At 41.1% G+C, this 285778-nt stretch overlaps 1 protein-coding gene and 1 long non-coding RNA gene across 4 annotated transcripts; one reads left to right on the top strand and one right to left on the bottom strand.

Annotated features, from left to right (window-relative positions):
- Positions 1 to 140566: 140566 nt before the first annotated feature.
- Positions 140567 to 259919, top strand: LOC137444697 (uncharacterized). 2 transcript variants are annotated; one of them, XR_010988214.1, is made up of 4 exons: positions 140567 to 140672; positions 206642 to 206752; positions 255378 to 255478; positions 259845 to 259919. It is a non-coding gene; the product is annotated as an uncharacterized lncRNA (long non-coding RNA). The 2 variants fall into 2 exon arrangements; XR_010988213.1 differs by lacking the exon at positions 140567 to 140672 and adding an exon at positions 165721 to 165777.
- Positions 259920 to 271277: 11358 nt separating this feature from the next.
- PLEKHB2 (pleckstrin homology domain containing B2) lies at positions 271278 to 285291 on the bottom strand. 2 transcript variants are annotated; one of them, XM_068145267.1, is made up of 8 exons: positions 285232 to 285291; positions 281732 to 281779; positions 280985 to 281137; positions 279561 to 279663; positions 278773 to 278812; positions 277515 to 277604; positions 276270 to 276384; positions 271278 to 275382 (listed from the first exon to the last, which is right to left on the bottom strand). In XM_068145267.1, the coding sequence occupies exons 2-8, from the start codon at positions 281766 to 281768 to the stop codon at positions 275246 to 275248; spliced, it is 675 nt and encodes a 224-aa protein (XP_068001368.1). In that variant the 5' UTR covers positions 281769 to 281779; positions 285232 to 285291; the 3' UTR covers positions 271278 to 275245. The 2 variants fall into 2 exon arrangements, with proteins under 2 accessions (XP_068001368.1, XP_068001370.1); XM_068145269.1 differs by lacking the exon at positions 285232 to 285291 and adding an exon at positions 282121 to 282287.
- Between the last annotated feature and the right edge of the window lie 487 nt (positions 285292 to 285778).

Genomic DNA, 285778 nt, shown 5'->3' with positions numbered 1-285778 from the left:
GCTTTAAGAAATTCTCTTGCAAGAATTCTCTGTGAAACCCATGTGGTTTGTTTTGTGGCTAAAACATGTAATTTTGGGAATGTGATGTATAACAGGGTGAATTATATAGGCAGTTTTCATTGTGGTTTTGGGACTGACATATTTTTGTCATACCAGGCACTAAGAGGTGATCTGTTCAGTGCACATTTCTGGATAACATTTCTCAAAGGTGGTGAATGCTGCCTTTCACACATTGGGTGATGCAGAGGGAGGCAAAGGGACTCAACCAAGCTGGTATGGGAGACCTGCTGCAGAGCTGGATCATGGCCAGGGTCTCCAGAGCCCTTGTAATGTCTAGTTCACATGGATTCTGGTAGGTTTCAAGTTGTCTGGTTGGGGTTGTATAATGACAAACCATTTATCCAGCAACAAACTAAATTATTTTGTGAATAATTTAGTAGTTTGCCACTGCATAAAAAACCCTCAATATTGGAGTTGTGTGGCTATTTTGGTTTCATTTTTGTTGCTAAAATTTGTGAGGGCAGAAAAGAAAGGAATATTTAAATTTTGTTTTAGTTTTTTGACTGGCAATAAACTGCTTCTGTGTCTCTGTATAATTTAGAGTTATGGTTTTATCAATGCGTAAGTTTGTTGGAAGAGCTAGCGAGTAAGCTATCAGAAAAAAGAGAAGCGCAAGGTATATCTATGTCTGAACATTTTTGGTTCGGTTTCTCTCTCAAGAATAGTGGTTTTATGTCTTGTGCTCTTTGCTGGACATAGAGAAATCTATCAGCTTCTCCACAATGTTTTTAACAAGCTGAAAATATTCAAAGTCTCATTTCAATCTGGTTTTGTTTGTTTGTTTTTACATAAGAAAAGTAAATATTGTTCTGGTGAGAGAAAACATCCCTTTACTTCTTTTTGAATTGCTGTTGCATTGCAAAACCCCCAGAGTGAAGGACAAAAGGAACACACAGAGTTAACGATGAGAAAGCTTGTAGTGCCTTCTACAACAGGGCCCTGCGTGACTGTCTGCTGAGCTATCAAAGGAAAAGAAATATAAAAATAAATCAAAGCCTACTCCAGTTCCAGGCTGATCCAGTATCCTTGGAGTGAAGTCTCCCACTGATAGGAAAGAAAACTGCGATGGACCCTTAGGCACATCAGATGTGACTGCAGTCACAAAATCTCAAGCATGAGAGAGAATCAGCTGAATAGCACATCTGATTTTCTCTGTTTCAAAATATGTTTCTTTTAAATTCTGTTAGTATTGATTAAAGGCAATCCAACAGGCAGATATCCTTCGCTAGCAAATGGCTGATTAAATGTTATGAATTTATGCTGAGATGATGGTACATATCACTGTGTGTCAGCTGCTTACTCCTGTTTGAAATCTCAGTAAATCATAGTGCTATTTACTGCTGGATATAAAATATTATTTATCGTCCCAGCATTACTTGCAGCAGAGTAAAAATGAATTGCAGATAAAACATTCTCTACAGTTACTTTTACCCAGTAACTGATTATTGTTAAATAGCTGGATGTGTTTGTATTATTTGATTGAATTGCTATTATTCCTCCTTCCTGGCATTACACTGGTCTTTTAATTGCTCACAGCACTGTGTCTTCCATACAGGAGATAAAGAGCTGGCTGTTGCTGAAAGTGCTGATTGCTGATCTTGCTGCAATGGGGTCAGATGCTGGATGCTTTGTAGCTTATTGTTTAGTTGGGTTTTATTTTTTTTGTGTGTGGGCTTGTTGTTGTTTTGTTGTTGTTGTTGCTTGGCTGTGTGTTTGGTTGGTTGGTTTTGTTTGTTTGTTTGTTTTTTATTTGGATTTTGGGGTTTTTGGTGTATGGTTTTGTGAGTTTTTCTTCTTCTCCCCACAACAGTATTTATGCCTTCCTGTTAGTTGTCTTTCTTCTTGATGTTTTTGGGGGCAAGATTGAGGCTCTGAGGAATAACAGGAAGCAAATTGTTGTGAAATATCTTTGCTACTGCTACTTGAAATCCTACATAAGTGTTTACTAAGTACTACAGTACTTAGTTACTAAATTAAATGGCTACATTTAGCTAGATGTGAACTGTGCTTATGCCTTGGAATCATAACAGGATTGTCTTCATCTTAAAACAAAGCAAACCCACTTCTCATTTAGCACAAACACTCAGGAACAGCTTTTGAATATTCAGGCCAGCAAGAATTTGTTGTCTTGAGTTTCAATTTTACCTTTCTTTGCATAGAAACCGGTGAGTGCCTGGAAATGAAATATTGCAGAGATTCTGTTGTATGCAAATATATTGTGGCTTTTATGGATTTTCTGATAAACAATATTCTGTTATTTAAAGCAATCCTGTACAAGGCTAAGGAAGTGTACATGGGTATGGGGAGGAACAGGACTGATGAAGGATAGGGACAGATTTCATTCCTGAGGAAATTATTTTATACCAGCTGACTCTTCTGTTGAGCTCATTTAAATGGGCTTGATCAAATCACACACACTTCCTATGGTTAAATTGAAAATTGCTTCTGAGGCCCCCCAAAATGTGTAAGCTTCCTCTGAGTATTCAATTACTTTAATCTATTATAATCTGGATGGGAGCAAGGGGAGGAGAGGCGAAGGTTACTTCATTCTGTTAAGTGTAATTCTTAAGATGTAGCAGGTTCAGACAAACCAGTGGGCTGACAAGCGCTAATCGATAGTCATGTCTCCATTCATTGTTTGTAAGGGTCTGGTCCTGTGGCTGCAAGCTGGCAGCTGCCTTTCATCTCACCAAGTGCTCTGCCTTCATGAAATTGTTAACAGCATCCCTGCCTTTGACGGTTGTATCTACACAAGTTTATTGAACTTCAGTCAAATACAATGAAGACACACTTGTGTCACTGCTTGAACTCAGTTGTGTTGTCCACCAGGCTCAGTAAAATCCCTGGGCTACTAGTCTTTTATTGCTGAATGAAGAAGTATTGCTTTATGGTCTGAAGATCAGCTGAAGTCTGATTTAAAGGTTGTCAGTTTGATTTCAGGCTAGTGATAATGCTTTTCATGTGAGATCTTGCTCAGCACAGTTGCTTTTTTCTTGAACTATGTTCAAATATTTGCCTGAGTCTGAAAAATACCTATTTTTTTTTTTTCATCTTTCCTCTCTATGGTGCAGAAATCATTAACCTTAGGGACTCTGATTTAATGAAGTATTTGGATTCTAAGAGGGACTTGAAGGTATGACAAAATGCTTTGCTGAATTAGGGTCTCCAGTCTGTTTTACAAAAGGGAAGGTGCTAAAGGAACTAGAGAATGGAGAAGATGGGCCTGTCTTGCTGACTTGTCTTCATTCAAGCAACTGTATTTTTGGCAGTTCTGCAAAATCAATGGCATTGCTTCTTAAATGACACTTACTTCTTGACAGATGCATTGCTTGCATTGAAGACTATGCACTGGAGCAGCAAGGAATTTTTGAGTACATAAAGTTTCCAGTGCTTCTCGAAATCCGGTCATTGGTTCAGTTGACCTTTGTTAGCACTGAAGCAAGAAGCAAGTTTAGTTGCCAGCATTTAAAAAACCCAGTGTACAGTTAGGGTAGAGCATAACCTTGGAAATGTTTTGGAAGAAACTTCTAGAAGATGCTACACACTGAATTTAAGCAGAGACTGAATGGGAATTTTGGTAGATTTAGGTGGATTTTCAAGCCATTTGTAAAGACAGTTGCAGTTGTATCTTTGGAGCAGGTGAAACTACTAAATACCTATTTGAATTGGAATAAATAGAGTAAAAGAAAATGCCACTAATATTGCTGATTCTTGACTTTGCCAAGCACTGGGTATTTGTTTCAGATGCTCTGATTGTGCTCCTCTTTACCCAAGAGGGAAAGTTCAGGCTTACAATTCCTCTGCACACAGAATTGAAGAGCACTGTCTCCCATAAGTGATCCTACTGAAGCTCCAGTATGAATGAACGTTCTTCAATCACAATAAGGAATGTAGAAGCTTCAGACTGTGGCCAAACAATCTGTTCCTAAGTTTCGTATCCTTCTGCAAGGCAAGCAGTACATGGAGAAAAGCTTTGTCCTCTTTCTGCCTTCACACTGTATACAAGGTCTTCACACAGTATACAAGGTCTTCACACAACAGGAACCACCAGCAAGTGCAGGACTCTGACATCCTGATTTTCTCTGCTTCTGTGAGTACTCCCAGTACTCGTCAAAGACTCCTAGCAATAGAATCATAAATATACACTTGTCACTTGCTTTCTGCCACAGCCTGAACTGTTTTCAGAGGCAATGGGAAGAGATACCTTTTAGGCAAAAATGCTTATTAGCACTCTTTGATGTATCCTGTACAGTAAAAAATTTAGGAGGCTCAGTGCCTGCCTGCCTCCTGTTCTGTGTGAGGCTATGAAATACTGAGTGCCCTGCAGGGACCATGACATTAATACCAGTATTCTATTGAACAAGAGTAATATTCCAAGCTTCCTACTTCTGTGGGTACACTTGAAAGCTGTGCAGGCTGCAGGTGGTGCTTGGTGATGCTCCCTGAACTTGATCATTAGGTGACTGTAGTAAAACAAGGCTGTTCGTAGAAAGCACCACATGCCCCTGAGGACAGGAGGGAGAAGCAGAGGTACAGTGGAAATGTATTCTAGAGGGAGACGCTAGTTTTTGCTGCCAGCGAAATTTTGTGGTGTATGAGCTTTTATTTCAGGGGCTGCAGAGAAATTAAGATTAAATGCAGCAACCTTTTGCACAGTGCAAGACACAACTGGGTTGAAGCAAGATCAGGGCAGGAATTTGTATGCAGAGGGAAGTTTAATAATGGGCTTTTTGGGGGAAAAGAGATGGAGGACAGGGAGGAGGAGGAGACCTTGCTGATGAGCAGCAATTTAGCTCTGCTACTTGTGCTATGAGGAAGAGGGAAAAGGATGAGTGCTGTGAAAGGAGATGCCATAGCTTCAGAGGCCTGGTGTGTCATAACAACATATCCCTAACTGCAAGAGCAAGGTAATTTTGGAAAAAAATAATTAGCAAAGCAGAGCATTTGTTAGAGATATGCAATATGAAAACACTTAATACTCTACTGGAGATGATAGGCATTTTATTTTTCATCCTGTTTGCCAGAGGAACTAGGTAAAAGTGCCACAGATGACCTTCTTGAGTCACTCCTCTTTAGGCTCCTCCAGATACTACTCCCAAGCTGTTTTTCCTAGTTATAGGCAAATACCATTTTTGAGTTTGCATAATACTTACGTGCTCCTTCTCTAAAGGATTGTGTTTAAATATTCCTGGTTTATGGAAGGTGAAGACAGAGCCTAAAGAAATTAATTCCTTCCCCTCCCCCTTTTTTTTTTTCCTCTCTCTAGTAAATATTTCTGTTGTTCTAGGAAGTTCTTAGCTATTTCTTCTGCTGCAGTGGGGAGCATTGCTCTTGTTTGCACCTCGGCGTCTTGTCAAAACAACTTAGAACAATTTTAGTTAGCTAAAATGATAGTTTTCCCAAAGAGCATTAGTGAGCATGACATAAACACAGGGGTGGCAGATTTAGAAAAATAGAAGAGACATGGCCATGCAGGGAGAAAGGCAAGAAGCTGTCAAGGCTCATAAAAGCTGTGGTCCAACCTTAAACTTACACAGCATGTTTCTTGAGAAAATGAATGAGATGAGTTGTCTAAAGCCAGAGTATTGCACCCAGGAGGGTTTGTAAAGAAATATCTTTGGAGCCATCTCCTAAAATAGAGTGGCCTGTGTTTGTCTTGCTAGTGGATACTGAACACTTGTGGATGCTTTTTTGGGGTATTATGACTGAAGCTTTCAAAGAACACAAGGAAGGCCCTTTTGTTTCCTCCAACAAGGGGATGCTGGAGGGAATGGTCTGTTGAAAAACGTGAACTGGCAGCCTGCAAGCATGAAGGCTTTTTTTAATAGTAACACTGTAATGGTGAGTATGGATAAGACAGTGCAGCCCTACAAAAGATTGTTCTGCTGCAAACAAAAGGACAACAAAATCTATGGAGATTGAAGTGCCACTGCTCTGGATTCTAGAAAAATGTCTAAACATCATCGGAAATGAGTTGCAGAGTATTTGATAAATCATCCTAAGTAAAGAATTTAATTGTTGCCAGTAAGCTTTATAGGCATAGTATTTTAAATTTCAGAAAATCTCTCCATGGAATGTGGTTATCTCAGTATATCTTTGCCCTTTCAGATGAGGCTTAACTTTGTCTTATCATTGGTGCCCATTAATGAATCATTCACTGTACAGCGGTGGCTCACTAAAAATTGGTGGCTGTGCAAGTACAGCTCACAGGACAATCTGTTACCTTGAAAGTCAGATAATAACACCTTGGATAATAGGTGGTAACACCTTTGCAGCACCTGTCTATGAAATGTGCAGTTTTAAATGTAACTGAATAGTGGTAGTTAAATTTTTACACCTCTGTTAAGGAAAAAAGTAAGTCCAAGTGGGATGAGGTGAAAAATAATGAGGTTTCAGCCCACAGGAGAAAATCCTTTTGCTCATACAATAGGTCTGTAAATTACTGTCTTGCTGTGGTTTTCATAAAAATAGTGTTTTCTGATCCACTGTAGATTTTAATTGCTCTGAAAACAAATGTGCAGTGCCAGCTCATAGACAGAGTATTTCATCAAAGTGCAACCAAGCCCTGTAGCACAGTGTATAGATAGTCATTACCTTTTGAGGCTCAGAGCCACCTGTGACCACCTGCTTTCTCTCAGCAATATGCCACAGTACATCAGCCTCCCAATTTTCTTCTCAAAATAATCTGTTCTTTCAGTTTTCTTAGGCTCTTCTCCTAATTCTGTTAATGCAGTCAGTGCAATTAAGGGGAAGAAACAGGATATGATTTATTAATAATGCCAGATAGCTAGTGGTCTGTAAACAGGATCAATTGTGTGTTTCACTGATGCAAGTCTCTATAGTGAAATTCCTCCCTTCCAAATGCCTCTGACTTTGTTTTACCTCTGCTTAATACATTAACAAGATTACTTTAATGAGCTGGGTAACTTTGGGAGGTGCAATTATCCTACAAATTAGGAATTTCTTGCGTGGACAGCAATCCCAATGCAAAAATATATTGTATGGCACTGAGCAATACATTGTGGAACTCTCACCCTCAGTGTTGCACACAGATGCCATCTTTTGTCTACCTGTGGAAGAGAGGAAAGTTTTCCCTTCGACAGAACATTGTTTACCTGCTGCAAAATGAAGACTCCTGTCGGTTCTTCTTCAGCACTAAATGTCTTTGAGTGTTAAATTAGCTGTAGCTAATGACTGGTGATTCTGATGAGTTTAGCAGAGCAGTTTGAACCCCAAATTTCATTTGCAGTCCCAACAGGGAGCTTAAGGTTCTGTAGTTATGGCCAGCCAACTAGTCAGACTTGAAAAAAATCTTTTCAGTAGACAAAAGGGGACTTTCAAACCACAGAAAAGTAGTAGGTACCTTCATTCTTCATTTGATGGAGAGGGAGATTTTGCAGACTGATGTGCTGTTTGGCAGAAGGGACTGGAGCCCCATAGATCATGCCTGTTGCTTACATGTGTGCATAGAGGTCCTTCTTTTCTCAAGCAGAGGCAGGAAGGATGTTTAAACTTGTAGAAGCAGAGAGCTTGTTCTAGAATCCTGCCTCTCATTATACGGATTCTGCATTTTGCCAGAGTTTTCTCCATAAGTGAATATGATTGTATCTGTCTTTCACACTAGGGCCTCAGCTGCTAGAAATAAGTTATTCTGACTGAATATTCCTGGATCACAACACAGACTGGAGACACTGCATAGCATCATCTTTCCATGTGAGACTGATGGATCCTGGGAACGCTCTGGTCTTTGCATATACACCCTCCATCAGCTTTCTTGCTTATTTTTCCCTTACAGGTCATGTACAGACATGAGTGCCAGGGCTGTGACTCTGCTACCAGGCCTTGACTGCCTTGACTAGCCTCCCAAGGGGCCTCTACAATGATTCCAGTTTTCATGGGTCTGGATCAGGGGGAGGGGAGACCTCACTGGAGGAGAGACAGCTGTTCTGTCCTGGGGCGCTAATAGGGCTTCATTGTCCCCAGCAGCCTTACATGGGTCCTCCTCCCACCCATGGTATCCCCTGCCCTAGCTGTGGTGTAGGTGGGCTGAGTTCCACTCCTCTTTCCCTGTCTCCTAGATGGACCTTGGCCCTGTGGCTGGTCCTTAGACCTTGTTTGTTGGTCACCATGTTTGGGACTGTTGATGGATGCTTGGATACTGGGCCCAGACTGAGGGATGCTGCCCTGTTGGTGAGGGCTCTGCTTGTACTGGGGTCATCCCTGGCTCCTGAATCCCTTTTCCTGAGGAAGCAGCTGGCTCTCACTGCTCCTGGACAGTAACACCATGTTTCCTCATGTCAGCTACACAGTCTGTTAAACCAAGAGAGAATGTGGCCTTATTCTTCATGACTGAGAGTAAGGTTTGTGTAGATGGTAAATAGACTGCTTTGTTGATAGTATTCATTTAACTCTTTATTGATAGTATATGTAGCTCTTCTAGGACAGAGTTGTCTGAAAGCAGGAGGGCTGAGATGTGCTGTGGTGCAAGTGTCGTCAGGCAGGGTTTGCTCCTCCTACCCTGTCTGCAAAGTGGCAGACAGACCTGCTTCATTCAGCAAAAGATGGGCCTGGTCAGGGTGTGCTGGTGCTTCTGTTCTTGTGGTTTATGCCTCCTCTCATCTTCCAGTGCAGGGTATGTGGCTTTCTTCAGAAGCTGTGTACTTGTTAATCTGGAGCAGGTTTGCCCCTAGTCGTTGGGAGAGGTTTTTTTCCCCTTGGTGAAGCCCTGCTGCATTTACAGTTACGATCTGTGTTTGACAAAGTGCGAAACACTCAAGAAAAGAGGCTATTGAGTGATGAGTGTGTCCTTTCCCTTCTCTTTATTTTCTTTTCTCTATGTGCCTAGCATCCTCATCTTTAGAAAATTACCTACTTATCTCCCAAACATAGTTGCATTCTTTGCTTAATGTCCCTCTTCAGGAACTTATTCTGTATGGAAATTACCCTGTGCAGGAAATAATTTACCTTCAACTGTCATTCTTTGGAAAGCTCTCAATTTTAGATTGTTTTCTTGTAGTTGTTTGTTAGGGTGGTGGTGTTGTTGGGGGGGGGGATTGTTTGGTTGGGGGTTTTGGTTGTTGTGTGGTGTTTTTGGTGGTTTTCTGTTTGTTTTTGGCAGCTCTTAGAACAAGGAGACTGGAGACTGCTGGCATCCAATAGCTTTAACAAACTGAGTGATGGTCTCATGTGCTCCAAACCATCTGTTTCCTGGGATGGCTAATTCTGCCATTGGGATGGCTGGGTTGGATAATTACTTCCCACTGTGGAGGAGCTGCAGCCCCAGATTCTGCTGGAGGACAGACCCCAGCAAACTGTTAAATTAAGGGGAAATACAACAGTACCCATTTGAAGATGCTACCAAAAATGGTCATCTGGCTGTGAAGTGTTGGTTGGAGTGCATCAAACTGGAATTTGGGACTTTGTGGCTGTAGCTGTTTTTCTCCCAGTGAGATACTGATTTATATTTTTAATGCTGATCAGAAGATGATTTATACTGTTAAAATTTAAAGCCATTGGAGGATGATAAAATCCTGTTGCCAGAGCATTCATATTTCAGAAAGCAAACCCTCATACAGCTGCCTGTTAAGATATTTTCTGTCTTTCTTTCTTAAGCAGCTTTTATTGGAGAGAAACCCTCCATAAACAGCAGTCTGGAGTGAGCTATGGTTGCCATGGCTGAGATGGAGAGCTGAAGTCTCCAGCCCAGGTTTCTTTGTGTCACACTCTGAAATGCATAACCAGAGGTATTCTGAATTTGTGTACTGCAAGATCACACTCTTACCTGCTATGTGATACCTTAGGCATGCCCCCATGCCTGTAGAAAATCAAGGAAGCAGTCCTAGGACATTCATTACCTGTCACGGAATAGGAACTCATCTTCCCAGACATACTGCCCTGCTTTGAATGAAAGGCAGAGAAAGCTTAATCAAGCAGAGATGGAGACCTGGGAGGAAATGTGGTAACAGTAAAAACTTACATAGTCTGATGCTGTATCTGATACCTCTACAATGAGTAGTTAAGGAGCAGGTTTTCATGATTTTATTATACTTTTTATGATCTTCTCTTCCACAAACCTACCATCAGCTACTACTTTGAGGAGTGCAGCTTATGGGCTCGATAATACTTTTAACTGCAGCATATGACTGCGCTCTAAATATGAATGCTTTTCCTCATACTGCTTGACTTGATGTTTCATCATTTCTACAACATGAATATTGAGTTAGAGGAAAACAAAAGTTCAGTTTTAGGTTCCCACTTTGATTTTTCTTAGCTTTCCTATACTGAGTTATTCCATTTCCCATCCTAGTTCAGCTTCCATGTGTGGGGATCAAAGAGCTATAGAATCTGGATTTGGGCATCATTTCCAAAATGTCTGAAATAATTTCTTCTTCAGAGCTTCTCAGAGATGTGATGTGGGAGGAGTTTGGGGGTTTTGTTTGTTTGTTTGACTGATTGGCTTTTTTGAAGCTGAAAACACCTAACTGAAAGCAATGAAATCATGAAGTAGTGTGGGCCTGGAGTGAGAGGCTAATAACTAGTAGGGACCAAGAGCAGCCCAGTAGGACCTGGATACAGTCTCAATGTCTTGGACTATGTGGAGGGAGTCAGAGATATTGCTTGGCAATATGCCTGGGTGGCAGAGAGGTAAACTGGCAAATTTGTTGGGTTACAGCCACCTGGTATTTCATGCAATAATGTATTCATGCAATAATTCATTTTGTAAATCTGCATTGGACATGAGTGTGATTCCACAGGGCTCCAGGAGAGGAGATGCAGCCATTTCTGTAGGTGCTAACTGAAAGAAAAATTGTCTTGGCAGTCTCACTGTGCAGCTGGCAAAGACTGCATACCTCTTCTCCAGGCATTCAGGTACTGGTTCCTTCTTGTTCAGAGCTGTGTCAAGTAGAGCATGTTTGAGTTTGCTTTCCAAAATGTGAATAGGCCTGCAAAGAACTAGATGAAACAATGGGGTATCTTCAGTCAGGAAAGGAAAGTCCACATTAGTTCAGGTGTGAGTAGGGATTCCGTGAGGAAGGCCAAGCTTCGTTATTCACATTGTCCAATGAATGCAGAATGAGAACTGATTGCTTTAGTCAAGAAAATGTAGGTTAAGTAAAGCTGTTCCAAGAGCAAGGCAGCGATGCAGCATTGTGCAGCTGCAAGGTGACTGCTGCTGTTAAGTTTTGAGACTGGAAGAGCTGACTATGCTGAGTGTTATTGCAAAAGCATTTACCTATGCTTTGCCATCAGTTGAATTCAGAAAAGATTTTCATGGAAGTACAGCACTGAATGAAACTTCCACACTGATAGGAAGACAGAAAACCTGCTAGTATGTTATTAAATACACCTTTTTTTTTAATCCAGATAGGATGCAGCCCTGATAATGAGTGTAGCTGAATTCTTTGTGTTTCCTGCAGCTGCACTGTAGAAAGCTAATTTAAAATAGGAAAAAACCCAAAAGTTATGAAGGGGAGGTTTGAGCTGTGGACATGTCTGAAGGAGGTGCTATTGGAATGGCAGGTGTTGATGACCTCTTCATTAGCAGGTTATCAAGATCTTGGCACGTCCACCTGCAGCAATTCATGACACCTGGATCAGAAAAACAAGGGGCAGCCTAAACAAGCAGCAGCCCACACCCAGGCAGGAGCAGAAAACACTTGAGAGACACTCAGATAAAGAGTGGGTAAGATAGTAAGTCTTTTAAAATAGTAAGTCCTGAGGGTCAGAAAGGTGAGACAGGATGGAAAGAAAAAAGATCACGATCGTGGTCAGCTCCTAAAGGCATATCCAAACCCAGCATATTCTCAAGCAGGCTCTGGAGGACAAGGACTCAACAGCCTGGTCATTGGTGCTGTCGCAGACCACACAGGTAAGAGTCTTGGTGCCTGGGTGCTCGCTGCCCCACTTGGACATGTGAATCTTAGACGTAGTGGGAAAGAAACTGAACTATGATTTGTTGTAAATTAAAATCAATTATAGGTCAATTATTATAAAATAAACTTGTGTAGTGAGTTTTGCTATAATGCTCCATTATTTCCTGAGGAAAATCTTGTTTGCAACAGCAAAAAGCTTGTTAAGGAGAGGACTTTCTCTAATTACGATAATTTGAGAATACTTTGTTGTCTTCTCTGGCTGTTTTGTTCTAGATGAATGTATAAACAGCCTAAAGAGTGTGATAATGAACTGTGCCTACTTGTGGGGAGTACCTGGCTGACACCATTATCATTAGGGGCGTTAGAGGGAACAGTAATAGGCAGAAGATAGGACCATTTTCACTAGGCATAATACAAATAGCATAGTGGAGTCACCATCACTGGAGGTATTTAAGAAGAGACTGGATTAGGCACGTAGTGCCATGGTTTAGTTGATTAGATGGTGTTGGGTGATAGGTTGGACTCAGTGATGTGAAAGGTCTTTTCCAACCTGGTTAATTCTGTATTCTGAATAAATATTTGAATAAGTTTGTACTTGGGCTTTGTTTGATATAAGGCAGCAGCAAGGCACTTTTGAAAGAGTATCTCAGCCTACATGGGGATATGTTTCAATAGCTGTTGCTTGAAAACTGTCAGAGTTGAAGTAATTTACTTGAATATACATGACTTCTGGGAGAGTATAACCATATTTGTCTTGTAACACTGTGCCTCTTAGGTGAAAAAGACCTGGGCTTGGAGTTTAGGAGGCCCTGCTGCACAGGCTGCTTCAAAGTGAAGGTCCTTGGGGTGCCTCCTCTTATGTAGCTGCTTGGGAAGCCAGAAGGGCTAGCACTAGGTGAGGGCTTGCCTAGGTAGCATGCTGTCTGTCCTGGCCCTGATGTAGAGGTTTAGTACTGGCTAGAGCCCTAAGGCCTATCATGCTCTGTGCTGTGGGACTAAGCCCCCAGTAACAAAATGTTGGATCTTCTGACACTTTTCCTTCTACAAGGCTTTCAGTGTCTGACCAGGATCCCCAGACCTGGTGTACTAGTGCTTACTTTCTGCAGAATAATCCCAACACACAGAAAACAACTTTTCTATGTCCTGTTCTTTTTGTTGTATGAATGAGTTGGCAGCATCTCCCATAGTGAAGACTTTCAAAGCAGTTTGCTTCTGCATGGTAGTTGTCATCCCTCTTTACCAGGGGCAGGCATGGTGCAGCTGGGCTCTCAGGAGCATGGCAGCGTGGGCTCCACAGGGAAGCCAAATCCTTGACTTTGGACCCTGCAAGCTGCAGGCAATTTTGTGTATGCAGTAGTGTTCTGCTGAAGTCTAAACTTGCCACCTTTATGTCTGCCCCAGGGCAGGATTTAGTCTTTTGTACTGAAGAGCTGGGAACTTTTCAGGTGTACATAACTTAACTATGGAGGGGGCAAGTTAACTGGATTGGGGTGTGTTTGGGGGTTTTTTTGTTTCTTTTTAAATCTTGCCCCTTGCTTTTGGGTTCCTTACTCCAGTTTGAGGAATTTAAAGCAGTACTAGCTTAACAGCCTCATGTGAAAGCATTGTACTTTAGAGAGCAAGTCAGACTGCTAAATTTCCTTCAATCAGTTTTTAGGAGCAGCATCTCAGCTTTTGAACAGCCGTGCAGACACAAACAAGCAAGGAAGGTTCAGTAGGCAACTGGGTGTCATTAGCTATAAAGTATAACACTGGGCTTTGTGTGACAGCTTTAATCAACTTCTCCCTCAAGGTCACCCATGGCTTCTGAGTTATGTGAGTTCCAAAACCTGTTGTGATTTATTTTGATGAAGGTAAGTCAGTCCATGTTTTCTGGCAGTTTGGTTGTTCTGTGATCTGTAACTACATTGCTTCTAGGGCTAAAAATATGCTCTGGACAAATATGTGTGGATGGACAGCTCAAATAATAGCAATCCATCTTAGCAAATGGCATTAGTTCTTATATTGCTTCTTTCAGCTAACTTGTCCTTTCATAATAGGAGAGGCTTATTACTCCCATAGGAGGTTCAGGAAAAAAACATTTTTTGTCAGAAAAGCTTTAGGCTTTCTGGTTCAACACTTAGATGGTTTGGGAAGTGTCAAAGGGATTTGTAAAGATTCTTGGGCAGCTCAGAGTGCAGAGAGGGAGTTTGGCACCCAGCAGTACTCCACCCTCTCAGCCTAATGGATACGTAATTCAAAACCATTTCTATCTGCTTTTGTTTTTTTTTCTGTGGGCTCCCATCTCCAGATGCACATACAACAGGGATTAGGAGAATGCCATGCAGGGTCATCATGTCTGCCTTAGGAATGCTATAGGGCTTTCATCAAAAGGCAGCAATTGGTTGCTGTTAAAATAATTCAGTGGATACCGAGATGAAAATCTGTGGAGTATTGTATGTAGGTTATCCCTGTTCTATAAGAATGAAATTTAGCTTTATCCTGCCACAATTCTGATGTAGCTGTTTATCAGGGTTGTGCCTGTATGGATAACCCAGAACACTTTATGAGCAGTTCCGTTCCCTGGTTGGTCCAGGAATTCTGGAGCTAATCTCCTCAGGGTGGACACATCTGGCCTGAAGACCAGGAGGTTGACTGAATTCCTAGCCAGACTTGCAGGAAAGAAACAGATGGTAGCTCTGCAGATAGGACTTCTGGCCAGTCCCAGATTCTCTCTCAGGTGGTTTCTATGGTACACAGACTGGAAGACACTGCTTCTGTGCTGGAATGTGCTGGTTATCTTCCTTGACAGAGAAGCCAGGAGCTCCTGGGGGTTCTCTCTCTCAGTGTCTACTGTAGCTAAAGATGTTGACCAAACTACAAAGGGTAACTTCTAATGTTTAGACAAAACTGCTCAGAAGGAGTGGTCTTGTAGAGTAGTCTTTGTTCATGGTTAAGATAGTTAGGAGATGCTTCCTATGTAATTTAAGAATAGATGTGGATGGTGCCTACGCTGGAGTGAACTTGCTGGTGTGCTAGTGGGAGATAAGCATTCTCCAGAATGGTGTGGGGAGTCTTATCCAGCTGAAGGCACCTTTACAAGGCCACTTGTAGGAGAGGCTCTCATTGCTAGCTGGAGGGCAGCTGACCATCTTGTTCAGGAGGTTTGGTTGTATAAAGCAACTTTACCTGGTGCAAATGATGCCAATAAACTCGGTCCCTTTAATAAATACTCATCTGTGTCTGTGGAACAGCATCCATTCAGTACAAGGGGGTTGCATCCTCTGAGTTGCTGGTGGTATTTACCCTTTACTGACTATTCTTCAATGAAACAAAAACTTATAATGTTAGTGAAAGATACTGGTGATTGTGAAAAGTGACAAGTGTCAAGTTTCCTGAAGCCAAAGTCCCCGTTGTCTGGTACAGCTTTCTGGCAGGGATTATTTTCAAGCCAATGGCAGAGTGGGCACAAGTCGTGGGGACGGGAAGCTGGAAGAGGCAGAATGTCTGGAACAGATGCAAGTGCTGCTATGGCTACATCTACCTGTACATCTGAAAAAGACACAAGCCTTTCAAAACTGCCTAGGTAACTGGGTCATTGTTAAGTACTGATGCTAGATCACAGCTTAAAAAAGCCTTTAAATATAGGTTCTCTGCACTGCTTTTCCCTGGAAAAGGTCCTTCAGAGAAACCTTGCCTTTATTTATGAAACAGCTACAGCTAATCATATCTGACTGTTTCAGGATTTGAATGAAGTTAACAGCTTGTATGTGACTGTTTGTCAGAGGATGTGTGCAGGCTACTTGCTGCAAGAAGATGAGACTGAAAGAGATAATCATCACCACCAAAGTGATGCAGGAAGACTGCCATCTTTCTCCCATTACCTGTGTTCATGAAACTAAAAAGATGAGTTCTTGCTTTCAGTTCTAATATTCAGTATAGTCAATGATTCACCAACTATCAGCCAGCCAAATTACTACTTCATTGAAAGTAGACAAAAGCCCATGTCAGATAAAGTGCAGCTTAATATGATTGCTGCTTCTTTAGCATTGGCCAGTGTATCTCCCACACTTAACCAAAATGCTTTGCATTAGAAGATTAAAACTTAAGCAGAGAGTGACCTTTCACTCTGCTTATTGCTCCCACTGAGCTTGTCAGCCCTGTAGCTGTTCTGTTGATTGCTACAGCCACTCAGAAATGGGTCTTCTGAGGCTCTCTTTGCTATTCTGCCTGGACCCCTCAGTTGAAGGTATTTGGGCCTTTTTTTTTTTTTTTCTTCTTTCCTTCTTTCACACAGATATGGAGGAGAAGTAGAATTCATACTTCTATGTGACAAGGGCCAAAATGACAAGCTTACTTTTACAGAAAAAAAGTTACTGCCTTTGTCAGGGGAAGGAAAAGCATTTACATTTTTGGGGTTTACCAGTCTGGTTCACAGACCAGTGAGAAGCAGGCACTGAGAAGCCTTTGCTACTGTTTCTGTAAAGGGTGTTGAAAGGAGCAACCTTACCCTCATTCATATGTGTCTGGGCAGGAATGGTTAGAAAATACCAGTGCAGACCCTCAAGACTCTGGTCTTTCCACTTTTCTGGGTGCTTCTTACTGTTCCTTACAATCAGAGTCACTTTTTCAAGAGACAGTGGCTCTGTGGTGGAGCCTGGCTGTCTCTGCCATCACTGTGGGTATCTGATACTCTCACCAGAGAGTCAGTGTTTGTTGTAAATGTATGAGGGGTTCTTGAGGCATGAGGCTGTTTTTAGACTTTTATGCCTATGAGCAAATAGCCAGTGCAGCATGCTTCATGGTGCTTCAGAGCTGGCTTCTGCTTATTTGCAGAAGAGATGGCTCTTAATTCAGCCTGCTTGTCTCATGCAGACATTGTTGTATTATGCAAGTATGTGTGTATATAGAAGTCTCTTGGTAAGTCAAAAAATAGTGCTTCCAACACTTCTCATCATTGCTTAGACTTTCTCTAAGCAGTATTTTATAGTTCAGCTTTTATTGTCTTGTGAAGTTATTGCATTTGCCAGGGTATCAAATATGTAAGAAGCAAATTATAGTTTGACAGTGAAACTAGACTGTAACCACACATGCATATGGACCATTCATATATGTTATTGTAGCTCTAAATTAAGCTACAGTAAATCTTCAAGCATCCAATGGGAGGTGTTTTTTCCCATCTCATCTGTCCTGAATATGTAGAGGAATTTGATTCAATTAATTTCTTCAACACAAGAATTATGAAGGATCCTACTACTACTTTTCAAATGGTCAGATTTCACTAGAGATTAGAGCTTCAGGATACACTGTCTTGAAGTATCCCTCTGGCAATATCTGAAAAGAAACATCACTGTCATGTTTTTTCTATCTTTAGTGCACTTCACTATGGAAACAGATCTATGTTTCCATTCTCTGTGTGTGTCTGTCCATCTCCCTAGTAATTTTGAACTGTTGGATGATATAAATCAAATGTCATGGAGATAAAGGTCTGAAAGGTAATTAGTTCTTGCAAGTTTTTGTGAAAGTTACTGTCTGGGTAGAGAGACATTCTACTTTATGCCTTTATAACTCCAGTCTGCACTGTATATTTAACCTTTATTAGCTATAATGAATTTACAATGAAGGGAATTTGCCTTTTGTACTCTAAATGTGAATTAAGACTGCAAATGGATCAAGCTGAACCTGTTTCCATTATGTCTGATACTGGCTGAATCATGTGCTTGGACCTGGGCAGAAAGAGCACAGTGACTTTGCTCTTTGTCAGTGGTAATAGATGTTGGTTGAGTTTTGGGTTTAAGTAATGGTTTTTGATCGAAGCAGTCAGACCTCACTACTTGTGCTCAACAGAGCGTGCTCTCAGCATGACAGCTCAGCCGGGCTGGTTGGGTCTGCTGATCGATGTGCGTGCAGTGGCCTGAGGCAGTTAGGACAGTTTGTTTAATTTGGTTGCTCTGTTCAGGGGTGTGAGCTTGTGTACCCCTACAGTGTTGTTGGGTTGTGTAGTGTGCACCTATGCTCATGTCTGTTTGCACACTCCTTTTTTCAGACCTTGTCTGAGGTACAATGAAGTGCTAAATAGGTGCTTTATACAGCCAACGTCCCTGTTCCACTCACAGTTCTCATCTTGTTTGGTGCCTCTAGAGAATACTTTTCCTGCCTGGTGATGTCTCCATCCAATGTAAACTGTGGGATGACTTTAGGAATGTCTAATGTTATCACTTGGATTAGTTTTTAACTGTTCTTTAGTTTAACTGCTGTTTTTAATGCTGTTAATCCCATTTAAAAAATACTTTGCCACTCCAGGGTTACAAAAAAAGGAGTATTTTTAGAAGCCTCTCCTGGATTCATTTCTTTTTCTTAATGGCTTGCTAATCTTTTATGTACACCACAGTAAGAGAAAATGTTAACTGGAGGCACATAAAACAATCCAGTGTTCCTATTCACCTTGCCTTACAGCACAGAAATAAAAGAATGCTCACTGATGGGAAGAAACATGCTGGGAAAGAGTTTGGGAAACACTTATCATGACAGATAAACGGTGTGGAGCATTCGCTGTCATGGGAAATCATTAAGGCAAACAGTGCAGCAGGGCTCAATGTCTCAGATACCAATAGCAGCAGAATAATGTAACATTTGTAGCTGCAGCAGGCAAACCAAATGCTAACTGTGCAAAGAATACCAATAGAAGAACCGGCAAAACTGTTTTGAAGGACATCCTTCAGTAGTTCAGAATGGTTAATTTAGGTCTTGCACTTGCAACTGATAAGTGACAAGAAATAAAAGGTAAACACTATTTGTTTGCCATGGGAAGCTGAAAATAGCCATATTCCCCACTAGTTACAGCTACTTTTTCCACCTCTTGTTTCCCATTTCCAGCTCCAGATACTTGCTGTGCTAGATTGTGCCATCCCAGGAGTTTGATAGACAAGAATTGGAAGGAATGAGACATTTTTTTGTGGGGAGAGGGGAAGGGATAATAGAAAGGAGGTACAACCAACTGACAGGCAGTGTTTTGCTGCCTCTTTCCCTGACAAACATTTCCCAAGCTCTTGATGGACTGACTGCCTCAACTTGAGAAATACTTGATAACAAGTTTAAAGGTGATGGGCCCTTTGACTGCCCTTGGAAGTCATGAATTGCTGTGCTCCTTTCCCTGGGTTTGTGCATGGCAGTCATAAACAATGCTGCAGAGCTGTGAGCCCTGCAGCAAGGGGAGAGCAAAGCATTACTAGGTGGGGTACCTTTCACAAAGGCGATATTTAGCTTTGGTGCTACTGAGGCAGTATTTTACCAGTATGGTGTAAGGATCATTCAAGTTCAGACTTGTCTTGGAGTATTAGCTTGAAGGCTTCATGTCTGCCCTTTCACCACAAGGCAGGCTTTCTCAAAATCTAATGTGATGCTGGATGGGCTGGCTGACAAATTTTACTTGCTTTCTGTTTTCTTTGAAAATGATTCCTAGTAGATTCAGGAGGGGAGGGGAGCAGGGAGGAAGAGGGATGGATCTCTGCTGGTCTTTGCCAGCACTATTTAAAACACTAAAATTGCTCTCTGGTGTAAGCGGAACTTGATCTAATGTCTGAAGACATAGCAGAGATGGCTGAGGATGTGAGAAGATTAATTGTCCTTGAATACCTAAGACTTACATACTTAATCTTTTGCCCTCAGTGCTATCAGTTACCCTGAAAAATAGTATCTCTGAGTTTCTTTGCCACAGAAAGATGAAACAACAGTACGTATTTAAGCATGATGTAGCAAGAGAGGAAAATTTTCTGTCTTGAGTGAAGATGAAGCTTCTAAACAAATAGAAAATTGGGTCAGCTATCTCTAAATCCAAAGTGTTTGGAAAAACAGGAAGAAAGGCATTACGTTCATGTCTGAATATGGCTACTGAAGTTAGTTATCCCTACAGTGTCACCAGAGGGTTGCTGAAGACACCTGACTTTCAAAGGGGCTCCACATCTATGCGTCTCCCTCAAGTCTGCCTTTCAGAAACAGAGACAAAGAGGTGTTGCTGCAGGTGAAAAATATTACCTCCTCCCTTATAAAACACTGGGATTATGAGCAGTGTATTTTGTGGCTTCTGGTGGGGTCTTTGTACTTGTCACTGGAAGCTGTTTATGTACCTGTCTCACCCTAGTGTTTTATCTCTGTTATGTTTGCTGCAACCTTAGGAGCAGTGCTTGTGGTGGAGCATAGAACTTAACCAGTTTTCTGCTTTGTGTTGCAGTATTTCTAAACTAAGCATAATGTGAATGCTTAGGAAATAGAGTAAATTAATTTATTCTACAATTGCAGTGGGGACCTAGGCCTTGATCCCACAATGAATTTCACCCCTGCAGCGATCGTGGCAGCACCAGGACCTGTGCTTTTAGAAAATCCTCTGTTATTACTGGGAAGGTGCCTTCAAAAAATCTCTGTATATATTGGATAGCTTTTTAACACAACTGGTTGAATATTAATTTCTGTGGCTTAGTGCAATTATATTAATTATGGGGAACTCATTAGGCACTAATGTAAATATTAGAGCCTCTTCTGTAACATTCACTGTAATTTAATGCTAATTCACAGTACCATTATTAAATTGTTAATAGCCAGAGCTGCAATTCATTCAAGTACATAATATCTCATGCAATCAGTAAAGCATTTCAGCTGGGGAGCAACATGCATTATAGTCCACATACATGCCTTTGAACTTACAGTCACAAGCTGTTTGCAGCTTTCCCCTCCCAAGTTAGAGGTGGCTCGGAGTAAACTGTCAAAGGTTTCTTGGAGTTTTAGTGAACCTGGCCTCTGGTTCTGACAACTGCACTAGATGAGTAACTTTGTATCTCCTGTCATCTGTTTGGAAGCTGAGATTATTACATTGCCCACAGGATTTTAAATTTTATCATGTTAACAAAGGCCGTTTCACAGTCTTGTGTTTGTTTTTCATCCATGCACTTGAGGTTTCCTTGGCATAGGGGCTGCTAACAGTAGGGTTGTTTCTGTTCACGCAGAAAGCTTGTATTCATCTGGTGCAGCTTGTAGTCATCTGATTGTACCAGTGCGAAAGGGGATGACCTAGTTGTTTTTCATTAAATATTCACATCTGTTATTTTGTTAGGGGGACAAAAAGGTAGAAATTAAGCCAGTTTGAAACAACTGTGTTAGGGCCAATGAATGTCAGGCTTTGGAAAATACTGTCTTTAATATAAAGCTTTCTATTCTGAAGTGACACAAACACAACCCAAAATAAGTGAGATGAGATGTGCCTGGAATTTAAGTGCCTGAAATTGTTGTCCTGAAGAAGTCTATGTAGTTACTGTCAAACCTCTGGAAGTGATTTAAAAAATAAACAGCTATCTGGAACTGTGCTGGTCCTCAGCCTTGGCAGCCCTGAAGGGCTGCACCCATCTGGGGTATGAAGCTGGGTGCTTGTCCCTGTTGGCACCCTGGCGTGGTCTGTGTTGGTAGATGGAGGCCGTTACCAGCCTGGTTGTGGCTCCTGCTTCTATAACTTGCTGATGTGTATCTCCTGTTGTCCTGCACAGTGCTGAAGCCCCTGAACTCCTGGCAGTTTGGGCTGGAGACAGGCCCTACCCACCCCTATTGAAGAATTTGGGAATTAATGGTCCAAATGTGTAAAAGGAATGAGGGCAGATGCCTGAAATATTAGAAACATGGGCTCTAGCCATCATTTCAGGGTCATTTGCATACTTTCTGAAATTACTTTTGGTTAACATTCTTGCCCCCATCTCCTCAGACCCAGGGAGTTGTGCACCTCAACCTCCCATTCCAGAGGAGCACAGTGTTGCACACAAGAACAACTGTCTTGACAGCTCATAGTTTGAAAGGAGCTGGGAAAGAGCCTCCTTTCCTGTCTTCCAGAGAGGATTGGGCTATAGGTTCCCAATGCAAAGAGGTTTTGCTTCCTCTCTGAATGTGAGTGTTGGAAGAATAAACCTAGAGTTTCAAAGTGACTCTTAGCATTTTCCTTTTTGAGGAGCTGAAGACATTGAATAGCAAACAGGCTAATAGCAGGCAGCACTGTACTCAAATGTCTTGATCTGGGCTGGAACAGTCTGCATGCTGTCTCTGCCTGTGCAGCATATTGGGAGTTAGGTATCTTTCAGGATAATGATGCTTTATTTTCTGTGGTCATATGCCTAAAAACCTAACACAATCTAACTCCTGGAGGCTTTAAACAACATTTTTCTCTGCTTTAATAGGCTATATTGCCCTCAGCACTAATTCTCCTTTTCAGAAAGAGAGTCACAGTAGCAGCCTTGCTGCTTTATGTTCTTTTAATTCTGTTTATTAATTTTAAGACCAGGTTTTTATCTCCAATGGACAGTTTGAAATCACTTTCTATGCCATCTTTAACAGCACCACCTGGTGGCTCTCTGGTACAGCTGACATTAATCCTGAATACAACTGTTTCTTACAGAATGTGAAATGTTTGGTTTGTTTTATTATGAATATCAAAGGAGGTATGTGGATTCTGTATAGGTAAATATGACATAAAAACATAGCCTTTGACAAAAGCATGTTGTTGAACTCCCACACATTCTGAGTGTGTGGGGTAAACCAGTGCAAAGCTCCAGGGTTGTATGTGCATAAATATTTAACCTGCATAAATATTTGAGTACCAGAAGAGGAATATTTTCTTATTCCTGTACTATTCTTAAAGACTACTATTTATTATACAAAATCTTCTATTAAAGATTATTTTCTGCTTGCTTCTAATCTTCTTACATGTATGTAGAGTCAGGAGAGATCAGTGAAGTCACTGATTGGAATAACAGCCTTCTGAACAGCATGGGGAGCTCAAACAATATTGAGGGCTTAGGAGTGTGAACTTTCATTTTTATTTATTCAGTCTCTGCAAACAGAAGGTGGATATCACAGCAGTGAATGAGAAGGCAAAAAGATAACTCATGTTGAGCCAGGGAAGCCTTGAAGCACAGCCAAAGTCAGAGTTTCTTGCTGCCATGAGCCTTTGTGTAAAACGCTGTTTCTGGAGCTGATAGGTGATAGCCATTAGGGATTCCACTAGACTTCCTGCACAGTCATTTCAAAGTGAGCAAACTATCCTGCTTATTCTTCCCTCCCCCAGTTGCTAATTCAACATATTGGTGTCCAGTGTGCCACTTTTTATTATTGATGAGTGGTATTAAGTGTAAGGCCACACAGGTTTAGAGGTTTGTCCTCATTGTAATAAGAGTTGATGATTCAGCATGGAGCTATCGCTTATGTTTTGGACTCTGGGCTATGTAGAAAATCCAGTTCTCTCAGTATTAGGTGATCCCTCTGGCTAAGTGTGTTGTCAACAATTACAGTTGTGCACAAGCCTTGGCATCAATAGCTTAGTGCTGGCTTCACTGATTAGTAGCAGAACTTTTGACCATTTGTACAGTAATTTTTTCCTGCCCTCCCCATATTGTCTGAGCTGTGCTCTCCTGACAACGGAGGGGGTCTCTTCAGTCTTCTCTGTATTTTCTTGTTGCCTAATATTGTAGGGAGCATAACAAACTGCATCCTTAGCAGATGCATGTGTTGTGTGTGTCCCCCCTTCATTTCAATGGAGTGCTGTCTATTTACAGCAGCTTGGAAGGTACCCACGTCTGGCAGAGCCTGGAGGCACAGCAAATGTAGCCTGTCTTTTTTTTCTTTTTTCCCAAAAACGGTATCTATTTTGTATATTTCTGCTGAGCTTTCTGCTTCATATCTGGAATGAAAGTGAAATAGCAAGTGATGAAAATAGTGATGAAAATGATGATGAGGATTTATGTGTATAATAATCATCTGCAGATATTAAAGCTTTGCAGTACCCTTTTCCAGAGATATTCTTATGAGTCAGAGATGACTTGCTCAAGGTCACACAGCAAGCTAAGGAGACAGAGAAATGGAAAATGTATTCTGAGAGTCAGTACAGTATCATATTTGTGAGCTTCCATTTGTACAGATATTGTTATGCTTTATGATGTGGTAGGGCCACAGGCTGTGAATGAAGAGGAAGGAATACCCAAAAGGAAGCTTAGCCATGCATGGTGGGTTTTAGAAGTCACTTTTGCATCTTCAAAATTGGCATAACTGTTAATTTCAGAAAAATTAATGTCATACAAAATTTATGGAAACAGTGGTTCTTTATTTCTTTATGTCTTGGTGACAAAACCAGCAAATGCTTACCTTAGGCACCCTGAGGATCCTCACTAACTGGTGTTGGGTAGGACGTGTGTGCAGAGTTGAGCCTACTTTGATCAGAGGAGTGAGGAAGCGATGTTTGTTCTGCGTAGCTAAAGGAAGCCACTGTCTGTGGCACCAGCATTCTGGGCGGCCCTCTTCCTCCGTGAACTCCGCTCACTTTTGGCCCTGCCATAATGACATAAGTTCCACTTCTCTGAGGCTATGAAGGTACCTTTGACTTGGTGCACAGGCCCAATTCAGAATGCCACATCTAGAGCAGAAACAGTATAATCAGTTCCAGGATCAATGCAGAAGAAACAGAAGCCAAATAATCTTTTGCAGCCCTGCTCCCGCTTCAAGAGGTACGTAGAAATGAGGAAATAATAGCTCATGCCAGTTTGTTACAAAGGAAGCTGAAGGTTAGAGGTGGCATGGATGTGATACTGGAGGCAGAGAACAAATGTTTCCCACCTATTGTAAAACACTTCAGAAAAGGCAGAAAGGAAGCATCTTCTCTTTAATAGCAGCATGACAATTACTGTCGAAAGCGAAAGAGAGCCCTTTAAAAGCTAAAAGCTTTATCTAAATGAGGAAAATATAAAGGATTATAAAAACTGACAGGTTAAACGTGGAATTGCAGTAAGGCAGACTGAAAGAAGAGTTAGAGAACCATTTGCAAAAGGCATCAAAATTAGTAAAAATAAATAATAAAAAAATGAATTCTTCATCAACAGCCTCAGGAAGCCTGCCAGAAAAAGTCTCCAGGGCTACTAGATGCTCAGACATGATAAATGAATTTTTTTGAGTCGGTTGCTCATTGTGAAGAAATGGTAGTTCCCTGGAACTGGTAGTGCTGGAACACTTCTTAAAGAAGAATTAATCAGAAAATCTTTCAGATTGGTGAGTTGGCAGAGGAATTTATGAATCAAATAGGAAAAAATTGCCAAGTAATTTGCTATTAACCCAAGCTTTCTGTAGGGATTCAGGAATGAGATAGCAAGATTAGCTGTGGTGTTGCATAGAAAACACTCTGTGCCCAAGGACTGAAAGATGGCAGATGTGATACTGTGTTGTAAAAACGTGATACAGGGAACCCCAGGCTGCTAAGCTTGAGATATGTACAAGAAAAAATTGCTAGTTGTTGGTATATTGATAAGGGAATTACTGGATATAGGGGTAAACTACTTGCAGAGTCAAGAATGTTGGACTTTGGAGTTGTTCTAATGAGTTAGCAAATGTATCTGTTCTGGGACCCATGGTGATCTCATGTACATAAATGATGCAGGAAGAGTTGAGTACTTGCTGTCATTCATTACTGTCTGAAAACTTTTAATTATTAATGATCATTAAAGAATTCTATAAGAACCTAGTGAAACAGCTGACCAGGTAGTGAAATACAAATGTGGTGAAGATGAAGTGGAGGAGGTTGTATATGGAGAAGAAAGAGGGAATCTGAATGAGTGACAATTAGGTAGGCTCTGAGCTGGTTCTTGAGCAAGACCTTGGATTATAATAGAAATGCTACTTCAGTGTTCAGAAGTGGTCCAATAAACCTATATCAAATACTGGTGGTGTTGGGACACCAGAGCGAAATGGAAGCAGCATTTAATGCTTTATGTGCCAATACTAATGTACAGGACTTCTGCATCCTGAATACCTGTCTCTGTTATGGTTCCTTTACTCCCCACACTGTCCCAAACAGGATAAAAATGACAGAAGTAGTGAAAAGGCAACAAGGTTGAGGAAAGGTTGGAATGGGCTTTATAAAATAAGTGAGTAATGAAACTAGGGTTCCTAGTATGGAAAGGAGATGCTGAGGAAAATGGTGATAGAGAGCTTTAAAATTTTGTCATGGACAGGACAAGTAGAGATTGATCTCTCTAGTTCAGAACAGGAGCTGGGAGACATTAAATTAAGGTGGCAGGAGACTGATTCAGGGTGTTACTACTTGTGCTCCTTCCTAGTTGCCTGGGTTTGCTGCAGTTTTGGTTTCTTGGGCACTTATCTCCTGCTGTGCTTGCCTTCTGCTTGGCTTGAGGTTGTTTGTGAGACCACTGCTGCAACTGTAAACAGCAGAACTGTGATGTCAGTTTGTCATCTTTAGTGCTAATTCAGGGTCAGAAATCAAGCAGTTGCAAGTTGACAACTGCTTATCCTGATCAAGCAAACTATGTTAAGATTTCTGCAGTAAATTTTTCTCATTCATTCAGAGCCACTCCATGTCTGTGGGGATGGTCTGAACAGCATCTCCATAGCCACACAGTAATAGCTGGACACCAGTGCTGTTGAAGTGGAGTTCTAGGCTGCTGCTACCATACCATCTCACTGGGGCACAGTGTGATACAGAGGCAGGAAATTGTAACCTTGGCCAGTGAATCTGGAATGTTGTGTTTGGGTCTGCAGTGAGCTGTGTTTTGATTTCAGCAGTATTTTGAAAATCAAAATGCAGTGTGTAATTCTAAAAGACTATAGAAGCCAAAAGATAAAAGCAAGAGTGTGTCATATGTTTTTAAAATATTGAAATAACTGCAACTACAGCTGGGCCACTGCCAGCCTTTATCAAAGGGCTGCGGTTTTGCATTCCAAGCAACAAAGGACTAAATGACAAAAAACATCCTGACCTCTTATATGCATCTGTAGACTGGAAGAAAAATCTCAGGAAGTATTGAAATTTTCCTTTGAGGAGCCTTTTCATGTTATTTTCAGACATGAAAGGTAAACGAATATTGGTACAGGTACGGACCAAAGCAGTTAAGGAACAATAGTTGAGAGTGTGTCCAAACAGGAAAGTTGCTAGAAATGGTGTGTTTATCTGAAGGGAGTGCTGTTTCTTGTAAGGAGCGATGCAGTGGGAAATGTTTTGTGGAATCCATAAAATTTATCCTGAAAAACATTAGAAGGTTTGCATTCCTGAGTACCTGGCTCTTAATTTTTATTTATGCAGAGCTGAGCATGCTAGTTTTTAGGATGTGCAGGTGTACTTTATTTAAAGCTGCTCAGGTGAGGTGGATTGTCTGGTCCAAGTTGGATCTGTTTCACCGTATCATAGTATAACTTAGGTTGGAAAGGACCTCGAGGATCATCAAGTCCAGTCTATCAACACAGACCCCATGACTAGACCATGGCACCAAGTGCCACGTCCAATCTCCTCTTGAACGCCTACAGGGACGGTGACTCCACCACCTCCCTGGGCAGCACATTCCAATGACGAATGACTCGCTCGGTGAAGAACTTCCTCCTCACCTCGAGTCTAAACCTCCCCTGGCGCAGCTTGAGACTGTGTCCCCTTGTTCTGGTGCTGGTTGCCTGGGAGAAGAGACCAACCCCTTCCCGGCTACAACCACCCTTCAGGTAGTTGTAGAGGGCAATGAGGTCACCTCTGAGCCTCCTCTTCTCCAGGCTAAACAATCCCAGCTCCCTCAGCCTCTCCTCATAGGGCTTGTGTTCAAGGCCTTTCCCCAGCCTTGTTGCCCTTCTCTGGACACGTTCAAGTGTTTCGATGTCCTTCTTAAACTGAGGGGCCCAGAACTGGACACAGTACTCAAGGTGCGGCCTAACCAAATATGAAGTTGCACCTGAGAAATATAATGGTCATATCAAAGTAAGGTTCCCACAAACATAGTCACAGTAACAAGTAGTTGTATGTGTTGTTTTATCAGGAGATGAGCGCTTGCTCATTCCGGTCAAACCATAGCTACATATGCTGAACCATTGACTTAGGCATAAACCCCTTACAGATTTATCAATTGCTTAAACTGGTTTGAAATATTTAGCACTGATTCTGATGGCCCCCAGGTATCTAAGAAATCATCCACATTTATAAGCAGCAAATATTCCCAGAACAGAATGTAAAACATTTAAGAAACATGGGGAGGCAAAGATGCTCAGTGAAGCAGTGTGAATTTACCCCTCTCCTACACATGCACAGGAGGAGGAAAGGCAGTGAATGTAAATGAAAGAAGCCCCAATATCAGTTACAATATCTTGCAGATTCTTCAGAGTAGGAGAGCAAGTTCCCTAAAACAAAGGAAGAATGAACAACCTTACCGCCGCTGTGTATAGAGTCTTCCAACACTAAAGTTTTAAGGTTAAGCATCTCTACCCCATCTCTCATATTGTTTTCATGTAGGTAAAGAAGATTCTTATTCTTTGCCTAGGTGACTGAATTCAGAAGACTAGTGTGCTGCTGTGTTTTTGATCTCTGGAACCGGCTCCTTACTGCTGACGCTAAAAACTCCTGTTGCTCTTGGCAGGAGGCATCCAGTCACCTTTAACTTCCTTTCCTTCAGAGTAACAGCTTCATGGGACTGCATTGCAAATTCAGTCAGTGTAGGAGGAATTGTGTAAATATCTTCAACCAAAGATCCCATCTTTATGTTGAGATTCAACATGAACAAAAGTGGAATTTAGCGTCCAAAGATGCTGTTCAGTCATTACTACTACAGTGTTATTCCACAACCTATTGGTCCTATATAAGTGGCATGGGCTTTAAGGTCTAAGGTGTGGGCAGTTGATTAGTCCTGGCTAAACTCTCATGAACAGAAATTGAGAATCATTAAATTTTGAGCTTTAAGATTAGTATTAAAAAAAACCCCAAAGAAACCCACAGGAATTCTTTCTTTAAAAAGAAAATTGGTGGGTTTTTCCATAATGATGGTTTGATCCTGTTATAATGATGGTTTTGATTCTGTTATGAACCTGCAAGTGCAGATGGAGCGTGCAGACCCCTAACAAAGGCCATGGCTTCTCTTGCTACATTGGACATGAGTTCTGAGCTGAAGCCCATTTCCTCCAATTCTCCTGGTTTTATGCCATCTATTTCAGATGAAGTGTTAAAAATATAATAAATTACATGCTTATTTTGACTTCCTTTTCATTAAAAATGGGCTTCTTTCCAATGCAGCCTGAGTTGTGGGTTGGATTTTTTTTTCCTTTTAATTCCTTTTCTGCATCATAGAACTTTATAAAACCCTTTAATAACCTTGAAAATGCTTACTCATATCCTTGCATGGTGTATTGCTTGAATATGCAATGTAATCTTACGGCAGCAATTTCCAAAGGGAAGAACAAAAGTGAGTTCAGTTTTGGCATGCATTGATCTCATTAGATAACTGAATTTGCAGGAAACAAATAGGAGACAAGAGGATGAAAAGGTAAATCAGTGCAAACTGTAGCTGTATTTCTTGTTGAGAAGTTTAATGTTAATTTCTATAGACAATGTAGAAACTGGGAGTTAAGGGAACAAGGGTGAGCCAGTGTAGTATCCATACACTTTGCAATATTTGCAGGAACATTTTAGAACTAGATTATGATAGTGAACCATAAAAACATATATTAATGTATAGAATTAACTTGATCAAGAGGCTCATATTATATTACAGTATACATTTTTGGTACTTTGATACAAAGTATCATTTCCCAATGGGAAAACTAAAAGAATTGCAGGAAATTCTGGTAAAACAAGTCCAACCATTGTCTATTGAGTGGTCAAAATCTCCCTCTCAATGCAAAATAATAAATTGTCCTTCTTCCTCCAATGCGTCAGAAAATGTTAGCTTTTTAGGCCAAGCTTTTTAAGAAAAGATTTAGCCGGTTTTTGCTAGCTGTATGTGGAAATGAAAATAGGAAACACTTGAAATATTGATTATTAGGCCTAGAAAGATCAGAGTCCATAACATGTGAATGGAATGCTGAAGCGCTGGCATAAAGCATACGTGGAATGAATCATCCCAATTAGACTGAGGAAATTACTTAGCCACATGAAAAAAATTATGCCCTGACATTAAAAGCTACTAGTTTGTTTTACTTTTTTCTAGCACTTCCTTATTGCTGAAGCTTTAAAGAACTCCAGCCTCATAGCTCCCATGATGAGTGTTCTAATTATGAACATTAAAAATGTCTTCTAATTGTTTTGAGTTAGCTAATAACTTGATATGTGAAATAAATCAAGCAGCTCCCTATCCAAATGTAGTAGTGTCTGGCTTTGGAAATACAGCGTGCTCTCTCTGTGCTGTGTGAAACGGGTCTGAACAGCTGGAACAAATGGTCTTGTCAGTAAATTATAAATGACAGCTGTCAAGAATACAACATTTAGTTCCAGCATTTGAGAAACTGATTTTTAAGAAATCTTCCCATTTATCAGTTTAGTCATTGATTATGTGTATAAGGTCATTGAATCAGAGCAGTAATGAATGGAATTCTTGATTGCTCAAATACCAGCCTAAATGTACCCGCAGTTTTACATCCAGGAACTTGATAATACTTGAAAATGCTTTAAAGCATTTAAGAAACTAATGTCAGATGTGACTACTTATGTACTGCCTTCCTGATCCCTGGTAACAAGCTTGCTGAACGCAGAGTTAGATCAATTTGCTTCCATGAACTCTTTACTTGTTAGGTTTTCAGTGTGTCAGGTATTATGTGGTAGCAGTTTTAACTCCCAAAGGTTGTGATTGCCTTGATGGCATGTAGAGTGACAGATCGGGACTAGGATCAGACAAAGCTTCCTAGAGTTGACTATTTAACTGGCAGCTTTGTTTTCCTTGGTGGAAGGGCAGGAGGTGGAAGGCTGGTGTTCCAAAATAGGTATGATCCACCATCACAATCTGCTGCTGTTCCTCAGGCTTATCTTGAGAAGAAACCAGCAATGAATGTAAAGATATGACTCAGGTTTGGGCATTGTGCTTTGTGGTGGTTTTTTGGTTTTGTGGGGGGGGTTTGTTGGTTGGTTGGGTTTTTTTAATATTGGTCCTGCTGCCTGGTGTTTGAACAGTTCTGTTTTCCTTGTGTGCTGATGGCTTTGGCCCTCACCAGTATAAAGGGGGCTACTGGATTCAACCTTTTCAATTTATAGCCTTGTTTTCACAAATCACTGCTAGTTGCAGTTGTTTTGAACAGAAGTTAAGGAGTATCTGCAGGGTGCTTGTGACACTGCTGTGTTTGTGTACTGTTTCTGTGTTAAAGATTTCTGTCTGTGAAATCATCAATTCAGCATCCATCAGCTGCCATTTCAATGGGAATAGCTAAGGTGTGTGACTGTTACAGATCCTTTTGAAGATCTGTGCAGTTGGGAGGAACTGTAGAGTGAGGGGGAAAAAATGTGTTCTTGTGCTTGCAGAAATACCTGCAAACCATTTCTCTTAAAGATGTGTCATGGGATTGACACTTAATGGTTCTTGTGGCTTTTATGGTGCTTCCTCTAAAGTTAAAGGATTTTTTCCGGGTGTTTCACGAAAGCCTGCATTGGAAAAGCTGTTTGAGCCTGAACACTTACATGGTTTCTCTACCTGACTATTAGGCTTGATAAAACTCTTGTAATTTCTAGGACACTATTCAAGTAAGTCTCCTGAACAAGTTTCAGGCCTCCTTTATAACTGTTGGTAACTGCACAATGGATCCAGTGAGGATGGCTGTTCCAAACAGATACCTCTTAAGTACAAACCTATCAATCTTTGAAGTTGTAATGCTTTTTGTTTTCTTGCAGTGTGCTTCCTGAACTATACCGTCTGTACACCAACTATACTCCACTATCCTGCTTAAAGGAGAAACTCTCCTGTGTCAATGAAACAGAAGAGGGATGGGGTGTTTTGCTGCTATTGCATATTAATATGTTAGGAATTTCACATTTTTCTTGTTCCTATGTTATTTTGAAGTCAATTTTTTTTTTAATTAGTACATGAAATGTTTTGAAGAATAAATTATTTCCCTTTTACTTTGAACTACAGGAAAAGCAATTAAGTCCTGCTGAACTGAACAAACACTCATTACTTTTAGGTACCACAGACTTATTTCCCAATATTTTTTTTTTTTATAGGTCAGTCAAGTTGCAAATTACCCAGGAAAGCCTGTAGCTAGGTCTTCTGCTAATTATGTGATATGGGTGCCTGCTTTTAAACCAAAAACTAGCAGTTGAAGGCCTGTGCTATGGTTGAGAAGAAAAATCTAGGAGAGATTAAACCAGTTCAATATGAAAAGAACTTTTGGTTTCCTAGTTGTTCTGAATTTGGTCCCACCCTGAAGGCAGACTGTGGTAAAGGCTGAAAAGTTAAGGTTAAAACAACCAAATATATGTAGTTTGCTGAAATGGCAAAATATGCTTGGCATATTGGTAATAGTAGGTAGCTGTCTGCCTATACATTTTTGAGTGTATTTTCTTCTATGCAAGACATTTCAGGTTCAAGTTGTTTGGGACATGGTCACAGAAATATAACAAACTATATAGCATTGTCGTCTACACTGTTACCTCACATGTGCCTTCCTTCTGTCTATCTGTTCTCACAATCTGTGACTTGGGAGACCTAAAGACTATATTATATCTAGATTTACATCTGGGAATGCTGTGTATAGCACATACAACTTCCATTTGGCCTGTTTTTTCTAGTGAAGAAACATTATCAGCTGCTGTGCCCACAGTCACAGTGTGTTCTCATCCATTAATCATTCCTGTATCCTCTTCTGCAGATATATCCTCGGAAAGCAGCAATTTTACTGGGATGTAATCTGGAAAGCTTTCCTGTTTCATAAGTAGAAATGTTTGTTTCACAAGTTCTTTAAACTCTCCTCTTTAGTAAGATTGTAACTGCCATACCTGAATGTGAAGTGTACCTGAGTGCTTTAAATTAAGGCAAAACACTAGCAGCTGAGAAAACAGTTAGCTTTTCCTGCACAAGGTCACTATCTGTTGTAACATCATTAAAAGGAACTATTTGAATGTCAATTAGTTTAGTAATGTAACTTCATAAATGTGGGTTTCAGTCTTTCATCTTCTGCAGCGTCCTGAGCTGGCTGGGTCTGTATAGCAGAAAGGTCTGGAAATGTTCAGTCTGTTCACATTACTTATGAACACTTTGAAACAAAGCAATGTACTAGTGAATTGAGTCTCAGCTGTCCACCTTCTCATTCAGAAATGTCATGTCCAGTGGCAGTAAGTGTGCAGTATGAGGTGTTAAACTCAGTAGTATATTGTCTCACTGCAAAGGCTGTGCATAGCATACTGGTCATTCATCCCCTGCACTTGGGAAGCTGCCGTTCTTTAACGCTGTTAAAGTTAGGATGCAAGTTGCAGGAAGCATAGCTGGAATGGAAAGAAACTACTCTCTTGGGTGCATGGTCTCGCTGAAGGTGAAGTTCGCTTGCTGCTGGGGTAACCTCAGATCTCACATTCCTCACCCTCCACCCCATTCCCTACCATGTTACCTGTGCCCCATGTCATGAAACAAAGGCAACAGCAGTAAAACAATGTTAGTACTTTGGGATGGATTTTCATGCCTCTGGGGTTATTATGGGCTTTGTTGTTTTGGTTTGGCTTTTTTGCGTTGCGTGCCTGTTTGACTTATTTCAAGCTCTTAACAGATTTATGTAAACCTACTTCTCTGGAGTTGCTCTGAGACTGGTCTTGCAAAGTGCTGAGCTTAGAAAAAGCAATATAAGCAGCTGACCAGCTGTGGCTGTAGATAAGACTCAGATATTGAAGCATTTGCTACTCTTGTGCCTTTTGTTGCTTCAAGTTGTGTCCTTAAGACAGTCTTGATAGAGCCTCCTTTAACCTGTGGTTTGGTTTTTTGATGGTGGTTGTTTGGTTTTTGCCTTTTTTCCTCTTCAGAAGAGTGTCAGATAGTTGTCTATAGGTTCTTTAGTTCATTAACTTCACATTAATAGTGTGTGTGAAAGAAAAATTGTAATTATAGGGTAGTCATGGTTGCACTTGAACTTAGGCTTTCCTCATTTGTCCTCTGATGAATTGGTCTGTACAGTGAGGTTTTGTACTTAGCCAAACCTCTGTATGTGTATTGAATAAATGTATGTAAATTTTAGTCCATTTTAGATTTATTTGGCCTTTAACCCACTGGCACAGGGATATATTCCATAACACTACCTGTTAGATTTTAAATGAGCAGATCTCATCATTTCCAGAAGACTTTCTAATTGTCTGGTGACACAAATTTGAAGAATTATTTATTTCTTCTGAGAACAGTCTAGACAGTTAACTCTACATTTGTTTTGTTTCCTGTTACTTAACTATTTATTTTTTTTTCTGATCATAGATACCTGTCCTAGGACTTTTTTGGTGACTTGAAATTGAATAGCTCCTCCAGTACAAAATAAGATGTCTGATAAGTTCTTTTTTTTTTATATATTTTTTTTTTTTCAAGCAGTGTAATATATTGGTGGGATTTAAAGATGTGCTGAATCTAATCTTCCAGGAGTTGTGGGAAATATTCATTAGAATGCGTAGTCTCTTGCTGAGTTTGACCTTCACTACCCTGCTGGAGTGCACTGCAATTTTTTTTAGCTGGTTTCATTCTGCTTTTTTTCCTTGGATGATAATAAAGGTAAAGCAGTTTGCATGTCCAGCCTTAGTTCTCTGCAATCTTGATGCCTTCCTGCTATTCAGGCTCCTGCTGGGGTCAGTGTCCCTGTGCCTGTGTTTTAAAAAATTGCCAGTCTCTTTGTCTTGGCTCCTGGTTTTGACAAGCAGGTAATGAAGTAGTTCTGCTCTCTGCATTGCCCTCACGCTTAGGAGTTTGTGCTGTGTATTGGTTTGCATAGTAATTCTATCCTGATTTTTTAGAACTTAAAAGGTTGCAGTCTGTTCTTTCTGCAGAAGTATAAACTCCCTTTTAATCATCTGTTCAATCCTGTGGAGGAATATTTAATGCTGGCACTGAAACAGCAACAATTTCAAAACTCATCAGTAAGTACAGCACTGGTACTGGCCTGATTGTCACCTGTGTAGGGTCAGGAAGTGGGGGAGAGAGACCTTTCCTCTTTTCCAACTCTTAAAATTAGTGGAAGTAAACAGGGCCTGGGTTTGCTGGCTAGTGCATTGCACTGTTAGGAAAAGTGACTTAAGAAACTTTTTTGCCACAAAAATAGAGGAGAAAGGCTGGTTAGTTGTGATGTCCCACACCAAAAGGGATCAGTTTATTAGCCTGCAACTACTATTCTATAATTGTAAAAGTTTCACTGGATTCCAGTAATATTAGGATTAGTGGACAAAAATGCAAATAAGCTTGGCATTTCAGAACAATTGCATGCAAAACTCTCCCCCTATCCCACAATTCACATTTAATACATGGTGAAGTTCTTCCAGTTCAGTTCAGACTGAGAAATTCTGTCACACTCTCACCAATACCATTATTTTGGATGGCAACTGGAGGAAATTATTTTGGGCAACATTTTAGTCTATTGAATGGGCACTGGGCCTTTTTTCTTTCTGCCTGTGAGCCTTTGGATGTATTGCTTGTCAGTGATTGATAGATGAGGCTCTGAAACAGCTATAATTAAGATACTGTTCACACTGCCATAATTACGAGATAAGGCAATTTTGTTAACCAGGATTATTTATTAGTCACAGCAATCAAAGCTACATTTCGATTAGTCACAGGAGGACCTGACAGAACATGGATGTTAACACTAAGTATCCAATGTGTTAATTTGTAAACCTGTCATATTTGTCATGATGGCAGTAAATGGTGTTAAACTGCTTTTTCAGTTAATTCATTACTGATAACCTTTTGGGTTGATACACCTGCCACAACTTTAACAATATTTCTTGATTCATTTTTTAAGCGCATCAAGTATGAAGATTTAAATTAGCCTCATTAGAAAGAATTGTGACTTGTATTAAACACAGATTAGGAAAATTCTTTAATTGCTCTGAGTTATTAAATATGGTGCTTTAAGTATCCTAGGCACTGCCTTAAAGTTAGTCAAGAAATATTTGGCTTAGTTCTTAAGCAATCTGGTCCTGTAACTATAAAACAAAAGAACAAGTTGAGAGACTCTCAACAGTTTTCAATTATTTCCAATTCTATAATTATTTGCCATGCCACAGTTTCTTTAGTCTCCTTTATGGAAAAGCACATTTTATGTTGAGCAAGAAGTTCAGAATTCACTGTGTGAATTAGCAGGTAACTTAACTAATGGAAATTAAACTCATTATTAAATTTTAATTTGGACTTTCATTTTTTGGTTGCTTGAATGATATGTCTTCCATGCCAGTGTGTGGTTCCTGAGATAAGATTTTTACAAAGAAATCTTAAATTACAGTTTCTTGTCTGAGGAACTGCTGTAGTCCCCTTAATTAAACAATAGGTTTAACTTCATCTGGCATTGACTATTATGCTTTCCTGCAAACCTCTTATCATTCAGGCTCAGGCAGCAAGATAGAGAAACACACAAGACAGGATGCTAAAGTATGCCAGTGCATCAAAGTGAAGCCAGTTCTGTAATTCAAGTAGGTTTACTAGGAGTATACTATATCTGGCAGCAGAATTAACAGTACTAGTGGACATGTGGTTGTAAAGCCTTGGCGTGAGCTTGTCCTTGTAAGCAGGACTGGCATAGAAACATCAGTTACTAGCTGTGGACTTTGTGCTGCTGCATTTGACAGTCTGTTACCTGGGTCAGTGCTGGTGTGACTGAGTATCGCACCATATTCATTGCCACGTTGTGCTGGGTAGACAGGAATAATGCTTGCACTCTAAACCAAGGCATTGTTTTATATCTCATCACTGGCAAAAGGTTCTGGGAATGCTTATGTGATGAAAACCATTTGATAATCTTGGTGAGGGTTTTTACAACTTGACAATAGAAGTTTATTTGTATGTACCACTAGTAGAAACCGAAAAGCAAAGTCTTTCCTGGCGCTTCCAGTCAATGGAACATCCACTATTGTCTTTACTGAACACAGGAGTCCTTTTGATGCTTTGATCCTGTAGCAGCAAGTTGAGATTATACACAGGTAAATTACAGCAAATGTTTTGAAGCCTAAAGTTCTTGAGTTGTAGATTGACAGCTCCTGACTTGTTGAGCTGTCAGCGATCAAATGGTGATGGTACAGCACTTTGCTTTCAGTGGTAGGCAGAATGTTTCAGTATTCTGTAATGCTAATAAGGGGTAGATCCCAGCTCTCCTGCCTGTGAGTAGAGGGAAGCTAGAATTTATGTTGAAAGCTGTAAGTAGCACAGCAGCAAAGCAGAAAATTTTCAGCCTCAAGTGAATACACACAGTATTAGTTCAATGTCTTGATGCAATGCTTCAGAGAAATAGAAATGAGGAACAGAAGAGGATGGACTATATAATTTGTTTCCTTGCCAATGCAATATGGTTCTCTCACATTTTATTGAGTCTAGTTTCAAAACCCTTGAGGAGGGGAGATCACAGTAGTTTCCTTGAGAGAGAGCCAAATGTTTTACATTTGTCAAGAAGCTTTGCTTGCTACCCATCCTCATTTCTCCCTTCTAGTTGTATCTATGGGCCAGCCTATTTTTTTTAATTGTTGTTTATATGCTTCATTGATATTTTCCTATCTCTCAAAGTTGTGCATGTTCATATTCCTTTTAAACAAAATTTCTCCAATCTTCTAACAAATGGAAAGAAGTTGAGAAGATTTTCGTCAGTGTTTGTTTAGTGGTGATTGGAAGATGTGAGGAGAGGGAGGATATCACTTTCATCACTGGTCCTCAGGTCTGGGTATGATCCAGTTTTATGATCTGTGGTACCCTTTGATTATGTTAGGTGCTCGCTCTTTCTTTCTTTGCTTTGCCAGTCCTAAAATTACTTTTGTTCAGCTACAGGTGTGTATTTGTTTTTAACTGATCTCTGGTGAGTTGTGTGTCACACAAACCAGCAGTAACACTAATTATCCATAGGTAACCCTGTCAGAGCAACTGCTGTCATGGCTAAACTGAGGAAAGCCACAGGCGGGTTAAAGAGTTGTAGGCAGAGCAGGCCTGGCAAACCTCAGTCCTGAGGCCTTGCAATTCTCTAGGAAGCCTGTGGTGTGTCACTGAATTACAGGTCTGTGTGGTTGTACTAAGTTTGCAATGTGTGATATTGGAGACCTAGTTCTGAAGCATCTGAATTTCTCAGCTACTATATAAATACCTAGCTACATAGGCCTTTCCCTTGCTGTGAGTTTGAGACTTCTGTGTATCCAGCTGGGATATCCTGGAGACTATTTCCATTACATCTCAAACATAATTTGATGGTCAAATGCTGATCACTCCCTAGTTTTGCCTTATCTTTTGCTGCATCTGAAGTTTTGTCTTATGAGGAGGATTTGAGGGAATTGGGGCTGTTTAGTCTGAAGAAAATGAGGCTGGTGGAGACCTTACCACTCTACAGCTCCCTGAAAGGAGGTGGTTGTGCGGTGGGTATCAGTCTCTTCTTCTAAGTAACTTGTGAGAGAACCAAAGGAAATGTTTTTAAGCTGCACCAAGGCTAGACATTAGGAAAAAAAAATTTACTGAAAGGGTTGTTGGGCATTGGAACAGGCTCCCAGGGAGGTAGTTGAGTCATCATGCCTCAATTTATTTAAAAGCCATGTAGATGTGGTGCTTGGGAATGTGGTGGACTTGTGGTGGACTTGGTAGAGTAGCATTAGTGGTTGGACTCAATGATCTACAGTTTTGAGCACTAGAGCAGACTCCCTGGGGGAGATACTTGGTGTTTTTACTAGGCACCTGCATTGTTAATTTGGTCTTATCTACTTTCAAGTATATATGCAGCATCTGGTAGGAACCTTTAAAACAGAGAAATTGTTCAGCTAAATGTGCAGTTCTAGTACTTGAAGCTCCACTGATACAGATGGCATGTCCATTATGTTTGTAGATTCAGATACTAAGAGTATCTGTAGGTACAGAACACTTACTTATTTTCCCCCTTGGGTTTGAGAAAGTAATTGCAAAAATAGTTGTGTGACCCTTGTAAGCAGATGAGGCACTTAATTAGAGTGTATTGAGCATTGTATTTAGGGAAACTAGAGTTTAACGTTTCTGGGCTGTTAGTTGTGGCACAGCTGTGCTATCAGAGTATTTGTTTTGACATTAACATGCTACCCTGCTACTACCTGCTCTGCTTGTTGCATTTAAGAAAACTGAGTGACAGTTCTGCTGTGGAAACAAGGCTGTGTCTGAGAGGCCAGAGTCTGGTGGCTACTATAATAGGCTCACTGTGGTAAGAAAAACATTGTTCATCCTTTTAGTGTCTCATTCTGTACGTGAAGGTGGCTTTTACCATCTAAGTTGCTCATAACCCACTTACTCTGAATTGTCTAGAAGGGAGAAAGAGCCAAAGCAGACAGCCGTTGTAAAATTGTACCCTAGCTCCCAGAAGTGTTCCATTTCAGATCAAACTAGAGAGTTCTCAAGAACTGACAGGTAGAGAATTAAATGCAACATGAATCTTTCCAAATGTGTTTTAAAGATACAGCTGAGTTTATAAGTGAAGTTTATTCCTATTAAAATCTGCACCACGGAGTAAATAAACTGGGATTTCACGTAGTTACAATTCACTTTCTGTCGTTTGATTTGATTATGTAATTCCCCTAATAGGGTTTACTCCCTGATTGGATTATTTCAGTTGGTATTGAAGCATTACTTTTACAGGACTATATGTGCCAGTGATGCCCGACAAGTTCCGTTTTCAGTTTCTTTCAGTACTTGCTTACAGTCAAGGCCAAGATCCCTTCCTGTCAAACATCTGTGCACTCATGGAGGAACTGAGCTCCTTGGAGGTAGGAGTTTCAAAGTGAGTGAGAATAAAGGGCAAAGGGGTTAAGTGACTGTCCTCCAGGCAAGTAACAGCTCAGCAGCAGGGTGTGCAGTTGAACATAGGCAGGGTGATTTCCAGTCCCAAGGGCTCTCTAACATTACCATGCCTGTGAATGTTTATGCTTTCAACACTTCTGGATTTGTAATGAATGGCAAAGCAAATTTAGTCAAGTCAAGGCTTATTTGTGATTCTTAATAAATTAAATTTCTGCCTAAATAGGGCAAATTGCTCTGGGATGCAATGACCTGAATAAAATCCTGTCTGAGTCTGCTCTGTGAGGTGAGTTGCCAGTCCAGTTGTATTTTCTAGCAGAGGTGGATAGTATTTGAATTTCACACTGTCAAATTCAACTGGAAATGAAAAAAAGGATAGGAAGGGTTATACCTTCCATGCTACCTAGTTGCCACAGACCACAACTTAAGGAGATAGGTGTCAGCAAGACTACCAGACAGTGCCATTTATAAGGTATGGATTTTTTCCAGGTGGGGCAACATTTCTAGCTTGGTGATTTTGAAGAACTCTAACGATTTATTTTGAATCCCTGACTCATGCTACTTATTGCAGCAAATGTTTAGCTATTCCATTTTATTTGTTTAACACTTACCTGTGTGCATTTGAATTTGATAGAGGAGGACTGTGTGAAGTTGTAAGTGCAGACATTCATGAGCATGACTGATACAAAGGTCTGGATTTATCTGCTTTTTCTTTTAAGCTTTTTGTAGAGTGGTAGAAAAGTCAAGAGGGCTTTTAATAAAATATATATTGTAGTTTGAGTCTTCTGGCTAAAAGCAACTTAAACAGTTCAATTTTTCTGCTAATAATTGAAATGTGTTGCTAGCATCTTGCCCCTTCTGTCAGTATATTACTTTGCAAAATGGGTAATTCATCCTTGGTTTAGGTTTGCTTGCAAATGTATACAGAGTCTTTGAAAAGTCAGCTATTCGTGCTTCTGTCTTAATGTCACTTCCTTCAACTTTTGCAGTGAAAATATGTCACTCATTTACTTGTGCAACAAAGTTGGATCTTTTGAAGTGCTTACTAAACTACAGCTGACTTTGAAATGCTGGCAGTGAATGTTGCTGTTGTAGATGTCTGTCAGTCCTCCTCTATCAGTCTCAACGCTTTTTTTGGCAAACTGAGGAGAACTAATGAGTGGCAAATGCAGAAATAGGAGTGTGCTTGTAAACTGCAGAAACTTGATCATGCTGTGTGCTGCTTTGAGTTTAAAGATGGGTGGCAATGGGTTGCCTATGTTCTTCAGTAGGAATATAGAATATTTTAAACTCTGTCGTGCAAACCCATTTACTGTTTTAAGGAACTAGGTGGTTGGTTTGTTTTTTTTCTGCTTGTGTCTCTGAGGAAAGTGTTCAGGTAAGTGCAGTACATGAAGCAGGAGGTACTCAAACTCTTGTTGACATTATAAAGAGGATGCAAATAAGTGATTATTTTTCCTTTTTTTTTTCCCCTTTCTTTCACATTAACACCTCCTGGGTTTCAGGGAATGTTGTGATTTTTGAGCTAGAATAGAGGAATCCTCCATAAGCCATGTGTATGCTTGTTAATAATAAGTAATGCCAGGGAAGATTCTGCTGTGAGATGAGATACCGTTTGCCCAATTTATGACAACAAGGCTCAAAAAACAGTGAAGGAAGGCTAGACTGTTTCATTTGCTAAGATCTTGTTCTGAGTTACGCTGGTTACTTTTTTTTTTTTTCCTCTTATAATGAGCTGTGCGCTCCAAAAGCACTTTTTCTGGGGTTTAGTTTATGTCCCTTGAGGAATTCGATACTGAATTAATAGCAGACCCTTTCAGGAGGCTCATGAAATTGCTGTTTAAAAATCCGGTATTTAAAGATTTGTCCATTATGACCTGTCAAGGTCTGAAATTTTTCCATCTGGCTGGCATCCTTAGTTGAACCTCTGGCAGATTGCAGGAAAGCAAGATTGCAGCAAGCAGGAGGCTGTCATCTCAGCAGAGCATGGCATTTCCTTCATGGCCTTCCTGGGAAGCAGCTTGTGGAAGAACATGAGGATGTGGCTCTGTGGGAGGAATGTGTCAGGAAGTCTGCCCATGGTTGTCCCTGAAAGCATGTCTGGACAGTCTGGGTGTCTTGTAGTTAAACTTAGCAAATATTTTGGTTGCTCCAGGCACTTAATATTGTTCTGTGACTATGGAGCACCAGAGAAGTAGTTTGTCAAATTAAAAACCACTGCCCTGTGCACCCATTAATGCAACAGATTTTAAAAAGAGAATTGCTTGTGGTGGTTAACTTTGGGCATGCTTGACTGAATCCCATTTCATACCATTCTGCTTGTACTTCCTTGAACATCTGCAGGCTGTAATGAGCCTGGGGTAGTAAGGTTTCATATGGCTGGGAAAGTAACTAATGATGTAACTTGGAGCCTATAGCTTTTTTTCCTCCCTTGTCAGAGGCGTAGGTGATAGAATCCTGTCCTTTAATGATTTGGCTTGGTTTTGGGGGAAACCTCTGGTTTATTTTTTTCCATGGTAATGATCAAGAGAGTAGGTATGTTGCATCCAGTGTGACTGTTGACAAATACTGAGTGATTGGAATTGCCAGAGGGGTTTGTGGTGAGCTTGAAGGTTGTGCCTGTGCCTAGCAAGGAGGCAAGGTGGTCATAGGATGATGAATAAACTGGGTGTGCCAGTGCTAAATAAAAACTCCCAGATCTAGAAAACAAAATGCCTAGAAGACAAGCACTGTTGCTAAGGTCTGGAATCTCTAGGGTACTGCAAAATTTAGTGTGTTTCAATAAACTACTGGCATTTCCCCAAAGGGAAGCAGGAGGAAGGTGACATTAGTGCTTCTGTACTGTGACTAAGTTTTGAAGCACATGTACTTATGTGTGAAATCAACATGGGAACATTTGATTCATAGAAGCTTTGCAAAGACAGGAAAAATGAATACTTAGTGAAGAATAGCTTAGTTAGGTTTTGGGTTTGAGGCAGTTGGTTGGTTGGTTTTTGTTTTTCATGAGACATAGCTGTTTGTAGGAAAACCTGTTTGTTTTGTTTCAAATGGAAACAGGACATCAAAGTTGGAGGAGGAAAAGAACAGCAGGAATTGAAAGCAAATTAGTAAATTTAACCTGCTGTTGTGACGTGTTTATGGTGTGGGAGTTGGACCTAGAGAGCCCGATTAACAGATTCCCAGCAGATAGAGCTGTTTGCACAGTGGGAGGAATAGCAGAATTCAAGTTAGCTCACTGTGTATGCAGCACGTTGAAAAAACATGAGCAGGGGCAATCATCAAGCTGTTTTTAATGAATCTAGTAGTGGTCACTTTTGCAGGGAGATCAAAAGCAGAAGCTAAGGGCTGCTGAGGCTTTAAGGCTTTTCAAGAAGCACCAAATTGCACTTTGATTCAACAGGAAGAAAAATGTTAATTACAAATCCCCCTCATTCAGATGTTCTATATTTCAGCTGCTGGTTAAAAACAATCAGCTACAAATAGGGTAAGAAATATTAAAGCTGGAAATAGGGTTCCTAATTACTGGAGGAATGAGGGTATTGAATACCTTTTTTTTTTTAAAGGACAGAACTAAGTATTAGGAAGTGAAGAGTCAATGTTAAAACAGGGTTTGGATATATTTTTCTTGATAGAAGTTGGAAGAGATACCCTGGAGAATCCTCTTCTAGCAGTTTCCCCTTTTAGGAAGTGATAAGTTTGAGAAGGAACAGAAGGTGAAGAATAAAAGGGTTGTCTGAAAACCAATCCACATGCACATGTCAGGAACACCCACCTGCAGCTGCTCTGTAAATAGTTGCTTTGCTAAAGATCCTTCTTAGCTTAACGAAGTTCCTTGTTACTCAGCACAGGGTATGTGGAGAACACCAAGCTCTGTAAATGAAGTAATGATTGATCTGAGCTGTGTGTTAATTTCTTCATGCTATCGTCATTCCTCCTACCAGTGTCCTGAACACAATTAAGTGTACTCGGATCCAATTTTAGGACCTACTGTCGGTCAATTATTCAGAGCAAAAGGAAGGAATTTAAAACAAACAAAAAAGATAGGTGAAGCCTTGAAAGCTTTTTAAAAGCATGTCTGTCCTAATAAGAAACCATGCTTCTGTTTCTGTTCCTTTGGGCAGTAAGTGTTGATTAAACTACTACGATGTATTAGTGCAGACTCTAAGCTGTACAGTTTCTGAAGGTTATAGTATGATACAAACAGTATCATGCATGAGTGGTAACCAGAGAAGCTCTGCAATGGCTTTGTCAGGCTTTTTCAGACTGCATTGTTTCTGTGATGAATGGTTACACCAGCAGTGACAAATTTTACTTGTGACAAAATGCTAGGAAAATTGATGACAAAGCACAAGAAGCTCCTGTGACACTCGTTGTCCAGGTCTTTCTGGCAGCTTAATCTGTAGTGTATCATGTTATGATGAGTGGCTGGGAATTGAGTAAAATTTTCCTGTATAATGAGAATGAGATTTAGGTACATTTGGTTTGACAGAGATAGAGCTCTGTGTATCATAGCAGATGCAAGTGCTGTAGATGAAGTATTACTGAACAGCCCAAAGCTGGCTCAGCTCGACACTATAAAAGCTGAGACTATGATCTGCATCTTGGACAATGCTTCGTCACTTCAGCAACCCATGGATGGGCTGTATTGCAGAACTAAATACTTTATTCAGTACCTTATCGATATACTGCATCAAGATGCTTCTTCATTACCGTTTGTGATTTCTAAGAAGTGATTTCCAAAAGCTTGGTGGGGGGAAAAAAAAAAGTCTTTTTTTGAAGGCTCCTAAAGTATCTAAGCTGTTACTGGCTAAGCATTTGTAGATGAATGCCATCTAGATATCCATTATAAAAAAACAGGCTAAAAACCCCAGAGGGTTACAGGGACTACTGACCAGATTTTGTTACTAGTGTATCTAAGATTTGTAGCATTCACAGTATTTATAACTGACCTAGAAAAAGTACTGAATTAAGGAGGAAGCAGTGTAGGTTATTTCAGAGCATTGAAATGACAATGATGCTGTGAATGTAAAGAACTGCAGAGAATATAATGAATGAGCAATACAGTGTCAGATGAACCTCTATGTTCACAGACAGAAAGAAGTGCTTTGGAGAGAAAACAGTCCTGACTGTCTGTACATATTGATGGGTTTAAAATGAGCTATTGTGACTTCTGAAACAGAATCTTGAATAATTTTGGATAATTCTTAAAATAACAGCTCAGTGGTCAGATGACACACAGAAGAACAGGAGGTTAGAAGTTACTTGTGAAAGAAGAAAGGGTTCAATATGCCACTTTGGGAATGCATACAAAATGAAGGGAATAGGAGAGTGTACAAAATTTATCTCAAGGGTGTATTAGAGCTGGGAAGATGCAAATACAGGAGCTCAGAAGTGTTAAACAGGTTACATAGAGGAGACAAAGGAGGATGGCACGGCAGATGCCTATAAAATTCTGGGCTTTTCAGAAGTAGTAAATGAGAATGAATATAAATTTTGTATGAGAACATATAGTATCTACTGAAGTTTCAGTCTTCCAGATGGTGAAATGGCAGAGTGGGCGTCTACTATGGGAAAGCTCCGTGGTCCTTGATTGCTCAAGGTTGGGTTGGTGCCTCCTACCTGCCTTGTACCACCATACTCCTGTACAAACAGAATGGTTTTGGGTAGTAGGACAAACAGCTGCAAGTGCATCAATAGCAGTCTGTTGTAGTGTGCCATATTTCACTGTTACCTTTCTGAGTTGTCTCTACCACCTTCTGCTTAGCAGCTGGTAAAGTTCTTGCTTTTTATTACAGTCATTGTGAGCTCTGAAGTACAAACACATTCTTACACTGCAAAGACAAGTTCTCTTTGCCTTTAAATACTACTGTAGCTGTAGTTGATGATGAGTTGTTAACCTAGTTCATAAAAACTCTGAATTTTTTTTTGTAGATATTTTCCCTTAATTCCATGGATGGTTTATTACTATATATAAATACTAGAAATTCATTGAATCACCTTTTTGTTTTATTTTGTGTTGTATGGTGATCACAGTGTCAGAGATTTACAACTTATTTACAGAGTCATGTAGCAACAGGACATTAGGAAGTAGTTCTTTACTGTGTGGGTAGTAAAACACTACAACAGGTTGTCCAGGGAGGTAGCGGAGGCCCCATCCTTAGAGACGTTCAAGGTCAGGCCCGATGGGGCTCTCAGCAACCTGATTTAGTTGGGGATGTCTCTGCGTGATGCAGGGGGTTTGGAGTAGATGATCATTAGAGGTCACTTCAATTCTGTGATTCTGTGAAATACTGTATCCTTAAGTATGTGCTCAAAGCTAAATTTATACCCAATAATTGTACACTGTGCTCTGAGTGTGAGTAGCACTCATGCTCAAAGTCAAGAACTTCTGTGGCTCCTCTCACATATTTTGAGCAGCACCTGCTCTTACAAGCACCTGCACCTGCTCTGCTTGTAAGCTTGGTTATTTTTATTTTTTTTTAATGTCTCAGTCTAAGTGATTTATTTTTTTTCCTACTATATCACCAGGTGAAGACAATGGATGGTGCCAGTGTGTTGATAATGTATTACGTAAGGAGAAGCAGTTGCAAAGATACATTTTTCATGTATAATCTGTAATAACAAGACTGTCAGCCGCCTTTGGTTTAGGCTTATGTTGTTGCTCAAGCACAGGAGAGAAGTGTCTGTCTGTGGTCTCATGTACCAGATGGCCTAATGCATAGAGCAGTGACTAGTATAATAACCCGTGCTTTGCTTGTGGTTTGCCTCCAAGAAGCACGGGACTAGGTTTTGCTACTAGTTGGGATTGTTCACCATGTGATAAACTGGAGAGTGGGTTCTCTACTGCCTAATAGTGTGTTCAAGTTGATTCTCCACCCTCCAGCTACACCTAATAAACAATGCTACCATTTTTAGGACTGTAATATACTAGATCTCTTGGTTGTTGGTGTCTTCATGACATGTCTTTCCTGATGTCTTTGAGAAATCTCAGGGTTAAAATTAAGCCCATTGAATTAAATAGAACTGTTTCTGGCCCTACTGCAAGTTTAATGTTTGGATTTCTGCTTCAGTTTGAATTTAGCACTTTCATAAGATACTTTAATACTTGTTTACAGTGAAGCATTTCTGTAAACAGTTCCAGCAAATCCATTAATAATTGCCAAAGTACAAGAGTAATGCAGCTAAACTGAACTTTCCCATTCCACCTTCTGTACAGATTCAGCTTCCTCAGGGATTTTGCAACTCTTGATATTGAAAGAAGGTAGAGGTGACTGGAGAGCTGCACTCTGGGAACACCTCATTGCTCCTCCCAGGAAGCAGTTGTCACGTCTGAGGCAAATGACTTAATGACAAGGGAAAAAGCAGGCTTGTGTTATTGTAACAAGGTGTAATTGCAAGCTTGTTAAAATACATTCTTGGTAGTATTTTTGCATTGTAAGTTTACCTTTCCCTTACTTCTGCTTTATGCTTTTCTCTGTGGTGTGTATTTGATATTGGGAAGAATCAGATACATCAGACCATTGGTAAGCAAAAGTAGCACAGAGAGGATGGTGTTTATCTTCTGCCAGTGCCTTCACAAAATCAGGAGTGATCCTGGAAAATAAATTCTCTCAAAAGATGAGACTAGCCTTTGAAAGAGGAACCATGACATAGGGCAATCACATCTAGCTGCAGGGCTAGGGCCTGAATTTGGGTCCAAAGTTTGTAATGATGTATATAAATAAATAAACAATGTAAAGGCTGTTTAGCAATGGACCAGGTTAATCAAGGAGAGTGGCTCCTTCCAGTCTGTGTTTGAATGAACATACTTAGACTCAGTTAAATGCTCAAGAAGAGTAGTATTGCAGTAAATTATTTACATCTGTTAAGTCAGTTATTTACCTGAATATAGAGGGACTATCAGTCCTCAGAGATAGCTGTTGTAGTAAGAGCCGGGGAGGAGCAGAGGAAGGTTGAGGTGGCTTCCTTTTTCCTTAAGCAATAATTGCTGGTGTGACCAAGCCATAGGTGCTGTGTAGAGAAGATTCAGGATCATGTGTTATTCTTGCTTTCAGCGATGCTGGAGGGATAGTAGTTCATCCTCCTTTTGCCAGAGCATGTTTGACATTGCATATCGTTGGTACCAGAACTGCTTGCCGATGATAGCCAGTAGAGTTGGGGATTTCTTTTTACATAGAGGTTTGAAATCTTGTTGGAATTGTGCAGTAAGTGCCAGTGTGAGATTAAGCTTGTTTCCCCTGTTATTTTTAATATTAAGTTCTGTGCAGTGAAGTAAGTAAATGTGGAGAAGCGTTAAAAAAAAAAATTTCAAACTCTTGAAGCTCTTAAACATACAAAGTATTTAATTTGTATTATTGATAGAAAACTCATTTCAGTCCAAGTCATAAATACTGGAACTTACTAAATCAGTTTTGTACATGCCCTGCCCTTTCAGGAAGATGCAAGTGTGGTGGCTGCCTCACTCTTGAGGCTGCTATAGCGGTATAAAGGTACAAGAGAGAAGAGTAGTGTTGCACAGATAATTGTCATCATCTTAGCTGTAGGTGATTGTCACCAACTTTTAAGAAACATTTTATCTATCTAATAATGTATCACAGTATCACTAAGGCTGGAAGAGACCTCGAGGATCATCTAGTCCAACCTGTCACCACAGACCTCATGACTAGACCATGGCACCAAGTGCCACGTCCACTCTCCTCTTGAACACCTCCAGGGATGGTGACTCCACCACCTCCCTGGGCAGCCCATTCCAATGACCAATGAGTCTCTCGGTGAAGAACTTTCTCCTCACCTCACCTGTTGCAGTAGGTTTAAACATTGTAATTAGTTTAACTTGCAATATGAAAGGTAAGCCTTAAATATGTTTACCTGAAGTGCTCCTTCCATGGCTAGTTTTTATTTGCTTCTGTTTTCAAGCAGTTCAAGATTTTTTTTATGATTACTTTTTTTTAAGTCAGAATGAGGTAGAGGAAAGAGAAAAATAATTCAGACTGCTGTTGCAGTTGAAATACATTTTTATTTCTTTAGTAAAGCAACTTTATGCAAATAAAAACTACAGGTAATATAGTAGCCAAAATAAAACAGCAAGCACTAAGTCAAGCAGGGAAGTTGTAAAACAGTATTCCACTGCTGAATGTTAAGTATTCAAATAAACATTGTAAAAACTTCAGAAAGACTTTATGGGGCCATAGACGAGCAGTGTAAAATCATTTGAGTTCTGCTAGCAGATGACACCAATTGTTCAACAGTCCAAGTTGAAAGTAAGTATCTTAAGGGAGCGGAGTACTTATGTTAGTGCATACGTGTAATTCATCTCTCACACTGCATGTAGCCTGCTGCTTTCCTTATTACACCTCTACGAACAGAATCGAGACAGTGTTTAAGTGCACAGAACACTGACAACATAAATAAATATGTGTATCTGGGTGAAGGGGGCAGTTTGTTGCACCTAAGTGTGCTGTTACTGCCATGGATTCATGCTGTGTGTGCATTGCTAAGGTTACAAGGGGAGCCGAGGAAGCTCTGTGTGAGCTAAAAATTGTAAGACTTCCTGCAGAAATATGGGAGAAGGTGGCAGAATAATAGCAGGAAGAAACAGGACTTAACATTAGAGATTTTTCCCTAGATTACTTTCTTTTATTCTACTGTTAAAATGTATTTAATGGAAAAGACTTCACTGGAAGCATTAGTTGAATTAGAAATATTTTAAGGACTTGGCATTATTTTCTAATGGCCTAGTCTTTTGTAGCATTGTATTTCTGTTACTTGTCTAGTAATGAGCAATAGGGAAAGATTTGTTATCTGGTGGTCATCATACCTGTGGTGAATATAACTCCCAAAGCTCACATTCCTCATGAAGAAATTGTTTGAAAATGTGTTGACAGGTATCTGGACACATAATTTTTTTTTTTTTTTTCTGTGTTTTATCCTCCTTCTCACTGAGTAATACTTTATTCTGCATGTAGTCTCATTGAAATCAGTAGGACTGTTATATAGAAAAAAAATAAGTGGGAGTGGCAGAACCGGATTGACAGGCTCTGAGTAGATGAACAATATAATAGAAATGAAAAATACCTGTGAAGTAATCTGAAGATCAGGTTTGCTAATCAACCACCTTGTTTATCAATAGAATAGAATAGGATAGAATAAACCAGGTTGGAAGAGACCTTCAAGATCATCGCATCCAACCTACCATCCAACACCACCCAACCAACTAAACCATGCAACCAAGCACCCTGTCAAGTCTCCTCCTGAACACCTCCAGCGATGGCGACTCCACCGCCTCCCCGGGCAGCCCATTCCAATGGGCAATCACTCTCTCTGTGTAAAACTTCCTCCTGACCTCCAGCCTGAACCTCCCCTGGCGCAGCCTGAGACTGTGTCCTCTTGTTCTGGTGCTGGCTGCCTGGGAGAAGAGACCAACCTCTGCCTGTCTACAACCCCCCTTCAGGTAGTTGTAGACAGCAATAAGGTCACCCCTGAGTCTCCTCCTCTCCAGGCTAAGCAGCCCCAGCTCCCTCAGCCTCTCCTCATAGGGCTTGTGTTCCAAGCCCCTCACCAACTTTGTTGCCCTTCTCTGGACACGCTCCAACAAGTCAACATCCTTCCTAAACTGAGGGGCCCAGAACTGGACACAGTACTCGAGGTGTGGCCTAACCAGTGCAGTGTACTAGAAGCAGCAGAGGTATTTCTATCTGTAATCTCTGTTTCTTTCTGTATATCATCTATCTACTCAGCTTCTGTGGGAGGTGGCTAGGAGAGAGGACAGTCTCTGGGCAGACTTGGAGCATCTTGATGTTTTTACCACAAAAGCGGACAGCTTATTTGGGTAGCCTGAGTTTATTGAATACGGTTACTTCTAAAGGTAATCTTGATCCAAATAAAGAAGAGATGGTGATTTTATAAAAACAGATACTGTGGAAGCTTGAATTTAAGACAGAATACCAAAATCTCCAAAGCACCAGGAATTTTTTTTTTTTCTGCTAAAAAAATCAGCTCGGTGTTAGAAAATGTTCAAGAGAGAAATTGTACAGCATGATTGAACAGTTATTTTAATCAGCTCTTTCTGTAATCAAGTAATTGTTCTAATAGTTCTTTGAAGAGTTTGATTTAGCTTTAAATAAACTGAAAAGAGGAAGGATGGAACGCCTCGAATGTAATCAATATTTTAAGAAACAAAATCACATCTTATATTAGTTATCTAAGACCTAACTTACTGATGGAAACCTACTTTTTCTTCTGGGTTTGTTTTTGGTTTTGTCTCACTGAAAGGTTTCTGTTGACTGAGAATAAATGATCTTGTGGAAATAAGGTGCACTTGGGACTTGCACGATCTGTGCTTAGTTCTTAGCTCGGTGCCAGTTTTCCTTGAAATCGCTTAATCTGGATTTTTCCCCATCTGTTATGCTTTTCTAGGTGGCAAGGTTTTGTGACCACATTCACATGCCAAGGAATACAGGTGGTTCCAAGTGTTACTTAGAGCTTCTTGTTGCTATTTAAATGTGAGAAATTAATTCCTGGTTTATGTCCTTAAGTGATTAATCTTAATTATATGCAAGTGTGTGTCTTTCACTTGCAAGAAATAGTGGGAAACATTTATAAATGTGTTCCTCCTGTACAGAAAACTGATTAAATAAGCATGAGGGTAATGGTTTAAGCAGCAAGCTGTAAGCTTATGCAGGACTTCTTGTAGGGCAGAGCAGAAGAGTTTTGAGTCACCCACTTCAACTGTTTATAGCTCTGTGACTTTGCAGTCTGATTTTCCAGGCACAATAGCCTGATGACACATGCCCAGGCCTCTTCCTGAGTACAGGATGCTGAAGTGTGGTGTTGGAGAAGGTTGAGTTAGAATGGAAGTGGTTAGTAATGCATTAAAAGCAATTAGTGCATGTAATGAGGAATCCCAAAAGGTTTATTCTGGCAGTTAAAAAGGTTGTGTCTATGCTTTGCTAGGTTCATTAAAGAATTGTTTTCATCTGATATAAATTGATAATGCCCTGGTTACAGGTACCTTCTTAGATAAGCTGAGTATTCAAACTTGAGAATTACAACTATAATTGAACTAAAACCACAGGCTATTAATTTATTTTCTAGGGAAAAGGAAGGGGGGGGGGGGGGGGGGGAATAAACCACCCAACAAAAAAACACCAACCAAAAAAAAAACCCACAAAACAGTTCCCAGAAATTTATTTGAATCTTGTGTATTATGGACTGACCTTTCTCCAATTCTTGCCTTGTAAGTTGCCTTTGTTTCTGGATTTGTGCTCTGTTGTGTGATGTCTAGCTAACCTTTGATCTCACATGGTATGTAAACTGCAGGCATTAAATGAAGTTTTTCCTGGAACAGACATCCTATGCTGCACAACTTTACTTAAACCCAGACAGATGGTGTTTTAAACTTACGGAACAGATACTAGTGCTATGTGGTATGCACGCTTTTTGGCAAGGTGCCGTTTTGCTGTACCTTTGAAAACTGTTTAAAGTATATATTCATGAGTTTCATGTGCCCTGCTACCCCTTATTCCTTCAGAGGTATGGTTTGCATTTTTGCCAAGTAATGGGGAATAGTGGCTGCTTAAATTCCTGCACATACTTCACATTAAATTACTGTTAGAAATCCAGGCAAAAATTTGTAGACTATTTGCAGAAGGAAGAGTGGCTTCCATCTGATGTTATTTGGGTTTCAGAAGCCCTTGGTAGCAGACACACCTTCCCTGTGTGTGTTATTACATGTTTCCTTTACCCCAGTTACAGGAATAGCAATTTTATGCTAAAATAACTAAAGCCTCTAAGCTCAGTTGTATCCATTGTTTTCACATGTGTACAAAACCCTCTCTGTAGGTTTGAATTGCTGTTCCCTAATACAAACTGTAATTTTTTTGAATGGGATTTGTAGGTGGCATTACAGAGAAATTCACTATGTCCTGGACTACAACAGAGAGCACATGTTGTTGTGAACTGAGAATGGGACAGAGAGGGGCATTTTGTGGCATGCTTCCTTACTGTGGATCACTTCTGTTCATCAGAACTGGTGGAAATTGTGCAAAATACTCAAGGATCCTGTTTTTCTATCTCAAATAAGAGCAAATGTGTGCCTTTCAAAATGACTACAAAACGCTTTCATTTGAGCTAAAAGATAAAGACAAATTGTTTAAGAATGACAAAGTATTGGGTAGTCTGTTCAGTGGATAAGGAATTGGTGGGATGGTCACTTCCAGAGGGTAGTGTTTGAAATCCAGATGGAGAGCAGTGGCAAGTGTTGTCCTGCAGGGGTCCATACTGGGACCTGTGTTGTTTAATTTTTTTGATCAATAATATAGACAGTAGGATTGAGTGCACCATCAGCAAGTCTGCAGATGACACCCAGCTGAGTGGTGCTGTTGATATGCCGGAGGGACAAGATGTCATGCAGAGGGACCTGAACAAGCTGGAGAGGTGGGCCCAGCTGAACCTCATGAAGCTCAACAAGAGCAAGTTCAGGGTTCTGCACCTGGGCCAGAACAATCCTTGCTATCAGTAGAGACTGGGGGATGAGGTGATAGAAAGCAGCTCTGAGGAAAAGGACTTGGGGGTGCTGATGGAAGCTTGACATGAGCAGTGTGTGCTTGCACCCAGGAAGGCAAATGGCGTCTCGGGCTGCATCAAAAGCAGTGTGGCCAGCAGATTGAGAGGTGATTCTGCCACATTGTGCTATTGAGACATCACCTGGAGTAGTGCATCCAGCTTTGGGGCTCTCCATACAGGGACGACAGGAACCTGATGGAAGGGGTTCAGAGGAGGGCCACAAAAATGATCAGGGGGTTGGAACACCTCTGCTACAAAGACAGGCTGAGGGAGCTGGGGTTGTTCAGCCTGGAGAAATCTCTGGGGAGACCTAATAATGACCTTCCAGTACCTGATGGGGATATACAAGAAGAATGGAGAAGGATTGTTTAGAAAGGCCTGTAATGATAGGACAATGTGCAGTGATCTCAAATTAGAGAAAAGTAGGTTTAGGATAGATTGGATGTTAGGAACAAGCTCTTCAGAATGAGGGTTGTGGAACACTGGAATTGGTGGTCCAGGGAGGTGGGTGAGCCCCATCCCTGGGCATGGTCAAGGTAAGGCTTGACAGGGCCCTGGGCAACCTGATCTAGTTGAGGATGTCCCTCTTTACTGCAGGTGGAGTTGGAATAGATGATCTTTAGAAGTCCCTTCCAACCCAGATCATTCTATGATTGGTCACAGGGATAAACTGATAATTGTTCTTCATTATTAAGCAACATGAATGACATCATAGAAACAGCTTTTATCTCTGGGTGGTGGTTTTAGGCTCTGCCTTTAAAATTAGTTACAGATTTTGAGCAGGAAAGTAGAAAAATACAAATAAATCACTACTGGGTGTAAAAAGGGAAACGAGATTATTCTAAACAAATTAATTGGAGGAATATCTGCTATAAAATTGGCTGTACCAAAACAATTAATTCTCTTTTCTGATCTCTCTCCTTGCTGTGCTTGGGAGAGATTAACCAGCTTTTTGTCTGACTTGGGCTTGGCTGCATTGTTTAGTTAAGTCTAACCCATTGCTTTCTCTCTGCTCCTTTTCTCTCTTGGGAGGGGGGTGGTGGGGTGGTGTGTGTGTGTGGCGTCGAGTGGAATGGTTTCCCTGGCCTCTTTGATCAGGGGTGTTTTTGGGTTGTTTGCTAATTGTAAATATCTGTATAATATTGTAAATACCATATATTTGGTACATATTTATTGCATTCCATTGTAGAGTGTAGTTTTGCTTGTAATTACAGCTTCCATTTGCTTCTGAGTTGGTCTGGCAAAGTTAATGTTGGGGAGGGGGGAATCTCAACCCACCACACTCTGTTTCTCCGTTTTCTGTGCTTAATGACAATTATGTGTGCCAATTAAATATTCTTTAACTGTTTTGAAAATCCACTTCATAGAATAAGTGCATGAGTATCTATTAAAATTATGTATTTATTTTGCCTTTGTTTTAGTGAAAGGAGCAGTGATCCGAATAGATTTCAAACAGGTGACAGGCCACTTACAGTAAACTTGATTCATATGGTTTTCATCCTGGGATCTCACAGTTAATATACTAAACCTCACAGCTAATATACCTACCCTTGAGGAGGTTTAAAAATGATTCATTTTGAAATATAAGGAGCTCTCTTTGAATGTGCTATTAAAAGAGGCTGGATTTTTTTTCAGAACTTCTCAGCAGTGGTGAGGAGTACAGTTTAGTGAGTACCAGGTGCCTTGAAAATGCTATCCCACTGCTTATTGAACCACTTAGGTTCACATTTACATTTTAATATTTGCTGTGGTATTAACCAGCATGTTCTGTGTAGGTCGACCCAAGTGCTGGCTGCTGTTCAGTGCACTCCTCCTGACCTGGTATTTGGGTATGTTTGATTGTATCAAATGCAGCATGATGGATGCTCAAATACTGATGGATGCCTGTGGATATCAACGTGATTTTCATGTCTTAGAGCTTCCCTATGTCTGGTCTAATTGCAATAATGTTGATTTATCAATGCAACTGCCTCTAAGGGAGATACTTCATAAATACAAGCTCCTTTTATGCTAGTGCTTTGTACATTTGGATTATGTCACCATGGCAGCCACTGCATCACTGCAATAGTACAAAGGAAGAAACAGGTAGAAGAGTTAAGGGGAGGTAGAGGATGAGACTAGAAGACAGTACTGTGTTGTGGACACTTCCCCTAACCTCCCAAATAACTAAGGCACCAAATAGAATAGAATTAACCAGTATTAAGGGTGATCCTAGGCAAAATAAAAGCCTATGTTTTTTACTAGAAAAGGCAAAGAAAATAGTTGTCATCTGTATATATTATACTAGAGTCCTGTAGAGACTGTAGATGTTACTAGCTTGGGATTGGCAATGAAGGGATTGGATTCTGTAGGACAAGAGATGCTGCTAACAGAGGCCATGATTACAACCTCTACCCTCTTCCTGTGCCTCTGTCCGTCTTCACTAGGAGAAGCTGTGAGCCCAAGCCTCTTCAGTCTACCACTCTGCACCTCCTGCCACAGGCACAACTTGACTCTTGCCAGACCTCAGCCTCAGAAGTGACCAGACTTTGTTTTCCCTGCTCTGAGGGAAACATCTACGAGCAGAGATGCCTAGATTTTCTAAAATGTGTCTTCTGTTTAAGTTTTGGTGTTTTACATGGTTAGCATCACAGTATACTAAACAACACTAACATGGTCCATGTTTTATTTCAACTTACTTCAGTTCTCTTCCAACAGCAAGAGGCTGCCAGCTGCTAGTCCAGCTGTATTTTTCTCCAAATTCATGCTTCATTCTACTCACACAGGATCTACTGCAACTCTGTTTGGTGTGATCAGTGTTTTTTCCCAGTAAATTCTATTCTTATCTCTCTTTTTTTTATCTCAATCCCGAGTTTTTGTGTGTTACTTTTCGCTCGCATCTGTGTTGGGAAAATACAGATAGACAGGTTAACAAGATGGGTTTGACCCATTTTGTTCTCATTTAAACCATTAGAATTTGGTACTAATTATTTCTTATATCCTTACATGTTCTAAAATTAAGACTTGAGTTCAGAGTTCAACAAAAGAAAATAATTATTAAAATTATCTTAAAATGGTGAGTGATGTTTCATTGTTGTGAAATATAATGTTGTACCTTGAACCATTTACTCACTTCAAAGACAGTTTGAAGTGGACTCAAAATCATTCAATGCATTGGATTGTCATGTGGAGTTACTGAAAGTCAGTGGTTTCCCACATGATTACTCTTAAGTACAGATGTCCCAGTTGTATAGCAGCTATTAGTAAGGTTTCTTTTCTTTAGAGACTCTGCTAATCAGCCTTGCCTAATTTTGCAGTTCTGTCTGCCTACCTAGTCTTTGGAAAGGTTTTTGTTCAGAGTAGTGCCATTAACAAGACTGTGCTGAAACAAATGATTCTTTAGTGGTTAATATAAAGAACTCTCTGATCAGTGGGAATTCTCTTAACCTCTACTGCCTGAGTAGAATAAATGTGTTGAGTGTCACGAATCTACTTCAGTGGTCTAGAGACTTTAAAAAAAGAGAAACATATTATCAGGATGTTACTTATTAAAGGAATAGAATAGGAATAAAATCAATCAAATAGTAATGCAGAATAAAAACTACTTTAGCATGAAAAATATGCAGAGGAAGCACTGTGTTAAAAAAATAAAAGATAGTAACTGGATTAAAATAGTGCACACAGAATTATTTCACTGTGACACTCATCAGGAGGAAGGATTGTGATGGGAGGCAACCTGTAAGATAATATCCCTGACTGTTCTGCAACACTGAGATCCAGGTGATGAAAACCTACTGAATCTGGAGCTGTCTGATATTGCTTTTGAAGATCCATCATACTTGGATTGGATTCCTGTCATCATCTCTGCAGCTGTGCTTAGCTCTGCTCTTTGCATTCGATTCCCAACAAATACATGTATGGATTTAACTTATATTGTGGATGTGATGATCCCAGTTACAATATCACCTTCAATAGGAATTATTTTTTTTTTCCAGTTTAGACTATTTTAGGATAAAATAATAAGGATCTCAATTGTATTGGATTCATGTACTTGGTTATTCACTGGAAATTGTCAACTTTTCAGCTGACTGATGAAGATAGACTCTTTAAATATTTCACTTAGTAAAACTGTTTCCTGTTGGAAGAGTTTGGGGCAGTTGGGACAATATTGTGCCTTGGGGTTTGCCCAGATAAAACCCTTTCAGTCTGATAATTGACTGCTGATTAGCCTGAGTACAAAGTAGCATTTACGTAAATGGCCATTGAGATACTTGAGTTGTAGAAGTGCCAGTTGTAAATGCTCAGACTTGGAATCAAGCTCCTGTTTGACCCTTGAAATAGTTCAGGGCCTTTAGAACTGTAGCCTCTTTCAGGGCTTTGATTCCTGGCTTTTCTTCAGTTTCTCAGCATCTAAGTGCCCCCTGCAGTTTTTATGCCTATTGTAAGTGTGTTGGTTGGGAAAACGAAGTGGGGTAAAGTAATACAGCTCCAATCAGTAGATATAGATACATGTGTAACTAGATCTACACTGGCAGTTAGGATGGCTTCCTTATTGGTGTTCCTATACCGATGCAGTAAGGTATGAAAAATGTTTAGCCAAGAAGGAATGTAGAGACAGCACTTCATATTGCTAAACTGTTCTGCAATTAGCTGAAATCCTTGGCAATTACCTAAAAGCAAGGTTGGGTCTCTCTAGAGTGCAGAGTAGATGTATGCATATGCATGTACATGTGAGTAGATACACCCACAAAGTATTTTGCAGATACTCTTTCTATCAAAATTCTGCTGGTGATGGCACCTTTGTAAATTCTAATAATTTTTATTGTTTTGTACATAAGTGCTTGTGAAATGGAGGATCTGTAACATATCCTGCATGTCTGGTTTCCTCCAGTGCTGACCACAACAGGGATATTGGGATGCTCACATTGAATTTTGCAAACTGTGGCTGGAAATAAGTTTTGAAAGATAAAAGCTACTCAGGATTCAGATTTGGAGTGTAACATGCACTGACCTGCCTGCTAGCACTATCTGTATTACTTAGTGCCTTTTCTAAGCTGTATTCAGCTTATAGATCAAGTTAAGTAGATTTAGAATAAGAATAAACCGTTATTTAGAATAAACCAAACCAGGTTGGAAGAGACCTTCAAGATCATCGCGTCCAACCCATCAACCAATCCAACCCACCCAAACAGCTAACCCATGGCACCAAGCACCCCATCAAGTCTCCTCCTGAACACCTCCAATGACGGCGACTCCACCACCTCCTTGGGCAGCCCATTCCAATGGGCAATCACTCTTTCTGTATAGAACTTCTTCCTAACATCCAACCTGAACCTCCCCTGGCGCAGCCTGAGACTGTGTCCTCTTGTTCTGGTACTGGGTGCCTGTCTACAACCTCCCTTCAGGTAGTTGTAGAGAGTGATAAGGTCACCCTTGAGTCTCCTCTTTTCCAGGCTGAGCAATCCCAGCTCCCTCAGTCTTTCCTCATAGGGCTTGTGTTCCAAACCCCTCACCAACTTTGTTGCTCTTCTCTGGACTTGTTCCAGCAAGTCAACATCCTTCCTAAATTGAGGGGCCCAGAACTGGACACAGTACTCAAGGTGTGGCTTGTATGAGATCTTGTATGGAAAACTCCTATGGATGAGGGCCATCACATGGCACATGCAGGACAACCAGGTAATGAGGGCCAGTCAGCACAGGTTTATGACAGGAAGGTCCTGCTTGACTAATCTGGTCTTCAATGGTCTTAAAGGCTCTTTCCAACCTGATTCTGTATTTTCAATCAGAAGTAGTATAGAGATATGTTTACAGAGATGGATCTACATATAATCGTGAAGTAATTTTGTTGGCAATATTCTACAGTCAGCTGCTTCTGCAGATGGGAAAGCTATGTACAGGGTTGGCAGTAAATTATCAGGCTGGATTCATTAATTACACAATAGAAGGTTGTTGTAGCTTGACTTCAATATCGATGGTTTTCAGTTGGATAAAACCCTGAGTGGGTCATGTTCATATTTGTCCGCAAGACTACTGAGGCACAGAGTGGGAGTAATTGCAGGCACACTGCCCACTAACTGTAGCTGCTGGGAGCACTAATCAGGTGAACTGGATTTTCAAAAATAATGCACATGTATTGAGGTTGTATGTCCTGGCAAATGGTGTGTGAACAGTACCTATCTTAAGAAATATATGTTGCTGATTTTATTTGTAAAAATTAATATCCTTGAGAGTACAGAAGAACCTGAAAAGTTAATGTAAGCAGCATGGCGAGGAGTAAAAACTCATTTTGAATGCTATAAGGCAAGTGTTGGAGCTACTGCTGCTTTCATGACACACTAGGGTAGAGTTTAAATTTTACAACATTCCTATATTCCAAATCCAAACCAAATACACTCATTTTTAACTTTGACATTTGCTCTTCCGTGATTCCTAATACCACAACTGTGTTGTTCTATCCTCGTGCATCATGTATCATTTGGACACAAAACAGGCTTCCAAATCCTCTTTCTTGCAGGGGAATTGACCTTCTCATTAGTTGGAAATAACACTATGATAGGTAATCAATATTTAGTTGAAATACCAGCATCTCTCATTGCTCATCCTTATTTCTGGAAAGCATTCAGATTAAAAGCAAAATGTTTAGACTGGGTTGTGTATGGCAAACGTGCCTTCATACATACAAATCCAGTGTCTGCAGGAGTTATTGTGGATTGAAATCTCTGAAGCTTGTTACACATCAGCTTGATCTTGCACTCGAGAGCCTGTATCAAAACACAAAGCAGTTGCCCTGAGTGCTGCCAGCTTTCCCTGCTGCTGGGACCTTTTTGAAAGACTTCAAGGGCTATTTTTTTAAGCTGCTGTAGAGCCACTGGTTTTATCCTCACACTTCAGAAAATGTGGCAGATAAAATTTGATGCAGGCATTGATTAGTGTTTGGAATTGTGAAGTCGATTCAGTCTTTGGCATTTTAAAAGCAAATGCATCTTCACCTACCCATTTTCTGTAAAGTGGAAGGAAGAACTAAGCTGAAAATGTAGCTTCAGCTTTTAACAGAAATGTGACCTAGTATGCCCTGGCTTAGCTCAGGTCTGCTTGGGCTGTAATCAGTGTAATGGTTTGGTGAACATGAAAGCCTCTTTGTTGCTTATGTCTAATGAGGCTGTCTAAAGTCTGTGCCAACATATGTATGTTTCCAGTCAAAATGGAGACATCATTGCTTGGTCTCTGGAGATTGGCTTCCCTTCAGATTTATGTGCTATCTTCTCTAATTTTACACATCTTGGTTTTTGTTTTTAAGTTTGAGTTGCAAATACTGCGGTTGCTGCAGGACTCTAATGGAGCGCTTCTGCCCAGTCTGTAGAAACAAATATATCAAGACAACCTCTGAAGTGCAGTTCCTTTTACCCCACCATCTATCTCCTCTGTTCACAGCTCAGTCATGACATCTGTGTAGTCAAAGCTGTGTCTAGGTCTGCTTATAAAATGTTAGTTACAGCAGCCTCTGTATTTAACAGCTGTAATTAAATGACACACAAAATCTCAGCTTTCCTTAGGGGTGCTGTATGTGTATTGGGAAAACTATAGGGCCATAGCATCAGAATTAGCTTTTTGTCTCTGCATGGTCCGTTTCTGTTCTGAAAGAATGCAGCAGAGTAAAACTATATGTAGACTTGAGTCTTACTTTAGTACTAGTGATGAAAACGTTTGCAGATACAAACCCAAACCCTGCAGCCACTGTTATTTGTATGAATGGTTGTTCTCTCATGGAAACTACACTTACTGTGGTTCTTGTTATGTTCAGGGTTAGATCCACAACCTGTCTTTTGGCAGGATTAGGAATAGTGTGGCCAGCAGGAGCAGGGAGGTCATTCTGCCCCTGTACTCAGCGCTGGTTAGGCCACACCTCGAGTACTGTGTCCAGTTCTGGGACCCTCAATTTAAGAAGGATATTGAGTTGCTGGAATGTGTCCAGAGAAGGGCAACAAAGCTGGTGAGGAGTTTGGAGCACAAACCCTCTGAGGAGAGGCGGAGGGAGCTGGTGTTGCTTAGCCTGGAGGAGACTCAGGGGAGACCTTATTGCTATTAAAAACTACCTGAAGGGAGGTTGTAGCCAGGTGGGGGTTGGTCTCTTCTCAGGCAACCAACACGAGAACAAGAGGACAGAGTCTTAAGCTGCACAAGGGGGGGTTTAGGCTGGATGTTAGGAAGAAATTCTTCATAGAGAGAGTGATTGGCCATTGGAATGGGCTGCCCAGGGAGGTGGTGGAATCACTATCACTGGAGGTGTTTAGGAGGAGACTGGATGGGGAGCTTGGTGCCTTGGTTTAGTTGATTAGATGGTGTTGGGTGATAGGTTGGACTCTGATCTCAAAGGTCTTTCCCAGCCTGGTTAATTCTATTCTATTCAATGCAACACAAAGGCAGAAGGATCCAGGCCTTGATGTGGCTTATACTTATGATGTAACATATTAAAACTGCAGGTACGTTTTGCTTTTGTTCTTGCAATGTCCATATAAAGTGGAGGAAGAGAATGTAAGGGTCGTGTTTTTTCTGAACAAAAAAGGTGAGGTCAGGCTAAGAATACATTTTCAAGAATAATCTGCACTAGAATACTTAAGCATCAAATAGGTCTGTGAGTTAGTAATATGACTTTCATTGGCAGAACTGAGAGAAGATGATCCAAAATGGGTCTCTTGCAGTTCAGTCAGTATTAATCTGCCAGAGTGAGCTCAGCTGAACACTAATGCAGAGTAAATTGAGGATGATGCTTTATGCCTATTCTGACCACATATCAAATGATCTAAAAGTCTAAAAGTTGGTTAAAAGAGTTTGGTTTGTTTTGTTTTCTCTCTTGTCATTCCCCTTCAGTTCTCTACATGAAGTAAAAAGTGTACCTAAGCATGCAGAAAAAAATACTTACCTAATAGTACTTGATTCAGGTGATAAAATATAAACCATAGGTAGGGGCTGTTGCATCTACTAAATAGATTTCCTTCAGCTGCTGTGAAAATTGCTCAAATTGGAGAAGAAAAGATGCTTTGTTTTGTGTTCTTTTCTGACACAGAATTTCAAATAGTTGGAATGGGGAGGAAATCCTAAACAAACATACGTCCCTAAGGAGCTGCAGAGCGCATTTTTGTTCCTCAGGAGTGGGTTACATGCTTCAAAATGGAGGCTGGACACGATTGTAGGCATGTTTTTTAGCACAATAGAATTGTGTCAACATTTTAGTGAGTGATGCCTGGTTACCTAATGCAGTAATGGTCACAGATGTGCTGCCTTTTGTATTCTGCCGTTGCTTCTTGCGTTAGTGTAAAACAGCTTTCTGGAAGTCACTGCTCTTGTTTGTTCATTCACCAGTGGAAGCCTGTGATAAGGCCGAGTTTATATAACAGTAATACAGGATTTATGATACATAGAGAAAAGAATATCTTACTAAGGCCAATACCAGGAGAACTGTAGTGATTAGTATTCTCAGAACAGTTTTGAGTTTTGAAGTGTAAATGATTCTGTGATTCCTGAAGTAATGCGAGGGTTGGAAACAACCTCTTGAAAGTTTGAAGCTTAGCATAGCTTAAGATGTGGCTCTTACCTGAATGAAGTTGGAAGTTACACAAATTTAGTTCTGCAAGGTGCTGCTGATTTTGCTAAGTGTTTCTTAAAATCAAATGAGAAAAAGAAAAAATCACTTGCCTGTCTGTTCAGTGCTTTGTTGCTCTTGCAGTTGTTGGACATGCAATTGCTTTGTGGGAAATACTGGAATTGCTGTGGTAGGTTTGACCAGTGACTTGGCTAAACTACAGTGTGTCCTCTCCAATCAGGAATCATAATCTAGATATCCTGAATTCACAAGATTGCTGAGAAAGAGATAGACCAGGGCTGTTTTTGAAGCTAACCATTTGCTACTGTGCAAATGATGCTGAGGAACACAGCTCCATACCAGTGCTCTTGGCGCAGGGGGCAAGTTCTGCTTCCCATTTCCTCTTTCATAGCATCTCAGCTTTACCCCCAAGGTGGTGACACCTTTCTATTCCCCTATTCCTACTTTTGATTGCTATGCTATTATTGCTTGTTTCATGTAAATTGGAGAATTTTATTTTAAGGAAACTATTGTAAACAAAATGTTTCTGCCAGTAACTTGTACTTAGTCCTTGTTCTTAGCCTCTGGCTCTTTCTGGGAGGCTGTTAATGCAAAGGCTAGGTTGATATGTGAAGATGTTCTTTTGAGAGAATTAGTTTTTCTCACATTGGGAGAAAATATCTGATTTCATCATCTTCTGTCTTTGTATTCAGTTATCCTCCTTTGTATATGCCTTTGACAGTTACCTATTTGTTTAACTGCTGCAAGGTGGTGTTTTTTTTGAGGAGGTGGGAGTCATATTTTCTTTTCCTGCATGCTTTTTGCCTTTCAGACACGGGTATCTCTTTAACTGAATTTCAGATAAGAAAAGAAGGCAGAATAGAAATCTGAAAAGAAATCTCTCCATGTATAAGACAACTTTGGCTTAACCTTTTTTAAACAGTCCATCTCTTAATGGCTCATTAATGCCTATGAGATATCTGTTCTTCAGTGATCAATTATGCCTGTGTATTTTTCTTCTTAAATAAAAGTAGTTACTGTAAGAGAGGGCTGCTGCTTTCAAATCTATCATAGGTGGCCTTTTGTTTTCAGATTAAACTTGCTCAATTAATCTATCAACAATTTTACAGAGCAGAGAAATATGCACATTTTTCTTGATGCCCAGAAGAGCAAAGGAAGTGTAATATAAAGCATTAATCTACATGGGTGATGAATGGTGTTGCTGCTTTTGGTGTCTTATTCTCACCGTTTAAGTGCAGATTTTGCAGAAACTGAATATGACCTCTATTTTGCCAGAAATATTAAGCTTATCTTTTTTCTTCTGAACATGTTTTACTCTGGTGGTGAGGAGAGGGAGAATGCCTAAGCAGTGGTATAAGCTTAACTCAAAGCTTCTTAACGTAAGTGTAGGTATGATCTTAAAAGAAAAATTAACTATGAATGTACATGTTGTCAAGGATACTGCATATTGTTATGGGATGTTGAATGTAATGAATTTTTGTGTTCATCAAGTGTTAATTGACTAATGTAAGACTACTTTCAAGACATATTGGCTATTTGGTATTAAAATAGTTATTTAAATATTCAGATCATTTCTATGCAACTGCTTCCTGGGGGTTCAAAATGGAAAGTGAGTCATCCATAACTCAGTAACCATGCCTAGTTGGTACAGTAAGTGCAGTAAGATGCCTATGGAAAGAATGTTACTGCAGAGAGCTAATAGAAGAGTAAGAAAATCCTGGAACATGAATACACATGGTTATATTTTAAAAAGCAGGCAGCACTTGGTTTGATATGCAGCGGATGTCACCTTTGCAAATGAAACATTGGAAGCATCCTTAGCAGTGAATATAAAAATGCAAAGATCAGTTATGCAGAAACAGGAAATTAAAAAGTAACTTTTATACATAGGTGTGATTAAAACTGCAGAACAGTTTTTAAACCTTTCAGGATGAGTATCCTGATGTGTCATTTATTGGTGATAGACTTTGCCCTCAGGAGTCACTCCAGGCTTCAAGGAATTATGGTTTGTACGCCGAATTATTTGTTGTTGAAACTTGCAGACAGACGGCATGAAGAGTAGCCCTCTTGGGATCAGAGTGGCTGGGGAGAGGCAGGAGTTGAAAAGAATGGCTTTCATTTGCAGCTAACGCTGTAGTGCTATAGAAGGCCTTAAGTATATCACACTGGAATAGATTTTTGGGGAATTTGCAATGAGGTATAGTGCAGCCAAGAGAAGCTGCAATACAAGCAGAATAGAGTACTTCATTTTACAGTTTCAAGTGTGACCCAACAGAAGATACTACCAGCACTTGTAACGGATGCTTGCTGCATGACAATATAAAACAATAGAAAAGGCAGAGAATACACCTATAGGGCACTCCACTCAGAACACCAGCTGAGCTTGAAATGGTTTAACAGTTTATGTTGGGGTGCCATAAACTTATTCTCCTGTATTCTGTAATCCCATGCCTCACAACAGGTAATTCCTGGGGAAGACTAACATGAAGATGCAACCATTTTACATTTCTAAATTATTTCATATCTTTTCTTCTGCACCAAGACACTGGAAGAATAAAGGAGTCTTATGGCATGGTTAATGGCTGCCTTTGTGGAGCTCTGGCTTGAACTATGGTATAGAACTGTGCCTTGTTGCTGAATATTTGAAGTGTTCTTAGATCTACATAGATATAGTCCTCTTTAGGACAGTTGTGGTTTTACATGAAGGACAGACAAATGGTATCTAAGAAACTTGGACAATGATTACCTTTACATTTGGCAGCTGTAGATAAAGGGAATTAGACTTCTGGTAACCTAGCTTGTCAACCCAGTATTACCTGTAAGTACATAGGACAGTCAAGCATTAATTTCAGCACTTGTATTCATGAGAAGATGAAAGGAAACAGCTTTCTGATGCTCATGTCAGGCACACCAGAAGTGGGGAGGAGGGAAAAAACATTAGAGCACAGCAATTGCTCGGAAACTATTTTCTGATGAGGATTGTTAACATCACAGGGATTAGGTAGTTGGCTATTTTTAGATGCCTATAACTTTTAGAGGCAATCTGAAGCAGTACATATCACCTTGGGCATGTTTTTGTGCTGCCAGAACAGTACCTTGAGATAAGCAGGATGTCTCTCAGCTTGGAATCATTAATTTCCTTCAGGACAGGGACTGCATAAATTCAGGCTTGCATGTTACAACCTCTCTGCTAAGCAGCTTGTGGTGTAGTCTCTGAGAAGGAGAGCCAGCTGGGCACCAAGTGGAGTGGTAAGAAGGGGAGAAATGTAGCAGCAGCAAGGATACCTATTTGCAGATGTTCCTTTGCTTTCTCTCTCCTGCTGGGCTGACATGAAAAGAAAAAAAAGGTTAGAACTAAGAGGAATGCACATTTTTAATTAAAAGAAAGATGCAGGATGTGTTATGAAATATTTTTAATCTAAAATTAAGGAGTGGAGGATCAAGTTAATTGGTCAACTCTGGCTCCCTGATGTCACTCTGATCTCCTAAAACAACGATGAAATTCGGTTAAAAAGCCAGTAGCAGGACCTGGGCCCCTCCTTAGATTCTGTCATATATATGTGTGTGTGTGTGTATATGTGTATAAGCACATGCTAATTTTGGACAAGAGAAATTCAGAAAATAGCTCCAGCTGCCTTGCCTTGCTCTCCAAGCAGTATATTAGTGGCAAATCACAGAACCCGCGCTCCTTGGACTTAGTTTGTCATGCATGGAAGAAGAGTTTGGTCTCTGTTGTATTGTAAAAAAAAAAATACCACCTCAGTGGCCACTGCATTTGTAGTGTTTCTTGGCAGAGCATTTTCTGCCTGGCTGCAAGCAAGCAAACTGGCTTTTGCATCTTGTCATTGGATTTGTGGACCTCCAACCTGTGATATGCAGAGTTACTTGTAAATAAATAGGGGTTTGGCTGAATCAAATTGAGATTAGGTTTTCCAAAGTGCTCCTTTTAATTTTGGCCACACTTCCTTTATTTTAGATTGATTTGAATTATCAGAACATCACAAAGTAATTGAATTGCACCAGGAAAACTGCCATTTAGATACAAACTGCTCTTGTGCTGTACAGTCCAGCATTAAGTGAATTGATCTGGCTTGGATCACCATGTGACTTGGTAGGAATTGTTTATTCAGGCACCAAAATTAATCTGGCTTGACATTCAAATGTTAAGTGGAGTTTGCTTGTAGAAAACACAGCTTATTACTTGGGAGATAAGCAAACTTGATAGGAAGCTGTAGAGACAAGCTGAATAACGAAACCGCTAGAGCTGTTACTCTGTTTTACCTGAGTTCTCTACAGGTCAGGTGAGATTACTTAAACCAGAATCACATTGCCTTCCCCCCCATTCCCCCCCCCCCCCCCCCGCCCCTTAGACTCCCAAGTCTGTCTGTCTGAAATGGAATTAAAAAACTTGTCATCCAGGAATTCAAGGAAAGTGGAGGGTAGAATCCCAATCCTGCAAGCCTTGGTATGGTGTCATAACCAACAGACACCTTTTGCCAGAATATGAGCTGTTGAGTGGCAGGTTGGACTTGATGATCTTTGAGGTCTTTTCCAACCTTAGTGATTCTATGATTCTATGTATGTCCAGAAGTGTAAGTAATTATTTGCTTTCCCAAAGCTTAGAGATTTTTAAAAGGCTGAAGAATGAAGAATAGTCTTTTACAGAACTTCACTGAAAATTCATCATCCCCTTTGCTGAAGTTCCTTTGAAAAGAATAGTCAGACATAAAGTTTGATTCTTCTATTGTTTTATATTGTTATCCTTCTGGGTTTTGTGGGGTGGGGTGTTGGGGATTTTGTTAGTTTTGTCTTTTTTTGGGGGTGGTGGTGGGTTTTTTTTTTGCATCATTGTTGTTTGGGGGAGGGGTGTTTGGGTTTTGATGGGGTTTTGGGGTGGTTTTTTTTTTGGTGGTTTTGTTTTTTATGTGTGTGTGAGGTTGTGCATTTATTTCCCTTAAAAAAAACTCACAGACCTTACAAAAGCCCACAACAACACACTAAATGAGAAATACTGGGAAGTAATTGCAGGAGTTACAGGATTTTATTTTTTTCCTTCTGGAGATGAGTTGCTTTATAAAATTTCCAGCAGAAATGTAGAGTTAAATACACTTGAACAGCACTTGGCAGTTGTTGTTATATTAATGATAATTGATTCTCAAACACACACAAATCTATACTATGATGCAAGCTTTGTGACATCCCAAAATGCTTTGCTTGAATTGCAATACCTGCAGTACTCCAGGGTTTAAATCAAAATGTAATTATTTTGTTCCTCATAAATCAGCATCCCTGAAGATAATGCCAGCTTGTATAAGAACCCAATGGTTGTGCAGCTATTCATCTTCTGAAGAACCAGAGTGTTTGTAATAGTTGTATGAGAAATTTGTGACTCCTTGGACTTGGAGACTGCTAGTTTTGTGTAGAACAATGGTGTACTTTTAGAGTAGTGGAAGTACATACCCTAAGAGACCTCTGAAGAGTACAGCAGCTGATTCTAAAAGATTAAGTACTTCATTTCTCTGCATATGTAACTGTCTTCCTCCTTCACCTGTAAAACATGAAAAGCCATTTTGTATTTATGCTGTGAGAGCACAGCTGTGAAATGCCCAGGTACAGCTCTGAGAGCTCAAAGTATATAAAATCCATCACTTTATGGTTCCATTCTCACATACAACATACTCTGTTCACTTCTGATGTTGGTAGAGGTTAATTGTGATACACAGTGAGATACTCAAAGTAACAAATGTGGGATTCTAAGGCATCTCAGTATAGCAAATAGAATTACCTCTGTTCTTTGAGTCATTGACATGCTAGTAGCATACAGATTTCAAAATCCAATCTATTGGATAATGCAAAAAGTATTTTCTAAGCCTCTTGCATTTGTTTGGTGTTGTGAGCTGTCATTGTGAGTTGTCGGTGACAATCAAAACTGAGCTTGACTCTGTGTGGGAGTGCTCTTTTATACCACAGTACAGACTTGCCTGGCATGCACACATTGGTCATCTTCCATACCAGAAATATTAAAAGCATATTTTATTTTCATTTAGGGTAAGACATTCTTACAGCAGGCCTCATGATGGTTGCTTTAAAGCTTCATGCTTCAAAATATGTTTTGTGTCATAATTAGCTTTGTGCATATCCATATAACATGTGCTTTTAATTAGTGGAATCCATATGGATTTTTTACATACACTCAAGCTAACACAAGACACATGAACTTGAAGGGGGTGAATTTTTAGGCTTGGATTGCAGGAAAGGCTAAGCCCAAAGGTATAACAAATCAAGACTTCTTTAACATGATTACCACATGACTTGGCTTTAGCTAGCTATTCAGGTTTTAAGCAAACATGAAATGCAGTTTTTGAGTCCAAATGGAAACCAGTGACAGCAACCCTAGAAATCTTGTGCAGTGGGATAACTGGGATTGTCTCTGCTGCTCCATTCCTGTGCAGCTTCTTTCCTAAGATTATCATAAATAATAAAAAACCAACCCTGCAGACTCTAATCATCTGTTGGTGATGAGCAGCCATGGTCCTCTGTGGCTGAACCATGTCTCTCCATAGTTGTGAGCTTCAAATTGTGTTCTTACCCTGGAAAAACCATTGAGTTCTGTGATTGTGGACTTGGCACTGTAATTCCTGGAGCATCTTGTCCAATGCTCTCCAGTGAAACCGGTGCTAGAAACATATCAACCTTATCAAAATGCAGTTGTTGTCAGCACAGCACAAGTAGACATTTAGATGCATCATGGAGTGAGAAAGAAATTCTCTATGGAAATAACTTTTATCAGGCTTGAGCCTCAGATTTGCATATACGATTCTGGCCTTGAATTCAGCATGGGGGAGAGGGTAATATGTAAAGAACTTGTGCTGGTGCTATAATTGCTTTTATGTGTCTCACGCCTGGCATCCATGCCATTGGTTTTGTGTGGCTTCCTAGTTTTCCATTCCACCATTTCTTCTGACTTGAGAGGGACTCCTCATTATAGAGGAAATGGTGTCCCTGAAGGCTGTTAATGGTCCTTCAGAATCTGTGGTCTCTGCCCATGACCTTTTAGTTTTGAACTAAAACTTTTGCCAGCTACTTTAAACAGCTGGCATGTGTTGCATTCTCTATTCTTTTATCTTTAGTAGCAAGGGCCTGACAGAAACACATCAATACTGGGGACACTGAGTCAGATCCCATCTGGGAGGAGAAAAAACTTGTCAGTTCAATGGTCTCCTTTACAGGTTTAGGAGGATGTATCTCAAGCATTGTCAAGGGTGCAAAAAGCAATATTTGCAAGGGTTGAATCATGCTTCCTACATTCATTTGGTTGTGTCTTCTGCCTAGATATAGTTCTGCTCTCTGGAGCACTGCCTGTTTTGCTTCATTTAAGCCTCTCTGTGAGATGCCTGATACTATGCTTTATTTATTTATTGCATGCTATTCACACCTTGTTCTGATTAGAGAAGTATTGATTTCCTTATGGGCTTTTCTGTGGTACTCATAATTTTGAGATGAGTGTAACAAATGCTAATTGATCCTCAACTTTTGTCTATTAGGTGACAGGATGGGGATATTCTTATTCTCCAGATGAAGATCTGAGACTCATATGAAGCCAAAAGAGAGGCAGCTCACTTCTGTTTGCTTAATTTGATGTGACACTGCCCTGGCTTCTCACAGCAGTCCAGATCACATAACAATTCAGATGTTGACAGCCTGTAGTCTTGTGACCCCAGCTGCAGCTGTGAGCACTTAGGGCTCTTGCCTTTCAGACCCTGGGGTCTCAGAATACCCAAAAATGAGTGATGTGATTAGTGACTCCTGTGGGAAATTGGTTAAAAACAAAAAACATTTGGTATGTAGGAACTTGTACAGAGTGGTGATAATTAGTGTTCTCTGGGACAAGAGCATCTGCCTTAACCATGAGAATAACCTTTCTCTCACTGCCTTCCCATTCTTTGCAGCTCTAGTTAACCTCTTGTGTCCCACAGCCAAGCTTTCTGCCATGTGTATGGATCTGCTCCATAGATCCTAACAAACTTCCCCCTGCCACTGGTAGGAACCATACTTGTCTCACAAATGTCCTGATTAACATAATTTCCTTGAACACTTGTCCCTATCATTAGAAGTTGTTGCTAGGTTTCTACAAAAAAATGCATCCTGCCTGTACTTTTAGAAGTAATGATATTAAAGCTAAAATGTAAAGCCAGGTACTGGGATGGGAAGACAGATTTGATTTCCTGAATTCAAGTTGAGTGTTGTCCACATTGTGTGTATCCTTCCTGTCACCCAGAATTACTGCACAGCAAAACTAATCCAGCATCTATTACTGCTGAAATATGCTGAAAATCCATACAAAACTTCTGATTTTAGGAACAAGGTAGTTATTATTTATGTGCCTTTTTGTGTGTTTTTTCCTTCCTTCTGGTGAGCTGAATCTATATAGCCTTTTAATTATTATGTTCATAGTTTAAAGAGGTAGTAAAAATGAGGCTATAAATAAGGTATTCCTTATAAGAAGGAAGCAAGCACAGCCCTTAAAACCAAACAAATTCTATCAGAACAGCTATTTTTGCAGGCAGCTGCTATGTTCATCCTTTGGAGTGGTTTCAGGGATATTGTTGAGCAGCACAGAAATGTGCTGCATGTTTTTGTTTACAAGCATTGTCATTCCCAAATGTATTACTTGGACAAAGGTGCAGGCTTGCTGGTCTCATCCCCATAACCATTTGTGCCCATCGTGAAACTACTGTGCTGTTAGTTACAAATGGCAAGCTGTGCTGAAAATAGCAGGGGTTGCTGCAGATAAGGATTGTAGTGCATTGGTGGCAGGAGGGCAGCGTAAGAAGGTTTGCTGCTTCCCATGCTTGTTCTAACTACTTTTGCTAAAGGCTCTTTGTTCCTATATTTCCTGACCATTTGCTTCAAGATTGAGACCCATCACCCAAGACTTAGATTTGTTATGCCTGTTTAGATGAAAACACAACTTTTCTTGGTATTTTAGAGCTACTCTCTTTTCCTCCTAACTAGCAAGCCACAGGTCTGGCATCTTTTGATATGAATAAAGGATAAATGGAGGCTTTATTTACCAACTGCAGCTTGTGGAATTTCTGACATTAAAAATGAGTAGTTATTACCAAGGGGCACTGCTTTCTTGCTTCCAAAAACCTTGACCATGGTCTCTGCATGTGTGTCACAGTAGGCAAGAAGTCAACTCTCCTGGTAGCTTTTAATTGCTACACCATATTATAACGCTCTTCCTTTTCAACTGTGCAGCAATTGTGAACAGAAGTGTCTGTAGTAAAGAAAAAATGAATGAGAGACACTTTGTATAGTCTCTCACTCTGCTGATATTTTGGGACAAGGATGTCTGCTTCTTTGTATGGGAGAATAATACATTGGTCATCTGCTAAAGGACCAGGGGTCAAAACTGCACACTTGTATTTGTGGAAACAGAAGTCTCGTACTTCTGGTCAGCAACAATCTGCGGTAGGGTAGGAGGAGTCCCAGGGGTGTGTGGAGTCCTTGGGAAAGGTCTTTTACCTCTTCTTGGGGAGCATGACCTGAGTGATGGAGGGGAGATGGGTGGATGCAGTGTTCCAGACCTCTCCCAGGGGTTTTGGTGTTTTGTTTTGTTTAATTTTCCCATAGGAGTCCAGTGAGAAGCAAATATCTTTGTCTCTAAAACAGTGTATGAATTCTTCCCACCTTTACAGGACTCTGGTCGGTGCTGTCCATGATGTGAAGCTCTTTACTCTGAGTGGCCCCTACATTCTTTTGCAACACATTTCATATTGAGACTTTACTCTCACCAGAGAGGCGCTGGTGGTGGGTGGGAACCAGTTTGGTTACAGCACAGAGCTGATATTATTCTCATGTGAGGCTTTGGGGTAATAGAAACATTTTCTTGCTGTGGCTGTACAATTCTGCATCTAGCTGAGGGTACCTGATGGAAGTTCTTTGTATTGTTTCGGTACATATAACTTTGTTTCTTAGATCATCTGCAGCACATCAAGTTCCTTGATGTTATATGGAACAATCCCAGTGCTTTCCCACAGCATTACACTCTGGTTTGTGTTTGGTTTTCCCATAAAGTAGTCTGCCCTTCCATGCCCTACCGAGAAAGGGGGTGGGAAAAGGTTGGGATTTTTCCAGATGGGTTATTAGAGCTTAAAATGATGTAGGAAGTGATACTCTCTTGGAGCCGCAAGAGAAGGTTCAGCATGAGGTCGCTGGGAGTTCTCTAGCACTCAATAACTAAATTGTGTGACCCAGCTGTGTGTGAGCTTTGCCACTGAGGCTCATTGCCCACAGGCCAGCTCCACACTGGGGTCCTGGGTGAGCTGTGACTGCCCTAACACAGGGTCTGTGCATCGACTGCAGCAGCACTGGGCTTGTGCTTGGCATTTGAGGCCAGTCTGGTTGTATTCCCTTGCCCTCTTCCTCATGACTCCATTTATTTATATCCTTGTCTTTATTTTGTGCAGTATTTTTAAGTTTCATTGGATTAACTGCAGCATTACAACATGTGGGATTTGGTTTTGCTGTTTTTCATGAGAGCAGTTTGTGTAAGAAGCTTTGAGATGTCTCTGCAGAAGACATCTGCTTCCCCCCCCCCCCCCCCCCCCCTTACTTTCCAGGCACTTTGTAGCTTCTTTTTCTTTGTATAATTCAGCCCACAGCACAGTGTGTGAGCAGTTTTCAACTGTAGACTTGTTAGCTTTACTTCTCCAGCTTTCAAACGTTGCCTTTTTTCCTGCAACCTGCTGTTATTTTTGGCAGCTTTGGGTCAACATTTTAAGGGTGGTTCCAGTCACCTGGGCTGTAGAAACCCTTGTAAGTGCATGCCTGTTTCGAGTGTGGGTTTTTGTTGCTCAAAGGCTCATAAGCTGCTGCTGCTGCTGCCAGCTTCTAGCTCCTGCAAGGTGAGAGATGTGTGTTGCACCCAAACTTTGGATGAGAACAGAGTGACAGAAAGAGCAAGACTTTTTTTTCCCACAACACTGAAGATCATGGATCAGATGTATCTAAAGCATATTTATTTAAAAGCTTACAATGTTTATTTCAGTTTTTGTTCTGCTATAAGGACAAAGTGGGGAAAAGGAAGAACAAACCTTTTTTCCTTATAGTCTTTTTCAGCCATCTTTCTATGTATAATAAGTTTCTTTTTTTAGAGATAAATTAATTTTTTCCTGAAGCCTAGGAAGAAAATCTCATCCCATCCTTTCCATGGAGATGACCTCCCAGTGTGGATCTACTATTTGAAAGTGCTGTCCTTCCATAAACAGCCAGTAGTGAAATGTAGAACTCCTGTTAGCAATCTCAAAAAGTCTTTTCCCACTGACTATAGAGGAAATGGAAGAAGGAATAGCTTTAGCTGTCTTCCAAAAACCTTCTATCTTGCCTAATTTCAAATACTTTTCTCACGTTTAATAACTCTTCCAGGTCATTGTCAATGCATCAGGAATCCCTCTGAAAAAATATTGGTGACCTTCTTTGGCACCTCTGGTTACAGGATGGCAGGAAAAAGAAATATCTTTCCATGATCACCTGGATGAGGCTTCTTCCTGGTTTTGTACTCTACTAAAATACTGCTGCTGGTTTCATCATGTTTCTCCTTTTCCCCTCCATGCAAAGCTCAACACATCCATTTCTTAGTTAACAACAGGTTTTTTTACTGCTTCAGTTTTAGGTAAGTAAGAAACAAACCAGAGAATTCCAAGGAGGGGGTGGGGGAAGAGGAGCACTTAGGCTTTTCTCCTTGTTCTCTTACATGCTTTGCAAAATGTAAACATCATCAGAAACCTTAGAAAAGAAAAATGAAATATCACCTTCTGCCACTAACTTACTGATGTTAGCCAAGTTTTGTTAATGGAAAAGGCGAGGCAGAAGGGAGAGAATGTGAAGGAGGACATGAAAGAAACATAGTTTCTGCACAATATTTATTGCACTGAGACAAATAATGAGAAAATGCAGGAGGATAAGTGTCAAAACTCTAATTCTTAGGGTTTAAAAAACAAGTGGAAATGTTGTTATTTTTTCTTTTTCTGAAGCTTTCTTTTATTTGAAGCAAAAATCAATAAAACAATATTGTAGTTGTGACTGCTGTCATATTAACATAACACAGCAGCAGTTATAACTGTATGCTGCTGCAGGTAAGGTGTAGGCATTTTTAACAAACTTGGCACGTTCCTCTCTGGTGTCTCCTCTTGTGCCACTGAGCATGTTTGTTTCAGAACACAACAGCAACAAAACAAAGGAAAAAATCCACTCCACAATATGGGCCAGTGGGGAATGCTGCCATACTCAGTATTATTCATCTCTTTTGTGAGTTTTCGTGTGTTGGGTACCTTGACAAATACCGTCATCGTCTGGAGGAAAGTAACAGTATCAACACTTCAACAGTAGCTTCTAGTTCAGTCTAACTGCCATACTGGGCAGAAATAACTTGAACAATGGAATGAATCATAATATTGTCTGGATGAATTCTGTCATGATAATATTCAGCCAACTACCTTGAAGTTGCCAGTACCAGGGGCGTGCTTTACTCATAAGAATTTGTATGTCAAATAATCAGTTCAGTGGTGAAGAACGTTTCCTCCCATTTTTAGGGTAATAATGCTGCACTTCTGCTTTCCCAAGCACAGGTTTGAAATTTCCATTTTGCAGAGACTGGATTGGCCACTATGTCTTACCACTGTCTTCTCTTGCCCCCTTTAGCTAGCTTTGGCCTTTGCTCCACTGCCTTTCCTGAAAGACTGCAAACTCTGCATGGAGCTTTTTGTATGAGAACACATTTCAAAAAGTCAAATGTGCAATTTGCTGTGGAATCGTAATAAAGAGGGTAAAATAATGCACAAAAATAGACTGGTTTGTGTAAACACACCTTTTTACTGTCAGTTTAGATAAGGTCTCCTTTTCCCATCTACTGTCTGAAATTTTCCCTGAAAGATGTATTTCTACATTTCCCCCTCTAGCAGTCCAATCCCAGTCTATGTGTGTTATTTTGTCTCTTCTCTTAGCTCCCAGGCTGATCTATGTCCACATTTGTTGTGGGGTTTATTGGGTGTGGGTTTTTTTGGTCGTGGTTGTTTTGTTTGTTTTTTAACAACTTTGAGCTGCCAAACAGAGAACTCTACATTTTGAAAATCAATTATATTCATATAGTAGTAGCTAAAACTGAAAAATAATTATTATAGTTGCATGCCAAGAAGGCAAATGGCATCCTGGCCTGTATCAGGAAGAGTGTGACCAGTAGGAGCAGGGAGGTCATTCTGCCCCTGTACTCAGCGCTGGTTAGGCCACACCTCGAGTACTGTGTCCAGTTCTGGGCCCCTCAGTTTAGGAAAGCTGTTGACTTGCTGGAATGTGTCCAGAGAAGGGCAACAAAGCTGGGGAGGGGTTTGGAGCACAAGCCCTAGGAGGAGAGGCTGAGGGAGCTGGGGTTGCTTAGCCTGGAGAAGAGACTCAGGGGTGACCTTATTGCTCTCTCTGACTACCTGAAGGGAGGTTGTAGCCAGGTGGGGGCTGGTCTCTTCTCCCAGGCAACCAGCACCAGAATAAGAGGACAGAGTCTCAAGCTGCACCAGGGGAGGTTTAGGCTGGAGGTTAGGAAGAAATTCTCATAGAGAGAGTGATTGCCCATTGGAATGGGCTGCCCAGGGAGGTGGTGGAATCACTATCACTGGAGGTGTTTAGGAAGAGTCTGCATGGGGCACTTGGTGCCATGGTTTAGTTGATTAAGTGGTGTTGGATGATGGGTTGGACGCGATGATCTTGAAGGTCTCTTCCAACCTGGTTTGGTCTGTTCTATTCTATTGGTGATCTTGTTTTAGTTTTGATAGAAGAAACCAAAGTTTAACAGCAGGATCTGTAGACTTCTGTACAGGGCTGATGTTTTTAAAGATAATGACTCTTAACCTGCTCATTTTAATAGGCTATCCTGAGCAATCTGAAGTTGTTAAAGACAAATATCCGTCTGCGTTTTGGGGGTGGGTTGGTTGGCTTTTAATATATAAATCCACTTGGATGGATTTTTAAAAGATTTTGGCCAGCAGTTGTGTTACAGGAAGACCACAAGTTGTAAATGAGTACATTGCATGTACTGCATGAATCACTGGCACAGTGTAATGCTCTTGCTAATCAGTGGTATTACTATAATCTTTGTGTTCTCTGAATTTTGTATTACTTCATATTTCTTCATGGTCAGAATAAAAATGTAGTAATTTAACAAAATAAGACCCCAAATAGCATGTTCTATCAGGGTAGCAGGTAGAGTGTACTAGTCTACAATGATCTACTGCAGATGAGCATTTCTATTCGATTGAGGACAGAAATTTCGGCAATGACGATTTTGAATTCTGTTTAACATGTGACTCATTATTGAGGCAGGAGGAGCTCACTCAATTCAGAGTCTCTAAACTTCATCAGAGAGGATACAGAGCAAGAATGTTCTGGAAGTATTGAATTCTTCCAGAAGGAGCTGGTTTTCTTGCATTCTTTAAACACACAAGAGAATTATGAACATAGTATCTGATACTCTGTGTTCTGTCATAATGGTGTTGTGACAGAGCAGAACCTCCACTGAAGGAAATTATTTTGCTGATGATCCATCTGCCTCTACACCAAGTGTTATCATGCCTTTGGTGAGAATGCCACTCTGCAAATACTCCCCAAGAATTTGTACCAAACAAAACCCAAACCCTTTGCTGAGTGCTGTAAGAGTAAGCATGTTGAAGTGAATTTCTATTTTCTTTGAACAATATGAGCAACTACTCTGATTCCTTTTGAATCAGAGTACTCATACTGATTTGATTTTTATAAGCCTTGCCTATAATGAGAAATGCTTTCTATATGTAGAGGAAGTAACTGTATACATGTTTTAATTCTTTAGTGGATGCTGTGTCTGGCATAAATCTTGGAAGATTTTCTGAAGTGTGTATCTAAAGCATTAGAGTAATGTGCTTTCCAGAGAGTGTCTCAAACATTTCTGTGTCTGGGGAGCTTAGACTTGAATTGTTCTTTTACTTCATTTTATTGGCTAAAGGTTCTGTGCCCTTCTGTCTCTCAGGACTATAACCATATTTCTAGTAGACAGATAACTGCTGGTGTTATTTATGTCAGATTGTACTGAATGGCCAACTCCCAGTAGGTTGTGCTGAAGCAATGTCATCCCTCATGCAAAAACCTCAGCACTTCCCTGGCTAGCTTTTCTTCAGGATTACAAGAGGCTGTCCTTGTTAAGGGCTGGTGTGAAAAGATAACTGATAGTCTTTGGTATTGTGCTTTGTGGCTGTATGCAAATATCTATCAAGAATGTCACAACATTTATGCTTCTGTCTTCAGGAGAAGGGATTCATTCAGTGACAAAATCTCTGCATGTTTAAACTTGACCCCAAAAAGGATGATCCACTTTTATGAGTAAATTTAAGCTTTAGTATAGTGGGGTAACTTATTTGTCAAAGCCATTGGACTGGCCTGTCGGAGATCCCAGTGATTTTCTCTGCTAGATTACTAATGTTTAAAGTTGTGTAGAGGGAGACCACCTCCATTTCCATTCATAAAACAGGGACAATACTTATTTTCTGTCACTGCCCACTGGTTTTGAGACAAGGTTTTCTGAAGTAAGGTTTGTGAGCTATTCCTGTACCTAGTACCGTGTCAATCGCAGGTTTCTCTTTAAGAAGTGATAAAGGAGATAGGTAATTGCTAAACACTCTTAAATAAACCCCCAAAACACTGCAGTAAAGAGAGAAAATCTTGTACTTACAAACATTTAGTGTTAGTAAAATGGGTCTCTGATTTTGGTTGTGTACTGAAAAGGCTTCTTGGTAATCCCACAGTAATGAACCCACATTTTGCAAGAAGAGAGCTCTTAAAGGAGTATCTCTGTCCAGGGACAAATTTTGTAAATAGTAACAATACTTGCCTCTGAAGGATTGCTGTGGATACTTAGGAAGTAGGTCATTGCTTAAATCTCTCCTTGGGCATCAGAAATTGGTTCTGTCATGTTCAGACACATTTGGAAGGGGAAATAGAGATATGAATCACATTATCCACCTGTGTTTTAATCTTCCTTCCCCTTTTTGTATTTAACTTCTTTTTAAAAAGGAGTTATGTACTTACACAAATTCTGTTTTCACCCTTTGTAAGCAACTGGATGGCTCTTACTGCTAGTGATTCATAGCTTCATTATTTAAATGGCAGCCTAATCACAGGACTGGGAGTCAACTGTTTGGTGTTGCAAAGTGAAATGTTCAGTCGAACAGTGATGTTTAAAATGAGAAATATTACTACAGTAGATTGAAATTCAGCTTCTGCAAAGGGGAATGGTTGATTCCTGTCCATTTTCTTCCTCTGCTACTTTCTGTTCCCTCACACAGAATCAAGTCGTGCAGCAAACTAATTTTATATCAGATCTTTCATTTCAGCCCTTGCTGTTATTTAGGATCTAGTTGCAGCTGCATTGTGTATGCTTAACAAATAAAAGCTTTCAGAGAACATCATTCAATTCCCTCCTCCTGCTAAGGGTTTTCGAAGTGTAATACATCACAGAATCAGAATGACTTTCACTAAAAGTTCATGCTGTTTAAATCACACCAAATGTTGTATTGAGCTGTAGCATACATAATTCATGTATCATTAACAGCTTCTACAAGTCTTCGGCTGCATGGCATACCAATGAATCAGAATCTGGAGGTATTCTTTGATACCTGCCTTTACTTAAATTGTATTTAGAAGCAACAGCATGTAATTGTACTAAGTTGGAAAATCAAACAAGCATGTAATAAATTATGGTTTGTGATTGACACGGTAAAGTAAGTCTCTTTCCTTTCCTGAAGTTGAGTAAGCAAGCTGGTTTAAACAGGAAAGACTCAATAGATTTTTCTGCTGCTATTTGTATTGTAAATAAAAATCCATTTTCATTGTTTATAATGTGAGAATTCTCTTGCAGTCACTTAATTCATTACTGATGAATCAACAGTGCCCTTTAGTAAGATGTGTCAGTTTCGTCAGCTCAAATCTGTTTCACAAGGTGCTAGCTTGGACAAGTGAATATGGTCAGGAAGATGGCTATGGAATTACTTATGGCTTAGTCTGTTATGTATGTCCCTTAGAGATGTTTAGTTTCTATTACTGCTCATGTGTGATTGATTATGTCTGTCATTCCTACCATTATCCTTTTTCTGTTGCACAAGTGTCAAAGGCTTTAATTGAAGAGATGTGGTAGTGCCAGCTGAAGCTATCTGAAGCTGCTAGAATCCCCATGTCAGATTTAGGAGCATGTTGCAGCCCCTGACTGAATCAAAACCTTACCTGTGCCTGCTTGTAGGGATTGTATTTGTGTTTGAGTATTTGAATCTGATTCAGAAATGGTGCTGGAGACCCATACACAGTAGATCTGTGATTGCCAACAGAAGGACATTCCTGTCAAAATCATGTAAGGTCATACTTTGCCAACAGGGATGTCATGCTGGATACGTGAACTTGATGACTAGGAGATGGAGGTCTTGCAAAACAAAGGTTTTTCTGAAGGGGAATTATGAATGTTGATTATGGACCCTGACTGACAAACAACTTAGGTTAGACATTTTCTACACGTGGTTTCTTATTCAGAAATGTAACTATTCTTATGTGTATTCTGCCCTTAGTCATTGGTATACCAATTTATTTGAGCAAAACTTCAATTTAAATATGTATTTAAAGTAGATATAGGCCCAAGGTGTTTGACTGTATCTTTATATTTGACAATCTTTAATAATAAACTACACCTTGTGAAAAATTTTTGGCTGGTTACCAGGTTTCTTTTCCCCCAAAATGATATTTTTCAGCCTTCCAACTCCGCAGGAAACAGCCTCAAATGGATGACTTCTCCAGATCAGGTGTTCTGCATTTTGTAATTTATACTGTTTTAATCTTTCCTGTATTTGGTGCAGTATCACTAGTGCCATAAGAAGTTGTACTAATAATATGTTCTTTCATGGTGATTGCTGCTGAAAGCTGAAGTAGCACATCACTTCTCTACACCAGCTGACACTATTTTTAGTTTCAAGGAGACAGCTGAGAACCAAATTATCAGTACAGATTCCTCAAAAAGTATTGCTTCTTAATCTCTTATTATGCTTGAGAGTTCCTGGCTTTCTTCTTAGGATGTAACTTCTAATGCATTTAAAGTTGCAGTGTGAAGGATATGGAGATGTTCCTGACTTTCTGATTTCCAGTTATGGTGGCTGTGGAATAGGCATCCATGAGCTCAGTATTAGCTTACTGGTTATCTTGTTTCTGTGGCATTTGGTTTGTTGGCTTGGTTTTCCTCCTATACTTTCTCCAATCAGTTTGATTACTTTTGTGACGGAATTTGTCACTAAGAATTAGATCTATAGCCATGAGGCTAAGTTGCACAGAACTGCGATGAATATTTTCCTGCGTGGGTGAGTTGGTGAGTCAGAAAGCTTAGTCTCTCTCATGTAAAACAAATGTGCCTGGTGCATGTAAACCAGTAACTACATACCTGTGTAGCACCCTGAGCAAAAAGCATGAGGTAAACCCTCAAATGTTCCTGACATTAAACCCCCGAATGATTTACTTTTCTGAAATGGCTGCTCATAAAATGGGCACACTTCGAAAAATTATAAACTTTTTTAAATGTTGGTACCTTCAAATTCAGCAAATGCTTATGCCAGTTTATTTGTCCCTAAAACTTCTCCTGTTTTTAAAGAGTGAATGAGCATCACTATAAGTCTGGGCAGAATAGAGCAGCTGCACTCCATGCTTTCACTGCAGGGTCTTTGCTCCTTTCCACTGAGCTGTGGTTAAATAACCTAGAGCACATTACACTCACCCTAGCAAAAAATCAGGTTAAATAACCTGGGGCATGTTGTACTCACTCCAGCAAGAAATCTGGATAAAAATGTACCTATTAAAAATTGTTTAATGTAAACATCATGACCTACCAAATTATTTTACCAGGTATCTGCAGTGTAACATGAAAAAATGGAGAATATTGTAATGAAAAATAGTACATTTTAGTATCACTAACAACTACTGTGACAGTCCTGTTAGTATTTAAAGTACCTGTTAAAGATAAAAATAAGAATTAATTTTTGTTTTAATGCTGATTTATTACTATTTATAACCTGGAATAATTAAGCAGTACAATGGGGGCTGGCAAGATACCAGGAAGAGAACCACGTGAATTATGCCTAAAAGCAGTGTGTTCGGAGTTGTTGGCATTGCCAGCAGGACTTTTGCATTACTCTGCAAATAAGTGGCCCTCTTCAGAACCTGAATAAATACTTCAGTGCTCAAGTTCTGTCTTTTCTCTATATCATATATGATTCAGACTGCATTGAAGTCACATCTGCTTAAAGCTGTGATGAGGTGTAACTGATCTTGCTGCCAGTAAATGCAGATCTACTCAACTCAGACACTGGGCTCTGGAGAGCCAGAGCACACCTACCACACTGGACAGTGTGCTGGTGTGCAAACGGGGAGGGCAGCAGCTCTGGCACAGCAGTGGGGTAGTGGCTCAAGGGTGAGCAAAGACAGAACCTGCATCTGACAAGGCTGTTATCCTCTCTCTAGGAAGCTTTGCTTTACCTCCACCTGTCTGACTTCCAGTTATTTACACTGTAAGCAACCAGCCACTGTGGTAATGAATTCTTTGTCTGGTTGGTTACTGCTGAGATGTGAGATTGCCAGTTTAGATGCATCATCTTGGAATGTAAATGAAACTTCTGCTGTAGGAAAGTGCAGTGTCCAGTGGACACAGTCTCAAGCTGCGCCAGATGAAGTTTAGGCTTGAAGTGGGGAGAAGGTTCTTCACAGAGAGAGTTGTTAGCTGTTGGAATGTGCTGCCCAGGGAGGTGGTGGAGTCACCATCCCTGGAGGTTTCAAGAGGGGATTGGACATGGCACTTGGTGCCATGGTTTAGTAGTCATGAGGTCTTGGGTGACAAGTTGGACTTGATGATCTTTGAGGTGTCTTCCAACCTTGGTGATACTGTGTGATACTGTATCAGGGGAAGGAACCAAAAAGCTTTCTAAGCTTGTTTGGATGAAAAACACTGTCTGGTTTGAGCCAGTAGCCAGGCCTACCTACATATACATTGATGATGTCCATTTACTGAAGCTTTCTGCTTCACAATTACACTTGCTCTGCTCCCATGTGCCTCCTCACCAGTGTCATTCCTTATGCAATGAAAATGCCTCTCCCTTGACCCTGTGCTGGTTCTATTGGATTTGGAGCTGTTTGGAACAACTGCTACTGGGTTCTCTGTACAGTGGCAGCAGAGGTGATAATGTGACACCCAGACTATGATGGTAATGTGCCAAGCCACAAGTCTTCTGCTAGATTGGTGCCAGACCATTTGGGGATTCAGTGGGGCAGGAAGTTAAAGCAGACAACCAAGAAACGCTTTGGGAGCACAACTCTACCCTGAGATGTTAAGTATGGGCACGGCTGCAGTCTGGGAGATTTGTGAGTGTCATCAACACAGTGTGCTGAAGTGATAGCTGTAAAATGAAAGATTTAAAGCAGGTAATCATAATAGTTAACAGCAGTATGAAAAACCTTAAACACGTTCATAAATTTCAATAACTGCTGAGCAATATATTGGATTTGCCTAGGAGAGATTTAATTTGGAAAATGCTAAATAGGAGATACAAAGATGAAACACAGACATTCCTCCTGAAGACGGAGTCTTTTGGTGAGAAATTTACATTATACTCCAGCTGAAGTGATATTAAATGCAAGTACAGTGTGGTAGAAAGGGAATTATAACATAAATTATGGAAAGGGTTTTTTAATTTGTGCATTAAAGAAAAAGGCTTTAGTTTGTATTCTCACTTCAGATAGTATTTGTGTCTAGATCTATAAATGACCATGCATGCTGAATGAAATGAGATAAAACATTTTGGTGTCAATTATGTAGACATTTAATAGAAAATAAAAATGACTGAAGTCTTATCACAGGGAAGTATAAGCATGTATACTTGTGTGCAAGTATTCAGAATATATACATCATTGAAATAGATTCATTTTATCTGTACTACAAATGCTTCAGATGAATTTTAAGTTGTCCATGTTTAAAATTAATCACATTCTGAGGAGGAGCCTTTCCTCGCAGATAGTTTTAGCAAGATGCATCAGTGCACTGAGGTTTTTGAAATGGTGAATACCTACTTTGTGCTGCTAATTGCAGCTGTGCAGCCTGCAAATGAGGGATATCCAGCAGCTTATTTTCAATTTCAATCATTTTATTCCTTGTTGATAAACAGCCCTTATCTTCTTCCCACACACCAGATAGATTTTACATTATTTTATAAATGAGACTTTTCCATTGTGCTGCAGCAGATTGTTAGCAGGCTTGAGCTTTATTAAAAAGAAATAGAAACATGGAATTTGGAAACTTTCTCCTTGTTCAAGCGACTTAATTTTTGATGTATTGATGCAGCTTGCAGTAATGATTAAATTAATGAAGGTTGTAGCAATGCTAGTCATTGCTGTGCTCTGTTCAGATCTAAACCCTGCTGCACTCTTATCTCAGTCAGAACACCAGCCTGCTTCAGATGGGTGTGGGAATGATCACATCTCCAGCTGCACTGCAGTACCCCTCAGCTGGAGGCCTAAATTTAAAAAAGATGAAACAACCACCCCAGTTCAAATGTCTGCTTGGCAGGATGTTTGGGATGCAGAACATCCCAAGCCCTGGTGTCCTGATTTCTTGTGCTATGATCACAGTAGATGGTGATTGTTTCTATGCAATCAGCTTGATCTGGATTGCTGCCTGTGATGAAGGATGTTATGTTCTGCTGTATGTATCAAGCACCCTCCAAGAAGCAGCACAGCCTTATAGATTGGTGTGTTGCTTATGGAAATGCAATACCAGAAGTGTATCAGGAACTAGATTTGTCTTTTGAAGTTATTTGGGAGCTTACCTATAAGATTTGGGTAAACATCTGAGTAGGCATCCCTGTAACAACTAGTAGGTTTGGAACACTGATGAAGGCCTTTCTTTAAAGCAAGAAGTTTGTATTTTCATTGTGTGTCTTCTGGTAGTAGGCAAAGGTACACAGCTATGTTCTAATTTTGGGTAAAATTTCACTATCCATCCTTATGGTTTTCTCTGTCTCCCTGATCCTAAGGTAATATTTATTTAGACAGGATACAAAAATATACACAGGAATGTACACTATTAGCAGAGTGTAAACCAGGACAGCTGAAGTTACAAGGCTTGCACCACTGGAATCAACACAGGGAGAGTGATGGAAAGGAAATTTCCCTTTCTGTGGTCATCAAGAACTACTCCTAAGTACTGAGGCATGAGTTGCCCAGCTGAAATAGAATGTGTTTGCCATGTTTGGTTATTGAAGGAAGATGATAACAAAAATATGTGTTAAGAGAGTTTGGAAAGAGGAAGTACCACAGAAGAGTGATTAGCTTAGGGTCTCCTCACCAATGTTCAATTCTCAAGGTATGTTACATTTTTTGCCATGATACTTTATATTCTGAATGGCTTTATGCTGCACTTCCATTTGCTCAACAAACCGCTCAAAATACAAGGAAATTTCTAGCAAGTGAGAATAATTGCTTCCACTAACAGAATGAAATATTTTAGCTGACAAGTTTAGTGGCATGGCTCTGTGATTCCTCCTATGTTTTCTGCCAAATACCACATCAATTTTGTTTGACTTCATGCATGTCTGGATGGGGAGAAGGAGCCCTTATCTCTCTGTATACTTATATTTGTTCTACACACCTGCATAAATACTCTCAAACAAGTTTGTGGTGGTGTCTTAGAAAAGCGTATGGAATTTCATACTGATTTGTGAACTCACTAAAACAATAATGGTGCTGCTTTAGCTTTCAGTCAGTTGGGAAAGTCTTAGTGATGGGAAGCCGCAGGCAAGTTCTCCCCTTGCTGGTCCCAGTAGTGCTTGCGTTGTAACTTTAGCCATTCTGGTTTCCACTGTCCTCAGATTCATTTCTCCCATTTGGGAAGCCATGCAATCTCATTCATGGTACAACTCAGAAATTAGTTCTCTCTCCCTGCATCTGATACACTTTATTTATTTCTAAGCACAACTGTCTATAAGGGAAAACAAGACACATGATTCCATGCATAATGTGTACAGCTACAGCCTTGTAAAATGCTTGGTCAGGAGGAGATGGGGAACATTGCTCTTCTCTCTTTTTTATTGTGAAATGAATTGTGCTGCTTTCAACAGCCTGCACATGCAGATTTGCTATCTCCCTGCTCTGCTGAAAATGATGCTGCATTACATATGTTTTATGTGCGCTTGTTGTTACATCAGTGACCCTGCTGTGTAGGACACAGCTTCACGACACCTTGGTATTCAGAATCAAGTTCTATTATAACAAGGTCATCTGCCTCTAAAGAGATTTGCATTGCCAGGTACTTAAAAAAAATGTTTTAGTATATCATTAGTCCAGCTGCTATTGAAGGAGTGAGTTTTGTGGTCAAAAGGATGTGATTTCACAGCACAGTTGCTCTGTCATCAGAGGCAGCACCTAAACGATGAAATTAAACAATCAGGATCCTAGATGGGATGTAAATAGTGATCAGAATAACTGACCTTGACCTTATTTGTGAGAAGCCATGAGATCTCTAATGGTAAACTGTATCTTTCTTATCAAGTATCAAATTATTTTTTAAAAACCCCAGCCCCCTCCAGATGCAGCAACATGATTCTCTCATTAATTCAGGATCTGAATTCAGCAACTGAAACATCATCTGCTTCTGTAAACGTGCAGAGGGCTGTTTTCCTCCCCAGGAACTGGAGGAAACAGGAAGATAGTTTGTTGTGGGTTTGGTTGGGTTTGGGGGTGTTTTTTGTTGTTTGTTGGTTGTTTGTTTTTTTTAGGAGGTGAGAATAGAAAACAAACTGAAGCCAGGCAACACTGAACATAAACCAGTGCAGGGGCTATAGTTGCCAAGGTCTAGGTAATAGTGTGCTTATTGCTGGACTGAGTAATAGGGCTCTGCACAACAACAGACTGGCTTCAGAGGTTTGGATTGATGCTGTCAGCAGAGGTAGTGATATTATTTGTTATCCTTGAATCTAGTCTGACTTCTTCCCAGGTGGCTATAATGCTAAACATATACTCAATGAGCTTGTGGTTTCTGAAGCTAGAGCAGGGCTTTGGACATTGTTTTGGTAACTGCTAGAGGAGTGCTTTCTGTTGCCTTAAGCTGAAGTGCTTATTTGCAGGAGACAGTTAAAGTAGAGCAGTTTATACAGTAAAATCCAGGCTGGTTGTCTGTGTACAGACTGAAGTCTATCTGCTGGGATGTTTCCTTTCTAGCCTTTGAGCTGGTGGCAAGGAAGGGTGGCTCAGAGAGATGAAAGGGTCGTACTGACTGTTGGGTCTGCACTTCATTGTCTCATTTTTTTTTTTTTTGCTTCTTCTAATCACTTTTGTTAATTTTGATAATTTATTTTCCCTTGAACATAGTCCCCTGTGGGAACCTTTATCATCTGAGTGAACTGCTACACATATTCTGCTAATACATAAATAAGCAGGCTGAGAGCATCTTGTTGATCAGCAGATGCCTCGTCACCTGTGGAACTCTTTCTGTGATGCCCTGGGCGTTAGGGGGACTTTCTACTGTGGATATATACACTGTTATTTCCTTTCCTTTCTTTTCTTATTGTATGGGCACAAATAAATAACTGTGGCATGATAATTACAGTTTTCACACTAGAATCACTCTTCTCCTTTCTTCCCAGTAGAATCCTATATTTTGTATTCTCAGCCTCACATTTGTGGCTATGTTAAGGCTTGTGATTTTGTTCTGTGCTCTTAGTCTTTGGCCAAGCAAGTCTGGTGCTAGTAATGATGGGATTAGCACTATCAACATGGAGAACACTGCACTGCCTTTAATGTGCTAAGAGTTTAGAGGCACAGTCCAGAGCCTTCAGAAGACAGATGGACATTTGTTGCTTGAATGTAAGAAAGATTGGAAATTCTCTTCTAGCATCATGAATCTTCAATGATAAAACTTAAGGCATTTGAGGCCTTCATCCTTCTTTGCCACCATCTGCTTTTCTGACATTCATCTGCTGTGGGCTTGCCCATGCTTGTATGGAATAAGCTCAGTGGGTCTTTGCAACTGATAAAACATACTTCACTTCTTTGTAAAGACAGCTTGATGTAAGACGAACTGAGTGCAAAAGTGGACCCAATTCTTACCACTTCCTCTCTTAAAAGAGGGAAATCCTTGCGATGGTGGGAAACTGGGTCTCCGATGTGCAACACTATTTGCTGTAAGCCATGTGGAAATCAGAGTAATATTTTCAAGTTTTTCTGTTTTCCAGGAGCTAGAGGTTGTAATGTTGAAAATGCCAGCATGTGACTCCTGGGGTTGGTATTTGGTTCTCTCTTAATTTGCTTGATTTGCTTTACTCTGAGTTTAGTGATGTTACAGATGTTTTCAAAGCACTTGTCCTATTTAATTAAGCTAATGTAAAATCCTCTTTTATGTCACATAATAATGGTAGCAATGACTGTGAGAATTCATTGATTCTGTGCTCTTAGAAACTTTTTAACAATGTAGAAAAGTTACTAGGTAAGAAATAGATTTGCAATACAAATGGAAAAAGCTAATCTCTGAGCCATATATCTAGCTTCCCAAAAGTCAACTCAAAACCTTCAGCTCCAGAATGTTGTAATTAGAAAATTAGCTATCTTTAGAAGTCTCTGCTTTACATGGATTGTGGAGTGATCCATCAGTGGGAAGTCATCAGTGGTTCTGTGCATACACTGCAAAATACATGTAACAGGACACTGCAATGTGCACTTTTGCCTCACAACTCTGCTTTGTGCTCCAGAATATTACAAATTAGAACTTCCAATGTGGCAGGTGTGTAACACATATATGGGGTTTATGGTTTGGTTTGGTTTTGTCTTTTTAGCCTCTCTTCCTGTCTTACTGTAAAAGGGCATAAGGACAATTCACAGTGCCAGAAAACAGCAAAACTGTTGGCACAGTATTTCAGTTTACGACATTCTTGTAAAATCTCATGCCACGTACACATTGGCTTTCTAGGAGCTGTCAGAAAAGATATCCAAGTGTAATACTTGTATACATTTCACAAGTATACCTTAATTTGTTTTGATTTTAAGTTCACTTAGAGGTGAACTTTTCAGTGGGTCTTCTGGTGAATGGCCTTCTCAGTTTGTATCGTTCGTCAGTTTACGCGTCACTAAAATCCGTCTGCCCTTGACTGGGTAGTGCAAATAGAAAACAGTAAGCTGAAAGTGTGCCTTGTGAACCAGAATTAGAGTTAGCAAAATACACACGCTGAAATGTTATGCTTTGCTCTTAAGTCAAGGTATGAAGTGGAAGGTTAATACAGTATATTCATAAATTATATTTAAAGATCATGTTTACTTATGATTCTGGTTAGGGAGTATAAAAACTTAGAGCACAGTCCTTTCCTCAAAAGCCTCCAAGCCATGAATGGACAAGGCAAGTGGAAGGAATTGGGAGAAACAGGGCTCAGAGCTTTCCTCTGGCTGCTGATTGCAGTGCTCTGAAAAACTGTCCTTGGGCTCTGTGCAAACAAACAGTTTCAGCAGACAACAGACATGATAGGTACAGAAGTCTATAGCACACTAGGGATCAGATTTACCCTTGTGGGATCCAAATTCTTGAATGTTATTCATAAAAAATGTCTAATAACTGATGATTCTTCAGATGACCCCCACAGTGGTTCTCATGCTTGGTTTGATGAGTCATCCTGTAAGTCTTTGTACAAATCCATGAGGTTTAGACTGATTCTTTTTATAGGGTCCTATGTAACAGGGTCTGCAGGATACATGTGTGAAGCTTCAGTAGCTTCTCATTAGGGTGACTTTTTTTTTAGGGGACACAAACTAGCTTTAGAACTATAAATTAAATCCAGACTGATGCCTAGCCCAGAGCTTTACCAATTAGACTACTATCACAAAAATGTTTTTCAATTAATGCTGTAATCTGCTCCATCTTTTACTTTAAGACTTCATTTCCTGTGCAGTTATGTTTCCATAAAATTTGCCCTGGATACTTGTGTGGTTGAGTTCTTGTAGCTGTAGCTGTCTGATCGTGATGAACTTCCTTTAGCAGCTGATGTTTCCATGTATGGGCTGCTGGAGATAGCCTAGGGGTATTCGTGTCTGAAATGAAACCATAGGCACAATGTTGGCTGCTTCAGTGCTGTTTTAATATTTTCTCTGCTGAAATGATCAAATACACTGCACACAGAAGGGGAAGGTTTCATGGATATGTATATAGGTATACCTCACTGTTCCAACAGATATGTGCATGGATAGCACAGGAGGGTTTTTCAAAAGACATCTATGTGATAAGCTCAGTTTTCAGTATTTCATCTTTTCCTCTACCCTAGATGTCACAGAAGCTGTAAAACCCTATGATGAGAGAAGTGGGCTACAGAGGAGGGGATATAACCCTCAATGGAGGGGTTACAACCCTCAATGGAGGGGTTACAAGATGCCAGGCAAAGTTATGGGTCAAGATGCAATAATGCCCTATGTTATATAATAAATTCAGTGATTTGCACTGCCTTTGACTTTCCATACAAGGTAAGTGGTAAATAGAAATCTTGATCATGTCTCATGGCTCTGTTTATAAGCACCCAGTTTGTGAGGCAGAACATGTATTTATTCCATTGTAACTCTGTACATTGACACATTTAGGAGGGCCGGAGAATAACTTTGTGCTAGTAGCTTATTTCATTCTGAAAGTAGAGCATAGTATCTAGTGTGTTAGTATAGCAACATTTGAAGCTGTTTTTTACTGTTAACTTTAACAACCTGGCATTGGCATTGAAAGCTGAATTGTAGCTTTGTGTGAACTTGCCTGATTTGCCAAGAGCAGCGTGTGATCCTGGAATCCTGTTGCTCATGGGCAACGTAAGTGTCCAGTGCTTTGTAGTAATGGAGGAGCAGCTCTCAAGGCTGGGTCTGGTCCGTACTGCCTTCCCCACTGGTCGGTCAGTGCTCTCTATATGGGATGTTCAGACCAGGAGGCTGATGTCTGGAATGACACTCGGGATGGCTGCCTGTGTTTATTTTCCTGTAGGGTTGACTATGAATCATGTGATTGTACTATGGAGGACATGAGCCTGTAAAGAAGCTGCAGGATTTACGTTCTTAACTTTTTAATGAGATAATGGTAAAAAACCCAAGGTACCAAGAATTTTGTGTTCAGAAATTTCACTGCAGATTAATAGTGACAGCACTGTGTGAAATATCTCTTTGGGATTTCCTTCCACTTCAATTTTTTCTTCAGCCTGACAGTGATAATGCTTGTAAAGCACTTTGTAATAATAGTCTCTCAAACCTCTAGTTAATAACATCACTGAGAGAAACCATTTGTCAGAACAGAAAACGCTGTACTGTTTCAGGCTTGCAAACCCTTCCTGATTTCACCACAGAAGGATGTTTGGAAAGGGGAACTTCCAGTCTGATATTCTGCTAAGAGCCTGTGTTCTCAAGGATGTATTGCTGACAAACTAGAAGCTGCTTTTGAACCACCTGCTGGAAACAGGGAAAAAGGTTTGAGCAAGAAAAGACAAATGCACTTGGGCTTTGGAAAGTTCTTCCCCAGCCCATAGTTATTAATGCTTTCTCAGATGGTCTCTTGACTGATTTATGGAGGCTTAATTCCAAAATGAGCAGAAGAAAGTTTTGATGTGAAAGCAAAAATTGTTTGCATGTGCTGAAAAATAATCTCCACTTTCAAACAACCCTTTCTGCCCTTTTCAGCTAGAGCCTTTGCAATACATGTCAGAGTTAACAGCAAAGAAAGAAAAATACAAACAAAAAACCCACCCAACCAATAGCTGACCTGTGCTAACTTGCATGTTTCTTCATTGGAAAGGAAAGACTTGATATCTACTTCTCATTTGTGATTTATCTGCTTCACAATAGTAGATATAAATCCATTACACATTGTCTTCCCAGCCACCAAACTGTAGATTGTATCTGGATCTCTATGCTGTGCATTATGTGCACAGTATAACTTTGGTCGAAGAGTAAATGAGAAAACTTATAGCTAGTGTTTAATATGCTTCACAATGCTGTTGGGCATTCTAATCAAAATGACAGTGCAGCATGGAATGGGACAGCTTCCCATAATGAACAGTTTAAAATGCTGATGGTAAGGGTTCATCTGTCACTGTTGCTGCCTGTCAAACAATTGGTTACAAAATCAAGCACTTGTTTAGCAGCACATGCTGTGCTAGTGATGCAGCTGAGCAAAGCTCGTGAACTTGTGGTTTTACTCTTGAAGGCTTCCTTCTTAGGCTCTGTAAACCTGCATGGTTCCTATGCTTTTCTCTTCTAATTCATCCATAAGCATTTAAAGCCTTTTATGCAGCTACACACCTCTAAACAAAGCAAGCCTGCTTCTGCCCTGGAAATCTATATATAGATCCTCCCTGTGTTACACTGAGCTTGCAGTCAAATGCCTAGGTCATTAGACACCTCAGAGATTTCTCTGTCAGTCATAACCAGTGATGAGTGGGTGCCTTATATGGTGAGGTACTTTTTGTTTTAAAGGACAGTAAAAGTGAGCTGCAGACCTCTGATAGACTTGTGGATATGAAGAGACATTTGTGAAGTATTGCTAAATTCCCAGCCCTCTGTAGATGTGTCTTACTAAAAGAGCATTCAGCCTTAAATTATTATGAAGCATTTAGTTTACCTTGTCAGGAATTATGATATAATCAATATTTAAAGATAGTGCACCATCCAACATAGCCATAATATGGCTGATTTTGGAGCCTGTGTTGACTTTCTTTTGGTATTTGGGCATTCAAATATGCTTTTTGAGTATCTCATTAATTGAGAATGTCAGTGCTGAGTGGAATGGTGGGTTATTGTGGTTTAAGCTTTGCCCAGAGTCCAAAAGCCTAAATGGAACAGATTTAGATTGCCTCTCCTCTCCCTTTTTTTCCCAGTAAGGTAAAAACAAATTAGGCAGGATAAATAAGAGGTAAAAAATCCCCAAAGAAATGGTCTGGAATCAGTTTGGAAGTGAAAAAGTGATTTTTAAAAGAATATATAGCATTTGAGTAACAGGGAAGGTTACAAAGGTGTAAGGAAAAGGGTAAATAGAAAAATACACCAAACTGTGCCCTTCTGTTGAGCAGGCCAGCAGGGGGAAAGAGTAAGAACCAAAAATGGTCTCCTTTAAATAGGCTTGCTGGACAGGAAGGGGGAGTAGAATAGACCTTTGACCCAGGGGACATCTCCTCCTGTGAGGGGAAAAAACAAATCTCTCTCTGCCCAACTATATCATGTGCCTTTTGTCCACCTGGTGGCTGGATTCTTTTCAGCCCCTCCAGGAATGGGTGTAACCTGGCACATGGGTCAATACCTTTAAGAAAATGGCTGAAAGCTTTATACTTCTTAATTTCTTACTATAAACCATCATTGGAGAAAAAGGGCTGAAATTTTTACTGCAGGGGGAAAAAATGCAAAAAATAATAATATTTTTTTAAAAAATCTTCATTTCTATGGTCAGTCCATAACTGAAAAGAAAGAAATCATTTCAGGTTTTTTGCAAAGAGAAAACTGTCTCTCCATATGTACTGTGCAGTTTTAGAATCTTTTGAGATTGTCAGTTCTCAGTTCCTGTTTTGATGATTCACAATTCAAACCCACTTCCATGCTAAAGTGAAGGTAAAAGTCTGTGTATTCCCTGCTTTAAAAATAATGAATGGCGGTTTCTTTTTTAAATCTGTGAAAGTGTCCATGTTAGTGAAGTTTTTCATGTGTTTGTGTTGCCAGTGTTGAATCTTAGCCACGTAGACAAACCTGTGTAGATACACTTGTACATGTACATAGATTTATCTGAAGGGGAGAAAGAAACTTTCTATGCTATAGCAAAGTGATGTGGAAAGGAATTAAGTATACACTAACTGAATTCAAACCATTAGATTCTGTGTAAATGTGAATATATTTTAAGTACTACCTTAGTAGTGAGGAGCCGCAAAAGTAAATTATCAGTTTGTCAGAGTGAAGTACATGTTCAATCCTTTCCACACCAGTTCTGCCACCTTTCCTCTGCTGGTCTCTTTCTCATGTCTCTTGCTGTCCATTTCCAGGATTCATTCACAGCCATTCTGAAGGACATGAACAGATCATTTTATGTGATGGTCACATTCAAAAATAAGCAAGCTGACAAACAAGACCTGGGTACAAATCCACAGCAGCAAAAGAAAACTTATGGAGAATTTCAAAAGCAAACTAAACTGGTCTTCTGTAAAGCAACATGAGAGTGTCATTAAGCATGCATGGCCAACGCATTATTGGCTGTTCATGTCCCTACTTGCATTGAAGCAGAGGTAGTTTGGCTAATGGTGGTTGCACTCCCAGCATTGTGGAAACTTCATGTTTAGTTCTCTGTATTGGCCAGTAAACATCAAAATCTTACAGTCTTTGTAATTACTGGCATCAGCTTTGTGGTTGTGACTATGAAGTCCTCTAACAGAAATAGGCCTCTTGAACCTAGTTCAGTTAAACAGCAGTATATTATGACATAGATTTATTATGATAATAGACTTATGTATGCTAGAGTATTGTGGCAGGATACAACTCTGTAGTTTTTGTTTATATGCTGTTAGATACTAGTGTCATTTCCTTTGAAGGAAAGAAACCAGTGTCTTGTATTATGTTTGAAAATGAGATTTGCCAACAACTTGCAGCAAGACTGTTAGACCTGATTAAATAAGTCACCATCATGCCTTTGTAAAGGTCTCTTGTTCATTAAACCCAGTTCCTTATTCTGTGGTTTTGATGGAGGAAGCTCATCTGGGAAGGATTAGCTTCCTGTGGGATGGTGAGCAGTTCCAGCTAACAGCCAGTAAGGAGACTCTGCTGGTATGCCGGTGGGAGCAGGGGAAGGGAGGCAGAGGCTCCAGACATGCAAGAGTAGCAGGGCCTGGAACAGCTTGGAAAAGAGGCGGCTGAGGCAGCAGTATGACTATGAATGTATGAGTATGTTATATATATGAGTATGAGTATGTTATAAATGTGAAACATGCCTGTTGGGAGGTGTAACTTTGGTCAAATCTGGAGCAAATGAGCCTTCTTAGCAGCTCTGGAAAGGCTCACTCATCCTGCACACGAGCTCCAGCCTAAACTGGTTTGGAGTGTGGTAGTTCTGTGTGGGAGCCGCCATTTTGTTAAGGAGGAACGGCACTCTGTGCCTCTCGTGGGGACAGAGTCTGTAAGAGACTCATGCTGAGGTGTGTGTAAACATCATGAAAAGTTGTATTACCAGCATTTGAAGCTGTGGTGTGTGATGGTTTATCCTGGTGAGTGGATGCCAGACTGGATGCCTTCTCCTTGGGAGATGCCTTTCCTTCAGGGGTGGCACCATGAGGCCTCCGAGGCCTCAGCTCTCCTCCAACCTGGGAGCCCCACAAGAGAGGCTACGTCCACTTTGCTACTGGTCACTGCTTTTCAAGACACAGCAAAAAAACAGGTTTTTAGGTCTGCCTTGAGGGCAAATCTTGCTGGGAAAACTTTAAAGCAGGAGGGTTGTCTAATGTGATTACAGATTTATGTCAGGGAGGGATTGTGTACGAGCCAAAACTACATCAGATTTAGCAGCATGATGATCAGCAGAATGTTAAGGGGTCTTGTTATTTTGGTTACATACTTCAGGATTTCAGACCTTTGTCTAATGTTTGACTAAATTAGTTTCAACCTTCTGAACAACGAAACTTCTCTGCTGTTTTGAGGCAGTGACTTTACTGCTGCCAGTCATTTGGGTTGAAAATGAGAACTGTCTGTGTGCCAGGAGTTAAGGCACGTTGTGTAATTCATGTTTTTGCTGGGGAGGTAAAAAGTGGGTGTGGGTTTGTCTCTCATGGCTCTTGAGTTAGCAGCATGCTACCCCACACAGCAGTACTTATCTGGAGAAAAGATGAGATAAACTCTTCTCTCCACCCGCAACTTTGATGCCTCAGAAAGGTGGACTGACAGTAAACCTATCAGGACAGAATAGTGCTTGTCAGGAAGCAGAATATAGCTTGATTATTTTGGGGGGGTGAGTAGTGCAAGTTATACTTCTAAATCCTTTGGATTTTCCTGCTTGAAAAATTTCAGGATGTGGAAGTTGTTTTCAGAGGAGAGAAAATTGTTCCCTTCATGTGTTTAGTCAAAACCAGTTTGATAGGAAAAAGGCATACCTCTGCTTATCATGGTTTTCGTAGCTCTAAGATCATGCTGCAGTTGTGTGTTACTCCCCATAATATTTGGATTCATAAAATCATAATCTCCTTTATATAATGCGCATGTTTACCAAATGAGTTTTCTCTTTTATGGAATTGAACACCATAAGAGGCTCTTCTGTGCAATACGGTTTCTAGTTACAGTGAGACTGTATGATCTCTCTCTCTGTGCCTTGCTTTCAGACTCCTAATGAGAAGGCAGCAAGCACATTTTCCCACCTTTTTTGTTCTTTTTTTCTACTAGTTAGTTACTGTCAGTGTTGAAGAAGAGTTTGAATTTGTCAGGCATAACTTCCTCCTACAGTTTCGTGTTATGCCACCTTTGACCAAATTAAAGAGTTCTTCAGTACTAGATATTTTTATCCTGCAAGCTGATCTGTCTCCTATCTTTTTAAAATTAGTTTCTCTCCACACTTTAAGCTAGTCTTTGAATGAGGTTTTCTTATCTGAAATCTTTTCACGTATCTGAAAAATCTATTTTGAAAATGTGGGCATAAGAAATGAATGCAATATATTGGTAGCTGTTGCAGCTCTGCCGTATATGAGCCTAAAAAATATACGTTGGTTCTTTTCTGGTGCTGTTTTATATACTTGTGATTATACCAGTCCTCTAGCAGCATTTAGAGGTGATAACATTCAGTGCTATTTGCTGTTAGGACTGTATTACTTTTAGAATCAACTTAGAGCTTTCTAGTAGATGGATTCCCTTCCAAGCATGTCCTGTATTGTTAAATATGAAGCAGGGACAAAAATACAATTTAGGACTAAAATGCTTTGGTTTTTTTCAAATTAATATCTTTAATTAGTCCTACCACACTCCATAAGTAAAAGTGCTCTGAAAAACTGCACAGACTCTTATTCACATCATCTCACTCATGGGTCTCCTGGTAAGATGGAATAAAATACGTTGATTAGCATCAGTTGGCCAACACAACTCTCATTTCAGTATGATTTCTTACTGAGAATGAATTATTTAATGTCATTATTTGTTATCCATTTAACATTGAGTTAGTGTAACCAGAATGTTAATTGACATTCATGTATGTTACTAAAACCTGAGATTGGAGGTTTTACCATTTTCAGATAAATTAGCAGGTGTACATCATGTTGCTATTTGTAATATGAATGAAATAGTTACTGTTTTATCTTAGATGTGCAATTAAATGGACATGGTAAAACCATAAATAGCAATCCTATGTTCCCATTAGGCTTTATGGTTATTATTGTGATTCTGATTTCTTTGACAAGTAGAAATACCCCTGAGTGTGATATAACCAGAATTCTTGCAAAACTTAACAATGACAGTTTCAGTTTGCTTTAAAGTTCAACCTGAGTCTTACATTAATTATTTTTTTTCCTTCACTCAGCACATAAGATCTCTAAGGTTGATTTTTTTTTTTTCTTCTTAAGGATTAGTTGAGATCATTCATTTAAATATACTTTCTTAGGTGAGTGATTAATAATAAGAAAACCCCTGCAGTAGTGAGCATTCTATGTCCTTGTAGGGAGCACTTACTGCACTCGGTGCCTCATCAGGTGTCAGTCATTTAGGTTTAGAGTGCCTTTTGAGCTCTACCTTAAGCAGCTGTTTAGTGCAACCTTTGAGGACAAAAAAATATCAGAGAGTTAAATGGGAATGCATTATCCACTGTATCAGAAAGACAGGTTTTCAGGCCTGTTTGACCACAGTGGATAGATAATCTGGAATTCAGATATCCAATAACATTTTCAAAGTTAAAATTACCTATATTGAAAGTGCAATCAATGTGAAGATCAGTCATCTGAATTGTTACTAAAGCCTATTTAATCCTTTCTCCCTGACTGTGTTTGGTGTATTGCAAGAGGTGTACACCCTGCAGATTGCAAACAGAACAAGTTAAGTTTGCAGCACTTGATTTCCAGTACTTTTTACCATAGGAACACGTTTCTTTGTCCCACTTTCTCTTTGTTGTCCTGAGAGCAAGACAACATTTATATCCCTAGTGCAATCAGTAGCAAAATTATGAACTTATAATAATATGCTTTAATCTGTTTAATATTCAGTGTTTTAATTAATTGGCCTTTCACTGTTCCTTAGGTTGTTGAGGCAATAAGCAGAGGAGTGGGGTAATAATTGGTGACTCAGACTTTGGAACACTGAAAGTGTCACTGACATATTTTACAGCTTTTCTTTGGTTTGTGTGGCACATGGAAATGCACATGGAAAGTGGAGTGCTTGCTGTAGCCTCATTGTGCTCTGGGCTGAAGTGCAAGCCAACAGCTTTATTTGAACACAAACTTGTTCTTGGTGTAAATGGTTTGGATAGAGCCCTGACTAAGTGCTTATATTGGACAAACTCAGGAGCAGAGCAGGTGTCCCAGCAGTCTGTAAGGAACACCTCTATCTGTGGTTTGTTCTTGTCTCCAGTCCACCATGGATCCCACTGTGGCTTGCTGAGACAGCACATTGCTGGCATTTGACAGACAGATTGTTCTCTAGGAAGATGACAAGACTCCAAAAGTCATGTGTAGCAGAATACTTATCATGGAGTTCCCATTCTGTGGGATAGGAATTGAACATGGGATACAGAAGATGTTCAGCTTTTGACTTCCCATTTGGGGGGTTGTTGGTGCCTGGCTCTTTGGTATGGACAGAAATACTTTCTGTATGCCTAGTTTGTAGCAATTCATCTATTGGGGTAATTTCAGAGTGTGTCTTGCCCATAGAAGTCACTGAATCTGCTAATGCTTTGAAGTTGCTGCTAACCCTTTCCTTACCGAGTGGTGAAGTAAGTAGTGGGGAGAGAACCATTGCTCTGTGTGTAGTGAGGTAGCATTAACTAGCAAAGATGAATAGGCTGAGCTATACTAACTGCAAAAATAAAGCCAAATATATGATTTGGGCAAAAAGGCAATAAAGAAAGAGACCTCTAGAATTTGCCAGCTAATACAAATGATGTTTAGTTCACCCGGCTTAGACAAACTAGAAGTCAAAGCAATCAAGTGGTTTTTTTATATTTTAATGGATGCAGCTGCAAAAAGCCAGATGGAAGCCCACAGCTGCAGTAACCAGGACAACACCAAGGTTTGAACAAAATTGAGCATGGATAAGGAAGCAAACTTCTGCCTTACTGCATTATCTTCAAGTTTGAATGGCTTAGGGGCTGGCAAAAGGTTTCTTTGTAATTGTTTGATTTGCATGAAATGCTTGACCTTTTCTGTTGAGTTATAAAGTATCATGAGGGGTTTTATTTTTACTTTTGGCAAAAAAACATTTGATCCACTTCATAGATCTTTAATTTTTCAGAAGCATGACAGCATGGGATCTTTCATTTAAAGTCAGGAATATCACAGTCCAAGTAGTTGGACCAAAATAAGAACTCACAATTTTTACTGCAGCATTTGTGACTTGAGTATTCTGACTGTTCTGATGCCCCTCAGCATAATGAACAACAAATTGGTCCTTAAAGATGTTTGCATTTGTTTTGCATTAACAATGTAGTTTCTGATTTATTTGTGTTTATGACATGCTGTACTAAATGCCACCAACTACAAAACATGAAATCTTATACCTTCTGTACTTCATAGGAAATAGGTCTCTGGCATCACTTATGCTTGCACTACTGACACTGTCTTGGTGAACAACGGGCAGAAAAGAGGATGTATTTTTTAAAAGCATGTCACAAGGGCTCAGATTGAGTTTTGCATCCACAGCAGACTGACAGGAAAAGGCTAACAAGACATAAAGCCTGAAAGCTGAACAGTCCTTAATCTTGCAAATGATCCCCTTCTCCTTGATACTGACTATATGCCTGCAGCAAGTTACAAATACTTTTTTTTCCCTTCTTGCTGGGTGTCAGTCGCATTGAAAGAAAGATGGAAGTTAACTTTCCTCTGAGCATTCTGTTCACATTTACATTCTTCTCTGTTTTCTTATCTTTCCAGACTGTCAGAGCGAAATATGGGGTAGTAACCTTAGTTGTCTACAAACAAAACCCCTTGTGGCTTCTCCCAGTCTTTCAGCACTGCCTGCCATTAAAGCTTTTATCATACTGAAGACCGATGATTTTAATACTACTGCAATTCTCTGTTTTCTCTAGGTATACTTTTTATGGAATGAAAGGAAGACTACATAAATGATCATAAAGTTGCCTGGTGGTAAAGGTAGCCTGCTTGTTAGCTGAATTGCTCCAGGTAAGCTGGCTTACTGATCCAGCCTGCAGCAGCCAATGAAATACCTGTCTTGAGTATGTAAATGCTTCAGAGAACTCAGAACAGATTAAGCAGGTTCTGTCACAATCCTTGCAAAGTCATATACATATTCCTTGCCAGATTATATATATTTTGTGGTGGCTGTTTTTCAATCAGTAGTCTGCATGCAGAGTATCTTTAGACAGCTGCAACAGCACTTCCTGTTCAAGGAGATTCACTTTCTTCTTTGTGTTTGGTTCAAATTGCAGTGTACATGTGACATGTTCATAGTTCCATGTCTGACCCTTTGTCATACTGTCATGGTGGAAGTTGTACAGTATGGCAGGACTTGCAATGCTCAGCTCTGTGAGGTCTCACGCATCCTTAATCATCGTGTGAGCAGCTGCCCAAAGTAAAACTAAAGACTGAGACAGTTCTTGGCTGTGCAAGGCACATTCTGAATTCTTGCAAGCACCTTGCATGTCTAGGCTGCAGTATTTCCCTGAGGGTGAGTGCAACAAACATCCAGCTTGTTTCAATGAAAGCCCCCTGAGAGTTAGGGCATGGCTGCTGTTGCCAATATGCTGTGGCTCTGCTCAAAAGCTGGTAAGCTCTCAGGCTGCATTCATGGTCTGTGTTTACCTGAGGGACTTGCTGAGGTATTTTTCCATGTGGTTTTGCATGCAGTTTGTTTGAATCTACAGCTTCCATTTAAAAACTAGCACAAACAATCAAGGAATACAGAGAGTGACTTCTGTCTCTGTTAATCAGTTCTGCTGCTCCATACCTCAGTCCAATCCCTATCATTGGAGACTGTTGGTTGCTCAAGTGAGAAAGTTTGTGTCTGCCAGGGTTAGAGAGTCAGGATTACATTTTTTCCAGAAAATCTCTGGTTTACTCCAGATGGAACACTTTCTAGTAGAGTTGTCTTCAAGTCACATTAATGTTATACTCGTGGTGATGTGGCCCTTTGGAAATATAAGTGTCTGTGACTGCCAAATTTTAGCAGGGCACCGTAACCCATATTTTGTTTGTATGAAAAGTGTTGAAACACCTAGTTCTATAGCCACATGTGTTTTCTTTGCTTGTGTTTTGCTAAAGCAAAAAAATATTGACTGCTGCAACATTTATGCCAGGTCTGCTGCTCTGATTTGTGCTAGAGGTTCACAGTGTTTCTAAAAACTTTCATGAAGATACATCAGTCCTGTGGGATCTGGTTAGGTCTGAGTGATTCTGAAGACACATGGAAGTACCATTTGGCATTTGGGGTACAAAATATTTTGCTGCAAGACTTTTTCTGGATTTTATATGTGGGTTTTAATAATGACACTCTGAATGGAACTCAGAAGTCTCTGCCTTAGGTTCCTTTTACACTGTCAAGCTCTTCTGAAAAAAACGGATTACATGACTTGCTGTTAGCTGCCATGTGCCAAAGCTGGTTAGTAGCAAAGCTGAAATAAGTTGTCTGATTCCGAAGTCTGATGTAAAGAAAGATATTAAGACTGAATCTCTACAGTCTTTGTTTGAACTGGGCCAAATGTGGACCCAGATTTGCTCTTTAGTAACAAGACTGTCTGACTTGGCTGATACTTTTTCTGTGTCTTCACTTAGCGTGAATGTCATACAAAGTGCTGGGACTGGGAAGGTGAGCAATATTAGAAAATTTGCATTCTGAATGTGCAGTTTACTCTGATGGTCAAATACTGCATATTCAGAGGGAATGTATTTGTTTTCAGGCTTGCCACACAGTCTGGAGGGGAGAGCAAGGTGATGGTTTAATTTAACGACAATGGGTGTGATCCAGCTGAAGTCCCTTACTGTATTACAGATGGAAGTTTCCCATCAATCTGGCAAGGTTTCATGCTGTGATAGAGCATTACACATTTCTCTCAGTGGATTTTTTTTTAAACCTTGAGGGGTTTGTATAAAGGCTAATATTTCTCAAATTCCTGAAGCCAGAAATTTGAAAGTGTGGCTTTCCTCAGCACTGGAACCATGCCTTCCATGGTCAGTTGAGTGGCTCTGGCCTAGCATGAAGGTCAGAGCTGGGTGTACCTGGTATAGTTTCTGTTTTCTTTCCAGATCTGCACTGAGGGACTGCAACTTCAACAAATGCTGTTAACATCTCTGTGGCTTGTCCCCTTCTTGTCCATTGTCTCATCTTCCTAGCTTGCAAACCTCTCAAAGCACAGAGTGCTGCTGTCCAAGCCACAGGCTGACAGCTTGGTCAGGAGTTTGCTGTGGGGGGCGGTGTCAGAGGCCTTGCTGAAGTCCAGGTAGACTACATCCACAGCCTTCCCCACATCCACCAGGCGGGTGACCTGATCATAGAAGGAGATCAGGTTGGTCAGACAGATTGGACAGATTTAAGAAAAATCCATGCTGGCTGGGCCTGATCCCTTGGCCAACCTGCAAGTGCTGTGTGATTGCACACAAGATGATCTGTTCCATAATCTTGCCTGGCACTGATGTCAGGCTGACAGGCCTGGAATTCCCTGGTTCCTCCCTCCGGCCCTTCTTGTGGATGGCCATCACACTGGTCAGCTTCCAGTCATCTGGGACCTCTCCAGTGAGCCAGGACTGTTGAAACATGATGGAGAGTGGCTTGGCAAGCTCATCTGCCAGCTTTCTCAGCACCCTAGGAGGGATCCTACCTGGTCCCATGGACTTGTGGGGATCCAAGTGGCTAAGCAGGTCTCTGCTTCCTTCAGGATTGACAGGGGAACTATACTGCTCCCTGACTCCATCTGCCACCTTAGAAGGCCAGTTGTCTGGAAGACAAACTTTCTTGCTATTAAAAATTGAGGCAAAGAAGGTGTTAAGTACCTCTGCCTTTTCTTCATCTTTAGTTACAATATTGTCCTCCATGTCCACTAAGGAGTGGAGGTTGTCCTTGCCCCTCCTCTTGCCATTAATATATGTCTAAAAGCATTTTTTGTTGTCCTTCACAGCAGTGGCCAGTCTAAGCTGTAAATGGGCTTTTGCCTCTCTAATATTTTTCCTACATGATCTAGCAACATCCTTAAACATTTCCTGGGTTACCTCTCCTTTCTTCCAAAGATGATACACACTCTTTTTTTTCCCTTAATTTGTTCAGAAGTTCATTGCCCAACCAGGCTGGCCATCTACCCCCACAGCTCATCTTCTGGCACATTGGCACAGCGTGTTCCTGTGCCTTCAAGAGGTCTTTCTTGAAGTAGGTCCAGCCCTCCTGAACCCCTTTGTTTTTAAGGGATGTTTCCCAAGATACCTTCTGAGTTAGTTCCTTGACTAACCTGAAGTTCACCCTCTGGAAGTCCAGAGTGGAGGTTCTGTTGCTGCCCCTCTTAGCTTGACTGCAAATTGAAAACTCAATTATTTCAGGGTCACTAGACCCCAGACGGCTTCCAACGACCACATCTCCCACCAGCCGTTCTCTGTTTGTAAATAGGAGGTCAAGCAAAACCTTACCCCTGGTAGGCTCACACAGCAGCTGTGATAAAAAGCTATCCACCATACACTGTTAAGAACCTTCTGGACTGCCTCCTCTCTGCTGTGTTAAGTTCCCAGCAGATATCAGGCAGGTTAAAATCACCCATAAGAACAAAGTCTGGTGATCTTGAGACAGCCTCTAGCTGCCTATAGAATAATTCATCAACCTCTTCATTCTGGTTGGGTGGTCTATAACAGACCTTGTTGGCCTTCCCTTCTAATTCAAGGTAACTAGCTAAGCCACATGATAGCTCATCTTTGTAATAATCCTTCCTATACTTGAAATCATGTTAGCCAACAGGAATAGAGCCAGATCTTAGATCTCATGGAAATGAGCAGCAAAATTGCCAGCTGATTTTATCAGAAATTCACACGTAGTGTCAAGGATTTAGAAGTGCTGGAGTTCAAACTGTCACTGCAGACACTTTGATGTCTTTTATGCTTTTATGGCATTGTCATGCCTTTAAAGAACAAATGCCAGTTAAAAGGATAAGTAGAAATAATCCAAAAACAGCTGCCAGGTTTCTGTACTCTTAGTTATGTCATTAAGGTTTCACAGGTGTGCACTGAGGTTTGCATCCTGTGCTCAATAAGTACATCAAGGCTGAATATAGTACAACATCTAGCAGTGAAGAAAAAGGTACCAGTGTCTTCAATGTACAGTGGAAATGTGTTGGGTTTATCAGAATTTTGCAGTAGCGGTCACTGCAGAAAATGGGGTGAGTTGCTAGGCAGGGGGGGGATTGTTTCCATTGGAAATTGTTTGGCATATTTTACAAGGAATATTAAGCCCGGTGTGGAGCTGATCAAAGTTTAAATGTAAATTAAGGCAGTATGTTTTCTGGGGGAGCATGCATGCATAACAGAACATCTTAACTTACAGAGAGCCTGCCACTTGATAGCAGCTATAATTTGCAGCCAGAAAGGGAAATTAAAACATGTGTGGGTCCACTTCTTTGTCATTTGATGTTTTCAGTAATGTCCTTAATTCACTTTCTATTAAATAGTCACCAAAGAGAAGGTGAGTGACCAGACGTTAAATTAGTGGGCTGTTTTTCCTGTCTGTAAAACCTGTTCAACACTAAGCACCAAGCCCAAAAGATATTAAAGAACTACAACTCCTTCGTTCTGCACAATATCACCATAAAATAAAGTTAATCTAAGTCCTGATGTGCATCTATAGGTTTTACAGGATCCTATAAATTCCAGGAAATTAATTTCCTCATAATCACATGTTCAAGCTGGCCTTTTTGAATGGGGCTTTTATTTTTAAGCTAATCACTGCTGATTTTTATTTTTTTATTTTTTTTTTTTCAGAAATCTGTTCATATTCAGTCTCTTGAAAGGGAGAAGGAAGTTGCTCTTATTTATCAAGTTGGGATTTCTTTAATCACTTGTTTTAGGAAATATTCCTGCTAATGAAAATACAGACATACATGACTAGATATCTGCTTTCGTGCTAATCAGGTGGTTATTCAATTACTATGCAGTTCAAGGAATTTGTTGTGGTTTATTTTGCAGAACAAAGAGACAGATTTTGAGCTAAGGTGAACCAAACATAATGGTATTAATCTCATTAGAGTTGGACAACTTTCTCTCAGTTGAAGGTCTGGCTTAAAATTCATAGATGCACTTATGTGAGGTCCTACCGCAGATGTTTTCAGAAGGTCTCAGTTTATTCTGTTCATTGATACTACTCCTTTCTGACATTCCTGAGTTGACTTCTGAAAGTTAATACAAACACAAACTCTGAATCAAGCTGGTGGCATTCTGAAGTCATCTCTGATGCTTTTGTAAATTGTGTGCAATTCTAATTTCCAGCAAGCATCAGATTTGTCACCTTAGTTGTTATCTGCATCTTAATTCAAGAGCACTTCAACTTCAACAGCAGTTACTTTCTGCTGATTAATATTTACTTGCATGGTCTTGTCATACAGTACTTGAAACACAGAAGGCACCAAAACAGAGTTCAGTTTCTGTAATCACAGACGATAATGCACCATTCTGAAGTTATTGCAGCAATTTTACAGAAAAAGTTTAATGCAATTTGCATAAATCAAGCAGTGAAGCAGTGATCTTATATGTGCCTTTCTGACAGAGTTTTTGTAAATTCTCACCAACAAAAAAATCATTATCTCTTCCCAACCATATGACTTTGAGTCTTAGAGGCTTCAGTAGTTTGAAACAAGCATCTTGAAATCTTTTTGAGAATGGAAAAAATAATTTAAATCACAGAGTTGGAATGTAGTAGGATTCAGCAAGAAACAGGGATGCTGCAATTACTCAGCACAAACTCAGCCCTACATGTATTTCCTTTTTAGCAAGCACCTTTTTTATTCTGTTGACAGCAAAGCCAGTTTCTTTTATATGTCCACATGGAGTGGATTTGCTGAAACACTTTCACAGATGAAATTTTCTTCACTTACTGTCAAATATAAATGAGAGCAGAAGTTTTGTAGCCTGATTGCTGAGGCACATTACCCTCTTTCACCATTACCTCCTGTTATTAAGTGAATTGAGATATCTGCTGTCTGTTTTTTCGTCTGAATCTTGGACTTCTTGTGTCAGATCCTCTCACTGAACAATGAATTTGATCTAGCGTTTCATAGGGTCTGGTTTGGGTGGCATGTGCCTTCATCTCACCACTATGTGAGCTATTCTCCTTTTGGTGAAAACAGGGATTTATTATGCCCTTTAATCAAATGTTAGATAAAGACTTGGATGCTTTAGTGACTAGCTGTGTTCCACAGCTGCTTTTGCATTCCAAGGTGACATATTCAGCATGAGAAACTCATAACCAACTGACATGGCAGTCTTCTGGTTGTAAAGGAAGCATACGCTGATGAGAATCAGCTCAGGGAAGGCAGCAGTCATTCATAGTTCATATCTTTTTTGTGTGTATCTGTGTCACTAAGCTAATAAGGAGAGTAGCTGAGCCCCACAGACTGCTTCCTTTTCTATTGTCCCCTGGAGTACAGCTTGTGGGACTGGAAGAGTGAAAATTAAATTACCTTCTCATGCTTCAGATGAGTTGGATACCAAGGGATGCTTGAATAAAGTTCTAATCAACAGCCAGTTGGCTGTGTGTAGTCAGAGAGGAGAAAAATTCACAAATACAAGATAATTATAAAGTCAGTCTCTGGCACAACAATTAATGTAAAAGGGAAGTCAAAGAACAGCCTGCTCCTTTGAGGCTTGTAAAGATATCGTCATGGTATACTGACTCCTGACCTCCTTTTCTCTCTGACAAGGTGGCAGGGAATATAGCTTGTGTGTGTCTTTTCAGTTCCAGAAATCTGCTAGGCTTATGCCACCCTTTATTTTACAATAAGGTGCCACCTTCTCTATTATCTCTGCCCAAAATCTCTTTGTCCTTATTGACCTTGCTTTGTCCTTGCTTAAATATATACCTGTCAAGTGAAAGACCACATATATGTGTTTTTAATTGTGTAATTGTGTAAGCTTTACGTGATTAAAACTGGAGTAGCTGGAATGAAGCTGACACACAACCATCTGCTTATATCCTTGCAAATCTTCTGCAGCCTGTAATTACCTGGGCATAGGCTAAGTGGTGTCTGAGTTCTTTCTTTGTAGGTGCAATCATGTGCCTTACCATCTCTAAATGACCATCTGTGTCTTAAATGCTGAAGTTGAAAAAATCTGGGTGAGCTGAAATTTGGACTCTGGGTTTGTTTGGTTTTATTGTTCCTAATTTTTGGCTTGAGAACAGACTAACATAGTAGAATATGAAATAACTGTTATTAAAAGTTGATAATGTATTTTGAAGCACTTCTCCACTACAGATCTTAGCCTCTGGAAAAGGCTTAGCTCTCTGTGCAACCTCTTTTGGATATATACATCTGAAATTGCAGTGGGCCCTTCATTGTTCAAAGGGGCTTGGGCCGTAGCGCTTATGGATTACATTCATTCACATTTCTGCCATGTGTTTATTGCTTGTACCAAGAGGAGCCCTTCTGGTATGCCACTGAGGTGTTTCCCTGAAAGTGAATGAATTTGCATTAGACAGTGTGAGAGAACGTGTGCACTATAGGTGATAAATACGTTGAAATGAAACCCAGAAGCACAGTGGTGAAGGAAAAGCAGACGCAAACAGCAAGTTGTCCAAGTCAGTGGGCAGAAAATATTAAGATTCTGTTGTACTTGTGTTTTAACTTTTTATATTCTTCCAGAGTTTAATGCCTATCACAAAGAAACTCAACTGAAAGGCAAGCACAAACTCAATCATGTTTAATTGGATAAAGATGGAGATAAAGGATTACACTTGAATTTTTTTGGACACTGTAAATAGATGATGTCAGAAGTGACAGTGCATGTGGTTTAAATACGTGTGAGGGAGGCTCTCCAGACTGAGAGGTCACTGGAATTTTACAAGCAGATCAGTATAGACTTAGTGCAGTTTCTCTCTGGACATCTTTCGGTGAAGTCCCAGAAGGAATTACCTATTAAAACATGGGTGAAATAAATGCCTCTTCTTTCTTGTGGTAGCTGCAGGAGGGTGCTTTCCAGTTAATTGTGCCAAGCCTTCTATACACTTAATATGAGAGCATAGAAAAGAAGGAATTCAAAAACAAACAGGCATGCCAAAATATAAATCTTTATTTTATAAAAAGCACCATTAAGTGAGTGATGAGTCTGGTGCATGTTAGGGAGAGAGTTGCAATATTAATCATTTTGAAGCTGACCCACACTAGGACACCAGTCAAAGTTAATGAGCTGAATGTACAATAAAAGGACGATATAGAGCACACCTGCTCTAATGGCATCTCTTCTCTACTTTTGACTGCACCTTCAGGTAATGTAGAAATGATGAATGAGGCACTTAGAATAAAACCTTGTGGATTATCATTAACTGAATTCAAATCAGCAAGAGTAGCACTGCTTATCTAAGAAATGGGCTTTGGGCAGGTATGACAGACCTCACCTTAACATTTCAATTTACCAACAGAAGGGGATTTTAATAAGTATTTATTTAATCTATGTGTGTTGAATCTATTCTCCTCTGGCTGCCAGATGAAGACATTGATCAATGCACCTTTCTTTCACATCATTTGGTAGCTGGTTTTGAGCTTATTCAAAGAAAGTAAGCAACAATAGAATCTACTGGAAGCCAAAGAAAGTGGTAGATGTTCTGCAGTTGTTTGAGGGTGGTGTTTGTTTGTTTTGTTGGTGCTTAGGTTTATTGGGTTCTCTTACGAGAGTTCAGTCACAAGGTGAGTAGTGCTACACAAAAGAAATTTCTTGCAAGTTATCCCAAGGACTGTGCTTTTTGTCAAGAGCAGGAATGTGAAGCTATTCTCTACACAATAACAAAAGAGATTTACTTGTGAAATTTATAGACAAATTGCTGGAGGGGCTGCACAAATCTTACAGTTAGTTTGATGATTTTTGTGGGTTCTAGTTTGCCTTTGCTGGTTTTTCCATGCTGAAGTGAATCAAATTGGTTTGTTGTTGGGTTGGGTTTGTTTGTTTGGTTTGATTTTTTTTTTTTTTTTTTTAATAGTTTGGGGTTTTCCCCCCTTCTTATGTTTGTTGGTTTTTTTCTGTTTCCTGTTTTCTTTCTTTCTTCAGGAACTCTTGAAAGGTTCCCCCATGTAGTTACTCCCAATATATCTCAATTTAGAGTTTATTTCCTTAGGATTTGTTCCTGTACCTTTAAAGCCAAAAAGAACTTTATGCAGAGGCTGCTGTCTGTGAATGCCATATAAATTATGTAGTATAGTCTGAGGGCCTTTATTAAACCTGAGCTGGAAATCTGAAGTTGAGAATTAATATTTTTTTTATAGTTTGGATCATTTTATTTTTCCTGAGGGCAAACATTATATGGCTATATTCATCCTGTGTCTTTTTCTGCCCTAGGCTATTCTGTGGGGTGATGTTGTGAAGGAAGACTGGTGTTACATGGATCCCTGCCTGGGAGTCATGTAATTGACTAGCTGATGCCTGTTCATGCTGCTTTCTAAGAAGCTTATGCTGGAAATGCTGGAGCAGGAAATGCTGCAGTGGCAAGCAAAGAGCTGTACCCAGTATCTCTGGATTTCAGAGAAATTGCTGAGGTGCCACTTAGTTGGACAAGCTCCAGGGCACATAGCGGCGGTCTAACATTTAGTCTGTTTGGTTGGGATAAATAAGATCATGAGATTTTTAGACATAGCAATATAATTCTTATTTAAATCTTAGCCTGCAGTTACTTATAGTACATACATGCAAAACAAATGAGAACATGTGGTCTTCTACCTAAAACTTTCATTTGTAGTCTGGGGTTTTCCAAAGCACCTACATATTTAAAGCACCTACATGCAGTACCTACATCTTTAAAGGCTATAAAGACTGTCCAGGAAACAAAGGGAGTAGTAGTTCATTCTGCTACAGAGTTGTCTGGTTGAGTAAAAAGTTTGAACTGCAGCTCAGCAATTTGCTGTAATCTGGGCAGACTGGGTTATGTGCTGAAGCTCCTCTGACTATGATAGGCTGCACTTAGTGCCCTGGTGCTAGTTCTTTTCCAGATGGAAAGCTACAGTGGTAGGAAGGCTCTACAGAAAAATTTGGAAAACATGCTTGTAACTACTTTTTTCCTCCAGGAAAGGAGAGAGTTTTGAGAGCTGGGACCCAACCATGACTTTTGCTCTGGTTGCTTGATGTCATGCCTGGTGGCACTGTAATTGCTGGGTCTGAGAACTGCAGCCTAAGCCAGGGAAGGGGAAAGCATGCCTCTATTCCCATGAGTTAGTACACTGGCTCCAGTATTAGCCTGCAGTGTGAAGGGACATTGCTGGTGCAGAATGAGGGAACACAGAGTAGACCTGAACAAAGTTTATGCTGAAGACAGACATCATAGAATAATCGGGTGTCCTGGAGAGCTGCCACAAGTGGGTGGAAGCACTTAATCTTTAGCATTTTTGGGAACTAGCCTTAGTGGGTTTTATGCAAGGAAGACTTTTTTTTTTTTTTCCCCCCTGAATGACTTTCATAAAGTGTGAACACATGGAACAGCAAATTGCCATCAAGTCTAGCAAGTCACACAGACTTTTATTCTACTTTGTAAAGTCAGTCTGTGTATACAGAGTAGTGTCAGATTCATGTCTCAGTCAATTTTTAACGTCACAAAAGATTTAAAGGAGTTGTTCTTAGCATTTCCAGCATTATAATATAAAAGCACAGGAAGAGTAGTGGTATTTAAACGTGACTGTATGTAGGCATAGCACCCTTTACTGCACACTAACTGAGGATTAAAGAGATGTAAGACTCTGGCAGTAATGAGAGGTTTCATAGAAGCCTTATGGTTTTTCTGTTCATCTTGTCAGTAAAAATAACTGAGACTTGCTAGGGCTCACTAGTGGCATCTGTTACCATGGAGACTGGGGTTCAAGTTATTTTGGGGGCACAGAAAACTGATGATTGTGTACCCATATAAAACCTTTCTCCTTTAAAGCAAGTATCATGTATAGGCACATGAAAGATTTTACTTTGCAGAAGTACCCATGCTGCAAGAAGCAGGAATGTTAAGCATCAGACCAAAGGTCACTGGCAGCTCAGTTCTTCCACCGATGAGAAAGTCCCTTAGACGTTTGTAATTACTGATGTTGGAGGAAAACCAGTGCTTAACAAAAGCAGAACTTGAAAGAACTGTTGCTCAGCAGATGATATGAAATAGCACACAAAATGGCCAAAAAGCAACAGGGAACCAGAATCATGCCTTAGTGTGGCACACAGAATCATTGTGCCAGATTTTAGTGTCTTGGGGCACTTCACAAAAAGAAAGCTCCTTGGATTGAATTTTTAGTATCAACTGTTCGTGCACGGTGTACAGCACAGTCTTCCCATCCACTGCCCTCTTCAGCTAGAGTATACCCACTCATATAAATCAGCTAGGTGCTTTATGTGTCACCCAGTCATATATGATGCAGTTTTTGCTGTTAGAACTTACTGTCAACAACAGTAATTTTAACTTAAACGTGCTCTTTTTTGTGGCAATAGGAACTTTTCTTCCTGAATTCTAGCATCTTGTGGAAAGGATGAAAAACCGTGTTGGTATTGTGCAACTCTCAACTCCATGGGTTTAAACTATCAAGAAAAGAGTGTGTTCTGTCCTGTTTGTCCAGTCCTTGTAGGTCATACCAGGTGTTTTCCTGTCCGATCACAGCATGCAATTTTAGACTGTTTGAGAGAAATGTGCTTGGATTATAATCTAATTTCTTATTGCTTTATTTGAAAACACATCACTGGAAGTGACCAATGTGTAATGTTACGATTTGCAAGCTAATAAAATGTAACAGTGTACTCTAGTGAAACTCTTCATGTAAATTAGGACAATTTTCCAAGGTTAATAGCCAGCTTTCAGTTAGCAATTGTGAGTGCAGTTTTTGAAATCTATGCAGGAAATGATCAAGAAGAACATCTGGTTTTAAAAATAGCTATTCAAATTTCAAAGAAACTTATCTACATTTTAATAGCCCTTGTCTCTGAAAGTTCCTGTGGTCTGATACTTCTGATTATGAAAATGATATCTGGACCCACATTTTGTGTTTGGTATTCATTATAGTAACAGACCTAATGAAATTATCTTGTATTAATGTGGATGCATGTAATGTGCAATTACAGAGGAATTCTGTTGTCATTTAGCCATGAATTGTTATAGCATTCCCTTAAAGTCTTAGGATTTCACCAAAAGTAAAGGGAGGATGGCATCTAAAACAATTCTCAAGGATCAAAGTGGTAAGTATTTCAGTCAGCTCTTTTAATCAGGAGAAGTTCTTTTTTTGCTTTTAGTTTCATTGCCAATATAACATATGGGTAGAATTCCAGGCTGCCTTATTCTATTTAAAATGTAGGCATCCCAATAACTTGGGTATTTTTAAGTACTCTCTCATGGATGTCTACTAATCAGTCCCACAATATTTAATAAGTCTTTTCAATATACAAAGAGCTTTGTGTTGATCTTTTGGAGGGCTGAGAGTTACTCTAAGTTACATGTCTGTGTCTGTATATAAAATGTACCCCAATACTTCAGGCTGTCACTCACTCTAGGACAACTGACAACTTTGTCTAGCAATGTTGCCAGACGCTTCCTGTGATAAAGTCTTGCTGTCTGTGATCTCTAACTGTAAATGTCAAGAGATAGAAATTTTCAGTGTAAGGTATTTGCTGAAGACTGGTGGTGTGATTGTTTGGGAGTGTGGGGTTTTGTTTTGGGGTGAGGTGTTCATGACACAGAGCCAGAAAGATGTCACTGTTGTCAAGAATGAAGCCGAGACATAACACGTTCACTTCTGCTAATGTGCTGGTGACTTTTCTTTTAAGGAAGCCTAATGTCCTGACTCTTCAAGGCAGAGAATTGAAATCTGGTAGGGATTAACCGTTGGGCCAGGGATTTTCTTTTTTATTTCATCCTGAAATTGAAATTCAGCCTGCCCATTTGGGGATTTTTTTTTTTTTATTATAGTGGCCTGCGATTTGCCAGTTGGGTATTGGCCTTTTTTTGTTAGTCTCTACTTATCCTTCCACCCAAAATCATTGCACAAACAGGAAGGTGCAGAGACCATTGTCATAGGATGAGCCAACAATGTGCTCATTGGCCAAGAAGGCCAATGCCATTCTGGGATGTATTAGAAAGGGAGTGGTTACTAGGTCAAGAGAGGTTTTTGTCCCCCTTTACTCTGTCCTGGTGAGGCCACATCTCAAATATTGTGTCCAGTGTTGGGATGCTCAGTTTAGCAGGGACAAGGAACTGCTTGAGAGAGTCCAACACAGAGCCACAAAAATTATGAAGGGCGTAGAACATCTTCCTTACGAGGACAGACTGAGGGAGCTGGGATTCTTCATCTTGGAGAAAAGGAGACAGAAGGGTGACCTCATTCATGTTTATAAATATGTAAAGGGTGAGCGCCGAGAGGATGGAGTCAGGCTCTTCTCAGTGGTGCCAAATGACAGGACAAGGGGCAATGGGTGGAAGTTGAGGCATAGGAAGTTCCATGTAAACATGAGGGAAAATTTTTGCACTGTGAGGGTGACAGACCACAGATTTCTGCATTGTTAGAGTTCAAATTAAGATTGCCAGCTTGGCAGTTATCCCATGGTGGGCAGTGGTTTTTCATATCATGACCTAAAGTTTTGTTGACAGATCATCACAGTTGCCATTTTCTGTTTATCTTGCCTGGAGCATCTGGTATGAAGGGTCAATGTGAACATAAGGAAAAACATTTTCACTGTGAGGGTGACGGAGCACTGGAACAGGCTGCCCAGAGAGATTGTGGAGTCTCCTTCTCTGGAGACATTCAAAATCCACCTGGACATGTTTCTGTGTGATCTACTGTAAGTGATCCTGCCCTGACAGGGAATTTGGACTAGATGATCTTTTGAGGTCTCTTCCAACCCTTAATGTTCTATGATTCTTTAGTTGAGGGCACCAGAGCTGGATGTGGTAGTCCAGGGGAGGTCTTAGCAGAGGAAAGAGGCAGAATTACAACTCTTGATCTGCTGGCCTTCTGGGCTACAGGTGAATACTGTTGGCTCATGTCCAGTTTCTCATCCACCAGAATTCCCAAGTCCTTTTCCATGCGGCTGCTTTCTGTCGCTTCCCCCAGCCTGTATATGTACATGTATGGAAGCCAAATGCCCAAGTGGTTAGGCAGACATAGCCACCATCTGGTAAAGGCAGTGAATCAGAACAAAGTGCTACAAGTATTCAAGAATTTAATTTATTTAGGTATTTCCATTTATTCACTATCACAGTGCCTGAGCAACACTAAAAATACTGGCTTTTTTCTTTGTTGTGCAGTCATAGGCACGTTCCCACCTTATGGGGAAAGACAGGAAGCCAAAATGTCCTCTATAAATTTTGTTTCAAGATAACAGAGGAACTTCTTACAACATCAGCAAACTTTGGATCCCCTCCCTGGCACACTTTGTGGGTTGCCCAGAAACGCTTATGCAGTCTGTGTGGGGGCCAGAAAGAAACAACAGTCCTAATGCACCATAGCTCAATGTCAGTTCCTCAGCCGTTCTCAAAACTGTGTGGGAGAGGTGCAAGCTAACTCAAGAGCACTTCCACTGCCAGGACTGAAATCACTCTAGACATCACGCCAGTGTAACAGATGACCAGATCCTGCTGGGCATGTCAGTGGGGTGCAGTAGAGCTTGATGCCCATGTCCCTCAGATAATGTAAGTCCTGCTAGTCAGTCTGTTTGGAGTAGCAAGCACCGTGACTCTCTCAGCTGACCCATTCTGAGGTCCAGTGCCGTGCTGGGCACAGGCTGTTCAGCTCTGACAAGATGCCTGGCTGATACTGTTGTAATATGGGTGTAGGTGTTCGATCACCCCAAAGGCACTACAAGCACAGCTTCCAGGCCAAGATGTTAGCAGGCAAAAACGTTTATTATGTTACACAGCAAAGTTATGTACTCTTTTAGAAAGCATGTGTGTCACATCTTAGTTGGTTATTTCTACTGGTGTGCTTCCCTGGGAGATGCCTTCTGTGGGATGTTGGCCATGGCAGGAGGAAGGACTGGCAAAACCAGTATGTAATCCTTATTTCTATGCAGAATGAGGAAGGCCGAATAGCAGCTGCATGTGGAGAGAGATGAGGCTAATCTGAGATGTTAGAAATGCTACTACTCACCACACCTGGTGGAATGAGAATGCCTGATCCTTGTTTCATTTGTACCACTTTAATGGACTTACTTTTCTTATAGGCTACAGGAAAACAGGTGGGCTTCTGATTCAAGGAATGTGGCAAATGGATATAGCATGAAACAGCATTTTTCATTTCTGTATTCAACTTAGATAATTTCGAACCAAGAAACAATTTTTGTACAGTGTGTGTACTGGTAATAAGATGTGGCTGTATTCCTTACTGCAGTGAATAGCACCATCTAGGGATCAGGAAGGTTTTTAAGTCACTTTTTTAAACCCTGAGTGTCAGGAGTGGCTTGATTGTCAGTTGTACAGTGCACATACACTGTTCAGGTGGCAACCCTTTTTTGTACTTGCACTAATGCAGGCACACACATGTTCCTCTCAGTTTATATCTACATATATACATGATAAATAATTCACACACATATTTCTCTCAGTTTATTTATCTATATATACACATACATATATGTGTGTGCCCCCAGCAGTACAAAGCTTAAATGAGTATTATATTTATATTTACAAACACAAAGCTTGTAAGTATATGTCTCGCACTTACAGAATTCTTTGGAGCTGTTGCTTTCAGCTAATGAAGCAAGTAGTTTCTCTGTTTATGCTGTAACAGGATTTTCCCAATATTGGTGCCAAAAACCTAGCAATTTATCTATGTGTGACTCATGCTGTAGAGGAAATTGGAACTGCCCTCTATGCCACTTTAAAACCTTTCTGTATCTTGAATATTCAAAATAGGGAAAATAAAGATAATAGTACAAATTCTGTGTGATAGAGAGGCTGGGTAACTTCAGGAGAGGTCAGAGCTGCTGTTTCAAGAAAAAACTTACGTGTATAAAAAGCCATCTCTGTCCTGGCCTTTAATGAATGTCCTGGCCAGAGCTGAGGTTATACTCTTCTTCATTAAACCCTTTTTGGATTTCTTGATACATACCAGTACTCTGAAAACTGCCTATTGCTCTATAAATTGAGAGATAAAGAAATTTTGAGATGGAAGCAAGTAAAATGGACCAGAATCACGTCTGAGGTAACTGTAACAGCAAATTTGGATTTTATGAAATGATCTTTTAAAAACAAAAGACTTGCTATACTCAATTCAGTTAGCTTGTTTGCTCTTAATTTAAATGTTTGCCTTTTGTATGCTGTTGAGAATACTTGGCCTCCACATGATCTTTGGTCAGGCTTGTTACCAGATCCTCTATACAGGAAGCACAGAGCTGTCTCCATTTCAACTGCAGTGACCTGCAAAGACAGAGAGGCCTGTCACCAAGGCAGGAAGGTCTTCAGACACTGTCACTACAGACTTTGCTCTTTTTCACAAGCTGGATGTTCAAACCTTGACAGATTTGCAGTACTCTCTTCTGCTGTTATAAGATGCTTACAGAAATACTGCCAGTATGGGCGGGCTGATAGGTCTCAAGTAATCACAATCAGGGAATACAGAGAGTAGGTGTGATTCTCCTCCAGCCACTGTCAGACCAGTTCAGCTTCTCTATTTATGCCCATGAATGTATCAAGGTACAGTAGAAACCCTGTGCCTGCTGTTTGAACTAGCCATTGAAGGAATCCTTATTCTGTGTGAATTTATATTTTAAATTGAGAAGAATGTGTGAGCTCCAAACATTGTTTCAGTGAAGCAGCTACTTTGCAAATGCACCTAATTTTTGTTGAGCTGTTTGCACTGGTAAATATTAACATTTGTCTGTATTTGTAAAATTATATTCATTAATGCAAATTTCATGCAGTCTTTAATATACTTATGTAAATAGTGTTCATATACCATGTTCTTACTACAGATGCATCTGGAACTTAAGACAGCTTATGTTGCTATCTGTTTGAGCCCTTTTTAGAGGGGGAAAAATGACAGAATAGAATAGAGTAGAATAGAATAGACCAGACCAGGTTGGAAGAGACCTTCAAGATCATTGCGTCTAACCTATCATCCAACACCACCTAGTCAACTAAACCATGCAACCAATCACCCTATCAAGTCTCCTCCTAAACACCTCCAATGATGGTGACTCCACCGCCTCCCCGGGCAGCACATTCCAATGGGCAATCAACCTCTCTGTGTAGAATTTCTTCCTGACATCCAGTCTGAACCTCCCCTGGTGTGGGAGAGACTATGTTCTGGTGCTGGTTGCCTGGGAGAAGAGACCAGCCCCCACCTGTCTACAACCTCTCTTCAGGTAGTTGTAGACAGCAATAAGGTCTCCCCTGAGCCTCCTCTTCTCCAGGCTAAGCAACCCCAGCTCCCTCAGCCTCTCCTCATAGGGCTTGCGTTCCAAACCCCTCACCAACTTTGTTGCCCTTCTCTGGACACATTCCAGCAAGTCAATGATGGCAGTCACGCTTGAATATGATGCCCTTGGTTATTTTCTTTGAGAGTCCTGCTCTTGAAGAAGTAATGTTGAGTTGGTTTTACATAAAATTCTAGCTGGCCATCACAGCCTTCTGTTTAAATCGGTGATACAAACCAATCTGAGTTAAAATGCCAAGTGAAAATTTTCCTTTTGTCTTCTTCTGCACTTTTATTTCAGTGAATTGCAATGTAACAAATTCTTCCATTAAATATTAACTATCAGCTTTATGGTTTCACATTACTATTAAGGCACTAGTTTACCACTTCAGTACTACTGTACTGTGTGTTTATTTCATTTTGTATTTCTGTATTTTTGCATAGCCCATCAGAATCACTGATGTAGTAAAAATATTGGCTTTCTACTCACTCTGCAAATAATTTTTTTTCTTGCAGACTTGATTGAATATTATTGGTGTTTTATCTTTTTTATATCTGGAATATGTTAGACACTATTCAAGAAGCATGTTCCCACCCAAAGAAATCTCTTTAAGTATAGTGCCAGAACTGTCATGAGTTCACTCCTTATTGTAGATGCCAGTAATTTTCCTGTGTTGCAGAGTCTGGGAGCTGGAGGAAGTATTTTCCATTCTTCTGTAAGATGCCTGTGTTAAGTAACCTCTGCTGGATAGTGGGAGACTAGGGACAGAGAAGTGAAGGTCTTTTCCTTAAAAGCAGGGACTCCATTTCTAAACTGCCCTTAAAAACCTCTATTGCTGGCACCTATGGCCCTTTCAAGCAGTCTATTAAAGAAACTACACATCAGTTTTGAAAAAGCTGCTACTGAGTCATGCTAAACTTGGAAGGGAAATTGTTTCTAAATACTGTGTTTCTCCCTTTTCCTAAGTAATAACCAGAATATGGCCCTGGTTCTGCAGTGAGTTCCCCTTTGACAAACAGAGCTGTACAGCTCCAGGCTTCTCAAGGACACAGTTTTTCCAATTAAAAGAGGCAATTGTACTTCATTTTAGTGAAGATGAAGATTAGCAGCTTAACTGAATGGTAGCTTATGCTTTCAGGTGAGTTAGTGTTCACCAGTTTGTTAAAAGAAGTTTGTCTAAGCTTGCTATCTAATCTTGTCTAATAAGGACTGTGTAGTCTTGGGAAGTCTAAATTTACATCTGTGAGAGAGCAATGTTGGTTTCTTGATCACTGACCTCTTTACTCACAGGAAAAAAACCCACAAAACTAAACAAAAACATAGGTCTTCTGAGGGTTGTTGCCTTTGAATGTTTTACATTTGTTGATGATAACCTGTACAGTTAAAGCAAATCACGCCTCCTGCTCCTCTCAAATCACACCATTCATGCAGGGTAGCGTGACTCTCCTAGGAGAGCTTCCCTTCTCTCCTTTGGAGCTAAGCAGGGAACAGATTTCCACCACTCCCCTTTCTGGAATGAATTGGGCCCCCAAATGTGTGTCAGTGCTGCTCTGCAGGTCAGTCTGAAGATGGGAGATTAGAGAATCTGAAGAGTTTGTTTGAATGGAAGAAATTAAATGCTTTGTTCCACACCATGATAATTAGAGGGTTGGGTACAGTAGAGTCAGAGCTCAGGGAAGTGCAAAGGCGTCATCAGAAACATGGAACATGGTATGTTTTAGAAGATTTTCCACAAACAGAGACAGCTGAAGAAGTGTGAGGATGAAGTGCTGTGGAGAATATGAATGGGGTAATTATGCACTGTTTCTTGCAGAACAGAAGTCAGAAAGTACCTCTGATGCAATAGCATGAGCGTGTTTGAAACTAACCAACAGGAGGTATTTTTTCATACATTTCCCAGTACTAGTTATGGAATGTTGCCAGAGGCTACAGGGGTAACTGTAAGTGGATTTATAAAAATAACTGACATGTTTGGGAATGAGAGTTTCCATCACTGACAAGAAGCCTGAGGATCTTGATACAGCTTCTAGAAATCCCTTTGCTGCTGATTCCTGGAGTGTATAATGGAAATAAATACTCCATAAGGAGTTTTCTTTAAGGAAGGAGTAAGTAAATGCTTGCTATTAGCCACTGAAAGGTAAAGTTCACCAGGTTAGATAAATCTGTAGACAGACCCTGACTTATCTTGTTCTTATGTTTGCTGCATCCTTTGTTATTTCTGCAGAGGACTTGTGGCAGGAAAAAGCTTAACTAGCTACATTTCTGTTTGTTTTGAATCCTGATAGTATTACTTAAGCTAATGACTGCACACTAACTTAGGTTATCCTATTAAACATAGTTGCAGTGGTTTCAAAGGTACTCCATGATACTCGTTACTTTATGTTGCCTCTTCACTTAAAAGCTGACAGACTATTGAAGGATGGTCAGCAGTAGTCTGCACACTCTTGTTCCAAGTTATTATGCTTTGGAAGGGATAATTGTGCCTTTCTGTACCAAGTACTGGCTCTGAGCATAGCAGGCATGTCCCATTTGTTTCACAGGGCTGGTTATTCCCACAGCAGAAATGAGAAGTTCAAGGGTTGTTTGGAGAAATACTACCTTTGCATGGCTTGCATAAGCTCTTTCCTCCATTTCCTATGAGCTTCCTCACCAGATGAAAGGGCTAACAAGTGTTTGTAGTCCTGCTCTTCTTCACTGACCCCATAAGGGGAGCTCCCATGCAGCAGAGTAACTTCTCTTGATTCATATCATGGAGCCTTGGAAGGATCTCTAACAGGGAGTTAGAGAATGGGTAGCTCTAAGAGAGATACTGCCTCTGCAGTGACCCCTCCTTAGCAGCAGAACATAAAAGTCATTATTTAGCCCAAATCATCACAATTTCCTTCATCTGACAAGCTCTTTTCAGGAACTGTAACTATGATTTGGCTGTTAAAATAGAATTGAAAGATTGGTCTCAAGAATTGGTCTAGACCTGCAGTTGTAAGAGTCAGAATGTGCTGCATTGTTTGCAGTTCATCATGAATCAGTTCTTTCAGTCTTTAAGAAATACAACAGCTGTCTATGAGTTCCCCTTCCATCAGTGCCTCTTTTCTGTAGAAGCATCTTAAGAGCTGTATTCTCAAAACATGCAGGTTGATTCAGTCACATGACTTGTGCTAATGACAGCGGGAAATGCACAGCTAAATCTCCGCCTACTTCTCTAACAACTTGCCTTTTGCTATCCCAGGGTTATCTTTTGAAAAACTGCACTTATTTTAAAGTGTTCAAATTACTTTCCTTAAACTAGGCTGCTTCTTCAAGAAAAGCATAAGCCTGCTCTTTTTGTATGCCTTCACTTGGATGAGCAATCCTCACAGCAATGCCAGTTTTCCAGTCTGCTTCCATGTATTAACTGGATGTTCTTGGCTGAATGTGTCTTATTATAGTTATTAATGGGCTGCAGAAAATAGATAATTGGGAAATTAAAATGAAAGATTATTACATCTTCTTTGTGTAAGTAAGCAAAATGGTGGCTTTACAGACACATCTACAAAACCTCACACAGAGAGGAGAGCAGGGGCTGTGAAAAGAGCCTTATGCAGTTAATGGGTTTTACTGAATAGGATTTGTAAATCATTTGGAAAGTTCTTTTGCCAGAACCTATTGGATATGTGCCTTGTAGAGCAAAGCTTTAACTGCAGAAAGGTGGAGAGGAACACAGACAGGAGGGAAAAGTGAGGAAGAGAGAATTTTGTTGTTTGAGCAGGACTACTCAGGGTAATGATACAAATGGCAGTAGGAGATTTGGCCAAAGTGATTCACCCAATACTTTGGCTATGGTCAGTATTTGAGGTTTGTAAGATATTACCACAACACGCACTAACTCAGAGTGTTACTGAATAGTCTCTCAGTCTCCATCAGTTTCAAGGTCATTGTTTTTCTGAACCGGAGATATTTCAGGCTTTTGTAACTCCCATTAGATTGCTTTTGTGTTGGTAAGCTTGGTGAGTTTTGAATCCCTCATAGCTTTAGGACATTTGCAGTGTCCTGTAGCAGGGAATTCCATATTTGGTAGCGTTCAAGGAGGGAAGCCTGGTTTGTTTGTTTGTGAGTTTGTTTTTTGCTAATTTAATCTGATTACTTAAAGGTACTAAGAGGTGGTAGTGAGTCTAAGTCCTTAATCGTGTGTTTAAAGTTAGGATTGGTTTCTGCTATGTGTATGGCTTCACAATTCCTTACATGTTTTCATAGTTGTTCCGTCTCGGAAGGTCCTTTTGCAACATTTAGTCTTTAATACACAAGATAGCTTTCTATCATTGCCAGATGTCACCATTATTGACTTCATCTCCAAATGACTTAGGAGTAGGCTGAACAGTGTGCGCTCAAGGTTGACAGCACACTGTATCCTGAAGAGAACCAGGCAGTGGAAAAAATTGGACACCAAATTGCCACTGCAATCAAGGAGGACTTGGTGGATGCAAAGCAGAGTAGTTAAAACAAAGTAGAGCCTGAGTACCAGTGGCATGAGACCTTGTAGGTGCCAGTAGCGCTAATGTTTGAATTGAGATGGCCATGGGATTGGTTTAGCAGTGACCTTGTGGCCCTGCAACTCTGTTCTAAACCAGCAGCAAATGCCAAGCATGTCCTTTGTCTTAAGTGCCTTAAGACAATAATTTGCAAGCTAGAGGCTGCAACCTTAATGAGGTTGTAGATATTTTGAGGTGTTGGTGATAATGTTGAAAGATCCTGTTTTGTTTCACTGTCTGCCTTGAGGGTAAGAATTAGCTTTCCTTTTGTTTGGAGCATTACTGGTACTTCTAGATATGTGACAGATCTGTCTGGGCAGTACCTCTCCTTTCTTATCTAGAGATAAGAGAGCGAGCTGCCTGTGCTGGCAATGGAGGTGGTCACCACCTGAGTTCCCTGTATCATTGCTCCCTTGGTCAGAGCTGCTGCTCTTGACAGCTTTCCCTCATGTATCCCCACCCATCCAGAACATCTCTTTACAATGTCTACAGCAAAGTAGGGAATTGAGAGTTGAGCAGGTGTGAAAGCTTAGGGGAAATCTCTCTGAACAAACTGTGTTCATTTGTGATGTGTGGACTTTGTAGTAAAGACAAGGGCAATGAGATTTATTGCCAGAAGTAATAGAAACTTCAGGATCACAACCCAAAATAGTTTCTAATGTAATTCCAGTTTAGATACAATCAGAAGCAGAATGCAGCCTGTGTCAAAATGTCATTTTGTGAAAAAGAAAAAAAAATCATGAATAAAAGTGCTGCATGTGGATCAACGGTTAACATGCACAACTAGACGTTAGAAGCAGATGATGTGGCCCTCTAGCAGTTTATGGGTTTTGTACTTATTGATAGCTTCCTCTTTAAATGCTGGTGACAGGTGATAGATGTTCATACACAGCAGCTCTTTCCCTAAATTCCTTTTCACAGATTGAGTTTCAAAATGTGTTCTCCTTTAACCTAAAATACAGGACACTGTTGTGTAACTGGTCTGAGTAGGAGAAAGTCATGCCCTTCTCCCAAGGAGCTGCCAAAGGGGAATAGCTAAGCAGTACGTGTGTTTAGTGCTGTCAGTCTTTCATTTACAGTACTGCGTTATCTTCTGGGAGGTCTCAAAAGATTGGATAACCTATGGAATAGGACCTGATTATAGCATCAGAAATGTTTTGAGGACAAATATTTAGATGTTGCTTTCCTCGTAATTAAAACACAGTGTGCCTACAGATGCCAAAACAAAGATGGCTTTCTTTGTGCCTGTATCTATCTTCCTTCCTAAAAAATATTAGTGTTCTTTACTGATTAAGTGTCAGTCTTCATTTTATCCATTTTATTTTAAATTATGAACTTGCCTGAAATACGCAGGTATAAGTATGTCTCTCCCCTGGGGTATTGACAAAGTATGCCACACAAGTATGAATCCCTGCTCCTAATTTTAGTAGTACTGGCTTGTTTCTAATTTTAGAGATCAGCAGTAGAATCTTCAGGGGACCATGGCACAAACATTCTGCAAAGTCAGTATGCCTTACATAAATTTGCCAAATCCAAAGAAACAGAAATACACCTTTTGCCTGTGGTCACTTTTGTCTTTATCTGCTCATGTTGCAGCTAGTGGAGCTTTTATATTATAATTATCCATGTATAATAATGAATGTTAATCATTTGTGTCATGGATTAAAGCCTTGTAGCAACGTTTATCAGCCTTTTTACTCTGCTGCTGCAGTCAGAGGGTGTAGCTGATGGGAAAATTGGGTTTGTATCACCTACCACTGAAACCTGCCTATGACTTTGTGTCTTACTGCATCATGTTCATGCACTTGTTGAACTGTGCTGAAGAACATGGTAAAGTTACTCATTAGTAAGGATCTTTCAAGGCATTAAAATCAAGTTCATCTGTTCTTATATGGTAATCACAGATCTTAGATGGTAAGCACATTATATGTGCCATCTAAACTGCTTTTGCAGTAGGGATTCTAGTTAACAGAAGAAAGGAATATGTGCAATCAGCTGTAGAGCAGAATGAGAAATCAAACATAGGCCCAGTTGTTGAAGATGCTTGTAAACAACACACGTATGATTGCTTGAAGGTATGGCAGGCAATTAGTGTCCAGCAAAAAGAAGTTTGTTTGGGAAGGACAGCTTTGTTCTTAAGCTAGAGAATACAAAAATAACCCTCAAAATGTGATGAATGATTGAGGAATGTTAAATTTCTGGGACGGAAGAGTCGGTGTCTGTTAGTAATAGGCTGCTCCTCTATTGGAGATGCTCGAAATGTGATCAGGTAGCCTTCCTCACTGCTGCCTCACATTTCTCTCATCTTCCTGGGAAACGTACAGTAACTGGCAAAACTCCTTTCAGAAAAGTGTTTTGTGTAGTTACTCCTCATGTTTAGCCATAGCTGGAAGGCAGGGGTTGCTGTCATTAGATGGATAAAAGCTTTTGGGCCTGGAACTGTAATCTACGTGTTTTATGGTTGTGCTGTTTGAGCTGTGGTACTAAGAGAAGGTACCTATGGCAGGGGGTGATACTTGCAACAAGTGACATTTAATTTGAAATACCTTTTTTTTGTTGTTGTTGTTCAGATGACATTCCATTATAAATTTGCCTTTTCCACCTTGTGACTCGGGATAATGCCAAGTGTTTCAGTGTTTTCCTGCCTTGCTCCCTTTAACTAGGAACATCATCTAGAACTTTCTAGCAGGATAGGTGGAGGAAAGAGGCTGCTGCTGAGGCAACACAGTGTCACTGTGAAGGGCAGAGGTGTAAGATTTTACAATGGAATGTAAATTTAATTATTTCTTTGCTTTCTCCTGGTGTAAGTGAGGTGAGGAGGAGGATTAGTTCAAACAGAACCTGTTCATACATCCTTTGCACTGATGATTGATGGAGTAGCAAAGATATGCTGATAGCCATTTGAAAAACCTTGTCTCTTTGTCATCTTTTGTGCATTAATAGAAATGTGACTATTTGAAAGTACCTCTTGAGAAATGTTTTCATGAGAGACTCACAAAAGCAAGTCAGAGAATACTATTCACTGTATTTCAGACAACACAAATAATGTGTTGCAAGATACCACAGCAGGATTCATATTGTATTAGTTAGGATTTAGAAATGCTGAGGAGCTGAGCCCCGGAATGAGTATGTTTCATTTGTTTGTAGGATCTGGATTTACATTCTTGTCTCAGTCAGGACAGGACTGCTAAGATTTGGATGCAGTGATTTCTATCTCAGTATACAGTGGTATCTTCCCCTCCTGCAGTTCTCTGTTGGAAAGGACTAATGGGAGCAGAAAGCTTGAAGTTGTATCAATTGCTTTCCAATTCATTGCGGTATGTAACTACCTCTTGGGAATCCACAGGAGTAGGAGATAACATGTAACAGCTTTCTGGCTTATTCTCTCTCTTTTACTTCCTTCCTTGGCAGCTATTTAGCATCTGTGGTGTTGTCTAGCTCTGTAGCCAGGCCCTTGGTTAGGGATCCAAGTATGAAAGAAGTATTAATAGTGCCCAGATGAGCAGTAATTTGTATGTACATTTCACAAAAGAATTGCCGTGGGATTTCACCTAACACAAGTTCAACACACGCTGCTGTGAGCATGGACAATACTGCACTGCAGGAGCAGGGTTATTTCAGAGCAGGAGTGGGTCTGGCAGCACTGCTGATATTTCACCTTTGTGCACCCAGCCCAGTTGTACTAGCAATGCCTGCCTTTTACATTAGTGTCAGCCTTACTGGGTGGGGGGTACAATGTACCAGAAAACACCAGTTTCAAGTAATTCTACAGTACAAGCTCAAGAGGAGATTTTTAGAAAGTTGGTTACATGTTCCACTAATGCAGGAGCCCCTAAACCCTTCTACACAACAACTTAGCATACAGTAGAACATAAGAACATTGTCAGTTCTTCATGTTAATTGTTGGGAGTTTCTGTGTTGTCTCAAAGATAAGAAGCTGATGCAATCTTTCCTAGGACAGCTGTGCATAATGTGGTATTTAAGTGTCTTTTGATAGAGATATGATGTAGTTTTCCTCCAAGTTACCATTATTGTGCAGGACTTTTAAATACTGAATTCAAAAGACCTGCCCATACTAAGCTTTTTTAAAAGCACAGTTTGAGTATTCAACTTTGTGTTGGTTTCCTGTCATTTCAGTACTACCCAGATACAGCAGTTTGTATTCCAGTTACTCACTGCTTATAATCTACCAAACTGTTATAAAGTACTTTTTATTCCCTTGTTGCTTCCTCCTATCCTCTGTCTCTCTCTCTCTGTCAGTGGAGTGGAGGACTGTGACTGCATTGTCATTAAAAACTGTAAAAAAAATTCATTTTAAAAAAACAAGGCTCCTGCTTTGTTTATCTGAAACTGAGGTTTTTTGGCCTTCCCTTCTCTCTTACATGCTAAAGCCAGAAGAAATGCTTTTAGTGTTGATGCTTCCATCTGGCAATCTTTGCCGCCTGCTCTGAAAGGAGATGTCTGCTTTTCATTTCATGGTTTTAGTGTTGCAAAGTGTCATGCTATCAACTCAGCTTTTTTTCTAGACTTTATTTCTAGCTTCATATAGCTGAGCAAGAGAAGTTCCCAAAGAGTGTGCCTGTTTGGTGTGACAGAAGTTGCGTTGAAAATGTAAGTGCAAACATTAATGTCAGTCATGACTACAGAAAAGGCAGTAGTTAGAACTACCAAATCATGTTGGATGGCAAAAGTAATTTTCTTATTGTAGGCAAGTTGGTGTAACTGCAGACCTTTTGTTAGATTTGTGTTGCTCTGACCAGGGAAGATAAGAATTTTTCAAATTATTGTTCTATGAATTTCCTGCTAACTATCTGACTTATTTAATAAAAGATTTTCTGGCAGCCACTTCATATTCATTCAGGGGAATTAATTTTCAGCATATTGTAGCACAAGGTTTTGTAAGGGCCAAGTGTTATATACCTAGATTTGTGTTTTTAACCAAAAATACAAGTGGAATGATAAAACATAGGCATAATTGTTCCCCTTTTACATGAGGTGCTGTGTCATTATTTAAACAGTGACTGTATAAAGTACTCCGTCTCGTTAGCATGTCTCAGTGGATTTTCCTGGGGTGGGCTTGGTTAGAAGGCGCAGAAATAGGAAAAAGCAAGTGATGCCAAGTACCACAAAACCAAAAATGCACAGACATCATAACCCCCTGGAAACTGAACAGGCACCAGCAGGGCAGCCTGCTTTCAAATTCAGTCTGACAGAGTGAACTGAGCAAATTTTCTGCTGAAACTGTTTTCTTGGACTTCAGTAGAAGTGGCCAGTGATTTCCAGGATATGATTTACTGAGAACAGAAAAGTCAGCAGCAGTCAAGTATGGACTATTTCTGCTCTCTGTTACAGTCTTTCCTCAAAATTAAAGCCTCCTTTAGGGGAGGACTCTACTGAGGGTCTGACCTGCCCTTGTTTTCTCATAGGAAAGAGCTATCTGGTACACAGCCTGGCAGCCAAATTCCTATGAGGTCTGGCTGTCTCATGAAGCATGGCTATAAAAACCTGTACTCAAATCAGGAGAAAGAAGAGCTGAGCTTGTTTGATGTGGCAAGGCTCTTAAAATAAAAGGGATTTTCCACTTTGTAGTAGGTGGTTTGGGTTTTAAGTGGGAGCATGTGAAGAGGTAGGTGAGGAAGGACTCAGAACTGCCCTCTGTGATGGAGAAACAGTATCAGGGAAGGGAGTGATGTGTTAAAAGCTCAGGGCTCCTTCAGGGCAAAAACTGACCTTCACCAGTGGGAAGACTAAATGTTCCCTGTGCCTTCGTGGCAAGCAGTGATTCACTCACTTTGTGTCCCTCCTCTATGATCTGACTTTTGAGTGCACAAAACACCTAGAAAGAAGATTCAGATTATGCATGCAAAACATGAGTATGCCAAGAGCTATCTGCGTACAGAAAATGTATGCTCAAAAGAGCTTGGCTGAACTTGTGCAAACAGATATGGGGGTTTGTCTGATCTGTGAGGATCAAGCAAGTGAGCTGCAAGCAGGTAGTTGTAAATGAAAGAGAATAGGAGTTAGACATTATGCAGCCTCACACCTGATGTCTTTTGCTGGAGCTAAAAAAGAGCTTTTCTACTTTGCCATAAAAGGCAATGTTGTTTTTCTATGCTCTGTCAATATATTGCTCTTTTTGATATGTTTTATTATCTCATCAATGCTAAAGATCAAGCCCCATTTATGAAGCGATTTGCTCCTTGAGAGCTGTGCATGTGTTTTGGGAGCTGGTCTGTAAAAAATATTATTTGGAGAGAGAGAGAAAGAAAGAAAGGAGACAGTTACATCCAGTAGCTCCGAAACTGGAGGCCTATAGCAAGTTTACTGTTTACAGGAGCAGTGTGCAAAGCTAAAGATTCATGTAGTTTGTTCTAAGTAAACAGGACCTTCCTCCGCCCCCCAGATAAATGAACACCAGTGTAACTTTGTGACCGTTTTTATGCAGAAAAATCTATTCTAACTTCTGTCTAATGAGCCTGTTTCCTGTGGATTTGACAGAGCTCAGATCTGCTGCCACAAAGACCACTTCACATGACAAGGCTTCCCTTGAGGCCTGATCCCTCACCCTTCTTACAATTAGTTATATCCCCTTCAAAGCGTGCATCTGTGCTGTGTATTTATTCTCCTTGAGAGCAGAAGTTAAGAATTAATCTAGAAAACAACAACAACAAAAATTTATCTCTGCTTGTTGAAGCTCTGACTTAACAAGGGCAGCATTCAAGAGCACAAGGCCTTCTGACTTGTACACCTTGTACTGAACCTCACAGTTGACCTGGGCAGTCTCTCCTATTACTCTGAAATTCCCAGTTCTTTCTGATTGCTGTCTTTTCTTCTACATCTAGGTCTTTTTGAATTGAGTTAGTCTATCCTTCTCATGTTGGTGGTATTTTTTGGAAACAAATACAACTGAACTCCAGCAAGCTATCAGGAAGTAGCAAGCACTAAAATCTGAAGGAGTGTCAGTGTTGCTTTTAGCTTCTATCCACAAGTCTTTGGAAGAGTTTTGGATGCTGGGCTTTCATAAGTGCTTAAAAAAAGAAAATGTCCAAATTGGGAGCTACAAGTAGGTGGTTTCCCTACTTGAAAGGACATCCTGTCTCTAAACTACTAGACAATCAGATGTCCTCAAATTAGAATCTTAATGATTCAGCCAGTATGGATAGTCTCACCAGCTGGAGGTAGGACTGCTCCAATAAGCAGAGATTTCCTGTAACAGGGTTTTTTTATTTGAGCTGCATGCTATGGCAATCAAGCCACCAAACAGGAAGGACGAGAAGGAATTTGTGCTCCAAACAGCGGTATATTTGCCTTCTGGCACCCCTACAGCTCTTCCTACAGAAATGTTTTGGCAAAGCCACAAACCGAGCCAGCAACTGGGTGTTTACAATTAGCTGGTGGCATGATTTATAACAATCATCCTGGTTCACACTTATTTATAAATGACTGCTTTTATCAAATGTAACTTGATATTAGGATATGTTCTCCTAATTGACCTTTTCAGCTGTCTCATCATTACATTGCAAAATCTGGTAGTGAGATATGAACAATGTTGCTGAAATAAAAGCTAGCACAGAGGAGAGGACATCATGCTAGTGACAAACTGGACAGGGAAAGAAACAAGCTGTGTCAGCCTGGTGAAAGGGCCACAAACTCTGCAGTAGACAAATAATGTTAATACTGCAAGCAGTAAAGAATTTGCAACACAACCTTAATGTTAGCCAGTTTGCAACTAAAAGCTAGTTTGAGGGAAGCTTCTGATTACCAGCAATGAAAATATACCAGCAGAAACATTTGAGACATTGTTGTCCAAGCCTGCTTCTGCCTGGGATTTATACCAATGTTTCTCTGGCTCTCAACTTCCTATCAGAAAGTTTTCAGGCTTCTGCTTCCCTTTATTGATTTTTCCCTGCAACCAGTTCCAGCCATAACTAATCTAGCTCTGTTTTATAATCTCTGCTGCTGGCAAAATGAAATGGAGATTGCTTGGAGAGGACAGCCACTTTTTTTCAACTCAGAGAGCTTATCTAGTTCATTTTAGAAGGTGTGTCTGCCTCTTTCTTTTCTTTCATTCTACAGGCACATGCACAGTTTCCCTTTGTTTATAAGCTTTCCTTTCTTTTGACATATCTTTTATTCTATTTGTTAACAATGAGACCATTGGCAGGTTAAAAACTGATGGCCATCAGAGGATCAGATAATTGTAGAAAGAAATGCAACATAGTGACAGAAAAGTGTTTACCAAAAAAAACCCAAAACCAACCAACCAAAAAACCCCACTCCATGACATAAGTTGTAGCTCTTTGTTTTGAACAAAAAGATAAAAGAAAGCTAACTCAGAGCCCAATTAATTGAAAGGGGGAAAAAAAAAAAAAAGACAGACAATTAAAAAAGTAAACATAGCAGAAATTCAGGCTGGAAAAACATGACTGCATTTAGGGAAAAGTTTATGTACTTGCACTCTTTTCAGAGTACTTGGTACTGTTATATACTCTGGTACCTCCCATTGTGTGAAATTAGATTTTTAGCTCATTCAGGAAAGCAACGATGTGTTTGATGGCTGAAAAAATGTGATAGAAATGAAAACAAATCCAAATCAATCCATTTTGTAAAGTCACACCTAGAAAGCACAAACTCAGTTTAGTTCCATATGTCCCTGTAGAAAACTACCATATTGTTACCAGGATGACAAATTGCCTTAATGTCTCTTACAGAGCTGGGGAAAAAAAAAAAATCCTCAGTGTTTCTATCATAAATAAAATTACAGAGATTCCATTGGCACCCTATTTACTTGTGTTCTAATTATTACCCAGCAAATGCAACTACATGTGATACGTCTTTTTAAGCCCAAATATTTATGAAGCGTGAACTCTCTCTGCAGAATTCATTTAGGCTCTCTAGTGGCTGTTGTTGCTGTCTGTACACAAATTGTGCAAAAAATTTTGATCTTTAAGTCCAAGACAACTGATAAGGCGGCAGGGTTGCCCTAGGCTTTGGTTATTCCTCCCATGCCTTTTTGCAGGTAGCATACAGGCTGTTTGTTCCAGCACTGCTTCTCTCATCTAACTTTTCTGTGTGTCTGCATATGCATCAACTGAACTAATCCAGCTTCTTAGAGCTCAGTCATGAATAGCTCCACACTGAAACCACACCTTAAAATGAAACAGATTAGATGGATAAATGAAGCAAATGGGTAATGGATATTACATAGTACTTAAAATCAAGTAATTTTGAATTATGGAGAATGGTAGCTTTTATGCAAGAAGCATTACTTTAGTGTTTCTGTATTTCACTGGTGAGTGAATGTAGGTTCTTTGAATGGTGGACTTGGTCTGAAAAGGTCATATGAAATTGTCTCTATTGTTGGTTAGTTACTTGTACCCTCTCACTGGAGAAAGAGCAACAAGATGATACAGACTGTATTAAAAAATAAAAAATAAAAGGGGGCCAGATGTGTCAGTAATTTAAGCTAGAAATGTGATAATCACTTTGTTTATCCTTGATTTTGAACCTGGTCTGTGTTCAGGATTGTATTTTTTGAAATCTCTTGTGCTGCTCATGGGACTAAATCATAGTATTCTCAAAATTCTATTATTTTCAGTGTTTTGTGAGCCCTTATGGACCTCCCTTTTCCACTTTTGTGGTAATTCACAAAATTTGGCTGAGTGACAGGTTGGTAAGTTGTATGTGCTTCCATTTAATAGTCATTTAGAGCCAGGGTTGATGGGATGTCCTCCCTTTTCCTACTCTTATATGAAAATAAAGGCACTTCAGAATTGCACTTAAAAAGTCATTTAAATGTAGCATGTCTGTGTTTGCTCTGAGTTGCAGCCCACATTTACAAATTATGTCTTTGTTTGCTGGTACCAATTAAGTCTGGTAGATGATGAGTGACTGAGAGGGTTTTTTAACCTGCACCAATACTACAAATACAGGCTGCTTTGTTTAGAACAGTGAAGCAGTTTTACACACAGGAGCAGCAAATACTGGTTTTGTCCATGGCAGCAAGTTTGACTTTCTGGTGTTAATGCATTATTTTCAATTCTGTGTTAGATTGAGCATTAAATGTAATGGTTTATAAGTATTCTTTTTCCTAGATGTATGTTATGTCTGAGGCTGCGATCAGAGTTTAAAGTTAGGGCTACACTCCTTCTGCTGGCCTTCTTTTTCACCTGCTGTGTGGCAGAGGAATATCAGTTCTGTTTCATCAGCCTATCCTGATTAAAGAGATTATGATGATTGTGTGGTTTTTGCCCATTTGACCTATCTATGGCGAGGACTAGAATCCAAACTGTCTGGCTATAGTGGCTGAACAACTGCAACCCAGATCAGCACACGTCAGAGTCTCACAACTATTAGGTGTGTGAAAAATCAGGACAAAGAAATCTCAGAGCTCAGGAAATTACACAAGTTGTGATCTGTGCTGGGCTTTTATCCACAGAGGGTTTAAAAAAAAAAGCAAAACCAAACATGTGCATGCTTTCCAGTAAAGCAACCAGAAGTGAAATACCACGGGGCTCTTGCAACTCCTTCTGCTTGGCAAATCCAAAATTGAAGTACATGCATTCCATTTGGAGTTCTTAGAAGTGTAGCAAAGCTATGATGTTAGTATTGTATGTGGGACTGTCAAACTCAAATATAGTAAGTAAATAACAGCATATGAATTATTCAGTAGGCTGACAGAGTTCATAGAATTAAAACACATTTTATATCAACTCTTAAACTATCTCATCAGTGTGCACACCAGAGACTAAAAGTACAGTGTATCATATATAATAATCTTTGCACTTGTGTAACAAGTTGAAATCTTCAAGCAGATACTCTACAAATGTTTTTCTTTCAGGAAAAGAATCCAATGACTTTATTGTCAGTGCTGAGTTTTTTTACTTGATCTCTCTGTTTCAGCAGGGAGTGTCTAGGTTAATTATTTAAGCAAAATAATTGCATTATGGTTTGTTATTAAATGATTACAAAGTAATAAACATAAAATCTAATTGTTACCTTACATTTTTGTATGAGGGACTCAAAAAGGGGATTTTGTGCTCAGAATTTGCAGACTTTTTCTCTTTCCCAAATGTTCTTAAACACATATTTTCCACCATGAAATGAGGTTAAGAATGCTCTTAAGTATGAGAAATTACTGAGTCAGAAGTACTTCAGTCTTTTGTACTCTGTTCTTAACACTGGCCTTAAACACTGTTTTAAACTCTTACATTAAGATTCATATAGTATGTGCTAAGCAAACCCCAAGTTAATAGCTGTCCAGCAGTGGGTTGAACAGTGCATCAGAGCTACCAGTTTTCCCAAGGTAATGCTACTTTTTCCTCCTAAATCCCCCATGAATTTTTCCCTTCATGTAGGATTGCATGATAATGTACAGATGGTGCAGATGTTTTTTTTATAGCTTGATCTTGTCGGTGCTAGCTAATGTATTTAAAGGGAATAGTTTATTGCAAGCAATGCTCAGGATGTCTGCACGGGTGACTGGGTCCCACCTTTATAATGAGAGCTGTGCTAAAGGGACATAGAAGCTTAGGGCACTGACTTTTGAAGGGATAAAATGGAGTGTGCTGTTATCATTTTGAATGTTTAGTTAAGAGACTTTAAAAGCCTTTTTCAAAGTCTGCAGTCTGGTGGAAAGATTGTACTAGTTTTGAACATTAGTTAACAACTGGAGCAACTGTTCCCTCAGAGTTGAATATCTTCTTCAACTGGTAGCTCAGTTTGTGACTGTCCTCACTGATTTTGCTGAGCCTATGTGCAGTAAGAAAAAAAAAATTGGTACTACTGCATCCTTTCTTCTCTGCATGATGACTGTTCTGCCTCTTCTGGAGACATCCATGATTTTTCCTCCTCTAACACATAAGCCAGAACATCTGGAATGACATCCTGGGGAATAAGGGCTGTGCCTTTAAGGAGCTGGGGCAAGTGCTTTCCCTTGCCTGGGGTGGGAAGGACAGTCGATTAGAAGGTAAATAGTGATTCTCTGCTTCACTGTTTGCTCCCATGTTGGAACAGTATTGCATTGTCCTTTCCCTGGGGTTCTGCAGCAAATGAATAGCTGAGTGCAAAGCTCTTAAACCTTGTGTGTTTTGGAAAGATGCCAAAAGACTGCAAAGAACCTGAGTCAAAATTTCATACATACTCCAAAGGAAAGTTAAATGAAAAATGAAGGCTTTTTTTTAACTATAATCATAGTAAAATTAAATTAAATTATAAAAATAATTTTAAAAAAACAAACAAAAACCACCAAAAAAAAAAAAAAAAAAAAAAAAAAAAAAAAAAAAGGAAAAGAAAGATATATGAGTTTAAACATCCTCAATATCCCCAGAAATTAGTGCTTGCTGTAGAATAGACCAGCAGGCATTATTTTTCTTTTTCCCCAGGTAAGTGTTTTGAGCCAAATCCCATTTTTGGAAAAGGAGACAAAGGACCACTGAAGATGAAAGCACTGGAATCAAATACTGTTGTACTCTGCCACTGAAGCTATTTAAGTCAAGTGCATGAAATGAACTTTGTCTTCTTTGCATGTAGACAGCAGATTGGGTGTTAATTGGAAGGTAGTGGAGAAGTGAGAAAGCCTGGATGGTATTGTGCTTGCCAATATCATCTTCTGTTTACTTTCTGGTAATTTTACAGGCTATTGAATCACTGGACAGATAAGATACTTTAACAGTGTGCCATAATTCTGTGCATAAAGACTTTTCCTCCAGAGTGCTTGAGGTTGGAGAAAAAGAGAAATACTTCCCCAGTGCTTTCTTTTTGTTTGTTTGTTGTGGTTTGTGGTGTTTTGTTTTTTTAATTGCTTAAGTTTGTTTAAAGTTTATCCTTTCCAGGTATGTCAGATCTTCAATAGATACAAAATTACAAAGTTCCATTGAAGCCAGGGTGTTCTACAGGTTTACGTCGGTTAAGGATTTCTTTCAAGAGATGTCCAGTGACTAAAGACAGAAGAGAACTAGCCAGCTGGATGAATGCTGAGTTAGGAACCTTAACATCAAACCTCTTTTTGAAAGCCTGTGAAGGTTGAAAATATTGTGTAGGTGTTGGAATATGGCCTCCCATCACAGAGAAGATGCTACAGTAGCATCAGCAGAACTGATAGGTAGAGTACAGTGAAAGAGAAATCAAATGGACTGAAGAGCATAACCATTCATAGTGTTTCACGAATTTCTCAAGGTGTTAGAAATGAGGCCATTATTAAGGGTATAACAGTAACAAATTTTGCTTGTATCTTCAGATGGTGAGACCTGGAATTTTTACATGTCGGGTGCCATGCACATAGGAAGAAAAAATACCCCCTGAGCACAAATTCTGGGCTGTCAATGCATGGTGTTGCTCCTGAATGGGAGTTTTTTGACTCTATGTACGGTGTGGTTAGCAGTTGCTGTAGTGAGCCTTGCATGAATAAGAAAGTTTTAGAGCAGAAATAATTGGGAAGCTATTCATGATCCTGGCAAGGATCCAGAAGGTGAAATTATTAAAATGATAAATAATATTTTCAAGAAGTGGCAACAATGTGTTCACAAATATGGCTTGCATACAACTTGCACTGTCTTTATTGTAAACAAAACTTCTTGTGCAATTGTACAGAACTTGGAGAGCTGTTGAAGTTGCCTTCCTTTCCTGTGGCAAAGCCCATATGTTCACAATTTCACATCTGAATGCCAAAATATGAGAGTCTGGACTATGAAAAATGAGCATCTGAAAACCCATCAAACAGAAGAATCCCACCACAGTTACTCTGTTTCCAATTTTGTTGAACTGTGGATTCTGTTTTCTTGACTATATAGTCTCTGTTGAGCAGCGTTTTACACTTCAAAGCAGAGATCAACCATCTCTAAGTAGATTTTTTTGGTGACCACACCTTCCAGCGCAAGGGTTACAGGATTTATCAACTCTGCAATCAAAGTGTTGTTTTCCAGGGATAATAAATTCCACAGTAAAATGCAGAGAATGATGGTACAAAAAGCGCTGAAATACATAGAGTGGAGTCACAGTTGCATCAGAATTCTGTGATGAGGCAAAGTCTTCCTGGATAGGGAAGGAATCACAATGAGGCATTTCAGCTTAGCATTCATGGCCAAAGTTCCCTTGGGACATTCAAAAATGACTCCAGGACAGGCTGCTGCCTATCACTTCTTAAATCAGAATCACTACTTCCATGGCAACGGCAAGTGTATAATGTACCCAAGGCCTTAGAGCACTTTGGCATATCTGATGGTTATGTAATGTTGTGTCTAGTCACAACTAATTTCACTTACCAAATAAAAAGGAAGAGAGATTTATTGAAAAAATCAAAAACTGGGACCAAAAATTGAGTGACCTTTCCAAGCTGTGGTTACACAATGAGCCTGTAACCATCTTGATGCTAGGATGTCTTGCAATCCTCAGAAGTTTATAGTAAGCATTGACTAAATACTTGCATTTGTTATGGTAACCCTTTGTTCCATTCTTATGCTGGTAGGGTGCCTCGTAATACAAACCTCTTATGAGTGAGGCAGGAGGAATTTCCTTGAGAAGTTAATTAATTCCCCCCTCCCCCCCCCCCCCCCAACTAGTTGATTTTTGTCTTTGCAGATTTCTTTATATGGGCTTTACTTCCTGAAAAAACCTGTCTGACATGTTAGACTTCTTATATAATTTTGTGCTTCTGCATTTCATGGCTTCTGCCAGGAACCTTCTGAATGACAATGAATTTGCTTTGCCAAAGTCAGATGAGAAATTTAGTCGCATCTTACTGATAGTTTCAGTTACCATTTACAACAGAAGAACAGATTGGTTTGGGTTTTTTTTCCCCCCTTTGGTTTAACATTAGTAAAGTAATTTTTTTCCCCCTAGTTTCTCAGATTAACTTATTCTGTTATATTTAAAGCAGAAGGCTAAGAGGGGAGAAAAAAAAGAAAACAACAAACAAACGAACTGTGGAGATTTCTGGAGTTCCATAAATCATGAGACTGAAGCTGGTGTTTTTGAACGAAATCCAAGCAAGCAACAGCTTTCTGGTAATGTGTAATGTGATTACCTGCAAGCTTAGAGCTTAATTTTTTTTTCCTCCTAAGCATTCATCTAGCATGGTGACAGCATGGAATTAGCATCTGTGGAGCTGTTATGAATTTTTCCAGTGCTGAAATAATTTTTCCTTCCTACCACAAGTTAGTTTACTGAAATGTAGCTATGATTGCAGTTTGTCTGCCTTTGAGGCAGAGTCAGATAGGAACATATAATAAAGCATGTGATCTTTGTCCTTTCTCTTAGTCTCTCAGTCTGGTCTGTATTGGATAGTTCAGAATCAGCTGAGACCATATCTTCATGTTCCTCAGCTATAAGGGAATGGGCTAGACATAGAGTTGAGAGATTAGAGTTGCACATTAAGGCTTTCAGATGTACCTAAGTTATGAAGCATAAAAGTTATTTTTCATGTATTTCTTTTTCCTCTTGCTTTTAATCTCTGAGTGTCTCTTATGATCTCCATCTGGACAAAATAAACCCATTGTTTCAAAGGAGGGGAAGGAAGCAGTTAACGAAGAACAACTTTTATTTTCTAGCATAAACCATAGTAAATTGACAGTACTTGCTGCTCTAATCTCTGTGTGGCAGTATTTCAGTTCTAAATTAAATAGCAACTTGAAATGTCACAGTACAAAGCAAATTACAGGTGTTGCAAATGCCATGTTTTACAGTTGTCTACTGTGCCCATCACAGAGTAGATCTGGTACTGGTTTGACAAAAGTCACTAGTATGTGTCATGTAGTTTTAAAACTCTACTTTTGTCTATGAAAAGATTGTGCAGTCTTGAAGGAGATGCTACTACATTGTTCATTAGCGTTGTGTCATTTTTTCTTGTGGTGGAAAGCAAGTGAGCAAGCAGCAAGACACTGATTTAGTTGCTGTGAAGTCATGTTTGTGTATGCAGGGAAAAGCCATCAGAAACGTATTCTAAAAGCTTACAGTACAGACAAGTCTATGTTATCATTCAAACATCTTATCAAATGGCTGGTTTGGACTTCTCCAGCTCAGTTCATTCAAGTATAACAGGCATCTTCTATCAGCCATTATGGCAGCTGGCTCAAAATTTGTGGTAGCATTCACTGAGTGTAGGTCTTTGCCGCAGTATTTAAGTTGCATGTCCAACAATCATTATCGTAGTGCAATTTAAATGTCCACTCATGTCTATCAAATAGCCAGGAAGAAATTGCAAAGAATATGAAGTTTGACAAGTGGTGGTCTGAATTTGCAGTACTCTGCAGCTGCTGGTTGGTGATACTCAGATTCAGTAGTGGTGGATGGGTTAGAAGATCAGTATTTTGCCCTTTGTGTTCTGAGAGAGTGGGGAAAAAGCTGTAGAAATCAGGTGTGTACACTGGAGTGCTCAGGAGCACCCAAGAAAGCACAGGTAAAGCCATGGACTAGTTCTAACTAGACTGTGTCCATCAAAAGCATTTCAAAGAACCTGGGTACTATAAGGCTCTGCATTTGTTCTGTTCTTATGGTTAGTAAAGAATGATTGATAGTGAGTTGGGGAGGGAAGGAGTGGGTTTGGGTGTTTTAATGTACCATTCGACCCCAATGCCTTTCTATTCTTGTCCCCTGAAGAAGTGACCAGTGCTACACCTACAGTGCCTTGCCTCTCTTGTGTACCTGTTTGCATTTTTACAGAAGCCAGGGATCACTTGCTGTAAAATCCATTTGACACTTGAATATCAAGTCAGAAGTTTCTGAGTGATCACCAGTACCAAGTATAAACATGGGAATGTATCATTTGTGACTGTTAAATTCTTACTAGGTACATTTTTATGACTTGTGCTGTTGAAAGCAAGCTTAGATATCACACAGGTCCCTTTTTGGATTTCATATCTATTCAACTTATTATTTTTATGGTATTCCCTAGACTTTTGGGAATCCTAAGCTATAGAACTTTGTCTTGTTACCTGTATCTGTATTCAGTTCTGGGATTGGCAGCAGGGAGTTCTCAGTTTTACCATTCCCAGTGCAACTGCAGAGAATAAGCCTGGCAATTTGTGTTACAGTATCCCTGTAACTGTATTTTAGTCTACATTTTAGATTGATTTCTTATCTGAATTAGACTTCCAGGAAGTTTCTTCATTGTGCCTGATATTTTCCAAGTTCTCCATGTTGACTTAAACAGGAGCAGAGTTAGATCAACATCTGTCTTTTGGGAGCAGAGTCAAACCAATGGTGGGCATGCTGAGGGGCCTGCTCAGACATGTCTTGGAAGCGATTTGGCAAAGGCCTAAACTCTTCTGCCTGAGAAAACTATGTCACCTGCAAGGTGAAGAGGTCTGCGCAGAAACTTTATTCTTCTAGCAGCTCATGCACATGTATTTGCAATGATCATTTAGTCTTGGCAGCATTCCTCAAATGTGCTCATATGCATTTGTGAAAGTTCCTAAAATGTTGAATATACCTGTCAGTCATCATTAGTGGACTCAGTGTATGTACTGTGGTGTTTCCACACTATGGAACTCCATGAAAATGGATTTTCCTATAGCATCTTGAAGTGTGTTCTCAAGATCTCAGTACTGATAAGGATCCTGTGTTTTTTTCACACTAGAATTTTCCAGGTAGGATAGCTTGAGGAGCACTCATGGCTATAAGTATGTCACTATGATACCTATTGACCAGCTGTTTCCTGTGTAAAAGACAGCTACTTATGGTTAACTGCCTGTACTCAGTTAATAACCAAGAAGATTTATTACATCTGTCAGATGTAATCATGTGGTATCAAGAACACAGCTCACAAAATGATGCCATCAGAATCCTTTTCGGTCTGAAGATGGTTTTCCCATTTCCACTCTTCTATCACTTCTCCAGATGGCATTTCTGCTGGTGGCATCACCTGCTCCCCATCACAGATTGATGTGGCACACTGTCCCTTCTGGTCTTGTAAATTGAAATGATCCCTCTGTATTTCTTGTGCATACCACATTGCCACTAACATCAGAACCATTAACGTCAAGAAGCAGCCACTCTCTCTCTCTTTGCATGCCTATGTGTCCTGCTGAAATAGTCCCTCTTTACCTTGAAGAAGGGCTGTGTGACCAGCTCTGTGTAGTTCGTAAGGCCTGTGGGGAGCCAACACTTAACAGGTTGGTTAAGTAGCAGATTTTGTTACATAATTACTTTGCTGGTTTTGTGAACATAGTTATTTTTTTTTTTTTAATTAAAACTTACATTCCATAACTTATCATTTTGACTCGTATTGCTGCTTATCCTCTGTGGACATTCGGAGTGCAGATAATTTTAATTGAAAAAAAGTTAACAGATACCTAATATGAAAAATATGTAGGAATGATACTGTATTCCTTTTTAAATATAATAATTGCTATGCTAATATTCTGTACTATACTAGTGGTTCATACTAGACTGTTCTAAAATATTCTTTACAGAGAGAAAGACTTTTGAAGAGAGAAAAATTAGCTGCTGCTTCTAAAGTCTGATACACAAATTCACTGAGAAGAAAATCCTATTGACTTCAAGGGCTTTGGATCAGACCCACACATATAAATTCAGAAAAGCATGTGAAGTACATGATTAACCTTCAGAATGTGCTCAAATCACTCTTCTCAACAAAGCACGTAAGTACTTGCTTAGATTTGAGTATTTGATTAGCTGTCTGAAGTATTTGGTGAAGAAAACCCAAAGTGCTACCACTTTTAGCTACTGTTACCTGCCTAATGCTGTCCTCTCGGTTACATCCACACAAGAACCTGTTCTGTGCAAAATGCCAAAACATCTGTTTTCACTTTCTCCTCACAAAGCTTCTAATGCAGTGACAGTTTAAAAGATCAGAAGTTTACAACAGTTTTACATTTTAATCAGGCTATTAGTTTTTTATTAGGTTTCTAACAATTATTTGTTTATAACCAAAAAAAAAAAATAAAGCAAGCAAGTTTGAGTCAAAATATTGAAATATATATATATAAAAAAATATATATTGAAATATAATTTTATCAGAACTCAAAATTTTATTTAAAAGCAAAGCCAAATCACAGCACAAAGTCAAAATATATTTATTTATTTGAAAATTTAGACTCATAGAAACATTTTTCAGCTGGAGAAGTGCTTTACTGGAAAGTGTCTACTTGACTAATGCTAATATATCACAAAACTGTTTTGAAAGGAGATGTGGCAATTAGTGTTACTCTGATTCACTGTACTAAAACCAGAACAAAGCAGTTACGTTTAGTTTTGTTTGTGACATTTGGGCATTTGCTTTGTAGAGCTTTACACATTGTTAGTTAAGTGTTTACAGTGAGAAGGCAAATATAATTAACTGTTTTTCCCTTTGCTTTTATAAAGCATCAATATTCATTTAGAGTTCTGGAAACAATCTTGTAAGCCTAAATGCAGAAAAGAATGACAATTTATGGCTGAGGAGACTTCCCAGATCTCAATAACACAGGTTGAGCTAAGCTGCCTGTAGTGAGCAGCTCTAGCTTGATCCAGAATATGTCTGAGATGAGCTCAGACACCAACCTGCTGGTTGATGTGGAATGGTAGTTTCATCTTTGCATTTTGTTAGTGAATAAACAGGAGAAAAACATGTAGGTGGATGTGGACTTGTTAAAGAAGAAAGAGTTGTTTGCCTTCCAGCTTTTTGCCCTCCATGTAAGGCCTGAAGTTATATCCGTGCACACTGCCTCTGCGTGATGCCCCCCTACAGCAAAGATCTAACTTGCTTAAGTGAAAGCAAGGCATGTGTAGTGTTTTGCTGGAGGAGATGGCAGCCAAGCAGCAGTACATTTGTTCACCGTAGGTATCCTCTCCAGCACTTTATTTGCATTTGCCTGCTCTAGACAAAATTTGCATCTGTTCCACAGGCAGCATGCTGTGTATAAAGTATTCATCAGACAGATGTTTGTAATAATTAGCAGACTTTGACTGCTATCTGTTAGGCACACAGCAGGCGAGGTATCTAACACTGATGTTCAATAGCCCACTAAGCTTCCTCTAATGGCCCCTGCTGAGGAAACTTATGCAGTCTGTTATCAGGTAAAACAGGACAGCAGTCCTACAGCCAGTACTGCACTGCCAGCAGTCAGCTGTAAGGCCACATCCCTTGATTACACAAGGACATTCCCTGCCTGGTTCTGAGCTGTCCTCTCTCTTGTCCATGTAAATCAGCCTCTCTTCTCACTGCTGCTACCAGTGCATTCAAAGGCTGTTAACAGAAGTTGCACCTGAATTAGTTTGGGTGGGAAAGCTACCTCTGAGCACGGATATTGGGGGCGCCTGAGCTGTACTGAGCACAGCGTAGGCTCATCCTTCTGGAGAGGAGCCCATCAGGCCATGAGTCTGGCTGTGGGTTTGCTATTGCTGGGCATTGCTGTGAAGCAGGACCAAGTGACATGAAGAACATATTGACCTGATTGCTGGCAGCATTTTAAGTTATTTGTTGTATTTTGCAGCTTGTCTTTTGATATTATTGTGCTGTTCAGGGAAGTGAGAGATTAGGCAATCAGGCCTTTATACTCTTACCAGAGGCATTTTAAAAAAATCAGAGTACCTTCTGGCTTGACCTTCTTATTTTCCCCCACTCATCTTGTCCTATTGGCATGGAAACCACATTTTTACTTTTGTTTCCTGCCTCTCTCATCTCTCCTGCCCTTAGTAATCAACTCCTAGCTGTTTAGTCTGGTACTCTTGGCAAATATTGCAGATTTACTGTAACCCCAGCCACCCGGAAATCTGATTTTTCCTGTCTCTTCTGAAAGGCAAAAATGGCTTCCCTCATTGCAAGGCAAATTCAGTGCTATATGACTTCCTCCATTTCAGTAAATGGAAGAGCCTCACTTTTGGACCATTTGAAATGGATGTAACACACGTGTTTGTGTGTTACACAAATGAGTCACATACCAAAAGGGGCTTGTCTGGTACTGAATGGTGAAATGTTAATCCATTTTGGCTATCCAACTGGAGTTCTCCCAGAAGGGAAATTTTCCAGGGTCAGTAGCTTATACAGTACAGTAGTCCTGGAATTGTATTACAAATCTGTAGATATTTCTACAGCTATTTGTATTTGTAGGTTTAAAAAGAGAGCAAATCTGGTCACTGGAACATTGTGAGTGCTCTCCTCCTTTTGTCCTTCCATGACTCACATAAAAACAGCTAGTGAATCAGATACTGCTAGGTTGAAAGGCAGTTACATAAGCTGGGGTCATAATGCTTCAGATGCTCCCAAATACTGGAGTCTATCCTTAGCAGATACTATGAGAACAACCGCTATTCTTACATGTGTCCAGAGGACCATCCAGATTTCTAATACCTGTCACCTGCTAATGCAGAATAATGTTTTCTGTGCTTTTAAATGCATGAAAGTTGCAAAAGAGAGGCTCTTTATCCATAATGCAAATTGGAAAATGGGTATCTTCTGGTGCAGAAACTTCTTTGAACCCTTTTGTCTTTTGGATCTGAAATGAAATAAAAGTCTGAAAACCACTGATATTGGTACATTAATTTCAATTGTTTATCTGTGAGACCAGCCTGGAGTAAAGAGGAGGGGAATTTAAATACGTTTTCTCATTTGGTGGTATGATTGGGGTTTTTCTTAGAAGACTTTTCTTCTTTTCCTGTTGCCTTTAATTACATCTCCATGGGTTCACTTCCTTGGCAAGCTTTGAAAGAGAAAGTGAGGAAAGCTTTCATGCCAAGATGGTGTCTCCAAGTTCTTACTAATCCATACTTTATAGCAGCTTTATCAGTAATTGGTTTGGGTATGTTGGCAGTGCTTGATAGCTTTCAGCTGGGTTTGTACAGTCAGCCACATTTTCATAATCTACAGAATGTTGTACTCTTAGATCTTGTTTGTTCTTCTTTTCCAAAATAAATTTTCTTTCTTTTTATTTTTTTTCCCCAAACATTGCAATGTCTGATGTTTGCTGCTTCATTATAAAAAAATCTATGACATAGCCTAGGTCATGTTTAGGAGAGTAAACCCCATACATGTACTGTAATTCTTACTAATTACAAAAGGCTCAACTTTGTACTTTTGGGACAAACCTAAATAAGAAAGGGGAAGTGGTCATGAAGATGGTCTGCACTTATGCATAATATCCTTATAAACTGAAATTTGATGAATAGATTTCTGGATCCAAACCCCAGCGTAATGTCAATGAATCATGTCGTCAGACCTATTTCATCCTCGTTGCTGGTAAGGTGCTTAGCCAGCAGATCTAGAAAGTGCTGTGGCTCAAAGCAGTAATTGAATTTTTGGGTAATTTCCCATTACCTATACATGTCAGCCTCTTTCAGTATTCTGAAAATTGTGCAGCTCAGCAGGAGCAAGTGGCAAAATGTCATTTGCCTCTGCTAAACTTGAGGATATGATGATTTGGAAGTGGACATGTCTCTATTGCTGTCAGGTTGTGACTATGAAAATGATTTTAGATAAAACAAGAATGCAAAGGTGTTATAAACTGATGAGGGTAAATAGAGGATCTGGGAAAGGGAAAACCGAAGGAAGCGACTAATCCTCATGACACCTCGAGTACTGTGTCCAGTTCTGGGCCCCTCAGTTTAGGAAGGATGTTGGCTTGCTGGAACGAGTCCAGAGAAGGGCAACGAAGTTGGTGAGGGGTTTGGAACACAAGCCCTATGAGGAGAGACTGAGGGAGCTGGGATTGCTTAGCCTGGAGAAGAGGAGACTCAGGGGTGACCTTACTGCTCTCTACAACTACCTGAATGGAGGTTGTAGACAGGCAGTGGTTGGTCTCTTCTCCCAGGCAGCCAGCACCAGAACAAGAGGACACAGTCTCAGGCTGTGCCAGGGGAGGTTTAGGCTGGATGTTAGGAAGAAGTTCTATACAGAGAGAGTGATTGCCCATTGGAATGGGCTGCCCGAGGAGGTGGTGGAGTCACCATGATTGGAGGTGTTCAGGAGGAGACTTGATGGGGTGCTTGGTGCCATGGGTTAGTTGTTTAGGTGGGTTGGATTGGTTGATGGGTTGGACGCGATGATCTTGAAGGTCTCTTCCAACCTGGTCTGGTCTATTCTATTTTATTCTATTCTATTCTATGTATGTAAAGATTCTGAATACAGAAGAGAAGCTGTCCTGCATATTGATTGTGCTGGAGATAAAATGTCTGAGGCTTACAGCAGGGGAGAACTACAAGAAAGCATTGAGCAGGAGAGTCGTGTGCTGAAATGGATTGCACAGGAAAGCAGTGGAGTCTTCGGTCAACAAAGATTTGTAAAAACAGGCTGGACATGAGGTTTTAAATCCTCTTTCTGCTGAAAGAAAGAGATTACAGGTTCTGGTGGCAACATGAGAAGCAGTGCTGGTTTTCTAAGGTTTCTTAAGTCCCTAGTGGAGCTCCTCTCAATAAAACTTTCATTTTAGACCTTCTGTAGGATTCAAATTTTGCAAAAGGGTGTGTTGGTGAGAGGTGATGGCTCTCCTCCTGGGGACCAGGGCAATGTGGCTTTAAGGTCGCTTAGATGGTTTACATCCATCACTCTCCAGCCATTCCCTATCAGTGGTGCTCCCTAGGTGACACTCCTCTGCAGCTCTGCCACCACTGAGCTGGTAATGCCAGCAAGGTGTGTGATAGGTCATTACTATCAGGAAGTCTGGTGCAGTGCTAAGCACCGTGTTCAGTGTCCCCAGGCCTCCTGGGCTGTGCACAAACATTGTGGGAATGTTGACTGCAATACACTAATAACCGCCGGGATGGGCCAGGAGGCAGAGGTCACTGTGAAATAGACTGAGCTTCCTAAAAAAACAGCAGCCACCTTTTCTGGTTTCCCCTGTGGGACAGCAAAGCCCTTACAGCCTTGTAAGGACATTGAGAGAATAGCGGTGGATAAGTGAGAACCTGAGAAGCACAGGAAAGGCTGGTGCTCAGCTGCTTCCTGCTGTTAGCTCAGGCCATAGGTGCTGTCTCACACTGCAGCTGTGATTCAAGCTGTCAGTTACACAGGAGGGAAGAAACATGCTCCCCTAAAAAACTCACAAAAAACAAAACCAACACAACAACAACCAACCAAAACAATACCCCAAAACGTTTAGCTGCCTTTCCAGTCACAGAACAAAGCCTGTTTCTCTTCCTAGTTTTGTCATTCCTCTTTAAGTTTGACCATTACTATGAATAATGTAAATTGCCACCTGGGGTAAGGCTAACTCAAATGTTAAATAGGACTTTAAATGGCCTGTCTGGCACTACGTCGTCATGTTACAAATTACAGCCATGGCTGCTCAGCTAAAAGGCTGCTTCCTGCTGCTCTGTAGCCTTTGGGATAGTGCCGTTTGAGCCATATGTGCTGGGGGTGTGAGCTGCGTGCTGCAGTTAGCAGTGACTAATGGATGCAGCCAGAAGTAAGTGTGTACATGTGCACAGTAATCTTTGACAAAGATTACAAAGTGCAATGTCAAAGTGAAAAATCTAGCCTGGGAACATCTCTGAAGAGGTAGCAACCCCTTTTGGATCCTTTCACTGTCGCTCTTTCATATTGTCAGTTTCTGTGGCTTCCTTGCCATTCATAGTTGCTAATGTGTTTATAGGAAAATGATGCTCGGTGGGAGAGGCTCTAAAATGGTGCTTAGTGTTTCTGTGGAGAAAAAGACGTACGTCTCTTCAAAAGGAATTGTGAAAATGTGTCTGTCAGTATGCATGAGGTAAATGAAGAAGCAGATAAGTGTAAGAGGTTCCTTGTAGAATATGTTTTCCCTCAGAGACTGTCTTTATGAGGGCTCTGTGTATGGCTGGGTTTTTTTTTCTACCTGCCATTAGAGCAGTGCAGTAATATCAATACCCCTGCAGACTTTGAGTGCAAGTACAGGGTGGACAGTATTCCCTTGGAAGGATGCTGGATGTGAAGTTTCTCCACTGGGAACTGTGTTAACAGGCCAAGGAATTCATCCCTTGTCTGTCAGCCTTGTCTTTGAATGTGAGCTGAGCAGATCTTCTTGTACCTGCGTGCATGCTGAGCAAATCCTGCTGTGTATCATGCAGAAGCAGCACAATCTCACTATGAGAATGCCTGCTATAATGTGCTCCCTGTCCCTCTGCAAATATGCCCATTTGTGGCATGGAGACATCACCACCAGAATGGACCAACGACTGCCAAGCGGATTCAGGTCTCCATCTTCAATCAGTCTGCAAAACTAGTGAGGTTCACTGAGGAAAGTGAACGTGGTCAGTGGGACCATGAGGAATTCCTTTCATGGACTGGGAGCTCACAGGACACCAGCAATGAGAAGGCAGCAAGCATACCTGTGCAGGCTTTCTGCCCCCTGTGCTGTTGGAGTGGGGTTTTCTTTCTCTGTTGCATATACCCCTCTGGAGCAGATACTATGCTCCTTCACTGTGCAATAAGGTGGAGATTTTAAAGACAGTCTGGGTGACTTAGATACCCGTGTGACTGAACTGGGTTCCTTCAGGCTTTTTGAAACCTCCCCGTTGCTCAAGCCTTCATTTAATACAGCTGCTTAGCTGATGTATACCTGACTTCCTGGCTGTAAAGCAGCATGCAGGCAGTGATGCTGTAAGCAGGACACCACCCCCAGTTGAGTTTGGCTGCTGAGGCTCCTGTCCTTTCTCTGTTCAAAAAGGACTTAATGGGCAAAAGGGAAGGAGGAGCAGTGCTCAATACAGAAATTGCCCTCCCTGTTACTGAATCATCAAGACTTCGAAAGAAATTATCATGAATGCTGGTAAATCAATGTCCTAAGAGAGAGCACAAGATGGAGTACTACTTAATGGCTGCTACAGCCCACCCATTAGAAAGCAAGTTGGCCGCTTTCTCAATCAGCCATCTGTCATTTTGGTGGTGAGAAACACTCCTAGCAGTCTGGTGCTCATGCGGCTGGTGCTAAGACGCTTTGTCACTTCTGACTGTTCTCACCGACAGAAAAGAAAACCAGTCTGAGATCCCGTGGGGAAACACTTGTGAAAACAAGGTGATTATAAAACTGGTACTTCCAGTCTAAGTTATTGTGATTGGATTCTGCTTCTTATCTGCAAGTTAAAACCAGAGGATATTCCCTGGATGGTTTAACAATGCCTGTTTCATGGCATTACAGATAATTTTGAGGCATAGTGGTAAGGAACTGGAAGTAAAACTGCAGAGCATGAAAGATATTTAGAACTTTTTTCAGTTGTCTTATGAGCTGCTCAAAACATCACAGTCTTTAAAAAGAGGACCACTGTCACTGAGGACCAGGAGCTTGATTTAGGGGGAGTGTAAGGAAAGTAGGTCTAAAGTATCTGGCATGTAACAAAAGGAAAAAAGGGAAAGATGATGAGTTGTAAAGCAGTAAGTGGAAAATCAGAGAGAAAAGAAGTTTGAAGACATCAGCAAGACAATCAGAAGACCTGATTTGTGGGGGCACTGAAGGTGTACTGTAACACGAGAAATGTGTAGCTGCTGCAATAGTCCATTCCTAGGAAATATTAGAACTGCCAGTGAAAGCAGGGAAAAGGCAATTTTCAGAAGAAAAATCTTCTAGTTGAGGAAAGGCAAGATGATGTATCCTTTTCATATGAGAATGTGACGCTTTCATCTCTCACAGTGAAGAGTGTGTTAAACCTGAGGTACAGGAGTTACACTTACTGAGTCTGGCAAATGTAGATTAACTTTCATCCTGTAGCTGCAAAAGAGCTGGCCAAAGACGGATGTTACTGAGCTTTTAGTTTGATTGTTGTCGTTATTGTTTTGTTTTCCAGAACTTCTAGAACCCTGAAAGAAAAAAAAAAGGGAAATTAATGTTTCAAAAATCTGCAAAGCAGAAACTGATAGATCCATGTAAATAAAATTCAGGTAAATGTAAGTCAACTTGCTGTCACACTTGGACAAAACAAAAGGAGGACAACTAGATGAATCTTGTGACAAATGGCTAAAATATGTGAGTTCTTTAATAGTGCTTGCTGTTGGATTGTGGAAAAATGGATCTTGTTAGGCTAGCTTTTTGATGTAATTATAAACTTATTTGATTAGATTAATGGTGTTTGTGTAATGTGTTTTTGCATGGTAGCTTGGAATACTCTGAGAAACACTGCAAGATGACTTTCAGTTCTAGTAAGTTTTCTTTCTGGCTGATAAGTGTTGAACAATTAGAACAGCTAAGTCATCAGCATGGCACTGTGCTTGTAGGGAGATCCTGCAAGATTTTGTCAGTGACCTGAGAGACAACCTGAAGTTACTGAACAAAGTTTGTGGATGTCAACACCAGCTGTGGATTTATAAATAGTGAAAAGGCCAGATCACTATGGCAGGTATAAGAGACAGAGCACATTGTAAGATGGCATAATGTACATTTCTATGCCTAGGAACAAAAAAGGCAGCATACCAACCTGAATGTGGACAGGGGCTTTCAATTTGTTTCCCCTTTCCCCGCAGATCTAGGAGTTAAACATAAAATTGCTTAATATTTGAGAATCCCACTCCCAATAAAAAGTTCTCTTCCTTGTCCCACTCCAAGGAGATTCCTTGGCTGGCTGGAGGAGGCAAGCACAGCCTCTGGGACTTGCTTCAGGAAGTCTGAACTGGAGTCATTTGAATTGTTGGATTGCCATGGTTCTGAGGAAGGAACACCAATTGTGGGCCCAAGGTCACATGGGTCAGAGTCACAGTGATACTTTTGGGTGTGCTGGATGTCACACTTCTCTTTGGACAGCCCTGTCAGACAAAGGCCGCTACCTGCTCACCACCATGGCATTTGGAGCCACTTTTCCACAGGGTCAGCTGCAATGAGCAGGGATTGGTCTTATGCTGCCTCCAGGGCTTTGCTCTGGCAGGGAAAGATAGGATAGGGGAGGAAGCTTTGAAACAGCACTGAGATGACTGGAAATCATGTCATTATATTGTGACTCTGGAATCTGGAGCTTTTGAGTGAAATGTGGAAAAGAAGGACAGTGGCTATGTGATGATCCAGTCTTGGCAACAGACTTCATTTCAACTAGTAAATGTAGGAGAATACCCAAGATTTAGTGAATATAGCTGGGCATGTTAACATTTTTGAAGTTAAAAATGGTTGACAGATTAGAGTAGGAATAATTAATAGAAAAAAAAATTCTGAAAGTGTGCTTGGACTCTTCACTGCTGGCAATTTGAAGACTGAAGCTAACTGTTGTATTCCAAGGTATGAAGTGCCACAGATGAGAACGGAGCAAACGCTAAAGCCTGTGTTACGCAGAAGAACATCTCAGTGATTGCAGCAGTCCTTGGCTGCATGGTGGGTGATGTGAAGGGCAGTGTGAAGCCAGGCAGATGCAGCAGTAAACGAGCTGATCATCTGAATGAATCCCCCTTTACTCACTTGAATGATGAGATAGGATGCCTCTCGCTGTGATGACTCTCAAACTTCACTCATTCTCATCAGTATGTCTGATGTGCTGTGTGCCTATTTGCAGTATCTCAGGGGATGCTAATCAAGTTGTCTTTTTGTCTCCTAGCTAGCAGCACTTTTAAGGAGGCACTAAGCCAATATTTCAGTATGTCATTTCTCTTAATTTTTGGGAGAGGTGATGAGGGACACCCTAAGTCGCACAGCAGTTGATACTGAAGATAATTGTCATCCCTATTTCAGTAAAAGTAATGCCAACTCCTATGGGAGTTAAATTAAAACTAAATAAAAAAATCCATCTTTTCCTTAATTCTCTGAAAATTAAATTAACAAATGTCTCCCGAGCAAAGGATTTAGTCATTGCTTGGTGTCTAGAGAGCCAAAACAGCAAGACAATAGTCCCCCTGTGATCAGTATTCTCAGTTGTTACCAATCTGCTTGTGTTTTTTGGCTGTGTAAGTCCTGTGTAAATATCTAACTCCCTTTTTATCACCTATCACCACCATTATTTTGCAAGTCGAGGTTGGCTTCTTCAGTGCAGCATTGGATTCAACTCTGTCCTACCTCCTTCTTCCCCCAATATGGACACTATGTCTACTTCCTGTTTTGTGTTTTGCATGCTCTAGTTGTGGTTTGGTTTTCCACAATATTTGCCTGGCTTTTCCTCTAGTATATTCACATAGCTTCCAGTGGGATTTTTGGACTACATCCTGCTGCCTCCTGAATTTGGATGAGGTGGATTAGTTTCAGGTTAACAATGTGTTATGTGCACATGTATAATGTGCAAGGAGAGGAGTCTCTAAACCTTCTGAATCGCACCATTATTCCTTAATAGCATTATGTGGTGTAGCCAGCCATTAATCACTTCTGGTTCTTAAATTATGAATTCTTAATGAGAGTGCAAAAGAAACAGAATACAAATGAAAAATAGCTTCCATTATTAAAGCAATTTTAACCTCATCTCTGTAGATAAGAAAATAAAGTCTGTTTTTCTGTAACAGAAAATAATTATAAACTGTAATTGTTAACCTGAAATTACAAATTTACATACATTGGTCTCACAGTTTGCTATTCTAATGGTAGGATATCAGTAGAAGTTCTTTTCTTGGAAGGATCCTACTTGAATTTATAAAAATATCAGACCTCAGATACAAATGACTTGAAATAGCTGAGGTCACACTGTGAGTTCCCTTTGACCATCCATGAGAACAGGTCCCAGCATATTCCTTTGATGCTTTGTATGAGTAAACACACTGCAGAAGTAGCAAGATTAAATTTCTGTACAGTGTACACTGCTTCACAAAGCATTTCAAATATTTTCCTTCTTACAGAGATAGGGGATTTGTTATGAACACAGAGTTAAAGTCACTGTTTGCAACTGGAGGGAAAACAACCCAGCAAATAGGCATTTCCATTCAGTTATGTACACATTCATGTTTGGAGGTCACAGTCATCCCAACAGGTATTCCTGCACTTCCACTGCCTGTGGAAAAGAGAAGGTTCCAGAGGAAAGGAGGGGTAAGAACAATGCCTGAGCCTGGGAGTAGGTGTAAAGTAAGAACAGATTAGGTAGACTTGGGTGCTCTAATAAAGATAACTGGAAGAGAAAAATTAAAATTATGGAAAATTGTCAGAGTAGCTTATAATATATACCTGCAGGATGGAAAGTGAGGGCAGACCACCGAGGGGTTTTGCAGGTTCATGAAGAGCCTAGCACAGTTGTCATGGGAGGGTTTTAACAACCCTGCTATTGACTAGAGTAAGAATTACAGAATGATTGGGGAAGGATGAATGTTTCTGGTAGTTATTTCAGGACTGTTTCCTGGCTGCTTTTTCTTAAGCAGTCAATAAGATCAGAAGCTGTAGTGGTTGGAAATGAACACTAAGTGACAAAAGATAAAGCCTTCATCTGAGGGAAAATGGTCACTATACCACTGAATTTGTTTGAAGTACTTATGAGGAAACATTCAAAGGCAGCAGCAAGGAAATATTTGATTTTTAAAAAGTGGATGTGAGGGAATGTGAAACGGCTGGGATGAAAGCGATTGAAATAACTCTTGCCCATGAATTTTATTTGGGTGGTCATATCTAGGGCTTGTGAAGAGGAATATCTTCAATTTAGAAGTCCTTTACTGTTAATGGTGGCAAAGGAAGCCAGCCTTGCTGATCAGGTGAAATAGTGTTTAATCAGGTACCAGGTTAGAAGGGTGGAAGTTGAGGGAAGGGTATTTGCCATGGAACAGAGAGCAGTCTTTGTCCATTGTAGCAGAACAGCAGTGATTTTTAGCCTAGATGTGTTCTCCAACAAACATGAAAACTGTGAACCATATACAAGGTACCAGGATCACTAGTGCTAATCCTTGTGCCCCTACTCACTTTGATCACTTCAGCTGCCACCATCTGCCCCCAAATCCCTACTGAGTGGGAGATTTTGTAGTCTACAAGACATAGCCTTGGACATTATTACCTGTTCAGCAGATTCTTGCCCTTGCTTGCAGCCCTCTGCCTTTTCCAGCTGTCTCCCAACATAGACCTCTGGGACCAGCTGTTTTCTTTCCTCAAGGAGAGCAGTGGGAAAGAACAATTCCTTCAACAAGTGCTGTCCCTAATGTGCTGCCATCCTGCTTTGCCCCACTGTGCAGGAAGGAAGAAGGATATAGCTGAACATTTATCAATGTGCAGAAGAAATGAGGCAAAATAGATCATGATCCCTTCATTAATGCAAGTGGTGTTTAAAAACCAAAGTGAACATCAGGCTTACAGATTTAGATGTTTAGGGGCCTAGAACACCTTTGTTATGAAGAAAGGCTGAGAGACTTGGGGCGTTTTAGCCTAGAGAAGACTGGGGGGGCGGAGGGAATCTCATCAATGCTTGTAAATACTTAAAGAATGGGTGTCAGGAGGATGGGGCCAATCTTTTTTCAGTGTTGCCCAGTGGCAGGACAAGAGGTAAAGGGCACATACTTGGACATAGGAAGTTCCATCTAAACATGAGGAGGAACTTCTTTACTTTGAGGGTGATAGAGCACTGAAGCAAATTGCCCAGAGAGGTGGTGGAGTTTCCATCTTGGGCATCATCCTAAAGCCTGCCTGGATGCTCTTCTGTTCATTCTGCTCTAGGTGAACCTGCTTTGGCAGGGGGGTTGGAGTAGTTGATCTCTAGAGGTCCCTTCTAACCTCTTTCACTCTGTGATTCTGTGTGATTTCCATTTATATCAACTTAATAAACGAGAACAAAATGCCTAATTCTTTTATAACATAACTAGAGTGTGTTTATAGGACCATTACAAGATAGTAGTTTAAAAGCATTATAGACGGTTACCTGCTCAGGTATGACTCCTAACAACTGATCACTTTTTAAACACCTCTTCTTTTTCTGAATCCTTTACAAACCCCATGCAGAACCTCCACATGAAATAAGACTTAACACTGAATGAGGTACAGATGTCACACTTAGTGCTGGTTTTTGTATGCTGTGGCCTGCTATGCCCCTGGTTCTTGCCAAGCAGAGCTGCCACTTCAGGCAGAGGGAGGAAGGGGTGATGTTTGTTTTGCTGTAGCAGTGTGGGTATTTGGAATACCAGCAGGGGAAAGAGGGACCTGAGGAAGCTCAACTGATTCATTAAGCGAAATACTGTTTGCAACTTACACCTTGAGGGGCTGTCAGCATGCTTGAGGTTTGATTGGTCTCATCTGGGCACACTGCAGCTTCTCCACCACTGTTCCTGCTAGCAGTTTTCTGTCAAATCAAGAAAATACACCAAAATGCTTACATGGATAAAACTCAGTTTTCTAATTATCTCTCCTCAGAAGTCTGGCTCTGAAAAGAAGAGGGAAAGAGATTATTTATCTCCCTTTTCAGGACCAAAACACTTCATGCTGGTTTCACTGACTTCCACCACAGTATGTTCTCTTTTGTCTTCCTTAATGGTGTCTACACCAGGCTTCAGGTTTTCTTCACAGCTGTCTTAATGTTTTGTCAGAGCCACAAACTCTTCCCCACCCCTGCAGCTTGCTTTGTTTCTAATCAAAATCACCTCGGATAGGGTGCAGCTGTAACCAGGGACCAGGCTGCTGGGACAGAGCTGTGGGAGACTGAGCTGGGACATGCCTCAGTGGGGGCTCAGGAGCTTCATTTAAGCTCAAGTCCTGGCCCAGGGCCCTGTCTGTTGCCACATTGTCTTCCTGGCTTGACAGTGGACCTGCCTCCTCCGTGCAAACTGACTGCTGCTGGGCATGCTCTGCTCCCTTTGATGCTATGGGACTGTTTCTTGTACCCAAGAGGATAGTCTCCTGTGCATGCGTCCTTGTAATCCTCCTTGGCTCATGCCCACTTGCTGAGTAGCCCACTCATGATGCTCTTGGAGATGATTCAGGTAGGAAAAACCAGTCTGAGATTTCATTCACTTCCTTTTGTTTCTAATAAGTTACTGGGAAAGGGAGAAGGTTACTCTTGTATTTTCTTTATTGTATTTTCAGGTGTTTATGTGGTATGGAATGACTTTTGTTCCTGTTTGTGTCTTTGGCAATTCTCTTTTAAAATGGTATGTTAATTGCATGCATAGTCTCTAATTGTTCTGAATATTTTTCCTTCTTTCCCAAAAGAGAGAGAGAGAGATATTTTTGGACCAGTCTTGTAGAACAAACAATCTTCTGTGCACCAGCAGACAGTCTTACCATCTGTCAAGCAATTAGCTGCTTTGGCTTAAGCACCTCTGCTCTGTGCTCTCCAGGAAGAGGCTTGGGAGTGTGCTTTTTACTCTTGAGCAGAAGATGTTTCTCCTTTAGTACTCAGCTGGTTGATAGAAACTGTGTGTACAGCCAATTGTAATAAAGGCAACTGGCTGCATAACACCTACTCAATTCTCCAAATCACCACTTCTCTGGTTCAGTCCCATGGATTGTTCCTCAGTTCCTGTTAGATGCCAGTTCAGGATTCAGTGCAGTGTTTTCTAGGCTGGGCCTCAGGCTCTATCCAAGAGACTATCCATCAGATTTCCCTGGGAGCTGTTGTAAAGAGTAGTGAGCAACAACCAGTGTGTCCTGAAGAGGGTTGGACTTAGCTGGGGACACTTGACAAGGGTGATAGGAAGGAAGGGGAAGGCTGAGGCAGGTTTGTTTTTTTTTTTCACGGTGGGCAATATATGTGTATTAAGAAGGGACTATTACTGGGGGGAGTTGTAAGTCCATCTGTCCTTGGCCTTCATTTTCCCCAGTACATCTGCAGTTAGGCCTGTTATGGAGTATTGTTTTCTGCATATTGCCCCTGCCTCCCCCATCTGCCATTATTTGCAATCCCACAGCTTTCCACTTGGAAAGTACAGTACTGAAAGCTGCATTTTGTGGCTGATATGACATGGAAACAAATCACCACTCCTAATTACAGATACTGTTTTGGAAAGCGATTCAATTGTTAAGCAGCATTTCAGGGAAGAGATCTCTCCAAAACACCTCATATGATTTAGACTTGAGTGATTGTGAGCAGGTAACTAATCCTTGGCTTTGGAGAGCTGTGAGGTTTGGGGTTTTGTTGCTGTGTTTGTTGGGATCTATTTATTTATTTCTCAAATATGTATCAGGAACAGTTATTTTCACATATAAAATAGAACTGTGTCTTGGCAAAGTAAGTCCCTATGCAGCCCTTCTTTTGGATGTTTCTTTGTTTGGTATTCTTTATGGTGTGGAATGGAAACTGAGTCTCCATAATCTCATGCAGTAATCTTTTTCTTGTCTCCAAATGTTTTCTAGGATTAATATAATAATAATCTCTAAATGCATCTTCTCCAGTCTTAGGATAGCAGGGAATAACTGTTTGAATGTAGGATTTCCATACCCATACCACAGCAGTTTATAAAAAAATGTTTTTGGTGAAGAACAGCATAAACAGGAAAGCAATAATAGTTATCTGAAGAGAGCTTTGGCTTATTTAATCAAGAGGAGGAAATGTTACCTGGATACTGCCAGCTCTTGTGCTCCTCAAAGTTTGCCCAATCCCTGGAAAACAGGGTTTGAAAATTTCACTTTAAGATCTGTTCTCTGTTTCACTGCAGTATTCACAGGATATAAACCTCTGTCCCAGTGTGGGAATTGAACTTGTGAACTGGCTTACGGACAAAAATGTCTCCCAAAAGAATTTGGGCAAAATTGCAGAGTATGATTTAATGCAAGAAAGAGAGCAGGCACTGAATAGTCAGTGTGATGACAGGTGATATTTCATTCTCCTTAGAGCTCTGCAGCTGTTTGCTGTTGCAGGAGGGTGATGGAGGAGGAAGGATAAATCCCAATCATGGTATATCAAAAGGCCAGGTCAATATGTCCTGTGGAAATGCTTGCTTATGGGAGTGTCTGCCTGGCATCTAGTGATGCTTGTGTGAACAATTCCACTGGCCCTGCAACCATGGGGAATCAATGGAGTTATGTTCTCCCAAGGTACAGGTACTATAATGTGAGTTTACGGAGAGGAGGGAAGCCAAAAGAGGCTAGGAGCTCTCTTCTGTTTCACTGCTGTTCAAAATGATTCCTGTACCAAATGATGGAGGAGACAACTTGCAGGCAATTACTGTGGCTGTAGCTGTATGGTGTAAGAGCTAGAAAGCAGAACTGGCTGATAGTGGGACTAATAGAGTCTTCCTCCTAGGAGCAGATGTGAGAGTAGAGCTCCAGCTGAACCCCTCACCAACTAGCTTTTATTATTGCAGGGAAGCAAGAAGCATATTGTCCTGCACACCATGTCTTTGTACTTGGTCAAAGGTTTAGGTAGTCATAATGTGTCCAGGAGAGTGAGTCCCTTAATTCTTTGCAAAAGCCCATGCTTCAGCCTGCTCTGTGTCCTGTCAACCCACTAGTCTCCTGCACATTCTCCTCAAACTCTGCTGTGCTTTCAAACAAACTGGTGTCATTGGTCTTTCAGGATCAGGGAACCATCCAACCCTACAGCACCTGGGGTCTGCCTCCTGCAGCTGTTGTGACCCAATATATGGTTTGCAGGGCTTTCAGAGGATTGTTAATGAGAGACATTTGTGCTTGACAGTGTCTCTGTTCCACGTTTTTATACACAGTTTGCCTGTGAAGAACAGATAACTGTGCATTTGGGTAAGGCTACACAAGTGATTCTTTTTGCAATTATCAGTGTCTTAGTCTGCAAAATCTAGTGATTTTCATAATCACCAAAACAAATTACATCTCTTTTTGACAGATTAATTAAAGGGAAAGGCATAAATTGGTGTGGTAAATCACTCATACAAAAATGCGACTTTCCTGTGCTGCTCTGAGTTATGCAGCTTTTATCATTATCATAATTGAAAATGCGGAAGACATTAACCCTTGAATCCCCTCAAGTTATTAAGCAAAGAGGACACAAATTATTCTAAATTCCCCTGATTTTTGCTTTTCCATCTTTGGAATTAAAATAGAATGGAAAATATACTACAATTAACAATATATTGCAAATCACTGCATTTTAGGAAGGGAAATGAAGGCTCCTGTTAATGAAGATCAAATCCTGCTCAAATGCTTTTACTGAATACCTTTAAAAAAGTGTGATTTATGGAAGGAAAGCTCTGGATTCTTGATTTATTCTTACTGTTCAGCACAATGCTCACAGACTTCATGATTTTCTTAGTGCTTGTGGTCTTACGTACAAGCAACATCTTAGCTTAGGAGAAACATGTACCTTTACATTTAACAGTGGTTTGCTGTCTTTAATTGGTGTGGTTGGATTTGATTGCTGTGGTACAAGAAATAGGGAAGGCCCATAGAATCAAGTAGATGCTGAAAGGCACGTAGGGCTGTATGGTGACCTGGGGTGGGGCTGTCTCAGTGCTGTCTCTTGAAGCTCTTTTATACAATGCTATTCTTTGGCCTGTAGGAAAGGCCAAGGCAGAAGCTGCTACTGTAGTCTAGCATTAAGAAGCTCACTAGGAGATTTGGGGTGTGAAAGTTCTCACCCCCATCTTCTCTGCTTGCTGTGGGAAATGACAGGCTGAACCTGCTTAAGACATGAGGAGTTGGATTACCTGAGAGTGAGCTTGCCCTCTCTCCTGTAGCACCTTCCCTGTATGACTGCTAAAACTTGTCCACTTCTGCTAGTGTTACAATGCAGTTGATGCAACTACTTTGTGTCCCCTCATGTCAATGAGACATTTTCCACCAGGGGCAGTGTCACAGGAGCTTAAGGCAGTAGGTGCCAACTCTGGTCTTGACAAGTCATAGGCCAGGTGCCAAACCACTTGGACTGTCAAGACTGAGCAGGCCATTGAATGTGACCAAAGCAAAAACTTGTCTGGGGAAAGCCAGGGTCCCAAATGTACCCAGACATATCTGTGGTGCAGCAAAAGCTCTCAGAATTGCTGTTTTGGACTGCAGTTAAATGTTGGTGCCATGTGTACCTCTCTCCATTTGCCTTTTCTTAACAGTCCCTGCATCTTTTGCCTGCATATAGTCTTTGGCCTTTCCTGATTATTTTCTCTTGTTTTCTGCTAGCTTGGTGTGTCCATTTAGAAAGGAATGTTCCTGTGTTCCAAGTGTGTTGCTTTGAGGAAAGTACTGTCATAATAATTATGCATTTTTTACTCAGATGTATTTGTACATATTGGTCCACTCAAAAACTATAGCTCAGAGTGCTGAGACTTGGCCTCCTGCACTTGTCAGTGATCCTAAATAAGTAATGAAGCAAATGTAGTTAAGATGTAAAAGTAAAGTATCTTATTTTCAGCTTGATTAGCATTAAGCTGTTAATTTCCATTAGCATTAATGAGAAAATAAACCCAAAGGTTTTCCCCGGGCAAGAGTTCTGATCCTCCTAACAATAATTTTCCTTTTATAGTGCCTTTCAATCAAGGATATTTGTATTTTGAAAACTTAATTAAGAATTAATTGACAATATCCCTGGAAGGAACAGAAAATGGCCTTTTCCTCATTTTCCCTTATGGCTCTGTTGTTCAAATCTGATCCACCTGTGCTCCCACCTTCAACTTGTCAGGGACTTTCACAAATTTATGTCCAACATCTATCCATCTATATTTTCATTTAATGTCTTCCTCCTTTGATACCTGTGTGCTAAGTTGGTGCATGATAAAGCTGTACCTGTTATCCAAGCCTTTCTTTGGCTATCAAAGAATCTTGCTTGCATGCAGTTCTCTCTTGTTATGGCTACTCTTCTTGTTAAACATCCAACAGATCTGGTAAGACTTTCATATCTGCATGTGCAGAAATACCAGACAATTTTAATACTTCTCTGCAGAAACAAATGACTTTGTGACTGTAAGCTGTGACTGACATGAAAGTGTGTGCTGGGATATCCAACCTATGATTTCCTCCTAGATACTCTCTCTGTCTGAGCAGCCTTAGTACTGTGCATAGTGGCTAGCTAATTTATCTGTATTTGTTTTATGTAATATTTATTCCTATCACTCAATCAGATTTGTAAACCAAATTCACAGATGATGGGGGAGTATGTTCTTCTTTGCAATTAAAATGATTCACCAGTGGCATAACTAACAACAAAATAGGAAACTGAGAAATTATACCCTTCTGTTGGAGACTGAGAGTGGAGTTTGGGAACAGAGACAGTAGGAAACCAAAAGATAGAAAGGACAGCAGAGGATCAAATTACTGAAAAGAGGCAAGGAAGTGGGGAGATAAGAGACAGTACATTGGGACAAAATAATTGATTACAGCACACAAGCAAGGCTGGGGAAGTGGCTTTCTATAAAGAAAGAAATTAATAAAGAAATAAAATTTTAAGTGTCTTTGACTTTCCACAGAGAAAAAGAGATGATGGAAAAGGGGCTAGCAAAATTGAGCACATCTCTGTGTGGGCTGGGGGGGGGGCATGTGTCTGTGTGTGCTGGGTGAGTGTCCTGTTGCTGGGTTATTTGCAGGAAATCCCAAGGTGCTGCAAATGTTTTGTAGAGCATCTGCATCATCACTGCCAAACGGAGAGCTGGTGTGTTAGGAAACTATTCTAATCCACCTTTCTTGTCAGTAAGTCTAGACATAATAGCATTTTCCAATTCCTGATGTTAATGGCTTATTATTTTCATGTCTGTAGACACCTCCTGGGTCGCTCCTGGGAAGCAGGGCTTCAATACACGTAACAGTTGCTCCAGAGGATAGATGCCATCACCAAATGGCCCCATACTTCCTTTTTTCACTCAGCTTTTATATCTGAGCTGACTTCATATGGCATGGAATACCTCTTCAGTTAGTTTGGGTCAGCTGGCCCAGCTGTGTCCCCTCCCAAGATCTTTCTTACCCTTCAGCATACTCTTGGGGCAGGGGAATGTTGGAAAAGTACAACCTGGGTGCTTGGCCCAGCAGTAGCTAAAACACTGGTGTGTTATCAACACCCAGCTACAGCACTGCAAAACACAGCACTAGAATGATGCTCTGGGGAGAATTGACTTCAGTTCAGCCAAACCAAATACACTGATTAATGCCTGTTACCTAAAGGGAATTAGCATTGGGTAAAGGAGTTCCAAGGACAGAAATCTAAGAAAATAACTTAGTTGTTGAAAGTGGTCCTAAAGCCATGTGACAAGCTGGGGTCCTTAAGCAGGTGATCAGTTTGGTTTGAAAATGATGAAGAGTTGAGAGCCAAGTCAGTTGTCTTTTCTTTATTTTAAATCCAAAAGGTCATAGCAAGTCTGAAAGTGTTCTCCGTGTGGTTTGTTACTGTCTCTGCTCACCTTAGAGGTTACATCTTCTTACTATGCAGCTCATATATTGGATAAAATGATCACTTCAGTTGCATTTTTGATCACTTTTTCCTTTCAGAGAATGTCCCCATCCACAGACCATATCATCACATGAGTCTCTGCTTTCATTTTAAAGAGTCTAGCTGGCATTGCCAAGTTGAAAACTTGAAAAGTGGACCCTAAGGACTCAAACCTGAAAGGAATAGAAAAAAATACTTAATTTTGCTTCTTTTTCAGTTGTTCAGAATAAGTCATTAAATAATTTTATTAAGGAAATTGCATACCCTTCCTATAGCTTTGTATTAACCTTATGTGAATTAAGAGATTTAATTGAATCTCTGCATCTTAAAAATAGTAGAAAAACAATAAAATCCCTGCCTCTTTTTCTGCTTGTACCTCTCTTTCATTAACTCATTTGAATTTTAAAATCTTACTTGCAGAAGAAATAAAAACTCTCATAAGCTGCAATAAACATGTCCCTCTGCAGTTTTATGCTGGTTGGAAGTCACTAATCCTTTTGTGTCATCCTTTGTGGGGATGATCCTTCTCTAGTCTTACATAAAAATTAAACTTTACATAAAGCTTTTATAATTTCAAGGGATTATCCTTTTATGGTTTTTGCCCCTCCTTCTTTGTGTGGTTTTTTTTTTTCCAATTAACCTTTTTGTACCCCAGCTGATCTTCTGGCTGCTCCTTTTTGTTCTGTTCATTTGGTGCTTCGGAGGGGGTGTTTTGTTTTCCTTGAACAGGAATGTTGTACGGTGATTTCTTATTTTGCTTATGTTCAGCTTTGATGAAACATGCCTATGAACACTTCCAGGGCACAGTATGATGAATAAGGTGAAAGTCATGTATAGCTGTAGGAAAGGGAGCCTAAACTGATGTGTGCATATACTGATTAATAGGAATGATCACAAAGAACATCTCAATTGTTTCTCTACCAAACCATTTGTGATCTTGTATTGGTTTGTAACTATGCAGGCCTGCTAGCTTGGGTTATTGTCCTCCTAAGCATGATAAGTAATTTGTTTTGGGATGTGGGGGGTTTTGTTTATTTTGCCTTCCTTCAACCTTGTTGATCATATCATATTTGAAGAATCACACCAAGTAGAGTAGGATGTATGTCATACTTGAATTTGATCTGGCTGACTGAAACCATATGTAGTTTATATTCTTTCCCTTCAGGAGTGGGACATTTAAATGCAATCTGTAATACTGCAGATCCTAAAACACCCAGTTGCTAGACGCAGCCCCAGAGCATAAAATGTCTAGAACAAACTCTAGTGAACCGTCTGGACGCATTTGTTCTAATTCCCCAGCCCCTGCAACACTGGGTTTTGCTTCTAATTTTAAGAGTGTGCTCATCTGTTATCAACTACACCACTTTAAAGCTAGTATGCTGCTCTACAAACAGTTCTTTGTTGTAGACCTAGTTCCCACTGGTGTGCATTAGTCCTTCTAGATTGACCCTGCACCTTGTTTAAGATGTTGGGAAAGGCAGTCAAGCCCCAAATAAAACCAACAATCCAGCCCTTGACATTTTTGTGTCTACACATATAGTGTGGTGATTCTGTGTGTGTACAACTGAGTTAACCAGTGGCTCTGAACCCTAACATAAAGTTTGATCCAAGATGTGATGATGGTACTGAAGATTTTGGAGCTGAACCTGCCAGACCACTAGCAAGAGATAGGGTTGGTAAATTCTGGTACCAGGTTGGCCAAGAAGCTGTATTTGGCAGAGGGAAGCCAGCACCTGTTCTGGAAATGGGCAGTCCTACAGCTCAGAAATGCTCTGTGGCAAATTGGGAAAAGTCATAGCAGCCAAACAAAATGTTTCTGAGACAAATAATCAGAGGTAGCCTAGAGGGACTATTTGTGATCTCTGAATGTGGCTACTGTGTTCTAAGTAAATATTTGTTTATAAGGAAGCAATAACACAAATGGGGAGATGGGATCCCTCCTGTCAGTGACTCATCACAGGACAGATTGTGATGATTGGAACAGGCAGGCTCTGTGGTGTAATTACTAGGTTACTTGCTCAAGGTCTGGGTGGCCCAGAGAGTCTCTCCTACCCTCTGGTCTGGGGGTTTTAGACTGATCATTTGTCAGACCTTTGAGTTCATATTTGTGTCTTGGCTAGTCTCAAGTTGCTTCCATAGCATAAATAATACAACGGTGCATTCACTGCTCTGCATAGTAGTTGTGCTGTGCCAAGAATCAACATAAGCAAGTAGGCAAAATGTCTGGAGTGCTGGTTGAAATTACCACTCTTGAGTGCAAGATGAGAAAGTTATGAAAAGGTTAATCATCTGATTAAACATTAAATTTCTGCTTTGCCTTAGCAGGACTCTCTCTCCCAGGCTGCCACTTAATTGCAATTACTATGGTTACAAAGATAAGCAATAAACTCTCATTCTGTTTTTCAGCAGGTCACATTATTTATTAACAACATCTGGGCAAAGCCTAGCCAGCTCATGTGCTTAAAACCCAATTAGATTTATCCCTTGGTTTGCTAAGTCTCTTTTTGGTCTTGAGGGTTCAGCAGCAAAGTTGGAAGGAACTAGATCTGTAGTCAGTCCTTCAGGGCCACACATTTCCTTTCTTCCTTCTCTAGGGTTAATGCAGGATTCCTCCTCATACAGGTTCAGCTTGTTAGATTCTTCAGTGTAGTTGGTCTCTCTGTAACCAAGCATCCCTGGAAAAACTAGCTCCAAATTTGCTGTTGATAGCTTGTTTTTTCAACAGTGCTTTTTTTTCTGGTGTCTCTCCTCCAATGTTTTTTGTGGTTTTTCACTGAAAATCCAAATTGTGAAACTTGAGTTCTCCTTCCTGTCCCATCCTACCTACTCCTTAGTAGCAAAAGTGGCAGACGGTTATGCATTTATGAGCACTGTTCAAGTTATTAATTTAGAAGTCAAAACTTTATTTAAAAAAAAAAAACCAAAACAGCTTCTCATCTTAATCCTAGACCAGCAGGAGTAGGAAAGTGATTGTCTCACTGTACAATCAAGGTGAAGCCAGGACTCCACTACTTTGTCCAGTTTTGCTCACCTCAATACCAGAAAGACATTGAGGTGCTGGAGAGGGTGCAAAGAAGAGTAACTAAGCTGGTAAGGGGGCTAGAGAATGAGACTTAGAAAGAGCAGATGAGGAAACTGGGACTGTTTAATTTGAGGAAGAGGAGGCTGAGGCTCCCCCTCAGCCTTATGGCCATCTACAACTACTTGAAAGGACAATACAAAGAGATAGGTGCTGATTTCTTCTCACAGGTAATTAGTGAGAGAACAAGAGGGAATGGCCTCAAACTGCACTGGAGTAGGTTTAGGCTAGACATTAGAATCATATCATCATGGAATTGTCAGGGTTGGAAGGGATCTTAAGGATCATTAGTTCTAATGCCCCTGCCATAGGCGGGGACACTTTCCACTAGATTAGGATGCCCAGAGCCACTTCCAGGCTGGCTTTATCTTCCAGGGATGGGGCTTCCACCACTTCTTTGGGCAACATGTTCTGGTGTCTCACCACCCTTATGGTGAGGAATTTTTCCTAACATCTAATCCTCTAGTTTGGATCCATTCCCCCTAGTCCTGTCACTACCTCACACCCTAAAATGGCCCTCACCAGCTTTCTTGTAGGCTCCCTTCAGACGCTGGAAGGCCCTAATAAGGTTTCCTTGGAGGCTTCTCTTCATCAGACTGAAGGAACAAAAAAAAAATCTGTGGAAGAGCAGTCAAATGTTGGAATAGGCTGTCCAGAGAGGTGGTTGAGTCACCATCCCTGCACATGTTTAAAGGTCACTTAGAATGACGTGGTGCTTAGCGATCTGGTTTAGTGGCGAACTTGGTAGAGTAGGGTAAATGGTTGGACCTGGTGATCTCAAGGGTCTTTTCCAACCTGAATGATTTCTTTGAACCCCAGTTCTTTTCAGGGCCTCATCCAGACACTGTTGTTCTGTTTAGGGGTTTTGTTTGTTTGTTTGTTTTTTAATTATTGCTTGGAAATTGGTCAGAGCTCTGCCTTGTTCCCTAAACCCACATGTTGTGTTTCCCTTGTGCTTCCCAAAGTGACCTTGTCATGTTGGCTGGCAGACTGAGACAGAATCAATTCGGTGCTTTCTCTGGATGACAGTGTTGAACCCAGAAATTATGTTGCTGTTTCTTGTGTCATGAAGTTCCTCCTGTGTCTTTAAGGTGCTCCCTCACTGCTGGTATTGATAGATAGCACCGTTATATTGCTTGTGCCTTAAGGCACCCTTGACCTCTCCTCTGTGAGTGTCTCTGCATCAGCAAGCAGTACTGTATAGGAGGAGTGATTTATGCAGCTGAAACTGAGAAGTGGCCATCCATGTTTGTTCTGGGCACGGAGAAGTTACTAATTGTTTTCTCAGACTGAATACTTACTGGAGATTGGAGCACCTTAAAAGCATATCTGGAGCACAACTGTCACTGCTGTCACCTAATGTGCTCCCGTTAGCACAGTCTGAGAAAGCTGTGTGGCGCAAACCAAGTGTAGCAAGCAGGGACCCTGAGAGGTTTGCTGTAGCAGTGCACTCATCCAAACCAAAATGCTGATGTGGCTGTATCCCTGCAGCTCATTTCAGAACTGAACACTCACCTTCTTTTCCTTTCCCTTTACAGCAGTCTGGGCAGTGCTCCAGTGTAGCCCATAGGGATGGGATGGACAGGCTGGTGTGGAGATTGGTAAGTGAGTTCATGGGAGTTACAGCAAGATAGGCTTTAAAAGAAGCACTGGGATTTTTGTCTTTCATGCAGTTGCATCATCAGAAAATTCTTTTAGTAAAGGCAGGTGCAAAAATACCTCACACAATTATCAAAATGTTGAAGGATGGGTAGTAGACAGAAGAGTATATAGATCTTTGTTATCAGATGCATGTTTTAAAAGGAACTCAGAGATTTCCTGGTTATTTCTCACTATGATACTCAGCATGTGGGAGAATTTCTGTCTTCTGGGAGTTGCTGATGCTGAAAGACTGAATGAGAGTTTATTGCTTAACCTTGTAACCATAATAATTGCAATTAAGTGATAGCCTGGGAGAGAGTCCATTAGCAGCATTCTGCTAGGGCAAAGCAGAATACAAAACTTTTCCATAAAGCAAAAATTCTGCCAAAATTCTGTTCAGTTATAGAAAGACTTCTTGAATTTGTTTCTAAAAAAATGTTTCCCTTTCAGAAAAGCAGTGAGAATGAGTCAAGAAATGCATTTTGACAATTCCTTGGTGAAAACATGGCCAGCATTGCCACAGTCCTGCAAAACAATTTGATTCTATTTAAACTGTATTTTATTATAGGAATTTTGCCCTTTTGATACATTCCAGCCAGTTCCGGCTGTGCATCCTGATATATGCCTCAGCTTCTCACACAGGAGCTTGTGACAGTCAGGTGAGAATGAGCAATCCTATTGAGCCTGTGAGAAAGGCTTACCACAGCTTGCAGCTCAGTGTGGTTGGGCCATTTTCTTGTAGGTTTTACTTCATTTTGCAGGAAAGCTTTCTGTAAAAACAACTTTATGGATGGGTCTTCATAGAATGATCATCTAATTCCAACTCCCCTTCCAATGAGCAGGGCACCTCTACTAAACCAGGATGCTCAAAGTCCCATACAACCTGGCCTTGAATACTTCCAGGGATGGGGCATGCACTATTTCTCATGGCAATCTGTTCCAGTATCTCACTACCCTCATGGTGAAGGGGTAATAATAATATCCAATTCTTCCTGATACCTGACCTAAAAACTACCCTCTTTCATTTTAAAGCCATTACCCTTTGTCCTATTGCCATATGCTCTTGTAAGAAGTCCCTCCTCATCTTTCTTATAGGCCCCCTTTGAGTGCTAGAAGGTTGCTGTAAGGTCTCCCAAGAGTCTTTACATCTCCAGGCTAAACAACCCCAACTGTCTCAGCTTGTCTTCGTAGGAGGTGTTTCAGCCTTCTGATTATCTTTGTGGCTCTCCTCTGGATTCACTCCAACAGATCGATGTCCTTCTTATGTTGGTTGCCCCAGAGCTGGACACAGTATCCAGGTGAGGTCTCACTAGAGTGGAGTAGAGGGAGAGAATCCCTTCCCCAGACCTGCTGGGCGTGTTTCCCTTGATGCAGCCCAGGATGCGATTGGCTTTCTGGGCAGTGAGTGCACATTGCCGGCTCATATTCAGGTTTTCATCTGCCAACACCTCCAAGTCCTGCTCAGGGCTGCCCAGCCTTTATTTGTTAAAGCATTCTGTAAAGCATGTAGATTTAGGCTTTGTGTTGAGTGGGTGGGAAAATGTGATGGAACAGGTGCTTCAATGTAAGTATCTTCCCTAGGGAATGGCTCATCACAGTTTTGATCCCTAACTCTCCTACAGGCTTTGACTTTATATCTTCTCATGACAAATGAGCCTGAAGGATGCAGGAGGAAGTATTTTCACTTCCTTTTTTGTTCTTCCTGGCTATCTTCCCAGAACTTCTTGGTGCTGTGACTTTAATCTGCCTCTTATTCACTTTAACAACACATTTGTGCTTTTAATATTCTGGATTTACACTATTTGCTGGTATGAGATAAGAACCCATTTGCGACTGCTGTTGTATTAAATGGGCTTATAGCTGCATTCTGCCTGAGTCTCTGCTGCAGACCAGACTTCCCTTGTACAGCGTAATGCACGGGAGCTGTCACTACGCAGTGGTTCCTATATTGGGCCATAGGTCAGGTGCAGGCTTTGTGTCAAAATGCCCAGTTCTGTCATGTCCCCAGCATTTAAAAATTATGGCTTTAATAAGGCTGGCAAGATAGAGGAAAATATTGCTGTTGGACAGCTGTCTGTCCAGAAGCTGCTCCTGATGGCTGAAAGGTGCATCAGTGTTCAGGATGATGGACCTGATGGACTTCCCTGTGTTTAGGAGACTGGCACATGGTTGGACTCTGCAGACATGATCCCTGCACGGACAGAAGAAACACCTTATATACAGCACCTTGCACTGTGCTGCCAGCATTCTTTATTGTACCTTAACTTCTGCTGTCAGTGTTAGTCTTTGTGTTTTGGGGGCATGTGAGCACCACAGTTCTCAACTCTGGTGCTTTACAGGGACAACCTGAGACCAGAGGGGTTTGAAACCACCAGTAATTTAGGAAGGACCATCCTGGTTGGTTTGTTAGAAGTATGCATTTACTGGATTAGCTCGGCAGTTCAGGGAGAGGAAATGCACGCAGGGATGGAGGGCAGGGAAAGGTCCAGGAAGACATTTCTCTGCAAACAGTGCTTTTATGTCAGGGAGGAGGAGGTGAGCAAAAGAGAAACACACTGGAGTGTATTTTAGCAACTTTTAAGAACATTTGATGGTGTGAATTACTTTGGTGCATTTCTTTATCACATCTCATATTGGTACTTAGCAAAGAGAGGGCCCAAAATAGTACAGTAGCTTCTCTAAGACAGTTTTTACCCTCTGCACCAAAGACTTTCTGAGGGCCTGAAGAAATCCCGTGTATGTATTATAATGAACAAGTTAGGGAGACTTCTGGTAATGCACATTAAATACACATTCCAAAGGGAAATTCCCAATGTCCAAGCAAGTGGGAGAATCTTCTGTTGTACTGTAGAGTAATTCTGAACTCCTGAGAGTTGGGGGAACCTCTTCTGCAAAGAGACCACTCATTTGCCTAGTAGTAGTTCTGAAGAAATGAGCAAAATGCTGTTAACTTTTAGGGGATGGAGACAAGGAACAGAAGCTGAAGACGTACAGTGCAACAACAGCTTTAGCTCTAAGAGGGTTGTTCCTAGGTGGACTCTTACACTGGTTTCAGCCCAGCAGTATTTCAGAAGTACCTGAAAGACACTACTGTAACTTCCTGCACCCTTATTTGAGGGAAAACTCATTTGGAAATTAAGTATTGCTCTTAATGCTCATGATTTTGATATGTTGGTTTAAAGAAGGGAGGCATATATTAGAAATAATGAAGTAGTACTGGCATTTCAGTGCTGCTCAATTACAGCATGTCTCTCTCTTGAGGATGACAGTTATTAGGCTGCAGGTGTGACTACAACCAGCATTTCTCTAGAGATGAATTATTTTGTTCATGTTTGAGAAAATGTCATAAACCGTGTTGCCTTTGTCTTCCATTTTTTAGCTCTTAGGTTTATGGGAGGAAGGGAATGCAAGGGGAAAGCAGGGAGAGGTGGATGAAAGGAAGACAATAAACGAGGAGAAAAGTGATATTTGCTATTTCAGGAAGGAAGTGCCACTCAGCCCTGGCTGATTCTCCTGTGGGGAAGTTGCTTCCTTTCTAAAGTAGTCCCAGAAGACTGCTTTGAGAACTTGCATTCACAAGTTATTTCAAGGATGTTCCTTATCCAAGATGTAATCAGGGCTGCACATCAGAAACTATATAAATAACACTCTCATTATAGCCCATGAATTGCTACAGTTTGTCTCTTAAGAATCACCTGAGACTATCCCTATTTAAATGTAAATGTAGCCATCTCACCTGGTTTCAGGGATTTCTCCCACGGAAAACATAGAAGAGAAGGGGTTGATTGAAAGTGAACTCTTTTGCAGACCAGACCCGAAGGATGGAGATTTCTTTCTCCTGAGGTAAAGATTGGTACTTACATACTTTTATGTCATGTGAATCAGTAAGACCAAACCTTAAAACACATTCTGGTCAAGTAAAACTATTTATCCAGTTTCAGAAAAGTCCTTTCCCAGCAAGGATGCTATGCAGAATTTGAACTTAGCAGTTTTCAGATTAGTTATTGAGCAGCTGGTGTTGCTAGTCTCAAAAGTGAGTGTAGAGCTCCATTTGAATAAACTAAATTCACAGGGTCATTGTGCTGAAGGCATAGCTTGAACTAAGGTGGAAGTTGCACCAATGTGAGCTGTGCTGGTTATCAGCTACCAGGCAAGGTAAATACAATGTAAATGTTTTCATGTGCTTCTATGAGAGACATGCTTTCCAATTTCTTTCTAAGCTTGAGCAACTGATAATTATTTTGAAACCAATTCTGCTCTTAGATACTCCAGTATTTTTCCAGAAATTCAAGGTTGTGTTTAGTAGGCTGCCCCTGGGAGTCAGGTCTCTTCTTCCCTATCCTCATCCTCCTTTATGACATTGAGCAACATTATGCTATTGAACAGTATTTATTGCACAGGCTTGAACCAAAGCTGGTTAGTCTCTCTGCTGCCTTGTGTTTTAGTTTGTACACCTCAGTTCAGACTTGAGGATTCCCTTCTTCTGTTAGAACCTCTAAAAATTACTTCAAACTCACTGACAGTTGGCACAGCTGTTCCTTGAGTCCATCCAGGACCATTAGAAACAGAACTTCATGGGTCTGAAAACCACAGATTTAGAACCCCTGAACTAAATACAATTCAAATAATGCCTTGAGCACTAATAGATACTTTTATTTGCTTTTCCCTTTCCCTACTCTGATGAAATCCAGCCTTTTCTGTTTTACCTTAAGGGTAGAAAGTAGTTTAAGCAGTTCACTGGCAAATGGTTGACTGGGAGAGCACCATTGCTGCAAGGAAGTTGTCCTTGATATGAAAAAAAATAAAGGAAATAGGAAAAAAATATAATTGCTTCACATAAAATTGTGTAAACCTGCTGGTTTATTGCCTGATCTAGGAAAGGGTAGTAAAACAGTGCCAATTTGGAATTTTTTTTTAATTATACCCATACTTGTTGGCTTAAAGATTGTTATGAATTCTAGCAAAGATTTATGTATAAAAGCAAACCAAACAATTTATTATTGCCGAGCTTATTGTCATGTAATTTGTAGGACTGAGTGAATGAGAGATTATTACATTCAAGCAAATTTACTGTTCTGTAGCCTGGGGATTTTCTCTTGGGTTTTTGTTGTTGTTGTTGCTGTGGTTTGGCTTTTGTTTCATAAAGTGAGAGTAAATAAACTAAGTAAAGTACTGAAGTTACTCTTGAAATTTCCCCCGAGGGGTGGGGTACTCACACAGCCTTTGGACTAGTAGCTCTGGACACTACTGATGAAGGCAACAGGCTTGGGTTTTCTTGAAGCCGTAGTCATATATAGATGTAGAACAGATGTGGATAAAGCATTGGCCTAATCTTTAAAAGGGCCTGTTATATTGTGGGAGAGATCCAGCATGTAAAATTATATGAGAATACAGGCCTTTATATTGGTCTTGGGTTCTCTAAACCTTATGGAAGAAGGTTGGCTACAGTACTGCTCGAAGGGAACAGTATTAAGTGTCAGAAAAGTGCAGAATCCTTACTGCTGACTTCATTTTCTCTAATGAATTGGCTACAACCACCTCATTAAGGAGACTCTTCTTGATCAAACTTTTCTGTGAGTTTTCTTCATGATCAATTTGAATTCAGTCCCTCTCAACTTGAGAACTATTATTCTTCACTTTAATGACAGGACTTGATTTAAACTATTCCCTTTAATTCACTACATTATTACAGCAAGTATTAAATGTTAAAAGGAAGCCATCCCAAAACCTCACTGCACTAAAATGAATTTTTTTTAATTTCACTAAATTAAATGACTCAAAAATTCTCAAGTTATGAGTGGATGAACAAACTCTCACCTTTTCTCAGAGCCTTTTACGTGTTTCTTTCAGTTGTCATTCCCAACCCTATAAGACCTTAGTTTATGAGCCTCTCAGCTGCAGAGGGGGTGTGCAGGGACTTCACTCTGAGCCCCAAAATCATTGCTTTGGCACAACAGAGGGGGCAGTAGGGAGCAAGAGCTTGGAATGGGGAGGAATGGTAGCAGAATGAAGAACCTCTTACTCTAGGATCTGCAGGGCTATATGCTTCCATGATGCTGCACAGGAGTGCTCTTATATTATGGTGCATGTCCTCCATAGTCTCCTGTGGCCTGGCTGCAGGAAGTGCTGAACACAATGTGCAGAGTTCCATTCAGTAATCACACCTGATTTTTAGGCTGTGAGAGGGATTTTACCCTTAATGCTTCTACATCAGAATTTGATGATAGTAAAAGATAACTCATTTTTTTTGTATGTAATGAATGAGACATTTGGGGAATGATTTTTACCGTTGTCAAGTGCTGGGTGAGGCTGACACTGGCTGTGGGAGGTTTCTTTTATGCAGTTGACATTTTTCAAGGAAAATCTGAAATCACCCTGAAAACTTTCTCTTTGAAAAGTAGAGGTCATCCTCAGCAAAGCGGTTCTTGGGCTGAGTCCTGCTATTCAAATCTTAAATTTTGGACATTCAGAGCTCCTTTCAAAGACTTAGTGTACAAATCCCTACCTTTATTGGGACATGATGCAATATCAGAAAGAGGATTTAATGAGACTGAATATAATATTTTGTTTGTATTATGGTTTATTGTTTCTAGCTTTTTGTTTTTTGTCATAGTGCAGGAGTAATGTTCTTGGCATTGGGAGACAACATGCACAATAAACAGCTCAGTAGTTCCCAAATGCCTCAACTTTACTTTGGTACTTAATCACCCAGAGAAAATGTTTATTGCCATGCACACTCCTCTGCTATGAATATTATCCTTTTAATTACAAAATGTTGTGCTGTACAAGACATACAGCATACAGAATAAAAGTCTCCTCTCTGTTTCTCAGCCATGAACAATTCTGTGGTGGGATCCTTTTCCCTTCAGTTTGTTTATCTTGACTTGACATAGTATGGATCTAACCTATCTTCTGACTCCAGTGAGCTTTGGGCTGGCACCCACCTTTAAATGTGGAGTCCTCTAGTGGAAGCTCAGTTTCCCCTTTTGGGGTCAAGCTCTGGAAAAACAAGTTCTCAAGGGCCAGATTTTGCTGACTTTTTTCAGTGAAGAAAAGAGAATATTTGCAAACTAAGTGTGATAGTACAAAGTGAACCTCTAACAGAATTGGACTTTGTCGCTACTACCTCTAGCAATCATCCATGCTTTTCTTGGACCTGCTGAATACTGCTGTTAACTGCTTAACGGTTGCCTTTTATGTTGGAAAAGCGGGGGAGGGGGAAACAAACCAAACCAACAAGCAAGTTTCACTTAAAAGGCTTTTCCAATATTTCTGTAGATCCTCTGAACCACGGGAAAATACCCCACTGTGTCTTTCCTGCCTTCCACTGGTGAATAGCAGAAACTGGGACACAGCGGGTGGCTCAGGGAGGGGCAGTGCAGAGGGTGGGTGGCTGCCCAGCTTCCCCCATCAGTCCCACTCTAGCATCCTGGGAACAGGCAGCTGCAGCCTGCCTCATGTACAGCTCCCTCTACAGTAGTATGGCTTCTTTGAAGCAGATAAACAGAGAGGGAAAGGCTGTGTGAAAGCAGCTCAGCACTGCCCTCATGTTTGGCTGCCCTAGAACCCTCTCCCAGCTGTGAAGGCACATCTGTGTATACCAGAATACATTTTGTACCTACCCAGTCCCATAAACAGCAGCACAGTGCAGCCTCCCAGCTGACTGAGCCTCTCCCATCCAAGCCTAGTGTGGAGGTGACATTCTCCGCAGAATTACAGTGATCTGTCCAAACCAGACATAAGCGTTCCAACTGAAATGATTCTATGATTCTACGATAACCCAGAAAGGCTTTTCCAGTCAGCTGTATTTGAAAGGCAATGTGATGTCGTTGTGTCTCTGTGAGGATCCCAGAGAAGTACACCAAGCCCCTGCATCATGTGTTTCTACCTGCTGTGGTTTGAGTGCAGTCGTGAGGATTGCCATGTACTTTATTTGACCTCTTCAGTACCATCTTGGATTATGAGACACAGAGTGGTGAGAGGTTGCATCTGATATAAGGTCCTTTGCTGTTCAGCTCCTTAAGACACAGGCTTTCGTGCCTCCCCTGGCAGAGTGCAAAGCCCCAGCCATGTCCCAGGGCTCATCTCTGTAGAGAGAGGCTGTGGCTGTGTAGTGAGAATTCATGAGATGAGGGAGTTGTATTGGGCAACAGTAGTTTGCCCCAGTTGCATTCATAACTGGGGAGAGTCGACAGCTGTCCAAGGAGCTGGAACAGCTGTTTCCCATGGACTCTTTCTGGGTTTCTTCTCTCTTCCCCTCCTACAGAGGATTATAGGGCAAAAGGCATTTATGCACAGATACGTCTCTTTTACTGGAAGATCTTCCACTATTTCCAGTATCTTCGCTCTGTCCCAATGTTGTTTCTGCTTCTGCTCATCCTACATCTCCTAGGCTTGAGGCATTGTCCTTGAAATTATTAGCTGTCAACTCTACTGTCTATCTCCAGCTCTTTTTTACAAAGCCAGTGTAGTAATAAGACCTCAGAGTTTTCTTTTGTAGTGTTCTCATTTAAAACTCCAGCATCTCTGGATTTCCCACTCCCTCTTTTCAGTTCTACTAGAGGAAAGATTTTTACATAATGTTGTAGATTCTGAAGCTGAAATAACAGACATTGGTAGGGGATAGGAAACAATGAATCCATAGGAGTGGAAGAGAACTTCATTGTGCATCCAAAAGCACACTAGATGCTACATGAGAAAAGAGCAATGTTTCAAATTACTATTATCCTTTAGTGACTAGGAGTCAGACTTGCTGCTGTCATTTCATGATAGTTCTTCTGGAAGGCACCCAGCATGCATTATCCAGTAATGTAACTTTATCTGATGTGCCTCTGTATTATGTATAGGCAGTAGAACAGCTATAGACAGCTTTTTATATTTAGCAGCAGGTTTGTAAGGATGAAGAAAAATGCCTGCATACCAGTCTTGTTCCCATGGCACTTGAGCACTTAAATGTCGGTTTCTGTTTGACATCCTTTGTATTTTAATAACACACAGTGGCATCAGCAGAGATTGGAACTCTATTGTGTGAGGCACTAAATGAACTTAGAGAATGGCAGCACCAGCCCCAAGTAGTTGACTGTCTAAAATAGACAAACCAGGCACTGAAAGTTCTATTATCTCCATTTAGAGATGAGGCTACAGGATAAATTAGAACTCCTATGGTTATACACAGTCTATAGTAATCATAGTTGTTGAACCCTTTCTCTAGAGTCCCAGACTAGTGTTTTTTAAATGGAGTAACTGCTGCTTTCTTGGAGACAATTCAACCCCATGAATAATCAACATGTAAAATGAAGTAATCAAGGTATTAAGACAGGAAGGCAGTATGCTCAGAGATGACGTCATGAGGATGTTGCCATTTTATTTCTGTAGGAGCAGACCATTTGGAAGCAAACTAATCTTATTAAAGGTAAAAAAATGCAGCATAAAACTAAGTTAGAAAAAGCCTGTATTGTCCTCTCACCACTTCAATGCCTTTGATGTTCTCTGGATTAACTGGAGTTACTTCCATTTTTAAAAAAGAAGCATGTTGTCCTAGTAGTCTATTCCAGAGACATTTATTTAGGGGGTTACTGCTGGACTGCCTGGTTCCCAGCAGCAGTTTTCCTAGCTACGTATTTACGTTTAGTTGCAGTAGTCAAAATACAAGAGGAGAAAATACAGTTGGTCTCATTAATCTTAAAACACTAAAGCTAATAAACTCACTATTTCTCCAGGAAAGTATGAGTCTTTTGAAATTACCAGATCCACTGCCCACTATTTTTAAGTCAGATCTGCAGCCCTGACATTTTATTTTCTGCAGTGGCTGAGTAACTGCATGTGGTAGGTTTATAGAAAACGAATTCCTCACCTTTAGTGATACTTAAGGAGAGCATTGGTACCATCTGCACTGATCCCATTACAGCCAGCTTATGGACAGCTGGGATGTCTAGGCATCCACTCTCCTCATTAATCCCCCATTCCACTACGATAAACTTCTGCAGATATGGCAACACATTGCAGGTGGAATTGATCCACCATGGCAGGAGCTAATTAAGAGAACAAATCTGAAGCAGTGCCTTATGGCTTTAATTCCCTTTTTATACCTGCAGGGCAAGGACTGTTAGAAATGAGAAGTTAAGCACAAGCTGATGCTGGCATTAACCATGTCAGAAATCTCAAACACTATTGCTGCTGCTCATTTTAGCAAAGCCTTGGATCAGACTTTGAAAAATATAAATAAAAAATTCATGTGGACAACGGGGGAGGGGAAAGACAGCTTTCATGAGGAATATTGAAAAATCAGCCTGACCACTCTCCTAAGAAAGCAGGTACAATTAATTTCAGCATCAAAGCAGAGTTTTGCAATGTGTCATGTATTTCTAGAGAACAGTGTTCAGGCAGATACAAAAGACCTTTTCAGGAGCTAGTGGAAGCATGAATTATCTCAGATAGTCTAATTTATAACAAGAAATGGTTCTCTACAAGGTGTTGATTATCAGGGTAAAACCAACCATCTGTGCTTGTGTTTTCCAAAGGGGAACTCTCTTTTCATAGGCTTTGCAACTTATGATCTTCAACCATTCAAATAGTAATTCAGAAGCCTTTCATTATCTACCAGTTTAAGTGTCTGATGAGCCCTCCTCCCTTTCACCCCACCCCCCCCCCATCTAAAGCCAAGAGTGGGGGATGATGAAAACAAAAACCTCTGCACATGATTTTGCAAGATAGGAGTGTCAGCATATAAATGACCAATGGCAGAGGAAAGAAATGAAATGTGCACAGGAGCATAGGGGAAATGTTAGAGCTGCTGGTGATCTGTGCAGTATTTATGTGCAGAACCTTGAAGTATGTTTTCTGGATGAGAGCTTTACAAAATGTGTTATTTCAGACTTAAATAGCTCTATTTGTAGTGCACTGAGGCATGTGTTTGGTGTTCAGCATACATTTAAGACCCTTCTCTACTTGCCAAAACACTTTTGGCTAAATCTACAAAAGATATAAGCTTGGTGATTAGTATTATATGATCTGTCTTAAGGACCCTTTCTATCACAGAGGAATTCCCAGTCCTGACTTTAGACTGCCTAGGCAGTGAAGTTGCTGGTACCACAGAAACAAGGGAGGAGTTGATAAAACAAATTTAGAAAATGTTAAGCAGTTGCTGGTTTTTTCCAGGAACTGAGACATCTCTTTCTGCAGAAGAAGTTACAGACTTGCATCTTCTCCTGGAATTAATTCCTTAAGGCCTTATCAAACTAGAATGGTGGGAAAAGAAGGGGAGAGCTTGCTTTCATTTGTGACTAGTGACAGCAGTGGAACTTGCACTCCATGCCAGATCAGTGGTTTGAACACATCAGTTGGAATAAAAGTAGCTCTAAAGCTGCAAGCAATCTTAATTACCTTGCAGCACCATCCAGAGACGCATCTGCACTGCTGATATTTAAGAGATAATAGATATTGTTAGCTCAGAAGTCAGTTGCAATTCAGTAACATTTTTTAAAAGGCTGTGATTCTGGCTTTAACCTTTGCCAATACATGAGGCTTGGTTACCTTTTCCATTTGTTGAATCTGGCCAGTGATTCTCACCAGCAAGGATTGCAAGCCTAGGAAGTGATGTCAAAAATTCACTGTGGAAATTAGACTTGGCTCACAATTCCCACAAGTGGACAGCCAGAAGGGAAGCTGGAGAATTGCTGTCCAAGGGGCAGGGGTGCAGTGGTAACATCACTGAACAAAGCACTATGCAAACAGATCCACTCCAGAGGCATACAAGATAGATTAATGCAGAGCCATGCCTCCCTCACTCGGCTTTGTGGACTTTGAAATACTTCTGCATGCTATGGATTCATGCTGCTGCAGCTTTCCTGTCTGTTGAAATCAGTGAGACTTACTTATCTCCTTCAAGTTCAAAGTTGCACTCAAGCCCAGACATCAACTGGGTTGATACCAAATCCTTGCTGAGTTAGGGTCATATAGACATACTTGTATCCCTTGCACGAAGCATCTCATTAAAAGAATGTGTCTGATCCCAGAAAAACAGCTTGGGAGCAGAAAAGAACATGTGCCTTTGCTCAGGGTATTTGTCACTTGCTGTGTCTGTGTTACTTGCAATAAATTAGAATGATGTATTCTTAAGTCTAACTGATAGCTGGTTCTGGACAATTAAGATTGATTTTGTGTATGCAGCCTTGGAGTCTAATAACTTATGTAGGAACAGATAACTAATAAGAGGCCTCGTTATTTTCCAAACTATGCAAATGTCTTAAATTTTACTGCTAGATTATTAATGTCCAGCTGTTTGCATATGAAGAGACTGGATAATTTTTTGAAAGCATGCCACTGAGCATTAATGCTACAAAAAGATCAAAGTTACTCCAAAACCTTCAGTCAGACAGGTCTCCTAGAGGTTTGGATTGTTTCAAAGTAAGCAATTAAGCTAGAAGTGTTAGATTGGTTTTTTCAGAAGAATTGCTATGGGGAAGAGGAAAATAAGTAGCAGTTCCTGGCCTGTGCTCTTTGCTTGTAGCTCAAGGAAGACAGTGTTATTGATTGGGGTTTTCAGTTTCAAATTGGAAAAAAAGATTGAAGACTTAATTTTATTCGTGGCAGGCCAAGCTTCAACCACCTGATTGTGTAACTGTGTGTACTCAGATAGGCTGCTGGGCCAGGCACGGATTTGTTCCCCTCCTTCAGACTCCATGTGAAGAAATTGCAGAGTTCTGTCTCAAAAGACTGGTTTTGAAAAAGCACCAGACATTTGAATACTTACTGAGAGGAAACATGTTGTTTGTGTTGCAGAATTAGGGTCTTCTAGGCTGAAGACATTCTGTCTTTCCTCCACAAACACCAGATTTTTGCTATGTTCATATCTTGAAGCCTCAAGTTCTGGAGATGCATTCAGTGACATACAGGAGGTGAAGGGGACTGCCCGAGCACTTTCAAACTCTAAAGATTCAAGTAGCCTTAGTTTTGATTTGTGGTAAAGTTTTAATCCGTACATCTGATTTGATAGGGGCTGAGTTAACGAGGCAGGAATTATAAAAATGTAGTTATCTTTATTTTTCCTGCTCCAAAATTAGGTATAAAATTTATTTGATTATTTACAGGTTCTATTCGGTCACAAATTCTACCAGGATGCTCATGGGCAACTTCAGTACAGTTTAGAGAATTCAGAAACTAGAAGAGGCTAAGCCACAAAATAGCTTTACCCCACTTATAATCAGAGGCAAGCCAGGAACCTTAGGGAAAGCAAACGAGAGCACCAGGTTGTACTCACGAGGACGGAGTAGGAATTTGGCGACAGTCCCTAGGTCCCTCGTTGGTGGCAGGCTCCAGGAACTGCAGGTTTTATAATCCAATTTGTGGATAATGCATCACAGTCCAAAGGAAAAGGACCTGCCAGAATCAAAGTGTCCATAGACACGGCTGCTATGAGGGAAAACTTGTGAGCAGCAGCACTGAGAGTGCAAAAAAGCCACAGGTTTCACGGCAGGCAGGGTCACTCCATGGCAAGCAGGTCCACCCTGCAGAAGGTCCGAGTGGAGTGAGCAAGATGAAGGTGACAGCCAGAGCAGGAGCGAGAGTGAGGCAGGGGCGGTAGCAAAATGGTGGCTTTCTGGCCACTCTGTTTAAGGTGTTTCTAGACAAAGTGTCCAAGGCCAATGTATAATGGTTGCAAAGCACCCTGCTTAACTGCAGCTCCCAAACACAGCGGACTTCCCCCACAGGGAAGGGACGTCCGTCCTGGCGGGAAGAATGGGCACTAATAACCTGTCTGAAGGCGAAGGCAATTTTGGACCTTTGTCTTTCCTCCTTCAAACCTGCGCTGATGGAGATGGGGGACTGGGGGTTTGGAGCACACAGTAATAACATCATCAAATTCTTTGAGTTGGCAGGGACCTTTAATGTCATCTAGTCCAACCCCCCTGCAATGAGCAGGGACATATTCAACTAAGGCAGGTTCCTCAGAGCCACATCCAACCTGACCTTAAAAATTTCTAGGGATGGGGCTTTTACTGTCCCTCTGGGCAACCTGTGCTGATGTTTTACCACCCTCACTGTAAAAGATTTCTTCCCTGTATCTAGTATCAATCTTTCTTATTTTAGCTTAAAAACATCACTCCTTGTCCTGTTATAACAGGCCCTCCTAAAGTCTGTCCCTGTCTATCTTATAGACCCCTGCTTTGGATACTGAGAGGCCGCCAGAAGGTCACCCCAGAGCCTTCTCTTCTCTGGGCTGAACAGCCCCAAATTTCTCAGCTGGTGTCCCCAGAAGAGGATTTCCAGCCGCTGGATCATTTACGTGGCCCTGCTCTAGCCCCTCTTCAACAGATACATGTCCTTCTTGCTCTGAGATTAGATGCAGCATGATCGTACAGCTCTGTATGATCATGGAGAAATCAATTAGACGTTGGTTAGGAATGATTTAAACAGTTTACTATGATTTCTGTAAATAGTAGGTCAGTTTATGTACACAACTTTAAATGAAGAAAAGATTCAAGTCCAGGGACATTTTGTTCAGACCTTTTCAGCATTCAGTGGTGGGATTATGTGGAAATCCAAAATCAATAAGCATCTGCCTAGTGAATTTCTATGCCTATATGCTCCTAGATCAACTTCTGCTTAACAGCATATGTGCAACACTGATGCATGTGGAATCAGAAGCGTACCAGTGATTCCCACCAAGAAGCAGAGCCAAATGGCTAATTATTCCTGCTAATTTCAGAAAAGTTGTTTGATTCCTAAGCAGGAGGAGCTGGACTCTGAATTCTTCTGACTAGGCAGCTCCTGTGTTGAAGAGATAGTATTCTTGGAAGAGATCTTTAAGCAGAATATTCCCATATTTATTTGTTGTGCAGGTGAAAAAGAATATTCCTATGACACTTTGCAATTCATGCAAAGGCTTTAAACTTAATTTTTCTTTAATTTTTTTTTCCCCCACTAGTTCAGATGGCAAGTTACTCTTTCATGTTTCCCAAACCAACACATCTCCAGATCAAATTCCTTCAAGGTGTTTTAGTAAAATAACCCTGACTTTCTGTACTGAGTCATGGCAAGAGTCCAAACCTTTGTTTTAACCAGTTTTGGTTTTCCGAGTCTGATGTTTGTAAGTCATTCTGTATGTAACTGTGTTCTTTCACTTGGTGAACTTAGTGGTTTTGTTTGTGGATTTTGTATTTTTAAAATTAAAATGCATTCTAACTGTGTAGAGCAACTGGGTACTATTTGTAGTGTTGTGGATAAATAGCAAGCTTGATTTAAAACAATCTGCAGTAGAGTCAGGTAGGGAGGGAAGGATGGGGAGATCTTGGGTGCCTTTCACCTGCTGGTTAAAAAGAAAACTTGGGAAGGGTTGACCACAATTCTGATAGAGTAAACCAGAAATAGCTTTTGGACAGGGGCTTTGAACAGGCTATTTAGAGTTAAGCTATCCATCACAAACTTCTTGAAAGCACCCAGGGGAGTTGAGTTTGTACTGGAACTGGGAGGAGGGGAGAGATTCCGTTTGCTTCTTTCTTCTGCTATATCAAGAATAAGGTTTAAAAAGAATTTAAACACTTTCTTAAAATAATGCCTTTAGTTGTGAGTGGGAATAACAAATCTTTCAGCTCATAAAACTGATGCTTCGTATAATTTCCTGATGTTCACTTACCTTGGCTGTTAATGGAAACTTGCATTCCAGCATAAACCCTAATCAGCCCACTGCAAGCATCAGGAAAGATTTGTCCCTGCTGACAGCCACGGGCCATTAATGCACCACACACATTGGATCTACTCTCCCCTTCTGTTCATGTGCTTCAAAGCTCTCATAAGCAGTACAGTGCTAACTGTTCAGCAGGGCTGGAGCAGCGTGCTCCTACCTATGGAGAGAGGTCAGCCCATCTCCAAGTTAAAACAGGCAAACTACCTTGGAGGCTATGCCTGCTTCTGGGGTATTCACTTTTATATCCCAAAATATATTAAAAAAACCCTGGCAGAATTCAGCATAAGGGAGTGGCCACCAGGTAGCACCTTAGCCACTGAGATAAGGTGCTGCTAAGGGCTGCCACATATACAAATTTCCCAAGACTTCATCCTTCCGTGGAAAGTTGGGAGATGCAGTACCTCTGGGGTGAATGTTCTGAGTCTTTATGTGCTGTATGTCTGGTCTGTGCCAGCACCATGGCTGCTTCACTCCAAAACCTGCTGCATGCACTCCAACATGATCTTTGGCTAGTATTTCTGGTATGAAAATAAAAAATACTCTGATTATAGAGCTTGCTTGATACTGAAAACATCTTGTGGTGGAAGAGTCTTGCAGCACCAAGTCTTAACAAGGGAAGTGGAGAGAGAGCATGAGCAGGGGAGAGCTGGGTGTGCACTGAGCAACAAGGCAGCAGAGAAATCTGAGTGATATGTAGAGGACAGTATGAGAGTACAGCAGTGTGTGCCAGGAGAAAAGATGGTCTTAAATGGGCTCTTGGGAATGCCAAAGGGCAAGGCTAACTAAAGAAGCTGGACGCCTTCAAGCTCGTACCCAGGTTAGGACCAAGCCATGCTAGTTAACTAATAGAGAGGAACTTGTCAGCATTTCTATTGCAGCAGTAATTGCAGGTGAGAGGTTGTCTGTGTGCATGTGTATTATATATGCAAATGTGTGCGTGAGTATACATATATACATCCAGTGCAGAGTTTGTGCAAAACAGGCCAAAATGCAACTTTCTGAGAGGGTTGGTAATTGTACTATGTTGGCATAAGTCCCCATATTCTTATTGTAAACTGCTGCTGGGAACGAAACATGATTCTTATTTTCTGTTTCCTTTCTTGGAGGCAGTACATTAGAAAGGAGATCAGAGTCGCTGAACACCTAATTTGCTGGAGAGGGCTTAACTGCTTGTTGCCAGGATTTAAAATGTATTTTGCAAACTTTTATCCTTAACTGATTGGAACTGACATGGGCAGCCTTGTTCCCTACCAGAACAGTACTCTAAAACAGATTGTTGGCCAAGGCACTGTTCCATTATTACACAGATCAGCTCAGCAAGGACCCTAGAAAGAAGCACGCTTACAGCCTTAATACCCCACAAGGCCATATATTTTCTCTAAGACAAGGGAAAAATAATATGGCCTCTTTAGTAGATGGAAAAGGCTTTTCAATTTAACCTCACCCTATTTCCCTTTACAAAGAAATTTCACAAAAGCAATAATGAAAAATGTTAATCTCCTTACAGGATAGTAGGAGAGAGATCATCTGGAGTTTATAAAGCATCTTAGTTAATGGGTTTGTTTTAATAATAATAGTTTTATCCACCCACATTGGCAAATCTAGGGTTTTTTGGTTTGTTTTTTAACTATTTTTTAAGTGCATACATTCAGATTACTCATCTGAATGCACGGAAAGGAAGTGTCATACTAAGAATAGTATAAGCACTCTCCTGTCTCTCTTCTGACAGTTGAGATGTAAAGTCCGAGCATTCTTTCCTGACACCTGGGTCTATAATTAGGGCACTCTCTGACCGTCTTTTCTCTGAATCTTAATGTCTGTATTACAGCCAATTCATACTCCAGCCTGAACTGTACCTTCTCTACACAACAACTCTGATTCTCACTGGGGCTTCACCAACCAAACTCCTACAGTTTTCTCCTCTGACTCAAACAGAGGTTCTACTTGCAGCTAGCTCAAGTGCTTCCTCCAGTGCCATTTACCACCTGGTTTGGCTCTATAACCTCTCTCTGGTCCTTCTGCTGGATTCTTTGCTGTTTGTGGTTGGTTTTGTTTTGTTAAAAATAATGCCACCAGCATTAATTACTTGTCTTTATTTTAAATAGCCTGCCTGATCTCTTCATGTCCCCGTTATCACTTCTCTTAAACTGTCAAGACAGTGTTTCCCTTTGCCGTGTGGCAAGGGATGCAACTGTGCTTGCTCAATCTTAAACACATACTCAAGTTCTCTATAGCTGTGAGTGAGGCTCTTCATTTCTGGAAGGACCTTCCCACAGGCTGTGCCATTCTCCTTTCTTCATTCCCTGCTTGAACCTTGTTGTGCTAAAAACACAGAATCATAGAATGTTAGGGGTTGGAAGGGACCTCTAGAGATCATCAAGTCCAACTCCCCTGCCAAAACAGGATCACCTAGGGCAGGCCACACAGGAATGCATCCAGACAGGTTTTGAAAGTCTTGGAGAAGACGACTCCAACCTCTCTAGGTAGCCTGCTCCAGGACTCTGACACCCTCACCATAAATATGTTTCTCACCATGGTAAGGTGGGACTTCCTATGTTTCAGGTTATACCCATTGTTCCTTGTCCTATTAATGGGAACCAGCAAAAAGAGACTATCCCCTTCATCTTGGTACCCAGCTCCCAGATATTTACAGATGTTAAGATCCCCTCAGCCTTTTCCTCTCGAGACTAAACAGACCTCGGTCTCTCAGTCTTTCTTCATAGGAGAGATGTTCAAGTCCCCCAGTCATCCTTGTAGCTCTCCATTAGACTCTCTCCAGTGGAGTCCAAAACTGGACATAGTATTCCAGGTGTGGTCTCACCAGGGCAGAGTGGGGGGGGGGGGGGGGGGGGAGAACATCCCTATACCTGCTGGACATACTTTTCTTACTGCACCACAGGATACCATTGGCCCCCTGCCACAAGGGCACATTGCTGTTCCATGGAAATGTTACTGATGTTTTTGACTGCTCCTAACACCACTGCTGTATTACCTCTTGGCTTCCTTGGCTGTCTTTTTGCCCTCCAGCACTGATGTCCTGGTGGTCTGTAAGCACATGAAGCAAGAGATTGTCTCTTCTCTGTGGAACTCATAGCTCAGTGGTTTCCTGACCCACCCACCACAGCTCCTGGGCCCTTTGTAGTAATGCATAGAATTAGTAGCAATTCTTTTCACCATCATCTGGAAATGCTTGTCAGCTTTGTGGCTTTTCTTGTAAAAGTTTAGCAAGCCTTGTGGGGCAAATCAGAAGAAAACTGAGTCAATTATCAATCTGGGAGTAATACAACACCACCCTATGTTGAGTATTCATTTATTTTTAATTTCCTGAATACATTAGAATCCTTTCAGTAAGACCTAAACTTTGCCTCAGCAGATACATTTTCTGTTGTGAAATTCTTCTCTTTCTCTAGGCACTTATAAAGGCTGTCTCTGCTGTCCTGCTTCTTGCCTTCTCTAATCACCAGACATCCTAGGATTTTTGCTAGTTTAATTGGGAAGTTGCCAGCTGTCTGTGCTTGTGTCTAACTATTTGCTTGAATCTAATGTTAAAAACAAAACAAAACCTTTCTGGTTTGAGAAACCTCCATGCAAAGGCTTTCTGAAAGCTCAGGATCAGTGAAGCACCTTTGCTTATTGGGGGGCAAAAGGAGATTTCTGGAAAGATCCCCAATGCCGCCTTCAGGACATTAGGAACCCGTTACTACTTCTCAACAGGAGATGCCCTAAGCTAAAAGCTTTCAAAATTTGTGTGTGCTGTAAGTGGTCAGAAGCTTCTCTCCAGTGCATTTTCCCCCTCCCCCCACTTCCTAGCAGTTCAATGAGTGATAAGGCCAGAGCATTTCTGAGGGATTCCACCAGTGCACACCACGCAAACAGCCCTGTACCCACCACCCAGTAGTTTAACTTTCCCTAGTGGTCTGAGGCAGGGGAATTGCTGCACGCTGCTCCAGGTCTGCCTGATCTGCTCTTTGTAACCCTGCAGATCTGGAGGAAACAGGAGGTTGAAAGAGCAGCTGAGTCACTAAATGAAAATTTTCTGATCATGTTCCCAAACATCAGGTAATGCAAATTTCTCAGGAGCAAACACTCACTTCGAAAAAATAACCAGTAATTCCAGCAGTGAAATAATGATTAAGTGAATCCTGTGCTGGGAATAATGCTTTAAACTTAACAAGCCCAGGAGTGAAGAGCTCAGATTTCCTACTTCTACTTTCACTTTTCTTTTGGCTCAGTTTCTTCATTTCCCCTGCATTGTCTGAATGAAGGGATTCTTAGTAGCTTTGATTTTGTCTCTTTCCAAAACTACTTGAGAAACATAGTGTAGGAAAAGTGGAAATAATCTTTGCAATACCAAATACTTATTTAGATTAGTGAACTATTTATTGACATGATCTTGATCCATCATTATCAAGCTGTATCTTCCAAACCTGTGGAGTAAAAGGAGGAAATAACCTGGTTTTCTTCCTCCTGGGAAGTCCAAATGGGCTAATTTTAAGATAACTCCTCTCTCTTTTGTGACGAATTAGCAAGATTTTAGAATATAAATGAGTGGGTTGTAAGTGGTTTTTAAACATTTCCAGATCCTCCTGAATCTGCTATAGGCAGCACAAGAATTGCCTCCATTAAACCCCAAAGGAGAATGTGGAAACGTGAAGTGTCTTCAGGGGTCCTGCAGTGCCCACTTATGCAAAGGAGTAGCTGCATTTTCAATGCTTGCCATCATGTTAAGTGATTCCCTCAGGTCTGACTACTGAGAGTTCCTTGCATGCAAACGGACACAGCTTCAGATCTATGACTCTAAATGGTTGCAAGCCATGAGCCACACTGTTATTTGTTTGCATACAAGCTCGAGTACTTGTGTGCTTATGTAGCAAATCCTACAGTGGAGACACCAGTAAGCTGCCTCATTTCATGTGTACTCTCCTTCCTTGAAGGCAAAACCAGTTGTCAAATAAGAGTCGCAGATCAGAAACACCAAGAGTGACAGACCTCTTTCCCCTGTCATTGTTTCATCAGTCTCTTCTGGAGGGTCATCCATAAATGTCAGCTTTTTAATATATGCATCTTCATTACTAACTAATGTCAGACTTAACTGGATTTCATCTGCTAAGATACTTGATCAAGAACCAAATTTTATTCCCTGGAAATTGGGAAGACTCATCCCTGCATTCTGAATCTGGCTTGTGGCACCCTGAAACTACCTGAAAGCACTGACTAAAGAAGTTTTGATATTTGTTTTTCAAGCTGAGATATTGTGATAAAGGGTGTAATTATTGACTTTTAAGTAACAGCACTGTATAAGCAGCTAAGACCCACTCTGTGGGCCAGGGGCTCAGGATGGAGTAGCTCCCAGACTGACGTCAAGAAGCTGTTCTATTTCATGTACTATTATTAAATATCCACTGGTCTGGAGATTGCAGCATGCACATCCAGGTGACAGAACCCAAGGTTACAGTAGAATCATTCTCATTTTCTCATCTGGTGAGTTCAGTTACATCCTATGAGTCAAAAGGCCTTCAGTAAAAGGGAGGGTGGACTTTGCTGTGGATGTTCTGTGGCCTAATGATTAAGACTTAATTCTTAATACAGAACAAGGTGATGAATTTAAATCCAGATTCTCCACATCCCCAGGCTGTTCTCGGACTGCCAGGCTGCTCACTGACAGATAAGGCTGTGCTCTGGGAGCTGCTTGTATCCATTGCTTTTGGAAAAATGGCCAGTGCAGGCCAATGGGAACTGCTGTTGAATCATCAGTATTTTCATTTTGGCTTAGTTGAAAAGTGTGCTTATTTATGAGCTTTTTGGAGTGCTATGTGTTTCTACCACCAAACTAATAATTTCTGCATGTGATTCTGCTTCTTCTTACTTCTCTGCCAGTTTTAATTCATGTAGAGAAAGGAAGGGGAAAAAGCTTAAGATATGTAAAGTAAATAGCTTTCATTTTTCTCAAATGTATTCATTAGTCAAAATTAGTCACTGAATAATTTACATGGCTGATTCTGAGTTCACCAATTGTCTATGAGCAGTTCATTACCCATACTCAAATTGCAGATGTTTTGATTAGGTACATAAAATGCATCACAGCTGTGATCTTTATCTCAGGGTAGTTTCTCTGATGTCAGCAGAGGCTCTCCCCATTTATACAAGCAGTAGACCTAAATTAAGCTCAATATATATCTCTTTTGATCACAGAACTTAAGCAAAGCTTCCTGAAATCAGCCTTGGGCCATGAGTGATTTTTCAGTCATTTTGGGAAAAGAGTAGGGATTCACAAACCCAGAGATACAAACCCTTTCACACAAAGTGTGAGAGACCAGGCTTGCTATTTTGCATGACCTTTCATAGGTTCTTGATCAGTAGCCTGTAGAGACTTGGTAGATCCTGGGCTCAAAATCACAGGATTAAATCTTTAATTAGGAGTCTCAGACCAGACTCTGGATGTGAAAGCTGACAGTTCTGAAGTGGCTTTGCTGAGGGATGTCAATGTCATTATGGATACCCTTTTTTAGAACATTTTATGTTTCTTTAGCCTTTCCTTTCTGCAAACAAGGTTTTCTTGCAACCTTTGATTTCCTCAGTGGCCTCTGGTTCATTTAGAAAGGACTGCACCTCAGAGAACAGCTTCAACTGTCGTTCTGCTTAAACCCTCTTGAGACACAGTCTTAGTTCACCATTGCCATGGGCAAACATACTATTCTTACTGCATTTATTAAGCTGAGGAAAAGGTGAAATCATTATTGTTAGTCTACAAACAAGAGTTAAATACCTATCATCAAATGTAAAAAGGGGTAAATATGGTATAAATTATTCTAATAGGTTTGCACAAAAAAGAGCAATTAAACTAATGCAGTTTGACTTCTTTTCAATTAATAATGTACCAAATTATTTCTACATTGTTTGGAAAGACTATGTGCAGATAATATTGTCTTATGGCCTAATTTTTTTTTCATGCAATTAGTTGCATACATTTGCTGACAGGCTAATTTATGAGCAATTGCTTTAAAAGCAGAACTGTTTTGCATTTAATTACATTGGGTTGTAATCCATCTGTTGACAAATTTGTGTGTTTTGCTATTTATTTGCTAATGCGTTCCTCTACTCCAGTGCAATCAGTCATACAAGTTGAATATTTTTTTGATTATATAAATACCATAGGGTAATTAAGGGCCAGATGTATGGCTGGTGGGAGTGACTAGTTGTGGTATTTCTTCCCCCACCCCAGCTGAATCTTTTATTACTGCTGTGCAAAGAGTGAACAAAACTATGATTAAAACTGGAGTTCTGTGGCTCCTGTTTCTCAGCAGCTGCAGCAAGGGAAGGTAGGACAAGTTAATCCAGTGGAGATCTCCAATGCTTTGTGGCCATGACCTGCTTGTTGTTTGATTGTGTGCAGGTTACCTCTAAAATATTGTGTTCAGGAGCAAATCAATACTATTGTAGGGTGGGAACCAGAGGGTGACCTGGGAAATCAGGCTAAGGTTCCTGGATTCACTGTTTTCATTATTCACGTTGAGGAGGAGGAATGGTGAGCTGGCTGGAATGGCCCTTTAGGTGAGGTGCCTTTGGATGGCAGGTACTCACACATGGGAAGCAGGAGCACTTTGTGTCAAATCGATTGGCAGTGGATGCTTGAACTGTGGGTGCAGCATGGAGAAGGATGGCTATTGGGAGACAGGCTGTGCTGGGCAGTTGCTGTTTGGACTCACTGAAAAGTGCTGGTGTTTAGGTATAAGAATTGTCTTTTTTTGTAGCACCCTTGGGAAGTTCTATACAGAAAGAGTGATTGCGCTATGGAATGGGTTGCCCGGGGAGGTGGTGGAGTCGCCGTCATTGAAGGTGTTCAGAAGGAGACTTGATGGGGTGCTTGGTGCCATGGGTTAGCTGTTTGGGTGGGTTGGATTGATTGATGGGTTGGACACAATGATCTTGAAGGTCTCTTCCAACCTGGTTTGGTTTATTCTAATAAAGGTTTATTTATTCTAATAAAAGAGAGAGGAGTGTAAAGCTGAGGGGTTTCAAGACAGGTATAGTACTTAGACCTTTGCATCAACCCTGGGGGAAGAAATAAAAAGGCCTAGAAAAATGTGCACCAGATAAGGGACAAGTGTGCAGTGGCCTGTGGGTGGAGAAACTTGCTTGCTTTTCTTCCATGAGTAGGTTGTTCCTTCAAGATCAGTTGAGTTTAGGTTGCCCTTACAAAAAGGACATCAACAATGGGTAAATCTTAAGCCAAATTCTTGGAAAGGTCAGTTGCATCTGGATACCCTATAGCACTTGACAAAGTACAGTGGGTCAAGGGACAAAGCCTCCTTCTTACAGAAACAGCAACTGGGTGCACTGTCAGATTCTCTCAGCAGACAAAGCAGTCATTCTCTCCTATATTGACTAATATATTACCCCCTGAGAGGTTTTTCTTTGCATGCTAATCTGAGGTGAATTTTACTGTCCAGGAAAGTGAAGGGTAACAAAATATGCCTCTTTGTAAAGCATGTAAGAATATTTAGTTCAAGGCCCATCAAAATAGCTGTAGAGAGTACTATGCAAAAGTGAGAGTGAGAGTGTGACAGCTTCTTGTGTATCAAAAGCAAAGGGACAGTGCTGATATAGATGTGCATGAGCATACATAGGCTACAGCTGGTTCATTTGCACTATTGTGATTCTTCTTCCAAAACAGAGATCATTCTGTGAAGGTAGGTGTTTGTACCCTGGGTTTATCTGCACTTAGCTTAGGTTCAGGTACACATCAGCTTTATCAGCCTTTGAGAAGGATTGAACTGAATCTTGCAGTTACCACATTTTCATGCAAGGAGTTTCTGACTTTGGGTTGAAGACAAAGGTCAAATTAGAATTCTCTTTGTATGTTGGATTTTGGGGTTTCTTTCTTTGTAGTCTTAAAAACCTGAATTTCTATTTCTCCCAAGTATTAACAGCTGATAGCTGTACAGATTAAGAGAATTCAGGCATCTATAAAAAAACAACAGCTCCTTTTGAAGTGCTTTAAAGCATAAATTATAGTTAGATGATATCCTCAGGTGACAGTATGAGTCTGTGGAAAAGGATTTTCCTTCCCCTTCTCCTTCTGCTTTTAATATAGAAATTAAAGACAATAGGGCTGCAGTTCTCAAAGATGCCAAAGAAACATCCCTCTTGAGGGTTTCACCTAGAAGTTCTAGTTTCTGCTTGGTGTACTTTGGGAAGCTCAGTTCATCATTAATATGCTTTTGTAGATCTGTCTAACAGTCTCCGTAAAGCATGGTGAAAACAGAGCTTAAAGGAATGGGTGGACACTTTGTGAGAGTCAGACAAACAAATTGCATGCTTTTTATTCTCTGAAGCACAGACGACTAGAATTGTAACTGATGGAATAATGATTAGTTTGAAGAGATGTTTCAGGTTTGGAGTGTTCTTTGAAAGTCTGTACATTTAAGCAGAATTATGGTTTATTTAAACATATTTCAGTGTAATTGTTTGGTCTTGAGCCTGCTAGCAGGCAGCTGTTATTTGAAATATTCAATGTATAGAGAAACTCCACAAATTCTGTGATAGTTTTGCCTTACATGATGGTTACATGGAGATAGTTTTATTGCTTACATATGTTTGATGATAGCATTTACCTTTCCTGCCATTTCGGCAAACCCTATCAGGTGGTCAGGGAGAGGAGGTGATATAATTCATATGAATAGCAGGCTGGAATGTGAATTTTGCAATTGGGTTTATTTGTTGTTGCTATTTTCATGGTAGTGGTTCCTCTGACTGTCAGGAATGGGGCAAATGACTATGTGGGTGTTCCAGGCTTTGTAGAAGGCTTCCTGGCGCTACCTCAAATAATATTTTTCCTACCATTATCATCTTAACTTCTCTTCAGCAGCAATTTTCTTGTTGCAATTAATAATTGTTTTGTCCTTGTAATGTGAGATGATTACAGAGAAGAGCAAAATAAAAGACTGCAAAAGTACATGAATCCCACCCTGTGCTTCTAAGAAAACAGCTCACTGATGAGGAGAAGCCATGGGTAGAAAAACAACTATCTGCTCATGTCTCTGTGTTCTCTAGGCTTTTTGGGGGTCAAGAGCTGAACTAATGTACTGCAAAGGGTAGGGGGAAGGGCAGATCAGGGATTCAGTACATCAGCCCACATCCATACTCCTGCTATGCCTGCTGAGAGTGTAGGATTTTTAAAGTATTTAACATATTGCAGTTTCATGTTGCATATTCAGTTTCAGAGCTGAAGATAAGCAGTTTCTTCTGAGAGCTCCGTACTGGTTTCCCAGATGATGAGGTCCAGAGAGAGTTTGTAAAAGTAGAAGCAGGGGAATTCTGAAGTGTGATGAAGCTCATCTGAAACTTAATCACTGTTGGCTCTGATTCTGCATTCGAAATCCAAAGAGCTGCAAATATGAGCTTGGGAAGCAGCAGTGATTGTATCCCATGTCTTCCATCATGAGATCCTAGTGCCCCCCAGAGTTAGAATACTAAAATCACTGAGACCAAGGTCCAATAAATGATGCTGTCTTTCCTGGAGCACATGGATGCATTTTCATGGCACAGGGCTTGGGCTATCTCAGTTATCCTATTAGGTGTCCAAAGTAATTCAGTCCAGATGATAAAGATATGGAGGCTGCAAATTCTTCCTGAGAAAAAAAAGAGCTTTTTGGCCAAACAAGGAATTAATTATTGAGGAACAAAGGCATAGATATGCAGAATTGCTGGGAGTGAGGATGAGATTGCACTGCAACAGCCGTGTTATTTACTACAGCAGCTTAATTTAGGCTACTTTGAGTGTGAGTAATGTGAAGAGGGTGTTTATACCATTAGCTTTAGACATCTAACTGAAGTACAATTTGGTGCAGGTATGGTTAGCACCACATGCTGCTCCCTCTGGTGTCAAAGAAGGGATGGGCACTACTTGAGATATTTACAGTTAGGTGACACAAACACCTTCTTCATTCCTCTTCATGGTTCTTCATTCACCTAGTATCCATCTACTACATGCTTCAGACTCTCTTTGCAGTTGCAGCCCATGTGCCTGAGGCAGCTTATTCAGGCCCTTAGAGCAGGTAGAGGCAGCACTCCAGTATGATGTGCCATCTTTGCTCCTGATAAGTAGCCCCTGGCTACCTGCTTCCTCTGTGTTTGCCCCTGGGTGCACTCCTGGCATTGGTGAGCTGCACAGGCTTAGATCATATCCCTAGGCCTGCTGCACAACCCAAGCAAAGGGATTGCTTCTTTGCCTCCCTGAATCCTGGGGTTGTATTCCCATTCATTTGCTTCCCCTCAGCTGCTGTGGCATTACCTGCTCAGCAGCAATTTAACCAGGAGGGTAACCTGCTTCTCAGAATGTTTTTATGAGCACAGGGACAATTCCTCTTCTTCATCCAGCTAACTTCCTCATTACACTTTCTAGCAATAATTAACAGCTAGGAAAAAAAATATTTTATCTGCTCCTAAAATGAAACATAAAACAAACATCCAAGGCTCTGTAATGCCAAGATGTTATTAGGATACTTTTCAAAACATGTACTTGTCTTCAATCATTCCAAATCTATTTTGTAATTACAAAGCCATTTTATGTTCCTTTGAAACCAATTCTAAAGCTATTCCACAACCATACTGAAACTATCTTCTTTATGGAATTTACACATTTTCTGTCCTGTCTTTTTTTACTGTGTTGATACTCTTTACAGTAGCAAAAGGGATCTTTGCAGAACCCAAGGTACTCTTGAACAGCTCCCCTACCTCTATAAAAGGCTACTTGAAGGATTTCTGTTGATCCAGGCAGTATTAGTCCAAAATGGAGAAAAAAAACAAACCAAACAAAAAACCATCCAATGCAAGGTTTTAAGGCCAGATGGAGTCTTTCACATTTAGTTTGTTTCCCCCTTTGGCACAGGCCATTCTGCTTCACCAAGGATTCCTTTATCAGGGTGCACAGCAGAGGTCTGCTAGACCACAAAGTTTATTACTGGCTCTGAGATTTCACCAGCTGGCTGCAGGCCACGGCAGGCTGGTTTGCTTGCTGAATAGGAGACAAATCTATTCTCTCTTGTCAGAGGGTGATAATAGTAAAGAAAATCCACTAAATAGGCCACACACTTGGGAATGTCAGTCAAGTTTGGATCAGCATGCTTGCCTATCGTTACTTTCTCTTTGATGATTCCATGTGAGGAACATGGATAGATGTATAAAACTGTTCAGCTGTAAGTAGTAGATACTAAGGAGGTTTTCTTTGACTACAAGACAGGATTGGCAAAGCACAGGTCATCTACCTTCTAGACACAGCCTCTCTCAAACAAACCAAGCTGTAGTTAGAGGCAGCCACAAAATCATCATGAATGTGGAGGTGATCTGCTGGAGAGCACCCTTGTGGAGAAGGACCTGGGAATCCGGATGGATAACAAGTTATCCATGGGTCAGCAATGTGCCCTTGTGGCCAAGAAGGCCAATGGGATCTTGGGGTGCATTAAGAGGAGTGTGTCCAGCAGATCCAGGGAGGTTTTCCTCCTGCTCTACTCTGCTCTGGTGAGACCACACCTGGAATATTGTGTCCAGTTTTGGGTTCCCCAGTTCAAGAAGGACAGGGATCTGCTGAAGAGAGTCTAATGGAGTGCTGCCAGGATGATTAAGGGATAGGAGCATGTGAGAGGCTGAGAGACCTGGGGCTGTTTAGTCTGGAGAAGAGAAGGCTGAGGGGGAATTTGATAAAGGTTAATGAATATCTGATGGCTGGGTGTCAAGAGGGCGAGAAAGGCTCTTCTCAGTTGCACCCTCTGATAGGATAAGGGGTAGTGGATATAAAGTACAGCACAGGATGTTCCACCTCAACATGAGGAGGCACTTCACTGTAAGGGTCACAGAGCACTTGAACAGGCTGTCCAGGGAGGTTGCGGAGTCTCCTCTGGAGACTTTCAAGACCCATCTGGATGTGTTCCTGTGCAACCTGTGCTAGATTCTATGGTCCTGCTCTGGCAGGGGGTTTGGACTTGATGATCTTTGGAGGTCCCTTCCAGCCCCTAACATCCTGGGATCCTGTAATGTGTAGTTCCAGGAACTGAATGATGTGCATTTAGAGAGCAACCTAATCATAATCTGGATAATGCCAAGTAAGGAGAAGGTGGAGATCTGCGTCTGCAAGGATGTGCTATATTCACAGTGCATGAAGTAAAAATAATGTATAATGAATTATCAAGTGTTACTGTGTAAAGTAGTTGGAAATAAACCAGACACTGCATTAAAAAATGTGTGATACTGCTACAGTAATCACTCTGAAAGCAGAAGAAAGGATTGTAAACCAATGTGATCTGGTTCTGATTCGAAATTGGTGAAATTTACATCTCCTGAGCATCTTTTTTTTGGCCCACAAGGAAATGAGCAGGCTTCCCACTCCCTGTGTTTATGGAAAAAACAGCTGCAGAGCTGTTCTCTCACCCCACTCTCATCAGTACTGCCTTTCATGTTATTAGTTCTCAAGATTGCTCTTGCAATGATTCGGCCTTTAAGATGTGGTTATTGTGCTTTTTATAAGTAAATGGAAAAAAACCCACAAAGGTTAGCTATACTTCTTCCAGTTAATTCCTTAGCAGAAGGAAACATTCAGTGATCCCCCTTTCTGTGAATGTGGTCTGACAGATCAATGCATTTTCTGGGTTGTGTTACTGAGAATTCATAACAGATTCTGAGGCCAGACCACATCTTCCCTTCTAGCCAAGGGTAAGTTAATTAGGTAAACACAACCACACAGACTTACAGAGTTTCTAGGCTGTCATTCTGCAGGGAGAGAGGAACGTATTGTCCCACATCCCACAGGAGAACCAGTGAATCACAGCAGGTCTGTGCTTGGACATGCCATCTGCTTATGGGCCTCTTCCCCAGTCTGAGTGTACTTTCTGTGCTGGGAAAGCTGTGAGCCACTTACCCCCTGTGCAAGAGGGATACAAAGTGCAAAGGTGAATTACTGATGAAGCTGATAAATAGATTTTTTTAAATTTGTACTACAAATCTATTCTCTGGAGCTTGGGCTTCTTTTCTTTTCTACCAAAGGAAGATATCATTTTCCTGATGATTTCTGCCTACTGTCATAAGTAATTGCTTAAAAAGGGCTTCTGCCGTCTGTTTAGAGATAGCTGAGATATTAAGAGATTGCATTAATGCTCTTAGAAACACAGCAAGACTTGGGAAATCTATAAATGTGTATTTAGTGGTAAAAATTAGTCCCTGATAATTTGTCAGTTACAGTGTTCTATCAGAGATCAAATATTTGAGATGATATCTGCTCTAGATGGGGGAAGGATCCATCTTCTATGATTTCAGGTTTCTCTGGAAAGAAATGGCCTTTATTTATTTTTTATTTTTTGAAGCCCTGTTTGCTGGGTTTGTAGGCTTGAGTTACTTTTAGTCTCAAGGTGGTTTTGTGTGGGGCTAGCTGATGGTCAAAGGGTGTTACCAGCGTGGTGTAGGTATAAATTGATCTTTTCTGGATTGGTAAAGGGTACATATCTTAGAAAATGCTTGTAAGTAAACCTCCAGTACTGGTTCAGAGAAGGATAGAATACCTTAGGATGCCTGGTCCATTTGCCCCCTGAAAGCAGAGCTGAACCCCATTAAAGTGATGGACAACTGCAATAGAAAGTAACTTAGAAGCCACTCACATCTTTTCTTGGTGTTTAATTTCCACATCACTTCTGTGTACTTTAATGTTCTCTTTAACTGAAAAAAACTCTGCTCATGGAGACATTCTCAGTTTTTCCTGCTATTGAGGTAGTGACTCTCTTCTGCCACGGTGACATCTGTCCTTCTTTGGCAGAGGGGTATTCACATCTGTTCACAGCACACAGCCTTACCAATGTTTTGCTCCTTCCTGCAGTGGACTATCAGAGTCTTGGTTTCTTGTGTAACTGTACCTCTGACACATGGACATCCACAGAAGGGGAGTTCACCTCTTTCTGTAATAAATTTGTGACAGGCAAGCCACCCCTCCAGGTGAGAACCCACAGCGTTGTACCCACAGGCACAAGGTGGGGCTTTTTAAGACCTCCACAGAGAATATCTGGTAGAATAGGCTATGAAGTCACCATGAGCATCTGTTATAAATGAAGCCCTTCCTCTGCTGTATCTTGTGGGTGCATACAGAGTAATATACTGATTTGCTTTATTATAATTTCTGTCATTTTATCACATCTCACCAGTTAGCGATACAAACTCACACTGCCTTGTCTCTTGTTTCAACAGGAAAGCTTACTCAAGGAGCACTAATGAAAATTATAGCTATTTATCCACCAAAGCTATGAAATGATACATTATGATTCCCAAAGTGCTGGGTTACTGTACTGTGACAAATAGAATAGTTTCCTAAGTACCCTTGAGTGAGAACAAGTGTGCAAAAAGGAAACCAATATTGGAGATTTATTATTTTCAACCACTTTAGGTGCCAATAGAAGGAGTCCTAAGTTGAGTTTGTATTTCTTAAATATCTGTTTGGTGGTGGTGATTAAAACTTGATAAAGCAGGGAGTGCTTAGGGCCTATTGTGTTTGAAGCAGTAGGAGGAAAAAATGCAATTTCCACACATTGACTGGTTTTAAAGAACTGTCTCTAGTTCTGCTTTCCTGGGCCATGTACAACCGTTGAGCCCTATAGCCACAGCCTCTGGCACTGTGCAGTGCTGCAGCTTGGCTGCTGGGCACCCCTGACAATGTGCTTGTTGCTTATGTCAGTCATCTTCATGGTGATTTCTTTGTTCATCTGTTGTTTGTGCCTGTAGCAAACACCTGACCCTTTCCAGGGTCACACTGGTCAAGCCTGGGCTATCTTCCTGTCATGCTAAGGGTGGGCAGTAGTGGCAACTGACATCAGTGCAAGGGTGGTGCTACATACATGGAAAGGCTCCTCAGTCAGAAGTGCCATTCCTCTTGGCTCTGCATAAGCAGTATGTTTTCAGCATCCTACTCAGTGACTGAAGGATGGATAATTAGAAGTTGTTTTGGTTGGAAAAATCATTAAGTGCAGCCATCAATCCAATACCACCATGGCCATTAAATGATGTCCCAAAGTGCCACCTTCCTGGGCAGGCTTAGAGGCCAGTTCCAATGCCTGACAGTCAGTAAAGAAACGTTTCTGCATACCTAATCTAAATCTAATACATGGCTCATTGAAAGCAGCTCTATCTGGTATGGACTACGAGGCTGCAGCATCCTGGCTCCTCTGTCTACAGCATACATTTGCTGAGGGTAGAAGGAGGGGCAGGATAAATAAGAGATTTCATTTGATATCTTCACGTCAGAAAGAGAAAGCATCTGGCCTGGCTTTGTCAAAGACTTGCTGTAGTGTCTTGGATTAATTATTTCAGACAAGTTCCAATCTGTAGAGCTGTTGGCAGCTGGCAGGAGTTCCCAAGTCCCTATATCTCAGGCCAGGTAGGGGCAGTACTTAAGCAAAGTCATCCACAGTGTGCGCTCCCGTTCCCTGCTGTGGAGCAAACCAGTCTGCCCCAGGCTGGAGACAGTGGAAGCCACTGTGTTCCCACTGCAGGGGTCCTGACAGGAGAGGGGAATCTGTGTGTGCAGCACATCTCAGTTTGCACAGGGAACAGGAGCAGAGCAGAAAGGGCTCTCCCCACTGCAGACCTCTAGAAGAGGGGCTGAGCCTTGCTGATGTGCTCCCTGTCATAGAGAGCCAGTTGTGCTTTTTGGTGCTAGAGGTTGCTCAGAAGAAAGGCAGTGTAATAGTTGGTCTACATTCAGTACTATTAGTTGTGTTAACTCTCTCAGCAAATTAATCTGTGAACTGATCATTAATAACTTGGTTCCTAAGCCAACAGATCAATGAAGTTCTGTAGGCCTTGTAATTCAGCTCTGATGCAAATCCAAAGCCGATACATGGAATAAGCCCTTTCAGTTGCATATCACTGAATTAGCCATAGAGAGCAATAAGGAAATATCTTTTGGGTTTTCTAACAGATTGTCTGGTTTGAGTTATCAAAATATATATGTTTTTAACACCACCTGGGGCTAAAATCAGGGCTGCTGTAATCATGAAGAGCTTTCTCATTATTTTCAAAATACCTTAAAACTTCATGAGACTCTCGAGAGGAACCCCATTCTGTCTGGTCTAGTCTAGCCCCAGTTATCTTAATTTAACCTGCTTTGCAGTCAGAGTCTGCCTCCTTGTCCTCAAGGCACTTCCAAGCTTTCCATCATGTGAAGAGACATTCAGAGTTGCAGCTGGACCGTTCAGTTGTGAAGTTGACAGTGACCATTTTGACTGTTGTTTCCTCATTATTTTTCTTGTGCATGGCGTGTTTTCTTACGAATGTCACTGTTCTCTGAGCACATTGCTGAGCTGGCCACCTGACTTGTTTTCCTGAGCCTTAGCACTGGTTTTAGGAGATGTCAGTGTGCTTGTGTAGTTCTTTTTTTCTTATTTTTCTCCCTAGTCTGTACTTTCACAGAATCACAGAATTGTATTGCAAATATGATCATCAAAATTAGGAAAGAGGCAGTCAAATATACTAATAACAGTAACAACACTCTGAACATACGTTTGTTACACTTCTCAGATCTTACCTTTTTACCATGCCTACAAAGTGCTTGAAGCCTAAGAGTTTTTAAAATCATCTTTCATTTTCTGTTCTGATTGTTTCTTGCTGCCACCACTGCCTCCCCCTGTATAAGTGGATTGAAACCCTGCTGAGGTACAGATCTTTTTCTGGCGTGTTTGGTGCTCACCCTGGGTGAGTCACACTAAAAGCAATATTAAAAAACAGTGGTCTTGAGATTACAATGTTGTGTAAAAAACATTAAGCAGTACCCTCCACTCTCTCCTCCGGAGGACTTTCAAACTTTTCAGTGAGGCATTAAAGGACATCAGTCTTTGTCACTTGCCAAGGCAGGCTCAGAGGCAGGAAGCTTGCAGGGTATCTACACATTAGGAGATTTCTGACTAAGTGCTCTTGTTCTGCTCCTGCGAAGACCAAGAGGTGGAATTTAAGCAAATGAAAATATCTGCACCATTCACACAATGACAGAAATTAGTGATTTCTGTAAGGATGAAATAAGTACTCTAGTCACTGCAGACCGAGATGAGATGTCCAGCTGAACAACATGTTGTAGTTCAATCACAAATGTCTTGTATATAGTATGTCAGAGGAGTGCCCCTTCTGACCTTAATATCTGAAGTGGTATCCCTTCTCCTTTACCTTGTGAATCTGTGAAGTATTCTACCAGATGAGGAGAGGCAAATATCTTTGATCTCCTTTGCCCACCTTTCACTTGCAGGAAACTTTGTTGATGAGTGAATCTGACGTGTGGCCTGGGGTTTTTTTCTCAGTAATGAAGAAAGAAAAAATTAGGCATCAGTTCCTGATTATGACTGCTGTGCAGAGTTTTGAAATAAATCCAAGAGTATATGGCTGAACCTGCCTTACATGAAGTTATTAAAAAAAGAAAAGTAATAATGTAATAATGTCTTCATCACAGCATTGAGGAGATGAATTATATGTTAAATGGCAAAGCACAGCACTGCAGATTTCATGCTCTGTAATGACTTAAGAGTTCATAGTGATAAATGTTATTAAAATGAGCACCAAAGGAATTATGTGTGATGCTCTGCTACCTGTACTGAGATCTCTTCAACTCACTTAATTCCTGCTGCATTCCCTGTTGCATAGCCACTATTCAGCATCACTTTTAAAGGATGTGAAAAGGCAAAAAAGTAAATCCTTGATGATGAAAGGCTGCACAATTAACAGGGAGACAAGGGGAGTCTCCTTGAAGCTTTCCCTCTGCCTCTGAAAAACAAGCTTTAGATTGTGCACAGGAGGCATTATTTTTAAATGTCAGGTCTGGGCTTTGCTCCCCCCCTTTAATATAAATGTCAGTGGCATTTTGCTGGGAAATCTCTTTGTTTCACCTTCCACTTTGATAAATTCAGACTGGCTCTCAATCTTGCCATCTGCCTTTTGTGTATTAATAATTCTGTTGACTGAAGTTCTGCATCATATTTTTTTTCCATAAGCCATGAATAAAACACAACCTGTGGACCAGGCCTATTCTAGAAAATCAGCAACAAGGTTTAGCATGAAGTGGACTAGTGCAGTAGTGACAGTGGGGAGGAAATAAAATAACATGAACCCTCACAGTCAAAATAAAGGCAGAGAGCTTCATTAGTGCTTGGGCCACTGGTTGATTATGTGAAGAGTGCATTCCTTGCTAGGGAGGGGAAAATAGAACCAGTAGCACTCCTGTCTGGAGTGGGTAAAGAATGGAGTACCACAGGGACAAGAAACAGTCAGAAACTGCAAAATACTATCCTGCTCTGCTCTTAGGTAAGCTGGTTCTGAGCTTTATAAGCGTTGGTGGTGTCAGAAGACTACTGTTTGGTACCCAAATTATCTGTACTTCCAGAAGAGTTGACGGGTGCTGCTGAAATACCACTGCAGAGGGGTATTTATCCATCATTAGTGTGTCAATCCTGTCTTTGCTTTCTAGGACAATTCAGTGTCCTTGTACCTTCAGATCTTTTACAGTTACCATTCATACAGAATAACACCAGTAGGAAGGGAGGAATGTGCTATTGGCAATGCTAATGTTCACTTGGAATCAAAAATTGGAGGAAGTGCCAGGGAAAGTATCCCCATCAGCTGTCTCATGCCTTAGCATTTTCCCGGGGTGATAGGCTAGAGGAAACTCATCTCATTCTGTGATTCCATCTTTGTTGACCTGTAAGAGCCAAGATTGCCCCTTTCATTTGTATGAATTTGATACTGTGACAAATAGTATCCCGGTTTCCTGTGTGGGTTCTTCCCACCCAAAAATATAGTTTAATGCATTTATTGCAAATAGATTTGTCTAATCTGAAACAGCAACAACTGCTTTTCTGTACAAAATAAAGTAAATTTTGGCAAAATACATACTTGGCACAGCAAACTTCTGCCCTGCCTTGCTAATGCCAAATATTTAACTTCCAAAACCCTCTAAGGTTTGAAGTGTCATTTATGTCATCTCTAAATGATACTAAAGCAGCCAGGAGTTCTCCTGTCTCGTCATTCTTTGAACAGTTGACTACTAGCATCTCAAGACTGAATATATTGCTGTGAAACCTTCTTAAGATGTCTGTAATGATGCATAAACTGAGATGTAACATTCTGAGGATTTGAATGAAATGGTACATTATCTCTGAGTTATAAGGTTTTATAGCAGAATTTTAGTGTATTCAGATACTTAAAAGATGTTCAACTATATTCTGACAGGACTTTTTGGACATGTTAAAGCTCTGCTTTTTCCTATGTTGGGAAATTCCATGGATCTGTCGCTCCTGAGAAGCTAGGAATGCAAACCAGCTCTTTAAAGGGGCTTGCAAAGCCTGTGCAGCTGCTCGTGCTGTTTGCATCATGAGCAGAATAGCCCCAACACACACATGCTCATTCTGTCATACATCAAGCTTTTTAATCCACCTCCTACAGGCCTCTGAACAAACTGCTGCACCAGGATACCTCCTTGTCTTTGAAGTTAGCATCAGGTGCCACTGAGTTAATGGACTATACTGACCTTTCCAAACAAGCATAAAGACTAGAGTGTTGACAAGCAAAGGCACATCCTACATTGATCATTTTGAGGTTGTGCAGATATATAACGCTGCACATGGAGCAAAGGAATACACACCTAATACTACAAGCATGAAACCTCAGTTTTCAGTGAAGCACTGGAGACATGGAAATAACTCATGATATCTAGGTTTTAAAGCAGAATCTATGAAAATAAAGATAATTGAGCAGTGAAAGTTATAATTTGTATGCTGTGGTGTTCTCTTGTTTGATTTAGGACCAGATGCTGATGCTTACATTAAGTAAAAGAACCTGGGGAGATGATCAGTGTGAGATTCAGTGGGATGCTTTTATGTGTTAAGGTACCAAAAAATGAGAGTGACAAAGTCTGTCAGTTAAGGTACAGTTCTTTGTTAGGAAGACTGGAGTTTGCTGACAAAGGGTAGTTAAACACCTATGGTTTTTTAGTGGCGAAAAAAGCTGAAATATAACAGCACACAGAGAGTGATTTTGTTCTCAGATTCTTCTCATAAGGCAAGCTGCCAAACTCCTTGCAAAGATGGTGCTGGCAAGGGGTGTTCTATTTTGCAGAGCAAAACCCAGGTCTGAGCTGGTAAAACCAAAATTAAAGCAACTATTGCTTGCTGTAATCCAAACTCGGCTGAAATGCTGCCCTGATTCAAATTTGACTAATTCCCATAGCCTGTTTTTGAAAATGCCTTTTACTGTTAATTTGTTGTCCTTAAATATTTGTTTAATAACTTTCTTCTTTACCTTTGAAAAAAAATCTTTGGTCCCTGAGTTGAAAATATAACTGGTAATATAAAAGTAGAAAACCTTATGATGTTTTCTTTAATATAAGTTTATGCAATAGCTTTGAAGGCTTCTCTTCCAGACTGGGAAGGAAATATGATGCCAGTGCAGCTGTGTCTCCTTTTCCTCCACTGATGTTTTCTCTTCCTCTATAAGCAGCTGCTGAAAACTAAAGTTCTTGCTTGTTACAATTCCCTCTCCTCCTTTTGCATCTTCCGGTAGGTACTAAACATCTCCCATCATTCTACCATCTCCTTTTGATGGGTTTCTCTCATATCTTCTCCTTTTTCATTGCATCCAAATTAAACTTCTCATCTGAATTTCTTCTTATATTCTCTTGTTCTCTTGCTCTTGCATTCCCTCTGTTCTGCCCATAGTAGCAGCTTCAATGCTCTGTTTTGCTAATTTCTTTCTTTTTGTACCAAATGCTACCCAAAAGCACCCCTCTTTCTCATGTCCTGTGTGGTGATATAAAAACTTTACTAGCAAATGGAAATTCCTCCTTAAAAAATACATGAGGAGAAAAAAAAATTACATTTTTTGGCTGGCCTCTAAAGCATTGTGACCTCAAAGTGTTCTTGACTAAGCAAGCTTTCTTGCTCTTCCCAATGCTTTGGTTGCCAGTATTCCCAGTGCAAGTAACAATTTCACATGTGAAAACAGGAGCAGAATAAAGGGATGAAAGGAGACAGCCATGCAAAGCAGCCATACTCCATGAATTGCCACTAGGTCCATGTCTATCTGCCTGAATTGCTCTCTATAAGATGTGTAACTTAAACACTGACTTATGATTTTAAGGGAGCCTAAAGAATTTTGGCAACCAATCCTTTCTAAATCCCCAAAGTACTCGCAGTCTAACTCCTTTGGCAATTAGAATTAACCCCTGTGGTTGTTAATACCTGTAGAGGGTGAAACAAGTCTGCAATGTCCTCACAGAGTTTAACTTTTACTCACTTAAGTGAGTTGAGACATTATCTATTCTGTGTCTTCCATAACTGAACCTCAGCTGAGTGTGGTGTCGTTTCAGACATCCACTCTCTATTTCAAAGCTGAGATTGCTGTGGTAGGTGTGAGTGAACAGAAGGTGCTGAAGCCTTGGGCTCTGTTTTGTGATTCTGTGTGGTCCCACTCAGAGCCATTTCTTTGTTCAGGATCAGAGCTACTGCTGCAGCTGGTCTGACAAGTGCCATGAGAAGTCAGTGTATTAGATAAGATGTATGATGCTGCATGAAGGTTGGCAAGGCAACTTCTGGTAACAGAAAGAAAGAGAGAGATACAGAGACAAGAGAAGGGTGTTGAATAGACTATGAGTGGGCTTAAACCCAGGATATATACAGGGAAGCCCAAACAGTGAGTTGGAAATTAATCTTAGACACTGCTGAAACCTTGCTCCCTTCCAGCACAGCAGTGATGGGGATATAAGAATGTCCAGCAGAAGCGGGCCATGCCTCTGCTGTGGATCCATCAAAACAGGCACCTCCCATTAAGAACCATCCAGACCTCAGGTAGCCTAACAGATCCTTCACCTTGGTGGGGAGTTGGCTCAGTTGTTGGCTGTGAGATTAGTAGTAGAGGACAAAAGTGGTGAGGAAATTCTTATTCACTCTCCCACCAGTTTCCTAAACATAGATAATTTTCCCTCAGGGACTGAGGCCTGTTTGAGATGAGAAGGGAGGTCTATGACCTGATGGCTGGGAGTAGGGATGGGAAAGAGAACTCATGTTTCAGCCACCCTGCTGAAGAAGTAAGGAAAAAAAAACAAAAAAGAGAAAGCTGTTACAACCCAGAGGGGAAATTAGCAAAGTAAGCTTCAAGTGGGGAAATGCTCAGGCATTCTGGGACTGCAGGTCACCTGGCATGTAGACAACAAAACATTAGATGCTGCTTACAGGATCTGGGCTTGAAAAATGTTAGAAGCAGACTGGCTGTAAAGATACAAATTAAAAGGAGGAGTCCAGAGAAAAGAAACTTCTTCCCATTCACAACCCTTTCAGACAAAGGAGCCACATGGACACTGGACCAGAGTGGGGGACTGAGGGTGTGCAGGATGAGAGGCTGAGGTTGCTGTGGCTGCATTTCACAGAATCACAGAAACATTCAGATTGGAAAAGACCCTCAGGATCACCAAGTTCAATCAATAACCCTGCTCTACAGGGTTCACTCCTGCTGCTGCTGGGCACTAGGGGTACTGTAACCCTGCTTAAGTATGGTATCCTAAGGTGCAATTAACCTTCTGCCGCTCTGTGGCTTTCATTTTGAAAGAGAGAGGCAGAAAAGGAGGAACTTTACCTCAAAGGAATTCCATTCTAAGGCTGAATGTTTTAAGAAAATGTAACTCTGCCCTGTTTTCTTAGAGCCAGTCAATGAATCACAATTAGCTCTGCTGTAGGTGATGGGGGCTCAGCAGCTGCATCACAACAGACCAAAGGGAGAGATATATCAGAAGCAAAATCAATGCTGGTCAGCCTTGAGTGCTACAGCAGAGGAACACCATTAAACTGCTACCAAGGACCATTTGCTCTCAGCGAGGCTCTTCCATTTTGCTGCATTGGTTATGGTTACAGACAGTGACCTCTCCTGACTCAAGGGATTGTTTTAAGATAAATGTCTCTATTTAAATTTCATGCATTGTGAGCCTATTCAGATTCTGTCAGAGGTTAGTTCTATGTTTGACTGACTTGCTTAAAACAAAAATAGCCCTGGAAAATTAACTCCTTATTTGCTAAGCCTCTGTCTTGTGAGTAAAACGTAATTAATGCTAGGAAAGGAATGAAGCTTTTCATTGGAGTCACGATGGTAGGAGAAAACCATCCTCACTTTTCAGGTGGTGCAAAAAAAGTAGTATTGGCTGTAAATAAAAAGGCTAATGAATTGCTAGGAAAACTGAGAATCTGCTAACCCACACCATGTTTAGTTTGCTTGAACAACCACACAGTGGTCAGGACTGGTGGATGATGTGGAGAAGAGTTATTTACCAAACCAGAAACTGAAGCAGATCAGAAGTTTGTAGCTGCTTAAGAGATGAAGTAGCAGTTGGTGTCAGTGGAGCTGCCTTAAGTGCACATGAAAGTGCTTCCATGCTTATCTCTGACATGTGCTTCCCTGTTCCTGGAGCTAGAGATTTCTGCAGTGTGTTGGCTTCTGTGGAGTCCAGTTAATGGTGCCTATTAACTTCAATAAAATGTATCTTAATCTTCCAAAGAGCCTTGCACAGATTTCTGCTATCCCACCGACAGGAGAACAAGAACTCTGATTTTCTTGTTTTACTTCAATAGCTTTGCAATTTGGGACGTTGTATTAATGTCTGACAGTTTTGGATCACTTGACAACACAAAAAGAGAGTCCAAAAATCAGTGGTGATATTCACAATCCATTCCACTTTTGGTCCAACACAGAGTTTGGTTGCATTTACTCCTATATTTGACAGACTGTGAAATTATGGTCTGTTTATAGGGCAAATGTGCTCAGTGCTGTTTAGTGTGGTAAAATATTTACACAACAAAGAAAGATTGGGTTTTCTAGAGCTTCCAAAGGAAATCTCTCTGAAGTAGGTTATACATCTCTTATAATAGTATCTTTTTCTCTGGTTTTACATATGAACAGAAAACAGCAGTTTGCTTCTTGAGTCTCTGCTTCCTGTAAATGCCAAAGCCATTGTGTCATTCTGACTCAATAAAGATGCTGCAATATTAAGTTACTTGTGCTTTCAAAAATAAACTGTGCTTAAAAAACAATCAAACCAACCCACCACATTTAAAGTTCATGCAGTTGTGGCATTTTTTTCCTCACAGGGTCCAGGTCTTTCTACTGCAGTTCAATTCATTTTCACCGTGGATGCCACCAGAAGGCTGAAAAAAGGAAATTACTAATATGTTCACCATCCTGAGGAAAAGCATCTCAAGGTCCGTACTGCCTTACTGTCATATTGCAAATACATGCTGAGTGTCCCACCAGGCTTTGTATCCTCTTCCCCTGCCCTGGCTTTTGGCTGCTTGTCTGTAAGTTAGCTCTGATGTGGTGCAAGTGACTTTGGACCTGCCTCATCACTGTGGACTTGCTTGATGCTCATGGGACTCTTGGTTGACCGTTGTTGCTAGCACCCATCTCACTCTGATCTTTTTGCTTGGGCACAACAGGACCAAGCCAGGTTGGGGAGGGCTCTGATCTGTTGTTTTGTTGATGCCTGCAGCTCCCAGCTCATCTTTGTAGATCAGCTCACTGACATGCTAAGATTGTGTAATTATCTTCAGCTAGACTAATACTTTATCAAAATTTCTCTCACATTTAAAACATTTTGCTCTGTGTAGTAAACCTATCTTTGAAAGAAGTGGTAGATGAAATATTTCAACCTACAAAGATGGGTGTTTTTTTCAGCAGTGCATGTGCTAGTGCAAGCATGAGTGGCCAGTTGCAGGCTGCACTGCTGCTTCTAGGCTTCTGCCTTGTGATGCTAACTCATGGCCACAAAGTCACATGTGCAGGCTGCTATCTTTAGGGAGCACAGTGAATCCTACCTGACTTATGGCTGGCTCCAAAGTCCTTGGAATAATTAGGAATGTTTTATGGATTGTCCATGAACAATCCTACAGACCACATTTACTGCACTAATATATGTACTTCATTGTGCTCTTGAACCAAGGCAGAGTTTCAGTGCCTACTGCTTCAGGGGAACACTTTGGTGGATTTCAGTTCCTCCATCAAACCCTTACCACTGGGTTACTAGAGACATATCAGGAGGCTTTTGATCAAATATGACATGAAATCTATTGTGCCTGTTGTCTGTATTTGAAACATCTAAGGAAATCAGGCTTTGCTTTAGCCCTTCATGTTACTGAACAGCAAACAATAGCCACACCAAGGCAAGTGGTGTTCAGGGTTAGTCTCCATCTGAATAGCTTTTCAAAGTCAGTGTTTCAGTCTGGCAATTCAAAGAAATAATCAAAGCAAAAATCCTTTCTGTGATTACTAATCTGAAATATTCTCTCAAACCCCTCTTCTCTCAGCTTCAGCAAGGGTGCAAATGGTCTTTGAAGGTGTTGCAATTTTTTTAGATCAAGGTGGTTCTGGTTTGGGATTGGAGGTGGTATGGATTATTATTGTCTTGGTTTATTTTACAACAATTAGTCAGATCTTTGCATGAGGTAAACTTGCAGCTGCTAACAGGAAAGTTAAAAATCTTTGTTAGAGCAGAAAATAGTCCTTTGGTTCCACAAACAAAGCCACCTTTTAGTGTGGTGGCTGAATTGGATTCATCAGTACTAGAGAGTAATCTTCCCCTTAACATTTACTGAGTTGGTTGATTACTTCTCTTCTGAACCATCCATGTAGAGCATTGCAGATTTTTATAAATTCTTTTCTGGAAATACTTAAGAGTTGTTTGTTTGGTTTTTATTCCTAATTTAAGCTCTGTACACTAATAACTGAATGCTTACAAGGTAAAGGAAAAGGGGAAAAAAGATCAAAACCGGCAGAGTACACTGGAGACAAAAGCATTTTAACTGCAGTGGCCAGAATTCTCTTGCCCATCATAAAACCACTTCCTGACATTGTCTGAAGACTAATGTTCCAGGAGGGCAAGCTGGAGGCCAGTGCAGCAGCTGGTGTTCATGCAGGGCCATGTGCTGACATTATTGCAACACTTAACTACGCAGCTGAATGAGAGGACTCATTTTGGAAGTACTCTGTCCCTGTGAGGAAGGGAAATGGTTATTAGTACATATGGTTAAATGTATATGCGCATATATGTTTTATATTAGATTAACAGTAGTAACTAACAGACCCAAGAGAGGTCAGAGTCCCACTTTGTGTTGACTCTAGATTGAGTGGGTATTAGTCATTGTAACACAGAGTTGTCTCTCTTCTTAGCAGAAAATAATAATTTGTGTCTCCACTTCAGGGGAAATTGCTGCAAAGCAACGTGAAGTCTCAAATGCCTCTATGGGATGGATCTTTGTAGACCTTGAAAGTGGGACAATTTTTCAAACTAGCACTCTTTCGAAAATCTGGGCATAGGTGTTGTACTGCAGGTACTAGATTCAAAGGTTTTCATTAAATCCTGGCCCATATCTAGAATTAGCTAGGCTCTCTGTAGTAAGACAAGCAAGCAAACTCGCATCCCAGTACTTACATCCCTGAAATCTCTCCAGTGGTCCTACTGCAACCCAGAACAGGCATCTGTGGTGGACCTTCTGGATCATCATATCTAGCCCTCTGCTATTGCCATCAGTCCCCTCTAATCCCATCTATAAGCTTCTCAGGCACTCTCTTGAAACTAAAGAAGTTTCTAGTGGCAAACCTGATACCATTTTCTTCTCTTTCTGTTATCTCAGAGGAGCTGCTTAAAGAAAAACCTAGTTTCAAGCTTTAATTTATCTGTAGTTTATTCATACTTAATCTTTGTCAGTGTTGTCCTTTAGCATAGGTAGCTCTTCTTCCGTTATGTTTACCATCTTGCTGCCAGCGCTGCAAGGTTACATGAGCCTTATTCATGTACTCTCTTATCAGCTAACCATCACAAACCATTTTATTCTAAGAGCCCTTCTCTGCATCTGTTGCACATTGAATAAATCTTTCCCTAGTTGGGGTGAACAGCCCCAGAAATGTTGTTTCAGTTGACTCTACTTAGGGCCCTCCCTTCAGAAGTGAGAGGTGTAAGTTCTGTTTCCTTCACTGAGTCAATGAAGGTAATTGATTTCACATAAACCAGAGACTGAACCAGGAGGTACTCAGACCTGGTTATATTTTCAATCACGTGTAGATACTGCTTCATTCATTAGAATAAATGAAAAGTAAATGCCATGACGCTATCCATAGCACTGCTGAGAGTCTTAAACATTAGGCTACAAGTTATCTTTCCTTTCTTGCCTGAGTACTGTCATAATTGAGGACAGATTCACTGCTGCTTGCTGCAAAACATAAATTCTGAAATGGTCTGGAGAGCTTCCTGGTAGATGTGCCCTTCTTTTCCCTCAAGCAGAGGCAGTAACTTGACCTGGGTATCCATATTCCAAGGAAAAGACAGATGCTGCATCAAAGTAAACAGCTTTTATAGGTTTAGTGGCATCCAGAATAACTGAATATTGAAAGCTTCAGATCAGTCTGAAATGGTTTTTGTTTGTGATGCACTGGGCGGGGGGGGAAAGGTAGGAGTCGTGGAACCATGGAATGGTAGGGTCCTCTGGAGGTATCTAGTCCAGCTTGCCTGCTAACACAGGTACACCTGGAGCAGGTTGCAGAATAATGACCAGTGGTACTTCCCTCACAGTTTGCCCCCTATCAACCATTGGGAAAGGCTTCCTTTTTGCTCATTTGCAGACTGCTGGATCCCAGTAAGCGCTGATAGATGGGAATGGGCAAAGATGAAACACAGCTCCATCACTGATGCAGTGGAACAATGCAGCCATTTGTTAACAAGGCTTGTAGCTGGTTAAACACGAACAGCTGGAGTCAACTCTCATGGTTCATATTCTTACTATATAGCCTTTCTGCAGTAGTCACAACCTAGTGTTTTCACACAAACTTACTCCATGATGACAAACTAGAGATACTGTTCACTATGATCAGTGAGAAGGCCAGAAGATTTCAAAACAATATTCTTTTTTGTAGGTTTTGTAAGTACTACATTCCCCTACAAAGAGAAGTAATGGCACAAGGTCAGAGTTAAACCTGTTACGTGAAAATTACACTTGGTAATGATCTGAACTTTAAAAAATGTGTGCTTCTCATTTCAGAAATGAGACAGCTCAGTTCCTTCCTACATTTCATTTGTTTTAAGGCAGAGAATGGAAGTGGTATCAATTTTCCTGCCATCACATTAAACCATGTTTTTATTAACAAGTAATTGCATTGAGTCTTGGAAAGCATTAGCAGCAGCAGCAGCAAATACTTCTGAAAACTGAAAAATATATTTCAGATTCTGTTGAATAAAAATGTAAAACTGCTCCAACAGAATATTTCCCTTCGCTGAGCATAACATGAGAGAAATTTATATAGGTTCTGCAGCTGAGAGCTATCTTAAACCTCATTTTGAACTCAAGTAATCTGTGAAGTGAATGCTCATCTGGGTGAAAAGACACCCTGTACTTTTTCTGTGAGACAAAACAAGTACAAAATACCTGAAAGCTCAACAAATTGGGGTGAAATTCAGAGGGAAGTCCACATCTGAGCCATGTGTGAAATTGTTTTATTTCCAATTTTAGCCTAGAATGGGTTAGCAGGAAAGGGGGAGAATGATCTTCCCTATGTTAATTTTTCTAAGACTCTTTGGATGCAGTTATAGCCATGTAATAGTGCCAGTGGATTAGGAAGTCATTGGTACATGAGACTTAAATGTCATGTGATTAAATGAAGCGATCACCTAGCTCGTCAAAACCACAGTGCCATGAGGGGGAATACCACACACTGATTAATTCTTTGGTCTTTCAAAGCGTGACCCTCCACTCATCCTCGTGTATCTTTAAATCATCTGGATAGCAGGATCTAAAGCTAGTAACGTTGGAAGCGGTGACTCAGACCTTTCAGATTCCAAGCCTTTTTTCACCTGTTCTTGCATTGAAGGACATTCACATTAAGGCTAATATAGGAAAATAAACAGGTGATGAAAATAAACAGGTGACCCTGGATTTTGTGGTGGTGGAATTTAATGGATGTTCACCCACAGTCAAACTCAATGTGTGTGGGTCAGTGTCTGGGTGCCTCAAGCTAACCACTCAGCTGGAGAGCCTGGATTTAGCAAGTGTGCACGTCAGTAGAATCAATTCTGAACAGACTGTGTTGTTTAAGGAATAAACTGGACTTTGTGTCCTTCCCATTCATTGCTGCAACACGTGTTCCTTGACTACCAGATGCTGGCAGAAAATTTGTGAAGAATACAAAGTAAGGAGGGTAAAAGCTAAAAAGATGTTACTTAAAACAGACAGATGGAAAATGCCATATATTGGGGGAAAAAGGTCTGTTTTGTAGAAAACAGGCTGTTAAGTATGTTTGTTATTTTTAGCCAATAATGCACTTGATGAAAGAGTGTTGTTGATACGGAACAGCCTCTGGTGGGAGGGAGGGAGACAGGACCATGGCAGGTAGTTATTAAGGCCAGTTTGGTTGGCAGCTATAAAAATAAATAGCGGTGCTGCTCTTGGTTAACGAGCAGCAAATGGGAGGATTGAACAAACTTTCAGATCATTAAACAAATGGAAAGTTCAATCAATATCAAAAGTGTTGTTGGGGGTTTAATTTTTAATTTTTTTTTTTTTTTTTTAAGGAAAAAAAAAGGGGGGGGGGGAAGACAAGAACTGGCACTGAATATTTCTGCAGGTCTTGTGCTGTCTCCATCAGCCCTTTCTGGGAGCAAGGCTGGTGCCATAGAGAGAGAGGTTTTGTTCAACTTATTTGTGTGGGTAAATCTGCAGTGATATGTATGCCCCTAGACATCATTTCTCCCCCCAGGTTCCACCTTTTCTATTAAGTCCTGTCATTCAGGGAGCTGGGGGCACAAATCTATTGCTCAAAGGGCTGCAGTCCCTGGTAAGCCCAAAAGCATGCCTCAGTTAGGCATTGCGCCCCCATATCCAGCCTACTTCCATTAGAAGGCAATGCAAGGACCACTACCAGTCTCATTACCTAATTAGGCTATTTCTGGTAACAGGATGATGTTGGTAGAAAATAAATGGCAACTGTAAAATTCAAAGGTTGAAGCTCATGTAGGGCTGCTTGTGGCTTCTCTGTGATTCAAATTTCACCCATACCCCTAAACCTAGGCTCATGTGGGCACAGGCCGTGTGCTTGTCTCCTCTGCCTAGGGATGGATTTGAGGCTGTGGTATGCATGTTTACCTGTTGTAAATGTGAACAGAAATTCTGTATCGTTATTTTTATTGCAATCTAACACAGAAGAAAGGTCTTTGTTTACATACAGCATCCAACTTTCCCTTGATGCCACACAGGCACTAAAATCTAACTGAGCTCCCACCCTCTAGTTCAGCTCAGAGACTTAACAAGGGGAGAAAATAGTAAAGATGTTGTGTAACTAACTTTTTTTCAGCGATGCTCTAGTACTTCAGGGAAAAGTAAGGTTTTTTTATATAGCTTTTTGAAATGCAAATGGTCTGTAGCAAAGCCTGTGGAACCTTGTGTTATTAATCACCCTGAGTATCCAAATTTTCTTTTTAAAGGCTTGGTCTTCTATTTATGTGGGGAAAAAGAACATAAATATGATTTAAGGGGAAAGAGGAGTGGGGTGAATCACTTGTATGCAACAAAGGAAAATAGCTTTGCAGTTTAAAAAGCAAATGAAAGGTAAAGACATTTGACTTCCCCTCACTGATAACACCTGTAGAGAAGGATGGCCATCTGATTTCTTTGTGTTTTCAGGTGGCCTGTGGACTTTATTATTATTATAGTTTTTTCTTTCTTCTGCCTCTTGTCCATAGCAGAGATGAGGGAAATCCTAGCAGTAGTAATAATCAAAGAACTATTCCCTTATTTCAGAATCAAGTGAAAAAAATAATTCTTTTTCTGTATTTGTTTTTTTGCTGTTCTCCGTTCTTAATGTAACACCTCATGGCCTCCTCTTGTTCTTCTGTGGCAGAGCATGATTTAGGTGATTGATTGCAGGGGCAGCAGGAGTTCCTTCTTCTCCACTCAGTGGATGAACTGAGAAGGACAGGAGTCTCACAGCCAGTTTAAGCCAGCAGCAATGTTTTATCTTCCTCTCCCAGCAGCAGAGTCACTGTGGGAATGTTGCAAGCTATTGTGCTGGGCTTGGCTGGGCTGGGCTGTTGCTACCTAGCCTACCAGCGCCACTGTTTTTGTCATGACATATGTTCCTCAGCTGACTCTATTTTACCATCTTCTCTTCCACTTCTCACACCCAAAATCACACTGCTTACTGATTTTTAACTGGAATGTCACACCTCATTTAGGTTTTCTTTGCAAGATAATCCAAAGTATTTCTGACTTTCTCATAAACAGAAGCCAAATAAGATAATAGACTCTAGCTATCTGCTCATGTCATCAGCATAAAGGTTCAAGTCTTGTTTTCCACATTCTACCTTCACCAAATATTGGTATTAGGAAGACCCTTGGGGCAGTTTGATTCAGGTGAGCCCCTACAATACAGATATTTACTTAACTATTTATAACCTTCATCCTTCCTGCATTGTTTCCCTTTTATTTCCTTCACAGCCTCTAATCTTCCAGACTTCATCTACTTCAGTCCCTGAGTCCCAAAGGTCCCTTCTGCTTCGCACTGCACTCAGGTGCAGCAGATGTACCTTTCCTAAGTCCTGGCATGTCTCTGCCGTCAAGTATTCTACCATTCCTAGCACTGCTGTTCCCTCTGCCAGCAATGTGCTGCTGCCCTGCCTGGCTATGCCTGCTCCATGGGTCAGAGCCAGGTTTGTTCTGAAACAGTCTTGCTCTGAGGTAGGACTGTGAGTCCAGCTGCTTTCCATATTACCTCCGACAGATAAATCTGTGAATAAATCTGTGTATTCCTCAGGGTGGGCAGCAGCTCTCTGGGGGCATGTGGACAGCAGAAATAAGAATGTGGCATTGGCCAGGAAGGAGCATCCCTCAGCTGCACACAGCTCCCTGCCTCTGGGCACACCAGCTTGGCCTGGCCTTAGATCGGGCACTCATAGGGTCTCACAGTGAGCACAGGGGCTGAGTCTGGATGGAGTTCTTGTGCTGAGGTCCTCAGTGTGAGAGCTGTGAGAGAGGTCAAGGTGTGTGTATATATATCTGCAGGAGTTCAGCCACTCTCAGAGCTGAGGAGGGGGCTAGGAGGAAGAAGGGGAAGAAAGGCATAATCTGCAGAGAAGAGAGAGGACCAGGGATAGTTGAGGAGGGGAGGGAGATGTGCAGGGCAGAAGGCATCTACTGTGGTTGCTTGGCCTCCTCTTCCTGCAAGGGGTGAGAGAGCCCAGCCTGAGCTATGCTTCTGAACTTCCTGTGTGGAGCAGAACAGTTCATTTTTTTTCTGGCATGCAGGTATCTGCCCTCAGTTTGCTCACTGCGGTTTATTCTGTGTCATTGTCAGTTGAGGTTACAAGCTAGAAGGACGCTGTTGCATCTGAGCTAGGCCCAGAATTAATGGATGCAAGAGCAGTAAATCCAGAAGATTCTGCTGAAGTAATTGTGCCTCAACTTCCATAGATTTGAGGAAAATGGTGGCAGCTGCTATGGCTTGCAAGGAAGCTGAAAAGCTATTTGTACAAATTCCTGGGGCAGGGTTAGAGGCTGCTCCTTCCCAATCCCATTCCCGTGTCTACTTCAGGATTGTGTTTATTATCTGTCAGCAATTGCACAGCAGTAGGCCTATAGGACTGAAGAGAATAATCATTGTCTTTTGTTCCTCTGCTCCTTTTCAGAGCTAATAAAAAAGTTAGCTGCTGGCTTGCATAGCAGTTTGGAAGCCCACACCATTCAGAGGTGTATTTCACTGACATAGCTAATTAGCAAACATTATGCCAGCCCTATAATTTGCTGTTTGTTTTCCCTCTGAAGCAAATAAATATAAATTGTTTAAAAGGGCAAACCTGTGCAAGAGGAAAGCATCCAGGCACCCAAACACCATCTTTTAGCAATTATGGAGATATTATAGTCCTCAATAGGATTATTGTAATTTTTAAACTCTGCAGCTGCTTGTGATTGTAGTGCTCTCCTCAAAATGCAGCTGATGGCCAGCACAGTGGGCTCTGGGCTGGGAATTGCCCACTGCTCTGCTGAAGTTGTTTATCTTGGAGCACTCTGGCCTGGGTTTCTCTCTCAGTGCCTTGTTATCGCTGCTGGTATTTTCAGGTCAGCCTGTATGCCTTGAGCTAAAACTGAAGCCAGCCTGCATGCTGCAGTGGGTATAGCCAGAAGAGTATTGCTTGACAAAACAGCTTTTTAACTAGAAAGTGTTTGTCTGTCAAGACCAAATTGGTTTTGTATGAATACATCCCTTCCAGTGAATTTCACAGGAGGCTACACAGCTTGTGGCAGACTCTCACTGGTCCCCTCACACCAGCCTGGCCATTGGCCATAAGACCTGATGTTTCTTGAGGCTGCAGCACTCCTGTCCTCAGAGCAGGACTGCCCTGGCTCTCCCATCTGAAATTGTAGGATCCCACCCCAGTGGTTGGGCAAGGTGCTGCACTGGGAGAAGCAGTTGGGCAGAAGCTAAACCTCGGAAATCACAAGCCCAAGCTTAGGTTGTCTAACCTTCACTAAGTATTGGAACTTCTATTTTACTGGGCTTGTCTCAGACTTTGACATTCAGAAACCAGCTCTCAGATAAGGATGTGCTTCCATTTTCCAAACTGGAAAAAAGGAAGAAGTGTTTGTATGTGGAATTTACTGGGTTTTCTCTGTGGTGGGAAACATCAAAGCTTCTGTTTTGTTCTGAAATAGAATAAGTTTTCTACTTTCAAAGTAGTTTTGGGCTCCACACTTCTTGCTCTCAGCCAGCTGGCTGTTACCCTCTGGAGCTGTAGTGGAGTCACTGCCCCTTGCTCTGATGCTGCCCTGCAGTTCTGCTTCCCAGTACAGAGGGGCAAAGCCCCATTGCTGCAGCAGCAGCACTATACCTCTGTGAGAGGCTGTCATGCATATTTGCACACTTTTAGCTGAAGTGAGAGAAAGAGGCAATAAAGCAGCCTCCAGTCTCATTTGTAATGGCCCAGTGGGAAGCAAATTCAAATGACAGTATTTAAGTTTTTGCTCTCTCCTAGTGACATTTAGACATGGGGGTCACACTTGGCAAAGGCAAAGCACTAAGCCAAGTACAAAAGCTCAGTCAGCCCCATTTCTTGTTGCACTGCATTGTCAGTGGGCCATGCAGTCCCTCTTCTCCCTCAGCCAGGTATACCACTCTTTTTATTAGTCCATTGTGAGCTGTGTTGGCAGACAATGACATAACTGAATTTAAACAAACTAGACTAGACTCGCCTATGGTCTAGTGAACATTTATGTCACTCAAACACCAGGAGACCTCTGGAGGGGTTTGAGGTTTTGTTCTTTTTTCCTTTCCTTAAATACCTAAAAAAAAACCCAAACAAAAAGTCAGTGACATTTTCTGGAGTAAATAGTTCAAATGGGACTGCACAGAGATTTGGGTGGTCATAGCTTTTTGTGTGCAACAAGGAAACAGGATGAGTTTTACCTGAAAGGCAGAATCATGAAGCTCCCTACAGGCATCTCAGGAAATGCTAATTCTTCCTGACTCAGGTGGATAAAAGATTATGACACAAATGGTTACATTTAAAGGAAATATCTCTTCCCAAGTGGGTGTGGGTTTTTTCCCCTTACCTATAATGTAATGCTAACAGATTAATAATCTGTTACTTAGATTAGCAATATGTGCATGTATCATGTTCTGTGTTGCTCAGTTAATTGGAAAGGGGGAACATAGGATGCTTTGCCTTTCACCTGTTGTGTGGAAAATTACCTCAGCTGCTAGTGAAGTAGGGCTACATTCTTGGTTGCATAAAATGTGTGTGGTTACAGTTTACAGCAGGCTGCATTTAGCTGGCCTTGAGTTGAACTTTGATTTGAAAGATCATTTTTTGGGAAGGTAATGTATATGGTGGAGATCTTGTTCCAAATGGGGATTCTCATTCATAAGCAATTTTAATTGCCATCTGCAGGTCTTCTGTCTTATCCACAGTAACACTGAGACTAAAACAAGCCTGCTCAATGGCTGAGGCTGATCCTGAGCATGGACCCAGATTGACTTCAGCTCAGAGCTGAAGTAGCCAGGGACATAAACAACTTGTATACCCTATTACCTTGGTCTCCTGGTAATTGTGGGAGTCTCTCTAGAAAGCGTTTAAGCTTGTGCCAAAACCTCCCTCTTAGACAAGCGCTAAACTACAGTAGGCTCCAAAGGGATGTTACAGGTAGTCTTATGTCTAGGTTGTTAGAAGAACTGGCATTTAAGGTCTTTTCCTTTCTTTTTAATTTCATTGCAATAACCAGGGTCAGATGGTAAGACCAGGCGCTGAGGATCACCTCCCTTGTATGGTTGTTAGCTGGGGCCTTCTCCCTTTGCTTTAAACATTCATGGTGTTTAGAATAAATGTTGCATGTGTTCTTCTGTTGAAATAAAAGACAAACTTCCTTAGTGAAGTAATTAGGATGTGGGTCACAGGTTTTTATATAACAAGTCAGGCATTATTTAACTGCAGAAATCCTACACTAGTCCTTTTATCAAGAAGTCCATTTGTTTTTAAAAACTCTTAATCAATAAATCCTAATTAAAATCATATGTCAGATAACTAGTAGTCCTTAAGATTTTGATTTTATACCCAGGAGGGTTTTAGCTTACTGATGACATAAGTGTATTTATTTACTGACTAGATCAATAACCTGTTCAATAACTGGGTTTTGCCAAGGTTACAGGCATTTGGCTGGAAATAATTAGAACTGTTTGTGATGATGGATTTTTTGAATCTTGATGTAATACCTGAAGAAACTCCTGCCTGGATGCCTTGAGGCTCAGACACAGCTGTTTAGTTCTATATGCAGCACAGCCCTGTCTCCTACCTCCTAGCCCTGTCTAATAAATAGGTTCTGTTTAATTTTTTATGATGTAGCTTCCAAAATTTGACATCCACAGGGCCACAAATATGTGCCCTACATCTGATATGTAAAATCATATCACAGTTACAGTACTTCCAGTTTTCTATATTTGGTGATATTTGTCTGGAATGGTCTGTGGAAAACATTGTGGTTTGATAGCAGGCTTTGATCCCAGAAACTTTGGAGCATCTGGCTTATGGGTGGGCTTTAATTGTGGTTATGTGACAATGAAGGACTTCAGCAGGGATAAAGATCTCCCCCTAGCTTCATTTATACTTCTTAGCTGCCCTGTGTGAGTCTTAATAAGGGATGATTATACTGTTCCCTGGAGCCAACATACAGAAGATGGCAGAAGTGATTAAAAAGTAAGTACTGCTTCTGAGCACTATGGTGCTGTCTTCAGTGTGAATAGTGAGGATGGCTGCTGTCAGAATAAGGGCAGCAGCAACAGAGGTCTCAACTCTCCAAGGCCACCATGAAGAGTGACAGGCTGGCTGTGAGAAGCAAAGAATCTGGGAAAAATTGAAAATTTAAACAGAAGCTAGTATTTATTTTATGACAAAGAGGCTCTAATAAAGATTAGATGCTTCTCTGAATTACAGTTCCTAAAACCTCTTGAAACCAGCAAAGTTAGTAAGAACACATTTGGTCTAACCTTAAACACTTGATTCTGGCTTTCTCCCTGTCTGGCTTTCTCTCTCTCTTTCTTGTGACAAATGTGCACTAGATTCTTTTCCTGGATAAAGTTCTTCTTTTGTTACTTCCAGAGTTCCCTCTCACTCTGTGAGGCTCACATTTGAGATCTCCTTCTACTGTCTTTGCCATGTACTGGGTCAGGGATGTCCCCTTTCTCTCTAGTAATGGCAGTGCAATGAATCTCCACTCATCAGAGGCTGTAGCACACACCTTTGTTGCATTGTACAGCTCAGTTATAAATATGTCTGATTTCTGCATCCCAGCCTGTTTCCAGGGCATCTGTTTGCCTTTGTGCACAGAAGCCAGCCATATTATTACTGGGATGGAATAATAATTAGGAAATTTTTCATTTGAATTATGCTTTTTACACTGTTGCTTCATGGTGTGCACATATATATTGGGCAGTAAAAGCAACTTGATTGTAATGACAAGAAAAAAAAACAACAACAAAAAACCAACTACCTCTTCAGTGGGAAGATAGTCTCAAAACTGATTATAGTGATAGCTTTTATCATGCTCTTTCTTCATCCCTTTTCCCATAGGTTATGACTCAAGGCAGTGATGCAATATCCCAGAAATAGCATTTCAGTTTATTCCCAGATGACATTCTCAACTGTGTATTCAGGGCCACTTGCATATAAATTACAGGGAAAGCTTACAGGAGCATAAAGTATTCTCAGTAAAACCTAAAACCTTTGACTTTAAAGCTCGCTCATGACAGATATCCCAACTATGTAAAAACTAGAGCACATCCTCAGAGAGCAGAAGCTTTCAGTCTTCATAATGATTTAAAAAGAGAGAAATATTACAGATGGGATGGTTAAAAATGAGCAGCCTCCTGAATACGAATGTGTCATGACATCCAAGTAAACAGTTGACTTTCCCAGATTTAACCCTGCCTTTCAGTATGTCTTTAATTAAAAAGTGAGTGTAAAACATAGATTTTGTGCCTAAAACATATAAATATATAAGTGCACACATGTATTTATTCACACATTGATCTAAAGGCATTTGCATGAAATTGTGTTTTCCAAAGGAACTCTAATATCTGTGATAGGAAAAGCCATCAGGTTTTTGTATCATTTTTCCCTGACAATATCATAAACCTAAAGAACTACTTAGACTAAGTGCTTGCTTTTACATGGCTAAATTTAGGTAGGATGATTCACTCTTAAATTAAGAGCCATATTTGCATAACAAGACAATGTCAGTTGAGTGTTTAAATGCCTCCAGCAGATCTTCCAGCTTCCTTAGACTGCAAAGCTGTCACTGATCTCAGTGCAACATGAATTCTAGGAAATGAAATTCCATTTGTGGATACAAAGTGTGTTGAGAAGACATAGCCCTAAAGTGTAGTTTATATCATAAACACAAGTGTGTGGCATCCAGTTGGATTCCAGATCCAAGAATGGACAATAGCATTAGCTTAGGGAAAGAGTATAAGAAATAAGGGAAAATGATGTGAACTTTCCCATGGCATAGTTCTGTAGGTAACCAGGATCAGCTATTTGAGGATATTTTATACTGAAGGCTGTATCTAGACCATTTTATGCTTAGCAACAAGTCTTCCTTCCACAAATTTTTGAGCTTCATTTGTGAACTTTTTTCATTTTGAACCCATTTGCAGTTTTTATCTCTAATATACTGTGGTGATGATTTCCACAGTACAGTTAATAATTGCCCTGCTGGAAGAGGCTTGATGGGAACATAGTTAATACAGCCTTGCTGGAATTGGATTTGCACAAAAGCATACTAGGAAATCATAGCATGACTAGTGGTGGAAGGGATCTCCAAGGGTCATCTAGTCCAACATCACTGCAGTAAGCAGGGACATCCACCACTAGATCAGTCACTCTACAATATATAGGCCAAAAGCAAGTATTTTTTTCTTGAAAAAAAGGAAGCTAGAAATTGAACTTTCTGTGCTTTGAATATGTGGCTGGTGTAGGGAGAGGCATCGTTTCTTTCACCAATTTAATTGAGTTAAAAGTAAATATTTTCTTTGAAGTGTTGCTTGGCATGTCTGAAGTTATAAGATTATTTTGTAGAAGCTAATGCAGTTGAAGTGCGCTGGATATTCCTTGCTTTCAAAGACTCTCAGGCATCCTCATGGGAGTGTGCCTAGTAAAAATGACGCTTTCTCCAGTTAACCAGAAAATAGAAAACCAAGGACAACTCTTTCAAATCCAGCATCAATTGCACAGATGACAACTTCTGTGTTTGGAAGGCATTTCTGTTTTGCATGTCTCTAGGACTAACAAAGTCAAACTAACAAATAATTGTAAACCAGCTTACAAATGTTTTTTCATCTTTGCATTCTCTCTAGCTGCTGCTGGCTTGCTGGCAAACAACTGAGCTTTGATACAGTCATGAGACCCTGTGCTTTTCAGCTCTCCAGGGACTGGCCAATGCACAGGTACTCTTGTTCTAGAAGTCTTCATATTTACTTCCTGGATTCAAACAGTCTATCTGGCAAAACTTTCAGAAACTGTCTTCTTTCTGTCTTAAGGCATTGGCCTGCCTTCAGGAAACATCTTCCAAGAGTTCATCATTTCAAAGAAAATAGGCCATGCTCTGAGCAGAACACTTCTAAACCATTTCATCTGTATTCTAAACAATGCAAGGGCTATGCATGAACAGGTATCTCAGTTTCCTCCTTATTCAGCTGTATTAGGAGTTGATCCTTATTCTCAAACAAACTGGAACAGTTCTTCTCTGCTCCCTTCTCTTCGGCTTTGGGCTTGGGTTCAGGTTTTCATATTAGCATTAAACCCTTTTTTAAAGACAGTTGGTAAGGACAAACAAAGGACTTTCCTCTCAATTTTTACTCTGAGGCTAGTAATTAAGTTTTCTGTCAGGAGATTAGCTGCTCACTTGCCCACCTGAGATTTGCTCTGGGCAGTAGCCAGCTCTTTGAACAAAAATGTTTCCTTTTGACTGTAAGCTTATCAAGGCTTTACAGCCCTCCACAGCAAGCCTTCTGTGAAGGAGGGATGTCTCTCCTGGTACTGCTAGGAATCTTTGTCCAAATGGGCTTCCAGAGGTTCTGAGGGAGACATGGGGTAGATTTTGCTCTCAAAGATGGCTGGGGATAGAACAAAGTAGTATAGGAGGTAGAGAACAATGCATATATATGCATAAATGTATAGTCACTGCTCAGATTTTCCTTGGCATGCATTCCTTGAAACAGACCATCTGTTTTGTAGAGCCATTTTCTGTGATAACATTGCTGAACACTTTTGTGCCAGCTCATTTTTCAAAACGTAACCCTGCACCATCCCACTGAATGGATTGGGACGGTTCTTGTGAGGTCACATACTGTAAGGTGAAGGTGAAGAGGGGACTCACAAAAGGGAGCACACAGTGGATGTCCAACAGCAAATGAATTCACTGGCTACCAAAAAGCAAAATATATAGAATGTTTGTTGAGCAGGTATAAGAAAACATTTGCTATCTCATGCTTCTGAAGGTCAGATAAAAAATACTATAAACAGCCAAATTCATGTCATTCTGGTCCAGCATCTGTCTCTTTGGCAGTGAGGTTAGATTTTTCTCTTGAAACCTTGTTACTGGATTAGATCCTTTCCCAAGAATCAGGTAGAAGAGAGCACTGAAACTGTATATATTTGTACCTGTTACAGAGCTGGTGTTGTCCCAGTGAATTCTCATTTATGGATACTGAAAGTATCTGAATAAACCTGAAATTGTCTCAGAAATAATAAGGGATATGCAGCCTGTGTCCTTTATAACCTGCTGTAGTGAGCTCAGCTACTCTGTCTTAGTACTGAATATTCATGAAGTCATTAAATGAATAATTGGGATACATTTACACTTTATTACTGTTATGGGATAGCCTGGGCACCTTAATAAGATGCTGATGATTCATTTTGGCATGTCAGGAAGAGGGTGCAGAGGGAATTTGTCAGTATGACTTGCTAATGCAAAAATAATTGTTCCATTTTCCAACTTTAATGTCAAGAAAGACACTGACGTTTAAGAGTGCATCTGCCTGATAGTCCCTTTCACTATATGTTAGAGATTTGTACAGAGCCAGTGCTCTGCAGCTTGCTTTCCTATTTCTGCAGTAAATGAAGAACTGACAAAGAGGAGGCAGAAATAACCTGCCCCTCACCCCCTAAAAAATCAGAAATTACTAAGAGCTATACATTGCAGATCAATTCTGATGTACTTGATAAATGAGGAGGATTAGATAAGTAATCTGATTAGAATGTAATAGCTATGGAAGGAACTTTCCATTACATTGAGACCATGACTCTCAAAATATAATGAAGCTTTTATAGATCTATTTAATTATATTTGATCTACACAAATATTTACCATAGCTACATACTGAAAAGTTACATTGCTCTACTATAAGTCAGCTCTGTGAATATTATCTGCTATAAAGATAGAAAATGATTTGTAAAGGTAGTAGAATTGAAAATGTAAATGAAGACTAGGTTTAAAGCCTACACTGATTTAATCCAGTGTAGTTATTTTTTTGTGCTTTTTGAATTGTAGTCATCTCCCACATGGTGTCTTCCCATGTACTAACATTGATGTCACCATGAGGTGTGTTATCTGGCTTGCATTGTGCAGTGTGTTGAACTGGGGGCTGACCTGTCCTCCTGCACAGGAGCTGTATTTGCCCATAGTGGGTATTTGCCCCATCCTAGGGAGTAACACTGTGTCTTGTTTTAGAGAGGAAGAAAGATGCCACTGGAATTAGACAGACTTGGCAGTGTGCATGTACCTGAGGAGCTTCCCCATGATCTGATGTGGTTGTCAGAAAGAGGTGAGCATAACAGACATAACACACAGATAAAGGCAGTTGCAAGCCTTCAAGCAGCTCATATACAAGAATTTCCAGACCATGTACTCTACATCTGGCAGATGGTTCACATTATATGTCTTTGATAAATAGTGCTTATTAAAGAATTAGAAATGTCTCCTTCCCCAGAGAAGCTGTTTCATACATTTTTCAACCTTTAAGCAAAATGAAAAAGTTTAATGAAAAAGCCTCCATTCAGCTTCCCCTGATGAGCCTCTAGTCAAGATTTTCCTGAAGTGTATAAATTCTCAATTTGCTGTAGATAATGTCTACCACATGATAGTACCAAGACCACAAATGGAAATTAAAGAACAGCAGACTTGGAATAGACTTTTTGAAACACTTTTTTGTGATGAGCAGTAATAATGTGTTGCCTTAAGGCAAGAGAAGCCAACTGAGGCTTTAAATGGCTGCCTCCGGGAGCAGGTCAGCCATGCAGGTCTGTATGAGATAAGGTATGAAGCTCCCTTTCAGCATGTCTCAAGGTGAGGTGCAGTAAAATACCCTTATGAGAATGAAAGCACCTGTTGCATTGTACCACATCTATAAAGCAGTTTTGCTGCTTAGAAATGGGCAGGTAGCTGGTTGTGGTTCCCCACGGGTGACAAGAACATGTTGTTCGCGTGAATCACTCTGTGAGTTTCTAACATGAAGATTTTCAGAGATACAGAACATGATTTGTACACTGAATTTGTAAAGATAGCAATGTTGGAAGTCTAAAATACAGCTGCTTTTCATCTTCCCTTCTCTGCTGTTGATGGTGCTTAGGTGTGAAACAGCAGTGGTGCTGTAGTGTATAAATCCAAGATTTCTGAAGGCAATCTCTGTGTTTAACCTCTCTGGTTTAACCTCTCCACTACACTCTAGGTAGTTTTTCAGGATGTGAGAAAATAGATTTTGATGTGATTTAGCAAATAACTAAAAAAGCAGAAAAGACTATAAGAAAATATTAATAAAACCCATTGTTGTCCTATCATGAGGCCCATCAACAGCATTTATCTGGCTTTGCACAAGGATTTATCACATTAGCTCTCTTTCACAGATGAGGAAATAGAGGCTTGTAAGAAGAAAACAACTTGCCAAGTTAAAATAATGAATCTGGATGGCAGGGGATAGAGTGTAGGTCTTGATTCAGAATGACAGAGTTGGAAACTAGCATTTTAGCAGTTAGAACACAGGATTTTGAAATGCTTTTTTTTCCTTGTATGTTTAGGGAAAGGGCTAATTATTTTCAGATGAATTTTTCATTTTTTCCCTTACTTTCTTTTTTTTTTCCCCCTATGACATGAATGTATCTATAGTGGACCAAGAAAAGTATTAATTATTAAATATGTTACCTAAAACAAAACATCATCTTTACTTTGTGTGGGCACTTACTGAAGCAGCATACTGTAATGGAAACTGGAACTTCCAGCTTGCTTTGAAAAGAAATTGTCAAGCTTTCAGGAAATTCAGAACATTTTGAGTCTGGCTTTTGGTGGAAGAAAATCTTTTGCTACACCCTGGAAAAATGGCTGAATATGCTTGTGTCCACCTGCCTGTCTCTTCTCAATCTCATTTGTACTGTGTACCTTGCAGTTGAGAAAATATGACTAATCTTTCTATAAGTGGGGTGATATGTTCCATGGGGTTTTTATTTGGCAAAATAATAGGTGGTGCTGAACCCTATGCCTGCTTGTTCCAACATCCTCCTCATACTGCTGCTGAAATTATTCTTAAGGCAATTTCTCTTATTTCCAAATGAAAATATAATCTTCATATTCTGCAAATTGCAGCTATTGATCTGCCTCTAACCAGAGAAATCCTTTTGAAATGAATTCCCAATAAAGCAATAAAACTTACTGCTTTAATAAGTTTACAGTGCAAAACTTACTTGACAATGCAATAAAGTACCACCTCGATCACAGAATGGATTCAAGGGTGCTTGTTAAATGAGGCAGTGTTTCCTCTTTCCAGAAGCTCCAGTGCCAATTTAGATGCATGCTTGTTCAAAAAATACAGTCTTGGTGCAAGGTCATCCTTGTGAGAAGTTTCCAGCAGGGACTGCAGAAGCAATTATTCTTTCTGGGCTACCAGTAATTTCTGCTGTAACTTCTTATGGCAGAAAGCTTCAGTAATAGGGAAAAAAAACCCAAAACCAACAACCAAGCAAACAACAAACCAACAGTGGAGGAATTGAGATCAAATTTAGTTTTTAAAATATGCATATTAGTAACTTTGAACTGATTTTTCTGAAAAAATTAGGTTTGTCAACAACCTGCTTGCATGTTAAAGAGAAATGGCCTAGCATTAGGAAACTTATTGCCATCATCTGAATTTTTAAAATAAAATATTCATAAAGCCAGATCTGAATTTCAAAAAGAAAAATAGCCTTTAAATTCAGAAGTAAGATATTCTCTCATCTTGTTAAGAAGCAGAAATCTATCCTGGATCTCATATACTCTTCCTCATTACAAGACTATTTATATAACAGTCTGATAGACATCAGCTCTTCTTGGGCACACAGCCCTTGAAAACCATATAAGATGCATTCCACACTAGTTTGGTTGATATATCTAATTTTTCATTATTTGTGATATACAACAGTTTGGCTCTCAAGGTCACACTCCAAAGAAGTCAAAGCACATTTCTTTTTAGGTTTTGTTTTAATGCAGAATTCCAATCAGCTGAAAGAAAGCTCACCACAGAAAATACAGTGAAGGCAATCAAGAACATAATATGGTTTCAGTAAATGCTTTTCAAGGGTGGAGAGTTACTGAGGAGCTTTTTAGCTAACGCTTTACTTTAATGGTACATTTAACTAATGTCAAATTGCAGTGGGGCTTGAGTGAAAGTCCATGTGATGTGCATGTAACTACCCAAGTAATTCATTCTGACAGTTCTTTTTGCAAAAATAAGACAAAAAGAGACCTTGGAGCTCTCCCTGCTTTGTATTCTGAATCTTGCTTTCCTGAGTAGCATGCCCAGGCACTAATCCCAGGAAAGGTTTCATAGCACTGCATTATTCCATGAGAGCAAAACAAAGCAAATAGTAAGCAAGGCAGGCAAAACTTATCCTGCAGTCACTGTCTGTTGTCCACTGCTTGCCACAGAACACCAAATTTTAACCCTGAGGGCAATTTGAACCTGCAGGCAATTCCATACACTTCTGTACAGGTGGAGGAGGACAAAGAACATGAAATCCAGTGTATCATAAGTATTACAGGAGCAGCTCTGCACCTTCCAGTCATGCTCTGCATTCTCCTAAAGGCAGAATCAAATAGAAAAAGAGCTATGTTATATTCTGTGGAGTTTTGCAAATTTGTGTTAGAGATGGAAACTGGCTTGCACTTAAAGTAGGTTTTGCTCTCCATACATGTTTGTTTAGCCAAGGTGAAGCTGAGGCATTTCAGAACATAATCACATCAGCAGCCATCACTCTGCCTGCTCAGTCCAGATGTTTCCCTGGAACATTCTCCAGATTCCATGCATTTCCTTGTAAACCAGACCAAGGCACATTTCACTAGGGTCAGGGAATACCAGGGACAGGTATCCTGCATGATCTCTCAGGACAGGATGGTGGCACCCTGTCTTCTAGGCCCTCTGACCCCTTTCACTGCTGGCCAGAGTTATGGGCTTCCATGTACAGCAGGTTTTTCACCATGTTCATACTACAAAGCCAAACATGGTGACTGATGGTCTAAGTGCTGCTACAACAAAAAGCATAAAAAGAAAAATGGTAATAGGAAGGCATCACACTTGCATTCAGCAGTCTCCAAAGAGCAGGAACTAGTAAGAAACAAGGTGACCTTCTTTCTACTGGTAGCAACGTGCCAGAAGAAAACTCACCCCAGTTCTGAGTCATTAGATATTAGTTTCGATGTTTGGTATGACCCTTGGTACAATTTCTAAACTCAATAACTTGATAAACAGATCAGATGTTTTTCTCATCCCCATAGACCCCATTCTTCTCTATCTGTTAAAATTTTATGCTAGCATAAGAATGTGCGGTGGACTGCTGGTGAAATGCTAAATATTCAACATTACCTGATTGAATATTTATGGCTTAGAATACTGTATGATTTATTCCATCTGTTATCCACTTCACGACCTCATAATTTATTTCTTTGTTTCTTTTCATTACCACTCTGAGAAGGGCACAAGCATGGTACCATGTAAAGACAGATTGACTGGCCTGAGCTGTGTATGTAGGGCTCAGCAGGACTGCAGCTCTTCTAATGACCTGCATCACAGGTACCCAGTGGAAATGAGATGAGAATTTGGCTATTGCATCGCAGTGCTTCATTTCTATCTATCTTTTCTGATAATGTTATAACTCTAATACAAGAGGCATATTGTGGTTCAACACCTTGTCTTCAGAAAGAGCCCCACAACACTTAGTGGCATAGTTAAGCACTACTGCTGCCTGTAATTCACCAGGGTCCAACCTCATGAAGTTCAATAAGAGCAAGTGCAGGGTCCTGCATCTGGGTCGAGGCAATCCCAGGCACAAATACAGGCTGGGCAGTGACTGGCTGGAAAGTAGCCCTGAGGAGAGAGACTTAGGGGTGCTGGTGGACAAAAAGCTCAACATGAGCTCTCAATGTGCACTTGCAGCCTGCAAAGCCAATCAGATCCTGGGCTGCATCAGGAGAAGTGTGGCTAGCAGGTCGAGGGAGGTGATCCTCCCCCTCTACTCAGCCCTGGTGAGACCCCACCTGGAGTACTGTGGCCAGTTCTGGAGCCCCTATTACAAGAGGGATGTGGAGGTGCTGGAACGTGTCCAGAGAAGGGCCACAAGGATGATCAGAGGGCTGGAGCACCTCTCCTATGAGGGCAGACTGAAGGAGTTGGGGCTGTTCAGTCTGCAGAAGAGAAGGCTCTGAGGTGACCTAATTGTGGCCTTCCAGTATCTGAAGGGGGCCTACAGGAAGGCTGGGGAAGGACTTCTCAGGATATCAGGTAGTGATAGGACTAGGGGGAATGGAATGAAGCTGGAGGTGGGGAGATTCAGGCTGGATGTGAGGAGAAGGTTCTTCACCATGAGAGTGGTGAGACCCTGGAATGTGTTGTCCAGGGAGGTGGTCGAGGCCCCGTCCCTGGGGGTGTTTAAGAGCAGGCTGGATGAGGCTCTGTCCAGCCTGATGTAGTGTGGGGTGTCCCTGCCCATGGCAGGGGGGTTGGAACTAGATGATCCTTGTGGTCCCTTCCAACCCTGAATGAAACTATGAAATACCTGCCAGTGGGATTGCTTTGGATTTAAATTCAAAACAAGTCCTTTACTTCTGCTACTCATCAGTAAAGTCCTGTCTTATGGGAAAGAAACAGAACATATCTGATGTGGCAAAAATGAAGCATATAGGCTAGGACAACTTTATAGGGACATCAAGCTCCGTGGCTCTTCAACAACTTATTCCCCTATCTACCTCCAAATCAGTTTTCAGAATCTCTCAGGTGTATGAGAGTATTCCTGTGAGTTCTTCCCAAAGCCTGTAGCTCCCATGATGTGCTGTATATGACTGTTGTAGTTAGAAAAACGTCCAAGTTTTTTATTTCACTGAAGAATGTCTAATTCTCGTTAACTGAAATTCCCAGCTTTTGGTGTTTTTTTTTCTTCTAGATGTATCCTCTCTTGCTATAGGCTAAATCTGGATGTCATTGAGCATCCTTTGTGTTTGTATCAGCCAAGTCTTATGCACCTTCCCCAAGAGCCTTGTTTCTTTTTCTTTTCCTTTTCCCACCTCTTATTCTTAAGTGTCCCACAAGGGTTCAACAGAATCCCTTTTGTGCAGCCCCACATCTTCCCCTTGTGAGAGTTTCCATCCTTCCCAACAGTCACAAGGTTTCTGAGCCTCACAATGTGCAAACTAAGATCAAAGGACCATTTAGACTGAGACCACTGTGAGATTCTGCTGTCAGATCAAGAGCTGGGGAAGAGACCCCCTTATGAATTGTGGGGATAAAAATACCTCCCAGTAAGGGTGTGCAGGCAGAGTGCACATTTCAGTCTTGGGGAGCAGGGAAGGGTGTTGGGATGTGTTGTGACAGGTCCTTGCTTGGCAGTGCATACTACATCTGCACACTGTAACTAGCAAGGTGCCATTCAGAGCCTAGAACTGTCTGTGGAGAGCTATCCAGGTGAAAGAGGGAAGCTCTGCAGAGAAAATGAGAGTAGTTGTGGCAGTAAAATGACTATGCTGGGGATTGTTCACAATCTGTTCATCCAACACCTCTTCCTAAAAATGTATGTAACTCTGGGCAGTCATCAGTTGTGTAAATATATACCCCATGGCTGAGGTCAGTAAAGAGTCTCTGATCCTGAAAGCAGAACAGACTTGGTTCTACTTGTTGAAAGCTGCATTTCCCATTACTTGGATAGCTCCCACTTGTAAGGAGGACTTCTCAGCCTAGGTGTGGTGCTATGTGGCTGGCTTGTGAAGCTTTATATTGCTGCAGAGATCTGTTTGCCTTCACTAATAGATGTTTATTCTAATGCACACAAAAAAATTGTTTGTACTCTGGGGGCACCTCCTGCCTGGAAATTTCAAGGCAACTTAGAAACATTAATTAACTGAGACAAAGAAGGTAACCATACAGATGGGAATCCTGAAGCTTTTGACATCTGTCATTTTGCCAAAGTCAAATGGGCAAAGCATTCCAGGTTAAAACAGAACTAAGAGCCAGCTGCTAGTCCTGCCTCCAGTTACAAATCCAGCTGTTAGATGCCTGCTAACAGCATTTGAAGCACAGGCTGGGTAGGTCAAGTCTGCAGTGTTATTGATAAGCTTTCCTTAACACAGGTATCAAAGATACCGTGTTCTGCCAAGTCAGAAAGTGAAATCCAGCATGTGTCTAGTTGTAGTTTTAACAGGCAGCTTTTGCAAATGATGGAGTAGTGAGATGCAGTCCATCATCATCCATATGCAGCTTACCTGGTCTCCTTCAGTGTACCTACCATGAGGAGACCAGCCTTCTCTCTTTACAAGTAAAGTTTTTGCTGACCAGATGTTGCCTATCCAATTTGAGATGATAATGGTCAAGGCATAATGCAACTTGGAAGGAAAAATAAATGCACAGATGAGATCCTTGGTTAAAATAAAATTTTTAAGAGGGAGAGAGAGTTTCAGTGATTAGTAATGAGAATTGTGACAGGAGAGAAGAGAGGTGACCCTGAAAAATTTAAGGACTTTTAAGTGGGGTTTAATTTGTACAAAAGGATCTGCAGTGCACCTTGAGGCAACGGAGCCATAAATCATGCCTTTCCAGGGCTCATTTATCACCACCATTCACCCCAGGACTTGGAAAAGGAGGTAGAAGCATTCCAGCTGTTTCCTGCAGCAAATTGTCATTGATAAACTCAAGTCTCCAAAGCACACAATAAAATATCAATTATAAGTAAAACATTTGCAAGGAGGCTGCAATTAGGTTTCCTATGTGTTGCAGAGTTGTCTAGATAGTGTCTTCTTCCTTGCTTGTGACATTGATTCCTCCATACTGGAGCAGTGCTTGCAGCTGGAAACAGGCAACCCAGACTCCACACTCACTGTCTTATCAAGTAGCAGGTGGGCAAGGAATCAGCAAGGCTTGTGCACGGAACCAGTCACACTGTCCTTCCGTCCTTGTCATGCACCTTGCAGTGCAGCTGAAGCCAACACTAACACTTATAGCTGTTGCAGAGGTCTATCTTTTTTTGAAGCCTAACATTTTCTCAATAATTCTACTCCCCCTTTCCAAGTAGGGAGCAAAAATGAAAGAAATTGAAATTATACATACCCCCAAAAAGCCACTGATAAGGTACGTTCTGGTCACGTGTTAGGCAGTGCTGATTTTGCTGCCCTTGCAGATGCCAGTTCAGACAGAGGGGTACCAGCCATGTGCTGAGCTGGGACCCATCTTGCTGTGGCAGCAGTGGGCTCAAGGAACTCCTCAGGGCTGGATGAGCTGGGGGTGATGGTGCTACCAGATGTGCTCCTGAACCTCCTGCTCCCTGCTGCCTGCAGTGTCTGACAATCAGCCATTAATCATTTAAAGTGTGCTGCTGGCTGTAGGCATGGAGAGTGCAAAAGGGCATTCTGAATTCACTTTGTGGCATGGAGTAGTTAATGTGAGGAGGAAAGCACCTCACTTTGTTCTAACCTAATGTACAGGAATGTAACTACATAGTGAATATAAAAGATTTTAGTAACATCTCATGTGACAGCATAATGCCTTGAAGTTCCACATCCTTACATTTGTACAGCATCCAGCACAGTGAACTCTACTGCTCACACCTCAACAATAATGACCTCAGAGTACAAATTCAGAGTAGTTTGTGCCATTTTCTTCAGCAAAGGCTTTTCATGTTTATCCAAGGTGTTACTTGCCATTGCATGCCAAAAACTCTGAAAAAACTCATGTAAATTCCCTGCAACTCATTTAGTTTGTGACACTATATAAACGCACTGGATGAGATAAAATGGATGGCAAGGCAGAAAGGATTCATGGGCATATGATTGCTGGGAACCGTAGGAAGTTAAGGTGCTCCCAGTGTTCAGTGCCTGGAAGTCTGACTGAAGCAGAGTCCTGCAACAAAGCATGCTGCAGGCAGTGCCAGGCCAGTACTCCCTGCACCACAGAACTGCAAAGAAGGGGAAAGGACTTAATCTGAACAGTTCTGGCTGCACTGGACATGAGAGTATACTGCTGGGCCTCCAGCACTCCCATGGCAAGTCCCAGCATGGGGATCTCTGTGTGGTACTGCATAGAGCCTGCTGGGTGCCCAGTTCCAAGTGTCTATGCATCAACAGTGTCTCAGCCTTTGCATACCAACTGGAATAAGGGCTCTTTTCCCAGTGAGCAGCCTTCCAGGACCACCTTCCATCCCTGAAACTTTTTCTACAGCCAGCATGTTTGACACCATCCTGTGTCAAACATGCAGGCACAACAGGTTCCTGATGGTTTGAGGAAATCTATAGGTTGGATTTAGCCCATCAAATCAGCAGTGACCCACCTGCAGAGTGCCTCATACTGCCTGTTTAAGAGACAATAATGTCTCCAGGCAAGAGAACAGATTTTCTTAGGCATCTAGGGAGGTGGTGGAGTCACTGTCCCTGGAGGTGTTCAAGAGGGGATTGGACGTGGCACTTGGTGCCATGGTCTAGTCATGAGGTCTGTGGTGACAGGTTGGACTCAATGATCTTTGAGGTCTCTTTCAACCTTTGTGATACTGTGATCTCTTCTGAAGAAGTCTGACTTATCCTGCTCTCCTGCTGCAGTGATATAAACCCAGTTTAATGCCACAGATTCAATTCTTCTGAATTGACGCTGGTGCAACAGAGCAGACTGTAAACCCAAGGAAATATCCAAAGTCAAAGTCAGTTTAGTAGAAAACAGCAAGTTGTTTATCATCAATAGATAATAAGAATCCTATAGACATGCCTTAGTATCTATTTGCTCTGGGGGAATTCAGGCTACAAATTAGGGATAATTTCTTAATTGCAAAGATTTATGATGGAAAAAATCAATAGTCTCTCTTTAATTGCTTGCAAAAATTCATTAATATTTTTGGCAGCATAATTATTCAAAACACTTTTGGACATTATTTTTATTAGGTATTATTGTATTGTAGGACTATTTCTGTTTTGTTAGCAGTCTAGTCACTGTGTATTAGTTAAGCTCATGAGCCTAAGTGACTGAAGGCAGGCTTGTGTGCTACAGAAAGCTTCTCGTCTCTGCAGCTAACCAGCTTGTTGCAGTCCAGCTTGTCTTGGGTGCCTTCTGCTGGCCAAATAAATCCAGTCCATTTTCAAGACACCCTTATTTTATAGTGATACTGAGAACCCTTTGGTTCTCAGTATGGCAGGAATTAATGGTGGGTTTCTTTTTAGAATTTTCACTGTTAGCTGGATAGTGTTGATTCTGTGTTGTCCTACCATCATAGTTCCATCTGAATTCAGATGAGGTCACAGCTACAAGTGTTCTGGGTGCTCACCCGCACTGGCTGAGACTGTGCTCTTCAAATAAAAGTACAGGTTGAAAATTCCTGTACATAGAGGAAGGGGAGAAGCCCCAAGGCAAGCTCTTGGGCAGGAGGCTGCTGGAGTCATGCTCCCAGCTGCTTTTGCAACTTCTGTAAACAGCCATTGGTTCATGGACTGTGATCTGAATGATTCAGTGCTGGCCCATGCAGCCATCTGAGATCAATGTGAGTGACATCCAGTGGCCACCATTTATTGTGGTCTCTGAGTCATGTTGAGGTTCAAATTCAGGGCTACATGCTTGCAGCAGTAACTCACTGCAGAATCTTCAATACAACTGTATTTCTGGCACCAAATTTGTCTGTTAAGAAGCCTTTCTTGATAGAGTGCTTTTTCACCTGTTGTAGAGGAGCTAGAATGATTTTGCTTCAGCTCAGTAAAACTCTACCCCAACAGTTACATCGCTGCATCACAAACAACTGCTGCAGTTCAAACTGATCAAGAACAAATCATGTCTGATTTTTCAAGCCTTTTAAACCTAAAGGCAAGTGCATTTGCTAGTGTTGTATTAATGTATTGACATCCTGTGAAACTTCCTTGTTTTCTGCAGCTTTCTTCTAGAAAGATGCATAACTACACCATGTAGCTAACCTGAGTAAATAATAAATAAACATAGCAGAATTCAATAATTTAAAATGCTGTACTCAGGATTAGTTAATTTCAGGGAAATCAGCTTGGTTAAATGTGGTTAATGTATGAGGGCTAAGCATCTTGATGACTTCAGTCTGTTTCAGCAGGACAGAAAGGTCTCCAGGCTCAGAGCTCCCCATGGGCAGGCACAGATGAACAAGGACTGAGGCTCCATTAGCCTCCCCCAAACAGTGGCCAGGCTTGCAGCTGCTCACAACTGCATTTCACAACTTCACCCATCCCTCTTTAGATCAAGGGTGCTGACCACAGTCTTACTTTGTCTTAAACATTCTGCACAGGACTTTTTTTTCATTTAGTCCCTGATTAAATTAGGGGGGGTTTCCTTTCCTTTTTTTCTTTTTTCTTCTCTTGTAAGAGCAATTTATTCCAACAGTTACTTCTAGAGAATCCATTATCTGGTACATCAACTAATTCACTTTTTCCTTATTGTTCCTTAGGCTCTCATTTAGTTTACAGTTGGACAGTCCCAGTCAGGCCAGGTTCAGCCCTGCTGTGAATGTTAATGCAAGATGTAAATATCAATGTTTCCTGCCTCCAAATCACTTCTGCTTGAGTTGTAGGGTCTCAGTATCTCACAGAATTTGGCTAGGAGGTTGTGTGGAATACTAGATAAGGTATTAAAAGTAATTGCTTTCCAACTAAGAAGACAAACCGGAAAACAAACCACCTCAACTTGCCCCTGCCCTCCTCATTAAACAGCATGCCTGTTTACAGTATTGCCTCCAAAACCAACCTGAACTTTTACCTTCTCAGTTCCTAGCAAACAAGAGAACATCTAATACACAGGAATCAGAGACACTGCTATGGTAACCTTATTCACTTGGCTGTTAAAGAGAGATGGACTCGTTTACTCAGCAAGGTGGAGGCCCAGATAGCCTCAAACGAACCAAGGTGAAATTGGGACCATTGTGGCTGATCACAAGGCTGTGTGAATTCCTTTTCCTAGCTGGATCCTGTATTGAGGCTTCCCAGCCTACAATTCTCATCTGGGATGTAATTTGTCCTTTATGAAAGGCTCATACTGTCTGAACTCCTGCACAGGATTAGATTTGAGGTTGGGTAAACCCTAATCACTGCTTAATGCTCCAGCTCTGGGGCTTTTTCTGACTGGACTGAAAACTGTGCTGAGCTGTTCACACGTTATTTTCTCTGGTTGAGGAAACTCCCTCCAAATGTTTCCTGCCTTGCCAATGAGTCCTAAATTTATGAAGGCAAAAGGCCAGAATACCCTTATCCCAGCAATCTAGCTGACCTCCTGCAGGCCCTGATACTCTGCTACAGCCAGTTATCTTCATTGTTTCCCTCTTCTCGTCACTCCTAGAGTGAAAGTTATTGATTACTCTGCCAGGGGTTGCTAAACCAGAAAATTCTCAAATGAAAGTGCATATCACAGCTTATTTACTGAACTGCAGCCAGATTATCCAGAACATTTTTCTATTATTTGTGAGGAAGAATGACTACCACCAGGCCTGGCAACTAGTTGTGAGAAATAATTGCAGTGTTTTTCTTTATCTCATCTTAGATAGACGCTATGGCCAAATTAAACCTGACCTTCATTATTAATGAGGGCTTGCAGCACTCTGGTCCAGTACTGTTCCCTGTGGTTCTATAGTTTTCCTGTTCCTTTACCAGGAGGCAGTTGTTACAGTGTGTGCCTCCATCACCTGTACTGCCTTGTGTAATGCAAGGCAGAAATAGTTGTGGCTCCCGAGTCTGGGGCACGTCTGCAGGATCCCAAAGGGATCTAGGAAATGGTGTGTAGAGCATCTTCTGAACACCAGACTCCAGGCATGGCAGGTCGAATTTTGGTGCTTCCAAACAAGCCCAAAGTTGCTTTCTGAAAGGATTAACTAGGCTGTTGTAGTGAGGAAAGCTGGAGACATGTCTCTTGTGCTACCACTTCACTGGCTTCCCCTAACATTCCTGTCTGGGACAGCAGAAGCTGTCAGTTGCTAAGCTGGCCTTGGCTTTTGCTTTGAAGCAGTGACTGTGCTTTATGGACTTGTCTGCGAGTGAATCAGCTCCTGCTTTCTGGTTTCCCAGTTGCATCCTCTACAGTCAGCAAGGCATATTAAGCATCATTCCAAAGCAAAGAGAGTGCTGTGTTAAAAATAATAGTGCTTGTTTTGGGAGTAAAGAAGCAGCTTCCACATTTGCCTAAAAACCATAAAAATAATTTTAAAACTCTTGCCTCATTTTAAGTAGTGACTTTCAGAATGTATTCCACAAATCAGAGCAGAGATCTGGAGTGCTTGACAAATAATTCCGAGATTAATACAGAGATATATCCCTGAGTGCAAGGACTTTCATCAATCCCTAATCTCCCAGAACAGCAGTTTGACTTTACCTGACAGTGCTGTGAAAGATGATCTGCTTCTATGTGACTAGTATAGCAACAGCAAAAGCCCTTTCCTTCCTTTCTTATTATTCAGTTTTTAGTACAGATAGCTCACAGCTGCTGAAAGCCACATTAAGAGCCTTCCATTGAATACCTGAGGCTTTGGATCAAGCCCTTGGATACTTCCCCACTAATACATTAGACATAATGAAGTGGACAACATCAATCCAAATCTACAGGTTTTTGAAAGTCCTGAAGTCCAGCAGGTAAGATTAAGCTTGAAAACACACAAGGGAGAGCCCACAGAGAACAGGGAACTCGTAGCCAATCTAAGATCTCCACTCTCAAGTGCTTTGCTTTTTTCTCTCTCTGAAGACAGCTGCCTGGTTCTTTCATTCTTCCCAAGTTGTTTACAGCCCATTTAATTGTCTACCAGTGGCTCTTGCTTTTATAGGTTTAAAGGCTAAAGCAAGAAAAATTGTTTTCAAGCAGTCTGTTTATGCTTTGGTCAAGAGATATACAGCTGAACAAAATCAAACCCTTATCAGACTAGAGCAGAGAACATGTGTGCACACTAAGAACCATCATGCAGACTGAGATGAGGGGTTCCACCCAGGGTCAGGCACCCTTGCTGAGGGTGGTGGGGTTACTGCAGAGTTTTCAAAGCTTAATGTGGCCGTGATGCATAGCGGTGCATACCAGTGCACTCCCTAACCACTCTGGCAGCATGGCTGTGCCCTTCACTAGACAGCATGGCAGAGGGTGACAGATTGCCTCTGAATCTTCCTCACAGCACTATTTTGCTGCTGGGCTAATCCAAGGCAAACTGCTTGCTTTATTAGCTAGCTAATCAAAATGAGAGAGTGTAACATATCATTCTGTACAAAAATAATAATAACAACCCCCTAACAGGCAGCTCTGTGAACAGAGGGTGTTTGAAACTCCAGCATGTTCTGCTGGATGGGCTTCATTAGTAACACACCATGAGACCAAACATATCTTCTGAGGAGATGTATTGTGATGACCAAAACTTGATATATTCTTATATAATGGTATATGTTATTTATAACCTATTTTGTTAATAGAATAATAAAAGCTTTTTGCAGTAACACTCTAGAAGACATGGGTAAATAGATGCTAGTAAACATTTTTGCTCTGGTTTGGTTCTCTGGTTTGGATTGTGAAACTTAAGGCATGCCCACAGCAAAACAGACTGAATTAATGATCCATTTATTCATGTTGTGATCACACAACATCCAAAGTATATGTTTGTTGTGGGTTAACGTAAGGGTTGACCCTGTCTGCCTCTCCCAAAACAGAAGTGAGGGGAAAAAAACCCAACACACAAATAATTGAGATGATAGTTTACTAGATAAATAAGAATACCTTAGCACAATTACCTTAACCTATTTACAAAAAAAGCACAGCAGCAAGCAGATGCAAGTGAGCTAAAAGCCCAGGCCAAGGAGCTACCTCTCCACCCTTCCCTGTCTCACTGCCATCTCAGTGGAAGAGAGGCAACACCCATAAAAACCCAAACCCCAAAACTCAGAAGCAGCAACTGCCACAGGAAGCCTCCCATGTTACAGTCTGAACCTCAAGGTCCAGAATACGTTGCTCCAGCTAGCACTTTCATTTTTGAAGCCTGCATGAAGCAGGATGACATGAAAAGCAGCTGACTAAAATTCAGCCTGTGACAATGTTTATCTGCTATGCAAACTTCCCTTCAAACCAATGGGATGGTTCAGTGTCTATGAATTAAGCCAGTGGTATAACAGTGTTGCAGATGCTTGTTCTTACCATGTATTTTGATCATGGCTACAAGCTAGCTGAGAACATGGCACTGTTGTGCCTAGCATTTTACATGATTGAGAGATTCCTGAAATCAGTTTATCATTTAAATAAAGAAGATAAATGTAATCAGACTGAAAAATAGTGAACAAAAGAAAGCAAAACTGGGCTCAAAGGAAAGTGTCCCCTGTGACAGTCATGTTGTAGGGACAATTCCTTTACACCATGGCATGTGCTATTTGATTGCACCTCCAGGTACTGGTAGAAGAAATACACAAGTATTAAAAGCTGCCATACTCTGAGAAGGAGCCTGGTCTTTTATGCCATGTCTGTGGGGTTACTCACATAAACCTAAGTCTGAATTTGAAAACCACATTTCACTGGAGTGGACTTCTGAATTGAAAAGCTGGCATATGACAGTTATGAGAACATGGATAGATCCATTTTAGCATCCCAATTTGTATGGAAGCAGGTATCTAGCATTACAGAACAGTTAGATTTCACAAGTGTTTTCTTTAAGTCTCCAGATTTTTGTCTGAAAGCAAGCAGGGGGAAATTGCTCTCTTGAGAAACCTGTGACTGTACACAGGTTTTTCAAACAAAAGTGCCATGATCTCCAGTGTAATTACAGCCTTCCCACTGCACCAGGGGGATGCTTTGCAGCAAACCCGAGATCATGGATGCATATTTCCAACAGACTGGGAATTTTCATAACCCATCCATAAACTGCCAAAAATCTAACATGGAATCCAACCTGGTATGGGCACTATATCACTGTATATGGAAATACAGCTTTGTTATGCTTTGACCTTTTCTGTTTGGAATTTGGATTTTCCAGCCCCTCTTCCATCTGTTTACAGACCCAGCTCCTCTGAGAAACATAAATAAATAAATCTTTTCACCAGTGCATGCTCATGACATCAAATGATGTAATAGAACGAAATCTCTCTTTTTCTTCTTCCCCTTTCAATATTTATTCTGAGGATTTATTGTTTTCCCTCCTTTCCAGACTTCAAGGTTTCCCTCTGATAGATCACCTCAGTGTGGAGCATTTCTCATACTCTCTGTGCGGTAGTTCTCAAGCTATTATTTTTAAGTGTAGTTGGAGCTGCTTTAAGCTGGAGACAGTGCAGGGGTTTTGCAGTTTTCTTTCTAGCTGTGCTGGACCAGCTCCTTGAAAATGTCAGCTCCAAATACTGTTTATATTTAATAGTGGTTTTGGTAAATGCCTGAAGACCAAACAATTTATTTATGTTTACATGTGGGTCCTGTTTCCACAGGGTTCTTTTGTTGTCACAAACATTTATGCCATCCTGAGCTGAATTCTGCTTGAGACAGAGATAGGTTGATTTAGACCCTATGAGTATCTGGTGTTGTGCTGAAAAAATCATAAACTTGAGTGCACAAGCATTCAAGAGGAAGAGCTTTAGTTTTACTTTCTGTGCTGTGAAGAATTCCACAAAGTGACTTAAAGCTGTTTAGGACACATGCCAATACAGGGTGATACTAAGACCAAAAATGAACAAACACACTAAAAATTCACAGTCCCCTTGTAGAAAATGGCTCAGATTATCTCACAAGTCTTTACTACTTGGAGACTTGTGCTAGAGTTTTCTGAAACTAAAGTACAACACTTTCCCCATTGGGTTACTGGCTCACCAATGTCCAGTAGCTATGCTGCTGGTTGGCAGAGGCTGCAAGTTGCAAGGGTTAACAGCATTACTGCACAGAAGCAATAGGACAGAGGCTTACACCAGAGAAAGCTACTTGAGGCAACATGGCACCTAAAAGGACACATCACTGAAAGGTCATGTAGTGATGCCATTTGTTCCCCTTTGGACTGCTAGGTCTTAAATTGAGGAAGGAAGAGCCAATGCTGCAGGCTGCCTTCTCATTTACATCTCCTTGTTATCCTTACTCTGTAAAATAGAAAGTAGGCTCTTCTTGGGTGGGGCTATGATTTTTCAGAAGCCAAGACAGACAATTAGACTTCACATCTACATCATAAATACAGTAGTAATTCATGCTTATTCAGGCTTTATTCATCACTCTGACATCACAAGGTCCTACGCTGCTGCCAGCCACAGGACTAGTGAGGGCAATTTGGGCAAAGAGAGAAGGAGTGGTACATGGCCAGTGTCCAGTGTTTGTGGCTTTGACAGGAATGCTAAAATGGGGCTCTTGCTTGTGTAAAACCAAAGCCTGTGTGTACATCCTCTCTTTCAAGTGTTCTTCACCATTGCTTAGTCCTAAGGGAGAATTAATCACCAAGAATATAAAGTATTTAGAATCATAGAATCAATAAGGTTGGAAAAGACCTCAGGGATCATCAAGTCCAACCTGTCACCCAACACCTCATGACTACCGAAACCATGGCTTCAAGTGCCAGGTCCAATCCTTTTTTTGAACACCTCCAGGGATGATGACTCCCACCTTTGCCTAAGAGGTTTCCCATAAAAGAATAGTTATTAAACTGCATTTGCTAAATGCACTCAAGGCAGTTTTAGGGTGCCCTGAGCCTTTTTTTTTTTTTTTTCTTAATAAGAAAATTAAAAAATGCTTTTATCCCACAAATTAATCATGTAGCCATATCAAAGCCTTAAGCTTTCAACAACAGGCCCATTACTGAGTGTGGATTTTCTGAATAATCCCCTGCAATAAAAGCTACTGTCTTTCCCTGAAAGCACTAAGGCAATGCAACAACAGTTGCTTGACCAAAAAAAAGAATTGTTTATTTCCATGTCATTAAAAGCTCATACAAGAGATAATCTTATTGAAATAAGTATATACCATGGGTAGTAATAAGAGTTTAAAGCAGTAACATATACAAAGAGCTCATTCAGAAACTGAAGCACATTGCCTTCTATTTGCAGATCAGCTTATAAAAGTAATATGTGTGTTACAGCTGCGTTATCACCAGGAATATATTGCAGCTGAGCTGTGAAAATGAGAGTTTACAATAGTTTTGTTTACACCACTTTTGGCACACACTTTGTAATCACTCAGAGGGTGTCCTTGAGGGCTACTGCAGAATATTGAATATAAAATGTTGCAATTCTGCATATCCAGGTAGAAACACAATTCTGAGGATCTGTTTAGCCAGCTAAGGACTAAGACCTCCCTGTCCTCTCAGAGCTACTCATATATGAGGATATGAGAAAGCAGCAGACTGAAAACCTGTTTGCTCAGTAAGTTCTAATGACAAAGTAAAGATGGTCAGAGGCACTTTCCAGACAAGTCATTAGAAACTAAATAGGAGACATTATTTAGATGCACAAAATTATTAACCTGCTCCAGCTGGTATTGTCTCACCATTCCAAGCTGAATTGAATATGACTGAAGGCAATAGATGTTTGTTGTAAGATGCCTAGATGAAGATTTTATCTGTTCTTCTACAATAAATATCTTTTCCTGTATTATCAGCTCTTCAACAAACCATGCACTGAAATCATCGGTGAAGAACCTAGGGAACCTGTCCTTTCTGGTACTGGTTTGCAAACTGAGTTGATCAACATTGGGCCAAAGATTCCATTTCTAGCTCACCAAGAAAGCACAAATCCACACACTGCCTGCTCATGTGGGTAGACCTCCCTCTAGCCCATTATTTCAGCAGAAATCACCAGCGCATAGCCATCTTGATAGCTCCTGATAGTTCAGTGTTTCTGATCTGTAATACTTGTCTGCAGAGCTTGGCATACAAATATGGTTGTAAGCTCTGAGTCCACTGTCACAGTAGTTGCTCATTCTATAGTATCACCTATCCTGAGAGTGTGTAACTCTACTAGTTTAATTCACATGTGCACTTAGATACTCTATAACATATGGGACAAAACACAGAGACAGGAATAATTTGTATCAACTGTATTTCTAGGTCTAGTGGTTTTTAGTGATGTTAAGTAATCTTCTATCATCAAAGGTATTTTTGCCCTGACTTTCTCAGTGCTGTCAGGAAAGCCTGCTCAGCCACTTACAGCCTAGCTTGTGGATTCAATAAAAGACCAGGTTCACGTCTCTAATAAATTGGCATTGCTCTGAATGATATCAATAGGGCTGTATTGATACCCTCTAAACATGGACGGTCCCACAGCTGTAAATCTCAGTGTAGACCAAGAAGCAAGTTTTATAACCAAGAGCCTAAAAACTACTCATTTTTCTGCTCTGTACTTGTAATCTTTCCAAAGAAACACTGCACACCAGAGCCAGAATCAGAAATATTTATTAGGAAAATGTGGCAAGAGCAGGAGGTAGGTGTTCAGTAGTTAAGATCAGTTTCTGTGTTGGTGCAATCCTATTTTAACAGAAAACTTGCAAAAATAGCTTTGATCTCTGACTTTGACTTACATACCTTTGCCATTGGTGCTGAATACATCATTTCTGTGATGGGATACATAGCAATCCCATCATTGTTACATGCCAGGCAAACTCCTGGACTGCGAGGAGGCTGAAGTGTAGTAGCTAAATACACAGGGTTTTACCGTTTTGCAAACAGAAAACGATGAAGGAGAGGTCAGGGGGAAGAGCATGTGAACTGGAACCAGAGGGGTTAACTCCAAAGTCACAGAAGGTTTATGGAAGCTTTTCAAATAGTTTCAAACAACCTTGTGGAGAAATGCAAAAGTCTTCTGTCCAGATTTGTAGGATTTTGTAAGATCGCATTGATACATGCTGATGAAGCAACGTCAGCATGGATGAGATCATAGTGGAATAAACCAGACTTGTATCCCCATCTTTTTTTCAAACCATTTTGACATCTGTGTGAAGTTTGAGTTCAGTGTGAGTCTAGTCTTCCTGGAGATTATTCCTCACCTCACTGGAAATGATAGAATTCAACATAATGGAGGACATGCACCTGTAGTTGTAGTTTCTCACCTTGTAGGTTATTTCACAGGGCATTAGACAAAGGGGATAAAAAATGAGAGATGCAATTCTAATAAAAAGTGTGAGTTTTAGAAACACAGTGAGCATGGCTTTACTCTCCTTGTGTTGGAAGTGCAGTGGGAAAGAATCAGGCATATCTGAAAGCTCCTGAAAAAAAATCTCATTATGCATGTCCCTTTTATCATTTATATCTTTTACATATATCATGTAGTTCCAGTCTAATAGCAGTAGATAAGAATTGCTGCTTCTTTTTTTGTCCACAGATCCTTTAATTTAGAGATACCCAGCAGTATTCTAGTGCCCAGGTTCTTTCCTCCATTATTTGTAAATCAAAGTCTTAAGCTGTACTGCTTTATTGAATACAGTGACAAACAGGGATGAACTGCATTCTCTCCTATAGTCATAAAATTGATTTAATATTTCAATTAATCTTTGATACACCTTCTCCAAAAATTTATGTGAATACATTCTGAGTAAGTCATCTTCAGGACTTAAATAAATACCAGCATAAATACAATTTAATTTATTTATTCTCTATAAAATTCGCTTATATCACTGTCGCAGTCAAATGCAGGTATTGCTTCCACCAACCAGAACACAAGAATATCAGATGAGACTGCCTTAACAAAGGGATTTATACATTGTCACTAGATCCTTTTGCATTCATAGTCTGGTTTCCATATCCAATAAAATGGCTTTTCACAGCTTTGCAGAGGATGGAAATTAAATTAGAAATAGTCCTTTAATATCAAGTTAAAATAAAATATTGTTTTTAAATAAATGATATTTTTTTTTCCAGGAAAAAAATAAAATGGACAAGCTGTAATCATTAGGGATTTTTTTCCTCTCTGACATGAGATTGCAGAGGGGCTGAAAATTTCATGAAGCATTTTTGTGTATGTATTTTTTTGGTTTTTTTTTTTTTTTTTTTTCTGTAACGATCCTTCATGGTCCTAATTTGATGAAGAGGAGGTGCACAACTCCTCCTAGGCTGTGCTAAGGTAGTCTAGAAGTGAAGAGATGAAAGGCTATGTGGATGGATGCATTGTTATCGTAAGATTTCTGGAGACTAATGCATTCTGCATAAGTACTTCTCTGCTAAACCAGAATCTTAAATTGAGTAAATGTGTGGCAAGCAATTAGCTGTACATTAGCAAGCCCTTTGTGGAAGCACAGGGTACAAAACTCCCCCTTGCCAAGATCACCAAAGGCCTTACCCTGCACTCATCCTAGTCCTTTGCAGGGAATTTACGTACTTTAGTAGATTTTAGCTTGTTCTCCAGTGGTCTCCTGCTATGAACAACAAAGAGCTGGATTAAAACTTAGGCTTTGGGTGTTTTGTGATATATACCATAGTGTTTTGAAAAGTAGTCTCTAATGAAAAATTTAAAAGAAAATTACATATGGGGAGAAGGGCTTCTTTCTCTCTTCCTGGGCCTGCCCTTCTGCATATTCTTGCAGTAACAGTTTGTGACCTAGCACTGACTTTGAACACTAAATGTTAGGCCACACCTCGAGTACTGTGTCCAGTTCTGGGCCCCTCAGTTTAGGAAGGACGTTGACTTGCTGGAACGAGTCCAGAGAAGGGCAACGAAGTTGGTGAGGGGCTTGGAACACAAGCCCGATGAGGAGAGGCTGAGGGAGCTGGGGCTGCTTAGCCTGGAGAAGAGGAGACTCAGGGGTGACCTTATTGCTGTCTACAACTACCTGAAGGGAGGTTGTGGACAGGCAGAGGTTGGTCTCTTCTCCCAGGCAGCCAGCACCAGAACAAGAGGACACAGTCTCAGGCTGCGCCAGGGGAGGTTCAGGCTGGAGGTCAGGAGGAAGTTTTACACAGAGAGAGTGATTGCCCATTGGAATGGGCTGCCCGGGGAGGGGGTGGAATCGCCATCACTGGAGGTGTTCAGGAGGAGACTTGACAGGGTGCTTGGTTGCATGGGTTAGTTGATTAGGTGGTGTTGGATGATAGGTTGGACGCGATGACCTTGAAGGTCTCTTCCAACCTGGTCTGGTCTATTCTATTCTATTCTATTCTATTCTATGGCTTCCGTTGGGTAGTGATGGCCACAATCAGCAAGCTCCTTGTTCAAGGCCTCCACACTGAGTTCCACGTGCAGTGCTGGATTCATTTTTATCACATTTTTCAGAGGAAGTAGGTTGTTTGTTTTATTGTATTAGGCTCTAAAAATTTTGTGGAAACAGTGGGTACAGCTAAGGTAGTTCTTTCAACTTTTGCTAATGAAAAATGTACAAAAACATTCAGAGGTGGGACTGTTAATCCATGCATTTGATGCTTTTAGAATCATTAGACAATTATATGGCTCCTAACAAGAAGTCTAACTTGGGACCACCATCTGCAAACCTCAGTTAATGCACAGTGTACCTATCCACTGATCAAGTGGTGCTTTTATAGTTGGGTTTGCTAGTCCCTGCTTTCCCATTGTTGGTTGCCCAATGAAATTTAAGTCTTGCTTCATTAAGCCCTAAATGACTTAGGCCAAGTTTGACCTTGCCTTGTGGTACTGTCATGTATCTAGCAGAGCCCCACATGTGAGATATTAGTGTCGTACTCAGAAGTTACCAATACCTTTGCAATCTGCCACAGGCAGCAATGAATTCTCTCCCTCTCTCAAACAGATCCTCTGTGTCTTGATCCTCCTGGCACAAGAAAACACTCTTCCCTTCTTGCATATATCTGGGGTCAAGGTTGGGGTGAGCTGCATCAAGGTTGCATGGAGGTGAATCTTACCCTAGGTAGACAGCTGACCAAAGCTAATGAGGAGACTGCTTTGGTGAAGAGCTGTCAGGTGGGCAGGAAGAACCTGTAGTAGTGTAAGTTGCATGTGGCATATCTGAAGTGGAAGGAAATGCCAAAAGAAATTAAAAGAACAGTATAAGAAAGGTAAATGCTGATACTGGAATATGCAGTAAATGTTCAGCTATGTTGAAAACATGGGTCACATATGGTATTGACATAACATTATCCCCATGAAGCTGATGATAATTCTGTCCTACTGCTGCTACTAAGTTCTGTGCACAACTATAGAGGTCCAGTACAATTAACATCAGCTAAATTAGGTTAACAATAATCAATAGGAGGCTGTCGTTTCATATGTCACTTCAGATCACACAAGGGATTCTTATAAATGGCAGTGGGAAGAAAAAGATTTGGTTCTTTTCCATTTTGGTTCACACAGGGAGGGCACAGATGTCTGGCATTTTTTCAGTTGCGCTTTTGCAAGTGGCATCACGTTGCACCAGGGTGCAGTGCCAAGCTGGCATACTCACACTCTTTCCCAGCTCAGGGCTCTAGCAGTAGATAAAGTCCTCATTTGTTCATCATCTCACCTGCCAGCATGGGCTGGCAGTGGGCAAACATGGGACAGACCTACTTAGAAAGAGAACATTGCTCTTCTTGTGCCTTCTTCTATGAAGCAATCTGCAATATGCACTGGGACCATACTCTGTTTTAAACACAGCAGGCAACCATTCTGGAGAGAGATGGGATGCAAGCTTCAGAAAGCTGGAAGGCTGAGAATGATTTGGTCTCCTGCGCTCATGTAATCTGAACAGTATGTCTGACACCTCAGTGGAGGCTCTGGCAGCATTTCCTGGGTGTGCTTGCTGCAGCAAACAGGACAGGATCCATCCTGGAGCTGGGAAGGTAATGAAAGGTCTCCAGCAATCCTTGCCTGAAGTGAACTGAAAGCATCAGTGTGGCATGCATGGTGCAGACATGGGACTGACATGCACAGGATGTTCTGCATGCAAAAGACGGATCTGATCTCTGTTTCTATGGCTAACTAGTCTCTAGGAGTGAAAAAGGGGGTGGCATGTACCTGCTCTGCTCAGCTGAGACCATTCAGCCTTCCCCTGTACCCCCAGCAGTCTGCTTTCAGTTTCCTTCCTGTACTCTGGCTGGGTGTGGCACCTCCTCCCTGCTTGGATTCCCAGGCTGAAGCACAACAGAGCTTTACATTTTGGAAAGAGCAGAGAAATCCCAGAAGGAAAGAGGCCAAGGAGAGGAGAAGCCAGGTACCGAATGTGAGGGAGGCATTACCCAAGGCTGCAGCTCTTGTCCCAGTTTCAAGCTTTGCCCATTTTACTACATGCTTTGTACTTCTCCCACTCACTGCACTCCATCTGCACTGGACTGAGACAGTCATACCCCTTGGTGCCAATACTAGCAGCCTTTCCTGTTTTGTGTTAGGGTTTTTTTCACATTGTGTCACATTAGCAAAGATCTCTTTGGATACATGCTGCCTGCTGCCACACAAATGTCTCTGGAGGAGCAGAAACTTTGCTGATGACAGACTAGGGCAGGGGACCCCATCTCCAAGCCCCGTGAGAGGCCTGTCCCCTGGGAACCAGCTGTGATGACCACCTCATCTCCAAGCAGATCTTGAGGATGTATCATAAAGCAGAACCGTTGTCGATGATGAGAAGCAGCATCATAGCTGCTTTTCATGCGTGCCCTCCTTTGTGGAGCCCTCTGCCAGAGAATCAGCTCTGAATTCATAGTTGTGCAACTGACTGCAGAAGAGTGGAAGAGCATGTTAATGGCTTAGCTTTTTGGTCATTTACTTGTTAAGGGTTAAACATGGCACAAAAAGCCTATTTAAATGTCCTTTAAGCATCCCTGAAGCTTTCCCCTCTGTTCTTTGATGCATAGCCAAGGCTTTGCCCTGCTGTGAGGCCAGCAGCCTGTCAGAAGCTGCCAGCTCTGTGTGCAGCGCAGGGCAGAGCAGGTGCTGCCTGCTGACAGCCTGCAGCTGCCACAGCCTGACACTGGTACGCTGCTTGCAATGGCCCAGTGGACAGGCTAGGGCACGGGCACACTGCTCTGACTTCCCAGTTCAGTAAGAGCAGCAAGGATCCTGCAGGAGTGGGGATGTTGTATTACATCCTGGGCTGTCTGGGTGGCCAGTACTACAGGGCTCCTGGAGAACAGACTTGGTGACCTCACTCCATTCACACATTGAAACAAAGCTGTATAGCGACCAAGAAGGGTGTGAAATGCTACAGATCAGTGTGCTTCACTGTGTAGTTAAAGCTTATACAGTGTCCTGAGAAATGGCTGTGCATCTGGAAGGGCCCCCTGACACTGGAAGTCTAGCCATGATGGTGATTTGCCTGGGTTTGGTGCTAATCCAGCCCTTGGAAAGGAGGATCCACATGGAGGACAATAGAAGCTGTAATTTATGCTAAGATAGAAAGATACCTAAGTTTAGTGTCAGTCAGCAATTTAGTGGGAATACCTGCTGGGTTGTGGTCTTTGTTTTAACTAGGTGTTACATGAGCTGAGCATCTGGGATTCCATTTGAATCCAGAATGCTTCAGATGAAGGCCAGAACTTTGGTGTTAATCAATCCATTATTTTGGTCATGTGTTACTTCTACAGCAGCAGAGACAGATAAAGCTTTCTGAAAGAAAAACAGCTGTGAATTTCCCATGCTGAGGTGTCCAGGCAGCCATACTGATTCTGTCTGCTTTCCCAAGTACTTGGAACAGTGGAAGGAAATAGTTATTTGTTGTACTGACATAGGAGAAAAATCAGTATCTCAATGCAGATCAGATCTTTTCTTCTTTTGATTAAATGATACTGCATCCACAAAAGTCATTAGAGTTCCAAATACTGTACAATTAATCGTGAACAAAGTAAATGAATCATTGATTTAACATTAAGAGAGGTGGGTTTTTTTCAGCAGTGTATTCTCCTGCCAACTTATGTTATCAGTAACTATTCAATAAAGAATAAAATCATACATTTGGTCCCTTTTAGCATGTGTCTCAAATGTCATAAGTATCAATACAGTTAGAGCCAAGCAAATCTTTCTGATTGTGAGCTCTATCTGACAATATATCCAGCAATACAGGTTGTCAACACAAAGAAATGATGGATATAGCTTTCTGACTTGTCCATTGATAGTTTGGGCAGTTGCTTATACAGTTGCATGGTTCAGGGATAGCTTTTTGGGTGAGATAGGGTATGCACAGAGGTGGAAGAGACAGAGAGATAGTATCTGGCCTACACCAAAAGATGTACTAGTTTTTTGTCAGTAGTGTGCATGCACATGTGCAAAAAAAAGGGCTCACAAGCATATCCCCCAAAATCTACAGAGGTATTGGTGATGTCAGCTGACTGTGTCCCTATGTAAACCACTTTCACTGGAGAGGAGATCCAGAGAACTTTACACATACTGCATATGCACATAAAAAGCAAAGGTTAAGAATTTAAGCACTCAAAAATCAGGAAATGTGCTCAATGCTCTGTAACTGACCTATAGATTTTAATTCTTTTTGTCTCAGACAACATAACTTCTGGGCAAAGTTCTCCCTGCTGCTGGGACATTTGATGTTCCTTATGTTGAACTAAACATAAGTGAAGAATGCTTCAGCAGGCAAGGGTGGGTAAGAGGTCTGAGCCTCTCACTCCATGCTCTGCATCTGCCATGTCCAGTAGTTGTCTGACCACATGCAGTTGGACCAGCTTGCTGAACAGGAAGAAAATGTCATTTTTATGTTGGTGACTTCTCTATGAGCTCCAGTGAGTTGGATCCATGCACTGCACAGTTGCACAACCTCAGGCAAGGGAGGCTGCCAAAGCATGTGGCAGGAACAGGAGAGGGGAGAGAACAGGGCTTTTTTTTCCCCAGTAAAGGCCTATGCCTATACTGGATGTAATGAAATCCAAAGCTGCAGCCTGAAAAGGAAATATCACTCACATCTATTGGAGCATGAAGTCATGTGGCAGCCTCTTCTTTATTAACATGGGCTCTCTCTAACCCAGTGTCAAATCCCCATCCTCAGTTTACAGAAACATCACTGTACTGAGATTTTTACTTATCTATGAAACACAGTCTTCAGCCACAGGTTCACCCTGAGTTAGTCCCTGTACAGGTATATGTGCAAACACAGAGGACTGTGCACTGGGCTATCACACTAGGACTGGTTAATTTCCTTACCTTCCTTGCTAACAAGTTATTACATATCTTGTTATATGTGTCTCTCTATCAGAGAAAACAGTTAAAAGGCTAGAGATTTATCCAGCATACAAGAAATGTGTATTAGACTATAATGTGCCCCAGTAAGCCCTTGTAACTTTCTGCACATTAATATTCACCACTGAAGTTAACGATACTGCTGTGAAAGTTAGTTACTTGATTCTAGATACCTTGCTCACAGCCCACTGTATCAACTTCTCTTAATGACTGTTGCTTGGATTTAGTCATGGAAAGTTTTGTGGGGCTCTGAAGTGAATCCACCAGTATCTTTCTGTTCCACATCCTCAAAGTGCCATAATAACTTCAAACTTCCTTTGTACCTTGTTTTGTGTTTTTATGAGCTTAATAATATTCTCCATACCTATAATCTGTGATGAGGGGAGGGAAGGCAATTGAGGTTAGAGCATAATTAATCTCTTCTGTAGTTTTTGCTGTATCTCAAGTTCCAGTGTCCCTAACAGGTGAACTAAAATGTCAGGCTTATAAAAATGTAAAAAATGGTAAAATATGTATCCATCCATAAATCTATTTAAGCAGAATCTGTGATGGATGAGTGCATTTAAATTTTAGAATCATATTTCTGCTAGCTTACTGAAAGAGGAATCCCATAATTCACTGGAGAGTCTAATTCTTGTGAATTATTGTCTTTGTCATTTAAGGAATATTTCATCTCCTGCTGCTGATCTCCAGGCACTGGAATTTGTTTTTGGCTTTCAGTTCTATTTTTTTATCTTCCTTAATGTATACGATCTTGTGCAGTTCTGTCTGGAAAAATTTGAGTCCCTGCTTTCTAGTTTTCTGGAACTTGTTTATTCAACAGTACTATTTCAGTAAACACAGCACAGCAGCTTCTCTTTTCTCCCTCCTTCCAAGTGATTATCACTTGCTTACTCCACCAGCATTACCTGTGGCCCCTGAGCAGCAGTGCATATGTCTTACTTCTGAAGAAGGTGACCTGGCAGTGCCTCAAGCACACATAATGTGCTGTAAGGGAAGCCCCTCAGTATGCTTAAATATCTGGTCATTAAAGTACTGACAAATGGCTTGGTCTTACAAGTGACAAGATGACAGGTGAAATCCTATCACACCTTGGGCATGCTGCTGGTCTTTCCATGATGTTGCATTGCAAAGTGGAGGATAATGTCTTCTACCTTTTGCCTCAGCAACTACAGGGCACTTTAGGCTGTGCAATTACATCTGATGTGTCTGCCTTGAGGACCCTAATCTTAGCTGGGCTTCTAAATGCTGAGTAAAGTTCATCCTGGAGGGACCAGTTCAGAGAGGATTTACAGGCTTTGTGACACAGGTATTTAATATTTTGCTCCTTATTAAAAAAAAAATGCAGCAGTGCTGCTAAGTGCTGCATTTGGCCAGAAAGAGCTTTAAGGAGCAGTGCCATGGAGTTAAGGAGGGAACAGTGGGCCAGGCATGAGGCTGGATACCAACCACAGTATTCATTCCAGGGTATCAGGGAGAAGGGAGCTCCCAAGCCAGCCTGAGGCATGTGATTCCTAACATAAATCCTCCTGGAAGAAGCTCTGTGCTTTCAAGTTTTGTCTTCCTATCCTTGCTCTGAAAAATTAGGATAATGATACTTGAGCTATCTTTTCTGAGAGTTGCTTAATATTCAAGTATTGCTTTGCTGAGGATTGTTGCTCTGTATAATCCTTATAATTCTATTATTCCATGAGTGAAGCGATTAAAATAAAATTGGAAGCATATTTTATGCAGACTCATAGTAAAAGCAAAACTGAAATTTTGTGTCTGTAGTTAGTGGAAGAAACTAAGCTCAACCACAGAAAATGTTGGCGTTTATGAGTCATTCAAAGTCTACCAAAGTCTGTGGGAGTCTTTTGTCATGCCACTGGGATTTGAATGGGAGCAGTAGAGACAAAATGGAGAAAGAGTCTCTATTCCAGTCCTAGTTTGTGTCTGATGACAAAGGGAACCATTGGAGATGGGGCAGTGGGCAGAGCAAGCGTATTTAAAATGTATGATAGATGAACACCATTACAAAGCTATTACCATCTTGCAACATGTAGCTTAAATATCTCAAGTATATGCATGGATTTGCTAGTAAAGAAATGACTTTGTGAGTGGGAGACATTAGTACAGGAATGATTACACTAATGGCACTGTGCCAGGCTTGTGAGTGGGGAGCAGGGCAAGCTCAGGTCCCCAGAAACCTCAGCATCCTGCATCTCAGCCTTGCCATTTGAGGTGGATATAAAGTTTTGTGTCTTCTTTCAGACCTAATTTCAAATGTTGTGGTTGAGACTTTACTATTACCTAAGAGAGTGCCAGAGTGTCACATAAAAATCCCATCCTCAAATTTGTAACCCTGCATGGTTTTAGATCTCATGAGTGCTTAAGTTAGGTGCCCTGGCAGTGGCTGGTATAAAGGTTGGTATGAGACAAACAAATTGCTCACATCTGACTGAAATCTATGAGGTACTTTTTAGAAAGGGTGAGGACCTTGTTGGGATAGAGTCATGGGAAGCTTCAGAGACCAGCAAACACTGTAGCTGCAGGGCTACCTCTGAATAGCAAATAAACCATTTCCAGTTTGACTGGCTTCTTGCTTGGCCACCTAACAACATTGCCTGCCACCCCACAGCCCTTAGTGCCACTGAGTAATAACACAACATTTTGCTTCTTAGTAAATACCTTTTAAACTGATGAATTCAAAAAGCACTTTAGATGACATTTAAAATTTAGAACCAAATGACTGAGTTGTGAATAATGAATCTTACCCAGCAGATGGATGGCATGTTACTTTGCAATTCTCTCCCTCTCAGTCACTGTCAGCTGAAGCATTTTTCTCTTCCACTTGGTTTCCTTCCTCTCTTCCCACCTTCACCCTCAGTATACACAAAGTCTATTCAGAAATGCTTTATTTTGAAGAGCATTGAAAGCAGAGGGATGCTTTTAAAACAATGAGATCTAATCACAGATCCATTTTTCTCCTTCTTTTTACCTGAGGGTCGGCTATTTATGATGCCCATCTTTAAACTGGGGCTTTCTGTGCCCATCAGCCTCACCCTCACCCATACACTTGCCATCAGTGTCTCCCCAGGTGCACAGTGAGGCAATTCAATTGCCTATGCCACCCACTGCCTTAGTCACACAGTGGAAGGCAATGAGCTTGCAGTCCCTCCGTTACCCCATGACCCATAAGGCCAAATTAAAGGTGCCCAATTGTCAATGTTTTGGGTCAGCACAAGACAGCAATGACCCATCAGTGCTCAGCTGTACAGGAGATGGCTACAGGATGCCTGTCCCAGCCTTTCTCTTCAGGGATGGTAGTCCTTGGCCATGGCAGCTCATGCCACACTGTTCCCTGTCCTCAGACATGTCTTCTGCCACCCATCATTCTGCCAAACCACAGCTCTGACAGATACTGCAAAGAGGTGTTCCTCTCCTGGATGGGTGTCCCCTGCTCAGCTCCCACAGTCCTTTACCTGGTTTAACCATTGTCCTTGCTGCAGACCTTTAGCACCCCCAGACAGGGCAGGCACTGCTCATTGTGTCCCCTCCAGCTTCCTGTTGTGCCCAGCTCTTTGCACCATGGGAGGCAATATTTGGCTGTACCCCCAAGTTAGGCTGTGAAACCACGGGCTCCTGCATCCTCTCCCCACCAGCCAACAGTCCCTTCATCATCAGCAAGGCAGGGAGCAGAGCAAGGAGCAGGAAAATCATTAGGGGAGGGGTGCTCAGGACATAGCAAGCAGACAGGTACAGCATCCCCCACCCAGGCTCTGAATCTAACTTACGCCAGCTCAAATTTAGCTGGGTCACAGGTGCCTCAGCACTGAGGAAGAGGAACAGATCCATGACCTTTGTGTTGCCAGGCCCCACAAATTAGCTAAAGGGGTTACAAAGAGCTAAGCAGGAGGGTCTATCAGATGGAAGCAGGTGATGAGGTTTGAGTTTTCTAGTTGCCTTCAGCCAGGAGCCAGTTCTATGAGGGCTGTATTTCCACTTTGGAAAGGCCAGGGATTGTCAGCTTGTTTGGCTGCTGTGTGCCCTATCCCAGTGCCTGGAGCGGGGGGCACAAATCCTCACCGCATAGAAGAAGTCATGCTAAAGAAGATAATAATCTCTCTGTATTTATTATAGTATCAGTTCCTTTTTGCATTCTCCATTTTCATTCATTGAACGTTCAGAGGATTTTTCAACATCGTATTTCATATTATCTTCCAGTATTACTATCTTGTTCCACACAAAAGACGTAAAAAGTGCTCATTTTGGTAATTACTCTCAATTTCTTGAGGTGGAAGTTATTTCTGGTGGCAGATGATCTGGCTAGGTGGGCTACTGTAAACATTGGCTACTGGGCTGACCAGTCAGAGTGGAACAAACCAGCAAGGCTGGATGCAAGCCTTTGGGCCTTGCTGCTGTACTGCTTTTAGGTGCCTGACTGCTCCCTTGCCTCCCTCTGGCAGTTTGAATGCTGCCACAGTAGTGTTTGAATACTAACAGCAGTGAATTTCTTCCAAGGACAGAGCAAGGTGAAGCTGGCTCACACACAATTCAAAGCAGGAAAGGTTGTGTTTGTTCCTGTTCTGCTCATTGCTCTGCTAAAAGTAACTTCTCCAAGTTAAAAAACCCTTCATCTGTGCCTACTGAAGTCTACTGTTTTGCTTGTGATTGATCTATTTCTTGAGACTTTTTCTATGATTCATTTAGAAACATAAGTGAGGTAATAATATGTTTTAAGACTGACTTTCAAACTGACTCCCTTGGTTGATGTATGGGTTCTTACAAAATTGTTTTTCTCTTTTAGGGTTTCCCATTGTTTCGACACCCAGATTAGACTGTCTTCCCTGCAGGAGATGCTTTTCTTCTATGAAGACTTGCAGGAAATTTGGCCAGAGTGGACATGAAGTAAGTGCCCTTTGTGTGTTAAGTACCCTCTCTGAGACTAGTCCTGGATAGCAGGATGAACTAATAGCTCTGTGTGGCATCAAGTAGCAATCAATGGCCGTATCACTCTCTATTTACCAGCAAGGTAGATGAATGTTGCAAACTCTTGTTTACAAACTCTGATTTCACATCAAGGAACAAGGTAAAAAAGGCATAATATTTTTTTCTTTAGTATATATTACCTAAGTGTAAAAGCTGCCTCTCCCTAATTCCTTTGTGTGATGGAAAATTGTCTTCTGAGATAGTAAGATGAAGCAGTAGCAAAGGAGCACTGGCCAGACCTGAACCTCAACCCACACAAACCTTAACAAATAATTTGGTGAGCTAGACTCTGTTTTAATGTCTAGGTATTCCAGTATGGTTACACCTTCTAGATGGACTTTGAGATGATCAGAAGAGAGAGAGATTTCCTCTTGAGTATGATATAGCTGAACTGATGTAGGAAAGAGTGACCACAATAGGGGCTGCAGCTGTATGTCTCAATACAGACGAGGGAGAGGTAGTGTTGCAAATCCTGGGATTGTTCCAAATGAAATAAGATCATCTTTTAAAATGAAAACTGGGAAAACTTAGCTGACAATTTGAAGTCAGAAAGTGGCTTAGTGGTAGGTATTTGATTGCCAATGAGATAGGAACTTGACTGAGCCTAATGTATTGATTAAGGCAATGTGTTCTTAACCATGTTCTTAAAACTTATTTATCCTTCATTAAACTTAGAAAAAGTACTCCTGAGGATATGTGTTTGGGACTCAAGGTAGCTACAACTTTCTAGCAATCAACTCACTTTGCACTCAGGCTGAGTAAACATACACAATGTGGTGCAGTTAGGTATAAAAGGCAAGCTGGTATCGTGTAGTAGTGAGAGCCTCAAGCTTTGAACTATATGCTGCGGTTGCAGCCACATAAATCAGTGTTCTGTGCACACATCACAGAGCATTGCATCATGCGCCTGAAATGAAGTTTATCACCACAGCATGTGGAGTAGGTAGTGCTTTTATATCCCTGGCATTGCAGGCTGCAATAGGAGGTGTAAATGGGGTGCCTGTAGTTAGCAGTGCTTCTAGTGGTGTTGGAGCATGATGTGGGAACTGCATTGTATTCAACAGCTATTTGCTATGGCCTCAGAAGTATAAAAAAAAAGTTTCCAAAGGGTAAATAGGCTGTTCTGCTGGATTAGTGTTAACCAGCAGCGTCGACAGCACACAGACCCGTGTTCTAGTCCTTGGATTGGTATTCAAGGTGCTCTGTCAAATTGGACATGTTTCTGTAGGTCTTTATTTCATTTCCACTAGAAATGCTTGGAGTAACATTCTTGTAACATAATCTTTTTATTTTGAATCCTGCCTAAAATACAAAAAAAACAGAGGAGGAACAATAGACATTAAGCAAGAATCACTTCCAAGGTTCTGATTTACTCTTAGGACTACAGTCCTTTTAGATAAATTGACTCCCACTTGTAGCTCTCAGATTGGAGGGTTTTTTTCCCTTTTTTTTTCCCCTTTTGCTCCCCTCAAAGATGCTTCTTCCCTGGCTTTACAGGCCTTGCCTGACTCCTTACCTCAGAGCTCAAAGGAGAAAACAAGGAGTAGGGAGAATAATCAGCATCTGCATATGCTCATAATGTATGATGTCCTGTAAAAGATCTTGTATGTCATTGGAATAGATGCTGAGAATGTGACCTTCATGTGTGAGAGAGTAAATAGCATGAATGTTGGTGGAGCACAGCAATCAAAAGTTTACTTAATTTAAACAGTTGTCTAACAACTTTGGTGTCTCACCTGCAGTCCATGCTGTGTCAGGGCTTAACACTCACAAGTGAATAAGGGGCCTTGAAATATTGGTTGATTTATTTTACAGAAATTTCTTTCTTTCCACTTGGAAAGTGCTCACAGGAAAATGTTTTATTGCAATATCAAATGTTCTGGAAACAGGATTAATAAACAGCTTGCAAGACTTACATTAGAAGGCGAGAAAGTGCTTGTATCACTTGTACTGATTTACTCTATGTATATGCAAGAACTTGCATTGTGATGTGAGCTGCTTCTTCTCTCCCTAAAGTTCCTGGCAGAGAGTAGAACCCACATTTCTACCAGATGGTAGGGGGGCAGTTCAAACTGTATGCTGTGCATGTGATGGCACAGGTGCGGGGCTGTAAGAAGCCAAAAGTGTTCTCTGGTAACAGTGAGTCTATTGCAAACTATGGCTAGGAACCAGAACTGACTCTTCCTTGGGCTGTCACTGACACTGGGATTACTAAAACCAGTTTTGGAGCATATTCTGTTGACGGCAGATGTGTCACAGCAGTACAGCTTCTAACCCACGTGAATAATGGACACTGAGATCTTTCCTGAAATTCTTTAGAAGTAAAACTGTGACCACAACAGAAAGGTTTCTGTTATTACCTTCCCTTCCTTGAGAGTGTATGCATGTTTCTAGTTATGCTGCCAGTAGCATAGTGTGAATTGTTGCAAAACTGCTGAGCAGCACAGGTCTGTAGCTTCCCAAACCCATTTTGGACCAGCTCAAACTTCCCTTTCTTTCAGGGACTGCAGCTGTCATGGCTGATCTCAGCCTGGCAGAAAGAAATGCTGCACGCTGTGCACTTTTGCATAACTGATCCTGTGAATGACTTTCTACTTCATTTATTTCATCAGAGAGCTTTCAGTGTCTGAGCTTGGACTAAATACACAGGACTATATGGGATATGCCTGAATATCTGCTGAGTATTTGTCTGCATGCAGTCCTAGGTGCTGATTTAAACTTTATATGGCAAATGTAATCAAGGGTGTAAATCTCCATCTTGCATCTCATCCAAACCATAAAAATTAGATACTCTGGTTCATCCTATAGTTCATGCTAAAATGAGTCCTATATGTATTTATATACTTATATAGGGGTCATTATAAAATCCCTTCCAAGGGAAGTAAACCAAATGGCTTTGCTCTCTCATCATTCCTGCAGCAGCAGACACTGGGTCCCAGCAGGGATGTCAGCATCAACCAATCTGTGTTTTGAGTGAGACACCAGGAAGCATAGTTTTCTGGGCCAGTATTTCAAGAAAACATATGGCAGTGTGTGCTGTTCATGAAAGGCAATGGCATAGTCAAATACTGAATCAGGACTTCCCCACTGCACAGACAGAGGAATCCAGTTTTCCCCACAACACTGGATTCTAGTGAAAAGCTATTTTGCATTTCCTACTGTAGCCCTAATAGAAACTTTTTTTGTAGCTGACCCACACGTGATTTAAACTCCATGTCATCATCACTGAATTCTTCAGGCTAGCAAAGCCCAAGTCCATTAGGTAGCCTCAGGATTAGACAAGTGATCCTACACAAGGAAAAGTGTAAGACTAAAAAGAGACTAAAGACTGTCTTCTATTGTAAGCTGTTTCAGGTTGGACTCGATGATATTTGAGGTCTCTTCCAACCTTGGTGATACTGTGATACTGTATTTTAATGTCAATGTTTTAACACACATCATGTTAGATGGAGTCACTGTAGGACCAGTGTTGTTTCTAGTGTCCTGTTTGGGTAATGAATGGGCTAGCAATTCAGAACAAATCTGGGGGAAATAAGGACTTATCACTGCTGGGTCTTTACTGTTCAGACTTGCTTTGACAGTCATTTTGGTCTGTCACCCCAAACTTTGGACATTTCTGCATCATTGCTATTGCTGTCCATATTGACCTTGTTTATATTTGAGTGTTGAAACTGAGTAGTTGCCAGTGGGCTTCTAGACTCATGCAATAAGTTTGAAAGTATACCAGTTGCCTTATTCTATAATACAGTCGTGTTCTGACAGCTCTTAACAGGATAATTGACTTTGACTTACAAGAATCTCTGGATTGTATTCTTTTGCTAAAGAGCACTTTTACAACTAGCATGAACAATTTGGTTCCTAGCGAGAGTATTCTGATTTCTTTGAGCTCTGTAGCAGTTTGGGCATCAGGTGACTGCAGGACAGTAGGAAATTTACTTTTAAGCACCTATCATAGTGTTATCTGTCCTAGCAATCTTTTGCTGTGCAGGGCCCAGGAGTAGAGTAGATTTCCCTTCAATACAGAATTACTTTGTTATGAAAGTGTGGTAGTTTTAGGCTACACCTTTAAAATTTATCTGCAGATTTTTAACAGAAAAGTAGAAAAATATAAATAAATCACTATTGGGTGTAAAAAGGAAAAAAAAAGATTATTCTAAACAAATTAATTGGATAAATGTCTGGGATAAGAGAAGCTGTATCATAACAGTTCTTCACATTTCACTTCCATTCCCATTCCTTTTGTCTTCTCCTCTGATCTTGGCTGTTCTGCTTCGTCTGGGAGAAGATAATGCTTCTGGCTGACCCTGAGATAAGACTAACACTGCTTTCTCCCAGCTATCTCTCTCTCGGTACAAGGTGGGTTTAGGAGGTTTGGGGGGGGAGGGGCAGTGGAGCAGTTTCCCTGGTCTCTTTTTGACCAGGGGGGTTTCTGTGTTATTGGCTAATTGTACATATCTCTACAATAGTGTAAATACTGTATATTTTGTACATATTCATTGCATTCCATTGTAAAGTGTAGGTTTTGCTTGTAAATACAGCTTCATTTGCTTCTAACTGAGTTAGTCTGGCTAAAGTTAATGCTGGGGGGAACTTCAACCCACCACAGAAAGCTAATTATTTTCTCCCTTTGTCAAATGATATTTGGATTTTTCCAATCTGTATACCAAAGCATCAGCACAGTGTCAGCTGTAGGTGAGATTAGAAGCAAAACTGCCAAAGCATATAAATAATAAGTGTAGATATTCACGCAGTCAGGTGTTGCATGAAGATTGTCTTTACTGAAGTACTGTATTAGTAGCTTCCATTATGCTGCTCTCCTGCAGTGCAAGCATTGTGCATCAGATGAGACCTGCCATTTCATGTGCGCTCCAGCTGTTCCCTTCGCCCACCACCATCAAGCCTGGTATCTTCTTATCTTTAATGAGTTACATGTGTGGAAAGCCAAAAAAAAAGGAAAAAAATCAGAGAGAGACTGTTTCCACCATGAGGAAGCTGTATGAGATTACAGAAGGGCCCAAGAAAGTTTTTCACAGCCAGGTGAAATGTAGAGCTGCAAGGCTGACTCATTTCTTTGACCACTCTGTGACAGAGCAACAACAGGGCAATTGCCTTTGTCCCTCATGAGACCACTGACAATTTCTGCCCCATCCGCTAGTCTCCTTTTGTTCTAGCTCTTCTGGTTTTGGGGCTCTTTATTATTCTGTTTTGATTTTGGTTTTACCAACCTTCAAAGATATTTTCCATTTCTTTATGCCTTATCTTAAAACTACCCATGGTTCAGGGCTCTGACAGGTGGCCTCAGGATGCCTGGTCATAGCTTTGATGCATGTCATAGTCAAGCAAGCCGAAGTCCCTAAACAAATGAGTGCAGAATCTGACACAGTTCTTAGGTTTATCATGTAGTGAGGAAAAGCTGTGCCAAGTAGAGCCAAAGCAGCAATGAAAACAGTGTTCCTTCATAAGGACTCATCCAAGCTCCTTACCAGGGCAGTACACATACTGTGTGCACATGTCCTGCCTGCCTCTGGCACTCTGGAGGCCCCTTTGTCTGTGCTCAGTGGCACACTTGCACTGGAACACTGTGCTATTCTACTTTGTCTTCCGACAGCATCATAACTCCTTCATCTAGCAGAACCTTCCCAGAATAGGTATAGACCAACTCTATAGAATGTCCTGACAGTGAGGGTGATCTGTGAGCATCACACTGATGTTCTTACCTCTCTGCCCATGCCATATTTGAAGTAGGGGCTTGCAGAGCAGGACTCCTGCTACGTTTTGAAATCCTGCTTCATCTTAGAAAGAACTGGCATCATCATGACTGCAAACCTGGATGCCAAGCTGTTCCTTGTGCTTTTCAACCGTTCCTTGCAACTTTGCCTAGTTGCACAGCACTTTGCAGAACGCTTACTGACACTAACACAAACACTTGCTGGCCTGTGCATAGGAATATCCCAACTCTGGGCATACAACCAACAGAAAATGTAAACTTCTATTTCACTCCTTCTTTCAACCATCTCTCAGCTTCAAATAATCTTCAGAGAAAAGGATTCAAAACTTCCGCCTCAAAGTCGTATTGGTTATGAAGATCTGAAGATTTGTCTTGTAGCAGGGCTGAAGGGAAGGAGTGGGTGCTGTAGCTCTCACATTATTTGTCACACCCTGAGGATGGAGTAAGGCCTGGGAAAGTGGCATTATGCTGATACAGATCAAGTGGAGTGGCATTTTAAGGTCCCTAAACCATCTAGATTATGCCTGATCAACTTTTGCAACATTAGTACTGCCTCAAAGCCTGTTGTAAGGGAGTAAGTAACCAATCTAGTGCAGTGTCACTTGGGAAGAGGGATGGGTTAAAGCTCTGGAGGTTTGATAGAAGACCACTAATACTTAAAGTTGGAGAATTCTGAATAGTCTGGAGGCCTTCATATCTGTGCTGAATTACCAATGGCCAAAAATATTGCCAGAATACATTACTTGTCTCTGTTTTCATTTACTGCACAAGCAATACAGGCCCAGGGTTACAAACAGCTCAGTCTGTACTGAGACTATGATTCTGTTGTGCTGGTAAGTGCCATGGTCGTTGACATAACAAGTAGCTCAACTATCTTCTCAGCATGGGTCTTATGGAAATGGACATTTAGACCTGGCTTGGAAGAGAATTTAAGAAAGGAATGCACAGGGAAGGTTCTTGTGACAGGTCCTGGAGGGAGGTAAGATGTAGCAGAGAGAGGTTTCCTGTGCCTTGAAGCCTGCTTCTGGTGTCATTGCCTTTCTCTTGTGTTTGTGTATTCTGATCAAAGACCAAACCTAGAATCACAGAATCACAGAAAACATGCAGTTGGAAGAAACTTCAAAGTTCATCCAGTCCAACCTTCAACACAGCAGTGATGGGTCAACACTAAACCATGTCCCTAAGTGCCAGTTCCACACACTGCTTGAATACCTCCAGGGATGGCAACTCCACCACTGCCCTGGCAAGACCATTCCAGTATCTGAAAACCTTCTCTGTGAAGAATTGTCTCCTAGCATCCAGCCTGAACCTACCGTGGCACAGCTTGAAACCATTTTCTCCAGTCGTGTTGCTTTCCACTAAAGAGAAAAGGCTGGCCCCCTCCTTGCTCCAACCTCCCTTCAGGTAGCTGTAGAGAGCAATGAGGTCTCTCCTCATTCTCCTCTCCTCCAGACTGAACGATGCCAGCTCCCTTAGATGCTCCTCATAGGCCATGTGCTCCAGGCCCTTCAGGAGCCTCATTGCCCTTGTCTAAAAATGCAGAAGGAAAAGACCTTGTGTGTGGTGAGCAAATGAGCCCTTAAGTGTCTATCCACAGCAGTCTGCTGATCTTTAGCAGCCCACCTGGCTCAAATAAGGTACTGGTGTTGCAACTAGCAATTTGCTGTGATGCTCAGCCTCACTAGTACCACTAGCTGAGACGCTCAGGGTGTTTGATTTAAATTGTTTGGTGAAGCTGAAAGAAAGGGATAATATCTCTGTTTTACAGAAGGGGAGATCTAAACTATGAAGAGCCTTTATAACTTCTTTTAAAAGCAGAATGTCGGCAGGTGAAGGATTAACCACACTATGTGCTCTGTACCTAAATTCTGTCTCTTATGGAGAATTTAATTCCTAACAACAGAGTAGTCCCTAATATGCTTACTTGCTTCTGGAGTAAGGAAGATGTATCCTCAGTAGAGAGGGATGAAGCTAGAGTATGTTTAAATGGACTGGACAGTTGCAAGTCCCTGGAACCTGACAGGAGGCACCCCTGAGTGTGGAGGAAGCTGGCCCATGTCATAGTGAGGCCACTCTCAATCTCTGAAAAGTCATTGCAGTTGGGGAGGTTCCCGAGGGCTGGATGAAATGTCACTCCTATCTTCAAGAAATTTGATCTAGGACAATGCAAGTCAGTCAGCCTTACTTGAATCCCTGCGAAGCTGAAAGAGTAAATAATAATGGAATTAGGTCTCAAACATACAAATTAATGGGATCATTCCTGGGAGAAGTCAGCATGGATTTACAAAGGGGAAGTCATGCCTGACCAACGTGGTAGCCTGCTACGATGAGATGAATAACTTAATGGGCAAGGGGACAACAGTGAATGTTTACCTTCGCTGCAGTAAAGCTCCTGACACTGTCTTCCCTAACACCTTCATAGACAAAAACTTACTTCATAAGTATGGGCTTAAAAAAGGGGCAGTGAAGTAGTTTTGATGGTATTAAGCAAAGGGAAATGCTAGGTCCTGCCACTGAGGAGGAATAACCCACCTACCAGTGCATTCTGAGGGCTAACTGGCTAGAAAGCAGCTCTGCACAAAACAACCTGGGGATCCTGGTGGAAACCAAGTTGAGCAGGAGCCATCAGTGTACTCTAGTGGCAAATGGGGGCAAAAGCATCACTGACTGCATTAGGAGAAGTGCTACCAGCAGACTAAGGGAAATGATCCTTCCCCTCTACTCAGCATTGGTGCAGCCACATCTGGAGTACCGGGTCCAGTGCTGGTTTGTCCATACAAGACAGACACGGACGTAGAGATGAAAGTTCAGCAAAAGGACACAAAGATGATTAGGGGCTTGGAGCATCACCCATAAGAAGATGGGATGTAAAGAAGACTGAGCCAGATGCTTCTCACCTGTGCCAAACAAAAGGGCAAGAGACAATGGACAGACACCAAAAGTCAGAAAATTCTACTTGTATGTAAGAAAACTGCTTTACTGAAAGGGCAGTCAGACCGTGGAACAGGTTGCCCAGAGGGGTTGTGGAATCTCCATCCTCAGACTGGCCACAGTCCAACCTCAGCCCTTCTGTGGTTCCCTGCACAGCCAGGGGTTCAGTGCAGGCACAATAATTAGAACATTACCTTTAACACTGCAATGTAACTCAGTGCTCCGCTCTCATTCCAAGAGGCCTATCAGCAATCCAGCTTCAAATCTGCATTTCCTGGCTTATGAGATCACCCATGGAGGAGGTAGACTCTCATTTCCTGAAATGATAAGATTCTAAGAGATAAGCAAAGGGCAAGAGCTTGCTCAATCTGTTAGTTATATAACCACATAAATATAACAGTCACTTTCCTTAGCACCAGGTACTTACTCTGCAATTGGCATCACTTAATGTAAAGCGCTGTTCTCCATTTCCCTTCTCAGTTTTAATGGCTGATGTAATTGCAGCTTTGCAGACCATGGTAGCATACCAATGTAGTCACTCCTCTGCCAAGTGAAGTACGTGGTGATATTCACAATATGTTACTTTAAAACTCAGATAATCACAGAAATAGGACCCAATTGTGGATGTAGACAACTCTTGGTAGGAAAGGAATAAATGCTAAGATAGTCCTTGAGAAAGAAACCCACAGCACTTAAAAAAAAAATTAAAATATCATCATCCTCCTCCTCTTTGTCTACATAAATTATGTTTTTTATTTCAGGTAAGTTGCTGCAGTATTAGCTCAGCTATCTGAGTTTGCACATGGAATAGGTAGAAAATTCCACTGTAAAGATAAACTCAGCAGACAGTGAGATGCAGAAAAGTTACAAAATGTATTAAATAGTCTACAAACTCACAACTACTGTAAAGGGCATGTGTCAGGTGTTTAAGCCAGCACTTCAGCTACACTTGCAGAGCTTATGGGGAATATCCAGTTTCACTGAATATGCTCACCTGTGTAATAACTGACTTGAATATGAGCTCCACCAAGCTTTGGGGCTGCTGCTGTTGCTGCTTTATTCAGGATGGAAAATGAGCGACTTCATATACATGGTGATCTGATTAATACTGACTGTTAGAGAATTAAAACCGCTCCCTCTTCTGTAGTCCTGGCTGGTTGCAGATCCATTTGCTGTATTTTACATATGTGCCCACCACCCTGTATCCAGTTAGCCTTTGCAGGTGAGTTTTGGATCTAACCAAGGCCACCATAAACTCAGTCTGAGGCCATATTCAAATGGCTTACACCTGAAACAGTGAGGATAACTGTTTAATTAGAGGAATATCATATCAAAAGAGATGAGGTGTAAGAAAAATGATAATATCATATAAAAAATGAAATTAAAATATCTCATCAAAAGAGATGAGATAGGGAAAGCTCTGGTCTGAATAAACAAAGTATGCTTTCATCAGCAGGTACCAACTAAAATGAGCTGGCAACTGTTTATACCAGTGGTATTTAGGACCTCACTGTCAGCTCAGCACAGGGATAGGACACTTCCCTTCCTTGGAATTGCCTCACTGCATTTCATTACCTCTGGTTTACTGGGATTTGATCAAAACCATAATCTCACCTCCCTGCCCACAGTGCCTCACTGTCTTTAACAGAAACAATCAGCCACAGCTCTGAGCTTCTCATTTTCCCTATGTGCCACTAAACTATAGTGCAGTATTCTGCAGCATCTGTAAGTGATTCCGTGCATGAAGGAGTATATCGATGCCTCTGCAAAACACTAGATTGGGGTCACTTCTGAAGCATTTGGTAATACTTCTGTTGAAGGGAGGAGGAGACTGTTTTGTTTACAGCACAGGCATTTGCTTTACTTAAAATGGATCTGAGAGAGTCTTCATTAGCTATAAAAGCAGACTGCAAGCTGTCACATGGATTCATTAGTGTTCCACTCATTTACACTTGTGTAGATTTTGACCTATTTTCTCGTGCCACATATAGACAAATCCAGCAACTTTGGAGGGTTCCTCCACTTTCTCCCCCGACCCCCAAATGACTAATATGTTCATGGGGGCTTTGTACTTTTACAAAACTGTTGATCCAACACCACAAGCATTTGAAGATAAACAGTGTGCATGCCATTCAAGTCAGCACAGTTACTTCCATGCCTAAAGTTAAGCACACTGACTGCCCAGGACAGGACACTGACAGGGCTGGAGTAATGGAAGCACTTCTCAAGTGTTTCGGATTGTGGGGGGTTTATTTGTTTATTTTCTTGGGGGGGTGGGGTGGGGTGGTGTTTGTTTGGTGTGGTTTGGGGTTTGTTTGTTTGTTTGAATGAGGACAAAGTACCAAAAAATGTTTGTTCTGCTAAGTGGCATCTGCCCATTCCAGAAAGTTGTGCTTTGCATGGGTTGAATTTATGTGAGGGTTTTTTTATTGCCATTATATAAGGAAAACACACTCCAGCCTGTCTGATCATAGGTGCATAGCTTTAACAGCAATTAGTTCCATGATAGGTTATCTGAACATCTGCCAGAGATATTGATCAGGAAAAAAAAAGCTGTTTGGAATAGTGACATCTGAAAGAGCTGGTTTTAAAACAGTCAGAAATACAGCTATTGATTGACTGTGTGGGATTCTTCTGGCTTGTAAGAGTAAAGTTTTGCTTTCTTAACTCAGCAGGATGCTGTGGTGTGAACTTTGAGAATGATCTTTAAAGAAAGTATTAAGGAAACAAAAACATGCAGGGGTGATTGAACAACTTCCAGGGAAAATTATGGAGGAGTATAGAAAGGCAGGGTTATTTTCCTGATTATTTCTCAGCCATCCAAATCCAAGATTGAAAACATTGCCTAGATTTAATCAAGAAGATGTAAAAAGGGTCACTGTTAATATGGTTAATATGCTGCATATGGTTAATATGCTGCATATGGAAGACCATATGCAGAACATTGCTTTCCTGGGAAAAAGCACTTTACTAGGATTGGGAGGTGGCTAAGTCATAATTATTTGCAAACCGAGGAACATAGCAATCAAAAGTAGTTTGTAGCATTGAGCAGCTGATTTAGAAATCATACTAATACTTATTTTAAATCTAGACAAACAGTCCTATGCTGGTGAGAGGGATTTTACTTGTATGTGTGTTCTTCAGGCTTCTGACTATGTGCTTTGTTTCATGCCATTACAGAGGGATGGCACGTGGCATTATATTGAACCTCCACGTAAGGAGAAATTTCAGGTAGTGAAATGATTGACTTCAGTGCTTTTTGGGGTAGTTAAAGAACAAATCTCTCTCTCTTTCCCACTTCTTTGTCAGACAGTCATTGAAAAGGCAAAAAAAAAAAAAGGTAAAGTAGAGTCTGTAAAGATTCCCAGTCCAGACATTCAGTTCATGTATTCATAGTCCGTCTGTTATCATGTGTGGTCTGATCTGCATGACATAGTTGTCTACATCAGCTGAACTAAGCAGTTGTTTGAAAGATAGTGACAGAAGTTTACATGCTGACGATGCTTATGTTGCTATGAATTTAAGATAGAGTTTTTTTCTTCCTTCCTATAATAACTAAGATGAGCTTGAAACAAGGAGACTGGAATTTAACATTTCCTTTTAAAAATCTCTAGCCAAAGAGAATTGTGTTTATTTCCCTTTCCAACCCCCAGTTTGGAATAATGCTCAGTCTTTGTTTGCCTGCATCAAGTAGAGGCTGGGTGCCACAGGCCTTTGGGGCTGGGACTTCTGGAAACAGCGGGGCTTGCTGCATATGTTACAAGCTGAGTGGAGTTCACTTTGCTTTGGGTAGAAAGGGTTACAATGTCCTCCAGCATGTCCCCCCTATATTCAATGTGTAAGGAAACATGTTCTTGAATTACCAGTCCCTGTCCTCTTGTATTTTAGGCTGCTTCTTACTGAAACACTGTTAATTGTTGTTTATGATCATCTCGGAGATCTCTGAAAGCATCAGCTCAGACTGATGCCACCATATCCTCAGTGCATGGCAGACTGGAACAGCTTACAGCTTTTCATGAACTTGTCTGTTTCTTTTGTGTTACCACCTGTCTTTTGGGAATGGGAGACGTGAGATGTGGCAATGTAAACTGGCTTTTTCCAACATCATGCAAAATGCTTGTGACAGAGCTGGGAAAAAAGCCCACCAGAACATGCTAGTCCCAGGCCAGGGCTCTCAGCCAGTCCTATTGTGTTCAAGTACAGGCTGGGACAACCCAGAGCCCAGCTAAGTGTATTGCTAGCTTTACTTCACCCTCTGTAAGGGACGCCAGTCTCTTCCCAGCACAGTAGGAACACTCCTGTGTTTTTGGGGTGAATGTTTCTCAGGTGTGGTAGTTGCCCAAGGATTAGACTTTGATTAGTGCAAAGGCAGCTCATCTGCTAGCTTGGCAGAACATGAAGAACCAAAATACCTCTTCATTTCAGTAACAGAAAAGTCGGGAGACTTTATCACAAACAGCACTTCAACTGAAGCAGCTCGCTTGGCATGGAAATGGCCTTTCCGTTGCAGTAACGTCCCCTGTACATTCCCATGAAAAACTGCTTTTGATCAGCAGCAGATTTGAAAAGGATTTCTTAGCAGAGCAATCTGCGGCCCGGCAGGTTCTGTCGCTGCCCGTGAATGTGAGCATTATCATTATGCCACACCATTGTTTGCAGGGCAGGAGTTCTGCGGAGCCCTTGTGAGGGCCTCGACAACGCTGCTGTACCCGCGTGTACGCGGCGATGGGAAGTGCCGTGCTGCCGGGGGGCGCGGGGAACAGTGCCAGGGAGGGACAGCCGAGATTCCCAAGGCAGGCCTTGTTTCCTGCTGGAATTGGAAACTGGCGGCCCGTTGGCCCGTTGTGCTGGTGCCGGCTGGCGGGGGCCTGCATCCCTGCGCAGGCAGCTGCGGGCCAGGCTGCTCGGCTCAGCCATCAGCGGGTTGTAAGCGCAAACAGCCCTGTTGCGGGACTGTGTCAGTGCTCGGAGCTTGTCGGTGGTCTGGGCACTCCCGCGGCAGGAGCGCGGCCGAGAGGCGGGGAAAGCGCAGGGCCTCGCCGGGGCTGCAGCAGCAGCAGCAATGGGAGCCTGCGGCCAGCCCTCGCCGCGCTGCCACAGTCGGTGTCGCGCCGCCATCTAGCGGCGGCAGCGCGGCTCTGCCGGTCCGGGGGAGGCAGGGGGACCGGCAGAGCAATCTCATCTTACTTTCGCATGTACCCGTCCCCTGAGATATTTGGCTGCATTTCAGGGGTATGTTGGTCCACAGCAGCTGAGCGTGAGCCAGTGACCAAGACGGCCAGCAGCATCCTGGCCTGGATCAGGAATGCTGTGGCTAGCAGGAGTAGGGAAGCGATCTTGCCCATTTACTCAGCAATAGTGAGGCCAAGCCTCCAGTACTGGATTCAGTTTTGGGCCCCTCACTACAAGAAAGACAGTGAGGTGCTGGAGTAGGTCCAGGGAGGGGCAACAAAGCTGGTGAAGGGTCTGAGGAATAGCTCTCATGAGGAGCAGCTGAGGGAACTGAAGTTGTTTAGCCTGGAGAAAAGGAATATGAGAGGAAATCTTCTGGCTCTCTACAAAGCTCTGAAAAGAGGTTGTAGCAAGGTGGGGCTCAGTCTGTTCTCCCAAGTAACAAGCAACAGGACAGAAGAAATGGCCTCAAGTTTTACCAGGGAAGGCTGGTAGGCCAGATATTGGGGGGGGGGGGGGGGGGGGATGTGGAATTACAGAAAGGGCTGTCAAGCCCCTGGAACAGGTCGCCCAGGGAAGTGGAAGGAATTAAGTGTACAGGGACATGGTGCAGTGGAGGTCTAGCAGTCGTGACCTGGCAGTGCTGAGTTAATGGTTAGACTTATCTTTTCCAATGAAAAAGATTCTATGATTTTATTACTTCACCTGTTGTACCTAGATGTACTACTTTGCAAAACGCAGCTAACTTTTGTTAACCCTATCACTATTGGGTCTAGCATATTAAGTCAGATTAAGCCTGGTATTGTCAGTCTGAAACTTTAAAAATCATCATCAAATGGATATTAAACTTGAAAATATTATTTTGTAGGGTTTATTTCTTCTGTGAATCTTGGAGCCTTTTAAGGATTGCTCAAAACCTCTGAAACCTAGTAAGATAAGCTGTGGTAATTACAAGACTCCAAAACCAGTGCATTAGCACCGGCCTGTTGTTACAAAGTCTCATCTGCAAGTGCTCACAGTGTGGGGGTCGTGTTGGTCGGAACTTTCAGCTTCACTGAAATGCAGTGAACAAATAGCAAATGTTCCCCACTGCAATGTGTGAGTCAACCTGCAACAGGAGAGAGGGATGAGCAAAGGTACCTTTAGGAATACAACCCTGTACAATACTGTATTTAGTGACAACAAACCAGACAAGGAATGCAGTTCAAGAGCATGACAGTCCAGGAAGTTATGAAGCTGCCAAGCTTTACATAGCAGATTTAGTGCCCTAACTTGCTCTGGTGCAGGCTCTCTGGTGCACAGAGTAAAGCATACAGAATGACCTGCCTAAGCAAACTTACTGATTGTACCCAACTCCACTGAAGCAGTTCATAAACAGGAAATACCTTTACAGCAACCAGAGGCATTTTTGCCCAAAGCAACATCTGTGCTCCAAGCTGCTTACCGTAATGCTAAACAGTACAAATCTGTTGATTTGGTAACACAATGTCAAATGGTAAATCTGGATCAGCATTGCATATATCCAAGATTAAGCATTTTTGACTCAAAGCCTTGAACTCCATTAAAAAGAAACAGGCCTTAGATCTAATCTTGGTGTAGTGATATTAGTGCAGAGGTACTTTGCTGATTTCACAGACTTTACATCATTTTTATTAAATGGTAACTGAGATGACTGAGGTATGTCAGCTCTAACTCCAACTGCTATAGTAGTCTTAATTCACTTTTCTGCTTAGGACAGACTGCAGGTGTACAGAACTCATCATGGCATTGGTGCCTTGCAAAGGAAACCTCCTGTAAGCTGACTACATGTTTGAAAACTATAAAGCAGTCTACAGACTAAATGAGAAATGTTGAACAAAAGCTAGTAAACATGTCAAGTCAAAACGATTACACTTAAATATGAATTTTATTGCTAAGGGTTTGCTGTAAATTAATAAGGGAATGAGGACATGTAGTAAAATCAGTAGTTAGAGAGTGCACAATAACATGAAGGATCTGGGGGGAGAAAACATTTGCTGCATGCTACCCTCCGTGACTTACACACATCTTAGTCACAGCATGAGGAAGAAAAGCCATAAACACATCTGAGGAACCCAAGTGTGAATTTTCCCCTTTACTCAGCTTGTTTAGCTGGTTTCAGCACCTATTAAATCTCCACTGAAGAATAAACAAAATTAAGCCAGTGTTGTGTGACAACTAGGATAGCTCCATCTAGACACAGCTCAGATCGTGGTTCAGCACTCAAAACAATGCCTGCCAAAAGTCTGTGCAGTTCTCTGTACATTAACATTTCCCACCCCCTCTTCTCTAGTTCATGAACCTTTGCCCACTTACTAGAAGAGGCTGGCTCCCTAGCCCCCCACACTCAAGGAAAACAAGCCAATGGCTACGTTTCCACATGTAACTAAGAATTTGGGAGGGTCCCTGGTCCATCTCTAATGTGGTCAGACTTGCTCACTGGAAGCCTGCCTCTGTCTAGCTGTCCAGAACTGAGTATCATAAAGTCACAGATGAGCATATACACTGGTGACCACTGTAAGCACTGACATTAGTTTCTGGATGGACTGTAACTGCTATACAACAGACTTGGTTATGCTTAACTGATGGCATACACTGCAAAAACCAGTGACAGCATAGTGGCTGTGGTCCTTCCATATAACTGGACTCCAGGCAGGAAAGCGTGTGCCTGAGTGCTGTGCAGGTAAAACTGGTATCACAGCATCATGAATAGCACCACTTGGAAACAAACACCTGGTTAGGACTATCATTTCAGTCTGTTTTGAAAATGATCTTACCACACCTGCTGCCTCTTCCCATCACAATGGTATCACTTATCTGCAGAAGCTGGACAAGCAGTCCCTCCAAGCCCCAAAATCCACCTGAGCCCTACTCCTTCAGCTCAAACCAGGATCTAAACAAACTGCAGATATATGAAGTACTGGATCAGGCAGAGAAAGGCTACTGAGTCATGACTACATATCCAGCCACACATTAGTATTGATACAGTCAAACCTTCATTCCTCTTCTGAGCAACAAGAGGTACAGCCATGTTTTCAGGAAGCAAGGTCAATCAGTGAAAAAAAGTGCTCCTTTGTGCACCAATACTTCTATTTCTTGCACTTCTGTTTCTGCAGTGAGATCAGAAATGCTGAAGTACTTGCAGTAAGATAACTGCTCTCAGGTTCTACCACAGTTTAGTAGCTTTTCTACTTTCTCAATGCCTATGCTCGTGGGACTGAAAAGTAGCTAGTAGAGTTTGTAGAGTAGTAGAGCTTTGTTTTTATATAAATGCAGCCTCTTGTTACTAAAATGGAACTAGAATCTTCAGCTTTTAAAGGTCTTTGTCCCCTTGGAATGGGGTAAGGTCTTTATTTATTTATTTATTCAATGAAGACTTACAATTTGAACTTCTAAGGTATCATTTCTTCCTTTAAATTCAAGCCAGGAATGTTTTGCATCAGCACTCTTTATCTTATATACTTTACTTGAAGTAACTGGGGATCTAGATGCAGTTTTCTCCTGAAAGTGCAACAGACATATTCCCTTGCTTGATCAAAACCACTTGCAAAAGAAAAAAACCCCAAACCAAACAAAAAAACTCACAAAAAACACAAAGCTTACACAATAAATCAATGAACTTAAAATAAATTACTAGCTGATTCACTTTGTGCTATTCTTTCACAATCATTATGAAATTCAACAGAAATCACAGTGCCATTCAATTGTCCTATTCCTCCCCACTTAATCTAAATGTCACACAGAGGAGATGGGAGACATTCTGCAGACTTAACTATACTGCAAAACACAAACTGAACAGCAGTGTAGGCTAGTAATCAGCTTCCAGGTTATCTAAAGGCTCAAAAAGGGTAAAAATATTTGTTCACTTAAGTTCCAGTCTCTTTCTGACCTCTAAGAGAACTTTAGTAGTTTATTCCAATTTGCTTTGGTTTGGACTAGCAATAGGAAACTTTCGCTGCAGTCCTCTTTTGAACATCCAACAAGTCCTTTCAGTATGTACCACTGGCAGAACACAGCCTTTATTAATCAGTGAAAGGACATGCATGCACGTTGGTGTACTGCTGCAAAACAGTTTCTTGAAAGAAGTTTACATTCCACAGATTAGGTCCAGTCTTAGTAATGCAACCAAGATTACATCCATCTGTTTACTTCTGTTGATTTCAGTTTGTTGGTCCTAAGAGTCAGAAAATCTTAGTGCTTCCCCTGGCTGCTACCCAAACTCTTGTTCAAGACCTCTATTGCTGAAATATGTTGGGTAGAGCCAAGAGAACTTTAAGATGAAATGAAAAGGATTGAGGCTTGATCTAAATTCATACGGGTGCAAGTTCTCATCTATTTTCATCTCTCCTGACATACAGGAACCTTAAGGAAATTAACCTACTTCTGAATGAAAGCATAACAAAGACTTAACATATTAGAACAGTATCAATGCAGGAAGCTGAAAGTGGAGTATAAAAATAAGTCCTCTTACTATAAAGAACTCGGGCACCCTGCCTCTTTTACCTGAATAAAAAAGCACATGCATTTCTTCAGAGCTTTCTTTCCCCTGCCAAGCACAGCTCAGCACAGATTATAACAGGATAAGGTACCAGTCCACACAACACATGTAATGGTTGCACTCCAGGTTACAATCCACTGCACAGCAGCCTGCAGGAGCACACTGTACAAGGAACCAGACACACAAGCTAAACCAGCCAGCTACTTTGGAGTGTTTTTTTTAAAAAGTCATAGGCAGAAGAAGCAGATGTGAGGGAGGAAATGTGCACAGAACAAACCCAGCCTCAGCTGTGCTCAAAACTAGTTGCAAATAATTAAAGTGGTTCAGTAAACTTTGAGGGCTAAGGGGCAGACAGTCTATCCTAGCTATGGCAAGGCAGCTAATATCAAAGTGCCTGTGTGCAGGGACTACTTGTGCTGTTTGTCTCTTCCCTTCTGACTACTACTGTGTGCAGTGGGGCTCTGGTAGGCCAAACGGGCTGTTCAAGATAGTTCTCCTCCTGCAGACTCTGCAGAGCAATAGCAGTAATGAGCAGAGACACTAGACAATGGCCTCTTCCTCAACAATGCAGTTGGTACAGTGTCCAAGGTGAGCATTATACAGACAAGAAAGACCACTTGCAAAGCTAAAAATCCGTTACTTCCGTCTGAGCAGAGAAAAATTATTCAGGTTAAAGAGAGAGGTGGAACAACAAACATTGGTCTTCCTTGGCCATTCACATTTCTGTGAGAACAAAAGAACTGAGGAATGCTGTTGCTTCTTAGTGGTTTGCTTATACTTTATCTGGGTGGTGTGAAACATGTATAGGACTCCATCTAAGAAAACACACTGCAGGCAAGTTTGAAAACAAAACAATTCCCAAGCATGGTAGGCTATATAATGCCAAGGAGTTTCTGCTGAGCTGTATGTTTGTCCAGGGAATGTTTAGAAGCCAGTAGTACATACATAATAGCACAGGACTCCCATAAACCTCCTGCTTGGACTAGATTTTAGACCCTCCAGAAAATGCAGGGGGCATTTCTGCAATGTTTACAATACCAATCTGTTCATAAAGCTAGTAACTGCTATGTTACATTGCTGCCTACATTGATCCCTGTCAGTATAAATCCTTTCAACTCCAAATACCAGAATGAATGCAAGAACAGAATATACCATCTCCAGCCACTTAACTAAAGGGTGCCTTTAAACTCTCCTTAAGACAGTTAAGAATCAGTTATTAAGATGTCACTACTGAAAAATAACTATTGCATTTCTTAAAGTTTAACAGTAAACAACATTGCCAATATATTATTGCACACAATCAAGATTTTTGGAACTACAAAGATAAGGAAAGGGTAATCTAGAAAACCCAGAATAATGAACCCAGAGCCATTCCAGTTGCTGCTCCAGCAAGCATGCCCAGTGCAAGATCTCCATCACTGTCACGGTAACGCTCACGAATGATGACGTGGTTTGCAGGGGGCTGGCCATAAGGTCCTAGATAATGAGAAATTGTTATAAGGAGTGATTAGATTGGTCCAGTACTAAGGAATTAACCTACAGCTCAAGAAAGCACCAACTGACCCTTGCTCTGCAACAGGCTTGTACAAGCCCTGCCTGCATGACTTAGTTCCTACCTGCAAAGCAAGCATCATAGTGCTGATTTCCCCTCCAAATTACTAAGTTAAATCTTCTAATTTATATTATTCCTAGTACTCTAAAGCCCCAATTCTGTAGGATTTGGGCTCTCTGTGCAAAATTAATAAAAAATAAGTCACTTAAGATTAAAAGCACAACCTAAAATTTTATTATTTCATCTGTTATCGGGGTTGAAAGCTATACAAACCTGAACAAAGCAACAGAGACTTCACAAGGGTAAAGGTACTGCCTTATGGCATGTGGGAAAACAACCAATTACAGCCATGCTTTGGGAGTGGATTTACCTCTGAAACTTGCATTTAATTCTGAGGCCATAGCTGAACATCAGAGTTGACACAATTAAGCTAGGTGTAAAAGTAACATGAATTGAAAAGCTCCATCAAAGCCCAGTGTGGAGTACTGAATCTTGTTCTGGCTCTTCTATCTTTCCTGAGAAACCATGCTGCCTGCTGTAATTAGAGAGTTCTGTGTGTTTCAACAGTTATGAAGTAATTTAAATATGCTGGAACCTCACTGGGAAGGTCAAATCTCTTAATACAAATTTGCCTGGTCATTTGTTGTACAAGGGTAAAGGGAACTTCATTCCAGGTACAAGCCAGGTTTCTTTCTATTGCTTTGTGTGCAAGTAAGTATTGGGTGGTAAAGGATTAATAGAATTAAAAGTCAGAAAGACTGACTCCAATAGCTTCTGTAGGAAAATGAAGGATATGGGTGATACTGATTACCTTGGTATGGATACTGATAGGGAACAGCATAAGCTTGTCCATTGGAGGCATAGTAGACTTGAGGACCAGCAGGGGGATATGCACCATTGTACTGATCGTAGCCGTAGCCATAAACCTGGTCAAATAAAAAATGTCCATTATAGCAGGATTCCTTGCTATGCATCTGATGAAGCACTTTGTTCAGTTCTCCCTCATTTCTAATGCAGTTAAAGTTTCACTAAAATACCCAGTCTATATTGATATACTTTCTACTTCCTGGAAAGGATTGAGAAAAGCTGCTTGGAAAAAATAAGTGCTCTTAAGAAGCATTCACTCTCCATCCTTCCTGGATGGTGAATAGCAGACGCAGAGCATGAATCACTGGGCAGAGACACAGCAGCCTCACCAGCTTCTCCTCTCTGCCCTCATGCCAGTAACAGCTCTCTGAAGAGCTCAGAAGTACCAGGCATGCAGCAGCTGATTGCAAGAAACTCCAACCAACTTTCCTCTAGCACACTGACCGTAAATATCAGAGTCAGGACAAATACTCTGTAGCCTCATGTTTTGGAAACATTTGGTTCTTCAAAACAGGAGGCCTACTGCTAGATCTGACAGAGCTCCCAGTGCCATCTCTAATTTTAGCAGTGAAGGGCTGAAGTAGAGCACATATAGTGCAATGAGTAATACTACCCCAAACCATCCCTCTGTGTATCACTGCATGCCAGTCAGAACATCCAAGGATACCTAGTGTATACTGGTTCAGCTTTAGCACTGCTTCTCTACTGCAAAGGAAGTGTGCATCCAGGAGCTAGAGCGATTGTGTTGCTAAGACATCTTGGATACAACAAAACCCTTATGTGTTAAAAGTGACAGCTCCAGTCATTAAATTTTATTTTTAACACTCCTGATTTTATATCCTTCCAGTGCTTACACAATGTGAAAGTGTAGTCACACCTCCTTATGTTAAAAGCCAGTACTTTTCAAGATTGGCCAAGTAACTTGTGCCCTGTCTCTAAGGAGCTTTATTTTCCAAGTTCACTGAGCAGCCATCCCTTCCAACCCAATCTGCCTCATCCCTTTCAGAGGAAATCCATCTGAAATAGGAATAACAATAGATTGCTAGTACCTTACTCTCACTCTCTTTTTGTACAAACCTCAAAGCTGAGTCAACTGTGAAACACAGCATTTTGGGAGTACAGTTTGAGTGCCTGGAGGACAGCTGCTTCTGCTACCTCACTTCCAATGCTTTGCAACTACAACTCTTACCTCAGGTGATGGTGTGGCATAAGCTGTGTAGGGAGGAGGGGCTGAGGAAATGGCTGTCTCATCATACATCACATCAGATCCCATGTAGCCCTAAACACCAGGGGAAGATAGCAGTTATCACATTTTCCCTACAGAGAACCAGTGAGAGTACTGCAAGGATTAAAAAGAATGATCCCAAAAGAAAAGAGTAAACTTTACACATGCTTCATATTAAGGAAGCAGTGAATACTTTATATAAAGGGCTTCAAAAAAACCCAAATTACTTGGGGAGCAGACCTGGGAGAACACAAAAGCCTGAACACCCACAGGAAGAAGCCATAAAATTCCTTACCTATGTGCGTGTACACACACATGCACACAGGTACAGGCAAGCATATGACTCCTCCCATCATTTCATAGCCTCAGTTTTAGAAATTACCCTCTTGTTCACCCTTTGTTTCCACACCAAAAAGTCTTCACAACTAAGCTAGCTGCCTCCTGGCACCCTAGAGTGGTATCACCAAGTTCTGCAAGAGCAGACAAAGGAAACAAATGCAGTAGTCAAAAGCAGCACCCAATCACTGTCAAAGTTCTTAACCACCTCTCGCTTTCTGGCTGTGAGGAGATTTTAAAATAGTACAAGAAATTTAACTGTAGGGATTTGGAGGGCTTGCTTGTTTTGGGGCAGAGGTGACAAGACTCACAGAAAGGCTTTTGTGACTCCTTACTCTTCTCTCTTCATAGTTAGCATGCTGATTCAGAGGTAATATACTCATTTGTCAGCAAGCCTGAAATCCCCTCCAAGTACCTCTTGCTCCTTGCCTAGTCTGCCAAGAAGCATCTTGCACTCTAATGGCTCTACATAAACCAAAAGCTTCTTTGCAGTATGCTTTCTTTAGCACTACACCTGGTAGGACACAAACACTAGAAAGTGCATTTTTACTGGATGCAGATTTCATTTCTACACACAGCCTCACAGACTGCTTCCCTTACAGACCAGCTTCTCAAACATCAATATCCACAGAGAAATCATTCCCTGAAATCAGTCACTTCCACCCATACTCTATGTGCCTAGACCCAAACGCAAGAACAACATGTGCTTGTGCTCCAGAGGATCGTTCTCTTCTCTCCCCACCCACAAGACTTAGCATCATGCTTATGACCCTGTTTTTCTCTAGGTCAAAAGGATGCAATGTGATTTTGGAAGTAAACTGATAAACCACATGTAGCGCTGTTAAGTTGCTTCCCTATCAATATGAAGTCTAGGCAGCACACTTACTGTGTTTGTTCTGGCATCCTGGAGAGCAATTTTCCATGCCCTGCAAAAAAAACCCAAGCCATTGTTTAGTGGAACACTGACAAAAATGAATGCCACTTTTTCGTTTTAGGTCTGTGAAAAAAATTAAGTCAGCAGCCACTGGTTAATACTGCAAGAGCAGAGTTTAGGATACTCTAAGTGTCTCAGCTTAGCAATACACTAAAATGGATGCACAAAGGTGGTACACCAAGAATGAGAAATAATTACTTTCTTAGCAGAGCTGAGGAGGAACATGAGAAGGAATAGAGTCTGTTTTGCAGGTCCTAACAGCTAGGTAACATGCTGCCATATGGCTGGGAGCATGCTCAATGCACTTGCAGACACTTGGCAAGCACTGATGATAGATGTTGTCCATAGATGTAGCCAAGCTCAGCTGAGAATTCACAATAATGGAGTATTCTTCCTTTCACTGCTGACTGGGACATCCCTGGCCTAATCAAGGTCATGTACTATTTGAAGAATAGAGAAAATGAAAAACAAAATCTGTTCAGCAAGTGTGGCATTAACCATATTAATAAGATTCTTTTATTCCTCCTGGAGTAGCATCTTCAGTGTTCTCAGTGACTTAACTTGCAGTTAAATTATAGGAGAGCTGATTTTTGTCACTGACAGCTTGCTTTTGCTTGCTTGAAAACTTTCTTAAAATGGCTTTCTGGAAGTCTGAAGGAAGGAAAAGAATTAGGGAGAGGAAGAAAAAGAAAGGTAAAAGAGGAAGAGGCAGCAAACCCAGTATTTTCTGGCAGACTTACAGGCAGTCATCTGCGCTCTCTGCACAGAGGTTGACTGTCTTCCCATCACGGCAAACAATCTGCAGTAAACAGTCTCTCTGTTTCCCTTCTGGAGGCTGGAAATCTGAGTCAGAAAAAAGAGACCAGTTATGAAATATCTATAACCACAATTTCATGACTGCATTTGCAAGAAGGGAGAATTTATGCAAACATCTGGACAAAATAAATAGCAGTAGCTGCTTTCCATGGCATCAGAACAAATTACTACAGAATGAAATAACCCATTCTTGTCCTTTAAAGAGTATGAAAATAAGTAGCTTTGATCATCATTCCTAAGCAAAGCAAGTGTCTTGCAGCAGAACCAATCCATACTTAGCAATAAGTACTTTCCAACACTTCTGTCTGCATCAAGTACAGTACTAAAAAATGCCAGAAGTGAACTTAGTAATACTTGATTCACAGATTGCATTACATTGGAAGGAACCCTCAAAGGTCATCTTGTCCAACCTCCTTGGAGTCAGCAGGGACACCTCCAACTAGATCAGGCTACCCAGAGCCACATCGAGTCTGATCTTGCATTGTCTTCAGGGGCAGAGCCTTGACCACATCCCTGGGTAACCCGTTCCAGTACTTTACCACTCTCATTGTAAAGACCTTCCTCTTTATCTCCAACCTGAATCTACCCTGCTTCAGTTTCAGACCATTCCCCCTTGTTCTATGCTACAAGTCTTTCTACACAGTCCTTCCCCAGCATTTCTGTAGCCCCTCTTCAGATGTTAAAATGTAGCTTAAGGTCTCCCTAGAGCCTTCTCCAGGCTGAACAGCCCCAATTCTTTCAGCCTGATGTCACAGGAGAGGTGTTTCCTCTCATTTTTGTGGCCTCCTCTGGACCTGTTCCAGCAGGACCTGCTTTGTTGTGCTGGGGGCCTCAGAGCTGGACACAGTACTCCAGGTGAGGTCTCACCAGAGCAGAGATGCAGAACCACCTCTCCTGACCTGCGTTTCCCATTTCCAGTCCTGCCTCTCACTCCAGCCAGCACTATAATTACACCAGTAACACAACAGTCAGGCAAGACTATTGTGAGCATCCCATCCTCACATGCATGCCTGCCTCCTGCCTATATGGTACACTGTCCTCACTGACTTTCAAAAGGAAGTATTGAACCCTGTTGTAATCTATCACATGGTGATACTATGCCCTGGGTATTTATGAGGTATCTATGAGTAGCTGGTTGGGTTGGGGTTGTTTTTATTTATGTGGAGGAAGGGGGAGTAGGGAAAGGGGGCAGCAGGACTGAAGAGTGTGGGTTGTTTTCTTTTCACAATGAAGCTGCACACTTCTTGGTCATATTTACTTTTCAGTAATGTTGTAAATGATATGCTGGGCAAGTGCTGAAGTTGTAAAGAATCTCTGAATACACTAATCTTGAAGGTTCTGTTATTACCTCGACATTCATTCCCCACTCTGAGGTTGATGCAATGGATTCGCATGTGGATTTTATCTTCAATGTCATGGCGATTCTGGTCATCATAGAATACTAAGCGGCCATCAGACCAAAGATCAAACCAGTTCTTCTTCCAGCGCCGTAAAATAGTACCTTACAAATCAGAAAATTGCTTTTTAAGGCACATGTTGGGAAGTATTTGTGTCCTAGAGTTAATAAAAAATAAACCAAGAAACCCTTCACAGTTGCCCCAAATATTCTGAGGTGCCAAGCAAAATCCTGTACTACAGCAAGGCTACTTCAGGACGTGACAGAACTGAGATTCTTGTTTTATCTAGTATTCAAAAGTCACAAGTGAATTTAAATGCATAACTTGGTGGTTTAGTTCTTACTTGCTGCAAGAACAAGCAGAGGTCATGACTAATTGAAGACATTAAGTTAAGGTATCAGGTAAAGTCTCCAAGTCTCCACTTATACAGCATCTGAAGCTGAATACCAGTCAGACACCTCAGATATGGTATATCCTGTTTCCCACTTGTATACCCAAAAAGTCACATGGAAGAGCTGTCATGACAGGTCATTCTGTGAAGTGTCTTAAAAGTAAACAAACAAAACCCCACCATAAACCAGCCCACAGAGCTAAAGACTTGTTTTAAGAAAGGCCTGCAAATTACTAAGTTGCTGTGGTGTTTTCTGAAGAAGTTAGGCAAGGTGGGAAGAAAAGGAAGTAAAAGACCCGTGACTTACTTTGCCGGAGCAGCCACCCGCTCTTCACAAATGCCATTGCTGAATAACCTAGCGGGTGGAAGAGGAAGGTGAGGGCAAGAAAAGCAGTCTTTAGTATTTCACAACGATATATTAGAAGGAAGCATCTCAAGGTACAATATCATATATTATCATTGTATCTGCATGTACCCAGCTAGTATTGTAGAGAAACACAGTAGATCTCAGCTGAAGATACTAAGGCACAATTAGTATTCTGCGACACAACAAATGGAACAAATGTGCAATTGTAGCAATCAACGTTATCATCAAAGACCACTTTTAAATTTAACTGGAAAAACTAACAAGCTTACAGTTACTACTTTTGCAACACAGGGAATAGCCAGACTGGAATGACTCACTTCCTGACTCACCAGAAGTTCCTTTCTAAGTTGTTCTTGTGTACATGACACGTGCTTCCCCTGTTCTGCAGTCTCAAGTTACTAAGCACCTTCACTTCTCCCTTTTCTGTACTTCCTCTTCTGTTCTTCTCATTCACTAGCTCAAAGTCCAGCCAAAACAAAAGCTGAAGCAGTTTAATCTCAAACAGGAAGGAGAAAACTGGTTTTATGACTTGTATTTCTTCCAAACAGCTCCCTCTGTCACTAGCTCCCACCAAGATGAATTGAAATAAGTAAAAGTGAAGTCTATAAAGTGAGATTCTCGTTTCTCCACAACTTTTCAATGAGGCTTGAAATGGCACAGGAAGGACCCTGCATTAAATTCATCACATTAATCACCTGGCCACTGTGCTCCGGTTTATGAACGTGCTAAAGGAAAGAGCTCAAGCACAGGATATACTGGAGGATGAGGTTTTATTTTGTAGCATAATAATGTTCTGACTATTGTTCTAAAAACGGATTAATAAAAATACAACTATCTGAATACAACTGAACTAGGAAAGCAAAATCAGAAGCATTTTAAGCCTTCCTTGAGAATGCTGCCTTTTTCAGAAACGATTTGTGGGGCTGGCAAGCCAATACGAGGGACTTAATCCTACCAGACAACATTCTACTTGTAGCAGCATAATGGGGAAAAGGTGGCATAGCAGATTTAATAGACAGAGGAACTCCTCCCAGACAAGGAAATGTGTTGAAAGCTGGGAGGGAGAAAGAAAATAGAGATAATAAGCATCCCCTTGTTTTCTGATATATCCAGTACATGGCATATATACATATTACTTGTAGCTTTGTCCTCTTCACACAGCTGGGCAAACCCACAAGACTATAGCCAGCAGGATTTCATATTGAAGGAATGCTACATCCAGCACAGGCTTGTGTGTGATGGTGAGAACCACCTGCAGGTACATTTTAAACTCCAAGATAAATGTTGTACTCTTGTCATTTGTAATAGCTCACTGAGAAAACAAATATTTAGCTGATAACCCCCTGAAAGGGCATGTTAGTCTCCCATCCTGCTTTAACGCTGGCTACCCAGTCCTGCTCTGAAGTCTAAACATGCTGTTGTCACTTGTCTACAGAAAAAAAGCTCCAGAAACAGAGGCAAATTTATTCTTCCAAAGTAACAAAGCAGTACAAAGAATTTGAGCCTTATTCTCTCACTACCCCAGTATATGCTCTCCCCCTGGATTCTCCTTTACAAGGAAACAATCTTCTTGCTCTTTGTTTTGACAGGAATGGTCTCTCCATTGGTGCTTCCATGTCTTTCTACTAGTTTGCTTACTAAAGAGAAATCACTGTATGTTTCCAGAGGCCTTTAGTAGATGAAAAGCCAACAAAGAACTTGAGTGAACTTCAGATCTGTTGCAAGTGCTAGGTTAGGTTACTGAATGATTGTTTCTGCCTTTAAACTTACTGTTACAAAACAGCATAATTAGATTTAGCTTGGAAATATAAAGGGGAAGAATCGAAGAAAAAGCAACTAAATTTAGCCTGTGAGTATAGAATGGCTCACAATCAAAGTCTCACATTATAGGATGTCTCATGGTTACCTAGGGCTACAACAGCAACACAGGCTTCAGCAGCTGTAAAGCTCTTTGCCTGTAATCCCAAATGTAACCACCACATTTTCCCAACTCAGAATTTAAGTGCCCCAACCCCCTCAGCTCTGAATAGAGAGCAAGGAATCACACAGAACAATCTGTCAGCACTTAGGCAGAAGGTGCAAAACCACTTAGATATTCTTCTATGTTCCTTTTTAAGCACAGGTATTCACTCCAAGCCCTACAGATTATTCACAATCAACCCACATTATGTTTAAAAGGGTATCTGCAGAGCTAGAAGATAGCCTGGCAAGATCAACTACAACTATTATTTGCTTGTCAAACTAGCTCAGTGCAAACCAATATGGAATATGGTTTTTGAACAAATATACATCAATTTATCACCCACCTCAACACTTCCTTGGTGACTGAAATCTACATATAGTAGTACCCAAAACTGAACACAAGTTAAGAGTAAATGCAGAAAAGGGCTGGGGCTATCCCTTTCAGCTCCCTGGAATGGCAGTTTAAGGTTTTTTCTCAGATATCCAAACAGCCCATTCAAATATCCAACAGCCCATTCCAGCTCATATCTTGTTCTCAAACGCAACTGGCTGGTAGGAAAAGCAAACTTCAAAGCAAATCAAGTGTTTTATCTACAGCTTGGAATTCCTTGAGCAGTTCTGATTAATGCAGTCAAACTAGCAATGGACCCGATTCTGTAGACCATGGAAATGGATGGGGCTTGGCCACACACTACAGAGCTGGTCCCAGGTAACACGTCACTGTCACTTTATGCTCAAGACTTCAGGTGAAGAAACAAAAAAATCTCACAGGAGCGATCAAGTATCATCCCATCAGACCCCCTCCCCTTAAAACCATGCTTCCTGTTTTTGGAACTTTCTGACCTACGTACAGGCCTTTTTCACGTGATGTTTACTTTTCTCTAGCGACTGCCCAGTCCTGCCGAGACGTGCGGCTCTTGATTCAAAGACTGCTCGTTCACTACGGGTGGTGTGGACAATCACCGTCCCTCTTCCCTCTCCCACCGAGGCTGACAGCTCTACCCGGGCTGCTCCCAGTGCAGGCTTGCCCCGGGCCCCGTCCCGCTGCCCCTCCCGCCCCTCCTCCCCGTGTCGCGGGCAGCCCGCCCGCAGGTCCGCTCCCGCGCCCCACCCCCGGCGGCTCGCTCCCTCCCGGTCACACGACGACGACCGCCACGCAAAACCGCCACGCAGAGGCCGCCAAACCCTGCCTTCAAAATTCCGTCTCGCCGTCCGCGAACCCGGCAGCCGGGCCGGCAGAAGGGATGTCGCCGACTCTCCCCTGGAAAGCCCCTTTGGCCCCAGCAGCTGCGGGCCCGCCGACTGGGCCGGCCCCGGCCTGCTCCGCAGCCCCGCTGACCTTCGCGCGGCCGGCGCCGGCCGGGCCGGACCTGCGGCCGCACGGAGCTGTGCCCTGTGCTCCGCGTCACCGCTATCCCCTCTTCCCCCTTTCCGGTGCCCCTGGTTCCCAGGCGCTGGCGAGGCCTCGTTGCACCTACCTGCCGCTGCCAGCCCCGCTCCCGCTGCCGGCCCCGTTCCACCAGCGGCCAGCGCCAGCCCCGTCCTGACGTCAGCTCGCCGCGCTGCGCCGCCCTGGCCACGGTGGCCGCACGGCCCGGGCTTACGCCACTGCCCGGCTGCGGCATTGCGGGACGCAGCGTATTTTCCGTGGGACTCGCGGTGTTCGGTGGGAAGGTGTCTGTCGCGGCTCGGATTCCACTGAAGGGAAAGTGTGGTGCGGGACGGTGACCTAGTTACGGGTAGCGGCTTCCCAAGGCACACAACCTCGCAGTCTTTCACATGTGTCCCTTTCGACTCGGGTTAGTCTATGGCTTAGTGTCAGTCCCAGCACGCTATGACACTTTTCCCCCCCTTTCTTTCTATCTCATTTATGAAAGTGAAAGGCGTGGAACTGCAACAGAGAACAACAGCCACTTTGTTCAAGCAGTCACATAGGAATTCAAGGCCAGGAGAGGCCAGCAAGTGTGTGACCTCTTACATAAACCCTCCAGAAACTACATCTGGGTGATTCTTGCAGGACAGAAC

Source organism: Melanerpes formicivorus, unplaced genomic scaffold (genome assembly GCF_026170545.1).
Source record: "Melanerpes formicivorus ecotype bairdi unplaced genomic scaffold, bMelFor1.0.p_v2 SCAF_12, whole genome shotgun sequence".
Taxonomy (NCBI): Eukaryota; Metazoa; Chordata; class Aves; order Piciformes; family Picidae; genus Melanerpes; species Melanerpes formicivorus.
This window is presented reverse-complemented; position numbering and strand designations above follow the sequence as displayed.

What these genes read in the sequence shown, in the direction of transcription:
- PLEKHB2 (XM_068145267.1), bottom strand. Translation starts at nt 281,768, where the DNA reads ATGGCATTTGTGAAGAGCGGGTGGCTGCTCCGGCAAA. An exon ending in CGGGTGGCTGCTCCGGCAAA is followed by an intron (nt 281,138 to 281,731) that starts GTAAGTCACGGG and finishes CTGATTTGTAAG; the next exon opens with GTACTATTTTACGGCGCTGG. An exon ending in CTATCAGTATCCATACCAAG is followed by an intron (nt 275,383 to 276,269) that starts GTAATCAGTATC and finishes CTCATTATCTAG; the next exon opens with GACCTTATGGCCAGCCCCCT.